This window comes from Zeugodacus cucurbitae, chromosome 6, assembly GCF_028554725.1.
Source record: "Zeugodacus cucurbitae isolate PBARC_wt_2022May chromosome 6, idZeuCucr1.2, whole genome shotgun sequence".
NCBI classification, from domain to species: Eukaryota; Metazoa; Arthropoda; class Insecta; order Diptera; family Tephritidae; genus Zeugodacus; species Zeugodacus cucurbitae.
Genome location: NC_071671.1, coordinates 55,181,643 through 55,470,000, shown reverse-complemented (window position 1 = coordinate 55,470,000; position 288,358 = coordinate 55,181,643). Strand labels below are relative to the sequence as shown.

At 34.7% G+C, this 288,358-nt stretch overlaps 1 protein-coding gene across 2 annotated transcripts; it reads left to right on the top strand.

Annotated features, from left to right (window-relative positions):
- Positions 1-52,196: 52,196 nt before the first annotated feature.
- On the top strand, positions 52,197-272,202 carry Sema-2a_1 (semaphorin-2A). Of its 2 annotated transcripts, none has more exons than XM_054234520.1 (16): positions 52,197-52,876; positions 118,183-119,354; positions 227,767-227,854; positions 233,229-233,280; positions 243,929-243,997; positions 244,724-244,828; positions 248,094-248,231; positions 249,120-249,252; positions 250,240-250,596; positions 258,787-259,015; positions 260,906-261,242; positions 261,572-261,735; positions 266,823-266,975; positions 268,096-268,204; positions 269,918-269,996; positions 271,873-272,202. In XM_054234520.1, the coding sequence occupies exons 2-15, from the start codon at positions 119,168-119,170 to the stop codon at positions 269,987-269,989; spliced, it is 2,193 nt and encodes a 730-aa protein (XP_054090495.1). In that variant the 5' UTR covers positions 52,197-52,876; positions 118,183-119,167; the 3' UTR covers positions 269,990-269,996; positions 271,873-272,202. The 2 variants fall into 2 exon arrangements, with proteins under 2 accessions (XP_054090495.1, XP_054090494.1); XM_054234519.1 differs by having other exon boundaries at positions 244,721-244,828.
- Positions 272,203-288,358: the final 16,156 nt, after the last annotated feature.

Here is a 288,358-nt window from a genome sequence, read left to right as displayed (position 1 = left end):
ATTGTGGAGCCAATAACCAGTAATAAATGAATAAAAACATTACTTTAGACAATTGAAATTCAAATTAATCCAAAAACCCAATTAATATTTTTTTATTTCTCAAATTTAAATTTCTCATTCTCTCTAAAATTATTTTTTAAATTTACAACAATTACAATGCAATTATTTTCCAATTGTTTCAGACGGCAGGCAAAAGGCATACAAAGTACATAATAAATTCCAAGAAAATCGTAAATAGCAGAAAATCTAAAAATTACATCCGAGACCAAGGGATTTCAACACTGTGTCAGATTGTCTTCTACGACGGCACACACACAGGCAACACCGCTACTTCCTTCACACTGCAGCTAACACTACTTTTTGTACGTTTTTAATATGATTTCCCATCTTTCCACTTCCATTGTCAGCTCAGTTCAGCTCATCTCATCTCAGCTACTAGGCAGCTCTAATGCCCAGCGCAATAACTTGAAAACCGATTGCAGCAGCCGACAATGTTAGGTGTGAAGGAAACGTGGATGGGAGAACAAACAATGAGTGCGAAGCAACAAGCTGATGAGATAACAAAGCGCTACACAGATTCTTGGATTTGGATTTTCTTATACTAGTACACATACATACACATGTATCTACATTTACAGGTAGGTTTGATACTTTTTTGTTTTGTTTTTATTTATTTTTTAATACTTATTGAGGACATACTTGGTAAATCGAGGGCAGCAGGAATGTTATATAGCTCTTTGCATGTTAATGACTCCAGGTCGCAATGCCGCAGGCATAAAATCACATAAAAATTACAATAAAATATTAAAATTCATCAAAAGTAAAAAAATCCAATTAGCTTTTTTATAGAAAAAAAATATCAGCAAAACTTTAATATCTACAATCTCAAAGCAAGGAACTAAAATCGTTAGCTTTCTGGACTTATTCCTCTTATTATCCATTTAAAAAAACGCAATGACGTGTTATATCGGTTGAGTGAACTTATACTTCTTACAACAAGCTAAACTCGTCTCCTCATACTCAAGTTCAAAACGTGTACTTTTAATTCAAGGGAAGTGGTCTAATATTGGAAGAGTTTTAGGAAGATTTTTACTTAGTTATAGGGGTTCTAAATGACCATTATCTTATCGAGATTCACGTCGCAAGATCTTGAAACGAATTTATTAAGTTGGCAAATATTTTCCTTCTGCTTTTTTGCTCTTTATTCAATGCTTTATAAACAGTGTTATAGCGATCGGATTTAGTTCAAATATGCGCCGTTTCGTTCGGTAATCTGTTTCCATCTAGACGACAAGTTCAGAATACGTCCCTCGTATTTGCGAAGAACTCCGACAGCCACTTTAAACAAGCCTGTTTTGAGTTCAACTTTACACCACCAAGGACGTTCGCCATGGACAGGAACAGGTGGTAATTACTTGGCGCTGTGGTCGGGCTATATGGTGGATGCGACAAAACCTGCCATCCGAGCTTACGTAGCTTCTGACGAGTCATCAACGAAGTGTGTGGTCTGTCGTTGTCCTGGTGGAACACTACACCCTTCCTGTTGGCCAATTCTGGACGCTTCTAGTCGATCGTCTGCTTCAAGCGGTCTAGATGTAGTAGTAGATGGTAGAATTAAGCTCAGAGTGCATTCCCTTCAAATCCCACCAAACACACAGCAAAACCTTCTTGGCCGTCAATCCCGGCTCGGCCACTGTTTGTGACGATTCACCGGCCTTCGACCACGACCGTTTTCGCTTGATATTGTCGTATGTGATCCATTTTTCGTCACCAGTCACCATCCTTTTCAAAAATGGGTCGAGTTCGTTCCGTTTCAGCAATATATCACAGGCGTTGATTCGGTTCAGAAGGTTTTTTTGTGTCAAATCATGCGGCACCCAAACATCAAGCTTTTTTGTGTATCCAGCCTTTTGCACATGGTTTAAAATGGTTTGGTGACTAACTCCCATCTCCTGGGCGATGTCACGTGGTGCCACATGTCGGTCTAACTCGATGATTTCCATGATTTGATCGATATTCGTCGTCACAGGTCTTCCGACAAGATGGAACATTTCTCTAGCGGATTTGCCTTTAAAAAAGGAAAATTCGGTTATGTCAAGACCTTTCAAAGATATGTAGTATTTCCTGATACGAGCTCTATAGCACTTTATACATAACTGCGAAATTCAAAAGACCAAAAGGCGGAAGGGAGATATTTGTCAACCAATATTTAAACAACTCACGAACTAGCAGATATAGAAATAAAAAATTCCTGCAGATATGCAGTCGGTTCAGGGTGCTTTGTCGTGTCTCAAAATACGTTTTGGACAGACTAAAGGGTGGTTTCAAAAAGGGCTGTCTCTTATGATCTAAGTGTATTCCAACTCTCGCGAGGTATCCGCCATAGAACTCAACCTAATTCTACATCGACTAGATAGATGGCGCTGGTGTGCAGATATCTGTAAAGCTCGTATTGGTTTCTCGATTTGTATTCAAACTGAGATTCATATGAAACTATTTGTTGGTAACCAACTGAAAAGTTAATGTTTTGGCCAAAATATAATATGACTTTGCTTTGAAACAACACGCAATATTGATTGAAAATGGACTTAGATATATGGAAAAAGTATGATGTATGGTATTGGAATAAAAATCCTTTTCTCATAAAAATTCCTAAACATCTGATGTCAAAATGAAATATAGTATTAAAAAGATACCACCTCACATGCCTACCTAAATCTATAGCGATGATATCTTAGATGCTGAAAAAAGTAAATGAAAAAGAAGACTCATCCTGCTACCAAAAGCAGGCACTTAATAAACCACAAATCTCATCAACAACAATTTATGCAACATTTTATTATTTTTAATTAACGTTTTCTAATTTAGATTATTGGCCAAAAAGCTGCCGCAAAATATTAACCAAAATCTCATCAGTAATCCGCAAACAAATCAGCAAAACAAAATTTGTCTATTTCAACTTAATAATTTGCAGCAAAACATGAGATCACACGAAAGATACATTGAATAAACAACCAACCAACAAGCTTTCTAGCGGCAGACAGCAGCAACTCAGCAACATCTCAGCAATCAGGATTTCCGACGAACTACCGCAAAACTTATTTAACCACTAAATGTTTTTTAAGCCGAAAATAAAAACAGCCACACTGGCTTAAATGCTAAGCGCAAGCGATGGAAGAGGCAGCCCGAACAGCAAGAACATCAGCAGAAGCAGTCTTTTAGGGGCAAAGGCGGTGAAGGAGGCGGACAATTGCTGCAAGTGAAGCCACAAACGTTTGCATTGCAAGCGGCAAACACGTTGCAACATGCATAGACAGTTGCAGTACATACATATATACGAGTATGTGTGTGTGAGTATGAAAAGGGTGTGCAGCAGTGTACGCTGCCGCCTGCTCAGCAGAATATCGAAGAAGAAAATTGCCTTCCTGTATGAATTTCATAATTTCCTTGGCGTTGATGGCTGATACAGCAGCCACGCAGGCAAGGCGAGCATCAGCAGAAGGCGTCTGTAGTGGTAACCAATTTCCTTTTCGGCTAAAATCTGAGCCAAAGTACTTATTTGTTAGTAATAGTTGATAGCACATGTACATGTATCTGTGTGTATTCGCAAATCTGAATTATAACTTTGGCAAGTGATTAAATGTGTGTGTGTGCGTACAGTTTCTTATGCACTTGCAACACTCTCCCACACACTCTCATGCGTACTTAGTTTGGTGCAAATGCATTTAGCGCTGTTGTTACTGTTGTTGTATGTTGCAGCGGATTTGCCAATACTTTGGCTCATTTCAACAACTTACAAATTATGAATTTCCATTTTAAGCTGCTAAGTTTTCATTAAAATTTTGCCACAGACTGTCAGCAGTCAGCAGCAGCCAGCGGCTGGCGTGTTTGCAACGGTGTTGCAGGCGTTGCATCGATGGTTGGATGTAAGTGGAGGGAATCAAAAGTTGTTAGCTTGCAAGAACAAGCTTTGTCTTTAAATTGAGAAAGGCTGAAAAGGGTTTATGCCAGAATTCAAGATTAATATAGAAAGCATAGTTTAGCGTTCTTGAATTATCGCTGATGAAACTGATACTGATGAGTCCAATAAAATATTATAATGAAATTATAATGACAATAGTCAAAAAGTATATTCTTTATTTTAAAATAATCAAAAGATTCGAAAAGAAACGACGTTTCTGTTAAGACAATTTTAGCAAAGATTCCAGAAAATAAATAACATTTATACAGGGTGGTTCATATGATAGTTATCTGGTACATTTATTAAGAGGCTATATCAGTGTAAAGCATTAAAAATTAAGCGATTTTCGTGATTTTTTTTAAGAAAGTAGCAGAAACAAAAAAATCAAAAAGGTTATTGAAGTTGAAGGCATTTCCTATACAATGACCTACAATTTTTTAAAAATATCAAAAATTAACAAAATGCCGTAGTTTTGAAAAAATATCGTTTTTTTTAATAAAAAAATTGTCGTTTCTATAATGCCAAATTGACAATTTTCAACAAATCAAAAAGATCGTCATTGTATAGGAAATATATTCAAGAATACTCAGTTTCGATGATGTCAGTCCTTTATGAATTTTATACTTGATTTTGCATTGACGGGGAATTCCATAACGAAGGGTTGAGCGTCCTAGACATCTAACGAGTTTGCTTTTGTAAGAAGGATCTTGTGACTGACCAGCGCTTGCCCAGCCCAACTGGCTAGTAGATCACAAGGACGTAGGTGCTCCTACTTGTTCGCAATCCACAGTAGCTAAGGCTGTCGTGCCTAGCCTTAAAAGCTCATTAGCCTTACGTTATTACCTCAGATTCCTCTGTAGCCATGCACCTAAATTAGTCTAATAATGAAGATCTAGCTGGTATCGACTGAAAATGAGGGTGGACGTTAATTTACCAGTCTCGATAATTTTGGGTACGGTGTTTACAAAAGCAGTTAAATGTACCCAAAATGTATGAATTAATTAATTGTTATTCCAAAAGCAGGAAATTTTTGGATATTGTTAACATTAATAAAAAAGTAAATGTAAAAAATTAAAAAAAAAAAAAAAAATGTGGAGTACAAATTCTCATAAATTCGTTTTTTTGGCTGCGATCGCAAGAGCAATATAAAATCACAGTGATTTAAAAATAGCAGTATCGCTCATTACTTCCCTCCACCACACAAGGATCCCATGGCGTATTAATTTAGCTATTGTTTCATATAGCCAAAGAACTACTTAATATACATAGACCTTAATTCCCATGAAATTTACAATAAGGCTGAATATGTTCAAATATCAGAAGAATACAGTATCCTAAAATCGACATTCAATATATTTATAAATAAAAGTATATCGCATTCATTCTTAATTTACAAGTTTTTATCGCAAATGCTTTTGCATTAAAATCAAAAGAAACAGTTTCAGACCATATGTAGTATGTATGAAAAGTTTTGGCGAAAGCTTGGTTGTTTTAGGAAAAAAGGTAACGTAGTAATGAACACTCTGAGATATTGGAATTGAAATCTAAAGTTAGGTAGATTTTTTAAAAAAAGTAGTAAAATGTTCCTAAATTTTAAATATAAATTCAATTGGAACTATATTAGGGTTTAATATTTTTAAGAAAATACTATTCAGAGAATTTTCCAACACGGTTAGGATTTTGTAATAGTACATTTCTAACTCAAATCGTTGTGTATGTACATGAGGAATATAATAGGTCTACAACTTTGCTTCCGTCGTTTTTTTTGCAAATTTAAGTTTTTTTCTATAAAAACGGTTTCAAATGTCGATGAGCCTCAGCCGCACTTATCTTGGAATTAAAAAAGAAAAGCAAAATTTCCAGCAAATGTCGAGAATTCGGCTCAAAAAGTGACACTTCCAGTTGAGAATAAGTTTGGGATGCAAACAGATCTCTACAAATATTTTGTTGGGTTAATATTGACACAAATGTCCAAGGTCGATATAAAAGAAATCGAATTAATCGACCAGTGCTTGACCCTTGAGACATCTATTGGAAAACGGAAAAATTAATTGAAATTTATTGTCTGGGAATTAAAAACTGGAATACAGTAAATTTGAAATTCCTCGGACTGTAGCTGAGTGAGAAAAATATCAGAAAAAAATTAAATTTGTTAGTCCTATTTTTTATACTCTCCCAACAAAGTTGCTAAGAGAGTATAATAGTTTTGTCCATATAACGGTTGTTTGTAACACCCAAAACTAAACAAGTTAGATATAGAGTTATATATACCAAAGTGATCAGGATGAAAAGTGGAATTCAAATCCGGATGTCTGTCTGTCTGTCCGTCTGTCTGTGCAAGCTGCAACTTGAGCAAAAATTGGGATATCTTTTTGTTTTTTTTTTTTTTTTAATTGAAACATAATTAGATATATTTTTACATTTCATATGATTGCAACTAGTGAAACAAAACAAAATTTTACTAACACGCAAGGGATATTTTGATGATGATGAAACACTAGAAACCATAAATTTTATTATGAAGAAGGTACAGAAGGGGTGCACTCAAATTTTAAATGGGCGTGGATCCGTCCACTTAGGGGTCAAAAACTATATCTCCGAAACTGCTCGACCAATTTCAATGAAATTCGATTTATAATATTTTCCTTGCATCCCAATGATATGTTGTGAAAATTGAAAGAACCTACCGAAAATGTTATGAACAGAATTACGAATTTTGTGAAATATTAAAGTTCTCATTAAAGGGAAAGGGCAAAAAACTTATATGCATATTATTTTGTCTCCGTGTTAAATTTGATAATTCTAAATTTGTTCCATAAAAGGCAATTTCAAAATTTTAATATATTCGAATCGAAACTTGTACTGAATATGGCATATGTGCATAAAACCTGTCAGAAGACAGAGCCAAGCACTTTTTTCAAAACGTTTAATTCAAACCATGTTCCTTTCTATAGAGATCTCGTTTCGTAGTTGAAATGTAATTTAGTTACAGGATCGTATAACTTTGTTTGAATAAAATTGGTTTTTAGGAATGACTGATTCCACTCAAATACCACACCAACCTCCATTTGCAGATTTAAGTTTCATCAGTTTTTATTCAAGTTATTGCCTACACGGACACTCAGATTTTAACAATATTATAAGAATTTAGTTAACAAAATCAGTGACTCTATGTGGGAACCTTATATCATAAGTCAGGTAAGGATGTTTAATCTAAATACATAAAAAATTGAAATTTTAATTTCATAAATATTCAATATAAAGGAAGAGGGTAAAGAATAATTGCAAGTTTGCATTCTGTTTGTAAGTTTATTTTTATGACACCAGTCAGCAATTATTTGAAATCATTTCATATCAGATACATTTTGAAGGCTTAACTCTGTCAGTGGCAAATGAATGCAATTAGAATATATTATATTTAAAGATTTGAAAATATACTGTTACAGGGTTTCTAATATACGACTCACCTCACTGTAATCACATATGTACATAGGCATATATGTTCTTTAAATCAATATTTCTGGTAAAAATGTTATTTTTGTATTTTTACATACATATGTATGTATGTCGACAACTTCAACGAATTCCACTTCAATTCTTCAAGAGCTACCAAAATATTTGATAATAAAATTCTTTGGTAAAAATTTACTTAGAAAAACCAAAATCAGAAAATTTGAGAAATGGTAAATGAAAATTCCTCGAATACAAAATAAACCTTTTGAAAACAAATCTAGTTTTCGCAAATGCAAATAAATGTAAACACTCCCTTCAACTGCTGAGCAAAGAGAAGTGATGACACTTACACGTATGTATGTATGTATGTGTGTGTAAGTTGTTTTGAATTGCAAGCATGATTTTTAGTTTATTTGTCTCATTGTTTGTTGTAGTCTTACGGATATTTGCTGATGTCATCGCCAAATCCAATTTTTCCATGCAGAAGATGACCTAATCCTTAGACACGAGTAGGACATATCCGGTGTGTGTGTTTTTCTATATGTTTGTGTGTCTCAAACATGCTGCTGCCCACTCTCATGTGAGCAACCCTTTAACTTGTACATAAGTGTTTAGTGTATTTCAAGTACACATGTCCCTTTAGCCCCTTGAAGGCTGCTACAATATTTCGCATGAGCAGTTGCACTCGATACTTATCACAGCAGAACTCTTACTTTCATTCAGAAATATGTAGTTACATATATGAAATACAATGCCAACAAGCAGGACATGTGAAAGTGCTTGAGTTTATTTATGTCCTTTTCGTATACATGAGTGTATGTGTGAGAGTGTTTGTACTCATGGGTGAGTCTGTGCACATAAAACATTTAAATTTCCCAACACAAATACAAAATAACTCGTTTTTCGAAATGTTCTCTCTATTTTATGTAGACATACATACACAGACATATGACTAAGCAAATTGTTGTTGTTGTTGTTGCAGCAATAAAAATTGTTTATGCAACATACTGCTTTGTGCAAAAAACAACCGGTGTTTGTTGTTGTATTTTATTTTTATGACATTTTATTTTTGTCTCTTACTTGATTCTGTTGTTGTTGTTGCTTGTTGTCACTGGAAATCCTTAACGGAAGCACCTTTTGTAATTTTTGATGTGACAAGCAGGAATATAAAGACACACATCCATATATATTTATGATCTCAAACATCTATGTGTGTACAAGCTGTCCAGTCCAGACAGATCGACAGCTTAGCAAGCGACAGACGTGCACACTCCTACATATACGACATCGTACACCTTTCTCAACATACACCTACATACAAACACACGAAATTCATAAAAATGCTTAAATTCATGCACCAAACAATAAACCAGTGTGCCCCAGTTCTGCATTTGCAATATTTATTTAGGCCTCAAACTGAAGCACACTCAAACACATTTGCTTAGAAGAGCGATTTGATTGCATTTAAACATTTATTGCCATGTTTTTATTCGGAATATCTTTATGCCGAAATTTTTGTTGGATTTACTGCTAGTCTATGTGGTTCAACTGATTCTTAATCTGTGCTGCCTATTATACATGGATATCAAGGGAAAATTATTTAATCAGTGTGATTCAGATTGGTCCTGTAGACGCTAAGATATGAGACATCATCTAAAATTGTATATCTAAAAGCGGGTGGCTGCAAGTCCATTGTCCAATATTTATGTATTTCCATTTTTAAGTATTCTTCCAAAGTCTTCAGTACTAATGCTACCGAGAAATTTAATGTTTCTGCTGTTTTTCATCGCTCGCTTAGTAGTTTTGAACATAATTAAGTCGTGTACTACAAATCCGAAATTTCGGAATACTGAAAAAATTTCTGTTCACTTCATAAACATGAAAATGTGCTCTACTATAGCGTTTTTAATAAATAATAATTGATTTTTAAATAAAAAATTTATATATTTCATTAATTTTCAATGTCATTCTGCCATTCCGAAATTTCGGGATAATTTCTTTCCAACTAAAATGTTGTTATCTTCGCATAAACATCAAAATGATCTCCAAAAACTTTTTTAATATTTAAAATTCGTTTATGAAGAATCCAAAAACCCGAAATTTCGGCATCTCGAAAAATCTTATCTTCTCATCGATAGCAAAATTATTTTTTAAAAGTAAAGAAGGGCTTCGGATGTAACCGAACAATTAATACTCTCGCAAATTATTTATTTAATTTTATTAATATAACAAAGAATTTGACCTACATATTCGTCATATATATGGTGCAAAGTCCATTGAAAGTTTGAAAACGGTAATATTAAATATATGGGAGATAGGGGAAGTTATGGCCCATTTCACACATTGCACGGAGACTTATTAATAGAACCAAAATATTTCCTCTGAATTTCACATATTCCTTGGCGTCCTGAGGAGGTTGCTTATGAAACTGGGCAAAATCGGTCCACTGCCACGCCCACAAAATGGCGAAAAACGAAAACCTAATCAGTGTCATAACTAAGCCATAAATAAAGTTATGAAAAAATGTGGAATATAGGTTCGCATTAGGGAGGGGCACATTTGGATGTAATTGTTTTTGAAAAGTAGGCGTGACCACGACCCCAAATAGGTTTTTTGTATATAACTCGCAAACCAATAAAGCTATATAAACCAAACTTTCTGCAGTCATTTCTTTTAGCGTTTCCTTTCATTCCAAAAATGAAAGAAATCGGATAGTAACCACGCCCACCTCCCATACAAAGGTAAGGTGGAAAATGACTAAAAGTGGGTTAACTCACTAACGAGAAACGTCAGAAACACCAAATTGTACATAAGAAATGGCAGGGGTAAGCTGCACTGAGATTTTTTTTACAAAATTTCTTTTAGCGTTTCCTTTCATTCCAAAAATGAAAGAAATCGGATAGTAACCACGCCCACCTCCCATACAAAGGTAAGGTGGAAAATGACTAAAAGTGGGTTAACTCACTAACGAGAAACGTCAGAAACACCAAATTGTACATAAGAAATGGCAGGGGTAAGCTGCACTGAGATTTTTTTTACAAAATGGAATATGGGCGTGGCGTCGCCCACTTATGGGTCAAAAACCATATCTCAAGAACTACTCAAGAGATTTCAATGAAATTCGGTATATAATATATTCTTGACACCCTGATGACACTGATGGAATATGGACGAAATCGGTTGACAACTACGCCTACTTTGCATATAACTCAATTTTGAATTCCATCTTATTCCCTCACTTTATAATATATACATAAGGAACCAATGAATTTAACGGAATAAAACTTTACACAAATGCTTTATTTGAGCTGTGACCTCACTTGTGGAAAAATTGTCATTATCGGACCATGACTTTTCAAGACCCCTGATATCGAACATGAAGAACTCAGTGCCTAAGGGTAATTTTCCAACGAAAATATAGGTAAATCTCTCAGATATTTTAATGTAATTCATTCCCTCTGAATTCTTTTCTTATAACAGTTTGTCTCTGTACCAATAATGATTAAAATCGGGTCATAAGTTCCCCCAGATCCCATATACCTAATTATAAGTAGTATTAAATTAAGTGAGCGTATAGTCTTCGATATATTGTATCTTGGTGGTGAAAACGATTGAAATCGGTTTAGGAATTACCTCAGTCCCCATATACAATTTATGATGATTTTCGTTATTCTATAAAACTTTATGCCGAATATATGGGTCGAATTGTGTTATCTTTATAAAATTACATCAATAAATTGCGAGAGTATAAAATGTTCGGTTGCACCCGAACTTAGCCTTTCCTTAATTGTTGGTAAAATATTTATTCGAAGCTCTGGAGTCCTTTTGTTCGATAAATGGGACCATGAATACTTATGGTCCGATTTCTGAAAGGGCGATGCCACACTATAAATGCAGTATTTGTGTAAAGTTCTATTCCGATATCTTTACTTGTGCTGATTTTATAAATTGAAAAGTAAACGATTTAGAGCGACTTCAAAGTTCTGGTATATTGGAAATAGGCGTGGTTATAAACCGATTTGGGGTATTTTCATAACACATAATTGGGAAGCCAAGAAGATATTATGAACCAAATTTCATTAAAATTAAAAATAAAATAGTCCATAAATAGTCCTAAATCTAGTAACTCTCGCCGCAAATTGGTCAAAATCGGGCTATAACGTTTCCGACTTTTCATGGCCTCAAATACCGAATATGTGTACCTTAGTTTATATGACCGATTTTATACTGAAAATATCAGTAAATGTGTGTGAAGAGTTCTAGTGAAATTCGGAGTGCATGGATGCTGGTGCTAAAATTGGATAAAATCGGTTGAGTACTTCTCCTAGCTCCCATATACCTTTTATCATCATTTTAGAACTTTCGGTTATTTATATACCAGTTTAAGTGAATAGAAATCCAAATTAACGTAAAATCATTTAGTAAAATGTACATAAGACTACACGAAAAGGTGAAAGCGATTTAGAAGATTATATAATATATTTTACGCTCTTCGAAATTTGAGTTGGAAGCTAAGTTTAAACCATAACATTATGTTTGACTTAAAATTACTAGGCCTAGAAATATCAATAAAGAACTTTGATACTTCTTATTCCTTAATATTTCCAAAGAACATTAGTAAACAAAGCACACTAACGTATACACGCTTTCCGAAATACATTGTATAGGCTTGAAACCTCAATGCTTGCTATATTACAAACACGAATTCGCAGCAATCCGGAAATGTCCACTATGTGCGGCTATAAAACTTCACAAAAAAATAAACAATAAAAAGTGAAAGACAGAACAACAAACAATAAAAGGACGAACAGGATATGCAAACGTATGAAGTCTATATGAGCGGACGTGTGTTTGAGTGTGCAGAAAGTAAGTGAAAAGGATTGCCACTAAAAGGATATGTTTATGTCGAAAGTTGGCATAAAAGTTCAAAACAACGGACCAACTGACATATTTCATTTATATTTATGCAAAATTGAAAACAGCAACAACACCAACAAAAACGAGAAGAACAAACACTTGAACTTGAGCTGCTTAAATGGGAGATTGAATTACACGAGGACATAGAAAGCATTAAATAAAAAGTGGTGGACATATACCATAAAAGGTCACCAAGGCGTGAAGTGGCCAGAGCAGTAGCTACTAATAATAGAAAAAAAAAATAAAATAGCTAAAGCTGTGTGTGTTCAAAAAGGCGCCAAGAATGCGCTTAAATTTTCGTTGTTGTTGCTGTTGGGCCTGCTAAGCAAGATATATGACAAACATTAACGATATGGGCAAATGTTAACACATCTTCATGGCCCGGAAAGGGCTGTTGACACATTCAACTTATATGGAAACACACACACACGAAGGCAGAGGCAGCACTAACAGCCAGTGCCGCGTGATGCGGCCATTTTCTGCCATTTTTAGAAAGCTTTAAATTCAAATGGGATTGTAGAAATTATTGTTTTGACATAAACAGATGAGGAGCTGAGCGCACATTAAGGGATACGCCGGCGCGCCTAGAAGTATGCTTTGGCACATACCACTTATGGCCAGGCAACACACGCGCTCTCATATGCATGAATGTGTGTATGAGTATGGCTATGTTAACCGAGTTTTTGTCATGACTACACATGCGAGTATTTGCTTCGGCTGCTTTTGATGTGTGCCGTTGCGAAATTTCCATTTTTTTCTAAGCGCCACGCGGTCTCCCATCCACTAAAGTGGCAGCTAGCGAGTTTTCAACGCAATTCATATTTAAATTTATTATTATGTCGTTAGAGTATGCTGCTTTTTTGGACTTTTGATTTTTTAGGAAATAACACAATGCCGCACATGCTTGTGGCATACGCATATAATCCATTTGAAAAGGGGTGCAACAGTCTGTAGAGTCTGTTGAAAGTTTGTACAACAACAAGCGTAGCACATGTTGTTGCTTTTTTTTATAAATAGATTAGAATTTCGCTGGCATATACGCATTTATATAAATATAAGCAATGGTGAGTGAAGCCTTCTGTGCAAAACTGACTTAGTATCAAACATTTTTTCAAACCATATAACTAAGTTGTAATACACCTCTGTACATGGTTATTCCATCAGCGGATGAAATTTTATTATTAATCTTTTATATTATAGTTTTCATGCTGAGGAGGATATTAAAAAGCGATAAGCGACGGATGCATTGAGAAGCATAACGAAATATGTAAGAACTAAATTCAGTTTTTAGATATGTATTATTGATGAAGATTTGTTAGTCTTAATTCCTGTTTAATATAATATAATAGGAAACGACACCAAGGATAAGCCAGTCGGCGGAAGACCTGTGATGACGAATACCGATCAAAGCATGGAAAACATCGAGTGAGACCGGCATGTAGCATCTCATGACATCGCCCAGGAGATGGAAGTTAGTCACTAAACCATTTTAAACCATTGGAGAAGGCTGCATACACAAAATAGCTTGATGTTTGGATGCCGCATGATTTGACGCAAGAAAACCTTCTGGACCGAATCAACGCCTGCGATATGCTGCTGAAACGGAACGAACTCGACCCATTTGTGAAGTGGATGGTGACTGGCGATGAGCAATGCATCACATACGACAATATCAAGCGAAAACGGTCGTAGTCGAAGGCCGGTGAATTGTCCCAAACAGTGGCCAAGCCGGGATTGACGGCCATGAAGGTTTTGCTGTGTGTTTGGTGGGATTGGAAGGGAATCATCCACTATGAGCTGCCCCATATGGTCAGACGCTTAATTCTACCATCTACAGCGAACAATTGGACCGCTTGAAGCAGGCGATTGACTAGAAGCGTCCAGAATTGGCTAACAGGAAGGGTGTAGTGTTCCACCAGTACAACGCCAGACCACACACTTCGTTGATGACTCGTCAGAAGATACGGGAGCTTGGATGGTAGGTTTTATCGCATCCACCATATAGCCCGGACATAGCGCCAAGTGATTAACACCTATTCCTATGGTGAGCGCCCTTGGTGTGTAAAGTTTAACTCAAAAGAAGCTTGTTTAAAGTGGTCCGAGGAGGGGGGCTCCTTCCAGGGGGGTATTATGAAGTTGTCGTCTAGATGGAAACAGATTATCAAACGAAACGGCGCATATTTGAACTAAATCTGATCACTGTAACTCTTTTTATAAAGCATTGAATAAAGGTCAAAAAAGATGGACGGAATGGAGATATATGCCAACCTAATATAATATCTATAAGAATCATCAAATGGATATATCAAAATCCTTATTTAGAGAGAGGTAGGCAGAGTTATAGATAAAGGTCCTCGCCTAACATTATGCAATAAATGAACTGCATGAACTTGATGTTTTTAAAGCATTTCATAATTAGAAATAATTTCATTCGCTAAGTTTTTCCACTATGTACCAGGCAAAGATCGTATATTGTTTCAATGAAAGGTCAACAAAAGATTTCAAACCATATGTTTTGAAGTTGAGACTAGCAAACAATCTAACTGACAATTATCTCGACATAGTCTAAGTAAAACTAGGTTTCGTTAAAAGGTCGTGCATTACAAACCATATTTTTTAGCGAAAAAAGTGCTGCTGTGTCAAGCCGAACAATCCTTCGTTAGTGATTTGCTAAATTCCATAGAGATTATAAGAACGTCCTCTAAGTACAAAAGAAAATGTTGGTTGGCTAGAAAGGAGGAAGTTAAATGAATCCCTAAGGATAGCAAAATATAATTTTAATAGACTATCATAAAAAACGTTTGAAGATTGATATCACGGAAAATCGTATTCACATGAAGCAGTAGGCGCTGCTGTTTCACCAATGCCAAACAAATCTTTGTATCAATGAAAATGATAATATAGTTTGCTACCGAATCCACTGTATTTTTAGGATGTGTATCCGCGATTTGTACCTCAATTTTTGTCTGTTCACAGCCCTCAAGAAAATGATCGCTGGAAAGAAACTAAATCTTAGGTCGATTTAACTAACTAACATAAAGTTTTTCTTGAGTCGATTCCTCCACTTTTTCCAAGTTCTTTAATTAATTATTTTTATGCGAAAACCTACACATTGAAGTCTAATTTTGCAATACGAGAATTAGCACCATAGAAAATCATTATTTCAAATTCTTGAATACACTAATTTCATCGATTGGTCACACTTTCGACCAATTCTCTGTAGAGCTCGCCAACTAAATCGATTACCACTTGATATAATCTCTTATTGAAACAATTGGTTATAAGCTATCACACTAATTGCTTTCGACTTAATTTGCGAGGGGTTTGTAAAACTCAACAGTTTTTCATGGCCATCATTTTGAGGTGAAGGTGTTAAGTTCAATTGACAGGCAGACCGCAACAATTGCTGTGACACGCATTTTAACGCATTACTAGTACTTGGGCAAATGAACGCTTCAAGTAGCTGCACAGTGAACCAAATGGAAGATGTTTGATACAGATGTAATGTAGGTCTGAGGTAGAGCGTTCACTGGAAACTGTACATTAAGAATACTTTTTGACGGACGACAATTTTCAAAGTAGACTGAAGGAAGATCACGTTGAAACAATTCGACACTTTTCCTCGAATGCCCAGACTTCTTTAAACAGAGATTGTAACATCTTTGATCTCATAGCTCACAGCGTTCTGTCGAAGGTTTTTTGATCTATCCCTAGACAGTTTTGGTATCGCAAAGGATTGGAAAGGAAATGGGATCCTAGCGAACTTCGTCACGAAAACCAATCCGAAAACCTTAAGGTTCAGTGTTTCAACTGTCTATTTTGAAACTCGTGATCTTCGTGGCTAGGAATAATATCAAGAATGGAGGTGATATAATTGGAAATATTGCAAGTTCTTTTCATGTAATTCACAATAGACCGACATTTCAACTGTACAAGTGAGATACCCGTGATCTTATTCGGGATCTTCTACTATTTGGTATGGAAAGACTGCAAAGTCGTTTTCTTCTTTCTGCAGGAAGATGATTTTCTGACAAACTTTATACTTTTTATTTCGTCAGTCTTCTGGGTGAATGGCTATATGGGTTGTTGGGACCGGAGTATTTTTTGAAGTCTTCTCATAGGGAATCCTTTAAAACCCGTCATTCTTGTTCACTGGGTTCCAGCACACTTGTGTGCCTCAAGTGCTTGCATACGACAATATGTGCTTACGCAATGGAAAAAGGTGGTGAAAAACATGAAAAAATGGGAACTTCAAGCAACTTCATGCAACCACTAAACGAAAGCGTTGCACTTGCAACTCGGGGTATAAAATGCATTTTAATGCCAAATAAAAACGGAATGACACTGAAAAGCGTTTCGAATGCGTGGGGAAATAAACCGTTGCCGCCAACGCAGGGGTGCCTTTGGGTAAATGCACACGCGCTAGCTGTGAGAATGAGCCTGCGGTATTATGGGGTATTTGGTTGCGGTGCTTAAGGTAACAAAAGACGCGTAATGCAGAACTAAACTTAAAGCAGGCTTCAAAATGTCTACCAACCAAGTGGAACATAACAAATATACAAAACAACAATAACAAGAAGAGAAAAAAGGTAAATAAAACGGTAAAGTGAAGTGCTGCAACACGACCACACAATAATGCAACAGACAGTCAACAGTCACAGCGGCCGTAGAGACACGGAGAGACGGAGAGACAAGTAGAGTTGGTGGAGACGGCGGAGACACGACGTCTTGCAACCACACATTTGAATGGCAAGAAAACGCAAGTGAGTGCGCTATAACTGTGCATGAAGTGCAGTGCAAGTTTCACATTACCCGCAAAGGACATGATGCCAAGTGGAATGCCGCTGTCTGTTAGATAACTGCAACGAATTGCAAGCCGCTAAAATTGTCTGTACACTTGGTACGCGGTTAATGCCATTACTACTCGTATTGCTGTTGTTGTTGTAGCAGTTGGTAATCCAGCCGGCAGACAGGTTAAATACGCCACAAGGACATGCCGCATGTGTCGCCGCTGGGATGATAACTGCCACAATAAGAACTTTATGCAACCGGCAATGCCGAAGCCGCCACAAATAAACAGACTGGAAAAGCCGTTAGTGCTGAAGAGAGTGAAGGCAAGAGCGTCAGGTAGAAAAAAATGCAAAACACGAAAGAAAGGCAACACAAACAAAAACAGAAACACCAAAACTACAAGCTGCGTGTGGCAATACTTTGCGACAACAACTAATAGCAAAGTTTTTGGGACCGTAGCGTTGAAGAAGACACTAGCTCGGGTCGGAGACTACACACGATACACAACACGATAATGGCAATAAACAAATTGCCAATTCGGTGTTTTCTCTCGCAGCTACTTGTCTGCGGTCACATGTTTGTTCGTCTATGCCGTTGAGAGTTTGCATATGCTCGTATGTGTGTTCGTGTGTCCTTTGTTTGCGCATTTGTGTGGCGCCTCACATAGGTGTAGTTGCATCTTGAAATGCGAAAGTTTGTGGTTTATCAACATGTTATGCGTCGCTTGACTTCGAGCTTAGTTTTACCGTTAACTAGCCTCATTTAATATAAACGAAAACATTGGCACCTACAAGGTAATTAAACGTTGGGAAAAGGTGTCGACAACGGAAAACAAGGATGTCGAAGCTTTATAAGAACAGAAACTGTAAATAAGAAAGACGGAGGAAGAAAGAAAGTACAAATGCGGATATCTACGGCTAATTTTAAGATATTCGAACTCTTTTCATACATTTTTCAGCAACTCTTACGAATGAAGTCCCGAAAACATTGGTTCGGAACGCCTCTTACTAGAATTAATTAGAATTTAATTACTAGATCCCGACATGTCTTTGACTAGAGCAACTTTTCAGTAATACTATCTAGACTGATATTAAAATACACAGTGACGATATCCGAGAATATACACGCCACGCAGTGGACGGTAACTTGGTTCTCAAAGATTCACCTCATTCTGGAAGGGCACTTGTCGAATTTCGATAAAGTAATTGAATTCGTCGAGTTCGACCATCATGGAAACACTATTTCGATTATTAAGGAGGAGCATTGCACAAAAATCATTTTGTAGCATTTAAATGAGGCAGAATATAGAAAGAAACTCAAAGGTTGGATGATGCGCGAGTCAACGAGTCAAAGTAAAAAAAATCTCATCGACGAATTTTCTTCTGAGAATCGCTGATAAGTCGCAAGATAATCGTTCCATATTGAAGCGGATGGTTACTGGTGAAAGAGAGTATTTCACTAATCACAATATGGATCGAAATTGGTCATGATCGAAACGCGTTGATCCGACAAAAACGTTGGCCAAGCCAGAATTGATGGTGGTGAAGTGTTCGCCAAACTCTCCTACAGCCAAACTCTTAACCCGGATCGATACAGTCAAAAACTGGACCGTAAGAAGTAAAACAATCGACCAGAAGCTGGACAAGAGGAAACGAATTGAATTCCATCAGGACAATGCCAGTTTATACATATCAATAGTGTTGCGCCAGAAGATTGGAGAACTTTTTTACGAGGTCCTTAAACAGCCACCTTATAGGGCGGATCTGGCACCAAGGGATCTTTTCATTAACTGTTCTTGTGTATGGCGAATGATTTTGACAAAAAATATATTGTAATTCCCCCAAAAACTCATCCTCGGCTACCAATTTCCGATATTAGAGCTAATTTGACACCAAAGTAAAGGTATTTATATGTCACCCGCTATACTCCATTCCATGACTGTTTCTTCTATACACTATCTAAATGCCTCCCCTCGTATTTTTCACTCACTTTACCGAGTTGAATGTGTCATGCAATTTGGTCGCATTGACACCTTCCGATTCCAGGAAATAAGTAAAAGCCGAAAATACAATACACAAAGGGATCATTAACACGTGACTGTGGCACAAGCGAGCACGGTAAGAAAAAAAATCTACTACGAAAAAGGAAAACCGTGTAACAACAGCACGACAATTGGCGGGTTCAACAGCCACCGGTACCACTCCCCACGAGCAGCGCATTAATTTCACAAGGAAACAAATAAATAAATAAATGAAAGCAAAGCAAACACGAGCAACAAAAATTAAATTAAAATAACAACAACAACAACAAATAAATTGAATGAAAGTGTCAAATTTTTACAGTTGCACTTATGGTTGCAAGTCACAAGTCGAAAAATGTGGCATGCCACCAAGGAATGATGCCACACTCACCCTGAAAACAAACAGGTAAAGTTCTGGGTATGTGTCTGTGTGTGTGAGTGTTTGTATTTGAATTGTACGGAACATGTACAAAGTGTGAATGAAGTAGGCAAAAAATTAAAACCGAACTTCACACCTTTGTATGGCTTCACGGCAGCACTTCTCGCTTGCCTTCTCCTCCTTTGGGTGCCAAAATATTATGACAAACTGTGAGCTAAACAAAACAGGCGACTTTTGTGTTCATATATACCATATATATGTATGTATATATGGCTATGTTTTTGCAACTCTCACTCCATATTTAGTCAATTTTTATTTACGTTTATTTTGTTTACTGTGTTCATATTGCCATTGTATTAGTGGTGTGCCTTTGTGCTCAAGAAGTTGCGAATTTTGTGACATTTTATATACTTTGAGGTGGTAAAATTTTAATTACGTCGTAATATTTGGCAATTTTTGTTGTCACACATTGCGAAATATAATATGAAGAGCTTTGTATGAAGCTTTGTGCTGAGACAGGTCAAAGTTGCTCTTTAAAAATTGCTAAAGCATATTTTATAAGGTAAAAGTAAGCGTGAAGGAATGTATTTTTGTATACTAAATGGTTAATTTAAGCAGATAAATAGAAGATTTTGAAATTAATTTAAACCATTTTTCAACTTTTTTGCCTATGTAGTCTGTTCGAAATCAGTCTTCAGTCTGTACTGAATACAAATTTACACAACATTTTTACTTTGACAGCTGTTTTGACGGCTATGCTCCTCAGAAATATTATACCAATAAGAAGAACCATATTAAAATATATGAAAACACATTGGGTTGTGACCTCGCCAGGTAAATTGGCGAGCAATTAACCACAGATGCCCTTCCGTACCTTGATCAAGTATTCAATATTATATAGCTTAATTTGAAACTTTGCTCTATCCTTTTTTGTTTAACTGCATTTTTTTAGTCGTTGCAGTAGTTCGATTTCGATCATCTACAATACCAACATTCTAATAGTGTTTAACCCTTAGTGTGTCAAATTATATTAAGATATTTAGATCAAGTTATTGCTTGACCGTATTGGCCGACCAGACAGACGGATGGACATTGCGACTAAAATTTGAAATTAAATAATCCTATCTTTTCAGTTGGACCAAACTGCAGCAGTAGGTAAAATTTCAAGAAAATCGATTCGGTAGTTTAGGCGCCAATTCCGGACCACGCATTGCAGTGGATAAGGTATATATGTTAAATTATATTCTGGTTAACTATTTGAAAAATTATTTAAAAATATAGACAAAAATTTTCAAGTTTGTTTAAATTTCTGCCAACAACTCTCTCTTGTGTTTTTTCTCGCCAATTTATCAAACAATTAACTATATATGCCTTCTGTACCCAGATCATGTGTTTCAATTTGTATAGCTTAAATTGTGCCTATGTTATATCCCTTTTTGTTTAACTACTATTTTTTAGTCGTTGCAGAAGTCCGATTTTGGGCATCAAGAATACCAACCTTCTCATAGTATCAAGTTGAGTGTGAGCTAAGTTTTATCAGGATATCCGAATGGCCGAATGGACAGACGGATGGACATTGCAACTGAAATTTGAAATATAAACTATCCTAAAAGATAGGACCAAAACTCCAGACGTTTGAAAATTTCATTAAAATCGACCCAGTAGTTTTGGCGCCAATCCCGGACAAACAACATGACAAGCAATTTTTGTATATATAGATAATTTATTTTTTAGCAAAATTTCAATTTCACTCCTGGAAAAAGCAGTAATCGCGGAGGTACAGCAAAATTGAAGCATTTCTTCTCAAACTTCTATCAAACCGAATCTTGCAAAAATTAACATGGTACTATTAAATAATGGTAGAACTCCAAAGGTAAAAGATCCGAATAATACCACTGTGATAGCTTTTTCAAAAAAAAAAAAAAAAAAAAAAACAGACAACGTTGTCTTTGCTTAAGTTTCTTACTATTACAAGATGTCACTTAATGTATAAGTATCAAAGGGTAAATTAAAATATTGACGAAACGTGAGGGAAAAAACATTAAAAAAATTAAAAGTTTCAAAAAAAAATTAAATTTCAGTTTTTTCGACATATTGGCTATAAGGACACAAAAAACATTGAGTTTGGGGTTTACAGTCATCTAAGAACTTAAAGACGGACTTATTCTGAGAAGCTTTGCCAAAGAGTTTACCAAACAAGTCAACATTTAAAAAGTTTGAGACCAAAGAAAAATGTGCCTTTCTCTTACAATGGGCCACTTTGATGAAAAACTTCAACAAAAATGTTTGTATGAAACCATGATTGTAACTCAAAAAAGTAATGATGCAGTTCGATTCATAGTAACCGAAATTGGGGGAAACCGTCGAATTTGGTCTTGTGTTTTTTTTTTTTTGACTATCACAGTGTAATTCAAATGAAAGTGAAATTATATGAGGTTTACGACCGAAATTCGGAGCCAGTGATCTACGTAGCGATGAGTGTCATTTCGGGCTGAATGGCTTCGTCAATAAGCAAATTATGCGTTATTGGTCAGGTAGCAATGCACATGTAAACCATGAGACACTATTGAATCCTGAAAAAAAAAAACGGTTTAGCGCGGTTTATGGGTCGGCGGCGAATTGGATGATACGGACTTGGTTGTACCAAAAGGACGGTGTATGTCACAAACGATTTATTGAATCGTGCGATTTGATGCCGTTACACTATTTCCTGTGGGGCTATTGTATATGCCAACAATCCAGCTATGATTAATGAACTTCGTACGTGAAACTGCAGCAGTATCGGCCGATTTATGCTTGAAAACCGTCAAAGTTGTGCTCAGCTTTTTGGACTTCTGCAAGCGTACTTCGAATGTACACAGAAATAAAGAATTTCATTAATATTCCAAACCGCTTTCATTGAAAAACCTTTTAGAAGTAAGAAAACAAAGTGTGTTGCGATAAAAGTGGATCTGTCTTGGATCCTTGATATCTATACCTTGGATATCTACCCATATTGTGCAAAAGGCAAAAACCACAACTTGTTTCCTAAAAACAAAGTAGATTTGAATAAATAAATAAGATTTTAGATGAAAGGCTCAAAAATTGAATTTGGGAACGATTTGTCAACTGGTGAAGATGGGAGACATCTGAGCATAAATTTTTGAATATTTCACAAATAGTCCGAGAATTCAGAGTCTTCAATTGTACTGCTTGTCCCCAAACAGACTGACAGGAACACCTCAATTCAGTAATTTTTAGAAGATCAGTAGCATTATGGTAATGAGCTTGAGCTGATAATATCAAAACTATCTTTTGCGGTGTTCTAAGATGGAATTCTCTAAAATCTGATAATACTATTTAAACACACAAAATCAGAGTCTCAAAAATAGAGCGCATCCCTCTTTAAGAAAATACCAAAATATGTATATATTTAGACAGTGAAACAATTCGATCCGAGAAGGCCTTGGACCTTGTAGCAACAAAACATATTTTCAATTCGATATTTAACTTCCTTAATCCCTGAAGAGTACTTAACTACAATATTTTTAATCAAATCACCGGCAAACGTTAATTTAATTTGCTACAAAAACACTTGAACAAATTCAACAAAATATTCACAACAGCATTTAATTAATTTTCTGGTAATTAAATATACATTTTCGGAGATTTTATTAAATCAGCTAACCGCACTTCATAAAACTGACAGACTGCATAACTGCTCAATGAGCTCAATGAAAACCAACAAACATTTGCAAGACATACATACAAACAAACCAACAAAGAAAGAGAGATGCGGCGCTGCAGTGGCCACAGAAGTTTATTAAAACTCAGCAACCTTATGCGAAGTAAATTAAACTAATGCTTACAAGCATAAAGACGGAGTTTGAAGCATACGAATGCGGATGAACGCCACAGAAACACACACACACATACATATGAGTATATGCGCTAAAGGATGTATGCAAATACGCAGTAGAAGAAGATGAAGAAGATTAATTTCACGAACGAGCGCTGTGAGCTTTTTATATGCTTAGCGCGGAGCTGCTGTTAGTTTACAAGCGTAGAAAAAGAGCAAGTGATGGAACAACAACAATAAATTTTACAACAATAACAAAAAATTTGCAACAACAAATGTTAACAAAAACCAAGTAAGGAAAGGCTAAATTCGGGTACAACCGAACATTTTATACTCTCGCAATTTATTGATATATTTCTATTAAGATCACACACAATTTGACCCATCTATTCGGCATAAAGTCCAATAGAAAAACGAAAATCATCATATATAGTATGCCTCAGCCTATAGGTAATTCCTGAACCGATTTCACTCATTTGCATCACCAAAAAAAAAAATTAACCTTAGGCGCTGAGTATATTATAAAGTGAAGGAATAAGACGGAGTTCAAAATTTAGTTACATGGGAAGTTGTCGTGGTTGTGTCAGGGTGTCAAAAAAATATTATATACCGAATTTCATTGAAATCTGTCGAGTAGTTCCTGAGGTATGGTTTTTGACTCATAAGAGGGCGATGCCACGCCCATTTTCCACTTTGTAAAAAAAATCTCAGTGCAGCTTCCTTCTGCTATCATTTATGTGAAATTTTGTGTTTCTGAGGTTTTTGTTAGCGAGTTAACCCACTTTTAGTAATTTTCAACCTAACCTTTGTATGGGAGGTGGGCGTGGTCATTATCCGATTTCTTTCATTTTTGGACTGTATTAAGAAGTGGCTAAAAGAAACGACTGCAGAAAGTTTGGTTTATATACCTTTATTGGTTTGCGAGATATATACAAAAACCCTTTTTAAGGGCTAAAAAAAACTACATCCGAATGTGCCGCTCTTTAATGCGATCCTATGATCCAAATTTTATTTTCATAACTTTATTTATGGCTTACATATGACACTGTATAGGTTTTCGGTTTTCGCCATTTTGTGGGCGTGGCAGTGGACCGATTTTGCCCAACCGAAAGCAACCTCCTCAGGATGCCAAGGAAGATGTATTCCAAGTTTTATTAAGATATCTTAATTTTTACTCAAGTTATCGCTTGCACGGACAGACGGGCAGACGGACGGACAGAAATCCGGATTTCAAATCCACTCGTCATCTTGATCATTTATATATGTATATAACCCCATATCTAATTCTTTTATTTCCTGGTGACACAAACAACCGTTATGTGAACAAAACTATAATACTCTGTGCAACATGTTGCGAGAGTATAAATATTTGCAACAACAACAAAAATAATTTCTAACAACAACAAAATTTTCAACAAAAACGATGCTAACTTAATAACATTTCCACTGCAAGCTTCTTTCCGCGCGTATGTGTGTGTTTGTGTTTGGACTCAAGTCATAGTGGTGACCACTGAAGGCAACACTCAGCCAGCAGCTGCGCGTGGCTAAGCATAGGAGCCACAAGAAAGTTGCAGCAAAGCGGAGTCATAAGCTAGCGCTCGCTGACTGAGTGCAACTGCAAAGTGAAAAAGAGGAGAGCGGGGTCAATGAGGGTGGAAAGTGAAAAATTTAATGCGTTAATCTTGATTCTAATAAATCTTGAAGTTGTTGCCACTTTTTCACTTTACCCAACTCTCCAGCATTTTTTTGATATGCAACAGTCTGTATATGTGTGAGTGTGTGTCTGTGTCTCCGTGGCTGTATTTGTGTATGTGAGTGTGCTTGCACTGATAACTTTATTGGCGACGGCAGAGTCATTATGAACCAACGCTTACCGATCTACTCTCCTCGCCGCAAGCTGAAAAAGGGTTAGCGGCTATACGGCTGCGGCACATATAAACACACAGACACATACACATATATATATTCAAAGTTTACATGCTTAACGGTATTAGTTTAAGCCAATTTAACTACTTGCTCGCCTTCAGAAAGTGCATTTGTTGGTTGTTTGGAAATACGGCGCGCCAGCATGAGCCGGCCTCACCGCCGCCCGGGGGTTAAGTGCAACGCATTAGAATTTCCCTAAAGTAATGAAAAATACCCGTAAGTTGGTTGCTTATGCTCAAAACTTTGCCGTAAGCGGTCCCAAAGCAGCGCATTCTATAAGCTTGTCTGTATATATATGTCTGTATATATATATATATATATATGTATATGCACTGGCAGAAGCGTGCCGGCGTAGAACGTAACGCTGATGCGCGATAGGATAGCGACAAGCGGGTTTGCTTGAAAAATATTTTGTGTTTATTTTGTGGGACAGACGGTAATTACACTTGACGCTTTGAGTAAATGTGCTGCACTCTTAATTCACTCACACTCCCTTTCCCTATAATTCTTTCACTTTTTGGTTTTCTTTGGGGTGGCAAGGTAAAATTAGCTGATAAGTTCGGTAAAAGTATTGTGAAACAAAGTAAATATAAATTGACTTATAGGAGTGCATATTGACCACTTTCATTAACCCTTTGCAGGCTTATTTTTGGAAATTAAAGTGGATCTATGCGGCAGAAATTGAACTTTAGGGCCCAGAAATATTAATTGAATTACATAGAGAGGATGACGAGGTAGTGGGAAAGTAAGATTGCAAGATGTTGATGGTTTGAAAAGACCTCCCTTTTATAGAGCACAGCGATTTTGAAGAACTTAAGAAAGGTTGGTTTAAGAACTCCGAAGTCCGGAAGCTGGTGAATTAGCTTCATCCTGTCACTTGTTAGAGAACTAAGAAACCGCAACACATTTCCGATTTATTTTTGATCTACAAAAGAGTTATATTTCACAAGATACTGAATATATAACCACTAAGAATGTATAAAGATTTTGAAGCGGTAATACGAGTAACAGGGTATTCACTCGACAGTACATTCTGAGAATATTTGCAATCTGTTCAAAAAATGCTGTTCAAATATTATTAGAATCGAAAAAAGATAGTACAGAAATACAATTTGTGGTTGAAAATGTGCAAAAATAAGGATCACTCATTATGTATGGATAGTACTCAGGCAATACTTAGAAAAGTGTCCTATTTGCACAAGAATGACTAGGCTAAATGAGTACAAATTCTGGGGAAGATTACAATTTAACATATGATAATCTCTCTAAATTACCTAAAATTACTAAGTTATTAAAACTTTGGATGGCTTTCAAGGATTAGGCTAAAGAGTACCCAAAACACTCCAAAGTTATTACAATTCTTATATCTGAAAAAAAAAAACATATCCCTTATGGAGGGTGCTTTGCGATGATCTACTATGTAATTCTGAAGGAAGATTACACCCCCCAAAATGAAAAAAAAACAGCAATAATGTAATCACCGAGAGCACTTTGGAGAACCAGACAAGATAGTTGTAAAGAACTAAAATATGATATTCATAAGATCGGTAAAGAATTTTTGGTGGTTATCTCCACAACTGGGCAATTGTGGTTTGTAAAACACATTCTCTTAGTTCTGTACAGTTTGAATACAGGTTAATTCTCGATCTGGACGACAGAAAACTCTCACTATTATTGTTTATTTACGAAAGTATCTCACATGTAAACGTAAATCATATATTTCCGTCTTCTTCATATACTCAGGAAAAGAAAGATGAAGCAAAAAGGTGGTGTCGGAGTTGGTGTTGGATGATGTCAACGATATGGGATTCTCTTTGATCTCTTTGTTTAAACAGCTCAACACTAATATTTATAGTTATTGATATTTTAGTTATAAAAACCCCTCCAACACAGACTCGTACTAAACATATTTGCTTTTTAAACGAGTCTTGCCTTAATATTCTTTCGCTTAAGGTCTATCCAGAGTAGCAAGAAATCTGTAAGTATCATAAAACCATAAATAGTACTTATCTCCTTATCAATAGCTTTTTTATATTATTCATACAATGAGCTCATCAATATTAATATAAGGTCGCTACAGAGCTCGTATCTGGCAATACTATACATCTATGAAAGGTCAAGACCTAAACAAACGACGTTGCGCATGATTAGTATGATTATTGCATTCAACAGTTATAGACGTGTCAACATGGAGTTCAATAACCGAAATTTGCGCAAATTTAAAGTTTTCCTTCGTTAAAGGGAAATCCGCTAGCGAAACGTTCCGTGAGATTAATGGTGTTTTGGGGATGGTATCACTTCACTGTATCACTTCGAACTGCGGAGGAATGGTTGCGACGATTCAGAGCGGGTGAAAACGACACCATGGATAAGCCAGCCGACGGAAGACCTGTGATGACGAATACCGATCAAATCGTGGAAAACATCGAGTTAGACCGGCATGTGGCATCTTGTGACATCGCCCAGGTGATAGTCACCAAACCATTTTAAACCATCTGCAGAAGGCTGGATACACAAAAAAGTTTGATGTTTGGGTGCCGCATGATTTGACGCCAAAAAATATTCTGGACCGAATCAACGCCTGCGATATGCTGCAAAAACCGAACAATGGATCACATTCGACAATATCAAGCGAAAACGGCCGTGGTCGAAGGTCGGTGAATCGTCCCAAACAGTGGCTAAGGCGGGATTGACGGCCGGGTGGGATTGGCAGGGAATAATCCACTATGAGCTGCTCCCATATGGCCAGACGGTTAATATTACCATCTACTGCGCACAACTGGACCGCTTGAAGCAGGCGATCGACCAGAAGCGTCCAGAATTGGCCAACAGAAAACGTGTAGTGTTCCGCCAGAACAACCGCAGGCCTTACACTTCGTTGATGACTCGTCAGAAGCTGCGGGAGCTCGGATGGGAGGTTTTATCGCATCCACCATATAGCCCGGACATAGCGCCAAGTGATTACCACCTGTTCCTATCTATGGCGAACGCCCTTGGTGGTGTAAAGTTGAACTCAAAAGAGACTTGTGAAATGTGGCTGTCCGAGTTCTTCCCAAATAAGGAGGGGGCTTCTACGAGGGGGGTATTATGAAGTTTTCGTCTAGATGGAAACATATTATCAAACGAAATTGCGCATGTTTGAACAAAATGCGATCACTGTTACACTTTTTATAAAGCATTGAATTAGGAGGAAAAAACCGAACCAACTAATATATCAAGTGAATTTCAATGCGAAATACAGCATCGTTACGCCAATTATAAATAATTAGCTTTAACCAATTATTTATAATAAGCTACATTTAACATATACTACTTCAACTAAAAAAATCTCCAATGCATAACAAAATAATTATTAATGCAAGCGCGCATGTTAATACATATTAGAAGTACAAACAAATACATATTCAAAAGGCTAATTAAATTCCTTGTCCAACTCTCTCACTCACACACTCAGGCACTTAGCGGTGGAGATTTTGTAATGCGCCCTCTGTAACAATTCATTATACTTAAGTGGCAATTTCCACATGCATTTACGAGTCTGTATGTATGCAAATGTATATTTAAGCGATTGCAATGTGTAAAACGCCAACTCACTCTCACATATTCCAACACCCAGCGCTTTCTATTGGAAATTTACACCCGCCAAGTGGACGCCGCCAAGGACTTTTGTGGCAAACAAAATGTCAGCGTGACAGTTGTCATGGTCAAAGTTCGTTGCATACTTAACGATGGCAACGCATTAGCCAAAAGTGTCATTAGGCAGCAGGCGAGCGAACGGCGCGCAGTGCAAATAAGTTTTTTGTTTTGTTGTTATTGTTTTTGTCGTCGCAGTTAGGCGTTGTGGCAAGACGCTGGCTGTTGGCTGACATAAGGAAATGGGAGAAATAAAATTTAATTTTCGTAATTTGCATGAGAAATGACGTTGGCAGCGTAACCCTTTCACTTATTCATGGCCAGTTGCACGCTGTCCGCATGTGGTGGAGGCGTCGGCGGGTGGGGGGTGCGTGCGGAAGCGTGGTGCGCTTTTGTGGGCGCCCACAAGCGTATGTATGCGGTAAACAGTGGACGCGCCTCAAATTATGCATTGCATAATTTCTTATGTAACGGGTGATTTTTTTGAGGTTAGGATTTTCATGCATTAGTATTTGACAGATCACGTGGGATTTCAGACATGGTGTCAAAGAGAAAGATGCTCAGTATGCTTTGACATTTCATCATGAATAGACTTACTAACGAGCAACGCTTGCAAATCATTGAATTTTATTACCAAAATCAGTGTTCGGTTCGACAAATCGAAAAATCGACAAATCGACAAATTTTGTTCAGCGATGAGGCTCATTTCTGGTTGAATGGCTACGTAAATAAGCAAAATTGCCGCATTTGGGGTGAAGAGCAACCAGAAGCCGTTCAAGAACTGCCCATGCATCCCGAAAAATGCACTGTTTGGTGTGGTTTGTACGCTGGTGGAATCATTGGACCGTATTTTTTCAAAGATGCTGTTGGACGCAACGTTACGGTGAATGGCGATCGCTATCGTTCGATGCTAACAAACTTTTTGTTGCCAAAAATGGAAGAACTGAACTTGGTTGACATGTGGTTTCAACAAGATGGCGCTACATGCCACACAGCTCGCGATTCTATGGCCATTTTGAGGGAAAACTTCGGAGAACAATTCATCTCAAGAAATGGACCCGTAAGTTGGCCACCAAGATCATGCGATTTAACGCCTTTAGACTACTTTTTGTGGGGCTACGTCAAGTCTAAAGTCTACAGAAATAAGCCAGCAACTATTCCAGCTTTGGAAGACAACATTTCCGAAGAAATTCGGGCTATTCCGGCCGAAATGCTCGAAAAAGTTGCCCAAAATTGGACTTTCCGAATGGACCACCTAAGACGCAGCCGCGGTCAACATTTAAATGAAATTATCTTCAAAAAGTAAATGTCATGAACCAATCTAACGTTTCAAATAAAGAACCGATGAGATTTTGCAAATTTTATGCGTTTTTTTTTTTTAAAAAGTTATCAAGCTCTTAAAAAATCACCCTTTACAAATTGAAATGCAAGCTGTTTGTGTCGGCAGCTTTTTTTGTTGTTATTAATTCATTCTCCGGCGTTCTATTTTTTAACGGTTGTCAAAACAAATTTAACAAATTTTTTATTGGTCTCAAAGTATGTGGTGGCGTAGTTGGTGTGGGTGCGACGGACTTCCACGTAAATACCTTAAGTAGGTTGTTATTATTATTTTTGTTCTTTGTTTTGTAGATAGGCGATTTTGATATTGTAGATTTGCCTTATGGAACTGTTTACTTAACCATCAAGCATTCTAGGATAGTTCATTAGACTACAATTTCTCTGGACCAGGAATCGATTTCTAAAATACCCTTGGAATCAGCTTTTCCATCAAAAGAGGATATTATACTTAGTTTAAGCCCTCTTAATGCTATTTTGGACCTTGTAGTAAATAACTGAAGCAATAAATAATAATTTACGTCCCTCAAGTTAACTTTATAAAGTTTAACATGGTTCCGATTCCATTTCGTTCCGTTTCGTTTCCATTTTGTTCCACTTAATTTCACTTGTTCCCTAAAATATACATATAAATGCTTAGAGCCTACATAATTCTCCTTTCCGCTTCGTCTCGTTTCATTTCCATTTTGTTTCGTTTCTTTTCCATTCCATTTCATTCTGCTTCAATTTCATTCCATTTATATTCCACTTCCACTATATCTTGTTTCGTTTCCATTTCCACTTTGTTTCGTTCCAATGTCATTCAATTTATTTTTGTTTCATTTCGATAACGTTTCGTTGCATTTCCACTACGTATCGCTACGTTTCCCATTTCATTTCCACTACGTCTTGTTTCCAATTCGTTTCGATACATTTTCACCACGTCTTGTGTCATTTCCAGTTCGTTACGCTTCAATTTCGTTAAATTTATTTTATCTTATATACCGTTTCGTTTCATTTCGACTATGTCTCTATGTTTTGTTTCCATTTAATTCCATTTTCGTTTCATTTCCCCTACCTTTCGTTTCGTTTCCATTTTGTTCCGCTTAATTTCACTTGTTCTCCTAATATATACATATAAATACTTACAGCTTACATCATTTTCCATTATGTTTCCTTTCCCCTTCGTCTTGTTTCTTTTCCATTTTATTTCGTTTATTTTCCATTGCATTTCATTCTTCTTCAATTTCATTCCATTTATTTTCCACTTCCACTACGTCTCGTTTTATTTCCATTTCCACTTCGTTTCATTTCAATGTCATTCCATTTACTTCTATGTCGCTTCGTTCCATTTCCACTACGAATCGCTTCCTTTCCCATTTCATTTCCACTACGTCTTGTTTCCGATTCGTTTCGATCCACCACCACGTCTTATGTCATTTCCAATTCGTTTCGCTTCAATTGCATTCCATATATTTTTCGTTCCACTTATATTTCATTTTGTTTCATTTCGACAATGTCTCTATGTTTTGTTTCCATTTAATTACATTTCCTTTTATTTCCATTTTCGTTTCATTTCCACTACGTTTCGTTTCGTTTCCATTTCATTTCATTTAATTGGCACTCCATTTCGTTCCGATGCAATTTCATTCAATTTATTTTTCGTTTAGTTTCCATTTCGTTTTGTTTTTATTCCGTTTCATTTCCACTACATTTTTTGTTTTTATTTAATTATGTTTAATTGGCTTTCTATTTCGTTTCGCTACATTTTCATTCCATTTCGTTCCGTTGGATTCCATTTATTTTTCGTTCAGTTTCCGTATGGTATCGTTTTTATTTTGTTTTGTTTCATTTCTACTACTTCTCGTTTCGTTTCCATTTCGTTCCTTAAATGTATATCTTACTTAATTTTACATGCCATTTCATTTCCATTTTGTTTCATTTTCATTTTGTTTCATTTTTCATTTCATTCCATTTCCTTTCAAACCACTTTTCCCCTCATTATACATCTTACATAATTTTATTTTATTCATCTTACTCATTTTGCCACTCACAATTATAATTTTGATTAACCAGAATTTATAGCATACCATTAGGCGTTTTAGATTAATCAAATTTTAATGCGAGTGCGTATACATAATTTTTTTTTGTTTCACATAATATTTTATTACGCGCACAATTTAGCAGAATTTGTTAAATGTCAACCCAACCACCTAACCAAAAGCGTATGTTCAATTATTTCCGCTGCTTCACCACATCCCTACTTTGAGCGCAGCATCCACTTCGAGGCCATCAAGTTGACAAAGGAATGCACATAAATTTGTTTAGCAAAATGTAAATTCGCATTTAAAAATGTGCGAGTTTTACCTGCGAGCAATAATTTGTTGTTGTAACGCCCCGCCATTCATTTGCCAGCGCCACACTCTTTGTAGCTCTTGCCATTTCTTAGCGGCCAACGGAAGTTAATGTCTGCCCGTTTTTCGTTACACCAAAATGAATTTTACACATTTCGCCCGCACATTCGCTTTCAACGCTTTCAAGGATATTTCTCGCTTAGGGTCGCTGCGTTTCACTTGCGCTGTCGCGTCACTTTCTAAATGAGTGTTATATTTCTTCATGTAAATTGGCAAAATTTACTTTCATTTACTGCACTGTTGTTGCCGCCTCTAACCTCTCACCTCGATTCCTTTGTTGGCGTATAACTGTTACAAGGACATTAGGCAGAAATTTGTCATTTAGAAATGTGAAACGCAGATTTCTCACTTTTTTCACGCTGCGAAAATTTATTTGTTTGCTTGATTTGTGGCCCACATACACACACTCGCGTGGAGTTCATAAAAATTCTTTTTGCCCATAAACGGAAATGTTGTGTAATTTTTATGCTTTTCCGCTCGCACTTTCGGTACAAATTTCCAACATAATGACAATCTTTCTAAAGCGCCGGCGGTGGGTTGGGTGATTATTTGAAATTTTGCGAAGGCCATTAAAAGCTGTTGAGCATTTAGGCAGCTTAAAAGGGTTATACAGAGCGATGTAAGTGAGCGAAAAGGGACGGGTTTGGAGCGATGTTTGCAATTAAGAATAAGGCTAGCGGAGTGAGAGCATGGCAGATGACAGTTTGACCTAATTTAAGACATTTTCTAATGAAATGTGGTCAATATTTTCGAAGTCGCTTATAACATTCTCAAGGATCTTGTTCTACGGAGTATAATAAAACGGTCCGACTGACTACAGAACGTATGAAGTACCAAAAAGAAGGATCACAGCGGAATATTTCTGTAATTTAGAAAGAGATAGATGGATCGATTTTATTTAAGGATCACATAGCGACCTACGGTATATTGTGCCCTCTCCTGTTTATCACAGAATACCGACCAGTCCTGTAGCTCTAAGAAAACTTAGGAGCGCTGCAGGGCTGGTAGATGCGATACTTTCCCTTTGGGAATATAGAGACCCCATTTCCTGACTCCTTAACCCCGCAATCGCGTGATAGTCCAGGGGTAGATGCTCAGGTGTTTCCGCTTCCAGATCACAGAATCTGCACAGGTCCGTTGAGCAGATTCCGAGTTTTTTCAGATGACGCCTTAGTCGTTAGTGGCCGGTGTAAAGTGCCACTAGTTGTCTCACTTTGTTTATTTGGAGCGCAATAAGTTGTTTGAATCTCTTCCGGTTATACCCCCACGAAACAGTTTGGAGAGGCGAGTCCTAGTAAGTGCAGCCAGTAGCTACTTACCAATTCGTCTTCTAGTAGTATAATTTAGAAATAAAAGTAGTAATTTAGAAATAAAAATAATCCTAAACTCTATTAACACGAATTTTTAGCATACAATTAGGCGAATAATCAATTTGAAATATGTCAGAACATTCAATTATTGCAACTTTTACGAATGATGCACTTAACATTTCCAAGCACCTGGATCCGCCCCTAATTATATCATCAAGAACTCGGGTCGGACTCAGGTATATATATGAATATAAATCGAAGAGGTCTCAAACTGGCAGCATTCCAAAATAAGAACTTCCTCTTTGTTACAGAGAAGTTCTACGTTAATATGACAGTATCCAAAAAGCAAGCATGATTAAGGCCTCATAGATGATAAAACAATTTGAGCCTATATTAAAAATGCGTACAAAAATAGAACTCTAGTTGGAGATACTCATTGTGGTTTAACTGAATCATAATTCTTTAAAGTATTTATCATGGTTGAAGGAAAATATCATTCGTCTCGAAAATGACCAACCCATCAAATACCCATGTATCTAAACAAAATCAAAAGAGGTTTAATTCCTTATATCAGGTTTACAAAAATCGGTTTATATCAAACTATATCTTTCTTATATTAAATTCTAATCTAAGTCTTATAATTCATTTTTCAAAACATTTTCTGGACATTTTATCTTTTTAAAAAGTCGGTCTATTTGAATAATCCTGCCTCATATATATCTATATAAATATATATTTCGCGTAGGAACCGCTTAAGCGATTATAGCCGAATCCACCAGAGCGCGCCACTCATTCCTCCTTTTTGCTTTTTGGCGCCAGCTGGAAACACCAAGTGAAGCCAGGTTACTTTGCAATTGGTCTTTCCACTGGAGTGGAAATCGTTCCATCGTCTGCGGTATTCGCCGTTGCCAATGTTCAGAGGACCATAAATCTTACGCAAAACCTTTCTCTCGAAAACCCCAAGAGTCGTCTCATCGGATGTTGTCATCGTCCACGCTTCGGCGCCATACATCAGGACGCGAATAATGAGCGACTTGTAAAGCTTGATTTTCGTTCGTCGGGAGAGGACTTTACTTTGCAATTGCCTACTCAGTCCAAAGTAACACTTGTTGGCAAGAGTGATTATGTGTTGGATTTCAAGGCTGATTTTGTTGGTGTTGTTAACGCTGTTTCCCAAGTAGACGAAACTATCTACTACTTCAAAGGTATGACTGTCAACAGTGACATGGTGAATATCTGGTCCATTGTTGATTTTCCAAGTCTAAAGCCACTCTGATATGGTCCAATCAGTTCGTTGACGGTAGGCTTTAGTCTTTCACACAATACGCTCGACAATCCTGCTCATATAAGTACTAATTATAGTCCTTCTAAAGGTTTAAAGGTCGTCTCTGAAGGGTTCGTTACTTTCGTATAAAAGAAATTTGAGCAACATACTTGGATAACATAATTCAAGCTGAGAATAGTGAGGCATCATCGCCTAAATATTATCTTTCGCAAAAAGTATAATTCAAGACATTCTCCCTTACATAAGGAATAATTGAAAGAACTAATACCTTCAGAGGGTTTTACAGACAATGAAGTGAGTGTCTGGTACCTTGACACAGTCAAATTTTCCACCTTAATGATTATTTTGTTCCGTCTTAACATGTTTTGGATGCTACCATATTGAAGTCAGGTATACACCTTATCCTTAAGGTTCGACAATATTTGTTCTTCGTTCTCCAATTACATCCGTTTTTGACAATTTCAATTGCAGTCGCTAGTGGAAGATCTGGAATAATTGTTTCAAAGGTGAGTCGCAAAATATTTTCGAAGAGGCGGTACCAACTTAATAAGTGACTAGGTCTTGCTAGAAACACTATTGAGGATTCGACTTAATCCCAAGAAGTATATGTTTGATGAATATTGAAACACTGGGCATTAAAAAAGAGACTATCATATCATAATTAAAATAATAATATACACTATTTTTGGATCTCAACATTTATCCCGATTCAATACAATTAAACTTGAGCTTAAGCACCCACTGAGTACAGCACGTATTTCATTAGCAATCTCCAATTACAATTACTTATTAGCTCAAAATGATTGCGTCTACAAAAATGTGGCGTTGAAGTGAATATTTCTGCGGTTGATTTATCTTTTACGCTGCTACAAATCAATTTCCTGCCCAATATTAGCAGCACAATAATCCACAATTACACGTGTGCCGCCACAAACCCGATAACAGTACGCATAACAATGAGGCAGCAGCAGCAAAAACCAATGTGGCAGGAAGCACACACATTCCACATGTGTGCACGCGCGGCACACGCTTCGCGGCATACCTGTCGTGGCGTGGCGCACAAATTACGCTCCATTGCGTACAAATCGTGCGCGCCGACTTAAAATAATAAATTTCATCTATTTCAACAAATCGCTAGAAAATCATTTAAGATGCCAAATGCTGTGCCAAAAAAAAACAACAAAAAGTAAGGAGAAGTGTACGCGAACACGCACGCGAGAAAAAATAACAGTTATCGACAGGAATGCCAACAATGTCGACAGCCATATCCGCCAGGCATTCGAGCGTTTTGCGGCAAAACTCCACACAAAATCGTGTAAAAGTCGCCAAATTCGACAGAAATAAAAGAAAACCGGAGCGCGGCGCAACAATTGAAAAACGCGGCTGCGAGATGTTGGCGCACGAAAACAAACGGTAAAGCAATGAAACGGTAATGATTCGGCAATGTGAAACGACGCCAAGGCAACAAACAACGCGAAACGATTAATATTCATTCGGTGTCGCGCGTATATCACTTTTTATTTCCTAGCCGAGTAATAAACGTGCTGCCGTGGTTGGGGCGCGGTAAGCGTAAGTTTCGTGTAAGAAATGGATGGCGCTGAAATGTAGACTAACATTTTTGATATTTGGTCAACGGTGGATGGCTTTTAGGGATTTTTATTACTTTTGTTTAAGTATTACGAAAGAGCGGGGAAATGGGTAAATATATATATGTACTATATGCCGGCTAATAGAGGGTCTTAAAAGGTTTGGACTGCATCTTAACGTCTAATAAGCTTTCAGAGAATCATTTTTCGTGACCGTTTAGAAATATCGATTGCCTAATGTTGAGTTCTTAATATGCATATATTTCTATTATTGGGTCTTTAATTGCCCATATTGCTCATTGCCCATTTTAGTATTTTCAGACCTCGAAAGAATTTCTGGTGGAAAAAAATTTGGCGAGAAGTAATCCTCGAAACCGAATCCTATTAAATATATATTATAGATACATATTTAAAGAATAATTTTGAGAAATTTTCAAAAAAAAAAAAATGAAAACTCCTACATTGTGCCGTCATTTTCGGTGACCCCTCGGAAAAAAGGCGCCCGCGTTGTCAGCATAACTCCTGACAGGATCAAATGAAAAAAACAAAAATAAGTGTTTTAGGTAAGGAAGGAGAAGGAAAGAGAAAAAAAATAAAATTTGGAATTTTGGCAGTCATTTTTCCAAAAAAATAAGAATTTCGGTTAAATTTGCTTGACATTTTGTTTTTTTTTTTTTAAATAGTTGTAATTGAAAAAAATAAAATCCTTCGTACAAGCAGGAGTAAATTGTATCTCGAACACCTGTTCAAAATTTCATCAAGATCGGTTGATTAAATTTACGAGAACTTTTGACAACCGATTTTGAAAACACGGTTCCGAGAAAAATGCGTTGAAAGTTTTGAGCAACAATAGTACTTGACTTGGAGCACACACCTTCCATAGGCTGTATCTCAGAAACTATTATTCGACTTGGATATAGGATAATATTCTTGAGATGTTGTAGAAATTAATAAGCCTAAAAACTAAACATCGATTTTTTAAACTCAAGATACATATGGGTTTACCGTTAAGGTATTTTGTATAAAAATGTCTCTAAAAAGTGATTGTTAGATGTTTAAGAAATTTCAGTGATCAGTAATGGGAACATGGGTTTATTAATTTTATTGTTTCGACACGACTTTCAAATATCCATCAGGCACTAATTTAAAAATTTAATACCAGAATTCTAAAGAGATCAGACTCTTCTTTAACACTAAAGGTCAGTTGCCTTTAAACTTTTCTTATCTGCGGATATCTCAAGAGCTCTATAACAGTTTTGGAATATTAGTGAAGACACGCTGCTTTCGAAGTCATTTCATTAAATGTATGCTTCACTAAAATTATCAATATTTAAGGTTACTCATTTATATTACTAATAATATGTGTTTTCTGCATTACTTTTCTTCGTAAATACATTCTTTCTAAGAAAAAAGAAAATAAGACGGTCTTCAGTACATGCAAAAATGTTGCTCTTAAATCACCGATCTTTACTAGTTGAACACACGTCCATCAATTAGTCTCACCCAAAAGCTCTTTTAAGCTTTAATACGTATAACTTTAAAATTATATGATTCCACGCACAAAAGTATGCTTCAGCAAAACTAAAAAAATAAAAATATTTTTTACAGAAACCCTTCATTCTATGCCAATTACTCGCGTCTTCGTTAATTCTTCATTTCGCAAATTTGTACCTTTAGCGTTGTGCCACGCCCAGTCGTTCCAACGATCACCATTACTGCTTGGTAATTGCATAGCTCAGCTGCTCTAAGAGCACACATATCACATTACGCAGACATACTCGAGAAGCCAAACACATACATACGTATAAGTTCACACACACACACACTGCTCCTTTATACTTTTCCAACGCGCGCCACGCATACAAAAGCGCCAAAAAAAGCTGTTTTTGTTGTTGTTGTGAAATTGGATTCCAACATCTAACATCGCATTGTTATGAGAAATGAAAATTGAGAATTATTGGCAGCACGGCGATGCATTGAAGCGCGTCTCTCTAACTGTACAGTCAACCGGAGTCAAGTCAGGCATTGAGCCAAACGACCAGTTGCCATACGAAACCGCCTGCATCATCACTATTTCGCCTTTGCTATTGTTGTTGTTGTACACTTTTAACGTATACATGGTACGTACACTGGCTTCGAGGCGCATACGTCCCTTCATGCATTAAACTCTCCATTACATTTCGGATTTTAACAACGTTTTCCACGGTGATGACGCGGCACAAACAAACAATCGCGTTGTTGTTGTTATTGTTATGTTGCTGCCAAAGCGCGTGTCCAGCACAGGTGTTGCCTTTCATTGTAGTCGTATGTGCTGCTGCTCTGCTGGCTGTACGCGATGTCTACAACCGTTATTGCTATTTTCATTATTGTTTAAAATGCTTTGCAGCTTCGTTGCTTTCACCTTCTCTTCACTTCACTAGCCCTTCTCGTTATTGCTTTTTCTTGTTGTTATTGCTATTGTCGTTGTTGTAATGGTGCTATCGACATCTCGTTACTTCTGATGTTTTTTTTGTTGTCCTTGTTGTTGTTGCATGTTGTGATGACTTAAGAAATTATCCGAATTTCAGCTGTTGAATGACGAATCGCTGGTGATGGGCACGAGTGGCAAAGTCGTTTGCTTATGCTACAGTGGTTAAGTATCGGATAAACATAGAACCAATTTTTTAGTAATATCCGATAGTACAACTCGAAACCCTTCCCTTCTTCCAAGTATACAGATTCATATTCTAAATCTTTAAGACGATGGTTCTACATTTATAGACATATGACAGAATCCATACGAAAGAAGGATTGAAAGATGTTTTTAAGACTTTTGGTGAAGAGATCCTGGTTTTACATTGTCAATTTGTTCGAAGATTTTTGCGAATGTTGGGTTTCCGAAAAAAGCGGACATATTTGATTTAGGAAGGAAAAATTCCAAATATATCTTTGAGAGGAAAAAAATCTGAAGGTTAGGCTCTATCTCAACGATAATATATTATGGCGGCGTAAAACCTATAAATCTAAAGATCAGTCAGGAGGACAGACAAGAGTCTGTCTATTACAATTATTTAAATTTTCCAAAGATTCCGCATCTACTTTGACTTTCAACTGAAGACCATATACTATATATCTCCAGTGGCTGAAAGTAGACACTGACTCGAATAAAATGAGACATCCAATGACTTTTCGACTTAATAAAGTCTCTGGTATGTGCGATAAACTTGGTTCCTACTATTTCGGAATCTCAGAAAGTGTTGATAGTTTTCATTAAACTTTCAACCAGCCAAATCTCGCTGTTATGCTCGAGAGCTATGCACTTTGCATGCATTTTCCTTCCCAAAATTAAGATAGACTGGTATAGATTTAGTCCCATGAGGATTTAGTCCCCATATCAGAATATAGTTAGGGAATTTGGAGTCTTGTTTGGCGTCTTACTCGGTCCACAAACCCTAAAACATGCTATTAGATGACACTTTGAACTCTAAATCGGTTGACAGCGTTAACTATAAATTCGAACTTCAGTTCGTATCCCAAGTTCCTCACACTATGGGAAGATATAAAGAATAGACAATATATGTAACCAACAAAGTATATAATGATTCCATAATTTTCCCCGTTAAATTTCTTTAAAACCCACTGCACCAAGTACCCACTGTGCCCCAATAAAATACCTCCGAGTATTTCATTTGGCAGCCATTGCCGCATTTGGTCTAAACGAATAAACGATAGCAGCTAAATGACTTTGGTTTCGTATAACCCACCCAAACTGGCCCCAAGGAGCCAATACGAAACACAAACACAAAAAAAAACAAAAACAAAGGGAGAAAGGAGTTGAAAAAGAATTGCCGTCAGTTCTAACAACGTAGCAATAACGCCTCCTCTCGTTACAACAACAATATGCTGCAGTCGAATCAACGAAATACACGCCATACGCAACAACAACAATGAGCAACGATATAAATGCTGCCGCACGAGAACGTGTAAAACAAGATGGACCGGACCGTCCCTCAAATTACTGCAGGGATCAAAACAAATGACTCGAAACAAAACCTAACACAAACGAGCAAAAGGCGATATACAAGTACAAATACAACAATAACTACAACAACTGCTAGTGCAAATATAAATACAAAAACAACTATAGCAAGACAGGAGGCAACAAAGACAATAAGCCAGCAGATAACAAAGGAGTCAGCACAAAAACAAGTAGAACAATATGGGAGATGGAGAGGAATATTTTAAGTCAAAGGAAGACAAGCTGCAGTTTCATGCTGCTGGAAGACGGAACGTAGGAGTCTCTAAGCCCGACTCCGAGTCAGTAGTCGCTGAACGAATTATAAACGATTCCTCAAACGTTTATCCTTGGGCGATAGGGTGTATAAGGGGGCGGACGGCAATAACAATGTGAGATGAGGCAAAACTGCAACAAAAACAAAAGGCAACGAGCTTTTATTTGAAGGTGTCGAGTTGAGCAGCCACTAACAGCGAAGGGGGAGTGAGTTTAAGAGACCGGTGCTTGGTCTTGGTCGTGTGCGTGTCGGCCAGATAAATGCCGCATCATTGGAAATTTATTTGTGCGCTGTGATGCCGCTGCCGCTGCCGATGTAATGGCTCATTTTACTCGCCGCCTGCTAAGCCCGGCAGTCTGGTTAGCCGACTAGTCAGTCTTGCGAGGTGTAGGAGTGCTAACCATTGGTGGCGGGGAGTCGGAAAGATGGATGTGCTAGGCGTTTGTGTCGCTAGACAAGTACAATATGAAATAGTTGGCCGGCCAACTGTGGGAGTCGAAGTCAAAAAGACAACGTTGACAACCACAAGCACTTCGTTGGAGGTAGTCGACAGCCAACAGCTGCAAATATCATAGCTGTAATATTTATTCGCTTCGATTTGCTAGTCAAGTTGTTGCTTGTCGGTTTGCCAAAAGTACTCACTTGCTGTTATTGTTGTTATTGCTATTGAATTGTAGTCGCTTGTTGCTCACATATTGGACGTTTAACGCTAGACTTTATGGCTGTTTAGCACTTTGCCTTGTTTAGTCTTTCTTATTGTTTATCGACATAATCAGCTTTTGTTATTGCAGCGATTGACTTCAGACAGATTTTATCACTTTTGGCATTGGAAATAGAACATTTCTTTATAAACATATAGATATTCTGCTAAAATTCTTGTTCCACGATTTCCGATATAACTCCGAATTTCCGGCGAGAAAAGAGAACCTAAGTCCACACTCATGATCATGGAACATCATAGGAATATAGGTAAGATCATTTTCAAGCATTAAAATATAAATAGATGTAAACCATTGAGGGGTACAACCCAGAAAACCACTTAGTGAAGGAACGGTAATATCTCCCAAAGACCCTTTTCAAATTTCTTAGAGCATTGTAGGAGATCTCAAATGGGAACTGTTCGCAGAATTAGAATAAAATCAAGGGAACTCAATCTTTCCCAAGTCATAGCAGTTCTAACTGGCCATTGTTGCATTGGGATTCACGTGTCGGGATTCCAGGCAATTTTACCGGATGCTAGCTGCGGGAGCTGCTTGGACGAGATGAGGTAGAATCATTTTTGGAATGGCCTGCCTTTGCGAGTTCCTTGGATCTCTTTTTTTGGGCATCCTTTGTCGATTCTTAAATTTAAGTGAGGGGGTAAATTTTTTTGACATCAGAAAGGACTGTCCTCAAAAGTCGAAGTGTGTTTCCTTTGGGAACAGCCATCGAACCTCACCTAACTTAGGTCGTTTAAGAGGACAATTGCCGTAAACATTACTCCCGAGATGTTATAAGTAGAAAACAGTGTTGCTTGAATAAGCTGCATATTCATCGAATCTCAACACTATTAAAGGCTAGAAGGTTATAATTGCCGTAAGTTACTGTTAAATCCGAAAAGAGAAGACTTCGGAGAGACTATTCTACAAACGGATGGTTTTTGGTCCCAGCGAAATTAGAAATATGATTTCGGGAGGTAATTATTTAGTCTTGTCTAGTCTGGTCTTTTCAAGAGAAGTTATTATTTGAGCCACTGAAACCATCTTCAAATTTACGATAATCCTAATATATAGCAGTGATATTTTTAGAGAGATGTTCGGACTGGGAAACGGCCTTTTCATCTAAATCCAGAATATTAAATCCAGAAAATTAAATTAAATCTAAATCCATATATTATTGATCGATTCGATATATTTTAACTGCTGTTCCTTTGGATTGATTCTAAAGGAAGGTTGTTCGAAGACGACTAAAAGATATTATACTAAAATATAATATGTATCTACAAGAGTGTACAGCTGCTGGCGTATGCCGATGATATTGATATCATCGGAAGCAACAACCGCGCGGTTTGTTCTGCGTTTTCCAGATAAAGAAGCGAAGCGTATGGGTCTGGTGGTGAATGAGGACAAGACGAAATATCCCCAGTCATCAAACAAACAGTCATCGCACTCGCGTCTTGGCTCCCACGTCACTGTTGACAGTCATATCTTTAAAGTAGTAGATAGTTTCGTCTACTTGAGAACCAGCATTAATAACACCAACAATGTCAGCCTCGAAATCCAACTCAGAATCACTCTTGCCAACAGGTGCTACTTTGGACTGAGTAGGCAATTGAAAAGTAAGGTCCTCTCTCGACGAACCAAAATCAAACTCTACAAGTCGCTCATTATTCCCGTTCTGAGCTTCCGTTCCCGAGCTGTACAAGTTATAAGACGACATTGACATAATCCAGCGAAGAAAAAGACAACGGCTAGGTCATGTTGTACGAATGGATGAAAACACTCTGCTCTGAAAGTGTTCGATGCAGTACCCGCTGGAGGAATCCGCGGAAGAGGACGACCTCCACTCCGGTGGAAAGACCAAGTGCAAAGTGACCTGGCTTGACTTGGTATTTCCAGTTGGCGCCAAAAAGCAAAAAGGAGGAACGAGTGGCGCGCTCTAGTGGATTCGGCTATAATCGCTTAAGCGGTTTCTACGCCAAATATATATATATCGACAGTCAATGTCATGTTGGATCTCGTCAATCAAACAAAAGTTTCAAGTTTTGTACTGAATGATTAAAAGCAAGACCAATCCGTCATCGGAAATCAAACACTATTAGAAGACCCACAAGTCGATCGATTTCTAAGTAAATTTTTGAACAAAGCAACTATTTAGGTTAACAAATTTAGCTTTAATTGAAGGCCGAATGTAACCCGGCCCTATCGAAAAACAAGCTATACCATTACATTGAAGCTATTTACTTTAACTTTCTTGGAGAATGGCAGCCAAACAATATTAAATTGCTTTAATCTCCCCAAAGGCGAAGTGGCATAAGCTTTACCCAGCAGGTGGCCACACTATCAAGAGAGCACATCGTTCACTCAGTGGTCGTAGTTAGAATGTAAGCATTACAAACCAGCCAAATCGAAAGCTAATTAAATGTAATCTCTGCGACGTGTAACTATTTCTATTTGCAACGCCAGAAATTCCAGCAAACTTATTGCTACGCTCCGCTATGCCAGCGCCGCGCATAAATATTCAGGATTTTATTCCGTGGATTTAGTAATTGGTGAGACAAATTCCGTGTCTGTCATAAAGTTGCCGGGACGCGTCATGTTCCGAGTTCAAGTTAATCAATAATTAATATGCTTCGAATGTCAGTGATTGGCGTGCCACTGACGCTGCGTAAGGTACTACGTCGTGCGGATGTGTCTGCGCTGGCAGTGACGCATTCGGTGTGATTGTCAGTGGCAAGCCGTTGTAGCTGTCACGTAGCTTAAGTAGTGTAGTTAAGTAAATTGTAGTGCCATAAATGCATGTAGACAAGCGAATATGTTCGGAGTAGTTGGAGAAACTAGTAGTTAGTGGGGTGAGTTGGGGTGTAGCTTAGATCATTGTAATGATAAAATAATTGTAAAAATACAGGTATCGGAGCTTCAATGATTAATGGTGTGTTATTGTAAGGTATAATATCTAGGTTTGGGAATAGTATAGTAGCTAACGTGGAATCTATGGTTAGTAATACTAAAGTAGAAATGACTACTTGTAGAAATTATTAAAATAATTTTGGATATTATGAGCTTCAAAACACGTACATACATACATATATTTCATTATACGATGAGGTCATATACTAATAATGATATAAGAAGCGCTTTAAAGATAAATATGGCTGTTTGTTTAAAGATACCAATTTTTTCTCTGAGATTTCCTTCTTCAATATTTTCAAATTTTATTTTTCAGAATCTTTTTCTAAATGTTTAGTTTTTACCATTCAAAACACATTGAAAAATAAATTCTCACTTACTTTGGTTTTTTTCTTCAAATTCCTTCCGTAAAGTCACCTTTTATATATTGTAATGAAATGAAATAAGCACTTACCTAAAACAAAAGAAAAAGTTATCGATTAAATATAAATTTTATTAATTAATTTTTTGAAGAAAATAACACAAAAATGCTCTTATATTATACTCGTATCAGGCTTTCTTCTTCACCACTGTACAATAATAGCCTAGCTAATTTTTTAATTTTTAATCTAATTTTTTTCGAGAGATTAAGTCATGATTAAAAACGTCATTTCTCTGTTTTTTTAAGTTAGTCCACAGGATGGAAATATTTTTCTTTGAATTCTATGCTGCTAAGAGAGTATAATAAATTTGTTTACGTAACTGTTGTATGTAACACCCCAAAGTAAACGAGTTAGATATAGAGTTATGTATACCAAAGTGATCAGGATATCGAGTGGAGTTCATATCCGGATGCCTGTCTGTCCTTCTGTCCGTCTGTGCAAGCTGTAACTTTAGTCAAAGTGGGGATATCTCTATGAAACTTGGTACACATGTTTCTTGGCACTGTAGGTTGCTTTAGAAATGGGCGAAATCGTCTCCCTCCCACGCCCACAAAATGCCGAAAACCGAAAACACATAAAGTGCCACAACTAAGCCATAAATAAAGTAAAATTTGGATGTCATTTTTTTGGAATAGTATACACAATTTCTAATGGGTGTGGTTTCGCCTACTTATGGGTCAAAAATCATATCTCAGAAACTTCTCGACCAATTTCAATGAAATTCGGTTCATAATATTTTCCTGCCTTTCCAATGAAATGTTTTGAAAATGGACCAAATCGGTTCTCAACCACGCCTACTTCCCATATACCATAACTTTTAAGTCGATCGGAATCGTTTACAATATATAAAGTCAGTACTAGTGTAGATATCAGAACATAACTTTCCATAAACACTGCATTTAAAGAGTGGTTTCGCCCTTATAAATAAAATCGTCGAAATCGGTCCATAAGTTTTCAAGACCCTATATATCGAATATTAGGATCTCAGTGCTTATAATAAATTGTTTACCGAAAACGTAGCTAAGTCTCTCAGATATTTTCAAGAAATTCAAACGGTATCTTTTTCCTATAATAATATGTCTCCGTGCCAAAAATTTGTTAAATCGGGTCCTAACTTTCCCTAATTTTCATATATCTAATATGGACTTTATATCATGTATATATATAGCCCTTCATTACTTGTTTTACTAATATTTAGGTTGAGATTAGGCCAATACTGGGGAGCACAATAGGCCTAATGATGGCCTTAGTGCGGTCGCTTGCAGTCAGGCTAACTTTGCCTCTGTTTTTCAACCACGCAACCAAGATCGGGTCAATAACTTTGGAATAGCTTTCATGTGTAAATATACCATCAAAGCGGTTGATTATATCATAGATATATTGGACAACGATGATATATCTGCCTTTGGGAGGTGCATTGTGGAACCCGGGCGCTTACTTTTTTCTTTTTTAGTCTGGAATGAGCCTGTCCTCAAGAAACTCTTATGTCTCTCAACCACTATCTATAACACTTTATGACTATCTCTGCTTTTGAATTAATTCGTATTTCCACCATTGAAATTTCGGACAAATTCGCTGTAGCGTAATAAACTAAATATTTGTTTGATAATGGTTTCAACCAGCTCTGCTCTTAACCAATGTTTTGGAACAACTTAACTCACATGCCAAAGCCTTTTGATCATCCTGCAGTTAAAGTATATCATCTATCATCATACTATTCCCGTTTATAGAATAATCATATTTTAATTGTATTCTGTAAGAGATTTAGAAGAAAATCTATGCTATTTTTGATTTTTAACATCAATTCAGTAAGTTTGAGAACCCTCTATTTATCGGAAGCAAAGCGAAGGAAGAACTGTATACTTTTAAATCTAAAAACCAAACAAAATATCCATCCCCACAATTCTAATATGCATCCATAGACTTAAATAAAACCAAATATTAGCGAACACGACTACTTCACCTCACAAAAAATATAATATGATTCTATCCCCCCTGACTTTTCCAAAATTTTCCGTATTCCCTGCGGATCAACATCATCTAAGTAAATTGTATCGTTTATCGTATATCGACCGAAAACGCCAATAACGCCAACAACATCAAATGGGAAAATCGCAATCGCAACAACGTGGAATGTAAAAGTTCCCACAGTAATTCGCATTGAAGCGTCACATTTTGAATGAATGAAAAGCGCGCGCTCGTGTGCACTTCGGTGCAAATAAAAATGTCTGTCTAACATTTCATTTGTCAGATGGCGGCCGGTCTGGCCGGGTTTGAATGCAGTTGTTGCATGCCACTGAAGGCGATTGTCGACGATTGTAGACAGTGAAAACGTACCCCAAAGGCTTTGGAAAGACTCTAACTGTGGATATATACATGCATATGAACTGGTATGGTAAGCTTCGGCGTGCTTCGTCTTCTTCTTTACAAGTGACTGAGTGCAGTCAAAGACAGTGTGGCACGGTATTGCCAAACTTCAAAATGTGTCGGCAACAATTCATTCAAGTTGCGGACTTCAACTTGGCACAACAACAACAACAGCAACCACAATAATGCAGCGCACTGCGACAGTGCTGAGTGTGCGGGAGACACGTCTAACGGCACTTTGCTAGCTAAGCAGAAGGTATCTGTTGCAACATTTATTTTGTGTGAGTACACAAAAGTCGGCCGCGACGCTTTAGCTGTCTGACGAAGGTCTCACGATGGAGATAAGCACCTTATACACCTCCCTCGAATCGTGCAAGTTGCATTCGTACTGGAACTGAATGTGCTGACTTTGTTGGTTGGCTGTCTGCTTGTCCGCCTGTCTCTCTATCTTTGTGTCTATCCGTCTGTCTGCCTATCTTGTCTTGGCTGCTCTCGCTATAAAAGCGCGACTTTGTAAATGTAGCTTGTATTTCGTTCGTTTCTTTATTTCTCATATCCATTTGTAAACAAAATTTATGTTGATACCATCAAATACAACTTTGTCTACACACCAACACACGCATCTGTACTTGTAGGCAGCATGAGTGGGCTCGAAAGCGGCATGAATACGTAACTAGTTGAGAAATGCGAAAAAGTTGGCAAAAGAAAATTGCATTGCAGGCATTGACATTGAGTTGTCGCTCTTGTACAATTGCAATAAACTGCTCCAAGTCAAAAGGTGTGTTGTCTTTCACTTACACTAAGTATGGGTTGGGGTTTAAAAAGGCTAACTATGCGCTTTAAATATGTGACCCGTTTGTGTTGTTAGTAGGCGTTTACTAGACATTTTTATTATTGATAAAATGTAAAACATAAAGATACATAGATATTTTTGTAACGGTAAAATAACTAGCGACCGAAGACTTACTCCTTGGAGCCTTTGTTTGAACACTCTTTTTTTTTCAAGAAATGGCTTAAGTGCTTTCTTCACATGCTTCCAACATCGCCCAGAATTATTATCTTCGGATATTTACAGGCAATATGAAAGAAAAATTCGGACACTGGCTGGAAGGAATGTCGGCGACGACATTTTACAATATTAACAAAGAAATACAATGAACTGATAAGAATTTTGAAATGCCACAATTAAGTCACCATAACGACATAAGAAGTCCCCCGGAGATTCGTTGCCTGATAAAATTTTTATTATAGTTCTATTTCTAAAAACTCGATAAATACAAGTTCAGATATTGGCGAGGCTTGGAAAAGAGACGTCACATTTACTTTTCTTCATTTTCAATACGTTTCCTTTATATAAAAATTTTCAACTATGGACTCAATAGACTGCGTACATGAACTGAATATTGATCGGCTGAAAGTTCAAAACTTAATTCAAGCCTAGCATAGAACTGCTGACACAATTGTTGTTGTTGAAATGATTATCTAGACTTTGCGACGAGAAAATCCAAAATTAATTAAGACAAGGTCATCTAACGTCCGACCCAGGAAACGAACAGTTCGGACCATAGGAGTTCATAGGAGCCGAGTTCATTGAACATACAAATAGTGGGTCAGTATGCAGGACATGTATTTGGTATGTCGGAGTCTAGTTTGGTTAAGTAGGATGTTAACCTGCTACATATCCTTATTCGCAGGCCAACTCAAGCTTCGTCTTATACAGTAAACAGGTTCGTTGATATTCAAATGATTTTATTCAGAGCTTCCTTTTTACTGTCACCTAGCTAATTGAGGTATTCATATAAGTTACATCTTATTTCATAGAATTCGATGAAAACACTGGTTCTTCAAGCTTTTTATAACATCGAAATCTGGATGAGCGTCTGTCGACTTTATCTGACCATATATGTAAGTGCTTATTATTCAATAATTCGATAATCTGTTTCCATCTAGACGGCAACTTCATAATACCCCCCTCGTAGAAGCGTATGGCCATATGGCATGATTCCCTACCAATTCCACCAAATATACAGCAAAACCTTCCTCGCCGTCAATCTCGGTTTGGCCACTGTTTGGCCACTGTTTGGGATGATTCACCTTCGACCACGACCGTTTTCGCTTGATATTGTTGTATGTGATCCATTTTTCTTCGCGAGTTCCGTTTCAGCAGCATATCGCAGGCGTTGATTCGGTGCAGAAGGTTTTTTTGCGTCAAATCATGCGGCGCCCAAACATCAAGCTAAGCTAACGCCCATCTCCTGGGCGATGGGTGATGCCACATGCCGGCCTAACCCGATGTTTTCCATGATTTGATCGGGTGTTCCGCCGGCTGGCTTATCCATGGTGTCGTTTCCACCAAAATAGTGAGATTTTCGGCGTTAGTGAACTCCATATTGACAAGTTTATAACTGTTGAACCCAATATCCAAATTTTATAATGCATAGCGTCGACCTCTTAAAAATGTATAGTACTGCCATATACGAGCTCTGTAGCGCTTTATACATAGCCGCGAAATTCAAAAGACAAAAAGGCGGAAGGAGATAATTGCCTAATATTTGGAATATTTTAACTTGTTCCAGTCCAGTGATTCCCAAATATCTACTGATATTTCAAAAATATTTGTGATATATTCGCTCCCTAGCCTTTATAGCAAAATATGAGTATATCCGTTCTTTTGAATTTATACAGTTTAAGAATTATTAAAATTAACCTTACCGTCGGGGGCATATTTTTTTAATAAATTTCATTTATCATTTCTTCAATATCTTATATACCCAAAATAAGGATGTGCATTTCCTTGCATTGATATCATATAGAAATCGACTGATATCATTAGATTTGCGATATATTCTAATGAATCTAAGCGAGCATGTTTTCCTGAGTAAAAAATCGGTATAGACCTTTCTTAAACCCAAATATACCCTGTTTTATTTATTTATTTTTTAGCTTTTAGTTTGGTCAATACACCTTAACCCTGTGTCGTCCAACGGTACTCTTAAGAGGTTAGGGGTAGTCAGAGACACGAAAAAATTACACTTTTCAGTAATCTTTTTGCTGTTAAATCATGTTATTTTACAAAAGTAATAATATGGCATTATTATACAATGTTGTGACTTAAAGTCACGAAAATTAAAAAAAAAAAATTATAATATCCAAAGTTATAGCTGTCTGTGTTGACCCAGTTTCAAAAAAATCAAAATCAATCACCGCAAGGAGACAATCATAAGTCCTTGGAGATTCATCTTAAATCAATCGGATAAAAAAAAATTGTTTTATAAATAGATAGTCCTGGGCCTCATCCGGACGAAGCTTTTTTAAAAAATTAACAAAATGATGGCCTCAGGAAATTTTTTTTACTCTTAACGAAAATGAAAAAAAAAATGACTTTTTGAAAATCCTGTCTACCCCTAATCCATTAAGTACCAGTACTTTTTGCTCTTTTAACTACTATTTTTCAAATATTTTATATTTTTGCATTAGAGGGTCATTGAAATGTGATTTTTTCTATTGTGAAGATAGATAAGAAAATATCTATATAAAAAATTATTTCAAGATTGAAAATTAAGCACTAATTTATATATGGATTTTGAGATTACCTTTACTTCCGCCGTTTAGAACCCACAACATAACATCAAAACTTCACAAAAGATATTTAGAAATAATGTTAGTTTTAAAACATAACTGTAAAAAATAAAACAGCATGTAAATGTGCTGTTAACTTAACAGCAATGTTTACCTTCAAAGAGTGTAACTTAAGAGAAAAGCCTGAAATACAAAAACTCGCGCAGGCGTAAAACAATCAAAACAGAGCCAAAATATAAGTGTAAACACAACGACGACGCACGAAGGGTAGACACCAAAAAGCCGGTAGCATAAAGAACTATTCCCAGTATTTGAGTACATACCGATATGCAACGAAATGAGCGATTACTTGTTGTAATTAAACGTTGCATTCGCAACAACAAGAGCGCTCTTGCAGCGAGCAGGTGATTTTGACGGCGAAATAAGTTAAGATATTCGCCTCGTACGACGCTTACCTACAACTCGGAATGCCTGCAGAAGTGAGTAGTTGCAAGCAAAAAAAGCAGCTAAATACTTTTCAAGCCGGTTGGTTACCCACTGAAGTGGCGAACCTCTGTATGTATGTAGATGGAAGGCGACGGCGAAAGGTAGCTGAGGTACTGGGTATTGGGTGTCATTAAATTTGGCGAATGCCAACGAACCAACGAAGGTGCACTTGGTCGACCGAGCGCCGACAACGACAACAACGACGACGACGAGTGTCGAAGTGCCAAACGGCGACGGCTGTGTCTGCATAGATTTAGTGGCGAGCGCAAATGTGGCGACCGCATTGAGCGAATTTCGTTGCACTTTTGGGAGGACAAACCAGTAAAACCGCTCGCATGCCATTCGATTTCCTGCTGATGTGGTACAAGGCGCATATAAATCGCTGGCGCTGCATTGTAGGGTTGCCGTTGGCGTCGCTGCTGCAACAGTGGCTGCTGTGAACTTGCCAAACTGGCTGCTGTCGGCGACTATTGCTGCTGCTGCCGCACTAGGCTCCCGCCGCTGCGGCCCCGCTGATCGCCACCTACCAGGTTTTGGTTAGCCTGACTTGACTTGGTGGACTGGTGGGTTCGTCGCTGGCTTGGCTGCTTGGTTGGTTGGTTGGTTGGCCACGTTCGTGCGTTCGCCTGCTGCCAGAACACAAACAGTTTGTGCGGCAATTGCGAAATGAACGGTTCGTTGTTGCGGATAAACGTGTAATGGCGCGACTTGCATTCGGCGAGTTTATTGTGAAGTGCGTTTGAGGAATATAGTATTTTTGAAGAAATATTTAAATTTAGATTTTGGAGGAATTTATGCGTTCAACAGGCGTATTACAAATATTCGAAGTTAAAAGTGTTACTTGAATAACAGTTTCGGGTTACCGTGGTTGTAAGTGTAGGAACTGCTGGTAGAAGACAAAGCTTACGAGCTGGCTTGCAAAGCCGAGTAAACTCAAAGCTGTTTGACAAGTTTTGTGCTGCAGAATTGCATACAAAATTTATGAAATACGTTACGTAAAGTAAAGTTGCAAGTAGAAGGACTATAAAAAACTGAAAAAAAAAATATTTCAAAAATTTAATTCAAAATATTTTCGAAAAAATAATAAAAAAAAAGTTTACAAAAAATTCAATTGAAATAAATTTTCGAAAAAATTAAAATAAAATCAAAATAAATTTTTGTGAAAATTTTAATATTTTTTGAGTGAAAAAATCTAACTAAAAAAATATTTTACGAAAAAAATCAAAATCGAAATTTATTCAAGTACACATCAAAGGAAAACACTTAACCACCGGTCTACTGCATCAATCATCCCCAACAGCTGTTACATTCAAAAGGTTAATTTTACAACAAATTACAACAAAATTTATAATATACGTGTATTAAGCGCTAACAAGCAGTGTTACCTTTTTATTTTCTTAAATCTAAACCCTTTCACTTAACAAGCAAAATTATGAACGTCTAGGCGATTTTACGCCAAGTTATCCCTGAAAACCAAAAAAAAATAAAATAAATAAAAACAAAAAATCATATGAACCTCTCAAGCAATCCATCTACTCTACAGCTAAGATTTTTTCTTACATCCTCTATTATGTACATATGTATGTCTAGAGTTACTGATTTGTCAGCACTTTTTAAGGTTTAGTTAACATTTTCCGGCTATTCAATGATTACTTTTATTAACGCTTACCTTTGCTGTTTGCCTTCTACCAACATACCTTCGTCGCTTCGACATGGTTTTACAGGCCTTGAATTCGCTTACATTTATTAAGATACACACACTTGCATTTGTATATACAAATGTTGGAATATACTTTCCAAGCCAGTAAGTGTGCTACCCACTCAAGCCTTAACTCGTTGCTAACTTTTTGCACGCTTCCATAGTCTCATACATATAGAACCATTGGTTGTCTAGCAAGGTAACTTCTTGCCGGTCTGGTTGTTCGTATGGTTACTGGCTGGTTGACCGAACGGCTGCATGTTGTTGTTACCGTGGTTACGACAGAGTAGAAACGATTTAATAAATGTTGTTAACCCTTGTGTACTAGATTTTGCTATACTTATTCAAATAATTTCTAACAAATGCGAATAAATTAGAGGTTAAGGTAAACTTTTAAATATTTTTATGACTTTGAAACCCGTAGAATATGCTCTTCAGTAGCTCTTGGAAAATAACCAAAGTCAATAAAAATTATTCAAAATATTCTTTCAGCAGGCATTCCAACTATTTATCAGAAATTTTGATGGATAAAATATTAAATATTGGAAAAATCTAAATGTTTATTAGTTATTTTATAGGTTAAACAATTTTTCAACTGAAAAATGTTTATGAAGAGAAAAAAATTGTAGATAAATCATTCGACTCCAAATAGAAATTATATTTAATAATCAGCAATCAATAAGGGAGATCTTTAGCCAGATACAGTCCATAATAAAAATCAGTGAAGGATTCTGTTAGTAATATGATTGAAAAATGCATATCAGTAGTGAAGTAGTTTTCAAAAATTAATAAATATTTTACCATATAAACGACTTTAATTTATTAATCTAAAAAAATTACTTACAAAATTATAGTCCATATAAAACCATTAAGGGTAGGGTTTTCCTACGGCAAAGTTTTTCACAGTCAAAGTTAAAATTCGTATATTAAATTTGACAAAATTTCTGAGCCAAATTGTAAATATTTCTGTTTGGAAATCATATTTCTGTACAATAATAATAGTCAGTCTGAATTCGATAATTTTCCTTGGTATTGTAGAACCAACTCTTACTATCCAACTCGTACTTTCGTCATTAAATTTGACATAGTGGCAACATTGCATTAGATTAAAGTAAAACTCACAATGTCTTCAGCTAGTTTTGAAAAAAACTGGACAGGTCAGAAACGAACTTATGTACTTCGTGTACCAGTTTTTAAAAATTTCAACTTCAGAATACAGTGCTATACAATGAAATGAAAGAATACCAGTTAATTAAATGTACCATCTAATTTACTTCTTTAAAAAGTTCAAAACGATTTCTAACTCTCTTACCTCTGTATTATTTATCTTAAGCGTAGTTTAATGGTTTAAAGGGTAGTTTTCATTCATAAAATAAACATTTTAGATTTTACAAGTCTTTACAAGAACCTCGTCTTTAACCTCTTATATAAAAAATGTCGACTCAATTTAAAAAAGCTTCTAAATTTAAGTTCAAAATACAAGAAGTGGAGGCGATATATTAACAAAATTTGTTTGGAAAAGTAGGCATGGTCTCGCCCCCGTAAACTACTAAAGCTATATCAACCAAACTCTCTGGAGTCGTTTCCTTTAGGCACTCGATTATACAGCTTTGAAAATGGATGAAATTAAATTATAACCACGCATACCTCCCATACAAAGGTTATCATGAAAACTACTAAAAGTGATTTAATTAAGTAAGGAAAAACTCCTGAAAGCTTAAATTTCATGGTGAAGATAGTACAGGAGGGCTGCACTCAAACTTCTAAACAAAATTTTAAAATGGGCGTGTCATTGCTCACCTATTGGTTTCAAAACCATATCTTAGAAACCATTCAACCAATGTGGGTCCGTAACATGTTCTCGGCATCCCAATAGCATGGTTTGAAAATGGGAGAAATCCGTTCACAACCCCGCCTACTTTCCTTATACCACAACTTTGAAGCCCATCCGATTCGTTCACTTAACTATCTGTAAATTGAGCAGCAGATATTGGAACAAACGTTTCTAGTGTGACATTTCAAGGCCCCAGAGAGCGAACATGAGGACCACAGTGCTTGTGACCTATTTTTTTACCGAAACCGAGAAAGCAAGACAACAGCTTAAATAATCAGTTTCAAATTTAAATAAGTTGCTAGTGAAAGCAGTCATCTAAAAACTTTTTCAAAAACAAAACTAAGTCTTCAGAGTATTCTTATCGCAGGACTTAAAAAAATATTTTAGAATATTCGTAGATAGAGTGCAAAGTATAAATACTTGAGATCGGCCCTTTATTTAATATTTTTATGTCCTCTTACACATTGTAAGTTAGGGCAACCTGTCAAAAACTTTCCTTTTCCAGTATAATGATTCGAGTTTCGAGTATATCCAATCTAGTTCAACAAATTTCAAGAACCAAATCATAAACCATAACCTATATTTAAAACGATTGACTCCCACTATCCTTAGTTCATTCAGAAACCATTATCCAAGATTGTAGATTGCAGAAAACAGCATGTTTGGTCACGTGTTGACTCGTTGACGCAGTGTCGATACAAGTGCACTTAAACCAATTCGCAAGCCTGATTAATGATACTCGAACACCCGCCAGCCAACGCAGTGGGATGATTTATGAGTTGTGTTGTGATCTCATAAGCTACGCGATACGCCAAGAAAATTGAAATAAGCCGTGACACGCCGGATGGGTTATCAGCGATTGCAAGAAGAGGAAGTTGTAGATACACATATTTGTTGTGTTCAAAGGGTTGTAAAATCGATGCGTACAAACCGTGAAGGTGGTGAACCGATTGGAAATCATTAATCAAATATGAGAGTAGTTAGTCATTATTATTGGTTGAAGGCGGTGTTTTGGTTGTATTTCAAGAGTTTCATTAATGAAAGTGTTGGTTGTTTTGGTAAAACTGTTATTTTTGGAATTTACTGTTGCATAAGAAATAAGGAGACGAAATAGAGTAGACGAGCCAAATAAGAATTTTGTTCTCGAAAAGTTTGGAACAGAAAATTCTAAGGGTTCTGTCTGAAAAATAGTAATAGTTTGCGAACTCTTTAATGGGACCGCTTGGACTTCAGCCTGGATTTATTTGTTGATCATTAGGACTCGCTAGCTTGGACCATAAATACCTGTTCCCGTTATCTTTATTATTTTAGATCTGTCCACATGATGGTGAAAGTCTTTTTAATTAAAGGACGGAGTTTCACTGTCAAGGGCTTCGACGAAAATTGACAAACTCAGTCATTCAAGATATAACTTTTACTTCTGCTTTTTACAAAAATCATCTTCATAATTCTTATCAAAGAAGTAATATCGAGCTGGTTCCACATTCTGTAATATTTTCGATTACAATTCGAACTTATTCGAATAAAATTTGTAGTTTGTTAAATCCTAGTCTTCAATTTCGTTGTTGAGATTGCGGAGGCGACAGTTCGTGGCAGGCGTAGCTGCAGAATAAACCCAAGGTAAGGTACCTATGTCTGTCTTAAGAGGCGAGTAAAATCCAAACATGCACAAAGTAGATGGTTGACTTTGTAAAAGCTGGTATAAAGTCGCTCGTTTATGCGTGCTAGATAATATATTTCATGGCTTGAACTGATTTATATTACCTTTATGATATGACATTTCTACGAACTGGAAGAGCAATTGTGTTCAAGCCACAAGGCTCAACTAGTAGTAGCTTCGTCTACAAAATCATACCAGAGGTTTCAAGCTGGTACCACGGGGAGCTGGAGTCCAGGGAGCTTTGCTTCTAACCTGCTCAATGGGTTGACCCTTCGAGGAGTTTTGTGGTGGCTGTGGTTTCAAACCTAAATGCAGGCAGAGGGCCTTTGGTTACTCGGTGTGGAGTTATATGGTAACCGGGTGCCGGACCCAAAACACGGCAGAGGTTTTAGATGGGACTCGACCCTACCAAGGTGGGTGTGTGTGTCCATACCATACGCCAATTGGTACTGAAGGTGCATGAGGCCGCCGTCGGCAGGTACTCACGTAGATCAAACTCACTAGTTCGTGGCGGGATTCGTCCGTATTCTTCCCGGTCACGCAGATCCGTATGTCATGGGAACGGCTTATTGTCTTAGAGTCCCTTAACTACTAAAGTTCGCCTAATTAGGAATTATCTGAAAGTTTCGAAAAGAAAATTTCTCATAACCCGCAATTTACATAAAATGCATTTTTATTACAAAAATAACTTGAAAGACGCTTCGCCTGCATTGAATTACATTATTATTCTCTATTCTTCCTCATACCGAAATAATTATCCAGTGTTGTCTTCGCTGAAATGCAGCTGCCGCATATTTTTTCTTCACTCCAACTCTCTCTCTCCTTTCTCTATACACTTGCTTGGCATAATCCGTTTACAAAATATTAAAAAATAAACTACAACAAACATATTTACAAGTCGCAAGCAAACGCAAGGGACCACAGAAAGTAAGAAAAAATTCTCCAACGCTTTTGTGGCACGTTTTTTGCTGGCGATTTTCGGTTGTCGTCAACATTTTGCATATTTCTCATTTCGAGTCGCCCAGTCGAAGTTGCCCCAACTGACCAAGCCGTCGACAAGCTGCAGCGCAGAAGGCAGCCCAAGCGAGACATGGCAGCAAAAACGAAACACGCTGGTAGCGACTGCTGCTTGTTATGCGGCATGTTGCAACATACGCGTTGTATGTGTCGAGTGTGAGTCGTGGCGACTATGAAATGCGCTGAAAGCCGGTTGCGACCAAAAAGGACCACATTAAGAATTTGCACTAAGGTAAATGGCAGCAAGCTGGCGCACTCGCACTCTGTGTAGCAGTAGATGAAGCCACATTATGAGGTGCGGCGCAGAGTTTATAATAATTTTTTATGTACTGTATGTAGATATGTGAGAGAAGAACCAGCAAAGAACAAGTTCAAAAGCAAGCGGCTCCAAATTTGGCGTAACAGGCAAAAAGAGTGCTTAAAAAGCAGCAGCTGCGACAACGCTCGAGAGTCAAGAGACTCAACAAAGCAGGAATGAACAACGTTTTGCGGTTACAATGCCGTGGCAGGCATACATATATGTATATATTTATGTTCTCACATACATATGTACATAGAAAGAAATATTTCAGTGAGGCCATTTTGTAGGAGACGAGTTGCTGTAAAAGCGGCGAGCAATGAGGCAACAGTGAATAACCATAAAGTCGCCAAAGGACTTGCCACCATACTTACTTATGCACTCACGAATAAGCACGAACACAAACATACAAATGCACCCAAACACACATTCCTATACCCATAAAAGCCTTGTAAGCTCGGCTGAGTGTACCCCCGAACCACTACATGTGTACTTTTGACGGCTCTTGCTTCGTTTGATGGTTCTAAATTTTTTTTGAGGAGTTGGCGGCATCTTTTTTGCCACATTCCAACGAGTTTTTCGTTTACTTCGTCAGCGTCTACTTTGCATAAGTCTTCATGCTTTTGCTGTAGTTGTTGCTAATTTTTTGGTTATTTGTTGATATTTTCGGCGTTTCTTTTTGCATTTCTCATTATGTGACTGCTCATTTGTTTCTGTTGTTGTTGCTGTTATATTGAATACTGAGCGTTGAAACTAACATGGAATTTTTAGCGCATTTAAACGCTGTTATTGGAGTGGAAATATCGCAGAAAGCAACATATGAAAGTTAATGAAAAATGAGACAAGCTTATGAAGCTTACACAGCTTTAGATTATTAGAACGATTTGCCGAAAATATAATTATAAGAGTTTATTGAGTTTACGAAGTGTTTAAAACAGATCATTTTGTTGGAGTGCAGACTCCAAATGACCCGTCTTACTTCATCTTCTTCTTTCCGAATTCTTCTGATTTCACCTTTTTGAAATATTTTGTTCTAATGCTAAACTTTCCGAGCTGATAGCGATCAGAAAACGGTATCTATTAAACTTAAATGATGTGTTCTTTAAATAAATCATCATTTGAGGAGTTCTACTTTGCTTTTGCTCAATAAATAATTATTTTATACTATCCTATCCTTTTACACCATATAAGAATCCTCTTATATTATATACAATATTTATCTATATACTACATACATAGATCCAGTTATCGGACCAAATAAATACTTTTTTTGTGAGAGAATCTCAAGAGTATTCTTGGTCAATTCTTAATAGCTCTGTCGCCACAGAATGTGTTTTATAAATGAAATATATCTGGATTTCTAAATTATGGCAGGCCGATAGAACACAGTTAAGGATTCAACGGGAGCTTAAGTTTCTGAGAGCTTACTTCATTATGCAAACAATACAAAGAACTAGAGTATATTTCTTATAATAGACATGTTCTCACAAAAGTCATCTCTCCCTCGGACGATATCTTTTTAAAAACACAAAAATAGATATAAAATAAAGTAGACACAAACGATTCGAAGCAGGGAATATTTTCTTCGTGTTATAGCATCGGATCTCTTCGGATTCCGTATCTGGTATTCTCTTAGGATCAGTTCTTCACGAAAGTATAATAACAGTTTTGGAAATATGTAGTATAATACCTTCATTTTAATCATATTATATATAAATTCATATCTACCACATATCTGTTATTCATAAATCGATTTATGTCTACAAACAACTGGTGTATCAAAATAAATTCACATTGTATGGATAACAATCTTGCAGTGAACATAAAAACCAAAAAATATACACAAAACACTACCCCTCTCCTACCTCAAGTAATGAACTCGTCTATTTCATGTATTTTACAATATTTAATGATGCAATTTTCACCTATATTCCTGCTAAGCACCGCCTACAAATACAAATTTCAAGTAAACAACCAAACACAGTTATGTAATATAGGCATAACCTAGCATTGTGGCGATTCAATAAAAAATGCATTAGTATAATAGAGCAATATGAGGGCGAAAGAAAAATAATGCATAGTTAATAGCCGAAAATGTCGAAATCAACCAAGAACACAACATTGAAAATAGCGTAACCAAAAATTTAAGTATCCCCAACACTGACGCGTTGACCGTATTCGGTTCAAACAGTTATTACACGAAATTAAGTAATTTGAGTCATTATTTTGAAATTAGTATTCACTCACACCACACTACAAGTCGCTATAAATATCGATACATGTCGTGCATAACGGTACATGGAAATGTTGGAAGAAACGCCTAGGTGTAACATAAATACCCATATAGACTTAGGTATATTAATTGTATAGTCAATTATTTGAGTAAAAATTCATGAGGGCGGACAAAGCGTCAATTTTCACCTTAAATTTTTATGATTCTTTCCTATTGGCTGCGTTTTTTGGGTAGAAAAAATAATATCTAGCTATCGAACAGCCGGAAATAGGTCACAAAATTCTCATGGAAAGGATAATTATGTGGAAAGGCATATATATACATAATATATAATTGTAGATATATAAATATTTATTTATCACTTTCCGTGTAATAAATTGAAAAATTGTAAATTATATATTCTTTACATTAAATTATTTACAGTCTTATTTATCATCCATTTATTGTAAGAATTAAGTTTTAGTTAGTCCAAAAGATATATTTCTCTCATTCCAAATTAAAGATTTTGGTTAAATTCGTTTTCAAATTATGACAGTTAGTGGATATAGATAGTGTATATCTATTTTAATATAACCATTTCTACGGATCTTTGTAAAATATGTATATAAAATTTCCGAAAAGCTTTTCGGAATAGTACATTTTTTCAGTAATTACATTTTCAATTTATCTAAAGCTCTTTTATATTAGAAATATACGAATATTAAAAAATCATAGAAAATCCCTAATAAATTGATTTTATTCAGAAATGAGCTTGCAAATTTATTCCCTTTTTTGTTCAATATAAAATTTGAAATCATATAACAATATCTCATTATTAACTATATCATTAATTGAGTATTAAACATTAAAATTTTTACTTTTCTAACATTTATATCTTTACAACCTTTTGTGACACTCTTTCACTAAAATATTATGTATGTATCACAAATTCAAATCATTTGACTCACCCTTTAACGCTGCGACGTCAAGTCAAAGTCAACTGCGCACTCACTTCGCTCTCAGCATGTCATTTCACAGTGGCGCAAGCAGCGCAGCACGCAGGCTTCATATTTTTCACGTTTGTTCTAACTTTGAATTTCACACTTTAAACAAGAGTCTACACATAATTATACTTCTAAACACTAATTTAATGTTTATATCACGTATCTAGACTTCATTTAGTCCATAAATTAGAAATTAATCCCACATATTTCACAATTTCACGCAAACGAACTGAATGAGATGAACTGACAGCGATGCTCGCTAAAAAGTAACTGAAGTAGAGGAACTTGCGAAAAAGTAAATGGAAAGCTTCAAATTGATTAGTTGAAATGCTGGAAGTAAGTTGAATGGAGCTTTCTTTGAAATTATCTGATTCGACAACTAAAATTATGCAATAAAATTGTAAGTTAATGTAAATGGGTAATTTTATGGAGATAAAAATATATAACACCATAAGGTAACATGAAAAAAAGTAGAGTTTGCAACAACCCAGTATTTGAATTTCTCGCTTGAGTCGAAGAAAAAAATATATAATTTGGTTACTTAAATAATATTCATATTTTTATTCAAAAATACTGAAATGTTTAAAAATAACTAAAATTCGTCTTAAGACATTGATATTGGAGAAAAAAATTAGGAATTAATTAGGAAACAATTTAATATATTATGTAGTGAAGATCTATGTTTGGATTTTAATAACTACCTTTACTGATTATTCTTTACTATTCCTTATTATAAAGATATGCATATGATGACCTCATATATAACTCCAACCATAATTATTTGCTTTTACTATATGTTCAACTTCTCAAAGACCTCCGTATATTTGACTCAGGCGGGCAAATTAACCTCACTTTGTTTTATAAGTCCATAAAAGTTCGGATGAGGAGGGATATATTTTTCTTCTCAAAAGTATACATCGGCTGTTATTATTATGCGTATTATTCTATACAATAATTTGTGTAAAAATTGGTTCTAAAATACTACCGCCTATACACTTTTGGCAAAAAATATTGAAAAATGTTAAATTTTCCCTTTCCCTTTTCCATAAAACTTACTTCCGAATTGCCAAAAATCGACAGAATTTTTCTTACTTAATCTAGAGCAGATAAAGACTAATATAACCCACAGAGAGTTTTGGCCCGTCGAATAACTGGTGAACATAATTACTCTTCCATGTATAATATCTTTTTGGGTTCTCGAATATCTGCTAGACTATTGGTCTACAAAAAAATTTATTTATTATCCTTTTCCTTCTAACTACACTTATAGATATAGAGTGTGTATGATACCATGAAAGGCAAGAGCTTGTAAGTGCATTATTTCATATTCTTAAAGTAAAAGTTCTATTCGAGTGAGTACTAATGCCTTTTTTCAACACGAAAATGTGGTGAACATCTTTTAATCCAGATTCTTAGCTATGAAAACCGTGAGCTTACTATCTATTTCGTACCCAGTCTATAAATACTGAAATCATAACCTCTTGATTACTGCACTGTCTTTAGAATAAGCTATGGTTACTTTTACAGAAATATAGGGACTGCGATTATTTATATTTGCTTAAAGCCTGATACCTAGATAAAAGTATTTAAGGACCTCATAAAAAATCTTGTTCTATAAATCAAATAGACTAATTTCAGAATCTACAGAATAAACATGCAGCCCTCTAAATATTCGTGTGATACTAAAATTTTTCTTTCTAGATATTTGGTTTGCAAGGACTACTCATTAGTGTTCCTCGAAGAGTCACTGTACCATAATAAGTCCTACAATTTAGTTCATAAGAATATAAGAACCATTCTTTACCCTAAAATATCCATATTTTATATGGAATTTATGAATCATATATACGTACTTCAGAATAACAACAACTACTGATTGTACAGCAAATACCTTTTTCTTCATATTTGAGGAAATTTAACTAAAAAAATGAACTTAAAATTCTATTCTCTATACTAAAAATTCCCCGTTAACGCTGACATTGAGTCACTACCTCCAAATGGCCACACCAAACGAGACTCGACTTTCGTACTCGGTAACAATTACTTCACTCATAAAAATTGCATACGAAGCAAAGCACAGGACTGTGTGTGAAACAATGAAAAGCAGTTAATAAATCTGTTATTAACTTGAAAATTGTCTAGACATTGAATGTATGCAAAGTACAAGGGCAAATAGAAATTAAAAACGCAGACACTTTACACCACATACCACAATTGCAATGCACACGCTCTGAGATTAAAATAGAAAGGGAAATTAACGAAGGACCGCGAGAAAAGCGAGAAAAAAACAATAATAATAGGAAATTTCAAAACAAAAACCATAACCAACGTAGTGCACGGGTATTTCTGCGGAAAACGTTGAAATTAGTGTTGAAAGGCGGCAACTTTAAATGTAGGGACGCACTGCTGAAGAACAATGAGAGAAGAGAATGAAGGCTAAAAAAATGTTGAGGGAACGTGAGAAAAATGCTTGAAAAAGCAGAACAAAATTGAAAGTTATTTAAAAAATGTTGTATGTTAGGGTGATACTTAAATAAGGTTGGAAACTTTTTGAATGAAAGCTCTGAAGTCAATAATCAAATAAATTTATTCATAATAATCTATAATTAATTGATTGGTTCTTTAAATATTTGTAATATTTTTGGTGTGACTCTTAAAAGTGGTTGGAGGAGCTTTAGACGAAAGCTCTGAGGCCGACCAATGAATATATTCATCGAATATAACACATAAATATTGTGTGGTTTTTTAATAATTACATTATTTTTAGTATTGCTTTTAAACGTGGTTATAGAAGCTTTAGATGAAAGCTCCTAAGTTTTTTATCAAATATATTAATTGATAATGTCTGATAAAATATTTTTTGGTACTTCAAAAATAGGTATTATTTCTATGCTGACTTTTAAACGAGATAAGAAAACTTTTAGATGAAAGCTCCGAGGGCGATAATTGAATATATTAATCGATAATAACCTATAAATAATTTTTGGTACTTTGAAAATGTGTATTATTTGTAGGGTGATCTTAAACGCGGTTAGAAAAGTTTCCGAAGTCGATAATATAATATATTAATCGATAGTAACATATAAATAATTGTTTGAACCCGAATGAAGATGATTAGGAGCAGTCATAGAGAAAATCTAGTTGTAACTTCAGAGCTTTCATAAAAATAACATATGAGCTTTCAAAGTTTGTTCTTCAACTTTCTTTAATTGCTTAAAAATTAATTTGTGCCGATGAGTTTGACCCGGAAATTGTTTATTTAATTTTTAAGGACACCGTTAGTTTCGTTTTCATATATATTCACAAAAAGCTTCGTAAGCTTCAACAAAAAGCGACAAGCGATCATAAAAAAACCGTTTAATATGCTATTTGAGCTGAAAAGCAAGACCTAGGAAGTAAAGAAATAGACCAACAATGCAATGAGGAATAGGAAAAAGCAACGGGCCAACAAACAGAACACGTTTCAGCTGTTCAACTGTACGAATGCGTGCGTGTGTTTGTGTGGTCTGCTATACAGCGGAAGTTAAGTGTACGCATACTTGATTGTAGGCGATGAAGGCATGGCTGAATTGGTGTAGTATGAGTGTGTGTTTGTCTGTGAGTGTAAAAACGCAACAAAGAGCAATCATCATTATCGTTAAAAGAGGCGCTTACAAAACTAGACAAATTGCCACTTTAGAGAGCTAACGCCGACAAGCGACTGAGGCCAAGCCACAGAGATCTCGGATAATAATAGCAAAGGCAAGTGCGGAGAAAAAACTATAATGATAGTTGCCGAGCGGATGTAGCAGCAGTAGAAACAACACCAGCGGCAGCAGGAGCACATCGAATAGCAAACACATTGTCGGCAGTTTAGGGACACTAGACGTGAACAAAGTGACTGGTACACGTAATAGTTATAGCTAGCTGGCGAGCGAGCGCTGCTATACATAATACCAGTGGGAAAATGGACGCGAATAGATAAAAGTGTGAGTGTGTGTGTGCTCCACAAATGTACAAAAGTCAAGTGGGGCACCGAAAATGTCGAGAATTGCAAACAGCCACAGCTTGAGCTTGAAGCCGAGCAAAAGCACAATTGGTCAACAGGGGAACTTAAGTCGTGGCAGCAACAGTAGAACAATATAGAAAATAAAACGTGCGAGGTCAGTGCTGAGAGCTGGTGCAGGATATTTTGTTGAACATTAGAGCACGCAACAAACCCGAAAAGTATGCAAAAAAAAATATGGCGGAGCCAACAAATGGAGGAGAGACGACAGAGAAAGGGCCGCCGCTGTAATTGTATGTTGCGGCAAAGGGAATTGCGAGCGTGCGCCAACAATTGAGGCATTTTTTTCTTCTGAGCGCTTACTATGCGTTGGCGTTGACTTAAATTGCAGGAGAGGTTATGAGGAGACTCTAGAAAATGGGTAAACATGGCAAAAACAGAAAGGCAAACAAAAGCTTGTACGAAAATGGTTAGAAGAAGCAACAAGCGAAAAGGACAACGCAAAATATACGCTAACAACAACACACACACATATATATATATATAAAGAGAAGTGTATGTGTCCATAAGCGCCTAGCAAATGCACAAAGCCCAATAAAGCACGCTCAGCGACTTCCTGCAGTTTGAGGTTAGGGACGTGCCATGGAAGTTCATTATGATGGTGAAAGCTGCTGTTGTTGATGATTAGGCTACCGAAAAAAGGAGAGAAAAAAAGACGGTCAAAGAGTCGAGCAAGCAGTAAAGCAAACAGACTAAACCGCGAAAGAGGCGGTTAATGGGTGGCTAATATGCAGTGTGACCGTTATAAGCTTGTATGCGAGCGAGTAGTAAAAGTCACCGCCATTTGTTGTACTCAACAGTTGTTTTTCTTATTGTTGTTGAGCTCTGGCTTTGCCCCATTATGTGGGTAAAAATACAGCAATAATCATAATAATGGTGGTCAGCACACACACAGCGTAAGGCTAGCAAAAGCAAAAACGAAAAACAAATTATACACAAAAGTTGTAACTTAAATATGCACGGAAAGTTCAAGGTTTTGTTGCGCACAAAAACAATGAGCGAGCGAGTGGCATGCTGGTGTAATTGCAAATGACTGCATAAAATGTATGCAAATAAAGATAATGAGAAGAGCAGAAAGCGGTAATTTTTTGTGTTTTTGCAATAGTTGTAAAGTCGAGGACAGAGATAAAACAATTGTTGAGCGGATTGTGTGTAACAAAAGCACAAATTGAAGCTGTTAAAATTATGTAATTATGTCTCGAGTTGGCAAAGGTAAATATTTTTTTTCGTGAATTTAAGCTTAAATAATGGAGAAATAAATATTTAAATGCGTTTAATTAGCCTTCTGGTACCTTACTTCAACAAATAGTTTTAACTTAAGAAGGAAAAAATTCTACTCAGATTAATATTAGGTTTGCAAATATCTCCCTTCCGCCTTTTATAAATTCCGTGCCTATTTATAAAGCGCTACAAAGCTCTTTTATGGAAACCCTATACATCTTTGAAAGGTCTTGACATAATCTACAAAACCGGCGGAAGACCTGTGACGACGAATACCGATCAAATCATGGAAAACATCGAGTTAGGCCGGCATATGGCATCTCGTGACTTCGCCCAAGAGATGGGAGTTAGTCGCCAAACCATTTTAAACCATCTGCAGAAGGCTGGATACACAAAAAAGCTTGATGTTTGGGTGCCGCATGATTTGACGCAAAAAAAATTCTGGACCGAATCAACGCCTGCGATATGCTGCTGAAACGGAACGAACTAAACCCTTTTTTTAAGCGAAAGGTGACGAAAAATGGATAACATACGACAATATCAAGCGAAAACGGTCGTGGTCGAAGGTCGAATCGTCCCAAACATGCGCCAAGTCGGCATTGACGGCCAGGACGTGCCTAGCCTAGCAACTACGTCAGTAATTTCCTGCGATTCCGCTGTGGCCAATTTCCCAAAAGAGTCTGATTGCGAATTGATCCGATGGATGTGATAGTGAGCACTGGCAATCCTTTACCAGCCTGGAGCGCACCTTTATGGCAGCCAATTCCCCTTGAAAAACACTATAGTAGTCCGGAAGCCTGAAACTGAGGTTGATGAGAAGTTCCCGATAATAAACTCCTCTCCCAAGCTACCATTTCTTTACTGAAGAAAACATATGCACTAAACTATTTCTTTACAGCATATCTTGAATGAAAGGGAGATAAAGACAGTTATTCATTTTGTCAGCAATCCGTTATTCTATAAAGTTCAACTTAATTTTCAAAGATAAAGTAGTAAAATTATAGAACTTGAAGGACTCGCAAATTCACAGGAATATTAGAGAACACCTCATCTTTCTAACAAGACAGTTTATGAACTATAGAAGTACACGAATGAATAATGTGAAACTTCTTAAGATTAGTTTCATAGAACTTCAAATAGATGAGAAGCAGTGAAGGATGTATTAAGGTCTAAAGTAAATATCACTAAGATCACTTTCTGGCTTAGGACCGTTCGTTCCCATATATAAAATAATCCATATTTTAAATATATTATTGCTACCATTATTTCAAACTACTGATAACGTTCACGATTATGGGGTAAGGTCACAAAATTTTCTTAATTTTGTTTCAATATCATCTCCCAATGGCAACCCTACACTGAAAACTCTATAATTATTAAACATAGAATTAAGTAGTTTACAGGTGTCCAGCGGAAAACTTAAATTCACCATGAAGACTGAGCAAATTATCCACAACTAAAGCGTAGGAAAGAGCAATTAGCGCCGCTAAGGTATAATCGTTGTAATCGAAAGGCAAATATTGTTAATTTGCGATTGTTTCAGCGTGTCGGCGGCGGAAGTAATTGAGGACTACAAAATGTTACTTTCTTCTAGAGGTAACCGAGCAGCTGTTGCACATTCCAGACAACTTTTCAAGTAATCAGTCTGTATGTATGTTGCATATTTAAATACATTTCCGGTTGTTGTTGTTGTTAATTCTACAAAGAACTTCGACAAGCTTAAAACGCTTTAAAATGCGTAGCAGCTTAAAAGCGAAGCAGTAGCAAATAGCAAAAAAGTGTTAAGCTTTTGCGTAAGCAGCAAACGCTGTTGCTCAAAGTAAATATATATTGACACATATATATTTATATAACTGTTATCATTACTGTAATGTCTACGTCAGTACAGACGCTGGTTGTTTAGGTGCAACAGCAACAGTGAACAGCGCCAGCTCCAACGACAGCAATTAATGGCACAATTAAAAAGGCATTAACAACAATTAAGCGCTGCGGCGAACTGGAATTAAGTGCAGTCGACGTCGCCGTCGCTGCCGCTGTCAGCGTGGTATAAACGCCTCAAAGTAGACAACAATCGTTTTATATTTGTATTTACTTTGGTATTTTCTTTAGTTGTTGTACTGGTTTTAAGGGATTTCCAGCTTTTTTGGGAAATAACAGACTTTTTACACAACAGTAGCAAGTAGCAGCAACAAAAACAACAACAAATGATAGTCGAAAAAGCTTCATGTCTTACATAATTATAGCTGTGTTTTGCGGTTAACCGCTCATAATTCGCCTTTATGGAGAGCTAAACCACAGAGCCGCATGAATTAATTTCTCTGTTGAAAGCAGAGGTATTCGTCGACTTTTGTAAATTAAGTGTGTGAAATGTTAAATATTTAAGTTTAAGTTTGTGTTAAAATTAAGTATATTTTAATAAAGACTTATGTACATATGGTAATGCTTTAGAACTAATCTACTGCTGTCAATCTGCTTTGAAAATGCACAGTATTCCTGATATATGTCAATTTCAATAAATAAAAATTTTGGTGAAATTCTGATAATAAAGAAATCTTAACTGAGAGCAACTTAAACTGACTCTCAACTATCTTACAGATCATGATTCTAAGTTATTCTATACAATCACTTAAAATACGTCCAATAATAGCTCTTTAAAACTGGCATCTAATAAATGCCTTTTTTGCCTTGAAATTTGAAAGCATGGCAATCTTAGTGCACCTCCATGCAGTACCTTTCTCTATCTCTATCTCTATCTATATCTATATCTATATCTATATCTATATCTATATCTATATCTATATCTATATCTATATCTATATCTATATCTATATCTATATCTATATCTATATCTATATCTATATCTATATCTATATCTATATCTATATCTATATCTATATCTATATCTATATCTATATCTATATCTATATCTATATCTATATCTATATCTATATCTATATCTATATCTATATCTATATCTATATCTATATCTATATCTATATCTATATCTATATCTATATCTATATCTATATCTATATCTATATCTATATCTATATCTATATCTATATCTATATCTATATCTATATCTATATCTATATCTATATCTATATCTATATCTATATCTATATCTATATCTATATCTATATCTATATCTATATCTATATCTATATCTATATCTATATCTATATCTATATCTATATCTATATCTATATCTATATCTATATCTATATCTATATCTATATCTATATCTATATCTATATCTATATCTATATCTATATCTATATCTATATCTATATCTATATCTATATCTATATCTATATCTATATCTATATCTATATCTATATCTATATCTATATCTATCTCTATATCTATATCTATATCTATATCTATATCTATATCTATATCTATATATATATCTATATCTATATCTATATCTATATCTATATCTATATCTATATCTATATCTATATCTATATCTATCTCTATATCTATCTCTATATCTATATCTATATCTATATCTATATCTATATCTATATCTATATCTATATCTATATCTATATCTATATCTATATCTATATCTATATCTATATCTATATCTATATCTATATCTATATCTATATCTCTATCTCTATCTCTATCTCTATCTCTATCTCTATCTCTACCTCTATCTGTATCTGTATCTGTATCTGTATCTTTATCTCTATCTCTATCTCCATCACCATATCAAACTCTATCCCGTTTTCACCCTAAGGTAAAGGTTCATATGAATTCGAAATATGCAGACAAAGTCGGAAATAGACTGGGAGTTTATAGAAGTGTATTATTGTAAGAAAATTTAATTGAAGGGTCCTTCGATATTTTCATCCATTAGAAATCGATCCAAATTTAGATGGCTTATAAACCATGTACGGTTTGTATATTGGGTTTAAGTGAGAAAATCGTATATGTACTATATATATACACGACAACTTTGTCCACAACTCATCATATTTTCATTTTGTTAATAACAATCTTCGAAACAGAGCTCATTAGTATATTTATGCTCTCTGTATAATTTAAACTCAAGGCTTATGATGGTGATGGTGGCTTGCGAAGGTTTTTCTTTGGAGAAAATTATTCGAAATATCTTAACCGTTGTTTTTCAAAATGTCTGCAGATTCAGGTTACACTAAACCACATATAAGGTGTTGGTTTGGTAATCATTGTAGATACTGAAAAGTTAGAGTAGTATAGAACAGATAGTCCAGATAACTTTTTGACAGCCTTGGTTTAACATAAATTTTGTGCCGTCCGAGTTATAAGACATCTACATAAGGCATCTATAAAAAAAATATTCTCGCAGAATAAGGAGTCAGAGACTTTTCGCTTTGCTAAAGAATCAAGATTAGGTTCTGAGGTTTTTTTTAACCATTCTGTATTTTGACTCTAAATTATTTCTAGTTAGGCTATTTTAAAATAATTATGAATCTTATAAACTCAATCAAAAAGTGGTCTAACGCTTTTGAACCTCTTTTAAACCTTTAGCCTTAATTTAAGAAACTTTAAAATATCTTTTATCAGTATATTGCTGGCTAAACGGAACTCCTAAAATATTTCAATTAATTTAACGAGGATATTAACTTCCCACCATTTCGCTTTATTTCATTCAAATCATGTATTTGGATACGTTTATATATTGTAGGTATATGTACTGTATATATTATTTTCAATATAAGAACGAGTACCGTTATTTAGCACTCCATCACTTAGCATGCAACTTGGCATCCGCTTGCGATGATTGTGGTAATGATAAGCGCGGAAATCAATCAGTTGCGGTTGCGTTTTTTTTCTCCAATGCAATAAACTTAAAGCGCAAATGTGGAATTGAGGCAAGCGTGTAAAAGCAACAGGACGAGGAGAAGTGATAGAAATTACACACATACTAAGATGGGTAGTTAAACTGCTATCACTTTTTGTTGGAACATGAGCTGCAAATGTAGATATGAATACAAATATGCTCTTATACATAGATACATATATTTGAACTCGACATATATATAAGGCTGAGTGGCACGTCCTTTTAGCTTGGCAAGCATTTCACAATCCACACTCTGTCGCTGGCACTATGCACAATCGATAGAAGCAGTCAGAAGAGAAGTGACTCGCACATTCATATTCATCTTACATATCGAGCTGCTCTTGCGACTAAATGCACACACAGTGAGAGTGGATAAAGCAATGAGTGGATATGATTATGTCATATTCAATATGTGTACAGATCTACAAGCTTCATACACATATTTATATAACCTCACTTCAATGAATAAGTGCATACACAAACTGCTGCAAAAATATCTCTGCTGGCTTATGACTGATGCATTGCTTTTGAATCGATATCGTCGGATGAAGGCAACGAGCGCACAAAAGCGCATTTTTGCAGATTTCGTTGTGTGCCGCCTTACCTTCCAATGCACACATTTATATAAATGTATGTATGTTTGTGTGTGTGTGGCTTTTGAGTTACTGACCCACCGCAAAAATATTGCATGACCGAGGCGTTTATGGTTTTAAGCGCTGAGCGGCACAAGTGGCAAGGACTTACAAGCAATGCTGTCATATCCTTGTGTGGGAGTCAACCGAGCGCTGTGTAGCAGCTGTTCGCTTAAAATGCACATTTTTATAGCTATAGATGTATGTCTGTTGGCATATGGTGGAAGAAGCTTAACAAGCTCCAACTATAAGCAATGACTTAATAAAAGTAATAAAATTTAAAAATGATATTAGCAATATCCGCTGATTGGGAAGTGAGGGGCATGGATCTGGACGATGATATGTATGATTAAATCTTAAGTGAGGTTAGGATGTAAAGCTATCTCGACTTATGTTTGCTCTGGAAAATATGTTCTCTGTTAGGTCGGTTACGTATACGCAATAGCCGCCATATTTTACTACATGCTGTAGTTTTTCCCCCTATATGTCCCAAAAGTTTTCACCAGCCTCTAAGTTATTGATGGATTTTGTGAGATCAAAATTTTTTCTGATAAAAATATATTCAGATGTTTGTCATTGCCTGTTAAAGTGCGATTTGTAATATAAAAAGTTCTCTCGGTTTGAGATCTTCTGAGGCTTGAATCGAACCTAAGTCCTGAAGACGGCAAACCGCCACGTTCCCTCGATTTTCTGGTGTTGAAATAGATTATCCACCTTCTTCGAAATTTTTATTAAAAGTAATAATTTTGTATTTTCGAAAATATCAGTGCCTTGGGTCAAAGTTCAAAAATTTTCAGTGTCACATATTATAACAAGGATTCAGTGACTATCAAAATGTTATCCATTAAATATTGATTAATATCAGGTATGTCTTTTTTAAAACGACCTGGTTTATACCAACCTTATTCCATATTATTTTACCGTTTAACACATACAACTCAGCGTCGTCCATTAGTATGCTATTTGTTATGACTAACAGTAATCCAGTCTCACTAATATGTTCTTTATGCAAGCAGATGCTTTATTATTTACGACTATATGGTTATATAAATATCATTCACATATATACATATACCGCAACCCAGCGGTGAAACTTTGAAATAGTTAGCAAATTAAAAGTAGAAATTTCGAACTAGTAGTCCATATAACTAGTCCAAAAGGAAATAGGAAGAAAATAGAATTGAGGTGAAAATGAATTCTGAAATAAAGCGTTTTTCAATAAGAGCGCTAGAAAAGTACATTCGATGCCATTATGTATGGAACTCGATTTCTTTTGCATGGTCACCAAGGACACGCTTGCAGAAGTCCAGACGCTGAACCCAATTTTCAACGGTTTTCAAGCATAAATCGGCCGATACTGCTGCAATTTCACGCTCGATATTCGTACGATTTTCGTCGCTTGCTTGTTGGCATAGACCAAAGACTTGACGTAGACAAACAGGAAATATTCTAACGGCGTCAAATCGCACGACGGAGGCGACCAATTGGGCAATTTCGTGAGATAACTCGTTCACTAAACTTGGCTTTCAATAAATCAATTGTGACATTCGCTGTGTGGCTTGTGGCGCCGTACTGTTCGAATCACATATTGTCCAAGTCCATATCATCTAATTCGGGCCAAAAAATATTATATTATCATTGAGCGGTAGCGATTGCCATTCACCGAAACGTGCCGGACTTCATCATTACGGAGTTGGATTTTTATACTCTTCTCAAAGCTCATGGGCTTCTATATTAATATAATATTTATGAAGATAAAATTATCGCCTGAATAATTCGACTTAAGATTAGTACTAGTTACAAAGCAGTCCGTAACTAGTCCATTTCACTGCGTTTCATATATATCTACTTATGACTATATATCACTTCGACATAAGTCATATCGTAGTCAGAGTACCCATATTACCATATATCCACAAATGGAATATTTTTTCCATTTTTTTGTTTTTCTACTTATTTTATTATCTCATTACTACTGCTTTTATTTTTACAATATTTGCTTTATTTTCACACACACACATCAATATTTTTTTCTTCTCGCTCTGGATTTTATTTTATTTGAAAAATGTGCATTAGTGGCTTAGTGGCTCATTGCTGGCACGTCAATAAGTGGTAGTGGCGGTGCACGGTGGCGCCAGTAATGGCATCAATACGAATATCTGCCAGAGACACGTCCTTACAATCGCTTGAATCGTTGTGATTGCGATTTCATTAATTTTATATGTACGAGTACTATGTGGGTACCTACTACTACCGTTGGATAAATGCTCCTTCAAGTACATATGCTTGTAGGGATGTGTGTGTATGTGTTTGCATTTGCACTTGTGTCCTTGCCATTCACGCGTTCGTTCTCTCTCGCACTCACTTGTATTTGTGTGTGTATGCATTCACAGCTCAAGGATATCACAATTCTAATATAAATTAAATTGTTTTATGTGGATCTGCCACTTAATCACTTTATTGTAAAATACTTTATTGCTAGCGAATGAGCAGAATGCGATTAAAATTACAGTGTGACGGAAATAAGAAGCTAAAGTTTAAGTAAACAGCTGTTTTCGTATGAGCGATAATTAAATGGGTTGATGGTAGTCAAAGCTTAATATTTTTAGGATTTAAAATTGAATATTAATAATGCAGTATACATTTTTCCAAAGAAAACATTTTAAAATTTCGATAACTCATTTATTCAAAGACACTCCGCCATTCATTCCATATTTCCCATTATCCTAGAAAATTATGGAAAATATGACTTATTGAATACCTATAAGAAATCCGGTCGAAAGGACCCGTAACTGTGGAAAATCAGCAGTTGCTGTCATGCATACAGAATGTGTAGAATATTGAGCCAGCTAATCGTAAGACACAGTTAGAAGAGTCATAACAAGTTCTTGGAACAACAATGCTCACTGAAGTACTGTTCCAAAAGTAAAAATATATATGTATGTATAGTTTAAAGTTTCAAAACTCGGATCTCCATCAGCGGTGTTCTAAGTAGTTACATCTGAATCAAAAACTATGATTCCGGTTTGCATATCAACCTTTCATGGTATGAACTTATCAGAAGACTTTCGAATTCGAGTCGACCAAATAACATTTTCTTAATGGAACAATCTCATATTCACATTTCCTTACTTATCCCTTAATCTGGACATCCAAATAAGTATAATTAACTACACCTGCCAGTACTTTACCGTCTGTCGACTAAAACCTCCTGTATGACAGCTGAAGTTTTGAATAAAAATAAAAATCTTAATTTATTAATTTGACAGAATGAGTTTAAATTCAAGGTAATAGCAGAAGCTCCTTCAAGCAATTTTTAAAAAACTTCACAGAGAAAGTTCATTGTTGTAAAGAGTGACTGAAATTAATAGCGTTTTCACACGGCCAAATTAATTAATCAATCAAAATTTTTATTGAGAAACCTCTTTTTTTGCCTCTGACAATGCCGGCTACTCAATAACCGATCAGGTGTTATGCATTTTTGTTTTTGCTTTTCATAAGAAGTTGAAGATTTAATATTTTTAGCAGCGACATCTACACTAGTTTTTTTATTAAAAAATACAGCCAATCGCAGACAAAGCACGTATATCGTACGTCTTTGGCGCAGAGTTGCATTTGATTCAAGTCGATTAAAATCAAATTAAAAGTAAACCGAAATTTTATTTTGTAATGTAAATCGATCTTAATAAGCGTTTTAATCGAGCAGAGGTCGGTTAATTGATCAATTTGCTGCTGTCTAAAAACGCTATAACAGTGTGAAGCAATTAGGCTCTGTTATTAATTGAGTTGAAATGAGATAATTTTTTCCAAATCGAGCTTAAGGTATTAAACTAGAAAAAAACTTTTGCTCGTCAGATCATTGAGCATCTAAACGGATTTTATATTCAATCATTTCTAATAACTTGATAAAGTTAATAGTGTATTTAAATTGAATCATTGCGTTGGTGTTCAAACTAACTAAATTAGTTTTAACAATTGATATTTGACAGTAGTCTAAAACGTTTTTTGTGTTTTTTTTTTGAGAATTGTTTTATGAAATTATTAATTCCTAAGAAAAATGTTGAATTTTTCTTGGCAATATTATAATTTAAAATAAATAAAATAATATTTTTTCCCCCCAATATAGCGACTATTATCCCTTGCATTCTTTAAGTATAACCTCGTTTTATATCACTTCATTTCAATTTAATTTATGTTAACATATTTCACAAGGTCACATGGTAAAGTAATAACATCAATTTATTGGCAATTAAACAGTGATTGCACAATTAGTAAATTGAGTAATTTGATAATTTATTGAGAAGAATTAATAAATTGGGAATAATTAATTGGGGCATAAATTGCTGAAATTCTTTAAAAAAAAGGAGTGTTTGTTGAAAAAGGAGTGTGTTTCGACAGAATATTATATACATGTCATGTAATTAGTACTAAATTAAGAATGTAATTTGTCAACAGGGTTCAATAACTATTAATGGATATGGGTAAAAGAATGTGGTTTAAAATCGAAGTTTCCATTTTTTACCTAATTGGCACAATTATTTGCACAACCCTATTAATAATATGCTAATTAAGTCTCAATTAAGTAGTTGTTGAATACGTAAATTGAATTTGCAGTGCAGTTGGGTAAAAAATATTAATAATTAAATAAAATGTGGATGATGGTGGTAGGTTGGTATGACATTGGCAGTGAAATTACTGGAACTGACAGAAAACTCCATACCTGCATATATTAGTACGTATATCTGAATAAACGCAAATAGGGTTAAACAAAGCATAGGCAAATAAATGCAATTACCAACGAGGTAAGCAAGGCAAAGTGATGCTTCGACAGTGGGTAGAATTTATTATGAAAAGAGCTGATTTTTCCGGCAATTATGCCGTATTTGTAGCAAATGAAAAAAGTGAGAAAAATACAAACAGTTATTGAAGTGTGTCTACTACATTATTACATAGCAAACACAGCACTGCCGTCATCACCGTTTGGCGGCGGAATGCTCTACTCATTACCATTGGCTCCTTTACCCACGCACTGGAGCGTTGTTAATATGCCACAAAAGTACCTAATACCAAGCGAGAGTGCGAAAATTGCTTATACACGCATATATGAGCACACGTGTGCATATGTATTTATGTATATATGTATGTATGTAAATATGTATAATTATATGTGTGCTGATATCCTTTGTGTCTGCTAGCGGCTGCTTATTGTCATTCACTACGAATATTTCTGGTTTTTGTTGAACTTCAGCAGGCTTTTGTTTGAGCGTGGCTGAGAAAAATGCTGAAATGAGTATGCCAACCAGACAGACAGTCACACAGCAGAGTAGTGAAGCACACATGCCGGTAGTCAGTCAGCCAGCGAGGCAGCCACTCAGTCAGCGCTTCATACTTTGCATGCCACACAGCGAAAAGCTTTTGTCTGCGTGCGTTTGGTTTGTCTATATCGTGTAGTGGTGCGTGAGTGTAACGGGTGCGCGCACTTTCTCGCCGCAGGAGCTCCGCCGAACTCTCCAGCTCAGCACATGTCAAGGCTTAGTGCCATGCCCTGCCACCCACTTAATCCTCGGCGGCACACACACTCAAACAGGCTTGCGGTTACTTTGCTGCTTGTTGTTGTTATTTTGCTAAATGAAAGTGAAATTTTTCATTCACTAATGCAAATTTAAAATAATATGAAGCGAAATGAATTGAAATGGAATAAAGTGTGTGATGATATGCAATGAAATGTAAGGAAAGGAAAGGCACAGCAGCAGCAACAGCGGCGTGTGTAGGAAAAAAAATATTTTCAAGCATTATTTTTCCATATGTCGCAATGTGTAGCGTTGTTGTTGTTGTTGCAAAGCTTTTGCCGACTGGCGTGTTAGTCCGAAATAAATGGATTTCTATCCTTTATATTTAATCACCACAGCGCGTACAGCATGCAATGTCTGTCAGTGGGCGTGTAAGCACCCCTTTCAGCAGATCCGTGGCGTCCAGCAGCGTTTGACACCCCTCTCTCACACTACATTCTAAGTACTGCAGCATTCTTCCTAACATATGCTCCGCTTTGTGCTTACTCATTTGCCTGTGTAATGTGTGCACACACACGAAGCTTAGCGTTGTTGTTATTGTTTTTGTTTGTCTTATTTGAGTTTAGCTTTACATATGTAGGAATGTGTGTAGAAATGATGCCATGCCGCAAAACACTCGTCACCAGCTTAGCAGCATCCCAGTCGTAGCACCTTGCTATATTTAGACTGTAGCCCGTAGCCTGTAGCCTCCCCCCACCACAGCACACAGGGAATCTCATTTGTTTAGTCTAAAGTATTTAATACTTGTTTGTTTGTCTGCCTTTATTTTCCTTCACAGTTTTGTACTTATTTTGTGTTGTGTGAGTGCCTCAGCCTGTGCTCTTGTTAGTGTGTATGTGTGACTTCATACATATATATAAGTGTATATGTGAGTCCATGTGTTGGTGTATTTCTAAGCTTGCATTTGGCATTTGTGCTGCTCATCAAGCGATCATCTCAATAATCGCATTTGCTTCGTATTGTGTGTTTCCTATCTCGTAAGAAGTGAAAAATAAACGAAAGTGAGCACATTCATTGGCAATGCTCGCTTTTGACATGAATTTAAATGTGTGTGGCGAAGATTTAATTGTTGTGGTTTAATTGGATTGGCATTAAATAAACATTTCGAAATGCTGTTCTGTTTTTAATTGTGTGATTGTATTGGTTTGGATTATGTAAATAAAACATATGTCGACATTCGTCATTTGAGTGAAAACTCTACGAAAATAAAAGACATTTCAAGACCAGAGTTCAATAGAGGATAGGGGTTAAAAAAAGTATTTACATCTGTAATTGCGCAAGGCATACTGATAAGAATGGTATGGCTGCCAATCGACCACCGGGCTCTCCTCGTAAAAATATCCAGATTTAATTATTGATCTTAAAACATCAGCACATAGTTTGTGATTAATATCAGAATTCATGAAAAATTACGTCAATATTTCTTTGAATATGTCCGATAAAACTACAAATGATCCAAAATGTTTAGCCTCCAAAATTGAAGCTCTCCTTTATGCCGTCCCTATATACAATATTTCTTCAAACTCTAGACATATTCGAATCTTCGCTTCCCAAAACCACCTTATTTTAATTGTAGTCTAGACATATATTCCCACTTAGGCTGCGACTAGCATCGATTATCTTCATTAAATGTTCCAGAAAACATTGTATATCACCATATTCTAGATGAAAGTCTTGGTCTTTCCCCAAAATTGTTTTAGGATGTTATGGATGGTAGATATAACAAAGACTTCTACATTTAAATAAAAGAGAACCTAGAATTACGATAGAAAACACCATTGAGACATTTAGCTCTGAGATCTCAACTTAGAATTTGTAGAATGTTGTGCCGCTGTTGAGGATTTTGAATCGTTTGAGTGTTAACTTCGAGAACGATCAGCTATATAAGCTATGAAAGCTAATTCTATAACAACTCTTAGGTTAGGTTAGGTTAAACTGGTAGGCCAATACGCCACACATAGCCCTATTTAGGTCCTTTGCGATACTAGATGGAGTCCCGTCACGTTGTCCACGAGGAGTAGTCATCTCTTAGGATGCCTGCGCTTGACGCGAATTTTAAAAGCATTTGTGGCTTCACTTTCGATACCTCTTCCAGATTCTCATATTGTGAGGCCCCCAAGTAACGAAGTCTCTGCCTTGACAATGCAGGGCAGGTACACAGAAGATGCTTCATTGTTTCTATTGCACCTTGTTCTTGACATTTCCTGCAGTTATCTCGATCTGTAAGTCCCCTCTTAGTCTAAGTAGATATTTTCTAAGGATATATTTGTCTTTAAGATCTCGACTTCAGCTAAGAGGTTACTAGTAGCTTCGGTAGAATAAGTAGACTTTTGGGGATGTACAGAGGATGTTGCAAGGTTAGTGCCTTAACCTTAATAATGTCCAGCATTCTAAAAATTATGCGAAATATCTCCAAAGAATCGCCTAATATTAGGTTGACAAATATCTCCCTTCCCCTTTTTTGCTATTTATTCAATGTTCGAATGTTCTTTATACAGTGATCGGATTTAGTTCAAATATCGTTCGATTATCTGTTTCCATCTAGACGGCAACTTTATAATACGCTCTCGTAGAAGATCCCCTCCTTATTTGCGAAGAACTCGGACTACCACTTTTCACAAGCCTCTTTTGAGTTCAACTTTACACCAACAAGTGCGTTCGCCATGGCCAGGAACAGGTGGTAATCACTTAGCGCTATGTCCGGGCTATATGGTGGATGCGATAAAAGCTCCCATCCGAGCTCCCGAAGCTTCTGACGAGTCATCAACGAAGTGTGTGGTCTGGCGTTGTCCTAGTGGAACACTACTCCCTTCCTTTTGGCCAATTCTGGACGCTTCTGGTCGATCGCCTGCTTCAAGGGGTCCAGTCGTTTGCAGTAGATGGTAGAATTAAGCGTCTGGCCATATGGGAGCAGCTGATAATTGATGGTTCCCTTCCAATCCACCAAACACACAACAAAACCTTCCTGACCGTCAATCCCGGCTTGGCCACTGTTTGGGACGATTCACCGGCCTTCTACCACGACCGTTTTCGCTTGATATTGTCGTATGTGATCCATTTTTCGTCGCCAGTCACGTCAATGGGACGAGTTCATTCCGTTTCAACACCTACGATGTGGCGTTGATTCGGTCCAGAAGGTTTTTTGCGTCCAATCATGCGGCAGCCAAACATTAAGTTTTTTTGTGTATCCAATCTTCTGTAGATGGTTTAAAATGATTTGGTAACTAACTCCAGCCGGTCCAACTCGATGTTTTCCATGGTTTGACCGGTATTCGTCGTCACAGGTGTTCCGCCGGCTGGCTTATCCCTGGTGTCCTTTTCACCCGCTCTGAATGATTTACATTTCATCAAATAAAAGACTACATTTTCTCTTTAAAATTTAAAATTGTCTTCAGTTCATAAGATAACAGTTATTAAATATTAAAGGTATTTAAAATCCACTCAAATGGCATTTATTTACAATAATAAACTAAAGAGCAGCTATTTAAGAGGCATTTAATTTCATACTCTTATCTTATTAGTTTAATTTTGCACAAAAACACGCTTTAAAGACGCCAGTGTACTTTAATACTTTATTATCCCAAGAGCACAGCATGAAGCTTAACATAAGCTGTTCGAAAAACAAGAACATACGTTTCTTACATGGCAAATTTGTAGTATTTAGTAGTTATATATTTACATATATATGATGGTGGAGTGGAAAAAAATCAATAAGCTCTATTGATTTCGAAATTTTCGCTACCAAAAAGGGATCTTCATGTTTCAAATACTAACAAACCTACGCATACAGGGGGTATATAGGCTCGTTATATGTTTATAAGGGTGGTTCTTCAATGTAGGAAGTAAATATTGATGTATGGTTTTATGATGATAAAACAGTTATTTTAAAAATTCTTGATAGTGTATGGAACTTTTTATTACAATTGCAATTGCGGATGAGTAGGGTGTATCGTCGAGGTTAAATGTATTATATTCAATATACATATAGTCATAATACAAACTTTGGAGTAGCGAATCATACTTGTCACTTTTGAGTCAAAGATATATCAGATATATAATCTGGAAGTATTCGCCTAATTTCAAACAAATTTTGTACACTTTACAATAGTTAGGCACAAAATCAGGAAAATTCTTACAAATCAATTATTGAATGTGTGGTGTCGCTCATCTAAAAATTATCGAAATCGAACTATAACTATTCACTCCCCAGATATCGGGCATGAAGACCTCATTTGCCATGGATATTTTTTTATCGAATATATGGGTAAAGCTTTAGATATTCTATGAAAATTTAGAGGGAAAATTGGCTTATAATTGTGTGCCTCTGTGCCAAATTTGGGCAAAATTTGGACAATACTTCCTCTAGCCAACCTATACCTTCCTCTTATTGACTGGCGTAGAAACCGCTTACGCGGTTATAGCCGAGTCCATAACAGCGCGCCAGGCATCTCTCCTTTTGGCAGTTTGGCGCCAATTGGTAACGAAGTGAAGACAGGTCCTTCTCCACCTGGTCCTTCCATCGGAGTGGAGGTCTCCCTCTTCCTCGGCTTCCACCAGCGGGTACTGCCTCGAAAACTTTCAGAGCTGGGACACTTTCATCCATTCGAACAACATGACCCAGTCAGCGTTACCGCTGTCTTTTTATTTGCTGGAATATGTCTTTGTCGTCGAACAACACATACAGCTCATCATTCCAACTTCTGCGGTATTCGCCGTTGCCAATGTTTAAGGGACCATAAATCTTCCGCAAAACCTTTCTCTCGAAAACGATAACGGAAACACGATAGCGAGTCACCTTGTCTGAAACCTCGTTTGGTATCGAACGGCTCGGAGAGGTTCTTCCCGATCCTGACGGAGCTTTTGGTGTTGCTCAACGTCAACTTACACAGCCGTATTAGTTTTGCGGGGATACCAAATTCAGACATCGCGGCATAAAGGCAGCTCCTTTTCGTGCTCGTGTCGAAAGCAGCTTTAAAGTCGGCAAAAAGATGGTGTGTGTCGATCCTCTTTTCACGGGTCTTCTCCAAGATTTGGCGCATGGTGAATATCTGGTCAGTTGTGGATTTTCCAGGTCTAAAGCCGCACTGATAAGTTCCAATCAGTGTGTTGACGGTGGGCTTTAGTCTTTCACACAGTACGCTCGATAGAACCTTATAAGCTATGTTAAGGAGGCTTATCCCACGATAGTTGGCGCAGATTGTGGGGTCTCCCTTTTTGTGGATTAAACTTCCGGTGGGTTTTCTACTGTATATATCCATTTCGTTGTGAGATATCTTAGTAGGGCAATCAGCATACTATATCAATAAAATTAAGTAAATAAATTGGGAGATTGTAAAATGTACGGTTACGTCGGAATGAAGCGCTCACATTTTGTTTCTGATTAGGGTTGATTATGCTATGTAATATGAAGGTTGCCGTTTCGCTTATAACAGCAAGTCCAATTATTATAAAAAATAGTTATTCTCAAAATTTCAGAAGCTTTAGTCAATGGACGACAATACTTAGACAGAGGCCTCTTTGAACATATTTCTATATACAAATCTATATAGGACACCTTTGGAAGCGAAACTGAAGGATTGTGATTGGAAGAAAAATATCTTCGGTATTTTAAGCACCTCCCTAATGTATATAATAGTAACAACCCTACATATTGGGCTGTATATACGAAAATGCACACACACACATACATTTTTATTAGCAGCTAGTATGCTTGTTTGTTGAAATTTCAATGTAAGCACTTCTGCCAACAAATTTATTTAAAAAAGGATTAACTGCAGCTAAGCGACGTGCTCAAATACATGGAAAGGAATGGAAAATTGAACATTACAGCACTACAGCTACGCAACAGCAACAACAGCAGCGACTTCCTTTAGCCCGAAGCAAATAAATGTGTGTATGTACATCGATCTATATGTATGTGTGTATGTAAGTGCTTCGAATCCAAATACCTGTGTTAAAAATATATCGAGAGAGTTTGTATGCAAGTGTGTGTGTGTGAGTGTTTATTTATTTATATCTATATATAGAACATGTATGTATATTAGAAGCTTATAGAATTTATTTGCAAGCCAAACTTGTTTATGACATTCAAGCAAGGACCTTTTGATCCACAGCAGCAGAGCAAGCAGCAGCAGTAGCAGCTAGTATAAATGTATGTGAATGGCTAGTGAATGTATGTGTTTGTATATATTTTGTATATATGTATGCGTGCATGACGCTATACTCTTCGTCGTCGTCGTCATGCCAATGACATTTAATGAAATTGTCAAAACTCACTCATGTTTTGCTTTCGCTCCTTTTTTTATTATATTTATTCTGCTATTGCTTCACGCCCAGCCACGCTGCTGCTCAACAAAGAGACGTTGAGAAATCAGAAAGCGTGAGAAATTCAATTTACTTTGACGTCCATCATTTTATGTCACGCTTTAAGTTTTTATTCTATTTAACGTTTTTAAGTAGCAGCAGCAACAACAACAACAACATTTTTGATAATTTCATTTGACAGTTTTGAAAACATAGCAAATAAGCTTAAAGCGTGTGCTGGCGATTAGGAAAAATATATTTCACTTTTTTGTTGTTTTTTTTTACCGCTTTGAGCTGAACAAATCCCATTAAAGGCAAGTGGCAGTACCTTTTACTGAAATTCCATGCGCAAATTTATAGTCAAGTCGCTTTAATGTCACTTGTGATTACAGAAAAATTGTCTTCCTTCAAAATTGTTTGCGAACCCTTTTCGGCAACATTCAACACTTACTACGACCACTTCAAATGAATTATGCTCAAGTATGTAATTACTGCTTTATTAGGGTTGGCATGACTGCTACATATTTTAGATAGAGTATATGTGTTTACATTTTAATTGCTTTCACATGTCATTGTTATTTATTTCGATGTTAATTTTTTGTGTGCTTTCTTCACAGCCGCTTTGGTTTTGCACACCGTTTGTGTAAGGAAAGCGTGTTAGACGACACAACCACTTTGCACTCAGTCCACCGCACTTGCACACCCCAGCAGTGGTGCGAAACATTTGTTTATATTCACACAACAATTTTATGGCACAAAAAATTTAAAATTTTACATTTTCAAAATTTCTACTTTTGTTAAACGAAATCTAAGAAAACATGAACATAAAGGCACAATTTGGAAATTTGTACAGTGTCGTGCTAAATAAAAGCAGTTTTCTGCTTAAAAAGATTTAAAATTTTACAATTTAAAAATTTGTAATTTTCTTATATAATCTGAATATAAAAGCAATAATTACAGTATCGTGCAAAAAAAATGCATTTTTTTTATTTAAATTTTCTAGTTTTTTATAAAGAATCAAAAAATTGCAAAATATTCATTCTAAATTTGTACAGTATGGTATAAATTATATTGAACTGGAAAAAGATCACCTACGTTTAAATGCAATAAACTAATTATTTACAAAATTTAAAATATTTTTAATAAAACATTATTATTGAGTATAAAAATAGAAAAAAATAATTTTAGTTAATATAGTTTTTCCAGCAATAATGCAAGATATGATCTCTAAACAATTTTTACTTTCGGTTCAAACAATTTGGTTCCAAAAGCTTAAAAAACCAGTTTTCCACTTCGTTAGGAACTACTTTCTAAAACAAGAAAAACAAGTAAAGAAAGGCTAAGTTCGGGTGCAACCGAACATTTTATACTCTCGCAATTTATTGATGTAATTTTATAAAGACAACACAATTCGACCCATATATTCGGCATAAAGTTCAATAGAATAACGAAAATCATCATAAATAGTATATGGGGACTGAGGTAATTCCTAAACCGATTTCACTCGTTTTCACCACCAAGATACAATGTATCGAAGACTATACGATCACTTAATTTAATATTACTTATAATTAGGTATATAGGATCTGGGGGAAATTATGACCCGATTTTTACCATTTCAGGTACAGAGAGAAACTGTTATAAGAAAAAAATTCAGAGGGAATGAATTACATTAAAATATCTGAGGGATTTACCTATATTTTCGGTGAAAAATTAACCTTAGGCACTGAGTTCTTCATGCTTGATATCAGGGGCCTTGAAAAGTCATGGTCCGATTTTGACAATTTTTCCACAAGTGATGTCACAGGTCAAATACAGTATTTGTGTAAAGTTTTATTCCGCTAGCTTCATTGGTTCCTTATGAATACATTATAAAGTGAACGAATCAGATGGAATTCAAAATTGGGTTATATGGGAAGTAGACGTAGTTGTGAACCGATTTCGCCCATATTCCACCCGTGTCATCAGGGTGTCAAGAAAGTGTTATATACCGAATTTCATTGAAATAGGTCGAATAGTTCTTGAGATATGGTTTTTGACCCATAAGTGGGCGACGTCACGCCCTTTTCCATTTTGTAAAAAAATCTCAGTGCAGCTTTCTTCTGCCATTTCTTATGTAAAATTTGGTGTTTCTGACGTTTTTCGTTAGGGAGTTAACCCACTTTTAGTAATTTTCAACCTAACCTTTGTATGGGAGGTGGGCGTGGTTATTATCCGATTTCTTTCATTTTTGGACTGTATAAGGAAATGGCTAAAAAAAACGACTGCAGAAAGTTTAGCTTATATAGCTTTATTGGTTTGCGAGTTATATACAAAAAACTTATTTGAGGGCGGGGTCACGCCCACTTTTCCAAAAAAATTACATCCAAATGTGCCCCTCCCTAATGGGATCCTATGTTCCAAATTTCATTTTCACAACTTTATTTATGACTTAGTTATGACACTGTATAGGTTTTCGGTTTCCTCCATTTTGTGGGCGTGGCAGTGGACCGATTTTGCCCATTTTCGAAAGCAACCTCCTCAGGATGCCAAGGAACATGTGTTCCAACTTTCATTAAGATATCTTAATTTTTACTTAAGTTATCGCTTGCACGGACAGACGGACAGACGGACAGACGGACGGACAGACATCCGGATTTCAAATCTACTCGTCATCCTGATCATTTATGTATATATAACCCCATATCTAACTCTTATATTTCTTGGTGACACAAACAACCGTTATGTGAACAAAACTATGATACTCTGTGCAACAGGTTGCGAGAGTATAAAAAGTTCAAAAATACATCGATGTTTCGATGTATCGATGTTTTAATGGCCGATGTTTTTGATTTCGATGGGTTTTGAAGAAACATCGATACATCGAACCATCGATGTTTCATTTTACGATGTTTGCATCCCTAGTTTTGAGTGGCATTTCCTATTATTGGTGGAGAAATTGTTCGTTAGGTGTTAAATAATCTTTCAGAGACCTCTTATTTTCAAATCCCTATATCAAGTCCTCTATATAATGAAACCCTATATAAATACTTCTTGTCGAACTTTCGAGAGAAATTTGACTTTCCAACAGTTCATTGTAGTAAAACTTGCCTAAAATTCTAAAAAAAAAAAGAAATTGGAAGCCTTCACTCTACCTCTAATTTGGATTTCTTATAAAAGAGAAGTATGCAAAGCTAACGTATTGATAAATCACTAAGTTGTCAAAACTCTATTGATTCTTCGAGGATAGTTTGGACATTTTTTAGTGGTCTATGTGTTCTCAAATTGAATTTTGGCTATTACTTTGAGGTTATGTGAACGTTCGTGGATGCATATTTTCAATTAAGCCGACTATTTACTCCTCAGTTCTTTTATTAGTTTTCCGCACGCGAAGGTAATGTTCCAATTTAGAAATTTCTTGGATTTTTGAAGCAAACCATGGTACAATTATGATCTTTATTATGAGAACTTTCTGCTTTATTTTATTCATACTTCTAAATGTCCTCTGAGTATTTAAAAATCATTAGAAATATTAAAATGAAAACATTTTAAACTATGCCGCATATATTTTGCACAATACTGTATCAACTTTTATCAATAAATACACTGGAAGTGCCATCTACGTGGAAGTGGCCACAACCACTCACTTGAACACAAATATTTTGTGGCATGAAAGTGCCTACCCCACTACCACGCACCAACAGCCACACACACACCAATCTTCTAAAGGTTTCTTTGTCCAAAAATGCTTTAAAATTCAGTTCTTCATATATACATATACATATAACAAATATGTAAGTATATTTCGTGGTACGCACACTCGCAAGCGCTACTTAATGTTAAACCCCACTTTGAGTCTCTGAGTGACTTCAATTTCCTGTCATTCCCATTACTTACTAAATATGTTGTGTCTTTTGACGCTTCGTTGGTTTGCCGCATTTCACATACGAAGGCACACCAATACACACACACACACAAATGTATGCCCAAACACTCATTGGTGCATGCACCTTGCCAACACAGGGTTGAAATTTACACACGTGTGTGTGTGTGTAGGTGTGCGAGTGTCTGTTACTGTAGTTGGAAAATTATTTAGTAGTTTATCATTATTAATTCATGATTGAAAGGTTCGGTACAGCAAAAATCAATTTAATGAGAAACTCAGATTCAAATTCGAATTTATGGTATAGTGTCCTGAACAAGGCGCTCTTTTGTGGCAACATGTCGTCAGGAAAGCCTCAAACCATATGTGTATTTCATGCGACTTTGTTAAGTTTATATTAGTTTTCAGCCGCATAAGCTGATTTGGCATAACTAATGGCTGCATGAATGAGGGTTTAAAATTAAATATTAAATTTGGTGTAGACTTAAGGGAATATTTCCTGTACTTTAAAATAGATTTTCAAACTAAATATAATAATAATAAATATTTTGTGTTTTCATTATACTTTGGGGGATATGATAGTGGCTGGTAAATGCAGAGTCCATTAAATTTAAGGATATTGCACTCCGAAAGGTTACTGTTAGTTGTAAGGGAAGGAAACAAAATTAAATTCTATTTGAAATTTGAAATTTCGAAATTCAATGATTTTTAGTTTAGAACTTTCGAACTGGCGTTTCTATTATATCGTTCAGCTTTTCTACAGTTTATGGAACTCAGGAATCAAATCTATATCGATATAGAATGTCTCGCTCAGCGCAAATCTTAGGTAGAATACCCAACAATTGAAGAACTGTTCGATGATACGATCATTTGTTGCACCAAACATGTATCATTAAAATTCGATAGATGTGGTAGTATTGAGACCAAGGCGACTCTTCTTATTTATTTATACAATAAATATGTTTAAAAAACCTTTCTCCATTAAGTCTTATCCAAAACTCGAACACATTGCTTATTTTATATTTCTGATGACTATATATGTATGTAGATCAAGCTAAACTCTATAAAGCGAACATAGTGGACGATCATCAGGGAACGAGCACTACGTTTGACGTATGTATAGGTGTAGAACGTCTAGCTTTAATCACTATTCATAAAGTATATAACAGTAGCAAATACCTCTCGACAATCCCTTATTCATTTCTTTGTATACTTCTGCCTAGAAAGTGCTTTTCATATCAAACACTAACTGATTGAAGACAATACAAAACTTTAAGGTAACTAAGGCGTACCATAATTGCTCTCTTATTGAGTTTTAAAGATGAAGAGATACATATTATAATAAATGTTTACGAAAACGTAGTATCTCATAAACCTAAAATGGCTTAGAAATCCCTGTGATTGGTCTTTAACTGATGTTGGAACTGATTTGTGGAAAATATGTTGGAAAAGTTAAAGTAGCGGAATATATTTCCCATTACCGATGGTATTTTATACCACGATTAATATTTCGCCATACTCATGGACAGCCAAATTGAAATTTAATTAGGAATGTTTATTATCATTCGAAAGAATATTCTTTGGTATTTATTTTTCAAAGATTATCTCTTCTATATTTTGGTCGCGCTAGATGGTACATCCGTTGAGTCTAAAACTTCGATGACTCATTCAAGCATTTCGACTAGTAACTCGCGTATGACATCCGTGATGTTTTGCTCCAAGCCCTAAATCGAAGCGGGATTATCCGCATATATCCCTTACATATCCCTACAGAAAAAAAGTCTAACGGTGTGATATCATACGATCTTGATGGCCAATCGACCGGCCAAAAACGTGAAATATCTGCTCATCGAAGCGTCCTCTCAATAAATCCATTGATAGATGCGATGTGATGAGATAGGGTATCGTTTTTTTGAAACCAAATGTCGTTGAGGTCACTAGCATTAATTTCAGGGCTCAAATAGTCGATTATCATGGGCGATAACGATCGCCATTAATGATTACGTTCTCACCGGTATCATTTTTGAAGAAATATGGACCGATGATTCCATCGGAACACAAACCACACCAAACCATTCTTTTTTCTGAACGAAATGGCAGCTCTTGAATCTCTTCAGGTTGCTCTTTGTCCCAAATTTGGTAACTTTGCTTGTTTACAAACCCATTTAACCAGAAATAGGCCTCCTTGCTGAATGGGCTTTTTCTCGAAAACGTCGAGTCTTCGTCGAACTTTTCAAGAGCCCATAAGCGAGGCGATGTCGCTTGGCAAGGTCGAGCGCCTTCAGTTCTTCAGAGTTTTCGCAATAAATTTGAACAATTCAGACGTAAGTCCTTCCATGATAAAATGCCAAACAATACTGAACAAAAATAACATGCCAGCTTTATACGACTAGCGCGTGATATGTCTAAAAAGAGACCCAAGCCCTAAAAGTGAGTCCTTTATCGTTTTCAGAAACCTTAAGATTGGATGATTTTATTAAAATTCTATCATGAAGGCTTTTCGTGGATTTATTTTTACTTCTCTCCTCCTGACTCAACAGCAAATGAAATAAACAAGTTTCTCGAACATTTCCAATTGGTTTATATTTGCGTTTTGATTTCGGATAAGGCCACTAGAAAACATCAAAGGTAGCATAAAGTTTCTTATCACTCTTCTAAAGCAAACATTCGCATGTCACAATAACACCGAATGCCACAAAGTAGCAAGTGGCACAACAACAACATAGGAGAACAACAGCTACAATAAATACACTACAAATCGATATCGTATCGAACATGTTTCTGTATAAATATAAGAGTATTATCTGGATTTCTAGATTTACACATACACATACATATATAACCGAGAGAAACATATGTCTCATTGGCGAATGGCAAAGCAACGTTTGAACAGGATTCGAATATGCTTCATACAACAAACAATCATACAACAAACATGGCATATCATTAATTCAATAGACGACAGTATGGCGATTGTGATAAGGCGAGCATTTACACGTAAAGCCGTGCACGAGCAGATTGGAAAGCATCTGCAATGCGAGCGTGTGCATAAGTATGTATTTGTGAGCGATGGTACGACTGGTTTGCCTGTGCGTGAGCGTGTGCGTGAGTGTACGTACTTTCGGGCTGAAGCCAACACAAAATGGATTTGATAATGAATGTTAAAATTTATTGCCGATGTCGAGCGATTGATAAGCGACAAAAAGTCAGAAAACCAATGCGAACACAACCAACAACCAAGCGAAGGTAAATAACAACACCAGCGCCTAACCAAATAACATTGAACTCTAAAAACGCACAGCAGACCCAATGTAAACAACAAAAGGCACGACAGCCAGTCACACACGCAGCTACAGAAATTAGCACGCAATGCGACTGGGGATATACGCAGCGCTCTAGAGCCGTAGCTGGCTGTGTATACAGTCCACATGGACGTTGGCGTGCAGCAAACGCTGGGCTTCGTGGCACGCGTGTGGTGTGGGAAGTCCGAGCATCGCGTGCATTTAGATGAATTCTCATTTATTTGATTGCCAACGTTGGTCAACCGCCCATTTTTGTTGACCGTGGATGCTGCTCCAACGTGCAGTACCCTTAACGCCCACTCTGCTCAATATTTGATGGTTGATTTTAAAGTACTGTGTGTTGAAATATGATCGGAATGTTTATTTAATAAAAAATATGAAAATTATTTATAAAATCCCTACTAATATTATAAATGCGAATGTAAGTTTGTTTGTTACGCTTTCACGCAAAAACTACTGAACCGATCATCATGAAACATTGTACATATACTCATGAAGGTACTAGAAGCAACATAGGGTACTTTATATTAAAAAAAAAAAATTAGATGATTTTGGAATGTCGAGCCTTCGACGAGACAATATGGATGATTTTGATAATGGAATTGCACGAGAGCTAGATTATGATTTCATAGCACTGCAACATCAAGTGACAGAATTAGTTCCTCAATTACTTCCAGAGCAAAATCATGTTTTCCATCAAGTCTTACGTAAAATAGACTCCGGTAGTGGTGGACTCTTCTTTCTCGATGCACCAGGAGGAACTGGAAAAACGTTTTTACTTAACTTATTATTAATGTCTGTCAGAAAAGACCAAAAAATAGCAGTTGCCGTAGCTTCGTCAGGTATTGCCGCGACGCTATTAAACGGCGGTCGTACGGCACATTCCGTTTTAAAATTACCATTGAATTTGGCACAGGAAGATTCGCCCATCTGTAATTTTAGAAAAAAAAAAGTTCACGAGGTAGAATGCTGCGAGAATGTAATCTTTTAGTGTGGGATGAAAGTACAATGTCTCACAAGAAGGCTATAGAAGCTTTAAACCGGACCCTCCAGGACTTGCGAGATAGTACAGATATAATGGGAGGCATGGTAGTTTTATTGGCTGGTGATTTCCGTCAAACCCTCCCAGTGATTCAGAGGGGGACACCAGCAGATGAAATTCAAGCGTGCATTAAATCGTCAAGCTTATGGTCGACAGTTGAAAAACTCCGCCTGAAAATGAATATAAGGGTGCATCTTCATAATGATGTGGATTCAGGACTTTACGCAGAAATGTTGTTGAAAATTGATGATGGTTGTTTAGACGTTGACGCTGAAGGCTACATATCACTGTCAAGAGAATTTTGTAATTTAGTAGAAAGTGATGTGGATCTCATTGCTAATGTTTTTCCGGAATTACAACAAAATTTGTGTAGTGATCAGTGGTTGTGTGCAAGAGCAATATTAGCACCAAACGAGGTTCAGGGAGAAATGAAGGAATATTTGTCAATGGATACAATTATGGATACGGAGCTAAGTACTTCATATCCTGTGGAGTTTTCAAATTCACTTGAACTATCGGTACACCCCGTCACATAAACTTCAATTGAAACTAAATGTACCAGTAATGCTTATGCGAAATCTAGATGCTCCTCGGCTATGTAATGGAACAAAGCTTCGGATAACTAAATTGGGACAAAACATACTTGGTGCTACTATTTTAACAGGTGTCGGTAAGGGAAATAGTGTTATAATACCTCGGATACCAATTATTCCCACTGACCTTCCATTCCAATTTAAAAGGATTCAGTTTCCCGTCAAGCTTAGCTTTGCTGTGCACGCGACAGGAAAACTTATAACATTGTCTACAAAAATATCTTAAATTAATACTTTGTATTTTATTTTTTTAAATTGTTAGAATTCAGAACTATTTATTTGTGTTACGGTGAAATATATTTTAACATTTGTTGTTGCATTTCAATAAGCATATATTAAAGTGTTGAAACTTCTGTGTGTAGTAATTTTTAAAAATTGTTGATCTCAGCCAAACAATCAAATTTAGTTATCATATTGACTCATTTCTATTATTATACCCTTACCCTTTATCTCTATCTCTCATACTTATTTAATGACTCCACTGCGGGCGAAGCCGCGGGTAAAAAGCTAGTATCATATAAAATAATAAAAAAATAATAATTCCAAAATTAAATTTAAAAAAACCCAGTCGCGTTAGATTTGAAAAAATCGCTAGATGACGCTCTCGTTGAAAGAAACTATATTTTCCGAGTATTTCGGATAGAATTTGTCTATATGTATATGACTAGCCTACTGACTTAAAGTGAAATGCAAGAGCTATGGTACGATCCCTGCCCTCAGTGAGTTGCACCTTTCTTTAGTTGTATGGGTTCCAACCGAACATTGCCCTAAAATATTTGTTCTATCTAATCGAATGTCAGTTCTAGAAGTTTCTTGGAAGAAGATGAGGTAGAAATAACTTAACATTTTCTTTTTGATTGTGCCGTCTTGGCGAGGTCATGTTACTTTGTCTATAGAGTAGTTATTTTGCGGTTAGATAGCATCCAAATGCGATCAAAATGTTTGAAAATAAACTATAGAGCTCAAAGAAATCTACCCATTTTTTTGCTATTGAGAATCTCTTAAAATCCTTCAACTAATTTCGGATAAATGTCACCTAATTCATTCCGTAGATTTTTCGGAGATTTTAAATCAGAGTCTTTTTCTTTCAACCATCTTTCCTTCTGTATCGTTTGAACTGTTTTCGGCTAAGATTTTTAGTGTTTTTACATAAATCGTCCAGCTTTATGGTGCTGGATAGATGTCAACATTCGATGATACGACACTAGGAGTTTTCGAGAGGAAACTTTTGCGTAAGAATTATAAACCTCAGAACAGTGGTAACGGCGAATACCGTAGACGATGGAACGATGAGCTGTACGAGTTATACGACGACATTGACATAGTTCAGCGAATTAAAAGACTTCGCGGCTTCGCTGGCTAGGTCATGTTGTCCGAATGGACGAAAACACTCCAGCTCTGAAAGTGTTCGATGCAGTACCCGCCGGAGGAAGCCGAGGAAGAGGAAGGCCTCCACTCTGTTTGAGGGACCTGGTGGAGAGCGACATTACATTACACTACATTGGCTACATTAGGGATCTCCAACTGTGAGGGAAGGAGAGGAGTGGCGCGCTATCATCGATTCGGCTATATCCACCTAAAAGGTTTCTACGCCAATCACATATATACACAAAAACCGTTCTGAATATTTTTCGTCGAAGCACAATATGAATCTAATAAGCCTGAACATACATTATCTAGATTTCCACGATTTACTAATTTTCAAGTTCCCTATATATCTTTGAAACCACAACCGATTATCTTATTTGCTTGATCATTGTAGACACCCTTAAAGCCTTACTGAATTGAGTTAAAGTGTGTTTAAACCAAAGAGTATATCATCTGCGTATACCCATCTCTCTAAAGACCTGTTCTCATAAATGCTCTTAATTTGCATCTGACCTAAAAAGTTTTCCCAGTAAAGTTATTAAAGAAAAAAATTGGACATGGTTTAAAACAACTTTTTCTTTAGTGCTGGATTGTCTTTAAGCGATAATTAAGTAATTATACTGAAGCTAGATCATTGAAAATCACTTTAATTAGACTATACAAACTCAGGATCCTCTCGATAAAATACACTTAAATTTATTTTTTATGGAATTAGTAAACAGATGAAGCAAAAAAAAATAATTTGAAGCTTACAATCTTTCGATGAGACTATATAATTTCTCATTCAGTACTCAAAACCTGTCAACTGCTTTCATACACTGTACCTGGAGCACTTGGTATACATATGCCCACTAATTTACATATAAACTCGCATTTGAGTCAAATGAATTGACTGCAACATTACGGCTTTTAGCTACAGCCTCGGTTTTCAGTCAAAATTCATTGTCCTTGTTACAGCAAATTATAAGCAAACATACATACTGATTCACAAACGCTACTGATTGCGATAAGGTTGGCAAATACAGGAATCATTGCTATTGCTATTGTTGTTGAGTTGTTGCAGTCAGAACTGACGTCGTCACTGTCACTGCCGGCCGACATTCGGGATTATTTCTAGTTTATTTGTTAATGGTTTATTTATTAATTCCTGCGGATTATCACATCAGACACATCAACAACAACAACACAAACGACCGAGCAAGTGGCGTTGATCACATGGTCAACGATAAAGCCAGCGCTGACATATTTGCATGTGTGTGTGTAATCAAAGGAAATCCTAAAAGGCCACCCAAGCCACCGAGCGGCCAAAAAGGATTTCATTATCAGGGATGTGTCGCCTTGACGTTCCGTTTCATACTCGGAAGCGGATGCGTACACGCGCAATCGACGCGCAACCGAAAAGGCACCAACAACAACACCACACTTAACGGCAAATGAACTAGCGGTCGGCGGTTGGGCTGTTTCGGCGGTGGACGGCCGTCGGTGTGTGACCAGCGGCACACGATGACAATAACGGAAATGCAAAACTCATATATTATTGCCAAAGTGATTGGTGTGAATTGCAACCCTGTGAGAGTGGCACAGCTGTTGTTGTTGCTATTATTGTTGTTATTATGGTGGTATTTTGCCCATCAGATAAACGTACTTTCGAATTGTATTAAAATTATTTGATTTCAATTTGATGCAGTCGTACATGTTTTTGTTGTTTTCGGAGGAAAGTGAGGAGCGTGGCAGCAAGGGTCGTCATAGTGCTTTTAAAGTCATTTAGAAGTTTAGTCGAACAGCCGATAGATATATAATGCATTTCGTTTGTCGCGCCCACACGTCATATTATTCCATGACCTTATCCATTTGAATGTTTGTACATATGTATGTATGTTGGTGTAAATAATCGTCGTTGTAACTGCATTGTCGAATCCCTTGTATGTTATCGGTGTTAGCAGACACATCCGTTTAATTGCGTCAAATTAGTTTTAATGCCTCAAATGCCTATCGGTGCATCTATGGTCGTTTAGAGTTTATGCCGCACAGTTGCACGAAAAGCCTACATGTGTTTGATACGAGATACAAATGCATTTTTATATTTTAAATAATGCTCAATTTGATAATATTTTTATGTTGCTGTTGAGCTTTTAAATCGAGGCCTGCATTTGAATGATATTTGTCATGTGACAAATGTTGTAGTGGGACTATAATAGATAATCTGAGAGCATATATGTAATGCTAGAGACCTTTTTGTAAGCGCAGAATTATAAAATTAATTCCTAATTTAAAAATTCAGACAATAAAATATAAATTAATTTTTATTTTTATTTTTTCAACATTTCAATATTAACCCTGATATGTAAGATGGCATTTAAACTGACCGACATCATATAATAATTATAACCATATTTTCCAAATTCGAATTCGAATACTTCAGATTTTGAGGCTATCTTCGAAAAATAACTTTTTTACTTCTGACTCAAGCTTTCGAAAAATTTTGTTTGGTTCAAAACCCAGAAACAATTTTAAGATTAAAATGAATATTTGGTAAAAAAATGTCCTAAAGATTTTTAAAATAGATCGGGTTTAGTGTTCTTCTTCTGCCCATACAAGCTTTATATGATTATAATAACTAAAGAGTTCGAATATGACTGACATAGCGGGTTGTGTGTAACATCCTTTCAATTGCAAGTAGGTATGTCCTAACCAAGAATTTTCTCTATATCTATAAGAGTTCTAAAAGTCTGTTACTACTCATATACCGATTCTTTATGTTTAATCAACTTAGATCTTATTTATTATTACAAAAATCATTATTTTGATTCGTCAGGACCTACAATATTCATAGAATAATCACACATTTTAGAAGTCCTAATATAATTTCTTCTATGATAAAACACTTTTTGCAGAAAAATATAATGAAATATTTCTATTTTTCTCGTGAAGGATAGAAGAGTAAAAAAATTGCTTTTTAGTGATTCCAATTTCAGAATAAATCTTCTGTTCACAAGACGGTTGAAAATATCGGCGTCGTCCTTGCCATTGATGGGCGGAACTTGTCTCCTTCCAGCGGATAGGATCAAGTACCTAGGGATAAAAAGCTCTCTTGGATAAAAAGCTCTCATGGAAACCCAATATAGAGGAGAGAGCTAAGAAAGTCTCGGTTGCCTTGTATTGCTGCAGAGGAACCATCGGAAAAAGACCACCTGAAGTGGTTCTCTGGCTATATGAAACTATAGTCAAGCCTATTATGTTCTATGGGATACTCGTGTGGTGGAATTCTCTTGAAAAGCCTCACTAGCCAAAAGGCTAGTAAATGTTCAACGAGCGGTTCTCGTAAGTATGAGCGGAGCGCTCCGAACGACACCAACCTTGACACTTAACGCCTTACTGTATTTAAAATAAGTATGACAGGTGAAGCATTCACGTGGCCTCAAATTTAAGGGAGCTACGTCCAATTTATGATCCTGTCAGATCAACAATTGAGCGTCTAGTGGAAAAAATTTAATCTGCAGACACAGTACAAAATGTTCCCGTGCCAGTGAGACAAAGAAGTGCCCGTAGTATATAATATTACTGCCGCTGACGCATCAAATGAGGAAGACCCAAATCAGTACCTGACACGTCGTTCTAAAGCGTTAGGCATCTCTTTGACGTCGTTGTGAACTGAAGTCACTTGACCTCCAGAATCGTGATCGAGAATTCGTGAATTAGGCTGAGCAAGAACTTGAAAATGATGACGCCTTTAGACTATTTCCTGTGGACCTACATCAAGTTTATGGTCTATGCCAACAAGCCAGCGACGATTGATGAACTTCGTACGAATATCTAACGTGAAATTGCAGCCGTATCGGCCGAAAACCGTATGGAAAACCGTCGAAAATTGGGTTCAAAGTCTGGACTTCTGCAAGCGTGCCCGTGGTGGCCATGCAAGAGAAATTAAGTTCCATACATAATGGCATCGAATGTACTTTCACAGGAATAAATAAGTTTCAATTCATTTTGTAGTGCTCTTATTAAAAAACTCTTTACTTCTAACTGGGACTGAATATCAATATTCTGTTATTAAATCGTTCAAAATGCGACTGAAGTACACCGTATGACCTTTCAAGCGCGAAGTGGTGCTCATATGTCTAAGGTTCTGTCCGAAATAATGTGATTAAATTTACAAAAATACAAAGTTAAAGGCCATTATTTTATTAGAAAAAATGTTATTTCTTGTTTTCTGAAGATTTGCACGCTTTGTTTAAACACTTCCCAAAAAATTTGCTTGAGTTGACATTAAGTCCTTGTAATAAATGATCTGAGAAATACAGACATAAATAAATTATAAAGAAAAATATGATGTCTTTGAGTATACAATGCCATAACACATGTATAATTATATGTAAAGCCATCTTCATATGCGCACCCATCTGGTGAAACTATGATTTATTGATATTTAATTTCAAGCGCTTTCACTAAGCTCAAACAACACGAAACCTCTAGCTGGAGTAACGCTAAAAAACTGCAATAAAACAAAATCGCACTTCGACAGCAGGAAACCTTGAAATTTATGCAACTTCATGTCAGCGCCGGCGACCGGGCGGTGGGGTAGTGGGCGTCTCTGCGCGCTGACAATGACACTGACATTTCGCTTCCGTCTTTGTGCTAAGCTCAACAACAATCATCAACTTGATGACGATAATAACAATAATAATAAAAGCAAACACAGGCCACTGCGAAAGGTGGCGGTACAGGGCGGACAGTAGAATTGTTGTCATATGCGGCGAAATTAGAAAGGAGTCGAGAGCAAAAAAATGTGCGACATGCAAGTAAAACGAGCGTACAAATGTTGAATGTCAGTTATTCTTTTATGCAAATGGTGGACACACACACATACATACATCAAGCATATGTATCACCCTGTATGTAAGAATGTGTGTAATCGCTTGTTTTTTTGGAGTAAAGGAAGTATCTAACATGCATGTCTAAAAAGGCGACGGCGCGTTGAACAAAAAATGCAAAAACAACAAAGTCAAAGCAAAACAGCTGCGCTATGCATTTGCCTCGGTGTTACATATGTGTGCGGGTGTGTTGTTGTTGTTGCTTATTTGCATTTGTTTGTTTTAGTATGTATTTAGTGGCATGTTTGTTTGCCAATGCATTTATGGGGGGCGTAACGCGCATAAACAAATGCAGATATGTAAATTTTGCAAACCAATTCAGGCTTGTAAGCCATACCACAGTCACATATATGTAGGTTGAGGTGAGTGTGTGGGTGTGTGGCAAACGCTTGCACCGTTATGCATGAATGCATATTATAGGCGGCATGCTTACATGCAAGTGAGGTTCAATGGTTGAGTGCTCATAAAATAATAAAGTTGGAAAAGGTAGCTACTGGAATAGTAACGGTAACCAGGAGAGAGTAGTCATCGATATTTGGCATTGAAATAATTTATAATTCATTGAAGGGATTGATTTATTGGAAATATATGATACAACTATAGAATATGTGGAATAAATATGCGCACAATACCACTAAAGAGGTCGACAGACGTTAACATCCATGTCGGGTCTAATCACAGACGTGTCAAAACACTGTTCATAAGATCATTTCATACGAAAAATTAGGTTCTACTGGAGTAAAATGAATGTAATATAGGCTTATGTGTTATCTTTGGTGGTCAGCCTTTCTTTTCGATAGCATTTCAACCAATGCGCAATCAAAAATCCAATATTAAAAAAATCATTACTGTTCATAAACTTAGTCACTGTAAACCTATTTGAAAATCTATTTAATATCAAGGTAGCTGTAGACATACTACTACGAAGTACGGCCTCCCACAAGGAGGTGTGTATTCATTCCGGCAGCAGAGCGGCAATACTGGCCTTGGATTCGATGACAATTTGCACTAAGCTAGTTAGGGAGTGTCTAACATACTCCTCAATAGCGTTTAACTATGTACTTTGCAATCCGATTTGTGTGGATACCCGGTCAACGTGGAACAGATGGAAACCACAGAGCGGACCAGCTTGCAAGAGATGGCACCTTAGCATCATTGAGGTAGGAGTGGTAGCGGGTGGGTAGTCCACGTTACACTTGCGCTAGAGCTCTGGACACACTGTCTACAAGTGAGCTCGCCAAACGCTGGACAACAACTGCAAAACTGAGTTGCAAGATCTCTCTAGCCCGCGGTGGTCCGGAAACGATACTTCTAGCTGCTATCGCTCAGGAAGGCTCACCTCCCTGCAATAATTAGGGTGCTTGCTGGCCATTGTCCAATATATACACATTAGGAATCAAGTCAGACGCTAGTTGCCAAAGCACCTTGGAGGAATGCGATGAGGAATCATCCAAGCACTTCCTCCTTCAAAGTCCAGCATTCGTCAGCCTAAAGCTAAAACACCTTGGTAGGCATACCTTCGGCGAACCCAGCGAAATGACTGAAAGCGACATTAGCCGACTTAAGAACTTTGTAATAGAGTCCACACGCTTTGTCGAATCATGAGGTCTAGGCGATGCGTTAGCAGTATTTGGGTGCTACAAAGTACAGTTGAAGCTGTCTAAGTGAGTCTCTCAGCAGTTGCGGAGGTCTACCCTTTAACCAAACCTATGATCAATTTAATCAGTTTTGTTTAACCAAAAAGTAAAAATAAGTCACAGTTCATAAACAAGCTCTCTTAGAACTCTTATAAGATGTTGTTCACCTTTAACTCAGTCAAAATATAGGTACTAACATTATAAAAATTATATAATCAAGATAGCTTTTTTCGACTCGATAGGGGGAGCTGCTGTCGAAATTTGTCTAAAATTTATTTCTATTCTCTGGTTAGACTCCTATTTGAATGATATTAGGTTGTCAAATATCTCCCTTCCGCCTTTTTGTCTTTTGAATTTCACGGCTATGTATACATAAAGCACTACAGAGATCGTATCTGACAATACTATACATCTTTGAAAGGTCTTGACATAACCTACAAAGGTTAGGATTGGAAGGGAAGCATCTACAATGAGCTCCTCCCATATGGCCAGACGCTTAATTCTACCATCTACTGCGAACAACTAGATCGCTTTATTAAGGTGATCGACCAGAAGCGTCCAGAATTGGCCAACAGGAAGGTTGTAGTGTTCCACCAGGACAAGGCCAGACCACACACTTCGTTGATGACTCGTCAGAAGCTATGGGAGAACGGATGGAAGGTTTTATCGCATCCACCATATAGCCCGGACATAGCGCGAAGTGATTACCACCTATATAGATTCCTATCTATGGCGAACGCCCTTGGTGGTGTAAAGTTGAACTCAAAAGAGGCTTGTGAAAAGTGGCTGTCCGAGTTCTTCGCAAATAAGGAGGGGGTCTTCTACGAGGAAGTTGCTGTTTAGATGGAAAAAGATTATTGAATGAAATGGCGCATATTTGAAATAAATCCGATCACTGTAATACTATTTATAAAGAATTGAATAAAGAGCATAAAGCGGAAGGCAATTTGACAACCTAATATTTTATGGATATTTGTGAAAAAAGTATTCAGAAAAAGAGTATTCCAGTTAGTATTTTAGTGGCTAAAAACAGTTATTTAAATTATTTCTTAAAGTCATCTTGGTCAAGTCAATTGGTTTTGAAAATCAAGCATAGAGGACGGTATGCTTTTTAAGGTTTGAACCCTCTCTTGTTGATTTCACAGCAACATTTCATATCCCCTTTAATTTTAAAGCATTACACTGCATAAAAACTTCAATTTCAACTTGGTGTTGAATTTCACCTGTCCCTCAACTCATCTCTCTCTGTTTACATAACGAAAGCATCTATTTTTGATATGCTTCTCTACTCCACCGCGTCATTATCACTGAAACTCATCAGTCAACATTAGGGCTGGCTGTCGGACACCACGCTGTCTACTGGGCGCTCAACTAACCCGCGCGGCAATTGGTTGGTCTTGATGGTTGGTTGGTGATTCGGTGGGTCGTTTGCCTCTTAGTGGCGATTGCAATCGAGAGTTTTTTGATTTTTTTTGCTGTTTTTTGCTTCTTTTGTTGTTTTTTATTTTCTTATTAACAAAAGTAGAAATGTAAATAGACCTAGTTGGACGAAAATAGGCAGCCAAGCGTGTCAGCAGCGCTCAATGGATAGCGAAAGTGCAAAATGAGACTCGAAAAAGTGTTCTATATAAATTTGTTTGTATGTATTTGGAAATTTTAGAAACAAAAAGTTATAAAAAAATCAGAGTGGCACAAAATGTTAGAAAAAGTAAATGAGAGAAAAATAGTCCGAAAAAAATTATTTGCTCTGTCATTTAACCTTTTTTAATTTTTTTTTATAAATACCTACATACATACAAATCTATGTAGTCCCACTCACCTCTCTCCGGGCATTTGTAAGTGGTCTTCGCACATATTCCGCTTGTTATTTGATAGGCCAAATAGGCTGTGCATCATGCAACAATGACAGCGGCACACCAACAAACACACACATACTCGTACAAATATATGAAATATCCACCACCTTCCTCTTAGTATGCACCCTAACCCCAGCCCCTGTTTGCTGCTGTAGCTTGTAGCATGCACTTCGCACCGCATATGGTTCGGTTTGCTTGCATATGCTTGCTGGTTGAGGTCGCGCGACCACTTTCACTTAATTTCTATTACCCGCGTTGTTATCATTTTTGTAGCTGCGCTTCTTTCCTGCTTCACTGTACTGCTATTATTGTGTTTGTTGTACTTGTTGTTGTTGCTATTGTTTGTTAATTTAGTATGCCTGCTGTTGCCACCGGCAATGGTTGCGGTCCGCTCGCTACTTTGCTTATGGCAACATAGTTGACGGGCGCTGGTTGTGTTGTTATTGTAATATTATTCTTGTTGTTGTTGTCACTAGCGCTCGGGGTGCATGCCGCGCTGTTGATGAGCAGGGGTGTTCGTGTCATTGCTGCAGGGGTGGCAGGCATGCAGTCACATAGTTGTTTATTTTTCTCATGGCACTCATGAAAAATGGTTCACCAAAAATTAAGCGCACAGGTTAATGGCTTCGGTGGAGGGGGGCGAAGGCGTTCGCTTTTTTCCGCAATTATTCATTCATTTATTTATGTTTGTATGTTTCTATGTTTGTTTGTCTGCCGCGTCACACTACATTTGCGACAAGTACACAGTTTTTCTTTTAGTTGCGAGTGAAAAAGTTTATTAGATTGGTTTCCCCGAGGCAGCTAATCGAATATACATAAATGCAAAATGCACACAAAAACACAAACATACATACATACATATATATATTTATATACAATATATATTCAAATGCACCCATATTTGTATGCCAGCGTGCAGGCGGTCAAATAGTTATTTTGCCCTCAAGTATATTGACTATTCACTGCGTCTAATTAAGTGCAACATTATTGGTTGGAAGTGTATTTATTGGCAATTTTTTACATTTCATATCCATAAGTATATGTGTTTGTTTGTAGAAAGGCTATTTCTGGTAAATTTTATTGTATAATATTATTTTTATGATTAATTTTTGCGAACTTATGCGTATATGAGTAAATATGCGCCACTAGTGGATGTTTAACGCAGCTTCCTCGCCTGTTTGTGGTGACTAGTCAGACTAACAGAGAATCCAACTACTCTCAAGTTTTCATTGAATCGATTATGTATTATTAGTGAGAATAATCTACATACGGATATCTTTCACTGAGGAACAAAGGTTACAAGAAATCTCAATAATTCAGTTCTAAACCTAAATCCTTGTGTTGATACACAATATCAACTGGTTGTTATGTTTTCAACACATACTCCTAAATCTCTCATGCACTCTTAACCTCTATATGGAAAGTATATATGCCAGATTATTGAATTTGAGTCTTCAGTCCTTCTTTTATGGCGAATAAATCATTGAAATTATTGAATCCCGAACTAAAATAATCCAAGTTTGATAAATTTATATGTATATTATTCACTTCAGCCATAGCTAAAGATCTCTAGTTCTTTTCACGATTTGAGATTACTGAAGATGATATCTTTGTAAGAATAATAATCGATTGTCAGTTCCGCCCTAATCCCTAAATAAACAACTTAAAGTGTATGGAAATTAATCTTGTCCGGTAAAGCTTAGTAAGCCGGTGTTCAAATGCAATCTATCTAACGCACAAACTAAAAGTAGTCTCCCTTTCCCGTTACTTTATGTTTAAATAGCTAGTTTACTCTCACGAAAATTTATCGTCATCTTGTCTGCCTCAAAATCGGAAGACCAACAGAATTGCCTCAGAGCTTTGAAGAGCTTTTAGTGCAGAGCTTTTGAGAGCATTCTGATTTCTCGTCATGACTTTGGGCAACATCCTATCTTATCAGTTTCCTAGTGAATTATTAATACTAGCATTGTTATACTCTCGCAACAATGTTGGTAGAATTATAGTTTTGTTCACATAACGATTGTTTGTAACACCCAAAACTAAACGAGTTAGATACAGGGTTATATATACCAAAGTGATCAGGGTGAAGAGTGGAGTTCAAATCCGAATGTCTGTTTGTCCGTCCGTCCGTCTGTGCAAGCTGTAACTTGAGTAAAAATTAAGATATCATGATGAAACTTGGCACACTTATTTCTTGGCACAATACGAAGGTTCCCTTTGCACCATAGGACCACTGCCACACCCAAAAATGGCGAAAACCGAAAACACATAAAATGACATAACTAAGCCATAAATAAAGCTATGGAAATAAAATTTGGTATGAAAGATCGCACTATGAAGGGGTATATTTGGATGTAATTTTTTTGGGGAGGTAGGCGTGGCCCCGCCCCCAAATAGGTTTTTTGTATATATCTCGGAAACCAATAGAACTATATAAACCCAACTTTCTTCAGTCGTTTTTTTAGTCACTTCTTAATACAGTCCAAAAATAAAAGAAATCGGATAATAACCACGCCCACCTCCCATACAAAGGTTAGGTTGAAAATTACTAAAAGTGAGTTAACTCACTAACGAAAAACGTCAGAAACACTAAATTTCACATAAGAAATGGCAGATGGGAGCTGCACTCAGATTTTTTTACAAAATGGAAAATGGGCGTGGCATCGCCCACTTATGGGTCAAAAACCATATCTCAGGAACTACTCGACCGATTTCAATGAAACTTGGTTTGTAATAGTTTCCTTACATCTCAATGATATGTTGTGAAAATAGGCCACGCCTACTTCCTATATACCAGAACTTTGAAGACAATCTGAATCGTTTACTTTACAAGATATAAAGTAAGCACTAGTGAAGATATCGGTGCTGAACTTTGCACAAATACTATGTTTATAGTGTGGCAGCCCCATTCTAAAAATCACCGAAATCGGACCATAGGTTGTCAAGGCCCCATATATCGAACATGAGGACCTCGGTGTTTTTAACCTAATATTATGGTTTCCAACTTTCAATTGTCTTTATACAATATATATGACGAATATGTGCATCAAATTGTGTATTATATAATATAAATAAAGTTAAATAAATAAATTGTGAGAGTATAAAATGTTCGTTTACACCCGAACTTAGCCCTTCCTTACTTGTTTTAATATATTAATTAGATTGCCAAAGATTATTCATTTGATATTTCATTTTCTTGTATATTCGATAGTTTTGAGAGGCTGATGTTTTTCAAAGACAATCAGAAGCGTTGTAGATGTTGAATGTAGCCAAGCGCTTCTGAAGCAACCATTTCTACAATTTCGTAAAGTAACATCCCAGACTTTTGAAGTACTACTTCTTAGGAAAGTACAACACTTATGATTATTTGAGATGGGGGCTCGTATAGTCAAGTAGTACTACCTTGGCTCTCTATTAATATATAACATGATGCAAGAGTTCCCTGTTTTGATATAACCGAGATCCCTACTACAATATTCTTCATAGGTGTAAATTAAATCAATGATCACTTTTCATTATCGCTGAATTAATAGGGCGATATTATTAATGATTCCATGGTTTTTAATTATTATTTAACGTTTTTCCAGATATCATTTGAACTAATAGTTATCAAAATACTTCGTAACGCTGTCGAAGCATTAAATTTTGGATAATCTCAATTTTTATTGCAACGTTTATCCCGCTAAAGTTATTGAGAGGCTTCGCATCTTTGAAATATCTATTAAATATTTCTTTGTATTTCTGTAGTCTGTATTTAGATAATCGATCTTTAGCATCTGAGCTTACAAGTTGAGATGGAAGATTTGATAAATACTAGACTTCTAATGTTGATCGTCATTAAAATAACGAATTTAAGACTTTATGTTATTTAACTGCCATCCGTATATTATGAACTCCATAAGCTTGCCAGATCTAAGACAATAAAATCTTTTAAGACGACCAACAATAAAATCTTCCACAAAATAAGCCTTTGCCATACAATTGAAAAATTTGTGCTGCAACTTCCTTACTGTTTTTAATGATATCTTGAAGCGGCCAAACACGTCTCTCCATTTTTATAGCGCCCATTAAACGAAATGTATATCAAATTACTACTGTTTGCAAAGCAAAATAATTTATTTACTAAAGAAAACTGAAGACGGCAAACAACCAAGCGACACAGCCGGAGAAACAAGCAATAAATGAAGCCAAACGAAGTGCCAAGAAGTGCGGACTGTGCTTGATACGCGCACTCATAAGGAACATTATAGACGGAACAGACGACGATGGACCGAACAGACGGCCACTGAAGAATGTAAGCAGGCAACGCGATGAGTCAAAACTTTTGATGAATAGCCTTTTAATGGGTTTACAAAAAACTTTTTAGTGCCGTCGCACGTTGCAATGCATCAAATGTTATTGTGGGCTTGTGGACTTCTGCACCCACAAATCCCGAGAAGGGATTGCAAGAAAATGTACACGAATAATAATAGTAGTAATAAAGGCAATTGCAAGTCGGTGAGGTGGGGCTGTTTGCTAGTTGCAGCAGGTCAGTTTGTGCGGGTTGAAGTGGCTGGTTGCCATAATAAAAAAGTTGAAGCGAAGAGATGATGAAGGAGCTCTGATAGAACAAAGATTGCCGTTGTAAAATTCTTAAACAAGTTGCCGCTGCCACTGCTGCTGCCAAGTAACAAAGTTGCCACAAAGCAATAAAAATTGCATACAAATGAACAGCATTGACGACGTTTGAGAAAATGAGAGAGACACTCACGAAGAAAGTGCAGCGAAATAAAAGAATTCTACAATAGGCTAAAGTAAAAATAAGAAACAAACAACAAAACACAACTACACAGAAGAAAAGTTGCAGTACGTGAGACAAACAATAATCAGCAGCAAGGCGGAGAAACAGCAGCCAACAAGCCAGCTAATAGCGGCAGCTAAAGTGCGGAGAGCCAAGAGTGCCTGCGGGGTGCTTACGTGCGCCTGCAAATAAAACGTTAGTCGGCTTGGGAGCTGAGCTGAAATGAGATTGGCAGGCAAACTGAAAGTGAGCTTGCTCGGGCGGCATTAGGGACTACGCAATGCTTAACTGATTGCGCTGCAGACAAACGGACCTGGTCGCGGCCTGCAAGGTCTTGGCCAGTGCGGCAATCAAGCGATACAAAGAAACAATCAAAGCTATGAGTGAGGAGAGTGAAAGAGTGTGGATGTTGTTGCAACATTGTACAAGTTAAATATGTATACAATTTATATTTGCAGTTTAAAATGTATAGCGTGCGCCTAAATGTATGCTATACATATACTGAAGTATACATTTAGGAGGCAGTGAGTCTGTTTGTAAGACTGTGGAGCTGCTGCTGCTACAGTTAATAGAAAATGTAATTCGATGCATTCACTTAATGTTGGCAATCAGCGCGAAACGAACGTCAGTCAGCAACAGCACTCCGCCACTTTTCCCCCCACTCAGCCAAAGTACTGCCGAAAAATTTAGTGCTGCTGGCGGCCGTCTTTATCAACATCCACAGCAGGCAGCAACAAGGCGGATTTAGCAGCAACTAAACAATGAACCTAGCGAGCTGCTGTTGCTGCATAATAAAAAAAAAACTAAGTAAAGTAAAAACAACAACAACACAGTAGAATGCTGGTCGCAAACAGCCGACCGACAAGAGCATCGCGTAAAAAGCGTGCGCTTGCAGCGAAGTGAGTGTGTGTCGGCAGTTAAACGTGTGCACGCTGCGATAACAGGTTCTTTTTTTTGTGTGAGCGACGCGCTGCTGCAGCGCACGCCTCCTTTTGCCACACACATACTCCTTGAAGCGCCGCATGTCCTTGCGCTGTGCCACCAGTCGACTGGTCGCCTGGTCTGGCTGTTGGCTAACTTATTGCATACAAATGCAGGGAGTTTAATGTAGATGTGAGTGTGGAGTGTGTGCTCTGCTTTGTAACTGTATGGGTGTTCATGTTTTTTGTTGTTAATCCTTGCAAACAAGTAAATGCGTTGTAAAGCAAACACGAAAAATATGTGCAGCAGGAGGATTTAAGCAAAGTGTTGCAAGCACATTGTTGTTGTTGCATTGTTGTTGTAAAGCATGTTTTTGTAGTTGTTGTTGCAACACATTGTTGTTGTTTTTATGATGTCGGGTGCTGGGCACGGTAGCTAACGCCAGCACGCGACTTTCCGCACGCTTGGCTAACTCACCAATGCAGGGTTGCTTGGCTGCATGGTTGCCTTTGAATGCGAAAATGGATGCGGATGGCGAGCAGTTGATTGCTGAACGTTTACATTTGCGCGAATGGCGCTAAGATGGACTTAACAACAAACATTAGTAATGAGTTGGCAGTGCCGCCGCCGCCGCCGACTGCCCGCCTGTCTGTCTGTTGCGCTGTCGCTCAGCATTATTTGATGTCGACGATATTGTTGCATTGTTGGGGTGGTGCTGCTCAGCTACAGCCGCTCACTGTGCTGGTGGTGGATTATCCAGGGAAACATATTAAATGCACATAATAATAAAGACGAATAAGGAGAAAGTCAAATTGTCGGCAAAGTGTTCGCGGCACGTAACTAATCAGCAACGGCGGTGGCGGCATAAAAAACGGACGAACGGACGTATGGTACTTTTGTCGTGCGGCTCAAACACTCAAATGGTGGCATAACAATATTTGCAACATATGGAATTGTTGTAGTGTGGCGGAATAATGTAGCGCTGTGCAGGTGGTTGATAGGCGATAAGCTAAAATGTGTAACAATGTATTTTCATTTTTGTTGTTTGACGTTTTATTTATTTAGTTGTATTTTGGGACTTTTTTGTGTTAGCGAATGTATTCTCTACAGAATTTTTCAAGGCTGTGAGAATTGTATGGCGTGGCTGCAAGGAAGCTTGAAAGCAATAGTAGTTTTTTCGTCTCAGAATTAAATAAAAAAACACTAAATATTAAATTTGGTATTGTTGAAGCATTGAAGCCTTGAGAAGTGTTTAAAAAAAATTAACTGAGTTATTGTATTTACAAATGACTATTTACAAAAATTAAAAAAAAAAAACAAGTAAGGAAGGGCTAAGTTCGGATGTAACCGAACATTTTATACTCTCGCAATTTATTTATTTAAATTTATTAATATAACAAATAATTTGACCCACATATTCGTCATATATATTCCATTGAAAGTTGGAAACCATAATATTAGGTTAGAAGCACCGAGGTCCTCGTGTTCGATATATGGGGCCTTGAAAACCTATTGTCCGATTTCGGCGATTTTTAGAATGGGACTGCCACACTATAAACGTAGTATTTGTGCAAAGTTCTGCACCGATATCTTCCCTAGTACTTACTTTATATATTGTAATGTAAACGATTCAGATCGTCTTCAAAGTTCTGGTATATATGAAGTAGGCGTAGTTGTAAAGCGATTTGGCCTATTTTCACAACATATCATTGGGATGTAAGGAAACTATTACAATCCAAGTTTCATTGAAATCGGTCGAGTAGTTCCTGAGATATGGTTTTTGACCAACAAGTGGGCGACGTCACGCCCATTTTCCATTTTGTAAAAAAATCTGAGTGCAGCTCCCATCTGCCATTTCTTATGTGAAATTTACTGTTTCTAACGTTTTTCTTTAGTGAGTTAACCCACTTTTAGTAATTTTCAACCTAACCTTTGTATGGGAGGTAGCCGAGTTTATTACCTGATTTCTTTCATTTTTAGACTGTATTAAGAAGTGGCTAAAAAAACGACTGCAGAAAGTTTGGTTTATATAGCTTTAATGGTTTGCGTGATATGTACAAAAAACCTATTTGGCCCTTCATAGTGCGATCCTTCATACCAAATTTTATTTCCATAGCTTTATTTATGGCTTAATTATGGCACTTTATGTGTTTTCGGTTTTCGCCATTTTGTGGGCGTGGCAGTGGTCCGATTTTGCTCATTTTCGAAAGCATGGTCCTATGGTGCCAAGAAATAAGTGTGCCAAGTTTCATCAAGATACTCAAGTTACAGCTTGAACAGACGGACGGACGGACGGACAGACAGACATTCGGATTTGAACTCCACTCTTCACCCTCATCACTTTGGTATATGTATATAACCCTATATCTAACTCGTTTAGTTTTGGGTGTTACAAACAACCGTTATGTGAACAAAACTATAATACTCTCTTTAGCAACTTTTGTTGCGAAAGTACAAAAGTACATATATATTTAATTTTTGAGCATATTTCTCAATAGAAAATTTGTATTAAACATAAATTACTAGGAAGGATTCAATGAGCGTTTCTTTAGTCATTCAAACCGAACTAAAAAACAGCGAAAATATCGAAAACTTAGTGTTATTCACTTCTATAACTATATATATATTATAAAAAGTTTAATTAATATTAATTCTCAAATTTGAAATAAGACTACAAAAAATTTTTGAAAACTTTAAAAAAATATATTTAGTTCAAAAATTTTCGACTCGGCAACTCTATTTAAAAATATACAAAAATCTGAAATTTCAAAAATTATAATTAATTGCTTTATATTTATGTGGCTTTGTTTAAAGTAACCATTTTTTTTTCCTAGGGCCACTTGTAGACACATTAAAATCCTAAGGAAAAGTAATACCATACGAGTATATGTATATTATTTTATGAGATACTATTGTGAACATATAGAGAGAATTATAAGAAAGAGTTGAATCCCATACATGAGAGAAGTATTCATTTCAGTATTTGTATATGTACATATATATAGCTTAAGTTCTCTGTAAAATATTTTACAAACCAACTGCCTTTTCTCCATCTGTTGTGTAACTTGATCTCACACGACACGTTAAGTGGACTTTTGAGTTTCAACCTAACACTGAATGGATAGTTGTAAAAATATTATCGAATTTCAGTAATTACACCCCCAATTAGAAACTATAGTTGAACTTCCCTAACTCGAATCACCATAATCCACAAAAAAAAAACATCGAGTTAGAGAGACCTCCGAGTTACAGAAGGTAATTTATATGAAATTTGACTTCTATTGCCGGTTCACGAGAAGTTATGAAAAACTGCGAGTTCTGGAAGTTCTACTGAATTTTTGATATTGGTCAAAAAAGGGTTCGTTCCTGTATTTATCACATTTAACACAAATCGCTTAGTAACAAGTTTCCTATAAAAAAGTTTTAGCTCTCCCACTGCAGGTATTTTTGATCCTTTCTCTGTAAATAGGAATAAAGTTGGGTTTAGAGGATTGTAGTTGTTGAGTTGTTAGAGAGAAATGTTTGTTAAATGTTTTTGCGCGAACTTTTGGATTATGTTTTCCAATATAGTGTGTTCTTCAACTCATTATGTTATGACTTGAAGAAATAAAATGATCATGGTGGTTGGAGGAAATCAACCTATTTGCGAAAATGTATTTTCTAGTAAAAAAATCTGTTGAGAAATATTTATTATTTTGTTGTATTCAGTATATTCAGTATTTGATGTATAATGGTCAAATTCAGGGAGATTTATGTGTTGAATTTCAAAATTTTTTGGATTTGCTTGACATGCCGCCGCATCATTTACATCTCAAAGTTGGATTCGTCATTATTATGTAATTATGTCGAAACTATGTAATTGAACCCTGATTGTGAGGCAGCTATCGAATAATGTGATAGTTGCAAGGCAGAATGCTTGATTCCACCAATTCTTCTGAGTTCCAACGATTTGCTATTTCAGTTCAAACGTATTAGTTTCCACTGAAACTTGCATTTGCGATGTCAATCAACAGGTCACACAGACAGTCGCTGGAAATGTGTGACATAAATCTGGAAATGCCATGTTTTTCATACGGTCAGCTATATGTGGAGTGTTCACGAGTTGAAAAACCATCTTCTCTGTACATTTACGCTCCGGAACAGAAAACAAAAAAATGTTGTTTATCAAGCTGCGTTACATTGAAAAAAAAATGTAGCAAAGTCGAAAATAAATGCTTTTCAATACAATCTAAATTCAACTTTCTTTCCTTTTCAAAACAAATAATTTCACGCAAGGCAACGCCTGTGGGGTCAGCTAGTAAATTAATAAAATTCTCGATTGCAATATTATTGCTTTATTGAGTGATCACCCGTCAGTCCAAAATAACTAAAACCCACATTTATAGTTCTCTTTTAAACAAATTATAACAAAAGCCTAGTATTTTAAACGTTTAAACTCTAACAATTTCACACTGATTATCGTCATACTTTTCCTTTTCGCATTCTCTGCGCAGCATTCACTTAGCCACAAGCATTTGCTCTGCCAATCGCACTGAACCATGAAATAGCATTGTGCCATTTTCTTCCTTAACTCCTTTAACGTTCAACTCCACGTCAAATAGATTCTTTAGCCAATTAAGTGATGAGGTTAGTTGAGAATTCTCTTTTGGCTTCAAATATATGTACGAGTATATGTACACACGGTACTTTTGTTTGTCTTTGGTTGCACTTTGTTAGAATTTTAAAACCCGCATTGAAGCAGTCAATCGACTAATTCCACATTGAAACATTTCTCTTTGCGTGTCTCTCTATGTGGATATGTGTGTTGTTGTTGCAGAGCCATGTACATTGAGTTGTAATGAAGAAAATGTTGCGGTAAATTCTTGTAATATGCAGAGCATGAAGGCAACTAGTGCAGATTACTCGAAGTTTTTACCTTACATATTAGTTTATATTGAATTGCTTAAAGTATTGATGGAATTTTGCAATAATTAGTGTGCAATGTGCAGAGTGTGGAAGAATTTAATTTGTTGGCTCTTTAGATAACCTCAATATATAAATATATTTTATTAGATTTTATTTTATTCAGAATTTCGAGAAATCAAATGGTTTAATATATAATCACTTGTAAGCAATCATCCAGAATTATTGATTATTATTCTCTTCAATATATACATTTGTATATCTCATAGAAAAGTTTAATGATATGATGATACCATGAGGACTTTTAATTAATATTTTCTTGGTATTTTATCCAGAACAGTAACAGGGAATGCCTGCCTCTTTAAGAATCCACTACAGGTCGGTTGCCTTCATTTTAAAATCGTTTCAACATAAGTTATGGTATTTGAACAGTTTATGCATTGACTTCGGAAAGAAAAAGTATTTTATATTACTATGGGCTCTCAAACAACTAACAGACTCTGAAAATATGTAACAACAAATCACGTTTTGGAACTCTCCATACAAAGTTTTTCGAATCTTTCGATATCTGTCTATAGTTAAACAAAGTTCTGTAAGCCCAAATGAAGGAAATGCCTAATATGGAGTTCCAGGATGAGGTACAGGTACATCTTTAGAACAGAAATATACCATGTAAATGGTAGATAAATCAACTAGTAGTACTATCCCAAGTATAGTAAAAGTCATGCGAAATTTTATATTATTATAATTTATAGATAAAGGGAACAAGAAGCACCTTTCGTAAAACTCAGTATAAAAATCTAAGTTTATTAACAATAAATTAGATTTTTTATGTGCACAAAAATAAGTAATCGAATACAAATATGGTGTTGTAAGAAAACGATATATGAATTCCTATTATCCAGTTCTTATAAATATTCATACATACAGGATACCTATATTTGACAATGGTTGGAATATTATGGTTTAATATTAGTAGCCCACGATAACAAGCCGTATTTCGGATTAAGTATAAAATATATTCTGCGGTAGAGAGAAATGAAGAGAGGTTAGGCCGATCGACTTACTAATCGCCATTTTTTTAGTAAACAGAATTTTTACAAGATAGTTCCGTAAGATCTATAAAACCTCACCGAAATACTGGAAAACTATGTAACTCCTATTCATGCAGTCATAAGAGACAGAAATAAGAAACTTGACATAAAATAATTATATATTAATATATCTGGCAAATGAGATTTGGAATACTTTTGGTTCAATCATTGGTGATAAAACATTATTTTAAAATTTTAAAATATTTTCAAAAAACTATCTTCAGTTAATATTTGGAATTTTTACCATAAAAATGTTAAAGAATTTGAATATTTGAATATCCGCATTTTCCCTTTATTAAATGCTTTATAAAAAGTGTTACAGTGATCGGATTTAGTTTAAACCAGCAAAACCTTCCTGGCCATCAATCCCGGCTTGGCCACTGTTTGAGACGATTCACCGGCATTTGATCACGACCACTTTAGCTTGATATTGTCGTGTGTGATCCATTTTTCGTCGCCAGCCAGCATCCCTTTCAAAAATGGATCGAATTCGTTCCGTTTCAATAGCTTATCGCAGGCGTTGATTCGGTCCAGAAGGTTTTTTGCGTCAAATCATGCGGCACCCAAACATTAAGCTTTTTTGTGTATCCAGCCCTCTGCAGATGGTTTAAAATGGTTTGGAGACTAACTTCCATCTCTTGGGCGGTGTCACGAGATACCACATGCCGGTCTAACTCGATGTTTTACATGATTTGATCGGTATTCGTCGTCACAGGTCTTCCGTCGGCTGGCTTATGCATGGTGTCATTTTCACCCGCTCTGAATCATCGAAACCATTCCTCCGCAGTTCGAAGTGATAGAGTACCATGCCTCAAAACACCATAAATCTCACTGAATGTTTCTCCAGCGGATTTGCCTTTAACGAAGTAACACGTCTATAACTGTTGAACACAATATCCCAACTAATCATGCATAGCGTCGTTTTGTAGGTTATGTCAAGACCTTTCAAAGATTTATGTATGGTATTGCCAGATACGAGCTCTGTAGCGCTTTATACATAGCCGCAAAATGCGAAAGACAAAAAGGCGGAAGGGAGATATTTGCCAACGTAATATCTATATCTAAGCTTAGTCAAGAGTTGTGCAGTTACCTCTGAGTTGTTGTAATAATGAAATTAATAGTAAACTTCTTTATTTATTCTTCCAAATCAATTTCATCCCCTTTAAAGTAATCCCCTCCCGATGCAATGCACTTATGCCAACGGATTTTCCAATCTTCGAAACACTGGTTGTAGTAACTTTCCGGGATGGCCTTCAGTTCCGTCTTCGCTGCGGCTTGAATCTGCTCTATCGTATTAAACGGTGTCCCCGGAGTGATCTTTTGAGCTTGGTGAACAGCCAGAAGTCGCACGGCGTCAGATCCGGTGAATACGGTGGTTGCAGAACGATATGGGTTGAGTTTTTGGCGAAATGATCACGAATTACGAATGAATTTTCGGTACCAGTCGAGATTTGACGCGCTTGAGGCCCAATACATCCTTCAAAATGGTATTGGCTGAGGTATCGGTTTTTCAACACCTAATCTTTGATTTGTTAAACGTGAGCTTCGTCGGTTGAGGTTGATGGTCGCCCTGGACGATCTTTGCCTTCGACACGTTCACGGCCGGCTTGGAACTCACCATACCACTTGAAAAAATTTTTTTAGACATACCCTCATCACCAAAGGTTTCCTGCACCATCCTCAACGTATCGGCAGCAGAAAATTGATTCCGTAAACAAAATTTAATGCAAATTCTTTGACATCGACATCGCAAAAAACGAAAAAGTCACTTTTAGCAGCTCACAAAACGACACGTATTTCAAACTCTATTGAATATTTTGACATAAATGTGACTGATTGTACTACCGACCTAAAAAAAATAATTCTCCAAATCCTTCGACGCGCGCAGTTTAAGTTTAAATGTCACCTTATTTTTTGGGCACAGTATATAATTTCGAAAAGTATATCGCCTAGTATTTTAAAATTTATGGAGACATATACTAAATATATATTATAGTCAAGGTAAACTACTTCTACTTTGTCGAAAGTCACGCGTTTGTAATTAAACTACAGATAATTCACTGAAAAAATAAGTTTCTAACAAAACTTTTTCATAATTCCTTCAAAACTACTTTTCAACCGATCTTCTTAAATGTCTTGTAAATATTTCCAGCAAAAGTCCGCCAACCATATGGCTTTTGTAAACAAAAAAATATGAAAAGAAACGTGAAATTGCACAAAGCAACCGCAGAAAAACTAGTTTAAATTTGCAACATATTAATCTTGCTTACCACAAGCATGAAGCCTTGACATTGTGCCACTAAATTGAAATTAATTCGGGGTTAAAATAACAAACACACACACCCAACAGTACCATGCGCGCATACAAACGTGGTAAGCAAGGCAAAAAGAGAAGCGCATTAGTATAGATTAAGCGCTAGTTAAATACATATAGCAACACATATATATGAACATACACATACATATAAAAATACATAGAAACACACATCAGACAACTTCATCCTTGCTGCCATCCTTCCCTCTACAGCAACCAACTGCAAACATCTTCTTCTGTGAACGCCATGACGACAACGGCTGCATGTGTGTAGTAGTTTGCCTTGCGCCCGAAAGTGTGCTAAACGTACGGCTGCTTTACTGCTTAGCAACACCTTGACGTCACCGTACACCTTTCGCGTGCCACAATGGAGATGAGACGAGACTTTTGTTGGCAATCGAGACGCGCTGCGCTGTGCTGTCTGTCTGTCCGTTCGCCCTCATGTCTTTATATCTGTCCCTCTGCCTGTCTGTTTCTCTGTTTTGCAGGTCGGTTTGTCTGCCTGCTAGTCTAGCAGCGCGCATAAGACCACTCGTCTGGCAGTTTCAATGTCTAACCGGCTGCCTGCCTGCCTGTGCTTATGTTCGTTGCTTTGCAAGTCATATGAATTGTCTACTCGTTGACGACGCGCGGCGGTGGCACACGGCACTGCGGCGGATGAGTGACTTATGTCTGGCGTATAGAAAACTCAACGTTCTTCACGGCGGCACAGCACAGCACGAAGCACATTGTGTGCGGCGAATGAATGAATGAGTGTATGAATGGACCGCGAAAAATGGAAGAAAGAAAGTCGCAAAAAAGCAAAAAACAACAAAAAATGTGATTACCAAAACTAAGAGTGAATGCTGGCGCAAAATATCAAGCGAATAATAAAATGATGTGGAAAATTTGCAACATTGTAGCAGGCAGCAGGCGTGGAATATAGTTGAAGCCGCCTTGAAAGCACGCTACAGAAGGCGCTGAAGACTTGCTCACAAAATAAAATTAAAAAAATATTTCGCACAAAGTCCCTAAAGGGTTAAGCTGGCCGGTTGACTACCACTTTAAAGCCGCATGCTGCCTCCGCAGCCAGGATTAAAACAACTTAAATGCCTATATCACAACAACAATACATACAAAGATTTACATATTTACACACACCTTCGCGCCGAAGCGCCTAAAACCCCACTTCTTCTTACAGCATACACCTGCCAACAAAACGTCTGCGTCGACATTGACTTCGCTGCCGCTGTCGACGCTGCTTCACTCAGGCTGCAGTTGCCGCAGCTGCTTAGCCTTGAAAAATTCAGCCTCTGCCGCTCGTACTCTGCACAACAACACTACTTGTTGTTGTTGTTGTTGTTAGGCTCCTTATAACGCAGCTGTTGAAGGAAATCATGTTGCAGCGCATTGTAGTCGTGCGCCCGGCGAGCAAAGCAATGAAGTGTCTCGCAATCAAAGCGACAAGTTCAATATACTACGCTTGCTTTGCGCAAATAAATGCGAAACAGAAAACACAAAAAGAGTAGAAAAGCAGTAAACTGCTCAGACAAATATGCAGCGAATTGAAAAAATATAGACAATTTGCTTGAAAATCCTTCGCAGGGATATTTTCACTTGACTCACGAAGCATAAAAATATCCCTCGTTTATGCGCAGGCGTTTATTCTCTCGCTTGTGCTCTTTCTACAAATTATGCTCTCTATAAATTACGCTCTCAAATTACGCTCATTAAATGCCTTCATTCAAAAAAAATTTTTACTCTCTTTGCAGTTTGCTACACTCTCACACGCTGAGAGCAACGTTTGAAACACCTGAGCAAACGAGCGAATTATACAGACAGCTCGTGCGACCAACGGTATGTGCCGAGTCAATGAAACTCCACTGAGCCTGCAGACAGCGTAAAAACTCGCCGCTTTGTTCGTCACTTTTGCTGTTGCGAAATTGTCTTCACCGTTATCGTTGCCGGTGTGCAAGTGCTCGTGAGCAAAACAAGCTCGTTGATTTTTCGCCGCAATTCAGTTATTACCGTTCCAATGAGACACTCGTTAACTTGCTTCGTTTTTTCGCCGTACTCGAGTCGCGTTCGTGTGCCGTTACTGTTGCGTCTGTGTTAGTGCCTCGTTGGCGGCGCTGATTAGTCGCTTGTTGTGTGTTTATTTAATACAAATCCTGTCGCTCAGCGAACTCAGTTCGTGTTTGAATTTCGTGATGTGCGGTTATGAATTTGCGGCTGGTATGCGTCAGCAGCAGAAAATCGTCTAAACGAAATATTGTACGTCGGAAAGTGGACTTCAATGAAAGCCGAAAATACGTGCAAGATTAAGATATGCGGTGATGAACGAAAATTTTGTGTGGCAAAATATTTTAGAATTGAAATTCAGATAACTCAAGTTGAGTTTAGTAAATGAAAATTGAGTTGGAAGGCAAAAGAGAAGCTTTCTGATAACTTGTAAAATAAAAAAAAAAAAAAACAGAAAGAAAATAAACATATAAGAACAACTTAATAACAACCAAGCGAGTATATAAATATTACTAATTAAAATAATATTAATCATAACAAACGCTCAAAGTATGAAATGAAGTGCTCAAAATATCTCAAAACCTATTGAAAGTGCATGAAAATTTATATAAATTAAATATTGAAGCTATTATAGTGGATAAATTCAAAAGTGAAAATTGTTTATCGTAAAAAGTTTAAGAGTGAAAATAAAAGTAAATATTTAATACTACAAGAAAATTTAAAATATTGTCAAAAATGTGCTCAAAACACAGCTGGCACTACGGTTCGGCATGTACGGCCGTAACACGTTTGCTCACCTCAATAATACTGTTAGCTCTTGTGGATTACGCCTATTCGGATTATGAAAATACATGGAATTTATATTATGAACAACCTTGTTGTTTGCGTACACCGAATGTACATCATATACGACATCATAAAGGTGAGTAAAGTGAAGTTTTGAAGAAGTTCTAAGTTGTATGGCAAAGGTGATATGTAGATGTAAACAGAAGTTGTACGAAAATGAAGTTAAGGACATGAAGAAACAGAAACAGAACAGAAAAATAACACAATTTAGAAAGCTCAGAAAACAGGTTTAGTGATTATACTATAGTCTACTTCTAGGCGCTCACACTTATGCGCCTATATAGCTAAAAGAAATTTTTTGAGTGATGTATGCTTGATGGAATATGGAAAACACGAGCTTAGAAAGAGGAAAATTTAACATTTTCATGCATGAGATTAAACAATAATTATGTAGAACTCTGCATTTTTGTATCCCAATTGTTGATGCGACCCAAAGTGATAGAATTGTAATGGAAATTTAATAATGTTAGGCTACTAAAACTAAAATTTATTCATAAAATACACCTTAGTACTTAGTGAAATATTGATAGAATGTATATATAATGTACAGATTTAAATCATACAAGATTATAGAGCTGACTTTTGACGATGAAGTTGGATTGACAGCTATTTCTCAGTCCATCTCAAAGTATCCCATGATATATAAAGAAAGATAGATTTAACTCAAAAAATTTTATGGATGCCGTATGTTTTTTTTTTAAACTACCTATTCTCATTTTAATTAGACAAAAATAAGTTTCATTCGATTGTCCTATTAGACTTTTTGGCTTCACAAAAAAACCTGACAGCTGAAAATTCTTAAATTGGCTTAATTTCATATGCTTGTGTTGTAGCAGAAAAATAATCGCAATATTTTGGCATGTGCCATCATTGACAGTAGACATTAAAAACGTTATTCTGAGTTCCCAACCACACCTTATATATGGCATATCAATGAAATCTCCATTCATAAACAACGAAATACTTAAATAGAATACTGTTATAGCTTGTTACATTTGTAGCAGTTCGAAATTCTTCGAGGTTGTTTTATGTGGATATTTATTGGGAAATATTTCAATTGTTACAAAATTGTGAAATAATATTGGTCTACCGAAAAATAAATACTTTAAAAATATAGAAAAGTTAACAGACGTTTCAAGCATTCTAAAGTCTATAAATGAAACATATGTCATTCGAGCTGTCCAGTGAAGTGAATTTGTGACAAAAAAATTTTCAATAAAATTATTGAAAAAAGGCAGTCTAAAAAATGTTTCCATACAATTTCTTAGTTGATAGAAGGAAAATCTTCGCTTTCATACTATAACTTTTATATAAAGGTGCCCTAGATATAACAAGTAAATATTGTTGACTTGTCTGTTAAATTGAAAGAAATCAAAAAGTGAATTTTCATTTTACCTACAAAAATATTGCTTGAGTGAATTGCTATAAACACGTTTTCGCTGATACTGAAAGTCATTCGTCATTAGATTGCTATGCTATAAAGCATATATTGTGAAAGTGATAAGAGAAATTAATTTTTTGAAATTAAAAATTAAATTTATCAAAATTAGTGCCAAAAATTTTAGAAAAAAAAATGTAGAATATTCGGCCTAAAATCGTTATACGACAACAACAACAAAATGATGACAACATCAGTATAATTCTCAATTAAATTCTAGAAAAATTCTAATTATTCTATATACGAATATATTTTTGTAATTTTTACACCAAATCTCAGCAGGTGATTATGTTGTATATTGGTGACTGTTTTGAAAATCCTAAACCATTAAACATGCGGTTTTAGGTGAAGAAATATATAAAGTGGAATTTCTATAACTTGAAGATCTCCATAACTCGAACTCTTGAATTGGCGATAGATGTCAAATTTCATTTAAATTTCATTCCATAAATCGAACTTTTCGACCAGGGCATGATACAAAATTTAAAATTTTATTATCGAGGAACAATTTTAAAATCGTAAGAGAATAAAAAATATGGTATTAATCTTATGGATTGCATAAATCATGTAACAAAGGCAAGGGATACAGAGCTCAAGAGGCAAACAATAGCAAAGTGCAAAAAACAAAATTAAAAAAAAAAACATAGTTAAAACAGTGATAAGTCTTTATTTTAAAGCTTTTGAAAAATTTTATTTTTTAATGAAAAATTCTATAACTCGAAGTCTCTCTAATTCGAAGTTTTTTTGTGGATTATGGTGATTCGAGTTGGAGAAATTCCACTGTATATAGATATCAAATAAATTTATACCATTATTTTTCGGTATATCATCAAAAGTGTCCATGGCAGCAGCACTCAAACTGTTTGACATTACTTTCAAATAATAGAAATCTAGTTAGAGATGGAAAAATTTTTACAAGTAATTCTAGTATCGATACTTGCAGTTCCTTTCAAGTTTTATTTTGCCATTTAGTCACCAGAAAGAGATAATTTCAAGACAGGAAACTGTGTTAAAAAAGCTAACCATAGAATAAAGTGAATTGAAATCCCTCAAAAGAAAAAGCTTAATTTTTGTAAATTAAATTTATAGTTCATTGAATTGAATTGACTTGAAAAAGTGAAGTGTCCAGCTCGATTCTAAAAGGGATCCCACGAAGCATTAGTCTATATAGAGAAGACCAAATGACTTGAAATGTAAATGTGGTACTTATTTAATAATGATTTACATCAGATTTTAGTCTATATGTCATTATAATTTTGAAAAAAAAAAATCTAAAAAAATTAGAAAAAGTTAAAAAAATTGATATGTGCGTATTTCGTGAAATTTTCAATGGTATTTTTACTTGTGAAACTAAAGAGCAAACTATTCTCTCATCATTATTTTCCAAGAATCTTTACAATCCTGTAATATACAAGAAAATATTCTGCAGCAGATTTGATATAAAGCACATGTAATAATATGAAATATGTAAGAGAGAGCTATGAGAACAACACTCATATTTATAAGATATTTAAAAATGGAAAAAAATAATAAAAGTCCTGTGACAACTCGCATTGAGCATCTATATAGTATAAAACGTTTTATCATAATTTTTATCCACGCCTTGCTCTTCAAAGCACACATTCTCTTCTAGTTGCTACTCAGCAACTTTTCTTTAGATTATACTGCTTGCCTGTGCACTGAGTTTCCTTAATAAACCAAAGGATTTCCATTTTTTCCCACATTTACTCTACAATTTCATTTCAATTTGCTCAAATCTTTTGTTTAGCATTTGCTTAAGCAGTTTGTTAGTTCTATATTTTAAAAGTATATTTCTATGTTAATCGTTTTTTCTTCTTATCCGTTTCGCCACAAAATTTATCTTTGTTGTGCACTCGCACTGCTTATTGACATTGTGCATTGTGCTCAGTGGAGTTGCGGTGTGTGTGTGTGTGTGCGAGCGTGCAGCTCAGTGTAAATCGCTTAACAAAATTATTTTACTTTAAGCCGCTTTTGCTATTATTTCTTATTTCTATGGCATTGTTTTCCACGCCCACATTTCGGCAAAAACGCGTCGCCCGGACAACTCTGTGTCTTTGCTGCTTTCAACGTTGTGCGGCAGGCGGTTTAGTGTTTCATTTGTCTTGCGAAATTGTTTCTCAACGTCTAAGCTTTGTTGTTTTTGTTAGTGTATCTTACTGTTTAGCCGCAATGATTTTCTTCATCGGCTTTTAGAAGTTTTCTTCGCTCGCTCGTCACCACCTGCCACCTTTGCTTTCGCATCCTTTCTGCTTACGCTCTACAAACAACTGTTACTTTAGCCGATTTTGGGCGCTTCGCATACACTAACAACAACTACAACAGTTAGCGGCACTTGTAATTTGTTGTTGTTGCAGGTTTATTGAGTTCTTACACAGTTTTACTATCAACTTTTTGACCAGTTTCTTGGCGTTCTCCTCACTCTTCATCCGCTGCGTGTGCACCTCGTGTGCGTCGTCTTCGTTCGTTCTTCGTTAGTTCGCTGACTGGCTACAAAATTAAAAAGTTTCTGTTTGTTCTGATTTTTTGAAATTTTTTCCTTGCTTCATCCATATATTTATATTCTGGCTTGCTTGCTCTCCTTTTCTCCTTTGGTTATATACATAATTGGACTTTGAAGTTTTCGCTATTAGGGTCTAATTAGTTTTCAAGTGTTGTTTTTATGGACTCAGAATTTTATTTTTTTTCTTGCACTTCATGCCACAAGACGCGCCTTTGATTTCTTTCCTGCAGCAGCAGCCTTTGCGTTGCACAAAGTTGGTAAGATTTCCGGCTGTTGATAAGTTGAAAGTTGAGATTTCCTATTTTTTGGGGTTAATTTCACAATTTATTTGCTGGCATTTTCGCTTTTGGCTCGCGTCGATCAGTTTGTGAGCGACTCGAGTGTGTGCGCGGTGGAGCTGGGTGCTGTGCCACCATCATTGACTTCACTAATTATGTTTCAGTTAATATTGAAAATATACTTTTTTTCCTTAGATATAAGTATGTATGTATGTCTATAGTGCCACTCAACTCTTTTGGCATGCCATTTGAAGCGCAGATTTGTCAAGGAATTTGTTTTTCCCGCATTTTGGCGTAAAGTGGATAATAACAGTGTCAAGCGATGAGCGTATAGCTTTAGTAGTGTTTGTGGGTTATTCGTAGAATAATTAAGAAAATTGTTGAAATGGAAACTTTTTCTTCTTTCAGTCAGTTGCTATTACAAAATCGTATGAAAGCTGGAATTTTTAATTAGGCATTCACCAGAAAACCTAGCTATTTTTTATTGAGAAGACACAATGCTTCAGAAATAATATTTAATGCAAATAAAATTTAATGTTGAGATTTGAATGAATTACTAAATAATGACACAAATAAATATTGGAAATTCAACCACATTGTCATATTTGTGACACTCACTCTTTGAAAAAAATTTTACTAGGAAAATGTAGTTCAAAATTAAAAAAAAGTAGCGGTACAAATGGGGAACTTATATTCAGTGTTAACTTCTTCTGAGCCCTTCAAACTCAGTGTTTAACCTATCCCATATTTCATCACCTCAAATGGCTTAAAAAAATTTCGTTTCTTGTATTTTTGAGTTGCCTACATTTAGGTGCAAAGAAAAGCAAACAATTTATTCTTCTTAATACTTTTTTAAATAATTTGTTGAAATGTTCTGCAGAAATTAATCTCAATTTATCTTCATTTAGCCTCCTGAATATAGAAATTAAATACCTTGTCGATTTATGTATAATAGTTCCAATAAAATCTTAGCATTTTTGTCGAAAATATGAGAAAAAGAGACCGAACAGAAATAAAGAGAGCTGAAGAACGATAATAGTGAGCCCTTATTACCAATATTAATGGTAAAGTTCGATAATAGACAAAGATTATCAAATAGTACAAAATCATTCAAATTTTCTCAAAAATAGTACAAGCCGTCATCGATTCGATATTTCTCTGCTCGTTACCTTAGAGTGCTGATTTTTTATAAAAAAAAAATTAAAAGCGAATCCAAGAACAGTTTAATGCATGCAATATAGCGAGTTTAATTCGATAGAAGACAGTAGAAGAATCTCATTGAGTGCTATAAATGTTACTAAGATTTACGACAAGTTTTCCTATTATAAATAGTTTAAACGTCAAATATATGTTAAGGGGTTAGGTGCGTTTCAAAATTTAAAAAATTGAAGAAAAAAAATCTTTTGTCTTACAAAATAGTGCAATATGTTTAAAATATTATACAAAAATATCAAATAAATGCAATATTCTATGAGATTTCAATTCAAATGCAAAATTTTTAACGCGTCGGTGGACACGCTAACTCCAAAAATTATGAACCGATTTTATTCAAATTCAAATTTGCACACATCTTTGGAATAACATCATCTAGTTAATGAACGAGGGGTTTTTTATATATTATGTTATTATAACTATGTTTGAGAATATATATGACGGAAATTTTACCAAAAATTTAGTTTTTTGGCTAAAACTCTGTCAAAAATTCAAATTTCAATATTTTTTTCCTTAGTTCATTAACTAGATTTATACATATACTATCGAAATATTTTTTGTTTTTAGTTGAATGATTTTGGATGAACCAATAATAAGTTATGTTGTCCACCGCAGGATCTTTTCTTTGTGGGCACGTCATGGGGGATGAGGTGCCAATGGCTGAGTTTTCACAAATGCTGTTTAAATATGTATCTTCGATACGCTGAATTGTTTAAATGAAGTATACGATTGTATATATTTAAAAAATACCCACGTTTTTAGCCTCTGAAACCCACCTAATCCCTTAAGAATGAAAATACAAATATTGTTTTATTGATTTAAAAAAATTCAAACTTAAAATAAATGATAATTGTTTAAGATTTTGAAGCTGTTCGAAGTCAAGTTGTTACTAAAATGTTATTTGCGGCGATAAGTTAAATTTATTCTCTAAAACAGAAGTGATACTCAATTGTGCTAATTTGCTTGAACAGCTGATATAGCTTCTTCGATTCGCTACGAACGAAGATAGCTATAGTTTTGAATTTTTTTTTAGTAATTTTGGCTCTGTTTTGTTAAGGGGCACACCTAGTGTAATGGCCTAATAAAAAAGTGATTTTTGGGAATTTTTATTTAAAAAAATACTTTATCAATTATTTCAAAAGTTTAAGAATATATACATGTTTCAAGAATATACAGTGAAATTTTTGAAAAAAAAAAAATTTTATATTTTTTAAGTTATTGTCGATCTCTAACGGCGCGAAAAAAGGTACTTCACTGCTGCAGTGATTCCGGCCTACTGCGTGCATGAAATGTAAAAAAAAAAATTCTCCTTCAACTAGATAATACTGTCTGTACAATGACCTACGACAAAAAAAAAATCAAAAATTGACAATATGGCGACTTTTAAAAAAAAATAGTCGAATTTTACCCAAAATTTTGGTCGTTTTTGGCCTGCTAAAATTCGATTTTTTATCAGATCAAAAATCGATAGGTCATTGTACGGAGAACTATATAAAGAACATGTAAAAAAAACTCGATAGTGATCGGATCATTTGTTTTTGAGTAATCACTGCAGCAAATTCGGAAAATGATGTTTCGTGAAATACGCGTTTAAAGTAAATGATCGTATTCACTGTTACCGAGCGGCTGCTCTTTAAATTGCTATAACTCAAAAACTTTTTGAGATATCGATTTGAAATTTTAATATGTTATTTTTAAAGGTGTAATCTACCGAAATATGAACAAAAAAAATTGATTTTTTTTTTGAAATTTCACACTAGGTGCGCCCCTTAAGCAAAACAGAAGCTAATATAACTAAGTTTATTTTAGTTCATTCCGTCTTATTATTTATTTAAAGTATTTTAGTTTCTGTTTTCCATTTTTCTCTCATTGGTTCCCTTTGACCTATATTCACACTTGTGCGAAAAACGGAAATATTATGAATTATTGAAAACATTTATTATTCTATATATAGATATTTATATTAACTGTGCACGGTTGCATCATCAAAATCTTTCTAACCTCTAATTAACAAATACTTTCAATAGAACGATTTTAAAATTATAAGTTAACATTTCTCGTCTGTTTTTATAAGAGAAGCTAAATCAATGAAAATAAAGAAATCCAAAAACAAAAGAAATATCTATATGAGTCCTGACATTCCACCAATTACACTTAAAACATATTTTCTATGATTCTAACCTATTTTCTGCACTCACGTACTATAGAAATTATATAAAACCAAGAAAAACTTAGCGCCAAGCAGAAAATGATTTAAAATGTAAACAAAATTTAATTAGAATAACTTAAACACATGAAAAAACTACAAAAAGTACATTATTTTAATAGAGAATATATATTTTTTGCTTAACGCCGCAAAGTATGCTACAAAAATTATAACACAACAAAATATATTAATAACATTTTTATTACGATAATTAATTGCCCTACATCAGCAACTATCCGAATAGCATAACTAGTTGCTACTTAACCGCCTCTACAATACACACATACATACACGACAGCCTGAAAGCATACTACTGCGTTTGTGCATGTGCTTGTGTTTGCTGCAGCGCCATTACGGCGCACTTGTGCCACAAATTGGCGGTATGCAGGTGTGCTGAACTGGAGCGCGAAGTAAAACTTTCGCATAGCACAGATGTTAATCACCTTAATATAAATGTGTAAACTAACACGTGAGCTATGAGAGTTGTAGTGCAGTAGTGAGCAATAAAAGCAACATAACGGTATATAATGTATGTATGTATATGAAAAACTGACAAATAGCAAATAAATGAGTGCGCTAAGTACAAGGTAGTAGTACACAACTGCATGCATAAAAGCTGACTAATGACTGACTACATGTCGATTGGGCAGACGCCCCAGAGAATTGGAAAATTAACTAGCAGAAAATTGTAAAAAAAAAAATTAAAAAAAAAATTGAAGAAAAATAAATAAAAAATAGTAAAAAAAGAAATTAAAAATAAAAACAAAAATAATAAAAAAAAAAATAAAATAAAAAAAACTGTTAAAAAACGGTAAATTAAAATTGCAGTAAAAAATAAATGATCTCAATAGCACTCGACACTCGCAACGCGAAAAAAGTTGGGCGCAGGTGCTTTGGCTGTCGGCTGCCTGTTAGCTGCTGTTGGCCGTTAGCGTAATAAGCGCTTACGTTAACTACATAGTAGTAGCACCATCGTCGTATTGCTGTAGCCGTCCGTGAGTGGTAGCTGGCACGCTATGCTTATGCTGGCGCATCAAACTTGGACAAACTTTAGGTTTTTATGCGACTTTTCAGTGCAATTACAGCTTAAATTGTTGGTTAATTACGCGTTCACGTTTGTTCGCAATGTATATGTGTGTGTGTGAATATATATAAATATACGTGTGTGTGAGTCTCGCTCACCGCTACACTTTAGCGCGCGTTTTTTATTTACTTTTGTATTTCATTTTCATGTTCTTTTGCTGTTTTTTTTGGCGCGCTCCACTTGGGAGCACAGCACAACACACACGCACAGCCATTAAACTACTTTGTAAGCAATTGTGTGTGTCTGTGTGTGTGTGTACATTGCGGTTCGTTCTTGAAGTTTGCTGCCGGTGGTCGCGCCATCACCACTCGCTCCAGATGCCGCTGACAACGCCATGTTTCGTTGGCGTTTTAATTGCTGCTACTGCTGCTGTAGCGCCACAAAAACGCAAAAGCAACAACAAAAAACGCAAAAATAAAAAATAAAAACGCCAAAAGCAACAACAAAAATAACAATAAAAAAACGTAAAACCAAATGTAAACATATTTACGTGTTGGCACGCAGCTTGTTGGACGAAAGTTTCTTCTCGGCGCAACCGTAGAGACCGACTGACCACCATCTCACGCTTTAGTATATATTGCCACTTACATGGCATGTAGCATGGCAGCGGCAAGCCAGTAGTTCTGCCAGCCATCACCTGGTCGTTGTCCGCGGCAGGTAAAAGTTTTTTATTGAAAAGTTTAGCATTTCATTTTCTTTCATTTTTTTGTTTTTCTTTTAGGAGCGTCATTCGCCGCTGGTAGTTAACTCTTTTTCGTGCTTTTTTATTATTATTTTTCGTGTAATTTTTGGGTAACTCACGCAGCGGCTGTGGCTGTGGCGGTGCCTGCGACGTGACTTACTACAAGAAATGAACACAACTATTTAGTAATGAAATTGCCGTGTCCAAGGTGCAAGTGAAATTGTTCTACGGTGGACAGTAGGGTGGAATCGATGAAATTATGGACAAAAATTTGTTTTATTTGATATTTTAAAATCGATAGATGATCTTCACTCATATTTTCACGCACTTCTCTAATAATAACTTTTATTTTTAATACGAAAAGCATGCGGAAAGTCACAATAACAGTATTTAAGCCATTTATCGACAATAGCGCCATCTATGTTTTCATACAAGCAATATATGTTTTTTTTTAGAATGGAATATAGAGAATTGGGGATTTATATTAGATTATTTTTGATTTAAGTTAGGAATAATTAGAGAATGAATGCATGTACTGATTTATTCATAGAGGGTTCCAAAAGTTTAACTTCAGTTAATTCCGATTAGCTGAATCCTTTAACATGTTCTTCTGACTTGACTTCATTGCTTTATTTAAACTCCAAAAATTAATACCAAAAACACTTTTTCAAGGTTTTCTAATTGGATTATCTATATTTGTAAAATCGGCCCCCTTTGTACTCCCTTTCTATATAGTAATTTACGAATATTTACTATTAATCGTTTCGAAAATACATCATTATTGCTAAATCAATTGATAATACCACTTAGATTTGCTATTAAATGGGTCTTAAACCCAATAGTAAAACTGCCAATTTATGCTCAGTACATTCGGAACTATCATTAAAAACCATATTTTACAAAATATTGTGTATTTAAATTTTTTTTCAATTTTCAACGTGATAATGAAATTTAAGTTTGCCAAAGCTTTTTTTAAGCTTCTGGAAATCTTTTTTGTTAGTAATTGAACCTATCTTAACTTTTTTGATATTCTAATCTAGAAAGGTATTTCAAGTAGCTTATAAAGAAAGTATTTCGATTAATTATTACTCGTCTCCATGAACTAAAGTCATACCTAGGAATCACTTCTTCGAAAAAAATCACAAAATCTTCCTAGGTGTTGAATCTTCCCCTACTGCTTCGTTGGAACAAGTAATTTTCATCAAAACGAGTTTTAAAAATGTTCCGCCTTGTTTTAGCTGTAATCTACATATTTCTGACCTATATCCATCGTCAAAGTTTGAGATCTCATACTGGAGATCTTCACATTTAAGTTTGGAACATCTTCCATAAGCTTAGACTTTGCATAGCTTTTAATAGCCTTTCCAAATTCGAAACACTGTACAACTATGCTGAGAACACCTTTTCACTTCAATACCAATCCATTTGTATCCACGCATTTTAGTCTACTTCTCTACAATTTGCCGCACCGCACCTTTCTCTTCCATCCGCTGTACTACATACTAAGTTGTAAGGCAAACATTTGTCTTAAGTTTATCGTTCTAGCACCCGTTGTTCTATGGCAATTTGGAAATAACGGTATCACATTGTTGCTGTTGTACGCCGCTCGTTTCTTATTACACTTGTTAGACAGGCACTTGTTTGGTGTTGTTGTTGCTGTAGGGATACATTTTGTGTACATTGTATATACGACAAAGTGCGTGCGTGATGCCAATAACAACAACAATATGCCACAATACTCGTATATATGTAATACATAGATTTTCGAAAAAGTTTTTATGCTTCTTTACAGTAGCGCTTAGTTTTATGTCGCTACGCAGCAGCAGCAGCAGCCGCTTTGCCACCTTTTTCAAGGTTTACTTGTTGTTTGTGTTTGTTTGGTTGTGTTGGTTGGCGGGTCGTCCGTTCGCTCGTTTTGAAGTTTTCATCTACATTTTCGCGGCCTTTTTTTGTGCCGAGTTTTTTCGGCTACTTTTTATTATTGTTCGTAGCTCGTACTTATATATTTTTTTCATTTTATGAGTCGCTTGTTGTTGCGTCGGTGGCTACCTACCGGCTGTGGTCCGTTCATAAGATTGGCTATTAAAGTTTTGCTTGTGTTTCTTTAATTAACAGCGTAAACATTTTAATATTTTTTCCCCACGCGTCGTCCGGCCCCCGCGTCGCCTCCATCCACAGCGGGCGCGCTCATCGCCTTTGGACATTGCACATTCCTTTTAAGGCCTTGAGACGCTCGTTCGCTTCAATGGTTTGGGTCGCCTTTTAACACATTTGTTTTTGGCTTATACTTCTGGAAATACACTGTTGTTGTAAATGTTGTTGTTTTATTTAAAGTAATCTTCATACTCAATTTCAATGCTCACACTCTTTGCATTTCTTCAATTTAAATTTTGTGAAAAATAATTTCTGCAGACTTCAATATTAACCGATTTTCTCTTTTCTATTATTATTGTTGTTGTTTTATTTTTCTTGTACAGCTGGTTGTTTGGGCTTTATCTTGCGGTTTGCATTGTAACCACTATTTCCTTTAATAACCTTAACACTCACCCACAATTTTTTCTTCAACCCGCTGAGCTCCCACAGTCTGGGGTCAACCGCGCCTAGGGAGCTATTTCCGTTTTCGGTTAGTGCGTCTTCCTTTTTTCTTCGCATTTTTCATTTTATTTAACCAATATTAACCAGCATCGCTTGTAGTTGTCCGGTTTTTGGCGTTGTTTGATAACATTTTCTATTAGTTGTTGTTGTTTTAGTCTACTAGCTGTATTTTCGGGTTTCTTTATTTACTGTCTGTGCCACGAATGGGCGTATGTAATTAACACAAATACCAACATGGCAATTAAGTGTTAAGGATATTATGTATAAGTTTCTCTCGCTTGTTGTTGTTGTTGCCACTGATTTTGTTGTTGTTGTTTATTTTAAGTCTGTGTGTTTTAATGTTTTAAGTTTCAGACTTTCAGTAATTTGCTACCACGTTTGGGGATTTAATTTGATTTTAGTGTAATGACTTCTGTTCGTAAGAAGTTTAAGAAATGAGACAATTTTATGCGGATAGAAATTAATGAGATTTGAGAGCGGAGAAGAGAGTATTGAGCTTTCATATTACCACTAAGATACTTTAAGTGATTATAGAGATAAGTAATATATTCGAAATCAAATTATGATTGCTTAGTACCAAGGTTACAACTATGGTTTGATTTTTTAAGATTAAAAATATGTTTTTGAGTTAAGATGTTGCCACCTGCACGCGAATATTTAAATTTCAATACATTATTAATACTTAAAATTATGATTCTTAGAATAAAAGATAAACATTTGGAGGTAAATCGAGTCAAATTTCATTTAAAAAGTTGCCACCTGTTTTAAAATCAGATCTTGCCACCTGCAAGCGTATTAAAATTTTTTGTAATGTTTTTTAAACCTTAAATGATGACTCTTACAATAAAATACGAACCTTTGGAAGTAATTCGAACAAAATTTTGTTCAAGGGTTGCCACCTGTTTTATACTCATTTACAACGTTATTTATATTAATGTAATATTAAAATATTTTAAATTAAAATTCATAACATTTGCATTAAAAAATATTGACTAAAAAAAATATTTTATAAAAAAAGTGTAAATGGAGTTGCCATGTGAATGAAAAAATGTTACAATATAATGAAAATTATTTAAAAACATTTTTAAAATTAATTTTATCAGAATAGAATGCAAAAAATTAACATAAAACGGCTTTAGTGAAAAAATTATTAAATTATTTAAAAAATTTGAGACTTTTCGGCAGAGTTGCCACCTAAACATATTAATTTATTGCTTTTAAATATTTTTTAATTCAATAAAAGTTTGCAAAAATGTTAATGAAAAACACTATTACTGTTTAAAATAATAAAGTTACTAATCGAGGTTGCCACTATTTTTTTTAAGGTTGCCACCAAAAAAAAATTCAATTCTGCAAAGTATATGTTTTTATTAATATGCATGGAAATGTGTTTGTTCATATAAAATTTTGTATAAAAATATTATGATAGAGTTGCCATATCTAACACAAATAAATGCCGAATTGATGAAGCGATAAATGTTTAAAGATTTGTTTGAATACATATTTGAATAATATTGCATAAAAAAGAAAAAAAATTAATAATATATACATTTTCTAGAAAAGGGTTGCCAACTTAATTATCAAAAAACAAAAAAATATTAAAATGTTTCTAATACAATATACACAAGCAGAGTTTCATTCTAGTTGAGTTAAAAATAAATTTATTATTGAACATTGTTGCCATATGTCACAAAAAATATTAAATTAAATAAAAATTCAAAACATATGGCAAATCTAAAATCTTGCACCATCAATGTACATGACCCCAAAATAAAAAATAAAAAATTACACTCAAATAAAAACAATAAATATTTGCAGGCTGAGGTATTTTTCCTACTTTATTGCTGGATTTCAATCAACTCGCTCGGACATATTTGTTTTCATTAATTAAATATCGTCAACGCCCCCCAACCGCCCTGCCGGAGATGTATCACTTTACAAAACACGCCTCAAGCGGCGTACAGCAGCGTTTAGCTTAAGCGATAACGTGCGAATGGCTAGTGGATTATTTTCGCTTATCTTAAATGCCATTTGTGTTGCTAAGAACAGCAACAACAACAAAAGCGACGAAGAAATACGGCAGTACGCTAAATGTGTTGGTAGGCACTACCAGCGGCGCTTAACGGCTTTTTCATAAACAACAACAGCAACGCAATGCATCAATACGGACGCATTTAGGTGGCGCGTTGGCCATATGTTAGCATACACAAAGGCGCATGGCCTTTGAAATTGATAGCAACGAGTGTAGAGACATTAACCGCAATTTATTTGCACTGATTGTATTTGGCACAAATCGAAATGTGGGTTTGCGCATACATGTATGTCAGTATGTGTGTGTGTGTGGGTGTATAATTCTTGGCATATGGGCAAATTATTACTCATACGACCTAGCATGCCGCATATGTTGCCAGCTGTAAGATGCTGATTATACACAAACACACACACACACAGAGCTCGGCCACTGCAATCGGTGTGCCTGTTTTGCTGTTTATTTTATATAATGAAGAAATATTATTGCCATAATGTGCAAATGTGCTGATAAATATATGAAGCTGAAACCGGAATGCATAACGGCCTACAGAGGCGGGTTTGTTTACAAAATACTTATACTGTATATATGCCCCTGGTCCACTATTTATGTGCCAAAGGCTTTTGTGGTACCCTGCCGTTTGTAGGTGTGCGTGTCGCAAATGGCTGAATTATGTTGCCCTGGTAGGACATTAGCGCGCCTGGCGGTAGGCTACAGCAATACTGAGTTATATAACTAATGGGATGAGTGTGAGTCTATGACCATTGGTGTGCTCATACAGCTCGCTCTGTTTGCAAATATAAACCCGTAGCTATGCACATTAGCTTAATAATTTAATGCGCCTATCGATTTGTGCTTTATCTTTATCGGTTTGCGGAAATTAGGTCATCAGCGTAAGCAATAGGAAATGCCAGTTTTCCGATTGCAGCGACTTAATTTATATTGCCACGCGATTATGCAAAGTGAAAAAGTTAAGTGTGGAGTTAATTATGGGCACAAAAGATGCCAGTGTACGAAGTCAGAGGAATTGAAATAGTTTGTATGAGATTTCATTAAATATCAGATTTGAATTTTATAATTAAAAATCAGGCTTATAATATTTGAGATTAAAAAAATAATAAAATGTTTAATTTAAATCGTTAAAAAAATTATAAGCCAACATTTGAAGACCATTTAGGAAAATTAAAAAAAAAATATTTGGCAACCCTATAACTAAATACCGAGACTTTTTGGTGTTTAAGTATTATATACATTTCTTATTAAATATTGAATCTAATTTATTCCATTTATATGTTGTACTTTAAATGTCTTTCCAAAAATCTATTTTAAAAATTTTTGTGGCAACCCTTATACAAAATATTTTTTTACTGAAAGTGCAAATCAAAGTTAGTTAAATAGTCTTAAATGTGCCTAATCCGCTTTTTCCTAAGAAATATATTTAGCCCACAAATAAAAAAATAGGTGGCAACACTGTATGATTTAATAAGTTTAATTTTGAAAAAGCTATTTTTTGTAAAAATGCTTCTTAAGTATAACTTTTGTAAACGGAAACCCAATTTACGGAAACCCAATTTAATAATTTAAAGTTGGTAACCCTATGTAGTAAGATGCGTTTTTCAAACATTTTATGGAACAAAAGTACTTTTCAAATATTACTATTTTAATTGATAAACCAATTTTTTTCCTAAAAGTATAAAATAATTTTAGGTGGCAACCCTGTCGTATAAAATAATTTTATGTTTCAAGGAAATGCATTTTTGGGTATTATATTCAAACTAAGTGTTACACAATATTGTTTTATAATTTAATTTTTTTAAATGGCAACCCTGCTTCGAATTATTACAAATTTTCATTCAAAATTTTCTTTAAAAAAAAAAAATTAATACAAAAATATCTACTTGCATTACAAAAATAGCAACAATATCACCAACATTTTGCGGTTTTAAATTTCATACAAGTGGCAACCTTCGTGTATTAAATTCTTAAACAGCATTTTATATCAAATGCGCACCAACGTGGCAATGAAAATATGTCCTTGAAAGTCGGAGCATTATTGCATGCATTTCTTTTCTACAAAGCTGTTAACCACCCGCCAAGCATAGCAATAACGGAAGCAACGAGAAAATAAAAACATTAATAAAGATATTTAAACAAGCGAGGTGACACAAAGCCCTAGCTCAAGGCGTCTACGCAGCCAAGAGGCACTCAGCAGTACAATCACCTGTCAGTTGAAGGTAAACGAGGGAGTAAACATATATATACATGTATACATACAGTATACATATGTATGCTCATATGTGTGAGTGAGCTTTAGCGCCGCATGCAGTCAATATTCAACAGCAGACAACGCAGCGCGACACAGACTGAAGTGAAGGGGGTGTAGGGATGTTATTTGCAACATCAAAGGAGATAAAAAATGGTTGTCTTTATTTATACATACATATGTATATACTTATGCTCTCTATATGAGCATTGATATATGTAATTTTCTATAACAAGCTTTATATGCCTCATATGTATATAAAGATTTGCTTTTATCGGAATATTACCTCAACAAAATGCCAGAAAAATTTGGCAATTTTCAAGAATATCGACCTTCCTGTTTCAACATCAGCAATAAAATAACAGTAGCCACCTTTTAGGCGCTCCCCTACGCCAGGTCTGTCAGGTGAATCCGTCAGACAGTTTGTTTGTTCTAACTTTATGCGTCGCCGCAGGCAATCAAAAGCTTTAAGTACCTTTGCCAGACTATATTTCGCAGGTGGGTGTGCCAATAAACGCACAAACGAATACAACTAAACATTTATTTATATACTAATATATGCGAAAAGAATGAGTCGAGCCTGCACGTGCTCGCTTAGCAAAATATGCAGCGCGCCTAAAATAAAAACCACGTTGTAAAAGCAATAACAATTGAGGTGACAAAAATAGCAAGGTACACAAAAAGAGGGAGCGATTGGTTTTTATTTTTACGTTCGATGTTTGTTCACGAGTGGAAAATAAATAAATATATACCCAAAAAAATTCAGAAAGGAAAAAATCAAGGTAGTTTTGTTGATAAAAATAAATTAATAAAAAAAAGATATGAGACCACAAGCGAGGAGCTTAATAATTTTCTGTCACTGTAGAGGCTGTACACCAAAAATTAAAATATGAAAAAAACTGAAAGAAAATTTTGTTTAACTGATGCTCAAAACATGTTATAACACTAATTTAGTTATAATGCTCAGAATTCACGAATCTCTTGAAACAGAGTTGCTAACTATCTATAAAAAATGTCATAAAAAAATAAAGCAGTTAAAATAAAGAATCAGAACCTGTGCGAATTCGAAAAAAAATTTGTTTTTTATACAAGAATTTTTAATAGACTTGCCACCTATTTAAACAAAATAATTCGGATTCTTAGTTGAGATTTGTGTTCATAAATTGCGTGAAAATCATCATAAATAGCGTGTTTAGACAGGAGCTAATCGATCAATTAACCGGCGTCTGCTGGATTAAAATGCTGATTAAGATCCATTTACCATACAAAATAAAAGTCTACTTTAATTTTAAATTGAATTTTAATCGACTTGAAAATCAAATGCAACTCTGCGACAAAGACGATATACGTTCTTTGTCTGCGATTGGCTGAATTCTGATAAAAAAGCTACGGTAGATGGCGCTGCTAAAAATAATAATCAGCTACTGAAACTACCAACTTCTTATGAAAAGCAACAATAAAAATGTATAACAGCTGAGCGGTTATCGAATAGCCGGCAGTATAAAAGGCAAAAAATGGTTTCTCAATAAACATTTTAATTCATCAATTTGACAACTTTTTTTTCATTATTTTTTTTATTTTTTTTTCTGAACCATCAGCATCTCAAGAATATTGTGTTAAAACTTTAGGTCATTCGGAGGAAAACTAACGAAGTTACAGCGGTTTAATAACGGTACCTCCAGCTACCTGCGATGATTGTACAAAATTTTGAATCGTTTTTCCCAAATATGTCATTTTTAAAGTCGGTGACCAGCCTACAGAAAAAACTACTGCATCGATCGTTTTGAAATTTGAACAAATATTTTACATATATATAGCTCTCGAATGACGTCGAGTTTTTCCAAAAATTTTAATTACTCACAATTTTACAATAACAAATAGGTCGATTTTTTCGTCTAAAATCGTAATTTTGGCTTGAAAATGGTACCAAAAATTGAAAAATTTAAAGATTAAAAAAAAAACTCGACGTCAATTGAAAGATAAACTAATAAACTAAAGAAAGCATTTTGATTTTTTGGTTTCGGATGATCCAGTGATGCTGTAGGCTGGTCACCGCACAACAACTTTTTTCGAGGTGCCTGCAGAGATCGACGATAAATCCGTTATTCCTCGCTATTTTTCGATAAAACTTTTTTTTAAGTATCCTTCAAATGTTGCACTTTCATATAATAATAAGTAAAATAAACCTACAGCAATAATTTTTTTTTTTTAAAATCAAGAAAAAAGGTCTTTTTTGACGAAACAAACCTTACACAACGACGCCACAACAATTAAAAGGGTTGCCACTTATCAAAGTTACACAAACGAGAGATTTGAATCTGATAGTATATTCGTTTACCAAAAGTTGACTTGTAAATTATTCATCTAAGTATTATATGATATATTTATGAAATTATTCTCTACAGGGTTGTCATATATGTATGTATAATATTATAAATTCAAATAATTGAATTTAGAAATTCGTAGAAGCTTTTGTTGAATAGAATTGTCAACAATCGAACCAAAAAATGTTATTTCCTCATATTGAGACTTCATAAGATAAACTCTCCTGCATGTGTTGGAGATTTTACTAAATATATCATCTCAAAAAAAGATGGCAACCCTAATAACTTTAAATGGCGGAAAATAGTCTTAGAAGCAGCTCTATTTTAAAATAAGCAAGATTTTATTAAATAAAAAGCTTAATAGTATTGGTACTTCAGCTTATAAGAAATATTGGCAGAGTCTCTCGAAACCCTAAAAGATCTATACAGATAGCTACAGAAATCGTTATATAGGGTAGTTGGGTCAAAATTTCAACATTTAAGAGCGCGATAAGAAGATAACATGGGTTTAGAAATTGGCTAAATTTATGATGTTTCATATTGAGAAGACTTTCTACGTCTCTATTGCTTTCAAACAGACAGCAATTCAGAAGTAGTGAACTAAAACTTAAGAAAGAGATCAATTTATTTAAGCACTCAATTTGCGCTTAGGAGCCCGATGACTCTCCACAGTTTATCCGTGAATTAAAGATGAGTAAGAAGACTCTGCAAAGGATGTCTATTATGTAGTTTGATCACTCTGTGTGCACGAATTAAAAAATCATAAGTTCATTGTAAAACTTTTTTCTTTGTACATCAGCGAAGTTAACTGCAAATACTGTATTATTAATAACTGTATTGCGTGCAGGCATTGCTAACGGTTCAAATAACACATGTACTTACACACACACACACACACCGCTATATAACTGTAAATGCAACTATAACAATAACGATTACAACTTTTGACCGCACAACAGCTGTTGACTGCATGCAGCGGCCGAGAGGACATGAGCAGTATAATGTCTTCATCGCTCAGCGAGCGGTGAATGGCGGAGATCGCGTGCGAATATTTACACAGCGGAGAATTGATTAAAAATACACAGATAGATGCGTTGAGCAACACTGCATTAACTTATATATGGTATATATGATAAGTATATGCGTAAATATTTATCAAATATGAAATGCACGAAGGGCATACAGCGGTGGGATTATAAATGTGTACAAGCGTAAATATTTTACTTGCAATGTGAGATATGGATTTAAAATCACAACAACAGCTTATTGTGTGACGAAAAGCGCAGTGGCAAGCATGTAGGTTATGTTATGATTATGTATATGTGCATGTGTATGTATTGTTCAAAGGTGATTGCCAAAGCTTATCTGTGTCATTAACATCACAGCGCATTAAAGTGCTGCGGTCAGCAATAAACAAGTCATTAATGCATGTGTATGTAAGACTGAAACCAACAACAAGTACAGGCGTGTGAGTGTGGTGAGTGGACGGAAACGCCTGCAAGTATGCTATGCCATATTACAATACATAGTTAATTCAATTAACAGTTAATATTTCATGATTACATTTACACAAACAACAAATACAACAGTAAAATAACAACAACAACACAAACAACAAACACAATAAAAAGCAACAAACACAGCAGACAAGTAAACAAACAAGCTGAAAGCCGGCGCAAACAATGCAAATAAACACAGTAAATGAGCAACAACAACAACAAAAACACACGTATACAGGTACTTTAACAGTAATAATGTTAATATTAAATGAAACTATTTAAGCTGCCAACAACAGCCGCCGCGTTACGTTAATATGGGGCGGAAGTGAATCGAAATGCGACGCTGTGTGGCAAGCCTATGGAAGAATGCCATTTATTATAAATGCATTTCGATAATTTCACCCAGCTGACCGGGTGGGTGGCGGCACAAATAGCTATTAAAATGTGTAGCAAGTTAGTAATATACGAAAATTGAAAAGAAAAAAAACTCAAAGAAAATCGTAGAAAAATTTTAACCCCACGCGCTGCAATCGCAAAAGTGGCCCACCGAAAAAGGCGAGTCAATGCCAGTCAAAACATTAGCGACCCCAAGGGAAGTCAGCACTAACGCACACTGCTTTTGCCTTAGCACCAGCGTTGTATTACAAGCATAAGCCGACATTCCGCTAATGTTTTGCCGGGCAAATCGAAAGCAGCTCTCAATGAGGGGGAATCAAGTAGCGAGCGCATTTTTTGGGGGCGAACTTGTGTCGAACGCACCAAACTACTTGAGCAAATTAAAGAAAAATAGCTTGGCCAGATAGAGTGTTGCTGTTAGCTAGCTTCTTTGTTGTTGTGTGTAAGTGCAGATCAAAGGCGTCGCACAGGACACGCTTACTAACCCCTTGTACTTGAGTAACTTTCTATGTGTATATGCTGCTACTATTCGAGCGCGTGCTTTGTAACGTTAATGCTGGGTGTGAGTGGACAAGAAAATATGTTCGATGTTCGTTCGATGTTTTCGGCTGTTCGTACAATTCCATTGCATTACTATGTGGTTGCGGTTCAGTGCTTCAAAAATTAAATGAACATATTTCTCTGCCCAAATTTATAGGGCGGCTACAGTGGAGTACCCAGTGAGGTGAAGATAAATTGAGTAACAGACTATAACTATTTTCTTTAATCCCTTTTAATTTAAAGAAAACTTTCTCAAAAGCTTTTGGATGAAATTATTTAAAAATCATTTTATTATTCAAAAAACAGATGGCAACCATCTGCTCAATTTATTACCAATTAAATATGTGAAATATGTGTTTAATTATGTTTAATATTGTGTCCTTATTTTAATATTTGTTATTATTTTTATATTATAATTGAATACAATAATTTGAACGGGTGGCAACACTATTTGAAAAAAAAATTAATGAAATTTCGTAGTTTATATATATAAATATACAATTGTAGCGTTTCTTCAGCTCAAAATTTTTTAAAATATTGTTTTATAATTTATCTTTACTCAAAAACAGGTGGCAACACACTTCACAAATTATTTCTCATAAAAAACGTTTTTAACTCTGTTTATTTTGACCCCATATTGCAAATTTGAGTAATTTTGTCAATTTATTTGAGTAAAAAAATTTAAAAAAGTGGCAACTCTGCTTAAAAATATTTATAATAAAAATTTGTTGTTTATATAAATATGTATATGATTTAGTTTGTACATATATATATACGTTTGAAGCATTTCTTCAGCTCAAACATTTTTAAAATATTTTTTTTTTTTTATAATTTATCTTTACTTAAAAACAGGTGGCAACACACTTCAAATATTATTTTTCATGAAAATCGTTTTTAACTCTGTTTATTTTGACTTCATATTGCAATATCTGAGTTATTTGTTCATCACAATTAAATAAAAAAATTGTAAAAAAGTGGCAACCCTGCCTAAAAATATTTATAATAAAAGTTTGTTGTTTATATAAATATTCGATTTAGTTTTAAGCTCATACCTGAGCTATTTTCACAATTTAATTCTGTCAAAAATTGTAAACAGGTGGCAACCCTGACAAAATATTTTTAATATAAGTTTATAATTTATATAAAAATTATTTTGTAATATTATTCCATTTTATAGATATTTCTAATTAATTTTTTTTAAACAAGTGGCAACCTTCATTCTTGATTATGTCTTAAACAAACTCAATATTACAACGAAAATTAAAAAAAAAAATATTAAAATAGATTTCACTTTGACTTTAGAGTGAGATTTAATAAAGCGTGTAAAAAATTTTAAGCCTTTGGCTCACTGGGTTATGCCTGTGCGCTGTCCAGCATTGACCACTCGCGTGTCAGCCTTATATTTTCTTTAGTTTCACCAACCTAGAAAGTTTGCACAAAGGAAAGTGGATAAACTGGAGTTTTCCAATATCGATAATACACACACACACACACATATATGTACCTAGATACCTACAAACATATACGCCAACCCTTCGACGGAGGAAAATAAAATTGGTTTTCTCCATAACTGCCCATTGACTATTTTCATTATTTCCTTATTTAGAACATGCCAATGGTAATACATAAATTAGTTTACATACATGAAGGCATTTGCTTTTCTATATGTGTATGTTAGGCTATGGATGTATGTACGTAAGTGCGTGTCCAGCAACACACCCTCGACCCACGCATTCGTCCGTTACTTATTCACTTATTTCATTTATGTTGGCGCATTTTACGAATTGTTTTCCAAATACTTTCGACACACACACACGCACACAGCGGCTGGACAATGAATGGATGAATGGGCAGACGAACGCACTGACTATTCAACTTATAAATACTCACTTAAGTGCATAAGTAGGTGTGCGTGTAGGGCAAAAACTAAATAATATATTTGCTGAAATATGCGACTGGTATGTGGAGCGCGCTGTGTGGCATGCAACGCCACGCATTCATGCTTTAAAGACTCGCTTACAACTGAGCAACGCATTTCCGCTACGAGGAGGGTTGCTGTCCCTGCCGCTACAGACGCATCTCCTGCTTCTTATGCATATCTAACTATTTATTTTTAACCATCGAATATTTCGTTTACTATTCGATTTCGATTTCGTTTTTGTTGTTTTTATTGTTGTTGCTGTTTACGTGCAGTGTTTGTGTAATTTGCAGCAGATTGCAAAAGTTAAATTGGTCTGTTGAATTTTATGCGTTTTTCGTCACTAGCAGCCGTCGGTCCAACACCGGTCATCCCTCAAACTATCTCAAATACACATATCTCCTATGTAAGCAGTCACCCCCTTACAGGCGAATTATCATGCCGCACTAAAACAATCTTGGCATTTTTCTGGTATTTTTCACATATCTCCCAACCTCTGGGTCGTCGTGCAGTTATTTAGTGGGTTGTTCGTGCAGTGGGAGTGGGGAAGTTGGCACAAAACGTATTGCAATAAATGCAATTTGTGGGCGCTCGCTTGGGTTGCGTACCATACCTTTTCCCTGTATTTTTATTTATTCCTGTGTTTTTTTTTTTATTGCTGTGCTGTGTGGTGTGTCCTGCTTTGATATGTCTTGTTGTACCTGAGTTGTGGTGTTGCATAGAAATTACCTGTTAAATATCAAATTAACAGCTGGACAATGCATACGCAAAGAGTGTCAGATGTGGTGGAGGATTTTATAATTTTTGCTTGGTCACAAAAGGGTGTTGGAGGTGGAAGGTGTCTTAAGCTCATTGGTCAAGCAAAATTTAAAAGTTTTATCCTAAATAAGTGATGAAAAATCACTGAACAAATAAATTTTTAAACAGAATGTGTTTTATCAACTCTAATACTTTTCAGAGAATGTGTTTATATGATCCTTTGAAAAATTTCAGGGATTTTTGGAGATCAAATAAAACTTTCAATTCAAATATGATTTTTAAAACTCAAGAGAGAAATTTTAGTCGTTTTATGGTAGTTGTTTTCACCATATTTAAGACCAAATCAAGGTCAAGTTGAGTCTCAGAATTCATTTTGTCATGAATACAGTGTAGCCAAATTTATTTACGCATACAAAAATTTTGGTTTTGTAAGAAAATGAAATAAATCCTTTTGGAATTTTATTATGAATACTAAAAAATATTTGTCACCAATTTTGCTTTTTAACCATATAAAAAATGTTATTTCACTAAAGCTTAAAAAGCGCGTGAATTATTTGCTCAATAATCAGTAGTTGCAATCAATACTGGTAGTGAAGCTAAATAATATATAACACTTCCCAATTTAAATATATCACAATTGTTTCGTGGAAAAATTGCACAAACCAAAATTTTGATAGTATGTAAATAAAGAAATATAAATATATATAATATAAATATATAAGTCTTTATATATATAAATAAATATATTCCCCAAACAAATCCATTCAAATAAATCACATGCATTTTTGCGCACAAAATGAAACTGACGCTTTTTCAAATAAATTAATTACGGCATTTTTAACAAGAAAGCTGTTATTTAAATTCACCTGTCTATGTTTAAAATGCGCCATAAATAAAATGCACTCACAATAAATTATGTTAAATACCTGTTATCTGGCTGATGAAATACTGCCGTTATATATCACGTGCTGCTGCTGCCGCCTGCCTGTATTTCATTAATTTGAGACAAGCTGAAATAAATTAGCGTGAAAGTAATCAATAGTCGAGTTGACATATAAATTAAACTTAAATTGCAATTTTAGATTTGTTGTTGCGGATTTTTTGGTTTAAATTTAAATATATATAAGATAGGAATATTTGAATGTAAGATAGGAATATTTGAATTAAACATAATGTTCGATTAGTTTTGTTGTCTTAAACTTATAATAAACTGTAATGTACTGGTAATGCAATGTAAATTAATGCAAAGTGGTATGATAGTACCTTACGTACAGCTGCAACCGAAACCATTGGCTTTCGGAAAAGCCAAAAAAACAGCTGGTATGATGAGGATTGTCGTCTCGCAGTGGAGAGAAAACAGACTGCCTACCTCGCAATGTTGCGATCGACCGCAACACGAGCGGGATGGGAAAGATAACGAGAGCTAAAGAGGGAAGCGAGACGCATTTGCAGAAAAAGAAAGAAAGAGGCAGAAATGCGTGAGTATGAAGAGCTTGACAAGCTGGCCGACAGGGGTAATGCTCGAAAATTTTACGAAAAGATCCGGCGACTAACTGAAGGTTTCAAGACCGGAGCACACTCCTGTAGGACCCTCAGCGGTGATCTAGTGGTTGATGACCAGAGTATACTGTGTTTGTGGAGTGGAGGGAACACTTCTCCAGCCTGCTGAATGGCAGTGAAAGTAAAACACCAGGAGATGGCGAACCCGATTCCCCAATCGACGACGATGGAACAGATGTTCCATTGCCCGACCGTGAAGAAATTAGAATAGCAATTACCCGCTTGAAGAACAACAAGGCGGCGGGGGCCGATGGATTGCCGGCCAAGCTATTCAAATGCTGATAAGGTGCATGCATCAGCTTCTTTGCGAAATATGGTCGGAAGAAAGCATGCCCGACGATTGGAATCTCAGTGTACTCTGCCCAATCCACAAAAAGGGAGACCCCACAATCTGCGCCAACTATCGTGGGATAAGCCTCCTTAACATCGCTTATAAAGTTCTATCGAGCGTACTGTGTGAAAGACTAAAGCCCACCGTCAACAAACTGATTGGACCTTATCAGTGTGGCTTTAGACCTTGAAAATCAACAACTGACCAGATATTCACCATGCGCCAAATCTTGGAGAAGACCCGTGAAAAAAGGATCGACACACACCATCTATTTGTCGACTTTAAAGCTGCTTTCGACAGCACGAAAAGGAGCTGCCTTTATGCCGCGATGTCTGAATTTGGTATCCCCGCAAAACTAATACGGCTGTGTAAGTTGACGTTGAGCAACACCAAAAGCTCCGTCAGGATCGGGAGGGACCTCTCCGAGCCGTTCGATACCAGACGAGGTTTCAGACAAGGTGACTCACTATCGTGCGACTTCTTTAACTTGATGCTGGAGAAAATTATAAGAGCTGCAGAGCTAAATAGAGAAGGTACAATCTTCTACAAGAGTGTACAGCTACTGGCGTACGCCGATGATATCGATATCATTGGAAACAACACCCGCGCCGTTAGTTCTGCTTTTTCCCGCCTGGATAAGGAAGCGAAGCGAATGGGTCTGGTGGTGAACGAGGACAAGACGAAATATCTCCTGTCTCCTGCTCCCACGTCACTGTTGACAGTCATAACTTTGAAGTTGTATATAATTTCGTATACCTAGGAACCAATATTAACACCGATAATAATGTCAGCCTTGAAATCCAACGCAGAATCACTCTTGCCAACAGGTGCTACTATGGACTGAGTAGGCAATTGAAAAGTAAAGTCCTCTCTCGACGAACAAAAACTAAACTCTACAAGTCCCTCATCATTCCCGTCCTACTTTATGGTGCAGAAGCATGGACGGTGTTAACATCCGATGAGACGGCACTAGGAGTTTTCGAGAGAAAGGTTTTGCGCAAGATTTATGGTCCTCTAAACATTGGCAACGGCGAATACCGCAGACGATGGAACGATGAGCTGTACGATTTATACGACGACATTGACATAGTTCAGCGAATAAAAAGACAGCGGCTACGCTGGCTAGGTCATGTTGTCCGAATGGACGATAACACTCCAGCCCTGAAAGTGTTCGATGCAGTACCCGCTGGTGGAAGCCGAGGAAGAGGGAGACCTCCACTCCGGTGGAAGGACCAGGTGGAGAAGGACCTGTCTTCATTTGGTATTACCAATTGGCGCCAAACCGCCAAAAGGAGAGATGCGTGGCGCACTGTTGTGGACTCGGCTATAACCGCGTAAGCGGTTTCTACGCCAGTTAAGAAGAAGAAGTATGATAGTAATATTCTACTATTCAAAATTTCTCTCTCCTCTCTCTGTTATTGCTTCGGTATTTTGTAAAAAATTAGATCTGTAAAATTAACCAGTTATAGCCTTTTTACATACCAAAATTAATTGATCAATTAAAATTTTGATTGAGAAACCAGTTTTTGCTCTTCACACTGCCGTTTACTCAATAATCGATCAGCTGTTATACATTTTTGTTTTTGCTTTTCATAAGAAGTTGGTAAATTGCATCACCTGATTGATATTTTTAACAGCGACATCTATTTAGCTTTTCTTTATCAAAAAAATGCAGCCAATCGCAGGCAATGCACGTATATATAATTACAAATACGGTCTTTGTCGCAGTGTTGCATTTCATTTTCAAGTCGTTTAAAATTCAATTAAAAATTAATATAGATTTTTAGTTTGTACGGTAAATCGATCTTAATCAGCGTTTTAATCGAGCAGAAGACGGTTAATTGATCAACTAGTTCCTGTGTGAAAAAGCTATTAAATTCAAAGCAAGAGAGCAAGAAGATAAGTTAATAAAACATGTAATTTCGCTCAATTGGACTTATATATCGTTTGACTGCTCATTTCATATATACCAGTTGCTTGTTCGATTCACTTCCTCGTTTGCTGTTTGGTCTAACACTTTCTTATATTTTTAATAAAAGCGGCAAGAAAGTCATCTAGTTAAACCATAAACAATATACTCTTTAAAGTGTTTATACCAATTTGCTGCTTAATTTATACCAGTTGTTTATTCAGTTCACCACTGCTTTTTCTATTATTTGGTCTTTGGTCTATAATCTTTTTTGGAAAATCGAAAAGTAAATTATCTAGTTAAATCGTCTATGCATATCTGATCACATTGATTATCTAACATCGCTGTATTATTAGTATGCCAGTTACTTGTTCGTTTCACCACTATTAAAATTGCATGCGATAAATAAGAAAATTAATGTCAAACCATTTTTGGAATATAGAAGCCTGAAATATTGAGAGAATCTAATATCGTGAGAAGGGAATGCTGTTCGACACATTTTTAATATGAGTCTGTTCTTTCATCAAATTGTACTATCTAACATTGGTGACTACGCTATTTTGGCATGCTCTGTTACTAGTCCATATATACATATGTATCTAATTGATTCATTATGATTTGATATTTGATATGAAAGCTTAACTTTTTAAACCTTATCTGCAATAAAAAGGTTTCTATAGGAATTATTTTTTTTTTTAATTTAAAACACAAACAATATTATTAGAAAAATTAAAAAAAAAAATCTTACAACCTCAAAAACCGCCAATAATGAGAAATAATATGAGTTCAAACTTGAAAAATTATTTACACCACAAACAAGCAACTTTTTCACTGCACACTCGTCTAAAGCAAAGCGAAGCAATACACAAATAAATTGAAAACCGCTTGAGAGCCAAACTTTTTACAACAAATACATTCATGTATATGTGCCACAGAGTGTGAGTGTGTATTTGCAAAAAGCCAATGGCCGCTTATAACACCAGTGCCCTAGCTAACTGCCAACGCTTGGTAAACGCTTGCAAACCAACGTGGCGCAAAAAGCCGACAAACAATAGTCAGGTGCCGACATACATCCAAACAAGCATACATTCAGGGGCATACATGTCACTTTTATGTATACCAGTACATATGAATATATATGTAAGGCAGCTCCTGGCCGCTTACAAATATTTTTCACTTTATTGTTTTTTACAACAACAACAAAAGAGATTACAAAAAAGCGCACACGAATGAATCAATAAGCATTGTTCTAAGTGGCAACAACAATAAAAACCAACAGCAGCAGCATGGTATCTAATAACAAAACGCCTAAGTCAATGTTAGAGCGCCAAAAAGGATGCAAAGGGATTGTGTGGCGAATATTGAAAAGTGTTTATGTGGCAAACACACAGAAGCATACACTGGCAAGTGAGTGTATGTGTGTGGGGCAGCAGTGTAATCAAAGAGAAAGAGATTGGTGTGGGTGTATATACATATAACTAGAATAAATATGTCTGAAGCTTGTGGGTGTATGAGGCTTGCAGAATACACGTTATACACACAGCTACAAACATATTACTCTGTCTGCTGCTGTTTGAATACGTAATTGCCAATATGAAATATGTATGCCATTATTTATATATGTGCCTGTGTATGTGCTAAGGCTGCTGCTTCAATTTGTTTGCTCAAAATATATAGAAATTAATGCTAACATCTTCATATGCCTTTTGTATGGCAAAACGGTTAACATATTAACAAATAAGCTTACTCATACATATATACATATTCGTATACACATACACATACATTTGTGCGCCGAGGCTTCTATAGAAACTAATTTAGCTATTTCTCTGTTTAACTTTTTGCCTACTGTGCCGCCTCTGTGCGGAGTCTTCTACTCCGAAGAATTCTTTTGCAATTATTTATTACATGTTTATATAGTCCATACATACATATATATGGCCTTTGTTTTGCCGTTTATTATTTATTATAAATGAATTTCCGGTTTTAGCCATTTATGTCGGAAGGAAAGAACAAGCATAGATACTCACATTATCTCGATATATTTTCCTAGTTTGATACATATATACTCCACAGCTTCCGCACTCTATATGAGTTAGTTGTCTACTCAAAATATTTTTTCTCGCATGCTACAAAATCCCATACCAGCTCACCACAACTAGCACTGTCGACGCACATAACAACTTATTCATTTGCTATTTAATAAAATTAATGCTGGCACTGGTTGGCTTTTCATTTTCCATATCCGCATAAGCTTAAGGCTAAACAAAAACAACAAAAATATAATAAAATCGAAGCAACGACTGCCGACAGTAAGCCCAAAAGGGCAACGGTGCAAATCAACTGAACGTGTAAAACAATCAGAATCCAGAAATCCACAATACAACCAATGAAGTTAGGGGAAGCAAACTGAACTGGACTTAAAGTTGTTGTTGTTGTTGTATACAAAAATCGGGTCAATCGATTTTACTCACACTTCGAACCATTCAAAGGCAAAGGCGCTCATACTTCGACACATTTCTGACCGATTCAAAGGCGTTGCGGTGTATTCAAAGTATGTGCGCGTCAGTGGAGAAGTGTGAGGTTATGTTCGAACGTTTTTATTTTTTTCTACTTCATATTCGAACATCTATGTTTGTGTCTAAGCTTATACACACATACAATAACTCCATGTCCACGCGCCACAAATGTGTGGAATTTAATGAATGAATGGCAGCAAATGAGGTGAATAAGTTAACACAATCGGGCACACACACACGCGCGAGTATATTCCGGTGTATTTATAGAAAAAATCATTAGCAGTAGCGCTTAGGTGTACATACATATGTGTCTACATAATTATAACCCGTCGCTTTCGTTAGCTTCCAGTGGGTGTGTTCATTGACTGGCCACAAACGATTTTCATTATTATTAAAGTTTCTAGCAAATTGCTGACTTCCTTCGGCTTTTATTCTTTTGGATTTTTGTTTTTCTCTTTGTTTTGACTTTATGTCCTACACTCCACACGCTAAATGATGTGTTAATGGCGGAAAACTTTCACTGGTTTTATTTCCGTGTCATATATTATATATGGATTTATGAATTTATGGGTGTGGGTGTGGATTTTCGACCTTCGCAGTGTCATAATTTGGTTATTATGTTAGTTAGGAATATTTTCACAGTTTTTTTTATTATCATATGTATTTTTATATATAAAATATATCTATATATAAATTATATAGTTGATATATAACTAGGTTTGATTGAATTCTGGAGACCCTCCACAGACAAGCTAGGTTTTTTTAGTTTTTTTTTTTTTAATATGAATATTTTACGAAAACACGTTTAAGCTGAATATTATTCATAAATTCATGCCTACATACAGATAGGTATATACAACTATATCCCAAGACTCTATAGCTTGATATGTCTGAATCAATCAATACTCCGCACTCCCACTTTTATTCATTATATGTGGTATTTCTGATTAATCAGTTGTATTTACAAAAATTTTGGTGGTTTTTCCTTTCTTAAAACTAATTTGTAGTTGGATCCTACCAACTAGCATTCATATTTCTCCTCAAGAAAATGTTCTCAACCTTGAGCAATTCACTTGGTATTCACTTGGACAGAAGGCTCACATGGAGAAAACACGTTTCGAGTAAAATAACCTGCATGAAGATAAGAGCAGCAAATCACATGCGTAATGATCTTGGTATTCTCATGGTAAAGAAAAAAGTAGAGAACAGCAGAAGTAAATATATATCCAAACTACGAGATCACCCAAACCCATTGGCTAATGCTATAATACATTATTGTAATCAATCACGTCACGTAATCTCATATTACAGAGGGTTACTCCAGCATCCCAGAAGACATACTAAGAGTTTGGAATAGATTTGCTGGACTCAATACCATACATTGTCCTAAGAAATATATAATGACTACTCAAGAAAGATTTTGTAAATCAAAAACGCCATCGACTTATGTGACCTGGTCTACGAAAAGGGAGCTAACGTGCGAAAACTAGTTTTCTGGGAAACAGCTGTTAAAAATAAACAACTCTCATCTTCCATCCGAATCAACTAAAAAGTTAAAATTGATTTTTTGACACCTAAGCTCCCTTTCCGTAGACCAGGTCACATATTATGAAACAATGAAACCAGACCTGCTCCTTATTGGACTTATTTCCATTCGTGAATAGATAATAACAGCTCCCATATTATTTTAAAGTATGTAGATGTTCTGAAATCTAAATCCAATGATTCGTTTGAAGAATTTTGATAGTAAAGAGAAAGGCTAGTTAAAGTTATGACGTTAGTTTGACCGTAAAATTCTAAAACGTATACCATTTTAAAGGTTAAAACTAGTTATATTTCGATCTTGTTAGTTCTAAAACATTATACCACATTTGCTGCAGTCAAGAGATCGCCATAACTGAGAGAACGACCTCTTCTCAGAATTAATCTTCATTAGAATAGCAAAATTATAAGAATATCATAGTCAAGTTTTCAGTAGATAGCTAAAGTCTTCTTTTAAGGTTATTCATGTTTTAAGGCAAGAAGAGGTTATACTGACAAAAACTGAAATATCTTTGTACGTAAGAGGCTATCTGGTAAAAATATAGATTTTGAGTGGAAAAGCATATTTTGAAAATAGATGGCTTGAATAACCAGTAATTTCTTGACCCCTCACTGTACTACGAATGACTTGGGAAAATCGTCGACGGACTTGTATATATTAATATCACACTTAAAACCTTCTTATATGATCTTATTTTCGTCACAAATTTTAATGTAAGTGGTCTCTCATATCTCTGATAAAAAATATTTATGAAAAGGTACAGTCTTACTAAATGAAAGTTAATGGTCTACACCACATTAGATTTCCCACATAACCACGACTGCTGCATAAATAACTGTGAATTGCCATGGATATGTGTAACTTATTGAAAATAAGGCTGGAAGGTATATCAAAAAAGAAAAAAAAAAAGTCTCAAAGTAAATATGTTAGCGAGCAAATAAAACTATCGGAAAGCCATTTATTTGTTTTTCCATAAGGAGGACAACTGAGTACAAGCACACGAACGTTAGCTTCTTTTAGTGGTAAATATATATAGACTTGTATATAACATAACTGTAACTATTTGGTTAGATTGTATAATGCGCTAATAAAATATGAATCATGCCAAACGCGCTGATACACATGCATAATTTACTAAGCGAATTCCGTGAGAGAGCACACAATGCTTCACACACACACACACAAACATACCTACAAGCATATGTGTGTTGGTATGTGTGCGTTAGACAACACTTCGGCGTAAATACTTGTAAGGATTCATATGTATTTAACATGAAATTTTTATGAAACCAATTGTATAGAATAGTCAAAGTATTTACAGCAATAAAAGCAACAATAAGTAAGCGTTAGTCCGCTAAGTTGGGGTTAAATGCCGTTGATTTTCGATTTATGCGCATTTCTAATGCATAGCAAATAGCTGATTGCTTTGAAACAATTGATACAAAACTGAATTATTTAGCAATAAAATATTTATTATTATTATTATTTTTCTCTATTTACAGGTAAGCAGACGATTTGTAGCTATTCTTAACGGCTTTGTGTTGTTGTTGTTGGTGTGAGAATTGTATTTATTGTGAGTATATCTATATAATGCACATATTTAAGCACTATCTGTGCTGTTATTGAACGATATTATTATAAGAAATGAGAATTAACAAAAAATTAGAAATTACAATAAACGCCTAAAGGTATACTACATGTATAAAAGTCTGGTTATTTTAGCATTAAAATTATTTTATGACTAAACTAAAATGAAATATTTAATTTTTATGATGTAAAACAGTTCCTGCATCGCCTAAGGCTTTAAAAATCTGATTTCCGAAGTTTCTTTTTTCATTAAGAACAGCTTTTACTTGACTCAAATGTATTTCCTCAGCTTAATGCAATACAAAATCTCTTACTTATACCACACAAATCTCTGCATTAACCACAAGCAACTGACGAAATCATCATAATTCACTTGCATTGTAACGACTTCATTTCTACTCGCTGCCTGGGCAATAAACTCGGCAGGACCTGAAGTTATTTAGGAAATGGTCATAAAATTATGTACACCGCTGTGCGCCTGCTGATTGCCGACGCAACAAAAGCTAAAAGGTCAAAAATAAAATGTCAGTAAAATGTGTAGAAAATTGCAATACAATTTGTAACGCCTAAAAGCAGGCAAGGCAACATTTTGAGTATACAAACGCACACACACAAACTTACACTTAATACGCTACTCTTCAGAGTTTAAGAGATATTTGAAGTATTTCTGCAACCAACTGAAGCTTATACTGCGCTTATGTTACGCCCCTAAAAGCACACACTGTGACGCAGTTGGCAAACAGTGACGCATAAAATTGCATATAAAGCCGCATGTTTTTGTGCGCATTAAACTGTAATATAACGTCTAAAATTATGCAATAAAATTCGTTGCAGTAGCTTAAGCGTGAAAGAGTCCTCGCCAAGATACTGTAGCATACATGCAGGCGCAAATAATAGCATGCTATTCATGTGGGTGTGTCTGTGTATAGCCGAGTATGCGAGATTGCACATAAAACCGCTAATTTAAAAATGAAAAATTCCTGCATGAAACTAAAATGCTGTTACTCGACGGTGATGGTGGAGGGTGGCTGTCTGGAAAAAGTGGGTGCATAAATTTAGCATTGCATAAGAAATATGGCACATATGACGCGCCTTAATACCATAGTTGCTTATTTGAAGCAACTTAAAGTGAGACGAAAATCAAATTGTGTACTGTACACACATTAAATTGCAAATAACAGTTTTGTATAGCATAATTTTCAGCGCGCAGCAGAAATTTTTATACCAGAAGGTACACCGCTAGGCTGAGGTAGCATAAATTGCGGACGACACGGTTAGAGTGGAAGGCAACAGCTTGTAGAGAGAATGGATACCTTTAATTTTCAGTAGAATATTAGAAAGCATAGTTTTAGGCGCAACTGAATTTTTATATATTTTTTAAGGGTTGCTGACACCAAAATGTTACCTGCAAAAAAATTTATGACCCCCCACATTAATATTGCCATCAACTACACATGTTGCAGGCGCAACGAAATCTTCGGACACCCAAAAAATTAAAAATATCACATTTCCTTTACGCTTGAATGACGCGCTTAAATTCTTAAAGAAAAGGACACTAGCTAGCCAGTGACAGTCAGCTAGTTGACGGCAATCAATAATGCGCCGCAGTTGTGTCGATTTTCTTAAAGCTCTGCGCTCGCACATGCCGTTGCGCCTTAATTTATGCACCCTTTTTGCTTTATTTATCGGCCATGCGGCACACAAAGCCAAGATGCCACACTGGGTGTTGAACTTTTATAGGCCGTGTTATAACAAATACATGCATAAATATATATATAAATTCATAAATATTTCTGAGTGACGCGTCACCGGTAGTTTGAGCGCCTGCGAGAGAAGAGAGTGTGGAGAAGTCTGAAAGAATTTCTATGAAAATTTTAACGAATTTCCGCTCGACTGCATATTTGCGTTACTTTAAAGTCTACTTACACACACCGCACAAATGAATTGGGCTGTGTACGCCCAGGCAAATCTGAGTGGTCGCTTTGTTTGTCGACACCGCGGCTATTTAGTTGAAACGGAAATATGTTACCGGATGTATGGGCGGTGAAAATATGACACGATAAATAATAGAGGTGATTTAAAAAATTAGGTGATATTTCGTAGGAATTTTTCTTGTTTTTGTGTTTGCCGTTTGTGCAGATGGATTGCTTCATTTTGTATGAGGAGACATTTTATTTTCAGCATATTTTCTAGTTGACGACGAAAGGAAGTGAAAGTGAAGATTAAAATTAGTACATATTTGTTCACTGAGTGTTCTAAGGTTTAAACTTTACTTTTGAATCAATTGGGAAATGCTAAGAAGCTTCTTCGTTAAAATTTGTTTCGATTTATAGTATGATAGCATAAAATGTTTACCAATCAGCTAGTTTTTGATTATGAAAATATTTAAATAATTCATTTCAACTGTTGCCTACATTTAGGGTTCTTTTAGCAAGGTCACGCTCCTTTTAAAACGGTTTTTTTACTTAATCATCATTATAGTTCAGCTTTCATTTAAAATCGTATTTCATGCTTTTAGACTTTATAAATTATTAATTTTATTAAACTGTTGCCTACATTTAGGCTAAGTTTGCAATTCTTATAAGAAAGTGTTCAGCATTTATTATTTATTTAATCATATTTATAGTTCAATTTTTTATCAAAAATCGATTTGATCACCACTAGATCATTTGTTTATTAACGTTTCTAAATTATAGTCTACATTTAGGGTTTGTTGACAAGGTCACTCACCTTTTATATGAAATTTGGAGTCCTTACTTTTTATTTGAACTTATTTACAGTTCAGTTTTCATCAAAAAATATATTTGACCGTCACTGATTCACTAATTTATTGACTTCACTATACTGTTGCCTACATTTAGGACTATTTTTCAATGTAGCTTAGCTTTTCTATCAAAATATATTATTTAATCATGTCTATAGCATAGATTTTGTTAGAAATATGTATGTTGGATTAACACTAGGCTATCTATTTATTTACTTTGGTAATCTGAGATAGAGATATTTACGGATATTTTAGCAAAGATACATACCTAGTAAAAAAAAAATCGTAGAATTATTTAATTTTATTTTCCTAAAATGTGTTTGTAAGCAAAAATGTAGCTTCGTTCAATAAATTTAAAGACATTAAAAGTATGGAAGTGATAGCTTAAACTCTATCAAACTCGCTTTTCGCAAAAAATAAAAGTTTTTTTTTTACCAAAACCGACTCTAATTCCGAAGGGTCTCGATAGCATGTACGTTTTATGTGCTTTAACAAGCATTCTTTTCTCATTTCATTACAAATCAATAACCAATACGCTATTTAAAGAAGCGCATAGCTTGCCTCCAGCTTCAACACACTACACCTTTTTGCCACAACAAAACCACACCAATTGCCTTTTTGTACATTTCTAATCCGCTTTTCCTATTTTCCGTACCCGCAAATCTTATGCCCATCTATTTTTGTTCGCACAAAAGAAAGCGAATTCTAATAAAATTATACGCACATTTTTCGTTTAGCAAAAGCGGCAAATGTCTTTAAGATTGTATAGCTGAAACTCAAACACACTTTTGTACGCACGCACGCACCTAGTCCACGCACATACAACGAGTTGTCATTGCAACAAAAGAAAGCTGAATTAAACGTGGCAGTAACAAAAAGTAGAAAACGAAGTAGAAAGAAAAAGGAATTAAAAGCAAACAAACAAGTTTGTGTTTTCTTTTCTGTGTTGAGGAAAATTGTTGTCGACACTTGAATTGCGTTTGGCTTTCCGTGAGTGCGTGTCTATGGCTCCTAAAAGCACACACCACATTTCCGTCAGCAGCAACCCGTTCCAACGACAAGCTGCCACACTTGAACAAACGTCATCGTCTTACGCTCAAATGCTTCGCTCAAATGCCAACGACGGACTCACCTGAGCGGCATATCTGCAAGCTTCGATAAAGCGCTGGCAACTAAGTATACACAATAACTGTGTATATATCTAACGCATAGAAACTATATTATACCAGTGTTGTTGTTGTTGCTATTTGTGCTTTATGGCATGCCACTTCAAGAATTGCTGCTATTGTGGCAGTGAGAGGTGAGCAGCGAGCAGCTGTAGTTTGTCGTGTGTTGAAGGATTTTGTTCGCACCGCTGCAGATATGACACGCACGCACCAGCTAACTTTTAAGCTTGTACGCCTAAATGTATGCCACGGAAATGCTTCCGCTTTGTAGGCAAGCAAAAGTATGCTTATCTTGCAGCCGTGTACATACAAGTAGATAAAATATGTGCCAGTCTTCAGGCTCCTGGATATACATGTTAGCGTTCTTATGTAGAGACACATTCTCAAGTGTATATGTGAGAGAGTTGTTAAAGAGAACACATTTTTTAATAGTTAGCCTGCTTAAATTTAAAGATTTTGTGAAAAATAAAGTATGAAAAATGCTTGAAAAGACCCAAAATTGCAATACGTTTTTTATTTGAAAAGAAGTTCTTAGAAAAAAGTACGAAATTCAGAAGTTTCCTAGTTAGCTATAGTGCTGCGAGAGTAATAAATTTTCAATTTTGCTCAAAAAAAAAATTTAAACTCTTCTTGCACTTAAAAATCCTAAAGAAATCGGTTTAAGAAACTAAAAAAAATATTCTTTGGAAAAATTTTTTTGGAAAAAATATTAAAAAAAAAATGTTGGAAAAATATTTTTTTAGAAAAAAAATTATTGGAAAAAAACTATTTTTTTTTAGGAAATAAAAAACTATTTTTTTTTTTTAAGAAAAAAACTATTAAATTTTAGGAAAATAGTTTTTTTAGAAATTTTGTTTAAAAAAAATTTATAAGATTTTTTTTGGATTATATTCTAATTATATTTTTCCAGTGTATTTTCGCCTATCCACACAACTCACCTTCTTCTTCTCCATACAAAATTTCCCTACACTGCCTTCATATATATGCCTTTAAACGCCACACAAAATGTGCGTGCTGCAAAATGTTAGCATACTTTTAGGTGTAAATACATTCTTAGCTCATACTAAGCAGCAAAGTATTTAAGCAAAGCGAAAGTTGAGGCATAAGTCGATGGAGAATTGCTGCAGGCATACAATGTACTTGAAAGAAAAAGTTGAGATAACTACACAAGAAGATAGTACACAAGCATATATACATACATATATACAGACACACATACATATATCTGTCCATAATCCCACGCCTGTATGTAGAGGCTGATGTGTGCGTTTGCTCATATTAATGCAAATGTAAATTTGTTTGTAACCATGCGTGAATGGAGCACAGTAAATGCCAAGTTGGTGGTACACATTCCACATATTCTATGCATGTAGGAGTGTACATGTATATGTGTGCGAATAAGAAACTTAAAGTTGCCTTTTGTCACGGAATTCTGACACAAAACTTTAAGCGCCAAGTTGTTGAAAGCAAAATATAAGTTGGTTGTCGATTGGCTGGTAATGAAGGGTTTGATGAGGGCGCATAGGAAATGTGTTATACTTCGAGGGATTGTGAATATATGTGCCAGTTGAAGGTGTATAAAACGATGCAATAAATCTTGGTGGCAATTTGTTGAAATAAAGATATTATTGGTAAAAAATTTGAGTGAAAAATTTGTTTTTCTATATGAAGTAATGTTCTATATATTTTTCTCTTAAAAGTCGGAAAATATTTTAAATATTTAATAACACTAAAATAATTTAGTCTGATGATACAAAAATAAAAAATTTTGGAGTATTGAGTAACCCAGAAGAGCATATAAATTTCTGGTCTACACGATCCTACCTGACCATTAGCGGGTTCCAGTTAAGAGTTCCATGTTTTTATATATAAATCATTAAATGATTGCCTTAAAAAGCAGTAGTAAATTTCTAATTTGCGATGATTCATCAGAAGAAGAGTGTAGGCTCATTATGAACGTAGTAGCCCTGAAGTATGCAATTATTATTTTATAAGTGATAAATCGGAAAGTATTTATATTTCCTTGAATATAATCCTATGGGACTAATACTCAACAGCATAAGTATTAAATTTTCCATATAGAAACGTACACTTTCATCAAGATAATAATATATATTGTAGGAAGATATCATATCCATAAGGCTTGAATACAATTAAAGCCAAAATGTAGGCCTCATTTTCGGGAATTAAAAAATTTATTATATAGTAGGAAATGATTTGAAAGAAAATAAATTGTGGGCGATAGACTGAGATCAAAAATAGCTTCTGATAGAGATATCTTCACAAAATAATTAAATATAAAAAAAAAGAAAAAGTTGATTAGGAATTAATAACCCAAATAGAAGGAGGATGTAATTCTGCTATTTTTCGACAATATTTTTTTTTTTAATTTGTGACCATAGTTGGTTGTATAGCCAGTAGTATGATATATCCTGAAAGGTGACACTTAAGCATGATTAGAGAGGTATTTCATGAGAGACATATTGGAAACAATTTAGTTGCAACAACCAAAAATTAAGGCAACTGGTGCCTTAAAATTCATAATTTATCCAATAAAATCAAAGAAAGAGTAATAATATACAACAAAAGTCAATATCTTATATTTTTCGGAATAATTGAAATTATTGATATTAACTGAAGTAGACCTGATATAAGCCTTGTAGGTTATCATATCAGTGAAAATTTTACAAAACTATTTATCTCATTTTAAATTTTGTAAAGGCTCTTAGCTGTAATAAGAAAATGTTTTCTATAAAAAGTTTCGAAAAATACCAATATCTAGCCTCAATAGAACCATTCTTTAAAAATTTCATTCTATGAAAGATAAAGTTAGGTGTACTCAAAGGAAAATTTACTAAAGTCTGTTCCCAACACTTTTCCACAAGGTCATGCACATCTCCTCTGTTTTTAAATTTCTTTCAAATTGACTAAAACATCATTTGAAAGGTCTAAGAAAATTGAGAGACGTGCAGAAAATATTAGAGTAACAGACGACCGTGGATTTCAAACTTTTCAAAGATGACACATAGAACATATATACAAATTCAGACATATATGTGAACTTGCACAAAGTAGTCAGCGCGTGTATTAGTAAAAACACGTGAGCGCGCATGTTACGTGCTCAGAAATTCTCCAATGTAAACTGAAATTGTAAGTTTTTCATGTGAATAGAAGAGAATTAGAGCGAGGCAATTTGCGATTTCCGACGGAAGAAAAAAAAAGTAAAATAAAAATAGAAATTTTAGAACTACATATTTGCTAATTGGCTATGCTGAAGGACGAAAAAAATTTAACAAACAATTTTAAATTTATAAAAGAAAAAATAAAAAAAAAAATATATTTTTTATATAATAAATTATTTAATATGCTGCCACTTAATTACTTTCACTTGCATATTATCTCAACTCCTTAATTCGCACGAAATTACAACATTCTTTGAATACGAAAAGCTTTTTAAATTGCGAAAAAAATCACACACATGTTTTTTCTGCTATTGTCTGGCTAATAAACCTGAAATTTATGACACACGCAACTAAGGCATCGCACTGCCGCGCAGCTACTGCCCCGCCACTTAGCGCGGTCATAAAAAATCACTTATGTAGTAACACACCCTATACAAGCAGCGACAGCGAGGCACTTTTTAAGTTCGCCAAGCAGACGACACGACATGACACATGCAATAAATACCTTTAGATATACATATGTATATATCTACAACTATCTATAAAGCATAAGGAAATAAGTAAAAAAATCTTTGTCATAAATCAGTCCTCGCATGCAAGCCATGCACCAACCAACCGGTTAAGTGTAAAGGAAGAAAAGTGGTAGTTTTGTGTTGATAGCATGACAACTGACAGCTGACGCCTGAACGCCTGAAATTAGGCAACATAAAATTGTGTCTATGCGCATAAAAAGTGAAATTAAGCGCTAGTAATTGCTTTTTATGATGCAACAGCACGCTCAAATTATATGCAACTGTCTTTGAGTTTGTCTGTTCTCGAGTCATAAAAGAATTAAAGAAATCAAAAAATTGCATGCGAGAAAGCATATAAGTGATGACGAAGTAGTCTCACGCGACAATGAAAGGCAACGACGTTGTAAATATGCACGAAGATTAGATAGTGCGACCAATGGTCGGGCGTTTCGAGTAAAAAAAATGTTGCTTAGATAGTAATTTATACACGTTTATGAGGTTTTTAGTAATTTGCATGCAATTATGTGGAAGAGCTGTGTTGGATAATATATAGAAGAAGGACTAACAAGTATATCAGACCAGCGCAGAGAGGGTAGAGCTGAGGGATTGAACATGCAAGGGAACTAAGAATAATGTTCTAACAGGAAAGGAAGGACTTAAACAATATATTTAGGACACTGAGAAGGCTAGAATGTGTTAAACACATGGATAATGAGATTTAATAGCATTGTTGTTGTTGTTCTTATTTTCAACATGTTTGAAAGTCTTACTGGATTAAGAGCTCAAGTCATCTTTCTGAACAAAGTAATAAATTTTTCAAACAAAATTAAATTAATATTCTCTTATCAGCAAACAATTCACTGATTCTTCTCATATAAGGTCCAAATTTTAACATTTTCAAATAAAATTTTTGTATCAAATTTTCGAATAGATGGCAACACCATTAAAATATATACGAATTTTCGGAATATAATCATGTAACACACTTTAAATTAAAAAAAAAATAGTTTCAAAATTTAAAAAAGGTGGCAACACTGTTACAATTTAGTCAAATTTTAATTAAAAAATTACATTTAAATTTTTACCAAATTATATTCTAAACTTAAATTAAAAAAAATTGTCATTAAATTTCATATGGCAACCCTATAAATTGATTTTTTTGTTTATATTTTTATATATTGTTTAAATACCTTTTCCAAGATATAGAATCAAAATTTTCAAATATTTTTGTTAATAATTTTTTTTACTCCAAACATCTGGCAACCCTTTCTTGCAATCATTAACTATAAAAATCTTCACATTTATACATACTTTCCTATAACATACTGCGCCACCAATTAAATCGTACCAATATTTGCATTTAAAAGAAGTCACCTACACGCCGCCTTAAGCCAAACACCGCTAAATACACACACACGCACCAGTGCCAACACCGGCGGCAACATTTAGACAGCTGCACATTGTAATGCCATCAATTTCATGTTGAACTATTCCACTTTACCGACACAATGGCGAAATGATAACTGTAAATAAATAAAGTTAGCTTGCGGGTATGGGTCGAGGTTGCTTGGCTGCCACGGCGTATGAGCAACGTGCCAGTGTGTGTATATGACGCTAGTTTGGTGTGCATAATAAGCCCCTTAGCAAGTGGGTAATTAAAATACAACTTATTTGCGTAGAAAATTACAACTTAAGCAGTAACTATTTTAATTACCACACACATACGACGACACACTATTTGCACAGGTTGGAAGGTAAACAGCGAGTGAGTGACAGTACTAGCTGAGTAGGCGAGTTGTTGAAGGGAAGGTGTGCTGTTAGTGGGGAGAAGATATTTACTTCTCTATAAGCAAAAATAAAGTTTTAGTTATTTTCTGGAAATATATTACATCACATATATAAATACAGCTACGTACATATTTATAGTACCATCTAGTTAATTACCACACATTTATTATGCGCTGTCTCTTGCTGTCATTCCTACGTATTTTACATTTAATTTCTGCAAATTTTTTAAACAGTCTCGCAACCCTTTGCAATTAAACTGCCAAGCGACGCATTCTAAATAATAAACAAATACTTTTCTGCAGCTTATAGGGTAACCAAGGTACTTGTAGTTGTTTGGATAACTATTTAAACTAACTCCATACATTATTTTAGACCACTTCCAGCCCCTCTCAGTTAGTCATGTCAAGCCACTCAACTGACAGCTGCTTGGTAAACATGCATATATAAATATTACCGTTATGTAGCTATTAACTTTGACAGTTTGTTGTCTGATTTCATTACAGTTGTGCGTAGTTGGCTTGTCTGTCTTTTGTTGCTTATTGCCGGCTATCAAGCCAGCTGTGGTGCGTAAGGCATGTGACCCAATTTTTACCCCTTTTGCAGATAACTGCTGCGTGTACTCTGCGGCACTTCTGTCAGTTGACATGCAATTGGTGCGGTTGCTATCTCCTGGCGATCAGGACATTTCCGCTTTTTCACATTTCGTTTGCCTGCAGCAAAAGTGCGCTTACTTCTCTCATTATAGTCTTTACTAATTCCTTTATATTGATAATTTTTCATTTTCAATTTCTTTTATAAATGTGAAATTCTTCAAATGCTTGTGGGTAAATACTAATAAATAAGTGGAGTGCCCAAAACAGTGGCTTTCTTGTCAAGAATGTGGAAAAAATATGAAGATTAGTAAAGATAATTCGTAGAATAAGTGCTCTTTTAACTAAATAATGGAGTAAATGTATACTCAAGTGAGGTTAGGGTGAACCATTCTCAGAAGAAAAGAAAAAAAAAAAATTTAAAATAGGTGTACCTTCATCTGAATGAAAGTCGAAGAGGGTCTCATTCAAAAGTATTTATTGAATGATAGTGAGATCCACATTGCCATTTACAGTTAAATTTTAAGTGAAAAATAGTTTTAACATGGGGTTGTAATCTATTTTTATTCTATTTTTTCCTGAAAAGATGATTTTTTTAATTAAAAATTTCAAACTGGGCGAGTCTTTTGAGTCCTTCTTTAAGTGCGCTCTTACCTAAATCCTCTCTCAGCGGTTTTAGTATGCTTTTATGGTTATTTTTATGTTCATTATCTCTTAAATTTGACTTGCAAAGCAAAAAAAAGGAAATTCTTGGTACCTTCAGATTATGAAAATATTTTTTTTCTAAAACTTAGTAGTAGATTTACTTATATACACTGGCTCTACATGTACTACAAGAGTCGCAAAAAGTACAAAAAAAAATATATTCGCATACTTTTTTATTTTCCACCACTGTACATATACATATATATAAAAAAAAATAAAAACAAAAGAAAGTAAAAAAATCCACAAGCATTTCAATTAAATGGCCGCTAGCCATTGATTTAACCAACCACGAATTGTTTACTTTCTTTTCTTAACGCCTGCCTGCGTATGCGTATACGTAATAACTCAGCGCCTGGCGGTATGCTACAGAATGGCGGCAATACGCTGCTTGTACACATCGACAACTGAACATGGATGAAAAAAATCACTACATAGCCACATATACAGACAGACAAACGCATATTAAGCGCAAAAAGTGCAGACTTAGCGCACATGCAGGCCGTTAAGCAGCTTGACAGCTGCATATAACGGTACTTTTTTTACATTTTTTACTTTATGCTTTTTTTTTTTTTTTTTTTACTTTGCAGCGCCTCAATCTACTTGGCCATATATTCAGCGAGCTATTCAATTTGCATTGCAAATGCAAACGCTTTCATTTTGTTTTCATGCCAGGCCAATTCATTTAAGTTGATGCCCCAGTAGGAAATTAAAGATGTGCATTTAAGAGTCACCACGAAAGGTAGTAGAGTGGGTTTTGTGAGTGATTTATAGGCTAATTTAAGCTATAATACGGTTAAATTAAATCACACAAAAAAAAGGAAACGTTTTTTCGAAAAAAATACTCACTTTTAATAAAAAATATAGAAAAGTAACTTAAAAGCGTCATAACCTTAAAATATGTTTTCTCTTTAGTCTTGACTTGAGATTGACCGGATATCTAAGCATGGATTTAAATTAGTTCTCTCGCATTTCTGCTGTTTTATCTGTAGCTGAGAACTAAAAAAAAATTATTTATCTCTTAATAACCTGAGTTGTACTTTCTCAAATCGATTACAAAATTTTCAAAAAACCCCTTCTGATTGATTTCACCATTTTTTTTCTGCTAAACTCAAAATATCTCCAAAATCACCTTTTAATCACTAAAATTTCGAATGCAAAAAAATGAATAATTTTCCTTCACAAAATTCTCACTGGGATACTTATACACACAAACTGACATGAAAAACTAGCGGAAAACTCATGTATATGTAATTAAATTTACATATGAAATACACTTAATGAATTTACAAAGGATATTGTTTCACTTAAATTTCAGCTCTTTACATTTTTTTGACGCTTCTTTCGCGCTCTTTTTGTGCTCATTCTTCTTTTTTTCTGCTCGCATATTTCCAAAGGCGCTGTTTTACACTTTTTTACTTTAATTTTTCTCATTTAATTTTCACATAAAATTACGCCATTCGAACAATCACTTTTAACCGACTCAACGCTACTGTTGTTGTTGTATTTCATTTTCATTATTTTCATTATCAGCAACTTTTCTTTTTTACATTTTTTTTACTTTTATTTATCATACTTTCATTAAACACTGTGAATGTATGTGGAATACTGAGCTTATGTGTGTGTATGTTGTGTCTGTGTTTGTGTCTGTATGTGCATGCAGTTGAATGGCTTTGTCTTTAAATCGCATTGTTGGGTAATTTAAAAAGCAACAATTGCTTCATTAAAGTCAAGTTGTAATTTATATGGCATAGTAAAGCCAATTTATAGGTTAGTTGCATGCATTTCATGAGTGAAAGTTTTTAAATTGCTTGGCAATTAAGAAAAGAAGAAAATAATTTTATCAAACTCAGTTACTGTATTCTATAAATTAGTATTTTCACAAAGCTTTCGTATGTTCCGGTATACTGAACAATTTCATTTAAAACCTTCAGCTCGTCTCAGTCGAAAAGCAGATCACCGGATTGAGAGAGTACGGAATTTTTAGAAGACTTTTTTATCTCAGAGCTTTCAGAAATTAATTTAAGCTCTTTTCTATTTGTGTAACAATTCTAAATATTTTGTTTCTCAAGGGCTTTAAACTAAATTTTTTTCATAGAAAGCAGTTTTTTTAATTTAGAGCTTTCAGAAATTAATTTAAGCTTTTTTTAAAATTTCTAACAATTTCATCTAATATGTTTAATTCAATGAAAAGCTTTTCATATCAGCCCTTTAAGCTTTTAGTTTGAGCTTTTGTCTGAATATTTTTTCTCTCATGGCCATAAATTGAGATCTGATTTGAGAATTTTTTTATTACATGCATAAAAGCTTTTTTATCTCAGAGCTTTCAGAATTAAATTTAAGCTTTTTCGTAAATGTCTAAGAGTTCCAATTACTTTGTCTCTCTAGACCTTTGAATGGGATATAAATTATATTTGATTTGATAAAAAACATTTTTTAACTTAGAGCTTTCGGGATTGAATTTAAGCTTTTTTCTAAATTTCTAAATTTTTTTAAATATTTCATCTATCGAGGTAGTTCAATAAGCGTCAGTCATTCTGTTAAATACAAAATATTTTTATTTGATAAAAAAAACTTTTCACGGCAGAGCTTTTAGGACCTTTTATGAACTCTTCTTCTAAATTTCCAAAATTTTCTAATATTTCGTCTCCCATTGCCATTACACATATCATTGCACAGAATTGTTGTCGAACTTTCATTTAATCCTTTGTACAGCTTTTAGCCCCAAAAAGCTTTCATAATATATACCAAGCTCATATGTAGATTTAAAACACGTTCTTTTGGAAAATATTTTTTTTGTATTATATAGTGTATTCTAACATCCACATCAAATTTATGAAAAAAGTGAGGTTGCCTAAGATGACGAATTAAAAAAGGGTTGCCACTTAATAAAAAAAAATATACATAAAAATTAAAAAAGATTTTACATTCAATTAGTATTCAATAAAAAGTTGTAATAATAACTAAATTATTCACAGAGTTGCCACCCAATATAATTAATTTTTTCATTTTTAAAATATGAAATAAAATTTTAATGCCAAAATTGTATTGTTTAATGGAACTATTTCTGGTTTTAATATTTTAAATTAAAACAAGGTTGCCATATTTGTTAAAATTTACAAATAAAGAAAATGAATAATTCACGAACGAATGGCAACTCAGGAAAATAATTTGTATTTTTCAACACTTTTAAATTTTTAGGATCACCTTAAAGCCCTTAATGTTGCTTCACTGTACTTTAATGGAAATTATATTAAATCATTATTGTTGTTGTTGTCTGGCATTTAATCCCGACGACTTGTTAAAGCAAATAACTGCGGATATTATGGCGCTTTAATATCAATTTCACTTTTACTTTCGCCACACACATTTTTCTCTCTCGTACTATTTGCGCCATTACTTTTGTCTACACCAGTGTGGCATTGCGTTTCTGGGCGCAATTAATCCTGCGGATGTAGTCGCAATCTGCAAATCATAATAACTAACTAACTAAAATAAACACACACAATGCTTAATGTGCGATAAAACCGCGGTAAAGGGAGCGAGCGGGAGAGAGTAAATAAAGTCAAACACGCAAAGCTAACGGCGCAAAAACCGTTGTCAAAATCAGGCGAACAACAACAACAATACAATGTTAACAACCAACAACAACAATTGAAATGCGCCAAAAGTCAAAAAGGGAGGCAATGAATTTGTAATTCCGGTCATCATTAATTAAATAGCAAAATAACAAGGCAGAAGAGCGGGAGAGCACAGGCAACTAAAAAGTGCTTTGGCATAAATCAAAAAAACCGAATTTAACATGGTAAGCAGGGCGTGGGGGAGTTGTTGTGGTGCTCAGGATAAAAATAGTAATGGAAAGTAATGTACTTGTAGGTGTAATAACAACAACAATTGCAACAATGTGACAGTTAGTCAAAGCAATAAATGAGATAGTTTGCTGAAGGCAAGTAAACAACTGGAAGTCAACATATTGAGACGACAGATGACAGAAACTAGAGTTATAAGAAGCAGAGAGAGCGAGAGAGTTAGAGAAAATAAAGAGAGAAAGTGAGATAAAAAACGGTTTTATGGCTTGTATACTGCAATAGATGAGTGGGTGTGGCGGATGAACTGTTAATATTGTACTTGACTGCTTTGGAATACCTCATGACGTGTATAACGGTACTCAACATAAACACAGACGACGGCCAATGACACACAGATGACAGTGAAAGTTGGCTGTAAGCAATCAACTTGTGAATAAAGGAGACAAAGTCACTCACTGAGTAACTAGAAAGTGTAGAGGGGCGCCAGGGAGGTGAGCTGATGCGATAAATAGCCAGGCAGTGCTAGAAATAAATGACGTTAGATTAAGGCAGTTTGTTAGCAGGCGGACAGTAAATTTGCGCAATTTTCAACACTCAAAGGAGGAGAGGTGCAGCGATTAAGCAAAAATAGCAACCAGCAAGTGAGAGGAATGCCCCAAAGACGAGCAAAGCAAACCTGGTCAAACTCATTTAAATGCTAATAATGATGTTGACTATTTTTCTACTGTCAACGCGTGTATATTTTCTTAACTTCTCGCACATAAGATTTATTTCATGCGCTTTATTTTATTTATTTTTATTTATTTTCATTTTCTGCTTTACTCGTTCGCATGAATTCCTCCCCAGAGTGCAGTATATGCCTGCCTGCTTGCAAGGCCCGGGTAAATATGTCTATGTTTGCATAATAATATATGTAAATTTGTACGATATATATAAATATATATAATATATATCCTAGGGTATTTATTTATTTTTACCCACCCGCTGAGGTCATTGCACGTCTATGCGAGCGACGACCACTCGACTAGGCAGACAACCGGAACAAAATAGACACTCAGGCAGACAGTGTGGCAAAAATATTGTTGTTAGTGTTGTTGTTGTTTTTGCTGGTAGACAGCAGCAAGGTGGGTAGCATGATGTTAGGCGCATGACGTTGGCGCGTCACCGCAGCGATATTGTCTCAAAAGCCAAGTTGACTTTTTTCTATATATTTTTACTTTTTCCACATTTGTTGCTTATTTATTTTATTTTACGGTATTTTTTTGCTTATTTTTCTCTGCACTTTCATCACTTTACTCGTGTTGCGGCGTCCCCCCCTGTAGGCACTTAGAAAATATGTTAATCCAATAAATGGCTGCAGCGCCGTTGCGTGTGTTCACAGCACACACCACAGGCACTAAAAGCGTATTAAATCAGCTGCTTGTTGTTGGCTTGTGTGGGTGCTTGCGCTGTTTGGTGTTGTTGTTTGCAGTATGTATAAATCACTTAACAAGCTTGGGGGGGCTAACGTATGCGCACCTAATTAGTTAGTGAGTCGTGTAAAGGTTAGGGCGCAGACGGCTGCATGTAATCTAAGTTTGTTTACTTGGGATTTCGAAAGTGAAGGCAGTTTGGTTTCTTTTCTATTATTTTTTAATTTATTTTAAGAGTTGGTTATTGCTTGTATTGGAGCAGTGAAAATTAAATAATTTAAATCCCTTAAATTATTAAGTTTTTTTATATTTGATAAATAATCGTAATGTTTTTTAGCTGGAATGTTTTGTTTTGTCTCGAAGGCGTTTTAGGGGCTGCATCCGCTTAAAAGTATTTTTTTTTTGTTAATGTTATGTACCCTGTTATTGAAATAGTTTAAACACTAAACCAGCTATACTATATATAGACAAATTTTCGATCATTATTATTATATATATACATGGTCACTGTCTGGCATATCAAATGATAAAACTCTGCCGGAACTACCTTTCATATATATTTTTTAACTTCAAACGATGGTGATTCTCAGGTTGTCTTGCCTCGTTGGCATATTCGAATTCATGCCAAGCTTTTACGGAAAACAAAACAATGTTTACAAAACCAGTTTTTGGCGGCCAGACGCCTTTAAGAATGTCAAATATAGATAAATATTGCCTTAAAGTATACAAAGAAAAGGCATTATCCTTAAACTGCTTCAATAATAACCTGGCCTGCGGGTCTTATTATATGTACCTTATGGTTTTTGGGTCTGAGTCCAATTTAGTCCCATCAGAACAGGGTTTTGACATAACACAAAAAACCCAATATGACGGACAGCATTTGTAAAAATTTATCAGATTCGCTTGAAACTCGCTATTTGGGGGTTTTCGAGAACGCTGATTACGAATACGGAGTCGATTTTTTTCAAAATTCTAAATCACGTATCCAATATGGCGGACGCTTTTTCAAAAAGCTCAACGAATTCACTTGAAACTCGTTACTTGAAAGTGTTCCGAGTCGCTGATTACGAATCCGCAGTCGTTTTTTTTTTTTTTTTTTTTTTAATTCAAAATGCCGTATCCAATATGGCGGTTTATTTAAAGTGTATCCATCATGTTTGTTCGTCATTTTGAATTTTTGAAAAATTTCGCCATTTTCGTAATTAGCGACCCCGAAAGACCTTAATTATGAGTTTTTCCTGACCTGATGGGTTTAAATGGATCTCGGATGCGGATTCAGCGAACCCAAAAACAAAGTGTAAACATATTAAGATCCCAAGGTCATAACAAAAAATTTTTTTATTAGGTCTATTTTCAGTGGCAATTTTTTTCTATTAACATATATTTTTCAAAAATTACTCAAATCAGTCCATATTTACTTATTTATAATTATATAATAATAATGGATTACCTTTATCTGGACTTCTTTGTTAGAGAAAACTTCAAAATACTATTTTAAGTCCATTGATGAATGCTTCATAAAAAATATCTAAAAATTTATATAAAATGTTGCTTGCAAAATCCGATATTCGACAGAATTTAACAATTCATTATTATTAACCCAAACGATTACCCTCCTCCCGCCCAACCGACGCGTGGGGCGCAGTCCGCATACGAGCGGAATTTGCCGAGTCTAGAAAGGCAAGAGATTTTTAAGCGTCCGGTTCTCAAACTGCTCAGCTACAGAAAAAAACATTTCAACAGCTGAGATTTAAAAATTTATAAAAACAAAAAGTTAAAAATTTCTGAATATTATTTATTAAGAGAAGACAAAATAGTTTTTTTGGTGCTAAATATTGAGTCAGATGGATCAAATGTGCTGGAATGCGAATTAAAATCATGACATATTCGGCAGAATGGTTCATTTAACTCAAAATTTGTTCTAGAAGATTTTAGAAATAATGGTCTAAACTGCCTGGATGAACGCAATGGGACATTAAACTTAATATCAGACAAAAGGAATGAACTACAAACTAAACCATTCAGAAGTTTTACTAGAAAAATTATACCTAGCATTTCTCTGCGACTAGTGAGTGTGGGAAGATTTATAAGTTTTAAACGACTAGTATACGGGGGAAGATTCAATCTTGAATCCCAATGTAAGTGGCCTAAAGCAAAAAGTAAAAATTGTTTTTGAACGGACTCAAGCTTATCAGAATGGGATTGATAGCTAGGATTCCATACCACAGAACCATACTCCAATATAGGCCTTACCAATGTTGTAAAAAGAATTTTAGTAATATACGGATCACTAAATTCTTTAGACCAACGTTTAACAAAGCTAAGAGCACCTTTAGCTTTTAAGACAATTGAATTTACATGAGAATTAAAATTTAGTTTAGGGTCCATATTAACTCCTAAATCAACAAAGCTAAAAACTTGCTCTAAACTGAAGTTATTTATTACATAGGGGGAAAGATCAACAGTTCTACGGGAAAAGCACATCGTTTTACATTTTTTAAGATTCAGTGGCATATCATTTTTGTGACACCAAGTAACTAAATTATTTAAATCCGATTGCAACTCAGTCCTTTCGTTATGAGAAGTATATGATTTAAAAAGTTTTACATCATCCGCATATAATAAAATTTCTGAAAACTTAATTACTGAAGGTATATCATTGATGAACAACAAGAACAGAATCGGGCCGAGATGACTACCCTGTGGAACCCCTGAAGTGACACTAATTGAATCGGATAAAGTATTATTAAATAAAACTTGTTGTTTTCTGTTAGTAAGATATGAGGATACCCATTCAAGAAGTCTTGGTTGAAAACCAAGAAGATTCAGTTTTTGCAAAAGAATTGAGTGGTTTACTCTATCGAATGCTTTACTAAAGTCTGTATATATAACATCAGTATTCTTATTATCCCTAAAACCCATTGACACATGGTTTACAAATTCAAGCAAGTTAGTTACTGTAGATTTCCCTTTACAAAATCCATGCTGAGAGAATGAAATTAAAGGAGAGATTAAGAAAGTTATTTGGTCAGTGACAATAGCTTCAAAAAGTTTGGGTATAGCTGACATTTTAGCTATCCCCCTATAGTTCTCAACAGATGATCTAACTCCACTTTTATGCAAAGGTAATATAAAAGAGTTTTTCCACATTGACGGAAAAATACCTTGTTTAAGAGATAGGTTAAAAAGCTTAGTTAAGGGCAGATAGATATATTTTGCGCAATTTTTAAGAAAGCTTGAGGGAATCATATCAGGGCCATATTTAAACGAATCTTTTAACGTAACTAAATAATTTAAGACATCTGTTTCAGAAATAATTGGTGTATTAATTACAGTACTCGGGCATAACACTTGATGATATGGCACATTCATAGGGTAGTTTGAACAATAATTGGATTTGAAGAATTCTGCAAACATATTAGAAATAATATAATTGTCACATGACATTGTTGATTTATATTTCATCGCGGACGGAAAATTTGAAATCCTGCGTTTGGAGTTAACGAAACCATAAAACAATTTCGGATTACGAATAATATTATTTTTTACTTTGATTATGTAGTTTTTATAACATTTTTTGTTAAGTTCCTCAAACTGACGACGCAATTTAGAATATTTTAAATAGTCAACAAGAGCTCCAGTTCTTTTATAAAGTTTAAAAGCACGAGCTTTTTTATTTTTTAATTTACATAGCTCATTCGAATACCACAAATTTGAACTTTTTCTTTTGATAATAAAACATTTCGGAACAAATCTTTCAAAAATATTAAAAATTGTTTCATTAAAATGTGATACATTTAATTCAATATTACCACTATAATCAGGCCAAGTCAATTTAGAAAGTTCACAATTAATCTTTTTGAAGTTAGCTTTCGCAAAGTTGAACCGAGAACAAAGGTCCTGTTTGTTGCATACAAGTAATTCGTCTATGATTTCGATATTAATTTCCAAGGCAGGGTGATAAGAGTCCTCTGGCAAAACTAAAGGATCAGATCGGACCACAGAAACTGTTGAAGTATTATCAACATAGACCAAATCTAAGAATTTACCAAACTTGTTCGGTATTAAGTTAATTTGGTTAAGACCCATCCCAGACATTTCTTCCAAAAACTCATTAAAGCTTAAACGAGTGCAAAAAGGGGTAATGCAATCGTCAACAGATTTCCAAGATACACACGGTAAATTGAAATCGCCTAGAACAATTATGTAATCAGTATTCTTAGCAATTGAAAAAACATTATTTATTAAAGAAACATGCTGCGTATATACAGATAAGTCCGATTGAGGCGGAATATAAGATAAAGTTAGATAAATAGAACATTTATTAATACAAATTCGTATGCACTTAAATTCAATAAAGTCCGCATGAGGAACTTCTACTTCTTCAGATGGAATTGAAGAATGCACAGCAAATAATACACCCCCCCCGACTCTGTTCAGTCGATCGCATCTAAAGATTTGAAATTCACTATTTAATATTTCGTTATCAAAGATATGAGGTTTAAGCCAAGTTTCAGTAAAAGCGATGACTTTAAAATTACAATTAGTGCTGTTCAAATACAATTCTTTTAATTTTGTATTTAAACCCCTTACATTTTGATAGTGAATTTGTAATGAATTTTTTATAATTAGTTTTTTGAATCCGCGGCATTTTTTGGAATATGAGCAATTACAGTTTGTTTTTGTTGCTTTTGCTCGAATTCGCGCACGAAAGCACCAGGTGGCCAAAATGATTCATCAAGTAGCAATTGAAAATTAACAGCTGAAACGCCAATCTTGAAAGAAGATATGTTTCTTTCGTATTTAAAGTTAAATTTTCTCACATCAATATCAATATCGTTAATTTTTAATTTCGACGAGATGTAAAACTTTATATCTTCGATTGTGGTATCCGAAGCGAATCTCGAAACGAAAATAGATTTTCGTTGAGGTATTACTACCAAATTTTTTGCCACAAACTCAGAGTTAATAGGAGGCGGATCCTGAATAGTTTTCCGCTTAAGGTTATCGTTAATTGTTTTCGGAGGATTAAGCACTTTTGAAGAGGAAGGCTTCTCTCCTTGAGGGCAAGGAGATGAGAGATTAATAAGGTCTAATTTCACCGGTGACATACTTTTCACGGACAAAGTGGCAGGTTCCTCATTAGACGGACGTTTACGTTTTGATGAAGGCTTAGCATTATCATCTTGATCATTTAGGCATTTAAATGATTGAAACAACACTTCATAATGCTTAAATTTTTCTGTAAGGTTTTGAAGTTCTCGACCGATTTCTTTAAAATTATTGCGCGCCTGTTTAAAAACTTTAAATAATTCAATATCTGTCGGTCTACACATTAAGCACGACCAGCGCAGACCCTTTCCATCGAGAATAGAATCTAAGATTCTACCTGTCAATCCAGCACATTTAAGATGGGCAAGCCCGTCACAAAGCCAACAAGAAACAAAACGATCAGAATCGCCTTTAATAGTACAATTCGGAAAATTGCAAGTCATTATGAAAAAAAAAAATTTAAATTGAAGGAAAAAACAGAATAGTAAATAATAATAAAAATTAAAATATGATATAATAGTAAATAGAAAAACAATAATAGTTATACTGAATTAGCCGAGATCACAACCAATATAATAGTGAGCAGTTTGAGAAGCACTGAGCCACTTAAAAATAACACGCAAACAGCTGTGAGCAAAAATGAAAGAAAAAAAGACGAATCAAAAGAAAAAGAGCAAATTAAAACAAAAACAATATGCAAACGCACAAACAATTGCAAAGTAGGAAATAAAATTGATAATTGATAACAACAACAAATGATTTAAAAGACTCGGCACCAGAATTTAAGAAAATAGTTAAAATACAATTAAAATTTAAATATAACACAAAAGCAAATTAGCACAAATACTTAGCTTTAGATTACACTTATTAAAAGTAAACTTTCTTTAATTATATTAATAAATTTAAGCACAAATTCAAGAACCGAGACAAAATTAAACTTCACAGTTTGACGTGTTGCCTTTATCATAGTCTTAGAAAATAAAGAATTCTAAAAATCTGCACTAATTCCGAATAGAAAATTTCCAACGACAAATATGTAAATCCCTAAAGCATTTACGCTACCACCTCCGGCCTAACACCATCACACTATTAATGCATGCTCTCAATAGCATATGCACAAAAGCATTTACATCAGCAAAATCATTCAAGTAATGCGATACAAAAGCTTGCAATTGTCGCCGTCAACGAAGATGTACACGTAAAATATTGTAAATTCCCACAAACACACACACCATCATATGAATACACTCGCGAGCGCTTGAATGTTGCAATAACACGTTGCTGCACGACGGCGCATAATTGAATATTCCATTGAGCGCCTAAAATCACACTATAATTTCGCACACACTAGAGACTCACAGCCGAGGCATGCATGTAAATAGCGCAACGCAAATACTAGTGTGTACTGGAGTGCTTGTGGAGCGACGCTGGTGGAGCTTTGCTTCACTGTCTGTGCCGCCGCTGTCGCTTGCAAATGCCGACGTACGAACGAGCGTATGAACTGTGCATGCATGCATGCCATTTAAATGCCAATGCTGCTCATTTCAAATTCCTGTGACACATTTTTCCCTCGTGCTGCCAAAAACAACAACAACAACCAAATGGTGTTTGCAGAAAAATTCAAAAAATCTACAACAGCGAAATATTACCGCTAGTTGAGGTAGATATATACATATATATGTGTTCGGTTATGTGACGGTGAAAGGAAATGCCAACAATAACAAAATATTTATGCGCCGTAAATCTAAGTGTGTGCGTGTGTGTGTGTGTTTCTATGTGTGGTGTAATGTGCCAAGAAAAGTAGGCGCAAAACGCTGCACATGACAAAATGTGTTGAACGGCAAGCAAGTGCCTTGAAGAAATCAAGACACTGAGCTGCGGAAATGACAGCATCAATGTTGAAATGTGTGAGTAAAGGTATATGTGTATGTATAAGTGTGTAAATGCAGCTCTGCTCTCCAGTAACGGTGCTGATAATCGCGAAATCGCAGCAGCCTTCAACGACAGCTGTCTAACTTCAAAACGCGCACGTGCTTGCGTTAGTCTACGATGCTATGGAGAGCTTTATACTTATATGCTTTAGCTTTATATATAAACAAGCATTAAATAAAGGGTGTTTTTTGAGACATTTGGTTTTCAAGAAAAAACCAAACATATATAATTTAATATGGCGACCAAGATTTTGGATTTATTATAAAACTTCATATGTGACGCGGATAAATTTCAGTTGAGAGACCCAATTTTCGGCCACTGTCTATAGCAAAAAGGCCTGTTAATTATGTAATGGTAAACCTCAAACGGAATACAAATCAAGTAACAGCTGTCAAAACGATCAACTTCGAAAGAAATAAGGCCTCATTGAAAATCACACGCCTCAAAAAACACCCTTTATATATACAACACATATATGTATATATCCAACCGAGTCCACATTTAGCGCCAACGGAAGCGCCGGCGACGTGTCAACTGCAGCCGTCGCAGCTCAAATGTTTGGCAGTAATGGCGTTAAAGCATAGCAAAAACAACAAAAAAATCCACTCTACATGGCTTGACTGTTGCTTTTAACATATACTCGTACATATATATATATATATATTTGAATATTTCTACCTTTGCGCAATTTGCCAGCTTTTGTCAATGTCACGTGCATGACACGTTGCCAATTTCTTCTGCCACGGCAACAGTCGCTATTGCTGATGTGTTGCGGAAAAAATTGAGTCTTCGCGCTTGCAATCTCCCGTCATATTTACCTGCCAATAGTTGTATATTAAGTGTAGATAAAATAACTTTTATATAGGCATTAGGGTTTATTGGCATATGAGAGTGTGCGTTCGTGTGCGATAATAGTTGCTTGGCAATTTTCGCGCAAATATGCTGATAAGAGAATTTAGTTGTGTGTTTAAACATAGGGGGAAAGAATTACAGAACGGAATGTGTGTGTTTTAATGTCAATCTGAGTTCAGGTATTATTTTAAATTTGAGGATTTAAAGAATAGTTTGAGAAACATGTGAACAATTTTCCTGAGAAAGTTATATTATTAGGTCTACAACTGTGCTACTGCCGTTTTTTTTTGTAAATTTATTTTTTTTTTTTTTTTGAAAAGTAAAATTTCCCACAAATGTCGAGAATTCGGCTCAAAAAGTGACATTTTCAGTTGAGAATAAGTTTGGAATGCAAACAGATCTCTACAAATATTTTGTTGGGTTAATTTTGACAAGATCAATATAAAAAAATCGATTTAATCGACCAGTGCTTGACCCTTGAGACATCTATTGGAAAACGGCGGAAGCAAAGTTGTACAGCTAATAAAACGGTATAAGTACGGATATACTAACAGAATATCTGATACAAGAATTTACACGTATCAAGTAAAAATTATGAATGGATATAATAATATTCGGTATCTTATTAACATTTTTAAGAGATCATGCATTTTGTTCGATTTTTTACAATATAAAGCCAGTCAAATTGAAAATTTATGTTAAGTATTTGAGGGTTAGGACCATTATGGAACTAAATTTATTTATTTTTGACTCTAGATCGCCATCTTAACTTTATTAAAATCTTTCAGAAATTAACCAATATAAGCATAGGGGCCCTAATATTTGGTAGGTGGGACCTTGAATGTTATGTTTCGATTTTTACCATTTATAAACGAGTAATTAGACAACACTCCTTAAAGGAGTATAAGAACAATATGAATTCTATAATTTTCATTCATAATTATCTTTGGAGCTTATTTTTTATACTAGTAGCCCGCTCCCGGCTTCACACGGGTATTGAACAAACATTTTAAAAGTTATAAGTCTTTACACAATGAGGAAAATTCGAACATGAATTTATATTTTATTTGCAATGGTCTAAAACTTGATTACGACCTCTAGTATTTGATTTCTCTCCAAGTATGAAGGCGTTGTTCGAGTTCGACGCCCTAGTGCAAGCTTGTATTTATGTTCTGCAATCTGCTGCACACGCTCCGTACTCGACTCTCAAGTGCGTATTTGGGCTCATTACTCGACGCCTTGCCACGCGATTGAGATGTGAAGAGTATGTACTTGCAAGGCGATTTTCAGTTTCAGATTAAGATTCTCCATCACGGAGTTTTTTGATATCCTCACCTGGGAACTATTTCCAGAAAGTTGATTTTCTAGCAATAATTAGTAATAGCCTATGTTACTCGGGGTGAACGTACCTTTCCAATGTTGAAAGAATTTTCGAAATCGGCACAGTACTTTTTGAGTTTATTCATTACAAACATACATACAAAGCTTTCCTCTTTATAATAGTGGTATAGATTTTAAATCGAAAAAAAAACCATCAAGGTTCTTTAATATTACAAGTAGACATGATTGTAGTCCGACTACGCAAATATAATCTTAAAATATCAGGATAATGGGTAACACTACATTTTATTGAAATTAGGCGAGTAGCTCCTGAGACATGGAATTTCAAGTGAGCAGTACCACGCCCATAGTCTAACTTGTATACTAAGGCACAAGCAACACTTTTGTACCACTCTCCATTGTACGCATTACATTTTTCGGCAGTGACTTTTAGAAGTTTTCTTTATAATATCTTAAGAGCAGTGGGCGTGGTTGTTATTTACACAATTTTCATATTCTTTCTGGCACATCTGATTAAAGTATAATAGTTTAGCAATTTATGAGATATGTACACAAACCTTATTGGATTACCTTTCCTATTAGCTTAACGCCATTTTGTGTCGATTATATACCATATCAACCCCCTGATGGTGCGAAGGAACTCATGCACCAAGTTCCATCAGGACATCCCATCCCATCCCAAGTTCAAGTTATTTTAAATATGTATATTATCAATAATGTGAGGGAGTTTCAAAATTTGTATATACAAATTTGGACAAAGATTTGAAAAAGTAGATTCATATGAGATCGACCTATTTTTGAAATACCTGAAAGATGATGTCTTCAAATACTCATTTTGTTCAAAACACATTTTTAATTTTTCTTGACCTTTTAAATACTCTTTTCAATACTTAAATCTCAAAATTATCACTCTTGTTATTATTCAAAATACTTTCCTTCAAGTGAAACTCATTTCAAGCTACCTAAAAACAATCAACTAGTAAGTTCACAGCTTTTCCGTCCGTCGATTTGCTTTCCAACAGCAAATAACTGAAAACACAAATGAAATTAGCCAGATAAATCAGATGAAATCTTTTTGTGTGAGTTAAAGCAAAAAAAGAAAGCGAAAAACTGCACGCAGCGCACTTTCACAGAAAGTAAACTCACTTTATCTGCGCAAAAATATTCATAGACCATGTGGGCGATTACAAATCGCTGTGACAAATGCAAAATGCAGACAGACAAACACACTCAGTTGGAGACTCAACAAAGCACACATGCAAATCGCCAGTTAGTTGCTATCTCTGTTGCTGTGAGTATATATGCATGTGTGTTTGGCATAAATCTAGGTAAACTACAGTGGCTATGAAAAAAGCTGCAACGCTTGACTAACACCAACCAACCTGCATAAGCTTGGCTGGGTGACTGGCTGGCTGGCTGACTTGATTTGCTGCTTAGTTGGCATACTGAATATGCAACTTCATTTCAATTTTTGCAGCTTTTGTCCAACATTTTTTTTCTGTTGTTGTTACAGTTATGCTGTCAACCGAACACGGAGGTACAGTAGTGTGTGTGTGTGTGTGTGTGTGTGTGTGTGTGTCGCCTTTATCCACTGCTATCGCTCAGTGATTTTTATGCTGTAGTTGGCATTTAGTTAGTGTGCTGGTGAATTTCGACATTGTTGTTGTTGTTATACTTGTATGTGTTGTTGTTGTCAATGCTGCGCTACGCTACAATGTGAGTTAATAAATTTCACTTGCATATGCATGTGTGGAACGTAATTGGGAAAAATACGAAAATTTTCTGTGTTATCACATGTGAGAGAGAGACCGAGTTGTTGTTGTTGCTGTTGGTGAAGCGAATGTAGCTTGCAGTGAAGTGAACACCGTGCAACGTGCAAAACGTCCACAGATAGCCAAGGTAGGTAGCGGTGAGGGTGGTGGGGGAGTACAACGATAACAACAACAACAACAACAATTACAAATACAGAGAAAACAACAGCAACAACAATAAGAAAAGTCACAACAACATCAAAAGCAACAACAAGGAAGCAGGTGATCTAAAGTGTGCTTTCGTCTGCATTGTACCGTTAGTTTGGTGTTCGTCTCTACAGTTAGTTCTTCGTTCTGCTTGCGCTAAATGAACTTAGTGCTCATTCCATGTTGCATTTTGCTGTATTACACGCTTGCTTTTCTCTGCCAGCATTTGCTTTAACACACACACATACATATACTCACACTTGTGATTTTTTCCGTTTTCGCTATCATTTTGCATGTCTTACTTTGGCACTGCAAAAAGTAATATGCATAAATTTGTTGTATTAAAAATTCATGAATGCTAAGCTAGTGAGCGTTCTTTTGCTTGTTTTTTTTTAATAATTTACCGTAGCGTTCTGCGGTGTAAAGCGCTGAGGAAGAGTATCGCTTGCGCTTGATATTGGATTTTCATTAAGATTATGCAAAGCTTTGAATTTTTATTTTCAACTATTCATTTTCATGCCAAAATTACACAGCTGAGAGATTTTTTTTGTATCATGGAAATATGAATTGCTCTCGAGCTTAAAAGCTTAAAGCTGCCATAGAGATGGCGCTGCAAACAGAAAAATCTCTATTTTTGTCTTAGAGTATCACCCTAAACTGGATTTAATATATCAAATTTCATGAAATCTTAGCCAATAATTTTCAAGTTATTGGTCTCAAAGTAAACTACCGTTAATTTGAAAGAATTATTCTATGAACCACAGCCACCGTTTTCGACAGATTTCGCCATAAGCGACTATTTGCTTTATTTTACACTTAAAAAGTAATTCATTCAAACGAGAAGGTCAATATGAAGCTTTTTTAAGCTTTCACAGTTTTTTGAAGCTTTCGAAACTTTTATAAGCTTTTACAGTTTTTTGTAGCTTTCGCAGTTTTTTGAAACTTTCGGAGTTTTTTGAAACTTTCGGAGTTTTTTGAAGCTTTTGTAGTTTTTTGAAGCTTTTGCAGTTTTTTGAAGCTTTCAAAGCTTCATCAGGCTTTTGTGTAAAAATTTACTAGCTTAATTTTCTCTGCTTCAATTCTTCATAACCTTCAAAACTACCTAAAATCTATCTAACTTTGCACCCACGTCAGCCCTACAAATATTTAACCCACCTTGAACCCATTTTATTTCCGCATTTTGGTTATTAATCTGAAATCTGACATATGATATGCACCGCAGCCGTTGAGGTGGAAGCGAATTTGATGCGCAATATGCCAAACTTTTGACATGTCTATTCAAACGGCAGCTGATTAAATTTGAAATTTTTTCATGCTGTCATCGCATATATGACATTATGATATCTGCTGGGTATGAATTTTTCAGCTTGTTGCATAAATATGAAAGTAGGTCAGGGTAGCGGAAACCAAACAAAAATGAAACTTATATGGCCTTAAGATAAATTTAATAAGAAATTATGAATTTGTGAAAATGCTTAACTGTTGCAGTGATTTTAATATATAAATATTTATGAATACCTGGAATTGAATTGAAACAGTGATGCATTTAAGCATGCTATCATCAATATTTTGCTTTTGAAAATCCGGTTAAAGACAGTAGCTAAGCATGTCTCCACTCCCGTGCAGTTAAGAAACACATACAATTCATTTGAAAAGGGAAGGAAAGTATTCCAGAATTTACTCGGTAGATGGCGCTTGTATCAAGATATCACAATAATTCGTATTTGTCAATCGTTTTGGCTTCACTTTAGGCTTAAATTGGCTAAATATGATCCCAAGAAAATGTTTGCTATCGAAAATGGCTCAATTGATAACTCCGTTATGTGCATCAACTTAAAGTAGATACCTTTGAACGCATTTCACACTAACCATTACTACTAAGTAAAAATATCGTATGTCGTCAGCCGAAAATTGGTAAAAGTTTTATGAACCGAAGCTCGAGTTAATACTATAAAAAGACCATACTTTATCAAACAAAACGCAAGAGTTGATGAAAACTTATATCGATGGATCTTGACTCATTACGTCTGTCCGAAAATGTGGGAGAATGGTCTTAAACGGAGCTGCTTTCAACTATACGGCTTAACATGATGATAACATTGGGAATCAAAGTATTCAGTTTCTAGAACAAATATTACCTGGACTTCTGCTGTGAAAAAGAGGTGATATTGGTTGGTCATTAATATATTGAGATTTGATTCACAAATCCTTTCCAATTCATTGCATGGAGATGTGTGAAAAGGAAAGCATATACCAAAAACCTTTTCGACTATTCACAATCTCTGCACAAATACTCCAGAGATACTCGAAAACGTAAAGAAAAATACAAAAGACTTGAGAGTATAAAAAAGTTTAATAAAAAAATCCAATATTACTAAAGGATATACAACGGGTCTTAATAAATCTCCCACAAATTCGAGATAATTGGTACAAAGATTTCTAAAAATACATATAAAATTTATTTAGCGGCAAATATATAAACGTACGAAGCTCCAAGCCTCAACTACTCTAAACAATATAAAGCAATTTCATCTCCGTAAGTTTCACTTAACACAAAAGCGAATCACTAACATCTCCATTAACTTTGATATTTCGCCGATTTTTCATCAAATAAACGGCAATTTGGCAAAGTATTATAGAAGTATAATAAATATAGAGATCACAGCACTATAAACGATTACGCCTCACACGAAGAAAAAGTGAAGAAGAGAGCACACGCCGTCACACACAAGTCAAAGGTAACAGATTTATAAAGAGAGAGTGCCGAGCTACCAGCATTTGTGCAATCAATAAATCAAATTTGACACAGTTTTGGCAGCATAAAAGCAACACTGCACAGCTCAGATCGTACGCTTTTTTTGTTGTTTTTACCAACACTACAGCACATGTGAGCTGTCCGTCACTCAACCATTGGCATAAGATTTTATTTAAGCATAAAATGCATGATTTACTCCAATTTGTGGGGTGTCAGAGCAGTATGTATATAAACAGCAGGTGAGCACAGCCGACACTACTACTTTGCTGTAGTTGTTGTTGCAATGATTGATTTTTCTCCATTTTACGCTTTTGCTGTTGTTGTTGGCATTTCATTGAACTTGCCCAATTTGTTGCTATTTCATGTATGCTAAACTTTCAATTTATCACTCACTGAGATATTTGACTTTTAAATATGTTATAAGCATACACATGTGCGTTCATGTAAGTGAGTGTGTGTATATTCTATTTATGCGCTTTCAAGCGTGTGTATGGCCACTGCAAGTGAGTGAGTGAAATTTTCTTGAAGCCTTCCAAATTGTGTGTCACACAACATATTTGCCATGTGTTGTGTGTGTGTGTAGAGTGGCAGCAGTAGAGTGTCGTGTGCATGAAATATTTCAATATATAGTAAATATTTAAATGGCTTTGCTCGGTTGGTGAAACTGTCAACTTAAACTGACATTCAATTTCGTACCTGCCGTTACAGGATGGGAAAACTAATACAAAGCGAATGATATACACTTGAGCATATATATATATATATACATATCCAAAAGTAGATGATTTTCTAGCAAAAATTTGGGAAAATATATCATATATGTACATCCTTCCGCATACAAACACACTTATACAAAAGCTGGAACGCATTATATAAATCTATATATAGCAGGAAAATTTATAAACCCTGTTAGATGTATGCATTTCTCTATCTATCTATAGTATCTCTATCTAAATATATACCTTTTGGAATGCAGTTTTATTTATAAAATTCTCGCATTATTTCAGTAGCATGCCAGTAGGAAATCGAACAGACGATGCTATAATAGTTGAAAATCTTCATCAGAAATCTTATGTGTAAAAAATTAAGCATATTTGCGATGCTTAATACAACAACAACAATAATTCTTTTGATGAACCCATAATTTTCCTTTAAATTGAAGAAAAATTAAATTTAAAAAACTTTCAAAAATGGTAAATCATTTGAAAAGTAAAAAAGTATTTTTGAAATCTAGTTTTCTACACACCCTATACTTTTTTTTATTTTCAAAAACAAAAAAATCATACCAAAAACTCAAAAGTACTTTCGAAATGATGTTAGCCTAATTCAATATTATAGCGCTTTTACACAGCCAAATTAATTGATCAATCAAAATTTTTATTGAAAATCCCTTTTTTGCCTCTTACACTGCCAGCTACTCGATAACCGATCAGCTGTTATAGATTTTTGTTTTTGCTTTTCATAAGTAGTTGGTAAGTTTCATCAGAAGATTGATATTTTTAGCAGCGACATCTACCATAGTTTTTTAATTTGTTTGGTAAATCGATCTAAATAAGCAGAGCATAAATCGAGCAGAGGCCGGTTAATTGATCAATTAGCTTCGGTGTAAAAAGGCTATTATGGTAATAGGATAACATTTCTTGTAAGTTAATTTTTTATACTCTCGCAACATTCGAATGAAATTCGGTAGATAATATTTTCTTGACACTCTGATGACACGTAACTCAATTTTGAATTCTTTTGATTCGTTCACTTTATAATATATACTTTAGGATCCAATGAAGATAGCGAAATAAAACTTTACTCAAATACTGTATATGATCTGTGTCAGACTATAACTTTTCAAAGCCCCGAATATCGAAGAATTCAGTGCCCCATGGTAATTTTTCATCGAAAATTTCGGTAAATCTCTTATCTTAGGTATCTTAATTTAATTCAGAGGAAATAGGACCAGAAATAGTTAAAATCGGGTCATAACTTCCAAATACGATGGGGTTAATAGCTAATAAATCGGTTAATATGTGAAATATCTTAGCGAAATTAAATGAGCATATAATCTGAGATATAATGTATGTTGGTGATGAAAATTAGTGAAAACGGTTCAGGAATTACCTCAGCCTATATACTATATATGATAATTTTCATTTTTCTATTGGACTTTATGCCGAATATATGGGTCAAATTGTGTGTTATCTTAATTAAATATAGCAATAAATTGCGAGAGTATAAAATGTTCGGTTGCACCCATACTTAGCCTTTCCTTACTTGTTTTCTTTTTTTTTTAAAGACAATCATCAAAACAAAATATATAGATCTTTTTTGGTATAGTTTTAATCAATCAATAAATCAATAAATTTTCATACCAGCAAAAAGCTGGTAAGCTTTAAAGAAATTCTTAAGAACTTTGACACTAACTTCTCCAAAAAAAAAAAAAAATCGTTATCGTTGTTCACTGCCTCACAAGCGAGAAAAAAACGAAGGAAGATCATTTTAGACAATACTGGAATAAACTAAAAGCTCTGCATAGAAAATAGATGGTACAATTCTTGTTGTTTCCTCTGATTTGTTTCCTGAATATGCTTATCTTAAGTCATCATAGCGTGTAAAGTATATCAGATAACATGTTCATGTCTTAAATATAGATTATGAAATATCTACAAAAGTAATGGAAAACTTCATTTCACATTTCAAAATAAAATATCAAATTCGCTTCAAATTTTTCTCGCAGGGTATTTTGTATCACACACTGTAATGCACGCAACTGCAAGTGCCAGCACACTTTGCCACTATCACTCACTCTACATAATATTTACCGCCATTGAATGGCAATTTTTGAATATTTTTGACTTCACTTCTTATAAATGTGAATGTGTGTCACACACACTATATGTATGTACCACTTCTTTCATGACCCTTTTCCCAGCCACTCGTTGCCACATTCAACTGCCACATGTGCCAACTTAAAAGCCAAACATAAATCCTTCAAAACAACACTTCACACAGCACGCACACGTATCTACTATACATGTATGTATGTCAGCATGTCTGCCCCGTAAGGTACTTGTCGTATTTGTTGTTTGGCAGCAAAGTTTGCCTGCCGTTGAAGGATGTGGCGTCAACTTTGCATTTTACTTACTTCTGGCAAGCGCACTGACAAGTCTGAGTTTGGCAAGTCTGTCATTGCCTGCTTGCCTGTCACACTTCAGTTGCTCATACGCACAAACCCACAGGCACACACATGTATTCGTGAGGGAGTTTGCATGAATTGATATAGATGTGTGTGAATACATGCGGAAGAAAGTTAAATTTTTCAAAGCCAAAAGCACTTTGTTGGACCAGCATAATTTTTTATTTGTATTTTTGATGTTTTTGTTGTTGTTGCTGTTATTGTTGTGTGTCGACTGCAGCGCTGAAGTGGCGGAAGTGACATCATTGCATACTTGTAAAACGGAAATTTTCAGCATATTAAGCAGTTCAAAGGTTAGACACGCTTAAAGCGACAAGCAAGCAATCAGTGGCAGTGAAAAGCTGTTGAGAGACGTATTTGGCAGACAGAAGCTGGGTTGCAGTTAGTAAAATAAAATAAAATCCAAAAAAAAAATATAACAAAATTAAAATATTTTTTTTCGCCTTCATAAGCAATTTCTTACTGGTTGAAATAAAAATTAGAAAATATTAAAAAAAAATATATTTTAAAAAAAATTTAAAAAAAAATTCAAATTTCTTCAAAAGCTTGTAAAACCATTGAAGCGCAGAGTTTTGGCTATGGCCAAAATGCATTATTTTCGCATAGCGTCGTTTTGGCTGCGCTTCTCCGTCCACTTCATCTTTTGTGTCTTTGACTATTTTTTCTTGCCTTACTCGCATTTGGCATGACGTAGGTGTCTAGACACTCTAATGTTTCCTGCCAACTTGTCAGCTGCGCCAACCAAACGCAGCTGCTGGTCGTTTGTCGTCAGCATAGTTGGACGGATACGCATAGTCTGCACTGCGTCGAGCTTACACTCTAAGTATTCTTAGAATTTGCGTTTTGTTATTTTTTCTCGGGTTTTGCTGCCGACAAATGGAAATGTGCTACAACGTCTTTTACAATGCGAAATCACAAAATGGAACTAAATCTCTTCCACACTTCCGCTGTAAGTTTTCTCGCAATCTTCTTTTTTCTCTATTTTTTTTTCGCTTATCTTCGGCTGCATCCATTTGCACTTGACGGAAAGCGAAAATGTTGTAGTCGGCGTCTTTGGTAGACGGAGTGCAGCTTGACCTTAAATTTATGATCTTTGCATTTTTTTTTAGTTTTTGAAAAAATAAATGTATTAAAGAGCTTTCATTGAAGCCTTAAAGCTTTATGGTTGATTTTAAGATATTTGCAAATTCGTTTCTGAACTTTTTTGAGCTCTCATTGAAGCTCTTTAAACTTCCAGTAAATTTTAGATTTTTTTTGTAAAGCTTTTAAGCTTTATAGTATATTTTAGAAGATTTTTAAATTCAGTTCAATGCTTTCATTGCTCATTACCCTTTATGGTAAATGTTAGATTTCTTTTAAATTCGGTTCAAAGCTTTTTTAGAGCTTTCATTGAAGCTTTTTAAGCTTTATTGTAATATTTTTTATTAAAATTTAGTTTAAGCCTTACAATATAAGGAGATCACTGTTCTTTTTCTTAGACCATAAGGTTATTTTATATACTTCATTTTAGATACATTAATTAGCTGTAGAACTAGTTAGCGTCATTGGGTATAACTGAAAGTACTCCATAAAGCAATAAAAAGGATTAAGTACGGGAGAGACTTAGATATTTCCATAATTAAGTTAATTAGCAATCATACGTTTATTGTTGTATTTTGATTTAATTAAGAGACTGCGTAAAGCACTTCAAAAAATGAAGGCCTCTTAAGAGAACTCATTTAACACTAATACCGAAGCTCAACCGGGCTTTATTAGGCTTGCTGACAAAGTATTTGAGACTCTACAACTTGATACTAAACCCGTCTATGAGTAACACTCAGCTTTGTGTAACCCCATACTCAACTATTATTTCTCTAGAATAGCTGAAGGAGCCAATATATGTATATTTCGATATTATTCCCAGAACACAAATATTCCTAAAATATAAGACTTGGAAGTCAAAAACGGAAATTAAATTTTTGTATTATTATATCTCAAAAAATCTTAATTGAGTCGATGAAATTTTTAATCGAGTACCTGGGCTCGATGATCACATTTTTAAGGTTACACATTGATCAAATAATAACTTATCAATCGTATTGGCTTACATGCATATCTATAAGAAGGTGGTTTGAATTAAGAAAATTACTTAATTAAGCTTTCATTGATTATTAATTGAGCAATTAAGAACTAGAATCCTTATAGCCATTTTACAAAGGAACTAATTGATCAATTAACCGGCCTCTGCCCGATTAAAACGCTTACTACGATCGATTTGCCGTACAAAATAAAAATCTACACTAATTTTCAATTGAATTTTATTCAACTTGAAAATGAAATGCAACTCTGCGACAAATACCGTTTTTGCAGTTATATACACCTTCTTTATAGCGATTAGCTGTATTTTTTGATAAAAAGCTACGGCAGCTGATGAAATATACCAACTTCTTATGAAAATTAAAAACAAAAATGTATAAAGCTGATCGGTTATCGAGTTATCGGCAGTGTAAAAGGCAAAAAAGGGATTCTCAATCTAAAAGTGTTAAATATTACATGGAATTGAGTTCAATTGAGTAATTAAAAAATCTAAAGATAATAATAATTCTCATTGAGTAATTTAAGTATTAAATACAGCCTCTGAGTTTGGTGTTCACATTCCAAGGGTTACTAAATGAGAAATGAAAAGACTAGTAGGGTTACATTTAAACCATTTAATATTAATTGCGCAATAAAGAAACTTGAATTTTATATGACTAGTTGCGCTAAATTAAGAACTTAATTGAAAACTTAGCGTTAATTGCTCAATTAGTGATATGGTAGAATGTAGGGCTTCATTCATGATGTACTTAATACTCACTCTCAAGTATTTCCTATCGTGATACTTTAAATCCAAACTACTTAAAATTCTATAAAGAAAAAATTTATATAATCGTAGCACGTTTCAGATTACATCTAGAACCTCCTAAAATACTTGGGAACCCCTTACTCTAGACACCCTTAAAAAAGGCTTTCTTGATTTACATAAATCTTAGAATTTGCTTCATCTATTATTCTTTTTCATCCATTAATAATATAAGTCCTAACTAAAGCGATGTGCTTTGAAACGCTTTATTGACTTCAATTATCGTCAATCTTTGCACCTTTGAAAAAATATCACCCAAGTCCAGCTGTCTTAATCAGCTTTTTAGCAGCTTAGAATATACATGTGGACATAAGCTACTTTCAGCTTACGCATAGTACTAGAAAAAATGGCAATCTCTAACAAAACAAAAAAATCCAGAAAATCTTTTTCTCCACCATAAACTGCACTTGAGCGATAACTTAGACACATACTGCAGCTGTGGCAGTAAAATCAGCAGCTAAAGCTCGTTTGCAGCTCAGCAAAGTTATCTTAGTTGACCATATAAATTTCTTAGTACACCTAATGATGCACACATGTACGCGCTTCCTACTGTCTTTCGCACTTGATTCTTTTATTTTTTTCTAATTTTTCCTTGCTTTGCGCATACTATTTTGTAGCGAAATCCTATTTGACTTTCATGTGAGTGTAATTTTTCTAGGCTTTGTTTTTTGCTCCGACACACACACCAACAATGCACAGCGCAATAGTTTACACCCATATCTATGTGTATCTCTGTGTGTGTATGTGTGCGCCTGTACTTTGAGCTGCCTTAAGCTGGGTTTATCCCGAAATGAATGTCCAATATTTAACATTTGAAAACAGCTGCAGCAAATGTGTAAGCAGCAGTAGCAAGTCACTGCCAGCAGCAGATATTTTCAGTTACGAACGAATGGCTAGCTGCTGTTGTTGTTGCTTTGCATTTCCATATTTCCTGCTGCAGCTGTTGGCCTAATGCTCTTTTCACTTACTACATTTTGCGCTTTTTCTGTCGCTTCCTGCTTTCTCTGTGCTATTTCTGTTTGTTTGCTTTGTTTTTTTTTTCGATTTTTTCTTTTGTTTTTGCTTTCTTTCGTGCGCTTTGCAAGTGAATTGCTTCCGAGTACAGACTGTAATGGAGCATTACTCCAATTTAAATTACATGGAAAACTTTAAGTTCTTCAAACAGCAACGAAGCGCTTTACATATATACATACACATCTACCTGTGTGTGAGTGTCTAAAGAAGTCTTTAGCTCTGTTAGTATGGTGCAAGAAATTGCAGCACTAACCTACTCTACTACATAAGAAGCATACATACAGGCATTTAAAGGCAAACAGACACGATTTTGAAGCATTAAGTTAACCCATTGGACTATTAAGGTGAGGTTGAGGCAAGCGAATTTTCTAGGAATGAGAATGTGGATCCTAAAATCAATATTCTCTTAAAATAAATAAATACCTTTTTGATAGTTTCTTTGCCTTTAAGCGCTTTAAGCACATTTTTCGAAGAATTCACCTACTTTTTCTAACACAATGAGTTATCAAGGTTTTTCGAAACCGAAGTCTGGAATAATATTCTATAAGAGGAGATTTCATCTTTGTTTACAAACCAAAAATACTATGCCCAGAACACCAGAAAATGTGAAAAACAATTAAATGATATAAACTGTAGTATACCTTTAGGATGGTCTAATATGTTGAGTAGTGTTCCACAAGTTCAATTAGCGAATATCTTCTTATAAATGGTCCACAAAATTGACTTCCAATCCTTACACTAACTTAAACTCTCTTCTTTTATATTACTTCATAAAAGAATCGATGTTTTTGAGAATCTTAACTGCAATAAACAGGTGGAACCTACAGTTAGAAATTATTTTAGGTAGTTTAATGGTACTCTGGCTCATTGAGAAAACTTATATCGAGCTAACAAGACTAATGAAACGATGCTTAGAGAGTGACGAATCAAACGAGCAACTCCCTTAAAGCAAATTAATTGAAAATCGGAAAAAGAGATCTCACAACGGACTTTGGTTATTTAAGTAAGAGGATCTGATGAGAGGAAATTTACACTTGTAATATTTTCAGCAATAGAGAAAAGTTCATAGAAGAATCGCATACAGCTATTAAGAATTAAAGGATCTCAAATTACCATACAGATATTATTAAAATAATTCTCATTAGCAAAACAAAACAGAATTAAATTCTTCAATCAGAAAAAATAAAAAAAAATATCTTTTTTTAGGTAAAGTTTAATGGAGCTTGGGTTTAGACATAGAGCTACATATCTTGCTGTATATGTCTAAATATATTATATCTAGATACCACATCCTAGGTCGGGCATTGGTCACCAAACTAGTCTGCACTGTCTTCAACATATACATAGGCAAAACAACGAATTCCTGTATATCCCTAAGTACCCAAAAACCTACATACATCTAGGGACATATGGTTATGTCAGCCATAAAAGCAAGTGCTTCACAAGTCGCCTTAGGCAAACCGAATGTTATGTAGCACGAAAACCAAGCAGTACAGTGGAAATAATTTAGGTGAACCAACAACACAGAAATGTGTAACGAAAACAACAATAACAAAAAAAGACACAGAGCACACAACTGCAATACGCAACCTGAGGGACTCAATGGAACACAACCATCTCTCCGTCGTTTGTGTGCACACACATTAAGCGCTTAGAATTTGTGTTGAGCACGTTTACAACTTAGGTGTGGATTTACTGTAGCTACTGAAGCTACATAAATATTGGTCAGGAGGCGGCTGGTAGCTGGAAGCGCACAGCGCATGCCAGGAGTGCCAGTAGTTGAGCCGAAAGCTACTACAAGAAACAATTTCACTTTATAATAGAGCACATTTTTATTTTGTCTCGTGCAAGGAAGAATTGTGTTTAAAAATAACAGAAATAGCAGCTGTTCGGAGAAAAACAAAACAAGCAGAAGATTGCAAAAATATGAAAAATGAAAAAAGGAAAAAAGGAAAAAAAATCAAAAAGAGTCACCAAGCAAACAAGAATGAAAATAACTATTTACTTCAGCTTCCAGCTGCCAGAAATGAAGTTATAAACAACAACAGCCAGCCATGGCAGGACAGCAGCGCACAGGTGTCGCCAGCAGCAGGACATTATAAAATTGTTGCAACAAAAGCAATAAGAACTTGACGAATGCAGCAAATAAAAGTTACTGCAAAAATACAGTTACAAATGAGACTAATGCAACAATTCGAAGCGAAAGAAAGAGAGTTTGAAAGAGAGTGTGAGTGACAACGAAGCAATTTCATGGCAATAAGCGACTGTGCAAGCAGGTGTAGCGCAAAGAATGCACTACAAATTGTCAATTGTCGGCAACAAACAATGCTAACGTAGAAAGTATGCCATAGAAATAGACATAAAACAGTTATAAAGTGCACACTTCTCTACTTGTTTATTTGTTTACTTGTGAGTAGTGGAATTTAGTGGCAATTTTTGAAGTTGTGGAGCAAAAATATTAGATTATGTATGAGAACAGTTGAGGGAATAAATAGAAGACTTTTAATTTTACCATTAACTTACTTTAACTTAACTTAAAGTAACTCAACTTAACATAACTGAATATAAATTAGTATGAAATTCAATTTTGATTATAACGGTTATGTTTAACTTGAAAAAATAAAAGATAAACTTAACATAACTTAACTTAATTGCTTTAAATTAAAATTTGAATTTAATTGTTAAGTTTAACCTTCGAAATTTACTAAAACTAACTTAACGTAACATAACTTAACGCAACTTAACTTAACATAACTTAACTGAATTGAATTTACATTTTAATTGCCAATTTTAACATTAAAATAAATTAACTTAACGTAATAGAACTTAACATAACTTTACTTAATTTAACTTAACATAACTTTATTTAATTTAACTTAACATAACTTAACTAAAATAGGCTTTAAATTTAATTTACATTTTAATTGTCAATTTTAACATTAAAATAAATTAACTTAACGTAATATAACTTAACGCAACTTAACTTAACATAACTTAAGTAAAATAGGCTTTAAATTGAATTTACATTTTAATTGTCAATTTTAGCATTAAAATAAATTAACTTAACTTAATATAACTTAACATAACTTAACTTAACGTAATATAATTTAACATAACATAACTTAACTTATCTTTAATTTTGATTTAAACTTAAATTAGCATAAAATTAAATCTTGATTTTAACTGTTAAGTTTAACATAAAAATATAAAAAACAAAATTAATATAAGTAAACTTAACGTAACTTAACGTAACTTAACTTAACATAACTTAACTTAATTTTGCTTTAAATTAAATTTGGTTTTAATTGTAAAAGTTTAACTTAAGAAATGTACTATAGTTAACCTACCTTAACTTAACGTAACTTACCTTAACGCAACTTAACTTAACAAAACTTAACTTATATAAGCTTTAAATTTAATTTACATTTTAATTGCCAATTTTAACATTAAAATAAATTGACTTAACTTAACGTAACTTAACTTAACACAACTTTACTTATCTGTAATTTTAATATAAACTTTATTTCATTTGTATTATTATTATTTTTTATCTCTTAACTAAGTTTAAATTGCGTTCCTCAACTATTTACTCACAACTTTCTCCACTCATGTATATAGCACATCGTAGTGGTCACTCTGAGCATTCACCACTTAATCGTAGCAAAGTTGCGCGGTCTTAAAACAATGCAAATATAACAATACTTGTGGAAAATAAAAATAAAATTCAATGCGAAAATAAAAATACTCGACCAGCACATGCTCCATTGTTATTATTATTTCCATTTTTCACTGTGCTCATTTCAGTGCACATTGCTCCACTGACTTTAACTAGCCACTCGCCGCAGTGGACACAGTGGATTCGCCACTGCATTGCACCCTCTCAGCGCTTTTATCTGCACTACTGTGTTTGCCACCCGTTGCCATATTATGCTGACCTATTCACTAACGATTCATGTCTATTTATCTAATACCCGCTTATAAGCTTGTATGTGTCTGTCTGTGTGTGTGTTTGTGTGAATGCAACTGTCGACTGACCAACAGAAAGAGCACCCAACCGCCATTCATGCCATAGCAATTGGGTAGCTAGCTATCTTAAATATTTGATTAAATCCCAGGTAAGCAAATAATAACAGAGCATTACAACAAAAACAACAAAAATAAAATAAAAAACAGCAGCAACAAGCACCGCTGCAATGTGAGTATCCGGCAACAATAGCGTGGCAAACGGTAAAACAAAATATAAATAAGTAAATAGCAAAATAGCAAAAGCTAGTAGAAATCGCAATAGCATGAGCTAGCGACGAGTATAAAAATAGAGAGAAAATATATAGAAATAAATATGGTAGAGAGAATAAAATAAAATACGTCTATGTGATGGACTAAAGAAGCTCATTGCTCTGTTGTTGGCGCATAAAAGCCACCAGCAGAGCAGAGTTAGCCTGACGCTGCGGGTGTGTGCTTTTAGGCGCACAAACATACATTTGTAGTATACTTTATGTCGCTATATATGTATATATTTTTGTTTGTGCAGTAAGGTAATGCTGTGGTAGAGGTGATGGCCGCCGCATTGATGCTGATCAAATTGTTGAATGGATAAACAGGCATTTACCAACGACCTAAACAGCAGCAATAGAGCTGGCCAACAAAAGCGCTTCGAGTAGAAATAGCATACTTATGGGATGAAAGCCATTGCATGTGTTGAAGTGTATGCGTGTATGTGTGTGTGTGTTTGTAGATTGAAAGTGTAGGTAATTGTATAGATTGGTTTACGAGCTTGTTATCTTCTTTTTATACTATTTTGCTTTTTTTGTAGACTGACTATAATGGAGTTTTGCAAGTGTATTGGTACACTGTGAATATATTTGCATAGCAGAAACTGGCAATTATTTATAGTGTGGATATGAATATATAAAATATAAATTTTATTTATTAAATTTTTTTTTATTTTTTTTTTTATTTAACTAATAATAAAAAATAATTAATTTTTTTAAAATTAATTTTTAATAATAAAATAATATTTTTTTATTTTCTCTTTCTAGGTAAGTCTAAAAAAATCTGACCAATTCAACAATAATTGTAAGTAAAAACAAAAAAAAAATAGATAAAAAATCGTTTTATGTAACATTTGGTAAATATATTGAAGAATAGTACAATACACGCTTGATAAAAGCAATACTTCGGTTACAAGAATATCCAAATATTTACAATTGGTCACGGTTAAAATCCTCATCTGGTACGTCTACATTTGAAAATACAAAAGAAACAAGTCAAACATTATGAAAAATCGCTAAACTTTAAAACCTTGCGAGTATCGAAAAAGCTCTACGAGGTGGTTTTCGAATTAAAAAATGCTATGACAGCTGAATTTAAAAATTTTGCGAAGAAAAGCTCTCAAAAAGCCAAAAACATAAAAAACCTTCAAAAGTTTATGTTAAAGGTGAAAGCTCAGTATGAAAGCTCTGGACAGAATTCAAAAAAAGTAGAGTGATTCAAATTACGACATTTTCGATTAAATCGAATCAGAAAATATATATAAATATGTCTATATACCTATTAATGATTTTCCAAAAACATTAATTCAAAAGTTATTTTTACTAAGCGCTTACAGTACATATGGGGCATTCTCTGGGAAAAAAGCCACTTGAAAAAAAAACTTCTTTATTTTCTTTGGCAATGATATATCTTATAGTACATGTAAAACCTAAAATAAAACATATGGTTTTAGGTCTGTGTAACGCGGGGTTGCCATATTATAAGGGGCCAAAGTTTTTTGTAAAAAAATTTTCGAACCGCCATAACTTTAAAACGAATGAACAGATTTTAAAACACCATGTGACTTTTTTGTACAGCATTTCTCAAACTTTAAAACTGTGTATCGTAAAAATTTTTAAAATTAATTAGTACTGCAGGGAGAATTTGATTTAGTTTTCAAAGTCCACAATGTGGTTTGCATTTAGAATTTTTCAAGCATTTCACTGTTTTTTAATATCTTCAATATTTCGAAAAAATTGAATGAAGTCAAACTTTTCAGGAATTGAATTAGCTGTCTTTCATAAATTACTCTTAAGGCTTAAGAAGTCTACATATAGCTTTCAACAAGTAAAGTGTTGCTGAAATCGTCACGTGCGAGTCGTAAATCTTGGCACATAGTTTGTACATTTCAGATCCGTATAGGGAATTGACATGTGACAAGAAGAAAGTGATGAATTAAGTCAGTGAATCATAGGCAAAGAAATAAAAAATAAAAAAAATAGAAAACAGAAAATAAAAACAGAATTCAGATGAGAAATACAATTTTTTTGAAAAATTGTTAAAAAATGGAATAAATTGAGACTGAAAAAAAAATATATTTTTTTTTTAATATATATATATATTTTATTTTTTTTTATGAATCTCCTCATAAGAGAAAAAAATTTGAAGCACCTAACAAGGAAATCTAGAAAATAGTCATAAGAAGAAAATATAAGAATATTTAGCAATTTCAGAATACTTCCATTCGAAACAAGCCTATTGAAAAAATTTTCAACAATTTTCTAAAAATTCAGAATCCTTATATGCACTCACCAACATTAACCACCCTATATACAAAATTTACACACATGAGAAATGATTGTGCAGCCTACACGTGCATATTCAACTCCCAATACAATAACAACAATAACGAAGCAAACGGTTTTAGCGCGAATAGCAACGAAATTTTTATTAAAAGCACGAGTCGGCCAAAAAAAAAAAGAAAAACAACAACAACAAAAGAAAAAACCGAGATGAATGGCAGTTGGTCTTTAGGGAAATTAGCACACCTGACATACAGAGGATAGCATTGATGAGCCCACAAGCGGCATATATGTATAAGGGTACATATGAGTATGTATTTTCGTGGGTGTGGGTGAGGGTGTGTGGGATTTGTTTAGATTCCTATGTGCTGCTAATACTTGTTTGCCTCCTGAGTATTGCCACAGTTTGACAGGCATTCCAATAGATTTTACTATTTTGGTGTTTGGAGAAAAACTCAGAGTAAGGAGAGGAAAAATGTAAGTAGTGGAAAAGTGGCAACCACATTTGAGTTGGAAAATAAATGCTTTTGTTATAGCTTGATTTAATTTTGCAATTTCATTGGGAATTGCATGTGCCGCTTGTTTATTTATTTATTTTGGTAAGTTTTGGGAAACTATTTGTTTATATTTTTGTGTGGCTTTTGGGAGTTGAATATTTCCTCAAACCAAATATTTATTAAACTTGTACGAAAACTTGATTGAAAATATATAAATAAATAATAAAAAATATCAATAGAATTAGTTAAAAGTACCCAACATGAACCTTGACTCTTTCAAAATAGCTTTCTTAAGCTGGTCTCGAATTATTTTTAAGCAAATATAAGCATTCTGGAAGTGAAATATACACAAATACAACACATACATACATTTTAATGCCATATTTTAATTTTATACCAAAAATTAACCCTTGTATGATGTATACAAATCTCGGGTCAAAGAGACCGACTAGTGAATAGTTTTCGAAAACATTAGGGAACACTTTTAATAACATTAAAAACAATTTTTCATCATTAAACAAAACTAGTAACCCTATATATCTACTATAATTTGAAAATATTATTTCCAAATATTACCAGAATGGTTAACAATGAGAAGATATAACAAACTGAAGAATATTTTCAATATAATTTCATCAATAAGACATAAGTCCTTGAATTTTGAGCTTAAACCGATCTCAAAATATCTTAAAAGCCAAAATTCGAAGCATACTTTTAGGCGGCAAAGACTGATACTAAAAAAATAGTAGCATTTTGCATGTAAACAAGTTCCAGCAGTGTATGTATAACTATTTATGGATATTTAAGACTATATGTGTTTGGTATATGTCCACTCTTTATATATATCATATATATCATATATACATATATGTACACATATCTAACCACACAAATATCTGCATATTGTATGTATTTTCCCTGCAGCCGCAGCCTCTAATTTAAGTCAATCACATACACCATTTTCCAGTTTGCCATTTGTCGAAGAGTCAAAGTCCGATTGTTGAGCTGTCAAATTCCGCAAGCGTTGCAATTGGCGTCAATTCTGTCTCTGTCTCTTCTTCCCTCACTCTTTGCCTTTACCACTGGGTACGCTGAGTACCAATTAAATTTACGCCAACACATGACGTGCGACATTTTGCATTTGCTTATTGTTGTTGTTATTTATTGTTACATATATATATAACAATGCATATATATGGCTACATATTTATATAGTAACCATTTGACATGCATTTCGTATGCCCGTCTAGGTTTCCGTTAAACCGCTTTGCCTTCGCCTTGCTTTTTAGCTATGCTTTAGAGATTCCAACAAAGCTTAACACCGAAAATGCCAGCCAGAAATTTAGTTGTTGTATGCGCTGCATTTGCAATATTGTCTCCGCTATCTGTGCGATTCGCTGACAACTTAATTTACTTGGCTGTCGAGATGGCGGCTGGCGCTGCTGCTAAATAGCCAACGTTGAAACAACAAACACACAGCAACAACAATAGCATGCAGCTACAATGCATTTGTTAGTATGTGTGTTTGTGTCTAGAATAGCGCCTTGTCTAATGCAATTTAAATTAAATTCTATTTAATTGTCGCAAATTCGTTAAATTGTCGCATTGCCAGTCGCGGGTGACAAGGCAAAGGAATGACTGAGTAGCCACAGCACAAACTGCAAGGCACTAGTGGTAAAAGAATGTCGGCGAATCCGTAAAGTCATTAAAATAATACATTTGCACTTTCGGTTTAATTGAATCAGACAATGTCAGGTCAGAAGTGCAAGAAAATCTGTCGCAAAGTAGGCGGCAACAAATAAAAATGTCGGAAAAATGTTGCTAAATTGGATTTGAAGAATGCATATTTGCGACAAAAACCCTGAGAAAAATGGTAAAAATAGCAAAAAAATATATTTTTTTTTCGTTGTTTATAAATTGTACAGATTAGTGCTAATAAAGTATCGAAATAGATATTATGGGTGTTAAAATTAGAACTTTGTGGAAGATTTAAGAATTCCGATAGTTTTAGACCATATATGAGTATTATATATGTTCTATATATTATTATTTTGATTTTACTGGGGTAAAAACCCTGAAAAGAAGCAATCAAAAAGTAATTAAATATTAACTATCCTTAATTAGACAGTTATAATGCTAAGTGAGAGAGATAACAGCATGAATCCATTATAAGAAGAAGAGTAATATTCAGTTGGTAAACACCATCGAGATCGAAAATAACTTTATTGACGAAGAATAATCACATTATAAATATAGTTCTAAATAAAATAAAATATGAAAAACGATAATAGCAAATGGAGTAGTCGAATTTATCGATTTAATTGTCGGAACACTAATAATAGATTAATCGAAAATATGCATCTTTTGCTTTTTTTAATTTTTGGCCATTCAGTCAGTGAAGTCATTCAGTATTAATTTAGACAACCAACTTATCCTATACTAACATCTATACTATTCACTCTTCTTATTTGGCATTCAAAAGATAACATTTCACACATAAATTTTATTCGGCCTTGTACTGTCAATAATTGGATCTGGTAAAGGGAGTATTCGTCCAAAAAGGGTCAGTTTGTGTAAATAGAAGGCAATTTGTGTTCGATCAAGCCTTTGGGTCTTAGCCGTCTATGATGACCATATGGTGAGCTGGTACAAAGAGTTTACTACCTATTCCAGTCTATGGTGAATTATTGTAATGATGTAAAATTCGCCTCTGACGTTTCTCTGAGAGTAACATTATTGAACTACCTTCGGTATAGCACCAAGTTAACGAACCAAACAGTGCATATTTGTCCTAAATGTATCCTAATAGGATATATATTCAAACATCAGAACGGCATCTTAAAACTTAATTTTTCTGCTCTCGCAACAAAGTTGCTAAAGAGAGTATTATAGTTTTGTTCACATAACAGTTGCTTCTAAGTCCTAAAACCAAACGAGTTAGACATAGGGTTATATATCAAAATGACCTGGGTGACGAATAAAGTTCAAATCGGGATGTCTGCCTGTCGGTCCGTTCGTGCAAGCTTTAACTTGAGTAAATGGCCATAACCGAAAACATAAATTAAGCTATTTAAATAAAATTTGGTATGAAGGATCGGACTATGAAGGGTCATATGTGGATGTAATTTTTTTGTGGAAGTGGGGGTGACCCCGCCCCTACTAAGTTTTATGTACATATCTCGTAAACTACTAAAGCTATATCAAGGAAAATTTCTAGAGTCGTTTTTTTAGGAACTACCTACATACTCGACTAATTTCATTGAAATTCCGTTCATAATATCTGTTTGGCTTCCCAATGATATGTTGTGAAAATAGGCCAAATCTCTTCACAACCACGCTTACTCCTATATACCAGAACTTTGAAGACGATCTGAATCGTTTACTTTACAACGTATAAAGTAAGCAATAGTGAAGATATCGAAACAGAACTTTGCAAAAGGACTGCATATAAAGAGTGGCATCGTCCTTCTAAAAATCGCCGAAATCGACCAATAAGTTTTCAAGACCCTATATATCGAACATGAGGACCTCGGTGCTTCTAACAAATTTGTTACCGAAAATATGGGTAAGTCCCTCAGATATTTTGATGAAATTCAAAGGTCATAGCTTCCCCTAGCTCCCATATACCCAATATTAAGATTTTCAAACTTTCAATGGATTTTATACAAAATTTCTTAATACAATTAAATAAATAAATTGCGAGAGTATAAAATGTTCGGTGACGCCCGAACTTAGGCCTTCCTAACTAGTTTTTATACTCTCGCAACAAAGTTGCTAAGAGAGTATTATAGTTTTGTTCACATAACGGTTGTTTGTAACACCCAAAACTAAACGAGTTAGATATAGGGTTATATATACCAAAGTGATCAGGGTGAAGAGTGGAGTTCAAATCCGAATGTCTGTCTGTCCGTCCGTCCGTCTGTGCAAGCTGTAACTTGAGTAAAAATTAAGATATCTTGATGAAACTTGGTACACTTATTTCTTGGCACCATAGGAAGGTTGCTTTCGAAAATGAGCAAAATCGGACCACTGCCACGCCCACAAAATGGCGAAAATCGAAAACACATAAAGTGCCATAACTAAGCCATAAATAAAGCTATGGAAATAAAATTTGGTATGAGGGATCACATTATGAAGGGGCATATTTGGATGTAATTTTTTTGGGGAAGTGGGCGTGGCCCCGCCCACTACTAAGTTTGTACATGTCTCGAAAACCAATAAAGCTATATAAACCAAACTTTCTGCAGTCATTTTTTTTAGCCACTTCCAAAAATGAAAGAAATCGGATAATAACCACGCCCACCTCCCATACAAAGGTTAGGTTGAAAATTACTAAAAGTGAGTTAACTCACTAACGAAAAACGTCAGAAACACTAAATTTCACATAAGAAATGGCAGATCAAAGCTGCACTCAGATTTTTTTACAAAATGGAAAATGGGCGTGGCGTCGCCCACTTATGGGTCAAAAACCATATTTTAGGAACTACTCGACCGATTTCAATGAAACTTGGTTTGTAATAGTTTCCTTACATCCCAATGATATGTTGTGAAAATAGGCCAAATCGCTTCACAACCACGCCTACTTCCTATATACTAGAACTTTGAAGACAATCTGAATCGTTTACATTACAATATATAAAGTAAGTACTAGTGAAGATATCGGTGCAGAACTTTGCACAAATACTATGTTACTAGTGTGGCAGCCCCATTCTAAAAATCGCCGCAATCGGACCATAGGTTTTTAAGGCCCCATATATCGAACACGAGGACCTCGGTGCTTCTAACCTAATAGTAGGGTTTCCAAATTTCAATGGACTTTATACAATATATATGACGAATATGTGGGTCAAATTGTGTGTTATATAATATAAATAAAGTTAAATAAATAAATTGCGAGAGTATAAAATGTTCGGTTACACCCGAACTTAGCCCTTCCTTACTTGTTATAATTCTTAATGTGCAAATCATTCAATTCAATAATGCGAAGCCTACATGTAATTATTTTTTAAAGAACTGTAGGAATTTCATTCCTAAAACATTCTAACTAATCACTTAAAATCATTTGAAAATAAAATTTACCCAAAAATAAACTAAAATTCCCCGCAGCCTATTAATACAAATATTTGCGCTTAGAAAATCCTGAAACAAAATCCACATTTAATATGCATTCACATTCGTGCAACACAGCGGAGCTTAGTCTGTACATTACGGCTTATTTGCGCATTTGTCTACGAATGAGAAGACAAATTTCAAAATAAAGCATTTATTAATCTACTACACACAAATCGATGTTGTTGTATTGTACTTGATGCCACATTCTTACCTCCTCGTGGCTGCTGAATTAGTTATTGCAGTTGTTTTGGTATTCCGCTATGTTGCCACAGTGAGCCGCCGCCTGGTGCTATTTACACGCAAATTAAATGAGATTTCGGCGCACATTTTTCATTTCAGCGGCACTCAGCTGCGACTCTATGCCTTAGTCCCCCATTTTATGCGCTTATAAATTATGTTTTAAGAAGAACTCGCCGCTTGGTAAACAAAATTTGTATGTCGACAAAAATTAAAGCAGGTCGCTTCGGCTGCATAAGCGAGCGGGAATATTTCATATTTTATTTATTTTGTTTGTTTTATGTTTTCTCTCCTGCAGCTCTTGTCGTTGTTAGCTTTTTATGCTTTAATGAAAGTGACATTAAAGACGACAGACGAAGCTTTTCACCTTGAAACACCGCCGAGCGACTGTTTGTCGCATACTTGTGGCAGTGACTGTGCCAATTCTTGTGTCACTGCTTCCTTGCTAACTCTCACCAGCTTCTCTCCTCCTCTCATCCACTTCTCTCCCTCCTACCTATCATCTGTGTTATGCTTGCATTTCCCAAGCAGCTTCACCTCTGTGCTCCATTAATATTTACCTTTCGTTTATTACTTTCATATTATTTTCGAAACTTTCACAGGTTTCTTCCAGTTTTGAGATTTCTTCACTTTGTTGTTGTAGTTGTTGAATTTTCATAAGCAGTTGATGGACTAAGTAAAAAGTTGCTTCATCCAATCTGTCGGGGTTTTTGGCGCGCGCTGAAGAGGAGGTGGTGCCGGGGTCAGTGGAATTTCACTCACTAAATCTCTGTAGATTTTAGCACCGATTCTTTAGCTGCTGTCAAATGCACGCCCGGAAACTCCCGAGCAAGTGACAGTCACTGGTGTGCGACAGTTGACTGTTGTGCCGCTTCCTGCGCGTTGCTGGTTGCCAACTTGAGGACTTGAAGTTGGTTGCTGCTGCTTCTTCTTCTACTGATTCTTCTTCTGTGTCAGAAAGTTTCCCAGGAAAGCATGCAGCTTCTAAGAGTCATCTCTTATGCGCTGTGTGCCATTTGTCTCAATAAGTTGTGTTCCGCCTGCTAATGCTCGTGCGAGCGTTCTTCTCGAATAGATGTTGTTGGCTCTTCTTCAATAGCGCTATTGTTGTTGTTGTCTTCTACTTCTACCGCTTGGCAAGCTTTTTAAGTCCGCATTAAAGTTGTCAACTGCTACTCTTCGTACAAACTAACTTTGCGCGCCACTTTCGTTTTCCCCGCTGCACCTCTCTCTCACTCTCTCAGTGAGTCTTTGCTTTATTTATGAGCGCACCTGATTTTATTTTTCGTATTTTTCTGCATCTTCTATCTTCTTGTGATCTGGCTTTTATTTTCATTTTCTTCAACGCGCAAGTGCTCTGGCAAGTGTTCCCACTTGGTTTATGGCCAAAGCCAAATAAGGAGTAGAATAAGTAGTAGAAGAAGCGGAGAGTAAGTGAGAGAGAGGAAGAGAAATTGCTGCAAAGCTGTTATAAACACCTGAAGTTATTATTTCATTGTCACCTGCTCGGGCACTGATTGCATTCGTAGCAAATGCTTGGCGCTAAATCAAGATGTTTGCATATGTCTACAAACATATATATACTGACATGCATACATTCTCATATGAGTATTTGTCTGCGTATGTGTTAACTTGGCTTATCCATCGCTGTGTCCTTGCAAGCACATCCTGCTAGAGCGCAGCGCTAAGCCATTGGCTATGTTGGCTTTTCACAAACACAATTTTCTACAATCACACATAGAATATATTCATAGATAAATATATAACTGTATATAAGCACTTATAATTCAGCAAATACTTGTGTCCCAATGCTACTGCTGCTGATTTTTAAGAATTTCTTGCTGTGTGTCTTAAGTTATTATTTTAAATTTATTTAAAGACCTTAAGCTGTTGTTTGAATCTATTTCTCCGTTGCACTTACTCTCTTATGTTATAAAGCTTTGTTGTAGCTTGTAGAGGTGTTATCTTGAAGTTTGCATCACGTAAGAAGATTAGCTTTAAATTAGTATTAGAGTTTATTGCTTACGAAACTAGCTCACTAAGAAGCTCAAATAGCTGGTTGAGTGATAAATTTAATATTGTCATATGTAGTAGTAAGTGTCATATGACCTCTTATAAGACCTTTTTAATAGTACTCAATAATCATCTTTGAAACCATAACCAAAATGTAAAAAGAACAGTACTATTATAGAATGCTCTCTAACATATATCACACCAAGAATCTATGAATACCCTGCCGTTCAGTCTACTACTATATAATTTTTCGATCTTCTTTAGGAGAATTTAAGTTTTTGAAAGAGAATTTAGAATTTCAAATCCGATTTCCGTAATTCGAATTTTATATTGTCAATTTATGCCATACTTTTGAATATCCCACAATAGGATTAAAATTAAAGCAAGGCTTAATAAATATTATAGACGTCAGTTTTAATGTAAAAAAAATCATAACCTATAAAGAAGGTTCAAATATACCAAAATTTAAACAGAAGAGAACCTAGAAATTGATTCTCAAGCTAGATCTGCGGTTAATATATACAGCTCAAGAAACAGTCATCAACTGTAGAGATAGCGAGATCGCACTACTCTTCTGACAATAATATCATATATGAAACTGAAAATAAATTCATCTCACGTATTTTGTCAATGCATGATGTCTTATTAAACTGGTAAAACTTTTTATACCAGTATCTAATATTTATATAATTTTTTTTATCGATTCACAACTCTGAAAAGTTTAAATTCAGCTCATGATACATATATCATTGATACTATTATATATTCAACTGGTATAACATATTTATACCACACTGGTATAAATATTATAGACTGGTATAAAATATGTATACCAGTGTTATCAGTAATGATTTACCACTCCCCAAAATTTGAAATCATTCTATCAAATGAGTTTTTATTAATTTAGAATGAATTTTTTGTCACAGTTTGCCAGTTCAGTGAACTGAGAATCCCTCCTATCATACGTACTCTGATCGATTTTTTTTTGCATCGCAGAAAGAATAACATATTGACAAGAAAATACAGTTAAATGAGGAGTAAATCAATGCATTTTAATCATATATTTTATAACAAAAACGGATTGGGGGGAAACTATTAATCGAAAAAGATGATATGATATACTGTTTACTCATAAAACTACCATTGAATTATCATTAAGACAGTTCCTGTCCGACTGGAAGTTTAAAAAGTGTGAATTAATATATTTTCCCCTCAAAAAACTATTTTTCAAATAAAGGATCAGAGAGTGATTTATAATAAAATAATAATTATTTATATATTTTTTATCAAGAAACATATTTCTTAAACAAATCTCAACTACTCACAACACATTAAAGTATTTTCTACCTAATTAAATGCGGCAATTTCCCTTCATACACCCGCTGAACTTACTCGAATACTTAAAGTTATCACATCTACATAATATAAGTGCCATCACATTGCTTCATAACTTCACCGAAAATAAGCCGATAATTAATTATTGCTTGCATAAGCATATGAATACAATTTGTTTCACTGATTTAAGCTGAAAAAGTTAAGAGCCGCAGGAAGGTAGCCGAACCACAAGCACAACACTCAACCAACAAGTGCGAGTTTTCGAAACAGAAAAGTGAAAAGTAAAACAAAAGAAATAAAATAAAATGAAAACAACAGCAAACTTAAAAAACTACAACAAACACAGAAACAGCAGCAGAAATGAAAGAGCAGCGCAGCTATTTTATATAGCACAAGCATGAGAGGGAATATATATATGTGAGTGTGAGTAGCCTTCTCTGTGTGTGCGTGAGTCCTTCTTTATCTGTGTTGTATTGAAATTTTGAAAATACATGAATGCTGAAGAAAGATAAGAAAATATAACACATATATATGTATATAAGTATAACCGTATAGGCAAAGGTAAAACCGCAAGCAACAACAGTTAAACAAGTAAATAAATGAATAAATACAGAGCCAACAATACACGCATATAAACAAATTGAAAATGAAACCCAGCAAGTGTGGCAATGATGATGAAGAAGCGCCAGAAGATGGATAGCAGTAGATGAGAGCACGTAGATAGTGTATTTGCTGTTATTGTTGTTGTTGTTCGTATGATATGATGATATAAACAAATGGCATATGGACGCGTATTGCCTTAAATGCCAGCAATTGAATGCAAGGCAAGGCAATAAAACAGCTGATGCTGCTACATAAAGAACAACAACAACAAAAACAACAGCTAAAATATACATTTGTGTGTATGTATGTATGAGTGTATTTGTCTCTCCACACGCGCATTGAAATTGCCTACTTCAGCAACGGACGCCATTGTCTTGGCGTTATGGTTGGCTGGCTGTTGTTGTCGCTTGCCTTCAACCAAATACCACAACAACCAACCAACACCATCACCATGCATGCTTCATAAGTTCCAATGAGTGCTTTAAGTGGCGCGGCTCGTAGCATCCCATTTCCACGCCAATGCATCGGGGCGTTGTTAAGCGAAGCTACCTGCGTTGGCGTTGGTGGTGTGTAGCAACACCGCCATAAAACAAATGATGCAAATTCATTTTCTTACCTGTGCCCAGTCGGTCGCGCGAAGCACCAACCAAGCAACCACCACCGCCCGCTTTTGAGATATGGCGCCAAAGCAGCGAGGCACTTCAGTGCGCGGCAATGTCTATGTAAGCAGAAAATTTTTACTTAGCTGGCAAAGTTATTTCATGTTTTATTTTTTTGTTTTACGCTGTTTGGGTAACACACACACCCCTACACTTTTATATAACTACACACACATCCATCCATATCTCTCTCTAAACGCTTGCCGCAGCATGATTCTGCAGTTTCTTTCAGCTACTTGTTGTTGTTGTTGGTGTTATTGTGTGCGCGCTGCTGCTTTTGTACATATTTGAAAGTTAAGAATACGTGAAAGCACAAATTTAATGCTTGAAAAATTCGCATAAATGGATTTACGAGATTTAATTTTTTGTAAAAGCCACTACCACCGCTGGCGTTTGGACCCCCTAAACTACGCAGCTGTGTGCGCGCAGAATTTGTGGCGTTGGTTTTGGTTGATGATTTTCAAATGTTCATTCATTTATTTACATAAGCAATCAAACTAAGAGTACAGAAATGGAGAAGTGGAGCGTAAATGACTGCATACTTTTAGGCGGACAAAGTGCTGAAAACGTTTGTGTAAAACTTTTAAGTTTAAAATATAGATTTCCGTACTTTAAAATGTACATTCTTATATCTTAAATAATACAATTATTTATTTTTAGATTTTAATATTTAGAAAAATTAAAGAAATGCATACTTTTAGGCTGGTAAGTTTAATTAAACTATTTTATAGTATTCTTTCTAGATTTAAGTTTTCTTTAATGTTTAAAGTATCGATTCTAAGGTGTGGAACTAAACATTTATTTAAAATTTATCATTAACAAAATTTCAGTAGAAATTGCCTACTTTTAGGCGGATATGTTTTTTTAATTTAGTTAATTTTTTATGTTTTTCAGTTTAAATTTATTGTATTTCAATTAATTTCTGGTATTTTCATATATAAAAAAATTATTTTTTTAAACAAAATATTGCATACTTTTAGGCTGATATTTCAATTTTTTTTCAAATTTGGTGATATTTTTAGTTTGATTTCCGTGTTTAATATTTCAATAAATATGCTAGAAATAATTCTAAATTATTTTCAAAAACAAACATTAAATATTTAATGTATGCTTTTAGGCTAATCGTATTTGTAATGTATAATGGGGCTTAGATTTACTTTTTGATAAATATTTCCAGTCATATATCAATAAATACTTTTAATTTGCGCCATCAATTAAGAAAATAAATTGAATTTTGAAGAATCGTATTAAAAAAATTTAAAGCAAACTTTTAGGCTAATTAAAATTTGTTTAACCTTTTCGTTTATATAAAACCGATTTAAATGCAAAATTCTTATTTCTTTTTATACCCATAATTCCAATTTCAATATTTATTTCTCAAACTACCAAAAATTTTCCCCAAAAATCAAAACTTCCAGCTTCACATGCCTTCCTATCTTACTTATAATTTCCATTTTCTCCGTATCCCTTGATCGAATACACTTTCTTTCCGTCCATCGGCCACGCGTAACCACTTCACCTGCCAGTCAACCGCTCACCGAAACCATTATACGCTCGGATAATCGGTTTAATGGTGACCTCTAACGTCGGCCACTTAGCTTTTTTCTCCGCGGCACTTGCTGACAGCTGAGAAGTGGTCGGTCAGCATTTCGGCTTGCTGCGTGTATAAAGTTCTTTTGTTTTGCCTTTTTTTTTGGCGTATGCAAATTTAAAAGCGAAATGTAAATCTGAAGTGGCGGAATGCGAAAGCACAGATAAATATTTTGAAATGTTAGCCGACAGCTGTGAGTGTGCCTATTATGATGTTGTAATGGACAATTCCTGATTGCGCTCTTAGTTTTATTAAGATAAATGAGCAGGCGATTTTTTTGCATTTGCTTAAGTGTCTACAGAGTGGGGGTTGCGGAAGGAAATTATAAAATGAGCTTCAAAGTCAAAAAAGCTTATCAGAAAAGTTTACAGGTGGGATTTTTGCACTCGATGAAGGGTATATAAATATACTTGGCTGTTTAATTTAAGATTTGCTTAAAATTGGAACTTCATATAGAGATATTGAGAATTTGAGTTGTTCGCACATATTCAGCTGATGGGAATAGTGGCGGAATAACCGTAATCTTCCTAAAGTTGACACTTCTTGTCAAGATTTTCATGTATTTTGACATTCAGCACTTATTCAGCTGAGAAAAATTGTGGCTGAATAAGTTGTGGCTCTTAAATACATTTTTTCCAACGCTATTGGAAATATTCTATTGTCAGCACTTATTCAGCTGAAGAGAATGCTAGCTGAATAGAGTGCTGAATACCCGGAAAGTATGATGTGGAGTTCTAGCTCCCGTTTACAACTTTTTTTTTTACTTTTAAAAGGACTATAAATGCATATTTCTCTGTTTAGTTAAAGTTCTCATTAAATTTGGACTCCATACAATGATTCTAGAGCATTTTAGTTGTCAGCACTTATTACGCTGAAGAGAAATAGTTGCTGAAAAATGTTTTTCCTACCTTATTCGAACTATACTGTTGTTAGAACTTATTCAGCAGAAGAAAGTGGTAGCTGAATAAAGCGCTGAATACCTGAAAAGTGTGCTATGGAGTTCTGGCTCTCATTTTAATTTGTTTCAGCCTTCCTATAAACTTTTTTATATCATTCTATCATTCGTAATAATGTTGCCACAATTAGTGGCATATAAACTGTAACAACCCATAATTGATGAACTATTTTAACAAACCAATATTGTAAATGCAATTTGTGCATAAAATGTGCACTTAATAAGCTTATTAAACATATGTAAAATCACATAACAGCTTTTAAGCACAAAAAGATTGCCTACAACTAGCATTTGACATAAAGCAATCATTACGGAACAAGCTAAAATACATTAGTGTTTTTGCTAAGCAACCGTACGCATTAGTTTGACATAGAAATGCATAATTTCAACATAATTTCGACATAATTTTCTACAAATTTGTATTTCCAACTCACACATGCTTAAAAATGCATTTGAAAGAGCATATTCAACAGTAGCAAGAAACTCGGTGTAATCATTGAAACCATCAAAGTCGGTCAAGTAGATGCGAAGCATAAGATAGACGAAACATGATTTTGTAATCATTACATTTTATGCTTGCATCGCATACTTAGAACTGTAGAAATGTGTGTGTTGCATGTAGATTTCATCTAAGAAGTGCCTTTGTATATGTGCCTCAGTTCACTTTCTGAATTAGATAATTTAGGCCAACGGCAAGTAAGTAAGTAGGCCTAACGGCATATGTTATGCATTGTAAATGTTGCACAATATGTTTACGCTATGGCACTTCAAAGCTTGCAACATTGCAACAGGCATATCATGGAAATAAGCCACCAATGAGGCACTGCTGGACGAAAGAGGAGAGAGATACAGCAGAGTTCTCGCATTAGTAAGAAGCATGCTCTCATATGCTTGTTGCATTGTAACTGTTGCAAGCAGCAACTTACGTCAAGCATGCATGCAACACTGCTAATCACACTTGCAACTCAACTCAATACTCAACAGCTAGTTCTAGCAATTTGATGTTATTGTTGTTGTAGCAAGTCTTTGTCGCTTGTCATAAATAAATGCAACTGTAACAAACTAACTGTATATGAGTATATATGTACACATATATTCTAATTACAATGGCATTTCCTACTCCATAAGCAGATTTTGGTACGCCTGGGCGTATACGCAACATATTATTATGTACGGAGTAAGGCACATTTTACATATATTTCTGTGTCCTACTGTCGCTACTGTCGCTGCGTTTCGGACATTTGTCCAGGAGACATTTCTATATACATTTGTAAGCAGTTTTAGACTTGACATGATAATAATTACAATTATATAAAGTGTGTGGCACGTGCATATGTTGCAAGCATAAAAGTGGCACAATTGCAGTTGGGAGTGTGAGTTGTTTTACATTTGCGCATATTATTTGTATACATAGGCATTATAGGAAGCAATACAAACACTTTAGTTGGTCAGTAGTTTGAGCGCCTTTCGTGCTTGCCATCAAGAAACCGGATTTCTATAACGGAAATTCTTACATTTCACGAAGCATACAAATGGTATGGAAATTTACGGTTAGTTGCTACTACAAAAACAAAAATGAATAAGTATATGCTGCTTATAAGTAGCAAGTTGTGTGTTTTTGTGGCACGTGTCGTATTATTAGCATAATTAGTGGTATTTCATAAAACGGTATTTTCTATGTTATTTGTTGAAATGAGCACAATACTGATTGATTCATTTAGAATGATAAATTATTATTGGCTTTGATAAATTGTAGTTTTGATTTGAAGAAAGGTAAATATTATGTATTACAATATGAATGTTGGTGATAGCATAAATATAGGGTGTTGTTTTAGAGTAATAAGATATAGTTGAAGTATAGTTGTCAAACCAGTTGTCAAATTAAATGTATTTTGAGTCTGAACTATCCTAAAGAGACTCTTTGGACTCATATAGCATATAGAGAAAACTATTTTTCGGTGGGATTTATCTTCGCAATTCTGTAATTTTTAAAAAACTTAGTCTGAAGTCAACCTTATCACCAATAGAGATTAAATATTGGCGTATTTTTGTTACCACTTAAATTTGTCTATATATTATTTCAAATCTCAGTGCCAAAACTCAAACAAAACACTCTTTAAGACCCAAGTTTAAAGCGTTTAACTCCCAAGTTCTAAACCTCATACAAAACAACCTTTAAAACTCAAGTTCTAATAATCAAAACACCCTTTATTATTCAAGATCTAATCCTATAACAAAACACCCTTCAGCACTCAAGTTCAAATCCTCTAAAATACACCCCTAATCATGCAAGTTCTAATCATCTAATAAAGCATTAATTTTTAAATCTTCTAACACACCCTAAAGCACCCTTTATATTGAGAAAAAATTGACAGCTCCCCAAGTACATATACGTTTCGAATTATGTAAAAAATTAAACAATTTTTTTTCGAAAAAATATTGGCTTGATAATAAAAATATACTGGAGACCGAGGAAGTAACAAGATAAAAAAAGACAAAAATTTTATAAATTAGTTTTCAGATATCCAACAACAATAATAAGTAAAATAATCACTCATTATATTGCCACCGAATATATAAATAGAATTATAGTAGGATCCTCAACAATAAACAAACTTAACTTGATGGAGGCTCTCAGCTCTTTAGGACCATTCTAAAATTCTGTATGAGAACCTTTAATCCAGATTATGTTATCAACAAGCCAAAATGCAAAAAAAAAGACAAAGAGGAAAGTTTAAAGGAAGTCCAAACCTATCAAACTGACTTGAACTCTCACTCTGTACCAAAATCGATTGAATTAAATTTTTAAAACTAACCCCATTAAATCCCAGCATTACGATTTTAAATTCACGAAAATCGCTTACATTTCAACTCACAAAAATTCATTGCTTCATCTTAGCCCCGTTGACTACCAAAATTTATTGGCAAGTGCACACACGTGCAGTTAAGTGACCCCTGTGTATGTGTCTGCAAAAATTATTTTAATATTCATGCTACTCCGCTGTCAGTCAGCGTGTCTTCGACCATTGATCATCTTCTTTTACTTACTCTTTATCCACACTTTTCTTCACACACTTGACATTTTTCTGCCATTTCTAATATCGAGCAGCACTCGTGTCTCTCACAGCAATCACCAACTCTGTAACACACACATATTTTATTCATTTTACTTGCTGGCTCGTGCACTTTATACGCTTGACCTTTTCCACCCGCAGACGTGGTCGGTGGTGGCGGCTGTGGCACAGCAGCTGTCACTAGCTACACGCGGCGTGTGACACTAAAGCAATACCAATTTTGAAGTAGTCAGCACACTTTAGCATCAATCAAATTTCATGTACTCTGCATATAAATAACTCATTTTTGATTGTGCTCCTTCTGCTTTACTTGGTCTGCTTGCTTCTTTTAGAAAAGTATATAATATACAACTACTTTGCTTGACCTTAGCCTTAGTGGTTTGCTTGGTCGACGCTTACAACTAGCTGTGATTGCTTGTGCCCCGTAAAGTGTGCTTCAGATTTTCCATTACATTACTACTTGTTTGGCTCGGCAATCAGTGTGCGAAAATCATTTGTCATTTCCATTATGGACCTTTCTTTTTTAAGAAAGCGGAAAATTAAAGTGTATAGGGTAAATAAGGAACTCTCAACAAATTCCGTTATAATAGGCTTCCGTAAGTCAAGCCTAAAGAGTTTAAAGCCTGAAGACTATTGACTAACGACTAAAGATTGAAGATTAGAATATTCAATATTGAAGATTAAAGATTAAATATTAAATATTAAAGATTAAAGATTAAAGATTAAAGATTAAAGATTAAAGATTAAAGATTAAAGATTAAATATTAAATATTAAATATTAAAGATTAAAGATTAAATATTAAATATTAAAGATTAAAGATTAAAGATTAAAGATTAAAGATTAAAGATTAAAGATTAAATATTAAAAATTAAAGATTAAAGATTAAAGATTAAAGATTTAAGATTAAAGATTAAGCATTAAAGATTAAAGGCTAAATACTAAACGTTGAAAACTGAAAACTAAAGACTGAATAATAAAGAATAAAGATTTCATTACATGAAACAAGAATCCATGAATTACTAATGCAAGAAAATCAAGTCAAAGGATTATATTTAGATCTAAACCCACAATTCTTGGATCTGGAAGATTTTCGGGTCGAGTTAATGATCTTCCGTCAAATCTACTTCAATTTATACAATACCATGACTAATAATTTATCTACTCTACTAAAAACAACAACAACAATCCTGATTATTTCAAGACCTTACTTTGATTTTTCTTGAAAATACACCACACCAACTTAGACCATTTACGTCTCAAATTTGCTATTCAAATTTTACACGCTACTTTTATTATGAACTCTCCACTCAGACGCCTTCGACTTCCGAGCAACTTACTCGTTGTGAAGATATTATCTCTGTGGTGTGATACATAAAAATCAACATTTGGTTTTATCTGGAAATTTTCACAAATGCGCGACGCCATTTACACCATGCGACGATACAGGACACAAACACGCACAGAGAGCTAGACTCCATTGCGGCTTAGAGCGTTTTGCAGCTTATAGAATTTAATTGCCCATAAAAATTGAGTAGCGCAACATCCGCCGGGCGTGTTTTCGAAGGTGGCGTTAGAGTTCAACGATTTTGTCGATGAAGTAGCGATGAAGCAGCCACAACCAAGAAGAAGTGTGGCAAGTGGCATGTGGCAAGCTAAAATCGCAAGCAAAAGTGGCTAGAAGTGTGTCCGGGTTGTGGTCGTAAATTTTTGTGCGACACATTTTACGCTGCGTAATGTTGACACAAACCGCAGTTAGTGGGTTTGAGTGTGTTGGAAGATATGTGAGAGAGTAAGCAGAGTGTTTTCTTTTTTGTTATATGGTAAGTGGTGAAGTTGGGGTGGCAACGTGTTAGGGAAGTGTTAGTTATTTTTTTCTAGAACTTCGAGGAGTTAATGAAATTACTTGGACCTGGGAGTAAAAACTATTTTGAGCTGTTAAATGAGTTGAGATTCTTTGTCTTCTTGGTTTCAGGGACTCAGCTCTGAGGCTTTTCTTCATTTGAGTGCCTTTTTTTTGGTGAAACAATGGCTTTGTCTTACCAAAAAGGTGCTCAAATCTAAATCCATTTATACTTAAACTAAATTTAACCTTTCTCTCAACAAATTACCACCGAATTGTGCATATTTCAGTCCTTTGTAAATGTGCGAAAATTCATAAAATACAGTGCTAAATATATAAAATGCGCTCAGCATTATAAATAACTTAAAAAAAAAATTGCGGAAAAGGGGTAAATTCATTGACAGAACCTTACGTTTCGCAAATATACGAACTCCCACACACAAACCCATATGAAAGCTCTGCTGAAAAGCACACATGAAAGCGCACATTTCAATTTAGTCAAACATATTTGCTCGATTTATTTTGCATAAATTTTAGATGAAATTTTTTCGCAATCACTACAACAAAAGCAAAAAAAGTGTCAGCATTTGAAGAGGGACACAGCACCGACAGTAGTCAAATAACATTTGAGTCGGGTTGCGCGCTGCTGCCTGTCAAATAACGCATATGGCAGGCGAGGCAAGTCAAGCTGCGTGCACAGTTATTCAGCCAGAGCAGTCAGTCAGCATATGTTAACGCATCGTTGACAGACAATAATGACGTTAAAACGCACAACATTTTCATTTGCCATTCAGCTAGCTAGCTAGCTAGCTAACTGCCTCACATTATGCTCTTTTATATGTATGTGTATATGAATGTATATATGGATGGGTTTGTTGAACATATGAGTGTGTGAAACATATGTGTTTGATGTGCTTATGTACGCGCTTTACCCTAAGTTTATTTGAATTTTTGAATATAGGCTTCGTTTGGCGCTTGAAATTTGCATTTCTGGGTCGTTCTTTACATCAAGGCTGGCAGTAATATCTTCATTTTTGGCAATTTTGGTATTTTTCTGTATTTTCGTTGGACTTTTTGTAATTTAATATTTACTATTGTTTGTGGGTCTGTAGTGAATATACAATACCAACCTTTGTTGCATATAAACTATTTGCATGGTAGTCAGAAACTCATAATATTGAAACGAAAATGTGTAGCGCAACGAAATATCGTCACGCTTCCAGTCTAAGAGCGTAAGCACAATGTAGGCTGAAACCATTTTAAATAATTGTTTTATTCGATTATTCAATGTTGTGCTTGGAGAGTTTAAACAAAAATCTTTAAAGGGTTACCATCTTCATAAAATAAAAACTCAAATCAAAATTGAGATAAAAGAAGGAAACTTTACTATATATGTACATATATATAAGATTTGGTGTATTAAAAATGTTTGAAAAACTAATTTTTTGGGTTGCCACATGCCGAAAAAAATGGATTCAATAAAATTTCAATAAACGATAAATTAGCCTATATGAAAGAAAACTCAATGTATTCAAAAAGGGTTACAGTAGAAAAAAAGACATTTTCTGAAGGTTTTCCACCAGTTTCTGATTGATATAATTATTGGTAATATACAAAAATAAAAAAGTAATAAGATTTTGTTGCGAAATAGTTTTGAAAAGGTGGCAACCTTTTAATATCAAAATATTTTAACTCACTAAATAATTCATAAAACGTTATAAAATTTGCAAAAATAAACGATTTATGAAAGTTTGAATGTAAAACTAAATTTATAGTAGACAAAAATTTTATTTTTAGTAGGGTTACCAACTATTTATTTTTCGAAAAAATTTAAATAGTCAAAATATTAGAAATATGAGATCTGAATCTGACATATTTAAGTAAGATTTCTGAAATGGAGATATTTTTATGAAGGGTTGCCTCCTATTTATATATTTTATATATATAAATACAATATAACAATATCAGTATCAAAAAGTAGGTATTTGAGATAAATTAATAATATAATGCAAGCTTTAAGATTCTCGTACACTGAAAGTAAAAAACTAGCAACATAGACCCTGGAAAACTATTAAAATCAGCAATGATTGGTCCTAACCAACGTTGAAAGAACAAAGTGATAAATCATACGAAGGAAGGCAATATACAAGGACCCACCAAATAACTCAAAAGGTTATAAAGTATTTAGAAAATAAATACTTTTATGTGGCATATGATCTGAAATGATTTGAATATATATTTTACCACACCAAATATTGATTATAAAAAATAATAATTAAAATTTTAATGATTTTGAGTCTAGGTAGCTTAACTTTACTTCGTCTTATTCCTAAAGAAAAAATAAAAATTAAAAATAAAACAACAGTAAATCGATAATAAACCACAATAAATACTTCTTTTCTTTATTTAATATTGAGATCCACTTCAAAATATGTCTCCTTGAGCACACACTTAGCATATGAAGTTATCAAATATTCGCCTTCGAAACCTACTTGTAGTATGTTTGAATTGTTAATATACATATCCAATCGTGCACATAAAGAAATATGCAAAAAATGTTGAAAGAAAACAAAGCCAACACAACTTGGACGCTTCATAAGTGTCGCACACATACATTTGAAGACCTTTACGCTTCTTACGCAAGTGGCATATTTTTCTAGCTATTGGTTCGTTCTGGGCCAACACACACGATTTGCTGCTGCTGCTGCTAGCGCTGCGCTGACAGGCGAAACAGCCTTTTTGCCCTCACACGCTTTAGCTTCATATTATGTATTGTATAAATTAAGTGTTCTGTGTGTGTATGTATGTGTATGTGTATGTGTGTGGGTGTGAGAAAAAGAATTTTAGCTTTTTTCGCTTGACTGGAACAATAGCAATGAAATACAAATAGAAAAAGAATAAAAGAAAGTGAAAAATAAAGAAAACCAACAAATATATTTTTTTGTGTAGCAGCTCTCATCACAAAAAGAAAAGGCTAACACATCGTTTGTTATGCATTACATACATTTATATATATGTATCTAGTATGCATTCACATACGGCTAATGCTAATGCGATTTAAGTGAATTTGTTGAAGTGGGATTTAGTAGGGCAGGATAATTGAATGTTAAGCTTGACAGCTAAAGTGTGAACTTTCGCTTTGACAGACGTGTAGAGAAATTTAATGTATTTAGAGGTAGCGATAATCTTATTTTCACTCTTCTTCGAACACATGCATACATCTGTACTTGAGTTATTTATTTAGGTACTCAAAATTGTAAATAAAAAACGAATATGTGCGGGTTTAGCTATATGTTACGTATACGCCATGGCTACCTTTTTAAATTTCCAATTTTATGCATATATGATCTCAATATTGTGAAGTTTGAGTTTGAAGTGTATAAATATATAATAGTGACAAAAATTATTTGTAAGTAATGTAAAAATGGTGTCTAGGTTAATAGAACTGAAGCTCGCTGGTTCTAGGCAAAGGAGCTTAGAAATAATGTAGAAATATGTTAAACATACAAAAACATCTAATCGGCAAATGAATTACAATTTGTATAACCCAAAGTGTATTCAACAAAATGAACCAGGTATATGACATTTCATTTTTTTTACCCGAATTCGACATGTTTGTTGCCATTGATTTAACCCATACATTTATTCAAAAATTCAAATTTTGAAATTCAAAAGTAAACAAATTTCAAACCAAAAAAAAATTTTTTTAAATGAATAAAAGAAAATGCCGAATACTTTCTGCTTAGGCAAAACAACTCATGGAAGCAATTTACTAAGGTTTTGTGCTCCAACTGACAAATTGCAAACAATTTTATCAATATATATTATATTATTAAAGTTAAAAAAGACGGGTTAATGTAAACAAATACATGAATTGTTTACTATTTTATTGTCAAAAGCGGGTGTGTCAAATACTTAGTTCACTTTGTTGAATACACTTTGGTATAACCTAAATAAATAAAATTGAAAATTTCTATTTTGACAGCGCGTTCCGAAGTAAAGTTGGCTGAACGAACAATAAAATTTCACAACAACAATTCGAGTAAACATTTTTATATATGTAACATTTTTATAATGTAACGTAAAATTGCCGCTGTTTTTTAGGGATGGCGCATCGACGTTAAGGGGTTACGGGTAGTTAGGATTTTCAAAATAATCAATTTTTTTTTGCATTTTCGTTAAGTGTAATATCTTACAAATATTCTCTCCAAATTTAAAGTTGATCCCATAATTACTCTTCGAGTTATTCGACAAATAACAAAGAGAACTCGGGCACTCCAACACGCTAGTGTGAAACTTTAAATGCGTTTATCTCAAAACTATGTTTTTCGAGCTGGTGACAACTGTAACTCGAAAACCGCTCGGTAGATTTTAATGAAACTGGGTCAACACAGAAAGCTATAACTTAACTTAAAATAACAAAATTTAATAGCAAAAAAATACTGAAAATTGTCATTTTTTCGTGTCTCTGACTACCCCTAACCCCTTAACGCTGAGCGGTAAAAAGCGTTCCGTCAACGCTTTTATTTAGGGAAGGCAGTTGCAGAGAAATTCGCTGCAAGAGAGTTTGTGAAAATCGACTGTTCATTGTTTTCTGTTAATAGGACCGAGGGTTTCTATGAGAGTGGCATTAAGCGATTACCTTGATAATTGTTTAATAGTTATTTAACAAAATGCTTTTATTTGAATTAAATCGCATTATTTCGACTAAACTAAATAAAAAAATGCAAAAATTATAGATTTTTTTTCACCAGACCTACATACATACATATATCCCTTGAAAATGGTACAGACTAGAATTATTTTTTTTTCTGCTGTAAGAAATTATATAATAAATATATGATAAGTTTGAAATTTCCACAAAAGCGCATTAAAGCAAGAAGTATACAAAAAACACATATTCACACACACACTCTTAATTAAATAGTTGAATTTCATCAACTTTTTCCAGCAATGCTGTGTATTCAATATCAATATTTTACACATTATTTCAATTACATATTTACTAGAAACTTAAATGAAACTTAAATTTTTAATTCACTTAACTTTTTATAAATATTTTCTATTTTTTTTTTTAACTACCATAAATTTTTAATGAAATTTTAATGTTGACTGCGGCTTTACGCTTTACATATTTCGGTCAATAATATGCAAGAAGTAAAACTTCTGCACAGTTTTTTATGCCAAATAATTAATTTTTTCACTGCTATCACACTAAAATTTTCAATTCTACGGCTATTATGTATACAAATAGAGGAGTAAACATACATAATAGGCGGCGTCGACCTGCCGCCAGCTTGTACAAATTGCGGTCACTCAAAGGGAATATATTATACCAGAGAGTGTATGCAAAAAGAAGAGAGGGCGAAAGGTGGAGCGACAACAACGCGTATAATTCAGCTTTTATATAGCTCACATACATATATATATATATATATATACAACAGCATTTTTCCATTAAGCATTAAAATTTTGTTTTATTAACTTCCTTCTCGTTGCTTCCTTTCATGCTACAGTCAACAATTCCACCAACATTTTTGTACGCTTGTTAGTAATTTTGACTTTGTTTGCTTTTTATTAGCTAACGCTGCATCCCGCTGTGTGTGCGTGTGTCTGTGTGTCCTGTGCCAAATGACATTTTGGCCAGTTGGCAACTAATTTGCATAAGGGTCAATATTTAAATAGGCAAATTGGCTGACTTTAGCGTTACAGCTAGTCTATGTGCCGCATTACAGTTGGCATTGTCAACTCGATTTCAAATGTTTATATATATATTCTTATAGCTATAATGTATATATATCAAGCTGGAATTTTTTGCGCGCTACGCAGTTGGCACAGCAATGAGCTGACAAATTGATTTGCAAATATTGAAGCTGGGTTTAAATCAAAATATTTTGCATGTATTTTCTATGTGATATGCGCTGGTTTGGTAGGGTGTTCATATTTAATTAAATGCCAGACGAGTTTTTACTAGTAATGCGTTGAGGCAGGAGGCGAAAATATAATATTATATTTTTTTTTGTGTTGAGGAATATTCTAGTAAAAATAAATCTATTATTTCTGCATTAAATTTAAAGGTTTTAGTTAGTCTAGTTGAAAATTTTCGTTCTAGTTTCTAGGAACACCATTTTATTCGACAATTAGAAGTTTAATAATCTCATAATAAAGTGGTTTGCCTCAAAAAACGGCAATAGTATATTTTCACCATATTCTTTTGAATTAAAATTTCACCAACAAAATCATTCATCGTAGACTATAAGTTAGATCTGTGGACACAAGTTAAATGTATAGAAACCTCAAAATAAGCTCCCGTGGCTTCTGTCGAGTCACTATCGATGTGTATGGTCTGGTGTTGTCCATAATCACAAAACTGCTTGAGCAGGTTTTAGTACCAAACCTTTTCTTTCTTATTCAACGGTTTATACAGATTACTCATATATTGGAATATAATGAATTATATTTTTTCTATGCCTTGTATAAGTAGAAGCATAAATAGAAAATAAACAAGTAAGGAAGGGCTAAGTTCGGGTGTAACCGAACATTTTATACTGTCGCAATTTATTTATTTAACTTTATTTATATTATATAATACACAATTTGACCCACATATTCGTCATATATTGTATAAAGTCCATTGAAAGTTGGAAACCATAATATTATGTTAGAAGCACCGAGGTCCTCGTGTTCGATATATGGGGCCTTAAAAACCAATGGTCCGATTTCGGCGATTTTTAGAATGGGGCTGCCACACTATTAACATAATATTTGTGCAAAGTTCTGCATCGATATCTTCACTAGTGCTTACTTTATATATTGTAAAGTAAACGATTCAGATCGTCTTCAAAGTTCTGGTATATAGGAAGCAGGCGTGGTTGTGAAGCGATTTGGCCTATTTTCACAACATATCATTGGGATGTAAGGACACTATTACAAACCAAGTTTCTTAGAAATCGGTCGAGTAGTTCCTGAGATATGGTTTTTGACCCATAAGTAGGCGACTCCACGCCCATTTTCCATTTTGTAAATCAAAAATATCTGAGTGCAGCTTCCATCTGCCTTTCTTATGTGAAATTTAGTGTTACTGTATTTCGTATTTCGTTAGTGAGTTAAACCACTTTTAGTAAATTTCAACGTAACCTTTGTATGAGAGGTGGGCGTGGTTATTACCCGATTTCTTTCATTTTTGGACTGTATTAGGATGTGGCTAAAAAAACGACTGCAGAAAGTTTGGTTTATATAGCTCCATTGGTTTGCGAGATATGTACAAAAAACTTAGTAGGGGCGGGGCCACGCCCAGTTCTCCAAAAAAAATTACATCCAAATATGCCCCTTCATAGTGCGATCCTTCATACCAAATTTTATTGCAATAGCTTTATTTATGGCTTAGTTATGGCACTTTATGAGTTTTCGGTTTTCGTCATTTTGTGGGCGTGGCAGTGGTCTGATTTTGCTTATTTTCGGAAGCAACCTTCTTATGGTGCCAAGAAATAAGTGTGCCAAGTTTCATCAAGATATCTTAATTTTTACTCAAGTTACAGCTTGCACAGACGGACGGACGGACGGACAGATAGACATTCGGATTTGAACTCCACTCTTCACCCTGATCACTTTGGTATATATAATCCTATACCTAACTCGTTTACTTTTGGGTGTTACAAACAACCGTTATGTGAACAAAACTATAATACTCTTTTTAGCAACATTTGTTGCGAGAGTATAAAAATTTAATTGCAATTATTAATTTTTTTTGTAATTAAAAACCCACTAAATTTAATTAGAAAATTAAGTTTGACATAGCTGCTCAGTATTTTTACAAAAAAAAGTTTTTTCATGTTCTTTGGTACAAATTTAATCACTTAAGGCCATTTGATGTCTCAAAAATTGATTTACACTATTATTATTTTTTAACTGAATAACATTTTGAGACACAAAGTGGTTTACCACCAATTTATTTAATTTTTTTTTTTTAAATTAATTTTTACCTAAAGGCTCTAAAAGATTTATTAAAACTGCAAATTTTTGACTTTTAAAACTAAATTTTATTTTTTCTATAAAGAAAGCTTCTTTCCTCATCTATCAACTAAAATTCGATTTATACAACCAGACATATAAATATGCCCACCACTGTACAACCACCCACACATTACACTGCACGCTGTATTTATCATTCATTGCTATGCAAATCACTTCTAAGACTAATACTATTATTATAATGTTGCTATTATTATTGCTATGTACTTGTATGTGTGTCAATGTCTCAACTAAGCTTTGTTGTTGCAGCTGACGCTTCTGCCATTGTCATTGTGTACAGTAGCGATTTTTTTATTGCTGTTCAAGTTCTTAAAGCTATTTGTTAGAGTTGTTTTCTTTCTATCGTTTTTTTTTGTGATTTCAGTTGACTTGCTATGTATTTACATACATAGTTTTGTTGTTGTTGTTTTCCTAGCTGATTTTGTCATTGTGGCTTTATTTGCTGTTTTACTCTTTTATTGCTACATTTTCATTTTCGCTATGCTTCCTGTTGATATTTCTTCAGCAATTGCTTTGCTTTGTGTATTTATATGTGGGTGGCTTTCGTGTTTAGCAGTGTCTTGTCTTCATCGTGGAAAAATGGTCGTGTCGCAATACAGACAGCATAATGCTTTACCTCAATCACTTGCTGTAGCATACTTACAGGCGTGCTGTGACACAATTTGCTGCTACTTTGCATTTTAAGCTGTTTTGCTTGCGCTGTGGATTTTACAGTTAGTTGTCGATGTGGGTGGGTGTGTGCGATTTTAAGTGATTTTCTGTGCTTGCTTCTTCTTCTTTTTACATTTTTATTAACCTTTCAGTGATTTCGGTAGAAAATTATTTTTTTCGTTGCCTACTTTTTGGCGCGCAACACATTTTTCGTGCATACTAAAATGCGCGCTGACCCGGGGAGATTATTTTATTACTTTTATTTTTGTATTTTTTTATTTTTTTTTTTATTTTGCATTTTCATTTTCATGTAGGGTCCTAATGCTTTATTATCTGCCTTCCCGCTTTCACCGCATTTTTTCTTCCAGGCGCCTATTTTAGCTTTAATTTTTCTTATTTTCTCCTATCCCTAACACTTTTTGTCGCTCCTTTTGTTTGCTTAGCTCTGTACTCGCGTCCATTAACATGCTTCGAAGTGCTTTTGTTGCGCTGACACTAAAATTTATTCCGCCCAATGTGGCGTGAGCAGCTACTTGAGCGAGTTGTCAACACGCTGGCGCTTAGTTGTTTTCATAATTGTGTGATTTTCTTTGATTTTTACACACAATTTTCACTCTAATATTTTTTTGTATATTTTTTTTTTTATTTGAGATCGCAGCTCATTATCATATTTTTTCCAGATTTTTTTTCTTATTTCTCCTCTACAACTCTTCTCATTTGCTCCAACTAATTACTATGTCTTAACCAACTGATTTCACTTCCGTTATATTAGCTCTTCACACTCTTTACTCTTGTTCAGTACCCACGTATTAGCGCAAATTTATAGCAATAACTTCAGCTAATTGCCGCTATCATGGAGTCCTATAATTTCATTTCCTTTTTTTGTATTCTCATTGTTTTTATTTACTGTACGCGTGTTGCTTTACGCTTCAGCAAGTGACGAGTTAATATGCCTCAAAATGTCACGTGCAACTAACTGTCGGCGCAGCGGCACACCAGCCACACCAGCATCAGCCATAAATATGCATGCACATACCCAACAGCAGCCAGAAGAGAGACTTAGGTACTTATGCTGGACCATAAATTGGGTGTGTCCAGGCGCGTAGGCTTACTAGCGGCAGCGAACTCACGCATACTAGCACTTGTATGTATATATGTCTGTATATACAAGTTGGACGTGCCACATCGTACGTGGTGTGATTAAAATTTACAACACACACTTGACTTATTTGCGAAAGCACAAACAAATACATAAATATACAGGCCTACAATCCTCTACACTTACTGAAATTGCCTTGTCAACGTAAAACTGTCTACTCTTCACATTTTGTTTATTGTAATCTATACATATACATATGTACGACCATGGCAACGATGCCGCGGTCATGCATAATAGTCACCTAGTCTCTCTTACAGCATGTGAGCCTCTATAATAAATACAAAAACAATGCACGCATAGTGTATGAAAGTGTTTGTAAATGGCATTTATGTCGAAAGTGACACTGATGTCAATTTGTGTGTGTGACTGTGTGTACTCGTGTGCTGTATGTGTCCAGTAGCTGGCATGGCCACTGGCTATGTCACACTGTGAATTATGCCACGAAATTAGCCGGCAGTCAGCACAATTAGTGAAAAAATTCATCGCACTTAATGAGAGGGGCGACAAATAAAGTGAATTTATATGAGAGAGATGGATAAGAGAGCTAATATATCTATGAAGTACAGAGTAGGTACAGCTTTGGAAAATTATTAAGACAATTTTGAGCTAAATTAAAATAAAATTTGAAAGAAAAAAAAAGAAAACTATTGAACATTCATTAAAAAAATACTAGATATTGTCCATTATGGACAACAACAACAGGAAATACAAATAAAATAAATACAAGTAGATAACATGACATTTGAATGATATGATGTTATTTATGTCAGGATACAAAACCGTTTCGATTTTCCGTGATCCGATTTGTATAAGAGTATATTTTTTTATAATTTAAAAAAATACATCACAGAACAGTGATTTCGGTAGTAAATACTAATTGCATAGAGTTACTCGAAAGAGTTATAGTTTTGTTCACATAACGATTGTTTGTGTCACCAAGAAATAAAAGAGTTAGATATGGGGTTATATATATATAAATGATCAGGATGACGAGTGGAGTTGAAATCCGGATGTCTGTCCGTGCAAGCTGTAACTTGAGTAAAAATTGAGATATCTTAATGAAACTTGGAACACATGTTCCTTGGGATCATGAGAGGGTTGCTTTCGAAAATGAGCAAAATCGGTCCACTGCCACGCCCACAAAATGGCGAAAACCAAAAACACCTAAAGTGTTATAACTAAGCCATAAATAAAGTTATAACAGTAAAATTTGGAATAAAGTATCGTATTTGTATATATCTCGCAAACCAATGAAGCTATATCAACCAATCTTTCTGAAGTCGATTCTTTTACGTACTCCACCACACACCATGAAAATAGTTGAAATCGGATAATAACCACGCCCACCTCCCATACAAAGGTTAAGTTGAAAATTACTAAAAGTGGGTTAACTCACTAACGAAAAACGTCAGAAATACTAAATTTCACATAAGAAATTGTAGATTGGAACTGCACTCAGATTTTTTTACAAAATGTAATATGGGCGTGGCGTCGCCCACTTATGGTTCAAAAACCATATCTTAGGAACTACTCGACCGATTTCAATGAAACTTGGTTTGTAATAGTTTCCTTACCTCCCAATAATATGTTGTGAAAATTGGCCAAATCGCTTCACAGCCACGCCTACTTCCTATATACCAGAACTTTGAAGACTGAATCTGAATTGTTTACTTTACAATATATAAAGTAAGCACTAGTGAAGATATCGGTGCAGAACTTTGTACAAATACTACGTTTATAGTGTGGCAGCCCCATTCTAAAAATCGCCAAAATCGGACCATATGTTTTCAAGGCCCCATATATCGAACATGAGGACCTCTGTACTTCTAACCTAATATTAGGGTTTCCAACTTTCAATGGACTTTATACAATATGTGGGTCAAATTGTGTATTATATAATATTACTTAAGTTAAATAAATAAATTGCGAGAGTATAAAATGTTCGGTTACACCCGAACTTAGCCCTTCCTTACTTGTTTTTAATAAAAAAATATCCAAATAACAATCTCTTTGTATAGTTTTGACTCGGAATTTCGTAATAAAAAATAAATTTAAAGAATTCAAGCCTCTCAGAGACCTCAAAAAAGACAAGCCCTTTTAAGGACTATTTTCGTGATTTTTTTTTTAAAGAAAGTACTCGATTGAATGTTTCATATTGAAAAAATAGCGGAGTTATGTGCTGTCTTGGGAGGTAGCCCCAAAAAAAAAGGTCTCCAACTGCTTATATGATTCCGGCCGAATGAGTAACTGACGCAAGAAAATTCAAAAAGGGTTTTTAAGTTGAAGATATTACCTATACAATGATTTTAGAAAAATGATTTAAGAAATATATCAAAAAATAACAAAATGGCGTAGTCCTGAACAAAATATGAAATTAACAATTTTCAACAAATCAAAAAGTCATTGTCTAGTAAATCTATTCAAGAATACTCAGTATAAATTTGAAGTCGATTGGTTAATTTCTCGATGAGTTATGATGTCAGCAGTTTTGAGACATGTCGTTTCGAGATAAACGCGGTTAAGGTTTAGACTATGGCGCCTTATGCCTGCGAGCGGTCGCTCTTTAGAACGCTTCCGTTCAAAAACTATTAAAGATACGACCTTACCGCTTTCAGTGGATATTTTTGCATAGAAAAATATAAAAAAGAAACAAATCCCTACTAATATTATAAATGCGAATGTAAGTTTGTTTGTTACGCTTTCACGCAAAAACTACTAAACCGATCATCATGAAACTTTGTACATATACTCTTGAAGGTACTAGAAGCAACATAGGGTACTTTATATTAAAAAAAAAATTTACGAAAGGTAAAACAATTGTTTCTCAAAAAATCGTCAAATGTAGCTACTTCAGTAATGAAATTTTACCGTCATGAAGTTTCAACCCTGAATACTGTAATACCGTCCCATTGTATGGCGGTAACGAAAATATCTAATTTAATTGAATATAGTTTCAACTGTTTATAATATTTCTATATTTATTGTGACTTTCTTCTGTCGTTACATGCAGTATAAAACTATTCCAATTTTTGAGGTTATCCGTAATTTTTGTGGTTAGCTGTTACTTTATTATTTTAGATCTTACTCGCTGATGTTAGTTTTTACTCTGTTTTTTTTTTAAATGCCTCGAAAGCGGAAATCTGGTCTATCCAAAAATTCATTCAAATCAAGAAACTTCGGCTCACGCAGAGCTGAGAAGACAACAACAAGCAGAGCGACAAAGAGTTTTGAGAGCAGCTGAAACGCCTCTTCAGGCACGAGTTCGTTTAGAAAGACAAGCTGCACTGCAGACAACTAGAAGAGCGATAGAAACACCAGAACAATCGGTAGTGGTGGACTCTTCTTTCTCGATGCACCAGGAGTAACTGGAAAAACGTTTTTACTTAACTTATTATTAATGTCCGTCAGAAAAGACCAAAAAGTAGCAGTTGCCGTAGCTTCGTCAGGTATTGCCGTGATGCTATTAAACGGCGGTCGTTCGGCACATTCCGTTTTAAAATTACCATTGAATTTGGCATAGGAAGATTCGCCCATTTGTAATTTTAGTAAAAATAGTTCACGAGGTAGAGTGCTGCGAGAATGCAAGCTTTTAGCAACAACATTTGTATAGTGATCAGTGGTTGTGTGCAAGAGCAATATTAGCACCAAGAAATGAAATCGTTAATAGGATCAACACTGACATTTTAAAGGAGGTTCAGGGAGAAATGAAGGAATATTTGTCAATGGATACAATTATGGATACGGAACTAAGTAGTTCATATCCTGTGGAGTTTTTAAATTCACTTGAACTATCGGGTGTACCGTCACATAAACTTAAATTGAAACTAAGCATATATTAAAGTGTTGAAACTTCTGTCTGTAGTAATTTTTAAAAATTGTTGATCTCAGCCAAACAATCAAATTTAGTTATCATATTGACTCATTTCTATTATTATACCCTTACCCTTTATCTCTCATACTTATTTAATACCTCCACTGCGGGCGAAGCCGCGGGTATAAAGCTAGTATATTATAATTATAAATAAAATATTTAATATATAACTTGGTATATACTTTTCTGACTTTTTCCTCCATTTTTACTTTCAGATCCTGTCAAAGATTTCAGTTGTGGCGCGCTCTACTACAAAACATTCTACTTTGATGAGAACAATAATGCGCTCTATGTGGGAGCCATGTAAGTATTGCTAAAAATATTTATATAATGCTACAAAATATATTTGAATGCCTTATGAAGAATGAAATTGAGGATTTATCGAACAATTACGATATAATGAAGAAACTACCAACACATTTAGAACCCCATTGGTTTTCTAAAAGAAATATCATAATCATTATTATATATTTAAAAAAAATACATTTTGTGGTATTTACATTTTTTTTTGGAAATAGAATCGAAAGATAATAAAGCTGTAGAAAACCATTGATTACTAGAAAAAAAAACAAAATTTTATTAAATGTAGACTTTAAAGAAGAACAAGTAGTCTAAACACTTAAATACAACCAATACCAATAAACACAATCATTTACTTGTTGCAATATTTCTTACTTCGATACCAAAGCGAAATTATTTAAAAGGACAAGTCGTGAATCGAGTCTCAATGAAGGACTTCACAAATAATTTGAAATTTCAGTACACTGTGTATTTATAACTTTTCCTTGTAAATAATTTTTCCAGAATTACCTCTGCTTTAAGAAGGCTTATTTATTTTCTATTTATAAGAAACCATCTTTCTCTTTTCGCCTTCTCTTTACTTTTTCTAACTGCTCTAACTGTTTAAAATCACTGTGCAGACACCACAGCTTAAAACAGTTAAAGCCTCCCTACATAAAAACGTATGAGGCACCCCCACCTCCACCCACATAATTAAGTACACCAAAAGTGTTACCACACAGAGTGCTACAGCCTCAACTGGCACTCCAAAATGGTGCTCACACACTTAAAAAAAAATTTCAAATTTGTCCATCAGCTGCGCTCCAACTTCACATTAATTTTTCAACGGCGCCATTCTCCCCTACCATACCCCTTCCATGCACTCATAATCACTCGGCTCTATTGAAATATGAAATATGCGTTCGCTTTGTGTGGGTAAATTGTGCGCAACCTCATTTTTGAACAGTTTCAGTTTCAAATTTCACAACAACAACTATAGAGCACGGCTGGACCATTTTTGGGGGTGTAGAAGTATTTGAAGGAAGTAATTAATTGCAGCCTAACAAGCACCAAAATGCTCGAGGCAACGATGCCGTAAAGCAGTAACTTGCCACAAGCAGCCAAACGAAGTGCCCCATCAACTACTACAGTTATATGGCTATAAAAACAGCATTAACAACAACAAAAGCAACTATAAGTACTTCGAGCTCTAAACGGATTGATAATGAGTGGAAAAATGATGGCGATTTCGCTAAGCAAAGAGTTGTTGTTGCATTGAACTTTGCGCGGTCTCACGGGAAACAGTTTAGTCGCGCCTGTGGGCGCTTTCATTGTTCGTGGACTGTTGTGTTTGAGTATTCGCCTATATTTATCAGCGCCTGTGCTTGGTAGTACAGAATCGATTGCCAATGCGACACTTCGTTAGTTGTTGGTGTACGCTGAATAGGCAGTTTTGATTTCCGCTACTCAATTATGAATTATTAAACATAATGGATCGGATTACTTTGGACAGTACTTTCATGGCTACGCAGCTGTGTGCTTTAGTTGCGAATGATTTCGATTTAATTTTATGCGTAGGGTGGCGTTTTAAAGTTTTATAAAAAGATCTGCAGAAGAATATAGAATTTGTATATTCAAATAATGTTTAAAGAGGCTGAAACTGAATTGGCTGTACTAAGGCATTAAATTATGTTCCGAAATTTGTCTAATAAACGCTTTAAAATATTATTTTTGTAGAAAAAAAAACACATCCCTTCCGAATCGACTGTTTTGGGAAGCTGCTATACTGAACCAACCAATTTGATGTCTCTAAATTACCGTTCTTGAGAGAACCCTTTCTAATAATGACGCACTAGGCTCCTACAATTCCCCAAACTCCCCACAATTCAAACTTCTAGGACCTCTTGTATGACGCCTTCTTAAAATTTCGTCAAATTTTGAAGTTTGCGGTTGAGATCTAGGGTTGTTTCAATATCTAGTGGTTGGATAGATATTTTTTTAAGTTATTAGACCTGATTCTCCATTCGAATGCGACGTTAGTCCTTGTTCGTATATAAAACCGGATTCGTATCAACTGGGTATACCCGACTGACTTGGGTAAATTAAAGTTCCGACCAAGAAAATCACCTCCGTCTTTTTCTCAGTCTGTACTGAAATCGTCTGGGAAAGCTTTTCCAGGACCCAACATAAGTTTTTACCACTGTAAGCTATAAGACGCCAACTTTCCATTACTACCTCTCACAATTCAACAATTAATCTCTGATCTCTTTGCAACTGTTCAAACAATGACTGCTAGCAAAGAGAAGAGGAAATTTACAATCGACGAGAGAGTAACTTGCTACTTAATCGACTACTCACCACCATATTCACCACGAAAATCACTCACCTCGCTTTTATACCCAACTTAGAGAAACAAGAGGTATCGAATCGAGTTAAGAAAGGGAGTATATATATAGGGAGGATGAGAAAAATATCTATTTGAAGAGCTTATAAGACCCAATTATATATTTTTGAAGGAACACTAGGCATAATGTGATGAAAACCTTCTTTTCCATTAACAAAGTATCTTGGTGTAAGGTGAAATTATGATAGGTAGACTATGGTATAGGATTTTCTTAAAACCAAAGATGAAAGTAAGAGTATATTTTTATAAAATTAAAGCAAATCTGTATTTAAACCAAAATTCTTCGCTGTTAGGCTAAAAATATCTAAGAATCGATTTCATAGAATAAATTTTTAATATCTTGTAACCGAGTTAATACATTACTTAGCAGATCTACACGATTCTTTGGGCGTAACATTAAGATTTAGTGCAGCGCCAATACCGTTGCCGCTGACTGCCCTGCGCAACTTTAACTAACTTGCAGCCATTTGTTCATGCGCTGCCACTAACATATGTACCTTCCCATTCTCAGTCTGATATATAATATACAAGTAATATTGTATCACGCGCACACATATAGTGCCACCATTGTATCCTCGTACCGATTTTATAGCATAGCGCTTTTCAATGCCAGCGACTACTTAAAGGAGAGAGCATCAGCGAAATGAAGATTAATGGTTGCAGTTGGGGAACAATTTAACCGCATTATGCCCTCAAGTATAAAATACGAAAAGCATAAAACAAAAAAAAAATAAGAAGAAGAAGAGGAGCATGTAAGAAGCGGGTATGTTGTAGGAGGAAACACGAAACAAGTGAGGAATGTAAAGAAGAGGTTCCCACGCGAGCGACAAAACAGCAAATGTGCCACAGCGGCAGTGTTGCTTTAATGTAGAGAAAAACTTCGAAAACTTGAGCTTTTAAAGAGCGTGGAAAATTTTCCAAGCTTTTAAATATTTTTTTTTTTTTGGAAATTTCAGCACTTTTATTGTTATGTTAACTTTAAATATTCGCTCCAGCTATAATTCTTAATTTTACCGTTATACATATTTACCATGCAATTTAAATTAATAACGCATGAAAATTAATTTACAATAGACCTACTTTTTATAAAATGCTGCGAAAAAAATGCTTAATTTATCGTGCAAAACACTTGCACAACACCCTCGAAAGCTTAAAGCTCCATTGTCTACTCGTATTTATTATGTGCCGCTAACCTTCCAGCGCTATTTGTTAAGTGAAAAGTTGTGAATTAAAAAGTTTTCAACTTGACCGTTACTGAACCGCTTGCTCGTAAATCAGCACGGTCGGCTGGCAGCTCGGCTGGCAGCTTGGCTGGCCTAGCTCGCATAGCTCGTATTGTGTGAAGATTTTCTATGTGTTATTGTTGTTGTTGTATGAGTGTATGTGCGCACATAAGTGTTAATTGTTCTCTGTTTCTATATACTTTATTATATATATAGCAGCATTGAATGCTTTATGCATGCGTGAGTTATGGCATTCTAGCGCTTTTCTTCTCAATTTCCAAGCCTCTTGACCGCCAGCAATAATTCTCGAAACAATACCCCGAACTATATAATGTCACTGGCGGCCTTTGCAACTCGTACCCCGCTTGCCAACTTTCGTTTGTCCTTAAACTTCCGTTCTGCTTTAGTTGTTTTAGTTGTTGTCATCGGTTGTTTGTTGTGCTTGAAATATTGCCAGGCATTTCCTTGCTCTCAGTGCCCCAAACAGGATATGTGTTGCGTTAGTTCAATGTTTAAGTTTGCTAATTGCTTGCGTACATAGCAGAGACCTTGAGAGATTCTTGCAAATGAGATTTACTGCTAAAAGCTTGTATTTATTAGAAGGAAAAATGCTTGATTTCTTTGTTTGAATAGTGGTCATTAACGTTCAGCTGCTGAGACTTTGATAATAATATATTTTGTGACATGTTGGCAGTTCAAGTGCTTCGAATAATAGAATGCTCGAATAATAATAGGATATAAGCAATATGTATGATTATTATGTAGAAAAATTCTGAATTTAACTGCAGACAAGACCATGTACTGCACTTAGTTACTTAGTCACTCTAAGAAAACTCTAATAAATTCATAACAACTTCCCCGAACATAATTTTTTTCTCTGAAGAATATAGATCTTAAATTAATTTTAGTCCAGACTTGACTCCACTCCCTTAGAACCGAATTAAAATTTAAAAAATTTAATACTTAAACATCTCACTAATAATCTGCGCCTTAGCTCGAAGCAACTTCTAAGGAGCACTTATTAGAAAATATACTGTACTATCACATAGATTAAGTGACGAGGAAACAATAGCAATTGTTATAGATTTCGAATAAAACGCTCGGTAAGATCTGGTTCGTTTTCGTCATATTCTCACTTCACATCAAAGATTGTTTCATGATATGATAGAAGGGAGAATGACGTCACTTACTTATCGGAAGACCAAAATGTGAAAATGAGATATACCACTAGACGAAGAGTGAGAGAGAGGGAAAATATTCAATACTAACATTCATAAGTCGACTACGTATGAAACAAGCATCGCACTATCTATCCCATAGAATAATTATAGATTGGATAAACTGATTAGATCAGTCGCCACATTTGCAGAAATACTAAGATCTAGTGGTTTAAGGAACCAGAAAACATCTACTTTACAATCTACGTCGGTGGGATGTAATAAAGACTATCCTATCGGTCAAATTCAGCAACACTTTCCCAGAATCTCTCGCCAACAGCGCCCTTAACTCTGGCACTAACAACTGATTTATCAGTATCGACAGACCTATGCAACCTTAACCAAAAGCAATCTCACGAAGTTAGTTCTCAATATCTAGGACCGTTCAATGAAGTTACAAGGCAACAGTCAGAACTATCTTAGAACATTTAATGATAGAACATTAATTCAAAACAAAAATAAATAAGACTTGAAGCTCAATGACAACCACTTAGTTTTTATAAATTATTACAATATCAATATCAATTAATATTATACTTTCTTTCCTTTTACAGGGATCGAATATTTCGCTTGAATCTGCAGAATATAAGTCAATCAATTTGTGAGGTAAGTACATACAAGCCACTTCTATACGAAAACATACGAAAGAATTTCGCGGAATATACCAATGTAAATACAAAAATAAATAATATAAAATAAGAATGCATGCTCGAAGTAAAGTAAAATATCAAAGTAAAATACCAAAGCAACATTTCTGCGAAAGTGCTCCCAAAGCGAGGTACACAATGTGGCAGAGTTCTTGCAGCTAAGCGAAATCCAAAACAGGAAGTGAATCAAGCAGCATCAAGCAGCGCGACTAAAGAGACATTTCACTTCAAACACAAAAATGAAAATAAACGAATTTGGGCAAAAAGAAAATTGAAAGGAACGCGGATAGGTAGGATGGTCCTCACACACACAAAGGCGATTTAAACGCAGAAGTATTAAGCGAGAAGTTAAGGAAATCGCAAAAGTGGTATGATGTAGTCGTAGATTTCAAGTATAAATGCAATCTTTATACGAAGAACAGCGCAAAAGCCAAAGAGTTCAATGGTTATTTGCAGCATATGCTTCGCTTGATTTTCGAGTTGTTTCGCCGCAAAAGGCAACTCAAGTTTGAAATGCGAACAGCTAGCAACAAAAGCAACAACAACAAAGAAAACTGCAGAAAAGCAGTGCAAAGTGAAAATGTCAATAGCCCAAAGCGCCGTTAGTCGCCTATATGACGCAGCGCTGTGCATTTTCCTTGAAACGCTCAAAATAGAAATGTCTGTGTGCGTGTAGCGCACTGTAAGCTAGAAAAGACAGGTGGATTTCTGTCGGCGCCAGCTGCATGTGTGTGGTTTGTCTTTTGCGTGCTTGCACTGGTACTGCTTTATCGCGCTGGCAGGCAGCATATGTATGCTGCTGGTGTTGTCAACAGGGCGTATACGTAACTTGTAAGTTGAACGTAGAGATAGCCGCGTACAAACAAATGACAATTTGACTCCGATACATACTTCTATGTATGTAGTTTTGTATTTCTGCTTGTTTAAGAGCACAGTTTTTGTTGCCTTCGTTGCATGTTGCTAGTTGTGTACTACAACGCTTAATCATTAAATGCTTCAACATTTGTAGTTGTTGCAGATTGTTGTTTCAATGCGACAGCTGTCAATGTTTTTTGGTTGTCAGCTTTGACAACGGTTATCTTTCGGTTTTAAGTTGCATGTGAGAGATAGAAAATGCAAGATACACGAAAAATCAATGTATTTGAGAAAGTAACTGATTGAAAATTTTTAACGAAAATTTTGTAAAATTATTTAAACAATTTTAAGCGCTACCAACTCTTGATTGCTGCACAAAAACCATTATTGAGTAAAACTTATTTTGAGAAAAAAAATTGAAATTATAAGATTAAAAAAAAAAATCTATTTTTATACTCTCGCAACAAAAGTTGCTAAGTGAGTATTACAGTTTTGTTCACATAACGGTTGTTTGTAAGTCATAAAACTAAAAGAGGTAGATATAGGGTTATATATACCGAAATGATCAGGGTGACGAGTCGAGTTGAAATCCGAATGTCTGTCTGTCCGTCCGTCTGTCTGTCCGTGCAACGGATAACTTGAGATTAAGATATCTTGAACTTGGTACACATGTTCCTTGGGATCGAAGGATGGTTGCTTTCGAAAATGATCAAAATCGGACCACTGCCACGTCCACAAAATGGCGAAAACCGCAAACCTATAAAGTGCCATAACTAATCCAAAAATAAATCTATAAAAGCTAAAAAAAATTATATAAAGGATCGCACGAAGAAGGGCCATATCTGGATGAAATTAAAAAAAAATTGGGCGTGGTCCCGCCCCTAAATAAGTTTTTTCTGAATATCTCGCAAACCAATAAAGTGATATAAACCAAACTTTTCTCATCATTTCCCTTACGTACCCCTTTACATACCATAAAAATTTATATAATGGGATAATAACCATGCCCATCTTCCATAAAAAGGTTAGGATTAAAATTACTAAAAGTGCGTTAACTCACTAACGAAAAACGTCAGTATCACTTAATATAACAGTAAAAATGACAGAAGGAAGCTGCACTCAGATCCTTTTACAAAATGGAAAATGGGCGTGGCATCGCCCACTTATGGGTCAAAAACCATACCACAAGAGCTTCTTGATCGATTTCAATCAAATTCGGTATATAATACTCCATTGACATCCTGATTACACGAATGGATAATGGGTGAGATCGATTCACAACCACGAATACTTTCTACATAACTCAATTTTGAATTCCATCTGATTCTTCACTTTATGAGATATACATTAGGAACCAATGAAGATCGCGAAATAAAACTTGGCATCACTTGTAGAAAAATTGTCGAAATCGAACTATAACTTTTCAAGACCCCGGATATCGAACATGAAGAACTCAGTGCTTAAGAGTACATTTTAACAGAAAATATCATTAAAACTCTCAGATATTTTAATGGAATTCAGAGGAAATCCTTTACTTCTAATATTGTGTGTCTGTACCAAAAATTATTAAAATCGGGTCATAACTTTCCATAGCACCTTTATAACTAATTATAGAGCTTTCTAAAATACGAAGGGCTTTATGCCACATAAATCGGTTAATATGTGAGATATATTAGCCAAACTAATTGAGCATATAGTCTGGGTGTACGTTGGTCATGAAAATCGCTTCAGGAATTACCTCAGTCCTCATATACTATATATAGTAATTTTCGTTATTCTATTGGACGTTATGCCGAATATATGGCTCGAATTGTTTTATCTTAATAAAATTACATATTTATTGATGTATAAAATATTCGGTTACACCCGAACTTAGCCTTTCCTTACATGTTTACTATTAAAGATCTTTCATGAACTGACTTCGCTTCTATTCATATTCCAAATAAACTATATTTCTCAAAACAAGAATTCTTATTGGGTTAAACAAGCATAATCTCGAGCAATGTCTCATACACCGCACTACTCTTAAAATCATATATAAGCATACTGTTTAAATATATATTTATGTTTGTATGTGTTAAAAAAAATTCAAATATTCAATAAATACTTTCCTTTATTCAAATCGTGATACAATTTCGACCAAAAACAAACACACACACACACAAACGAGAATTAACTGCCAAAACATAGTGGCACGTTTCGGCAATGCGCACCAGCAAGAGCAACAATTGAAAAATGCTAAACAACAATTTATGAAAAAAATATAAAAACAACAGCAACAAAAACGCTCTGGCATGTGGATAAAAAATAAAATGGTTGCATAAAGCGATTGGCAAAAAGCTACAAACGAACGAACGCTATTGAATGCGCCGCCATTTAAAATGTCATTTGATATTTTGCTCACGTTACACGCTTGTTTATTTAATTCGATTTTTCGATGGCGCTACCCGCAACCCTGACCCCCAAAAGAAATTGCCAAAAGGCAGCAGTGGAGCAACAAACGAAAATCATGGCGTTGTTTCTTTAGAAAGCATGGAGGAGTTAGATATGTTGGGAGTTGGAGGCGGAGTCACACGGTGCCAGACACCAACAGCGGCGCTTTGAATACGAAATACAAAATTGCAAATCGAAAATTTTCTTTTGAGGCTAGATACTATGTATTTTTAAATATATTTATTTTTTTATATTTATGTATGTATATGTATATTAGGGTGGCCCTTATTTTCCAAAGTATTTCGATATCGCACCCCCTAGAAATATGCGAATAGCCCAAAAACTAGTATATACAAAGTTTTGGGTCAATCAAAAAAGGTTTAGAGGTTGCGCAAGGAGCTTGAAATCCTGAAAAATTAAGAATTTTTGCCATTTTTATGTCTCCATATTTCAAAGCCACACTATCTGGTTTCCATACCGTAATAAGATCTGCATTTTATTCTTCTTCTTCTTAACTGGCGTAGAAACCGCTTACGCGGTTATAGCCGAGTCCACAACAGTGCGCCACGCATCTCTCTTTTTGGCGGTTTGGCGCCAATTGGTAATACCAAGTGAAGACAGGTCCTTCTCCACCTGGTCCTTCCACCGGAGAGGAGGTCTCCATCTTCCTCGGCTTCCACCAGCGGGTACTGCATCGAAAACTTTCAGAGCTGGGGCACTTTCATCCATTCGAACAACATGACCCAGCCAGCGTAGCCGCTGTCTTTTTATTCGCTGGACTATGTCTATGTCGTCGAACAACACATACAGCTCATCATTCCATCTTCTGGAGGAGCTTGAAATCCTGAAAAATTAAGAATTTTTGCCATTTTTATGTCTCCATATTTCAAAGCCACACTATCTGGTTTCCATACCGTAATAAGATCTGCATTTTATTACCTTTCCAAAATTACCACAATCTTAAAAATCGGTCGATTGATGATAGAGTTACAGAAATACAAATATGAAAGTAAATTTAATGTGGTGCATTCTCAAGCGTCTCATGTTCGTGATATACCGTTATAACGGTTCTAATGTTATTCTTATTATCTTATTACGGTATGGAAGACCAGTAAGGGATAGTGTGACTTTGAAATATGGAAGTCTGAGATATAAAAATGGCAAAAATTCTTATTTTTTCAGGATTTCAAGCTTGATTGACCCAACACTTTGTATATACTAGTTTTTGGGCTATTCGCATATTTCTAGGGGATGCGATCGAGAAACTTTTTTTATCCTCCATACAACTAAGGGCCACCCTAATGTATATATATATACTTTCTGCAATGAATATGCATTTTTGCTCGACTTTGTGGCACTCTTTGTTCGTTTTTATTTATTTTATGCTTTTTTCCTTGCCTTAATTGTGTATGTATGTGTGTGTGCCAGTGAAAAGTCACTTTGAAAATGCCATTTATTGCTTGTGCTACGTGCACAAATATTCGCCTTGCTTTGTTGTTGTAATTTCTTCGATTGGCACGTTTTGAAAAATTTTATTATGCAAGCAAGAAAATTGATTTTGTTTCGGTGACTAAACAGAAAAATAAAAGTCAAATAATTATTCATTGGTGGCAATGCTTGCCGGTTAAGTTCAAATGCGAGTTGCGGAAAACATTAGCAGGTGTCAAGGAAGAGAGTTTGAGTTTCAGAATTAAAAATATACCAATGTTTTGTTATCTTATTTAAAGTATATGAAGAACTTAACATTTTTATTTGAATTTTTATTTTTATATTTTGTGTATAATCTAACAACTGAAAAGTGATTTGTTGCAGAAGTCGCTTCGACTCTTTTTGTAGAATATATAGACAAAGCATATACAAAATGGAATATTCTTAACAAATAAGGCAGAATTGTAATATAATAATTACGAAGAAAATTAATAAATATTTAAAATAATAATATTGAAATAAATGGAAAACTATAACTCACTTACCGAATATCAGATGGCAATTAATGGCAGTAGAATCCAGTTAAATGCTGCAAACAAAGAATTTATAAAGATCATATTAAATAAATAGATATTTTTATATTTATATTGGTATTATGTATATTGTTCTCTTTCATTATGACTCTAAAATAAGGAAGAATTGAAATAATTTTTTTAAATTTTTTTATTAACTTTCATTAAATATGATACAAGTTTTAGGAAGCCCTACAATATTGTAGTTCACTTTGATGGAGTCACTTTGATAGTTTCCCTTTCGATTATACGATATCGGCATAGTTCCGTGGTGGTTTCGAAATATTAACACCATTTTCAAAAAAAATGCTTAACGAAGTTATAACAACAACAACAACCAAAGCTAAAATAATAGAAATTTTAAATACAACAATTTATAAAGGGCTAACTTCGTGTGTAAACGAACATTTTATGCTCTTGGCATATGTATAGTATAAAGTCCATTGAAAGTTTGAAACCCCTAATATTAGGTATATGGGAGCTCGGGGAGGTTATGACCCGATTTTAACTATTCCTGCTACAGAGACACTATTAGAAGAAAACGATTACCTCAGAATTAAATTAAGATATCTGAGAGATTTACCGACATTTTCGATTAAAAATTACCATAAAGCACTGAGTTCTTCATATCCGATATTCGGGGCTTTGAAAAGTTATAGTCGACAATCGATTTTTTCACAAGTGATGCCACAGATCATATACCGTATTTGTGTAATGTTTTATTTCGCTATCTTCACTGGTTCCTTATGTATATATTATAAAGTGAAGGAATAAGATGGAATTCAAAATTGAGTTATATAGGAAGTAGGCGTTGTTGAGAACCGATTTCATCCATTTTCCACACACAATTTCCACAATTTCATTGAAACCTGTAGAGTAGTACCTGAGATATGGTTTTTGACCCCTAAGTGGGCGATGCCACGCCCATTTTCCATTTTGAAAAAAAAAATTCAAGTGCAGCTTCTTTCTGCTATTTCTTCTGTGAAATTTAGTGTTTCTGACGTTTTTCGTTAGTGAGTTAACGCCCTTTCAGTAATGTTCAACCTAACCTTTGTATGGGAGGTGGGCGTGGTTATTATCCGATTTCAACTATTTTCATGGTGTGTAGTGGGGTACATAAGGGAACCGACTGTAGCAAGTTTGGTTTATATAGCTTTATTGGTTTGTGAGATATATACAAATAACCGATTTGGGCCAGACAACCAGAATGTTAATTCGAAGCTTTCCTACTTTACTTTTCTAATCTTTTAACATTCAACACTTTCTGGTATACCTTCTTATCTTCGCACAACAATTCTTATCCAAAATCTGCAATATTCTTACAACAGCATAGACAAACAAAATTTCTCTTATCCATCAACAATTTGTAATCAAATTTACATTTGCCCCTGAGAACCCAAAAGCGCTTAAAAAGATAAAAGAAACACCAATACACCCATAATTTATACCACAAAATGCGCTTAAAAGTACAAAATGCATTTCAAAATGCACAAATTGCCCGGAAGCGCACAAAAGCTACGACCTTACAACGGTTACACCCATCGGCATTTGCTTATGCAGCGCTTACAATTTGCATTTAGCCAGCCACAGGCTGCCGCTGCACTCGCTGATGGTTCGGCAATGATGGTTCTGAAGCACCCATCGATAGTATAAATCCCTACAGAAAATCAGTGGAAAAAACTCCGGTGTTTAAGTAACTGACCGAAATTAAACGCTCATCGCTGAAGAGCGGCACAGGAATAACCGCTTTATGCGCGTAAATAACTGCACAGCCAGCTGTCGCTTCGAACGCTCGCTAATATTGTACTGGAACACATTTGTGCTCTTTATATACTAATTTTTTGCAATTTGTTTTTGTTTTTGCATTACAATCGTTTCATTACTTGGATTCAATGTCTACTGATTTCTGATTTCTCCGTTTGCTTTCTTCTTGCTCCGTATGCACGCTTATTACTTGGCGCTTGACTGCCTATGCATTCTCGATTGCTTGCCGACCAATTGAGTCGCCAGCCATTTCATTTGCTCATTTCCACACTTCTTTTTTTCTTGTTGCTGAGCTGCCTTACTGGCTGCTGGCGCCAAACGGTTGGCAATATTTTTCCCACCATTACAGACCATTATCGCATTTGGATGAAGAAGCTCCTTCAGAAGCTTGAAAGAAAAAGTAGAAGATGATGATGGTGATGAAGAAAAGAGGATGAAGGGTGTGGGTGAAGAAGAAGAAGTAGATGAGAAGATGTGAGGAAGAAGGGTGGAAGACGAAGTAGAAAGTAAAAGAAGAAAGTGTTGGTAAGAGGATATTGGCAGAAGCTACTTCAGAGTGAGAAAAAGTATAGGATTATGATGAAGAAAGGGGTAAGAAGAAGTTTGAAAGAAGCAGCAGTGAAAACAAAACAGTAAAAAATACAGTTAGAGGATATTGGCTGCTAGGAAAGTGTGTGAGAAAAACTTAATATGAGTGTGGGTGTGTATGTTCGATTGCACTCACTACAGTCTAATGACTTCGTCTTCAACTCTCAATATCCTCTTCCGTTTTTAGTTCAAGTTCAGCTTTTATTACTTTTTCATTTGCCACATTTCAGTTTGAGTTTTTTTCTTCCTTTCGTTTAACTCGCAGACAATTTGTGCTTGCAGTTTTTGCGTCCGAGCGTTAGCTTTAACTGCAAAGAGAGTCTCTACAACACACACACACACGAACAACAACCGCATACCGCTTATATGGCGTGCCTTTCATCTTGTGCTCCTCGATAGCACTCAACTTTTTCATTTTCTGCAAGTTTCTTTTTTTCCACAATCGTTCGAGTTTTGCTTCTTCTTCTTCTTTCTTCGCTCCAACAGTTTGTATTAAGCCGCGTGAGCGTTAAGTGCGAGCTAGTAGTGATACTAGATACTAAGATTCAAGTGTTGGATTGAAGTGGGCGTACAAGCGTTTCAGAAGATATCCTCCATTGCACTTGAGTATTCTGCTCTACTAAGTATATATCCTTTATTCAAACAGACACATATATGGAGGGACCTCCAGTCAAGTTGCGGCAGACTTCAAATACTGACTGGCAGACAGGAAAGCGCATGCAAGAGTAGTGCTAAATAAACACACAATAAGTAACGGCTGTCCATATTCACATAAGTACACAAGCAACAACAAACACCCACATATGCGTATATATCTGAGGCCATGTCTTCATAAGACATTCTGCTTATAATATTTGTAAGCCATTTTTTGCTTTCTGCTTAGTTTTTATTGAGTCATGAGCCAACATATGGGCTAACGCTATTGCGCTACCACAACAAATGAAAGTGTGTCGAGTGTCTATCCATCTGTCCGTCTGTCCTTTCCGTTGCTTATGCAACTTTAAGTGCGCGTGAAATATGAATTTTTATATAATATGTATTTCTTTCTAGTTATTGGAAATTATTTTTGTTGTTGTTGTGCATAAGGGACTGACAATGTGCTACTAAAATAAGAGTTGGTACTGCAAAATGGTGCTTTAATAGAAATGTGGGTAACAGCTGTGATATGATAGCCGTCCAAGGACATTCATTTTGAGAGTGGATTGAATGTAGGCTGAGATTTGTTTCGTGATTTAATAATAATATTGCAAAAAAAATTGAGGCAAATATACTAAGGAAGGTCAGTGAAGGAAGGTATATTGAAGATATACACCTTACATATAACAATTAGAATAGTTTACTAAAAAACTTGTGAAAATTGCTTAAGGTTTTCTTGAAAGACTAGTTTTTGTTAACCATAAAGAATACCTTTTAGTATCTCAAAATATTTAAACTGTCTCCAAACTACTGAAGATTTGACGAGCAGCCTTTAGATATCCAATTCTTAAGTTTTCGTATTGTCTTCAGTATGCTGACTTATCTTGGTCGGAGGCTAAACTGGACTATTTTTCTAAAAAATCTTACAATATCATATATATTTTATGATTTTCGTTCAATAAAAAATATCTTTACGGCAAGAAATTATTGATTATAAGGGATTGAAAAAGTTTCATAAGAATTGAATTCTTTAGGCTGCTATATAATTTAAATTAGGGAACTTAACCACACAAAAATCGATTTTTAAGAAATACGATATTTAAAAATTAATATTTCTCTCAATAAAAAGAATTCAAATTACTCTTTGTACTTGGCATCTTATAACTTGAGGCAACATGAGCCATAAGAAGAACATCAAAGGCGGCTTTGGAAGTTTTGCCGAGTGAATGCCTCTAAATATCCACAATATTTAAGTTTCAAAATCACGTATTTCAATACTACTGGTCTAGAATAGGTTAGAATATATTCAATCACAGATCCCCCAAAAGATGGGGATTATTTGAGACAGTCCTTTGGGAAGAAACACTATAGTTAGATATTAAGTCTCGACAAACCACACTCAAACTATCACAAATCTGTTATCACTGAACATTTCTAGAATTTAGGGACTATTAAAAAGAAATCCATTAATCAGAAGCTCGGTGCTACCGAGGTTAGGGAAAAACATTTCTGAAGAGGATTACTGGTGATCAAAAGTGGATCGTAAACGCTCGTGATCGTACCGCGGTGTGTTGGCGCAAATGATGGACAAGACAGGATTGAAGGCTAGGAATATATTGTTAAGTTTTTGATGCGATTAACTGCTCCCCTACGGCTTGAATTGGAACCTGTACTGCCAACAATGAGATCGTTTGAAGAAAAATATCGTCCAGAAGCGGCTGGCTTTCGTCAGCTAATACAATGCCAACCCACACTCATCAATATTGACTAATCGAAAGCTCGGCAAGCTCAATTGGGAGGTTCATATGCATCCTCCTTATAGACCGAACCCAGCACTAAGTGATTACTATATATACGCACGTGTCTTTTTCGAATGATTTTGGTGGTGAAAAATTCGACTCAAGAGAAAATTGTGAAAATTAACTGTCAATCCTGTTTCTATGAGAGTAGCACTGTGATTTCCAAAATGGCAATAAATTATTGAACCAATCAGTGCATATTCACCCAAATGGGATAATTTTAACTATGCTAATTAAAATCTTCAACTTTATACAAAAATAATAGAATTTTTACTAGATCTTATATATACCATATACAAAATAAAATTACTTTAAGCTACTTATTAAACCAAGAAGATTTTTATAAAAAAATATATATATTTTTTTTTATTTAAAAGAGAGAATTATAATGATTACCCCACTTATATATATATATATATATATATCTATATATTAAAATAAATAATTTTATATTAAAAAAATATATTTCAAAATTCTAATCTTATATAGAAATGTTACTAACAGTTTCCTTTAATTTGTTTTCTATTTACAGCGTGATGTGCTCATATTGGAACCATCCGGTTCAGATATACTCAGTTGTGTTTCCAAAGGCAAACGAGAGGTATGTAAAGGAGTACAAAGCAATATTTAAACATTATATTCATAAAACCAACACTAAAATATTAAAAAAAAAAAAAAAAAATTAAATATTAAAATTCAAAATAAAGACCTAATCACCTAATAACCTAAATACGTAAACACTTCATTATTGAAACGCATGTAAGCAATTAACCAATTATGAAACAACAACATTTACATATATTTATTTACCCAACCAACCACATACATATTTATAATAGCACACATAACAACTTAGCAAACAAAAGAACACAAGTGTATTAAAACAAAAAAAAAAAAATATATATAAAAAAATAAACTTTCAAAATTGCAACAAAAACAACAAATTTATATTATTCCAAATTAAATACAAAAACAACAAATTTATAAAATTTTCACACATTTTGGCAATTAAAATTTTACGAGACAATTTTTAACAAATATGCAATTGTGTTTTTTCTCTCTCTCCCCCCAACCACACACATATGTATAACCGTTATATTTTCCCATATTTTGTTTTTGTTTTTATATATTTTTTGCTATTGTTGTTTTCACGATTTCTTTGCTTTGTGTGTGTGTTTTTTTGAACTTTCATTTTTGGTACAACGGAAAATAAAAATAAAAAAACTATAAAAAACAAATACAAAATATACAACTTATATGACAACCAAACAACTGTAAATGCTGGCGACTACACACACCCCATGAACCGATAACTTACTTCAAGAAGGTGGAATGCCGCAATCACATACGCGTTATACAACCGATGGAGTCCGGCTCACGTTTGTATGTTTGCGGTACAAATGCGCACAATCCGAAGGACTACGTGATAAATGTGAGTATAGATAAGTGTAACTGTATATATATATATTTCGTTATAACTGTCCGTAAATATATATATAAAACTAAACATTTTAAGTATCCACTTGTTCCACGTTCTTGGTTGTTATTGTTGTTGTATGCAGACATCTCTTCGAATGTAGGGAATCACATACAATTAAGTATAGGCGTTTTGTTGTTGTTATTTTTGTTGACTTTGTGAGGCCACAACTGCCCAATATATTTGCTGTGAGACATATAATACATACACATGCAACTAAGCGCCACTAACGGTACATTTGTACATTGATTTCATTTGTTTAGCACATTGTTGTTGCCACACAAACACACACACCGTGTGCGTGTGGCATGTGCGGCCGAAAATGCCAAACGTACATACCTCAAGCTTTATCACGAATGTACCACCGTTAGACAATGTTTGAGTGTGCATGTACAAATCCACTATTTACCGTATTTCAGTGTGGTATGTGTAATAAATGAGCACAAATAAACCGGGATTAGTTTGTTGCGCCACAGAGCAAGGTCACACAGGCGCAGATACATACAAACATATATATATATACAGTTCAATTCATGCTCTTCTGTCATATGAGTGTCCACATATATGTATGTATGAATGTGCCTGTGTGCACAATGTCCCGAAGATTAGTTGGGCGGTCAGGACCATGACAATATTTAGCATTAAATTAAAGTCACTATGTGGCAAATGTCTTCGATTTAATTGCGTTTGAGGAAATTTATTTAATGCTCCTTAGGTTAGGTTAGAAACATACAGACATTTGTACATATGTATGTACATCTGTATAAACATACATGTGATAATAATGAAAATCTGTGAATTTGTTACAGTTTTAGTTGTTTAATTTATGGCCAAGGCGATTAGGTATGGGCTCAGCTATTTAGAGCTTTTTGAGCATTTCATTACAACATTTCTAAAATTCTTCGAAAAAAATATGTAGAATATTTTGCACACTACTGTGGGTGGACAAAAAAGATTGCAAACAATTTTATTTCATGGATTTAAGCAAATAAAAATTCATAAAATGGGACCCTTTCATTAGAAAAATATATAATATTGCTCTTGAAAAGTACCGTTGTATTTAGTAAAGTAGTCTACTCTTTCAAACTCATTATTTTAACTTCTGTCATTACAATATTTCAACATTTTTTTTTTTCAAAAAAATATGTTTAAAATTTTGCACACTACTGTGGCTGAATAAAAAATATTGCCTTCATAAAATGGGATCTCGTTGGTAACGTAGCCTTCTCTTTGAAACTTAGTCACCATTTTCATACAAAAAATCCTTTTCGAGGTGTCACATGAGTCACTTGTCGACGAGACACGTCTTCGAGTTTGAAAAGATATGTTCAGTATTCCAAGGAAGGTCCATTTACAGCAGAATAATTCTAATCTAATGTAATTTATTTGGAAACCACCAACAACTGATGGCTTGAATTGGATGTTGAACTCAAACAGCTGAAGCTTCGTTAGCATACTTTCAAGTATTTTAATGTAATATACTGAGTGCTCTTTGGTAATTAGTTTCTAAAATGGGATCCGTTAGTTGAATTTACGAATATTTTTGGAGCAGTTAAATCAATTTAGGGCCCTTAATAGTCCCATGATTATTTTTTTGAAAGTAGGAAATAAAGGCTCTTCGTTACTTTCTCTCAAACTTGACCTTGAATTCAAGGTGGCAGCTGCTCAGCCAATCTTCGAGATCACGTTATCTAGAAGAGCGGTAGTGAACTTAAAAAACCTGCGGTTTGCTAACAGAGTCCGTATATTTTTACTTTAGAACAATATTAAGGTTAAAGTTAAAGTTTTGACCGAAGAAGTAGAAGTAGTTTGTTAGATAAATCTTACGAGCCTATTACTGATATTCATTAATTACGATGAGTTAAGAATTCTGTCTTGAAAATACTATATTTTGAGATTGCTGTACAAGGTTAAGCCAGGTGCTATGGTTGATCCACAAAGAAAGGGGATTACACTTAGAATATATAGACAGTCCTATATGAAACCAGAACAACCCCTATATTTGAATAATAATTCACGACAAAACGCCATTAATCTATCACAACTCTATATTCCATGAACATTTCTATGATGTATATGGCCAATTAATTCGGACCTGTACTTTCATCATTTGGATCATTAAAAAAAAACCTTGTTAATTGAAATAAGAGACTTGCAATAGTAAATGATTGAAGTACTTTTCTAAATAGTGTTATACTGGAGCTTCATATAGCCAAATTCCAAGTGGATATTTATGACAGACTCTGAGTAGCATCTGCTGCCGATTTGAAACAGTTTGACCCGAAACCAAAGAAAATTGAACAATTTACAAATTTTTGTTCACTATTCCATGAACTCAATAATGTGTTTAGGTCCCCACTTTGTACTTGAAATAAAAAAATCGAGTTTTTAAAATCTTAGACTGGTCACATCCCATAAGCTTTCAACGTCAGTGGGTCCTAACTTCACTGCTTTCAATCCTTAATTCTTCTAATAGGACTAGGAATAAGGAATTTAAAAATATCTCTAAAAATTTAACTGGTCTTCAAAAAAATTTTCGGAATGTTGCATTTGTCCAAACAATAGTTTGACATCAAAGAAATGATCTTTAGCGAAAACTTAAACGGTTTAAATAGAACATATGTTTATAAATTGATTGCTTATGCTTGACCAACTTACATTGAGTCACATAATTATAACAAGATTTGCTACTAACTAAGATCAAGCCTTAACAAACAAAATTTTAAATAATTTAATTAGAAATTTTAATCTAAAAGTTGAGCCGATTGGGGTATTTTTAAAGAATTTCTACAAAAACTAGTAATCTTGCATAAAAACCATCCCTCATCAGTGCGTAATTGCCACTGTCAGCTGTGCTGACCTTTAACTTAATTTCTGCAAGACAAGTCAAAGACTTTAGAATAAGAAGAATCAACCAAAAAAAAAACAAGAACAACCGAACTACTAGCAAAACAAGTATTTTCCTTTTCAACACCTTTACTTACATACAAACATTTACATATATATATATGTATGTACATATATAATATTTGTATTCCCACCAAAACACCAACTTATACATTTACTTTGTTTTTCTTTGCTGGTATGTTGTTGTTGCCGCGCTGCTGGTTGAATGCCTTCATCAAAACTCAACGACAACAATGCTGAAATTGCTGACGACGACATGGAATGATGCCGTGGAACACACATCCTTACCGAATAATATTATTTTGCCTTGCAGGCGAACTTAACTCATTTACCCAGATCGGAATACGTGCCTGGCATTGGTTTAGGCATTGGCAAGTGTCCCTACGATCCGGCCGATAACTCCACAGCAGTTTATGTGGAGAAAGGCAATGCCTTCGGATTACCAGCGCTGGTAAGTTGAGGGCTAAAAGAAATAAAATAACGGTGGAAAAAAGGTAGAAAGAAAGCAAGCAGAAGCAATGTGAAAAAATTTTTTGTTGTTGTTTTTGTAAGTACAACAAACACATTGCTCGCATGTAATATAGATATAGCGCGCTTATTGCCAGCCAAACTGCAATTGCAACAACAATAAAATTTACGAAAACGCCATTAAAGTGAAAGAATGAGTAAAGAAAGAGAACACAAAAAAAAAGTCAATTGTGTAATAAAATTTGCTAAAGAAGGCCACCAACAACAACAACACTAAGAAATGCGGCTTTGGCCATGTCCTTTACACGCCGTGGCAATGGCGGCCATTTCCGGCGCACGGACCCGCACACCGTCGCACACAATTTTAAAATGTGTCAAGCAATGTACGAGCGAATTAAATTATACACCCACAAAGAACGGAAGCGCAAAAGGTGGAAAGCCAACCAGCCGACCGACTTGTTTTTTCGGAACATAACCTCCATTACTGTGGCCATGACTACTACTACTACCACAACAACTACTGCGGTACATTGTCGTTGAACAAATGCGCTGTAATCAGCGCAAAGAAAGCATTGAAAAGCGCCAAATTCCGAGAAAAGAAAATCAGCGCGCGAGCGGGTGTACAATAATACTATTGACATGGCCGCAATGGCGGATACGAATTCGAATTTTGCCGAAAAATGGCGCGCTAATTTTACACTTTACTGCCTTGCGCTGACACCGGGTCGTCGTCGGGACAGCATTCTCTGAATTTTCTTTGTACCTTTTTTCAGCGAATTTTATTAGATTTTTCTTTTTCTTTCTTAAACTATTATTGTATTAGTACTAATATCCTCTTTCCCTCTCCCTCTCTTACTCTCCACATTTACAGTACTCCGGCACAAATGCTGAATTTACCAAGGCTGATTCGGTTATATTCCGTTCGGATTTGTATAATTTAACATCCGGTCGGAAGGAGCACAATTTCAAACGCACCGTGAAATATGATTCCAAATGGCTTGATAGTGAGTATAAATACAGCATTCCTTGTATATATATATTGGAAATTTGTATTTACTTGCATTTCTTCTCTATTTTCATCTAGCTTCTTAGTTTACTGTTTAATGGGTTAGAAGTTATAGTTGAATAGGTGGCATTAGGTGTTGTCGTAATTTACTACTAGACACTTATCAGTGGCTGTAAGAAGGCGTAGCCCAAGGTGTGAAGCTTAAGGCAATAGTTAAGCTATAAAAAAGCTTTAAGGAATAGTTAAGCTTTAATGAATGCTTACAATTGTGATATGAAGTATAAAAATAGAAAAAAATTGGTGAAACTTTCGGAAATAGTGAAGCTCTAAAAAAGCTTTAAGGAATAGTTAAAAACTTTGGAATTTTTTTCCCAGAATCTTCTGTTTTTCTATTATGTTCTATTTTCTGTTTTTAAGTTGATATTAAAGAACCATGTCAAATTTCCTTCCAGCAGAAATATGCTAAGCCCCTGTTATTTTTTTAAGATACCCTCCTCGAGTTTTGTTCAGCTTGCCCTTCATATTTTGGTCTGCTTTCCTTTTCTGATATATATTTTAAGGTTCTGGAAGTTTATCACTTATTTCTCGTATTAAAAGAACCACAAAGAGCTTAGTAAAATTGACTTTCGGATTAATCTACGTAACCATATAAAGCAAGGAGGTCCTTGGGAACACACCTAATTCTAGAACTTTTGACTGATTCCAAAACTGAACTCGTTCAGCGCTTCGTCGACTCTTGAGGGTCTTTGGAATACATAGTTAGGAGTCTGCGGCATCACAAGTCGGACTTTTAACCTAACCTAACTTTAGAAAGAGTAGAGATTAGATACTTAGATTAAAAAATCTTTGATATTAAGGTCATTAAATTGAAAAAAAATTAACACAATTTCTGTACTTAAAAACTTAACATTAAAGCTTAAAGTCGTTCCTTTACTGTCTACAACCTTCTCACCTAACATTTACCTCTCTTCTCTCTACCACACAGAACCAAATTTCGTTGGATCCTTCGATGTGGGCGAATATGTGTACTTCTTTTTCCGCGAACACGCCGTCGAGTACATCAACTGTGGCAAGGCAATCTACTCGCGCATTGCACGCGTCTGCAAGAACGATCGTGGCGGCAAATATATGATCAGCCAAAATTGGGCGACCTATCTGAAGGCGCGCATCAATTGCAGCATCTCCAGCGAATTTCCATTTTATTTCAATGAAATACAATCGGTTTATAAAATGCCAAATGATGACACGAAATTTTATGCCACCTTTACGACGAACACACATGGGATTGTCGGTTCGGCGGTGTGCAGCTACGACATACGCGACATCAATGCGGCCTTCGAAGGTAAGTAGCGTCGCAGTTTAAGTTAAGGGGAGTGGGTGATAAGGGCGCAAAAAAAGCTTTATAGCGCTTATGTGAGGGAGGGGAAATGGCTGTCGCAAATGCGGTGTATGTTGCCGGCAGCAATCTTTCGTTTTTCACACACTCGCATCCGTGTGGCGTTCGTTTTTTATTTGCAATATCGTACTTTTTTTTTCTTTTTCAATATTTTTTCCTGTGTACGCTTAGATTTATTGCACCGGCAATTATTCTTGCCTTTCCAGTGCGCTTGAATTGATAGCGTCGGCGAGCTGTGCGCTCAGGCGTGTGCTTGGTTGTGTATGGGAGTGTGTATGAATATTTGTGTGGCTGCTAGATTTGGAGGTAAGAAAACATACATTTTTAGTTATATGCGCGAGTGAAAAGTGTTCAGTCTGCCAATATTAAAGCCAGCGTTTACATACATATGTACACACTCATACAAAGGAATTTAATATCATCTATATTTATACATACATATATCAGCCTGAAATTGCATTAGGAGAATTGATAGGATTCCTAAGCGAATTAAAATGGTATTTGAGATAAATTTAAGACATGTGCGAAGGCATTTTTTTATTGAAATTAAAAATACTTCATCAACTTAGAAAAATTTAGCTCTAGTTTTTCAAAAGCGGAATGTCATTGAAAATTGAAGTGATGGATTCAGGTCACATGTTAGTTAGTTAGTTTAAGGTTTGTTATTGTAAATCAAAATGTTTGAGTAAAAAATTCTATGTAATAAGAAATTATTCAATTTTCCAGACCGTATCATAGTAAACTGGGTCTCGAATCCCATTCTCATATAAATCGTAAATCTTTCGGAGGACTTTCTTTCTCATTGATGGCAAAGCTATAACATACAATAGAAAGAGCTCCTGGTTGATGACTAGCTCTATAGTTAGATGTGACATTAGGAATGAAGCTGTAGTTTGTTAAGGTTATTTTATTTATTTTTTATAAGGAAAACATTATTATTCAATCTATAAGTGCACCACTCGTTGGTCTTATTCAGTTTAATCGTCAAAAAAAGGAAAAAGGAAGTATATAATTTAATTAAAGCATAATAATAATTACATTTCTGAAGCTTTTTAGACTTTGCAAAATCTAGGTGCTCAGATTTCATTTTCACAGCATGTTAAATGGTAAAAAATATTACTGGAATTTCATAATTAAAAATCTATTTAAATTTTTTGTTAAGTTTGTTTTTATAGTTACTTTTTTTGTATTTTTTTTATTTTAATTTTTTTTATTATTATTTTTATTTTGCTTTACTTTTACTTTTTATTATGTAAACTTCTTAATTTAAAAATTGTATCTATCGAACAAATATAGGCACCCTTTATGTGTAAAAAGTTTTAGATAACAATTCCAAGTCATTTGACTCACCCTTTACTCTATCCACTCACATACGTACATTCCAGAGAGCGCAATGAAACTCAGCAGCGCAGTCGCACCGCTGCTAATTTGCAGTTCTGCTTTGCGCAAGGCAGCGCAGCTTTGCCGGCTTCGCTACGTTAACACTAACACTTTACTTCATACTTTTCACAACACTCTACACATAGTTATATACAAAAAGCACTTGTTTACACAATAAAACACAACTTCATACAAAATTACACTAATTAGCACTTTATTTAACACACTTGTCTTTATTTAACTAATAATCACACGCGCTGCGCAAAATAAACAATTGAAATGAACCGACCGCGACGTTCGCGAATAAACAACCGAAATAGCGGAACTTCCAATGATATGCAAATGCAAGGAAGTATTGGAAATGGATTATGGAATGTGTTGGATTGTGGGATGAGTATGAAGAAAGCTCAAGATTATATCGTTTCTTTGCAACAAAAAGTATGCAGCAAAAGGTGTTAGTGATATTCTGATCTGATTGTGAGATTAAATAAACGTGGATGTGAACAGAGAACGTTTTTATCAAGAACGTAACATTAAAGGGAACGTAGGTTTATAGCGTTTTCATACAGCCAAATTAATTGATCAATCAATCTACCGTAGTTTTTTATTATCAAAAAAATCAGCCAATCGCAGACAAAACGTAGAGTTGCATTTGATTTTCAACTCGATTAAAATTCAATTAAAAATTAATGTAGATTTTTATTTTATATGGTAAATCGATCTTAATCAGCACTTTAAACGAGCAGAGGCCAGTTAATTGATCAATTAGCTCCTGTCTAAAAATTTAGTTGATATGATGAAAATTTCGAATTGGAGACAAATAACTTTTTACTTTAGAAAAAAATATTTATTAATTTTTAATTGATCTTGATATTTAAGTAATTAACTTCATTTGACAGAGCGAAAAATCCTTTTTGTAAGTTTTTATATAGTTTTTTAAAGTCAGAGTGATAGGACTTCCTCATTCATGTGGGATATGATCTTAGCTATCCAGCTGTTAAGAAAAGTAGTTAAATAATGAATGAAAAAAGGCTTGAAAAGCATTATTTCATACTTTCTCAGAAATCTCTGTATTTACTCTTGACGTCTGTATCTCATGCCTTTGTTACACGATTTAGGAAATCTATAAGTATAAAATCATATTCTTTGTTTGTCCCCATATGATATAGAAAGACCCTAATAGTAAAATTTTAAATTTTGTATAATGTCCTGGTCGAAAATTTGACTCTTGAAGTGGCAGTTCGAGTTATGGAGAACTTCGACTTATAGAAGGTTCGAGTCATGGAAGTTCCACTGTATTTTATATATTTGAAAGTTTTTATACATTTTTTTGAAGCGAGAGGGATAGGACGTCCTCATTCATGTGGAATATGTTCATAGCTAACCAGCTACCCAGAAGAAAGAGTTAAATTATGAATGAAAAAAGGGTGAAGCGCATTAATTCATACTTTCTTAGAAAACTTTATATTTACGGTGGATAAAAGGCATGATTATAGGCTACTCTTCTTTCGGTCAGTTGTTAATCAGATTACAAAATACGTGTATGTGGTTTCAAGTTAGGGATTTATATATTTGTATTCTTAAATGTAGCCGATTTTATTTTTCACAAAACTTTATACGTTTATTCTCAGAAAGTTTCCATTATAATTGGAATAGTATTTAATATATTGTACAGTATTGTTCTGACAGGTTATAGTACCGCAGAAAATCTTATTATTATCAATATCTAAAGAACCAAATCCAACTGGGAAAAGCAGAAAATCGAAAGCTATCATATTAATAGAAGACAGAAGCGCGATTATTGCAACAATAATCGGTTTCAAATAATTTTCTTGAGACTCAAACGGAAGATGCGATCTGCTCTGCTCTGCTTTGCACATTGGTATGAAAAGACAAAAATGCATCCACTTATTTGATTGTGATGTGGTCTAGTTCGACAGCACTTGTCTCTCTAGAAAAATGATTTGTAAAGATTTTTGTTAAAAAAAAAGCTTTCATTAATTTCAAAGAAATTTCATAATTTAACATAAAAGTTGTATTTGAACAAAAATCAAACCGAAAACAGTGCTCAATTTTCTGAAAAATATCTCTTCTTGGTATATGAACACTCGCAAAACAGGCAACTTGTTCGGAAATGTTTAATTACGTAAATAGTATTTTGTATAAAAATAGCTTGTCTGCTGTTTGCATTAACAAATTACGGTAAATAATTCATGAAGACTGGTATGGTCCTCATTTGGTAAGCAAAATCTGTGTGTGTGCTCGCCTGCGACAAAATCGGCATTATTTGCAATCGAAATGTAAATAGCTGAGCAGAGAAAAATTGCAGCAAATAGCCAATTGCACGCATACTAGAGTCGTTCGCATATTTGCCACGTCGTTGCAGCAAGCAAAATGTGCATTCACAAAAATTATTATCTCATAACTGCAACATAACAGTAAAGTAGGACACTTTTTACGTGCCACATGCAACATACAGACACATACAGATACACATACTTTCAATATACATGTATGTATGTATATACAGTTAGCTGGTTACCAGCAACAATGCCACACGGCGTCGACCATTCGCACCCAACACATGCAAGCAGCAAAAGGTGTCCGGAAAAAGTGCTGCATTGCGGTTTGTGGCTGGTTTTATTGCCAATTTAAATATTTTAAATGCAAAACGAGAGATTTTCCAAATGCTTTACTTGGCCAAAGCGTTGCATTTTTCCGTATTATTTATTTTGTTGTTGTTGTTGTTGTTGTTGTTGTTATAGTTTGAACCAAATTTATATGCTGTGGAAAGGTTGATTTGCCTTTATTTTTACTAGTGCAACGCGCATTTACCGTTATATATATTATTTTTATGCATACCTTGTTTGCATATTTTTGATGTTCACTATCTGCCGGTGGTTTTTTGCTAGTCTATGTAGTGGTGGTGTGGTATCTTTTTATGACGTGTGCCAAATATTTTGTTGTATGCATGCGCTAACGGTAAATAACAGCGTGCAAAAAGCGCTGACATTGTCATCAGTGAAGTGCCAAGCGTGAAACTCGTTACGCGCGGAGTTGAGGTTGTTGTTATTATTGTTAGTTTTTATTATTATTATTTTGTTGCACATACGATTTTTGTTGTTGCTGTTGTTGTTATTTTGTTGCACAAAAATTTTGATGTTGGAATTTTATTTCACAATTTTTTTGGTGTTGTTGTACATTTTTTTTTCAAATTTGTTGTTATTGTTGCTTTTTCTTGCATACAATTCCTTGTTTTGTTGTTTTTGTCTAAAAAAATGTCTTGTTGTTATTTTTTTTGTTTTTGTTGTTGTAATTTTGTTGTACACACATTTTGTTGTTGTTGTTATTGTTGTTTTTGTTTTGTTGGCGATTTTTTATTATTGTTGTTGTAATTTTGTTGCGCACACATTTTTCTTGTTGTTGCTATTGTTGGCAAGGGGCATACAACACGCGGTGGCAGCTTGGCATACGTGCTTCAAACTGCATTTTTTTTTCGAGTATTTTGATGGAAGTAAAAAGCAAAAAAAAAAGAATACACAACAAAATAAATAATGCAACAACAGGACAACAACAACAAAAGCAAAATTAGAATCACACACGTGCAGCAACAACAACAACCACTGCATTTTTCTACGCGCATTTCCTTCCGTTCTTCCTGCTTTACACGCATTCGTCGTGTGGCAAAGCGCGAAATCAAAACACCTGCAAATGCGTTTACGCTCAGGTGGTATGGGAGAAATACCAGCAACGCTTATGCCGTCCCGCGTGTAAATGGCTGGCTGCTGATTTTTCAAATCTTACAACTTCCGTTATATTTCCTTGCGTATTTCTCATTTCTTGTCGTCGGTGTCAACACTTTTGCCTTTTATAGCATTTTTGTGGCAGCGGCAGGAGAGCACGTCGCACTTGCCACATTTGCGTGGCTTCGCGGCACTACACATCGACAGCGCAGAACACATTAATTTTTTGCACACACTTTGCAGCAATCATTTCCGTTTCCCGTTACCGTTACTTTTACATGTGCATGCACTTTGCTGGTGTTTCGATTTGTTTTGTTCTCTCTAATTCGTAACGAGATTGCACTTTCTAAATTGTGTTGACGATGGAGTTGGGACTATGGAGTATTCATATGGTGCTTGATTTGATTTGTTGCCAGAGAAAAGTACAAAAAGTTAAGTTTTTTCCTTCATAACAACAAATATATTGCTACCCAAATTAAGATTCCAGAATATAGGAAAATATTTATATAATATTAAAAGCGTAAAAAGCAAAGCTATTGCAATTTTGAAAAAATGAGCTTTTGGCAAATGCTTGTCTCACTCACTGGTTCTTGTATAAACTCAGTTACACCTCAGGTCTTGGAACACCGGAATTACTTGTGGGACTTTCCTCTAAGATCTCACCGAACAACTTCGTATAATATAATCGGCAGAATGTATGACATGCGGTGAGGACGATGAGGCGCTGCAACATTATTTTAACGATTGCCCTGCCATCAGTCAGTTGAGAAAGTATAGCTTCCAAAACTCCCAGAATATATATTCCAACTTAAGGAACTACCCAATTTTGCTTAAGTTGGAAGTTAGGATCGAAAAAATTTAGAAATTACATCAAACCGAACGAGTTATTGGTTTGCGCTTAACAGAGAATCTAATGGACGCCGTCAGGCCCCTCCCTTCCAAACAACCATAGTCTCAGATGTACCATTGAAAGGTAACGTAAAGTACTTTTGAGCGTATTTAGCGCAAATGATGGGCAATCCTTACACCACCAATATCCACCATAAAAATGGTCATGGATTTTATACCGAATAAACAATACAGATTTATACTAATGACCTAGTCAAGTTCTTTTATTTGATTAATTCGTGATGATGTCTAAATAGACCGCTTCCACCATAAACCTTCCAAAAAATATTTTTTTTCAGCACTCTAATAGCGTTTTTACACAGCCAAATTAATTGATCAATTACACTTTTTACCGAGAAACCCTTTTTGGGCTTTTACACTGCCGGCTACTCGATAACCGAGCAGCTGTAATACATTTTTTGTTTTTGCTTTTCATAAGGAGTTGGTAAGTTTCATCAGTTGATTAATATTTTTCAGCAGCAACATCTGCCGTAGCTATTTTATCAAAAATTGCAACGATCGCAGATTGCAACGTCTTTGTCGCAGAGCTGCATTTGATTTTCAAGTCGATTAAAATTCAATGAAAAATAAATGGAGATTTTATTTTGTGTGGTAAATCGATCTCGATCGAGCGTTGTAATCGAGCAGAGGTCGGTTAATTGATCAATTAGCTGCTGTCTAAAAACGCTAGAACAGTAATTATAATATATATCGTCTTATGCATGAATTATTTCATTACTTAGGAGGTTAGGCCAGATCAAAGCACTCAAAAAAGTATTAACTTTGATAAATTATTCGGAGAATAAGAAATATGTAACTGCATTTTTCTATATTTTTTGAGAAACTCCAGGCTGGTCTAAACACTTTAATACTAGTTTATTTTGTTAAGAAAAAGAAATATCTTATGAAATAGTAAACAATTCTACATCTGATTAAATACCTCGTCTTGAAAAAATCAAAATATAACGCTTCAGATATACTCTCAGTATCACTCTGATCTCTCATAAGAGAGGAATCGTAATATTTTTTGAGATACACTAAAGCCTATATGTTCAATGATTTCTCTACAGTTCCTTAAAACCACAAATAACTTCAGAAAAAAACAATAAAGATAGGATCATTGGGCACTAGATCAACACTTTAAAACTCGATAAGTTTTCTAAAAAAGAATTGAAGAGTAAATTGTGTTCTATAGAAAGGAGTTACAGTTAAACTGCAAGACATTTGTATAATAACTTTCTAGTGTAGAAGTATCTGAAATCTTTAATACAGCACCTAGCTTCGCATTAGCTAAGATTATGAACATGATTTCGAAATGTAGCATAATCTTTTAAAGCCTCTCGACAATATATTAAAGAGTCCTCTTTTCGTTGCTAAATTGTACTTTGAAACAAGGAAACAGTGGCAATTTCTTTTCCTATCTTCTAGTGTGGCTGTTTATAATTTCAGCATTCATCATTTGTCATGAAGTAAGCTATCTTTTTAAATAAAATGGAGAAATGATTTCTCTATGGTGTTCTCTATGGGTTCATTAAACCCATTAACACGCAGTATGTACAAAAACTGATTGATTTATTATTGCTAACACAGAAGCATTTAAAAATTAATTGAAAATGCGCACAAAAAAGTCAGAAGAGAACACAGACAAGTTCTGGTCGCTTTTGCTAGCTATTTTTAGTATTTCTAGACAACTTGGCAACATTGCCAAAAACTTTTGTGCGACTGTAAGCCGAACGCGGCAAAAAAGTAGTACATAATCACAGTAATTAATGGAAAACTCATTATTTCCGAGAGAGGACAACAGCTGACTGAGTAATAAATAGAAGAAGAAAAGTAAAAAAATTAAAAAAAAAAAATTAAAAATGGTCAAATATTATTTTTCAACTGGAGCATTATGACTAAGTTATAGTATTTTTCTAAATTATTATTTTCATATCACAGATAATATGTTCTAAAATTTATTTTAAATATTTTTATTTGAATCATAATATTAACTTTGAAACTAAAGCGCCAACTCACTCCAAAATAAGTATCGCAAATAAAAAAATTTAGAAATAATCCTCACCATCTCCAAAACAAACAACTTTTAATCAATTTAAATTTTTTTCTCCCTTCTACTCCACAGGCAAATTCAAGGAGCAAGCGACCTCCAACTCCGCCTGGCTGCCGGTGCTGAACTCCAAAGTGCCGGAACCACGACCGGGCACTTGCATCAACGATACGGCAGCGCTGCCAGATTCGGTGTTGAATTTCATACGCAAACATCCGCTAATGGACAAGGCGGTCGATCATGAATTTGGCAATCCGGTCTTCTACAAACGGGACATCATACTCACCAAACTGGTGGTGGATAAGTAAGTGCAAATATTGAGCAAAAAACACGTGAAATTTAAAACAAATAGAGGAAGGGAGCATATAAAAATATATATGTGAAGCTCTGCTTATGTGCTGGTAAGCTGAAGTGAGCAAAAAACTGCTTAAAGCAGCTTTGTAGATTCCTGAAATGCAAGCGCATAATCTCACTGCAGTCGCTCTGGCATTTTTTGTTTCGACCGCCGCTCGCCAAGGCGTATGAGCAATGTTATGGTGTGGAATGAGTTGGTGCAGTGGCACTGCGGCTGCCAAAAATTGTTTAAAAAGCTGTTAATGTGCTCGCTAATGCTTGTAGTTGGTTTTTTCAACGCCATTTTTATTCACTTTGTGTTGTTTTTTTATTTTTTGTGTACTCTAACTTGCTTCGTTGCTCGCTGTCAACTCTTTTTCTGTGCGGTTATCCACAGTCAAGTAAGCTGGCAGTAATGCCTTGCGGTACATTTAGTGTGTTTTTTTAGACATTGCAAAGTCGCGAAGGAGTTTAACATTTAAAGTAGTACATTGTAGACATGTTAGTTAAATATTTGGGACTTATTTTTCAAAGTCATGGGTTCTTTGTATGAAATCCAGTTTTTTTGCTTAAATAAGTATATATGTCTTCATGGAGTTACTCTTAATCATCTACAGGTTTCTTTCTTTCTCTCTGGATTTGTGGGTTCGCCAAAATAAGTAATGAACTGAGGTTTAGGAGTACATTTCGGCTGTTCCCAAGACAGTGAGATATACGTATCTGCAACAGTTCTGGATTTTTCCTGGACCAAAGACTGTCAATTCGGGAGCTTTTCATAGAATTATCTGTGGTATTTCATCTATAACAACAATAATAATAACAAGAGGAACATATTGGAATATTTTCAGGACAAGAAGATTTCAGACCTGCTAATTTACAGAGATCAAGGTTTAGAGAATACGTAAAGCTTTCGAGCTAATGATGCTTATAGAACTGTAGTATTGTCTGATCTTATGTTACCCAGAGCTTCTTTTTGTAGATCACCGACTCTTATATATATATTTATCAGATATCGGAAACATATTTTAGGAAGTTCTTAAAGAGGCACTGTTTCAAGTAATTCCACAGTCTAGATCTCTATAAAAGTTTTCACAGCAACTAATGATCTATCTATCTACCTGTTCTTTCAGTTCATAAAGAGAGAGTTTTGGACTCTTTATAGCGAAAAAATTAGAAATTTCAGGCTGCAGTAACGTCATCTCTAATAGGTTATTCTTATAACAATCTTTCTTGAGTTTTTCCTCCAGAAAGTACACCGAAGACAGCTTCTTTCAGAGACTTGGGCTTTACTAAGACCTCCGTGAACTAATGAGACCAAATTTTGGTCCACTTTTTCAAGTAAAAACTATTGTATATCCCCAAATATGCACCCTTTATTATTCCAACATTCAAAATATAATTAGTTCCCTCCATTAGTGGCGCTTCCTAGTGAGTACTTAGAGTTTTTAAATAAGTAATACGTGCTAAAACCGCTGTCAACCATTTTTTAATGAAGTTAAAGCGCTGCACCAAAATATAATTTGGCTACAACTTTTCCGCTATGTAACTGGGTCAAAGCCGAAAATTTATCATCACTGCAGAGTAACAATTTCCGTGAAATATTTTAATTATGCGACAGGTAGGAGAGTGTTGTAAAAAATAGCAACAAATATATCACACAGCAACAAACAACAAAAAGCAAGAACAGCAAAAACCAACAACAATATTAATACCAACAAACAGTAGAAAAAATAAAAAAAACACCAAAAAATGTCATTACAACCATCAACAGTACATTTTATCTCCACAGTTCAATAAATTTCTCACATCTCACTTATTCTCTCTCTCTCTCTCTCTCTTCCCCTCCCTTTGCGGCACACAGAATTCGCATCGATAAACTAAATCAGGAGTATCTCGTATATTTCGTCGGGACCAGCACCGGACTCATTTACAAACTCGTACAATTCATACGCTACGGTCAACGCTTCTCGAATCTGTTGGATGTGCTGCAGGTCGCGGACAACGAGCCGATACGCGAAATGGGTTTGAGTCAGAAGACGGGCTCATTGTACTTGGCGCTGGAGCATAGCGTCAAGCAAATCGATTTGGCGATGTGCGCTCGCCGCTACGACTCGTGTTTCCGCTGTGTGGCCGATCCGTACTGTGGCTGGGACAAGGACGCCAGCACCTGCAAGCCATATCAGCTCGGTTTGCTGCAGGTGAGTGAAATGAAGTGGAAAGCAAAACAAAAAAAAAAAAAAAACACAAATAAAACAGAAAGGAAAACCTGTCGGTGTCAAGGCAAATATGCCATTCAATGCCTAAATCAACATTTCACTTGACACTTTTACACTTTTGCATTCGTTCAATTCAATCAACATTTCGGTTTTACATTTTCATTATCTGCCGCTGCGCATCTCTATTTTTTTCACCTTCAGCACACAATTTTTTCAGCATTCACCATACAATAACATTAATTTTATCTTGTCTTTTTGTTGTTTTTTTCTTTTCATTCAACTTGTGTCATGTTTGCATTTGCCTGCCGCAGGATGTTGCCAATGAGACTTCCGGTATTTGTGACACGAGCGTTTTGAAAAAACGCATCACCGCATCCTACGGCCAGACACTGCATCTGTCGTGTTTCGTTAAAATCCCCGAGGTATTGAGGCAGAAGTCGGTTCGTTGGTATCACCACTCAACGGAGCGAGGACGGTAAGTACTGGACGTATTTTTAAAGTGTAGTAAACAAGTAGTATAAACTGTTAGATGTAAATTTAAGATAATATTTAAACAAAGAAATATAACTGGTTTCAAGACTAGATTCAATCTAATCTGATGAAAAGTTTGATAGAACATATTCCTGATCGTTCACTTATCAACTTTTTCTATGATGTTCGATTGAACTAGGATATAACCTAAAAATTCCAAGAAACTTAGATTAGAAAACGATCAAATCAGTTTGCAGAATTATATACAGTAACAACGAATCAGGTCTGAGAAGTTTCAATAAACTCTCTCTATATCTTATCTTTAAAGTTAAAACTTATGCGAAGAAACTAAGATTTATGTTAGACTTCAAGAATAAAAACAATTCAGAACAAAAAAGACCGTTAAAAGTTTTGTGAAATAAGTTCTAGATTGACTACTATCAACTTTTTCTATAAAATTCGACAAAATCTATATCTTAACCTTAAATTTTGCAAAACTTAGATCACTAAGGTTTTAAGAAAAAAAAATAACTAAGGTTTCAAGAAATGTAAACACAGATATTTATATTAAGAATATATATTAAGAATCTTCAGTAAGTCGATAGTATTTAGTATAGATTCGAGCGACAATCAGAACAGCATCTATTTCGACTTATTGGACAATGGACCTAATGATGGTCAGAACTTCTTGCAATCTCCCTTTCAACCAATTATACAATGGATATGATTGTGTCTCATATAAGTTTATAAGTAGGACCCAACAGTCTTTAGCCCTAATTTCTGAAGAATACTATTGTAGATCTCATATATATGGTATAGTTTTTGAGAAAGATTACCGTTTTGTGATGGGTTTTCCCATTTTCCTCTACCTACTCTTCTTTATAAAAAAAAATGCGGAACACATTTCCTTGGTCCAGAAGGATCCATCTAATTTAACTAGTTTCATCGGGGTCTTGGAAGCATAAGTTGATATTCATATTATTATGATCTGGAAACAACTTTTGAAGCATGAGCAGGAGGCCTTCGATGTTACGAGTTCATTTTGTCAGACAAAATAAACGCATTTCGAAGAAAAATAAAGATTTTGTAGTGAGAAGAACGAGCCAGACAGGCAGACTAATCGATCTCATGACATGCTACATGATGCTCTGGCAATATAATCTGACAGATGTGACCCTAGTCGGAATATCATCATTATATCGTCGGAGACGCTGGATGACTTGTAGAAAATGCAGATAATAGAACTCAAGGCCCCTTCAATGTTGCTGTATTTTTGAAAATTGTTGCTTTTATTATTGTTCTAGCGATAGTAGATAGTTCCCAAAAAAAGTTTGAGTACCCGATTTGGGTAACAGACTTCGTCGGGTTAAAAATCTTTGTCCATTCGGATTATATGGATCCAATTGTCGTGGGAACAATAATTAACTATATAAATGAACCAAATAAGTTCCAATAAAAAATATCTGACATATAAAGAGTTGTGGTTACTTTCCTGAACTTATTTAATCACTTAAAGATGTGTCATCAACTGTACTTCTTCTGGATGGAAAAACCTCTTAAAATAAGTAGATTAATTTTCAATTTGTGAAATTTATCCAAGTTAAATTCTTGATTCCAATTTTCTTATGCCCTTTCAATATTTAAAATTTGTTCAAAATTTACTGTATTCTTTATACACCACTCACCACTCTCTAACATCGAAAACTCGCTTGAGTCTCTCAAGCTGTTAAATAATAATAATTTTCTACTCGAACAGCCGTTGATGCTATTAAAAATGCATAAAGAGCGTAGTTTGTAATTGACACCCAGCAAGTCAGCGATATGTCTTGTATAAAAGTGCTACAAATTGTCACCCTAAAAGTATGCAATAAGCAGGCGCGCGCTTTCACGAAAATTTCTGCGCATTCATAACTTTTTAATAAAGGCAACAACTGTTAAGAAATTTTTTTAATATTCCTATGATATGCTGCTAAATTGCACACGCACACACTGACAAATAGAAAACTTTAAACTTTACAAATGGTTACAGTTGCTTCGCACTCCCCCCTCTCAACAAATAATACACTGTTGCAACCCTCGCACTTACGCTCGACACTTTCAAATTGAGTTTATCAATAAAAAAAAATAAAGTTAGCTGTCATTAAGGGTAAGAGCTGTATGGCATGGGGGACACCTGTTTATTTGTTGGCACGCCATAAAGTATGCAACATGGATATACATTATAGAATTTATTTCTAAGTCAAACGAAGAAAAAAAAACGAAATATTTCAAATGACTTTGGTGTTATGGCTCCTCAGAGACGACAGCTGCAGCAAAGACAACGCGCTGTTGTAGTCGACAAGACAGTAAGAAGTGATAAATGTAAATATGTAGTCGCGTTACAGGCGCTACATGAAAATTTGTTTGCATCAAAGCGAGAAAAGTTCATTTTTCTGTACGCAACGCGGAAATGTGCGATATTTTAACTGCTTGATGGGCGCTACATAGCAGTGGTATAGATTTCAAATGCGTAAGAGCAGCGATCAAGCGCCAGAAATCGTATTAGAAGCGAGGCAGTCAATAGCCTCAAATTGTTGTTGCGCAAATGGTGTGGGTTAACAAAGCAAAGCAGAATGTAGTAATAAGTAGCAAAAAATTACCCTCTCAACAACTGTCTACGCAGCGGTAAATTGACACTTCAAGTTTGCAGAAGTCTGCTTTTTGGCGTATTTACTATACAGACGCGCTAAAGTCGCTGGCTAGACGCATTTTCCGATTTTCGATTTCCAAAACGTTGCACAAAGCGAAAAAGCATTTTTATGCGGTTTACGCGCCGCCCATACCACACACTCCTCACTCTCCCAAGCCCCCTTCCATCGCTAAATGTTGCTTTGCTGAATTTGTATTAGCTTTTGTGGCGCGTAGCGACGCAATTTCGTAGACGTTCCCGTCTATATATTTTAAGGTTATGGTTTCATTTGATGGAAAAACTTTTTATCTAAGTTGCCATCACATTGGCATTTGTAAAAGCATTCTAGCCAGTCAGCCAACCAGTCAGCCACTAAGCGCGTATGGGGTTTCAGAGAAGAAGCAGCGAAAAGTTTTCAATTTATCCATTGACTTTTCGTTTTTTTATTTTTTTCTTTGCTGCGCTTACAACTTTCATTTCATTTGTTATTTTACTCTGTTCGACTGCGTAAATTTATTATACTCTTCTATGTTTGTGTGTTGCACGGAAGTGTAGTTGAACGCATTCCAATGCGCATAGCGTGTAGACGCTTGAGCAGTCGCTGGCAGTTTGTTGACACAACTTAGCCGAAATTGCAGACAAACTCAGATTTGATGCACACAGTTTTCTGGCAAAAGTATGAAATTGATTTCAATGATGGAAATTAGAAAGCTTTTACTGATGGATGTGTGTGTGTGAGTATGTTGGCGACAGCGGCAGGCAAATATTGTGAACAAAGAAGCTTGTCACCAAAAGCGGTTTGTTCACGCACGCACACCTTCCTTATTTGGTTATTTAAAATTTTTTTTTGAAAAGAGTCGAAGCGTGTAAGGCTGCTGTATTGAGTGGAGTAAAGAATATTTTTTAAGAGATATTTAAGAATAAGCTGTTCTTTGATTTTCAATTCCCAAGTATCTCTGATATATGAATAAAATATATTTCAATTAAATATTCACAGAAATTTAGTAGTATTTTGTATTCAGCCGCATGGTATACTTCAATATAAAATGTTGCATACTTTTAGGAATAAATTTGTTTTCTATTAGAATTTTGGAACTGGAGCCCCTTTATGTGAGAAAAGTAACACTTATTTTTGAGATTTCAAAAACTGAATGATAATTAACTCTTCTGAGAGTACTTTTCACTATTCTCGAAAAACATCGAGGAAAAAGATACCAAATTTTATAAAATATTTTCAGAAATTAAGAAAGTGTCAATAAAATTGAGGTTAAATAATGTCTTTAAGTAGATATTGCTCTGGCTGAGTTGAAAATAAAATACAAGAAAGATAAAAAAGAGGTTCACATACTAAAAACTTTAATATTTTAAAGATTTTCAACTCTGCAGTTTTTAAAAATATTTTCTTCGAATCGTCACGACTTATGTTTAATACATATAATTGGATCTTCACAACAGATGGTGGTATAATTTAAGCGGAAATAGGTTTTTGGTGTATCAAAATTATGAAGTAATTTGGTTTTCAATTGAAATATCCGATATTCGGTTTTTTTAATAGACGACAATGCGTTTGACAATATCTCAATATATATCACAAGCTTCCCAAATATACTTCATTTATAATAATGAAATATCATATTTTTCAAGGCTTTCTTAAGACCTTTTCTCTTTACTACTACACATTTTATAAAACAATAAAAATAAAATTTTAAAACAGATGGCAACCCTTCTCAAATAAATGTCTAAAAAATTTATTTCGCTAATTTAAAAAAATTTATTTTATAAAATTATAAAAATTAATATGTAAAACATGTGGCAACCCTTAACAGGGAATATTTCTGATATAAACTATCACAAGCCTTTCCAATATGATACTCATATTGTGGTGCATTTTTCCTCCGCGAAACTAAGGCACTTGTCAGCTGTCAATAATTTGCCACCTTTGAATAGCCAATCTGGACATAACGTCTTTTGCTTACACTATCGATTCAAATAAAATTCATTCCAACTGCATCGAAATCGTTTTTCATTGGAAAAGTAAAGTAAATCTCAGAAAATTCTTAAAAGGCTCTGCATAATATTCATCCTAAATGTAGGCAATGTTATTGTGTTTGATTTGAAAATTATTAAACAAATAAAAAACATTGCCTACCTTTAGGATGTAGTGTCATTTGTTAGAATTTCTCACTTACTCAAAGTTACTACAAATTTTTTTGTCAATTCCCAACTATAAATATTTTATTGCAAGAGAAACAGTTGAAGGGAATATTTGGCAATAATAAATACACAACTTTTGTAAACTACTATTTGCTTGTTGACAGCACTTTTCGCAAAAATATCGTAACTAATAAAAGTTCAGCTTATAACATAAATGTCAATATTTGGCAAAAATTGTAATGAAAACTTTCTACACTATTTATTTGCAGCTATGAAATCAACTACAGTCCCGCCAAGTACATTGAAACCTCCGAGGGTGGCTTGGTGATTATATCGGTGAATGAGGGTGATGGCGGACGATATGACAGTTACCTGGATGGAACGCTGCTGTGCAGTTACAGTGTCAATGTGGATGCGCATAGGTAAGTGGCAAAAAGGAAAATAGAAAAACAAAAAAATTAACAAAAAAAATGAAGAAAACAAAAAGGGAAAGAAGAAAATGGAACAGCAATGAAGAAGGAAGTGTACTGGGAGATCATAGAATAGCAAATACGAGTAACTAGTAGCGAAGAAATTTTCTTGAAAATCACATAAATAAATTAATTTATGATTTGAATTTGACGCAACAACCGTTGTGAAGTGCGAAATGCAACTTACAGTTTATTTCGAAAAGTATTACCGTGGAAATTGGCAGCAGTTCAGGCGTCTTTCAGCAAGGTGTGTTGTTAGCTGTAGCATACCTTAAGGCGCTGCGGGTGATTTTCTTCATCTTTCAAAGCAACAAGCAAGAAATTGTGGTGCTTATGCAGGAGCATGGAGTGTTGTGTTTCTGCCAATATATATACAGATATACACTCACAGTCACCTTGCTGTTAGTTCCCCCTTCTGCGCTTTTATGCTTTAATTAAAATTCAATTTTACGTTTGTGACAAGCTGTTATTTATTGTTGTTGTTGTTGTTGTTGTTGTTGCTGCTGCTTTCATTTTCATTACAATTTCCAGTTTTCGTTTTACATTTTATGCTTTCATTTACGATTTCGAACACACACACACATACAGAGAAAGTGTGTGTTCCACGTGCAATTATGAACGCCCATCCTTCCGAGCGCTTAATTTCCGTTTCCTTTTCAATCTGCTCAGCGAATGAGCATTGAATGCGAGTGCCAGTATTCACAGCATTTCATTTCATTCGACATTCACCATAGCTTCGCACCTTTAAACTTTTGCGCGTATTCTATTTTGTTCACGATTTGTAACGCGCTTGCACCGTGCCACCCGTCGCGCGCACCCACTTGCTACAACTACCTTACATTTATATACATACAGGCGTATTACGTCTTTGCCGCTTGTGTTGTTAACGTCTGTTAATTTATTTTCCAGAGCAATTATTTGTTAATACTCTTCACACCGTCGCCGGCTTCTTCAGTGCTGGCGTGCGACAAGTGCGAGCACATCCATTTGATCTTCTCACCTTTACACTTGTTTCCTTTCGAACTTTCTTAATTTTATTTTAATGCTACTTTTCTCTTTCACTTACTTACAGATGTACGCCGCCTAATAAGAAGAACGATTATCAGAAAATCTATTCGCATTGGTGTAATGAATTCGAGAAATACAAATCGGCCATGAAGCAGTGGCAGGCCAAACAAGATGTAAGTTAATCACTCGTTAAACAATATGCAGTACTTCGGAAAATAATTTCGAAAACACACTTCGACCAGATAAGCGGGTTTGGAAAGGGTGTGAAACTGAGATTTGTTAAGATAGAACGATTTTATTATAAGGAAGAAATATATAATGTTCAAAATTTGAAAGATTTAGTTGCTATTGAGTTCGAACAGCGCTCATCGTCGAAAATACAACCCTGATCAATATTTCGAAAATTCAAAAATGTTCGAAAATCATGTGTATATACTTTTCAACCGCATTGACCGTCGAACATGAAACTCTGATCAATATTTCGAATATGTATCATATTCCGAACATATATATCGAAAATGTTTATGTAATAAGCCAAATTAAAAAAAAAAACATTAAAATCATTTACGCAAGTCGATGAAATGCAAGTCTGAATAATATTTAGAAACTTCGAAAATATTCGAAAATCGCTTTTCGACCTTTTATACGAAAAATTATTTATGCTATAGACCATTGTGCCATGTACTTACGAAAAATATTAAAATATTTCACCTATGGTTTGAAAAAACATCCCCAACCAATACTTCGAAAATTCGAAATTATTCGAAAATCGTGTTATGACCAAATAAACAAAAAATCGTTTCTTTTTATAGGTCATTATATTCTAAAAATAGTAAAATATTTAATATAAGTTATGAAAATACAAAAGTGATCCGAACTTCGAAATTTCGAAATTATTCGAAAATCATCTTCTGACTAAATAAAGAAAAGAAATTAAATTTTTATAGGACTTTATGCTATGTTTAAGAAAAATGCAACCCCAACCAAAACTTCGAAAATTCGAAGTTATTCGAAAATCTATTTTCGACCAAATAAACCGAAAATATTCCATTGTTATAGCTCGTTATGATATTTTCTTATTATAATAAAAACATTACATAAAATTCTTCAATTAAGTTTTGAAAGCTACTCATTTTGACCCACTGTGGCATATAGTCTCAGTATCAACTGTGAACCTGCAAGAATTTGCAACCAAAAAATATTCATAACCGAACACTTGCCATTGACATAAACACCATCCCTCCCGCCACAACGCCAACCAATCGCCAGCCGTTATACGAGAATATTTGTAGAACACAAAATTTACGCGCATGAAATTTAATTGCGTGAAACTTAACGTTGCTAATTGTTTTAATTAATTTTTTATGTTGCGCAGTATCGAACGCACATCCCCTAGTACTCGCTGTCAGCTTCCGCGCACATTTCAGAGAGGGGAAGCGAAGCGTTTTCGGCCGCACATAATCGTAATTATACGCGTTATGACCTCGCAAACGCCTTAATGTATGCAATGTTTTGAGCGTATTATATTGCAGAGAGGGGTGTGTGTGTGTTTGTTTGTTTTCTTGGGCGTGAACATTGACAGGTGTTGCCAACGCGTTCCACTAATTCCCAAAATAGAATTAAATTTCCTGGTATTCGCTCCAGCATTCATAAAAAACATGATTAACGATTCCGCGTGTCGGCGCGTATAAAATTCATAGCGTTTTAGAATTTATGTGTTTTCATTATTAATTTCTGCCTGTTTATGTGTGTGTTTGTTAGAGAACTGTAATATTTTGGTGGTTGTTGCTCAGTTAACAAGCGGAAAATTTAATTGTAACTTTTTGATTTATTTGCATATTTTTGATTTTGAAATTTATCTATTTTTTGCTTTCTCTCACTTTTAGCAATGCAATATGAAGGAGAAGGCGAGCGCTAAGCATACGAATGATGTCTATAGTAATGAACCTGTGGTCTGACCGCCAGGTAAGAATAGTTTATTTACTATTTATAATTTTAGTGAATATATATATAAATATATTCTATGCAATTATATAGTAAATAATAACATTTAACAGTGCACAAAATACTTAGTCAATTTACTGAAATAAAAATTAAAAAAAAATATATCTCATGATATAAATTTTTTTTTTTAAGAAATATATTTGCTTTGTTAAATTCAATAAAAAATAAAAATTAATAATATCATACTAAAAAATTCTTCGTCAAATGGCAAAAGTGTAATGATTAACAAAATTTGTCTCATGACATAAAAATTGAGTTTGAAATAAATAAATTTATTTTGTGAAATTCAATAGAAAAAATAGCGTTCAACAATATAAAAGTAAAATAAATAATTCATCAAATGTCAGAAGTGTAATGTGCAACAAAATGTATCCCATGATAGAAAATATTTCGTTTATGTGGGACAAATAAATACCAATTTATCGCTGTTAGTCCAAAGTTAGGAAAAAAATGTTTAAAATTACGTTTTTACTGATAAATTTAAAGTACTTGGAAATGCGATATTTTCAAATATTTGGAAAAGGTTGCCATCTATTAAAAATTTAATTTTTTTTCTATTTTTAACTGAACAGTTCAATTGTCTATAGTGCAATGATAGTACTTAATGTAAACGACAAATTTTGTTTTGTAATTTTTTGTAATATTAAATAGGGTTACCATCTGAGTAGATATTATCTTTAAGCAATTCCCAATTTGGGTTCAAATAAACTATATTTAAATACTTTGAAATAAACAAGAAATTAATTTTATTTTTTACAAAAAATTTTAGTTAGGGTTGCCACCTAATAAAAATTTATTTTTTTTCTATTTTTAACTGAACAGTTCAATTTTCTATAGCGCAATGATAGTACTTAATGTAAACGATAAATTTTGTTTTTAATTTTTTGTAATAATAAATAGGGTTGCCATCTGAGTAGATATTATCTTTAAGTAATTCCCAATTTGGGTTCAAATAAACTATATTTAAATACTTTGAAATAAACAAGAAATTAATTTTATTTTTTACAAAAAATTTTAGTTAGGGTTGCCACCAATTCGCAAATATTCCTATATTTTAATTTATTTACTATAAAAATTTTGAAAAACTTGGGCTAAAATTCCATTAAATTTTGTTAGATGCAAAAATCAATGAAAAAATATGAATAGGGTTGCCTACTTAGTTGAAAATGCTGAACTATTTCAAATGTTTCAAAAAAAGATAAACATTTTTGAAGTAAGCTTTCTCTCTTTCAAATGAAACAAATTATTTAAGAAATAGCAAAATAGGGTTGCCAACACACGTCCAAATACAAAACAATAATAATTTAACTTCAAAAAAAAAATCTGAAGCCTTTTAGTTCAAAGTTAAGTTATTATATTAAAAATATACACAAATTTAAAGTAAGAAATTAAGAGGGTTGCCAACTAATTTTCAAATAAAATAAGAATATACTTATACTTAAACTATTTTATATATTTATTATGAAATGTTGAAAATATTCATAAAATATATATATGTTTAAAATTTTTAAAGTTAATAGGATTGCCAACTAATAGTCAAATATTACTTTTTATTTTTAATTTTTTTATTACTAACGTAAACAAAAATTTTTTTATTGAGAAGTTAAAAAATAAAAAAAAAATATTGGAAATTTTACTTTGAGAGTTGCCAACTTATTATTAAAAATTTTAATTAATTATTCTATATTTACATTGAAAGAAATTTTGAATGTTCAAAGTGTTACCAGTATTTTCGCTTGCTACTCATAATTAATTTCTCAGTGCTTAATTGATTTTTAATTTTTTTTTTTAATTTAACAAAATATTTAATATTTCTTATTTTCCTTTATATTTACAGGTAGCGCGACAAACCACTAAAGACTGAGATTTTTAAGCTTTTGAAAGACAATATTTTCGTATTTTAACAATTTTAATTTGCTAAAAATTCTTGTAACTAAAATGTTCTACAGTTAAAAAAATAGAAAAAAATCACAAAAATTCAATAGAAAATCACACGAAAATTGTACAGCAACAAAAACACGAAGTGAATATGTAGAAACGAACAGTGAAAGCAAGCGCAGCGTCAAGAACCCACAGCAATGTTAAACATAAGCAGCAACAAAACACAGCAAATGCAACACAGTGGGTCAAGAAGATGGACATAAGCAGCAGCAACAACACACACAGACAGACACACTCACATACCGCAATACACGAGCGAGAGTTTGAGTGGAAGTTAGACGACAGAACAGTAAAGTTACTAACAAAGAGATCCTGCCAGTAATAAATATATACGAGAAATATAAGCAACAAAAACAAAAGTAAATAAAAGTGAAAGAAAAACAAAAACAAAAATAAAAGCAACAACTGAAGGTTTTAAACGAAATAAATACAACAACAATATAAATATGTAGACATAACAATCAGATAGCTTAAAGTGGGGAAAACGAAACTAGACACATATACAACAACAACAACAGCATTTATATACATAAGTTATACACAAACAATGATAAACATATACATATTTGTACATGACTGCCTGCCTAAAAGTATGCTAAGTGACAGTGTAACGAAAGCATTAAAACCACCTACAAAAAAAAAACAAGAAAGCGAACACGAACAGAACACCATTAAAAATAAAAATAAAAATTACAACAAAAAATTAAAAAAAAAATAAAAAAACCTACAACAACAAAACAATATTTAAGAACGAAAACTTGCAAGAATTTTTAAAAATTTATTAAATTTAATTACTAGTAAATACAACACTTTGAAAAAAGGCAAACTCACATTTAAATCTAACAACTAAGATTTGTAAATTAGTTATAGGTGGTTTAGCAATTGTAATTGTTTAAAAAAAAAATTAAATTAAAAATAAAAAATAAAATAAATTAAGCCACACTAAGTACTTGGCAATGGCTGCCAATGAAAAGGAAAATGAAAAAAAAAATTACACAAAAAAAATTAAAAACTTGGCAACTTGCTAATTAGACTTAAGCAAAAACTTATTGAATAGCACTACTGCTCGAGCTGTTAGTATTAAATATAATGAAGTAGAGTGAAGAGCTTCTGTTGCGTTTTTTAGCGAGTTTAGCTTGTAAGTCACTTTAATTTTTGCATTTTTTTATAAAGTGTAAATAATTATATTGAATTTTAATTTACAATTTTTTAAGTTTAAGTTTCAATCGAATACATATGTCAGAAAGCCTGCCTATACATACATAGTTGTAGCAATTTGCCAGTAATAATGTGTATGTGTCCGTTTTTAATGCTTCAAATAGCGCGTTGTGTACGTGTATTTGTAAGTAACAGTAAATATTATTAGCGTTGTTTAATACATTGAAACACTGTAAATATTTGTAATATACATATATATATGAATATGAATAAAGTATTAAAAGTAATATTAAAGAAATAAATATATAAAGTAGTATTTAATAATTGTTTATATTCGCTTGTGTTATACGCATTTTACGCAAAACAAACGCGCTTGAAAGTGTTGAGACTTTTATTGAGAAATTCACAAGGTGAGTGCTGATGGGAATAGCTATTTGCTTTATTTATGAAATTTCAACTCATTTTTTTTATTTTTCAGATTTTTTATATTTATTTTGATTATTATAAATCTCTATTATTTTTTTCAATTTTTTTTTTATTTTTTTCTAATTTTTTTTAAATTTTTTTTATTTAAAATTTTTTTTTTTTTTTATTAATTTTTTCCGATTTTTGTTTTTCGGAATTTTTAATTTTTTTTTCATTATTATGTTTTTTTTTTTTAATTTTCGAACAAAAATTTCTTTCTTTTATTATTTCTTTTTTTTTTAATTTTTGAACAAAAATAAAATTCTTAAATACAGATTTATTGATGTACACTTAAGCTACATTTTAAAACAATACATTTTACAACAGAAATTTATGAGAGACATATATTCATTTCATAAATATTATGGCTATAAACACATATTTGAATACTTAAACGACTTTATAAATAATGTAAATTATTAATATTCAGCTCACTCGTGATTTCATATTCGCTTAAGCATAAAAATTCATATATCATCTTTTAAGGAACAAAAACAACTCAAAATCACTTAAGCTATGCACATATCGAATCGAGAAGATCTGATAAATTTCTTAAAAATGATTTCATGATTCGACTTGCTTGTATTTACACTATTAGATTTTCTGGTTTTTTTAAACGCAACGTCCCTTGCTCTAGGGTCTAAGCTTCAGATATTCATAAATATAACAGCTCTTTCTCAGAAATCGTAAAATATTTGCTCGGTTCTTTCGGGTTTCAATATAGAAACTCATCAGACTATTAAAACTGATGCTAAACAATACTCAAAAACGGTTAGGCTCTATACAAAGTGAAACCAGGGAGTCTGAACTTATTCAAACGAGCCATATTACAAGAAAAATATTTAGTAAGAATAGTTTTCGATTTTATGAGTGTACTCCATAAATTTTTTGATATTTGGCCCACTGTGTACATAGCCTAAGTCTTGTTTCTCTCTATTTCTATCACTTACAACATGAACTTCAAAATTTGATAGAGTCATCAGCAAAAAAAGACAATTGTTATTACAACCCTTCGAATTAATTTTCGAAAATTAAAAAAAAAATTGAAAATTTCAAAAATATTTCGAAAACTTCAAAGAAATTTCATAAACTTGAAAAACGTTTCGATACCTTTCAAATTATTTTGAAAACTCCAAGAATCTATTGAAAAATTCAAAACATTTTCTAAAACTTCACACACATTTCGAAAACTTCAAAAATATTCTGAAAACTCCAAAATATTTCAAACATTTCAAAAATATTTCAAGACCTTCAAGAACATTTCGAAAACTTCAAAAATATTTCAAGACCTGCAAGAACATTTCGGAAACATCAAAAATCTATCGAAAACTTCAACAACATTTCGAAAACTTCCAAAGATATTTCGAAAACTCCCAAATATTTCAAAAACTCCAAATTTTTCAAAAATTTCGAAAACTTCCGATACTTTTAAAGTATGTCGAAAACTATATTTTTATACATATTGAAACTTTTTTTTGGATGAAAAAGCGTAATATTGAGCCACCCTGACATACATTTTGTAACTTGGTAAATTAATTGACACTCCATTCCTAGAAGAATACCCATACACACAATACAAATCAGAGTATCAGTATTATAAACAAATTTCAATACTCAACATATAAAAAAGGATTTATTTATTTATGTTTTTTTTTTTTTGTAATCCACAGCCTCACCCTGCGTTTTCATAATGAAAGCCTCAAAACTTTTATACAAATATATGTAATATAGTCTTAATAATGGCGCTTTGTTTTCCTAATGTTCATGAAAAGCAATAATATTGATCGGATAATATATATCTAAATATAACTATAGTTACAAATTACAGCAACAAGAACAACAATGAGAAATCAATGTGAATTTTACCTGCTAATAGTGAGATATATATATATATATAGTAGTTATATACATACATACTTAAAATATTAAATATATAAATTATGAATAAAATATTGAAATAAAATTTTAAGCGAAATTTTTCATAATAATATAACTGTAGAGAATGCAAAAAAAAAAGTAATTTAAAATAATATTTTATTGTAAAAAGTGTAAGTGAGTCACTGAATGAAAATTTGAGAAATTTTGTTTTGTTTTTTTTGAAAACATCGCCTTTTTGGAAAAAAATGATTTTGAACTGATTTTCTCGTTTTTTATAGAAATTCACAATATTTTTGAAAGTGCTAGAATTGAAATTTTTGTATCACTTTGCACCACGGATACCCCTGCATTTTATTTCTAAAAATTGTTTTCCGACACTCCTTGTTGTCCACAGCTGATTGTTTTCTCTACTCTCTCATAAACTATTGCTAAAGTGACGTCATTTTAGCACAATTGTTTTCATATTTATATAGGTTCTGAACCATTCTCAGTTTTAGAGTAATTCTGATCATATCTAAAGATAATATTTAAATTAAAATAAGTTTATATGTTTTACTTTAACCTTCAATTTCAAACATTTCGAAGCGATTTGGCAGTTTCAAAAATTATTCTTCATACTATGACTTTTATATAGATTTCTCAACAATTCATTTGCAAACTTTCAAGACTGTTTAACCTATTCTGTATTCTATACAAAAAATAAAGTATTATTTATTTATTTTTCATTCAAAAAAGCCGTTAATACTACGAAAAAAGAATAGAAAAAATTAAAAAAAAAAAATAGCAAACTCCTTCCTCTCTTCGCTTTAATCAAAATAATTCCATATGTAAATGCTTACTTCAACTGTCCAATATTACTAACTATAACGAAATAGTTTATAAATAAATATCTATTGCCTATTAAATAATATAATTAATAATACAGTATGAGAGTGTTTGTTAAAATGTCTGCGATTTATTGTAAGAGCAAAAAAATATTAATATTAATAACTCTGTGTGTCTGTAGTAAAAATAATAATTAAGTATAGAAAAAAAGTAAATATGTAGTTTGAAAACTAATAAAGCGCTAATTTTAAGTAAAATTGCTACAAATTGTTCTCTAAAAAAATATATTTGTAAAATATTAAAATTATGTGAAATGTTTTGTATGACAATCACATGATGATGCAGATAATGATTAGATAATGGATAAACGAAATGGAAAAGGATTAGCGTTAAAATAAAAAAGAAAAATTATAATAATTAAAAAAAAAACTATGTTAAAAATAAATTTGTTATTAACAAAATATGTAATTTGAAAATAATTTTTTTTTGTTAATTTTACGATTTTATAGAAATTTTGATTTTCAAACACAATAAAAACTACTAAAAATTATATAAAGAGCAAATGTATACAACAACAGCATAAAAATTAAAAGCTCATAAAATCTCTAAAAAATATAAAAAAATAATAAAAAATATATAAAAAAATAAAGAAAATAAAATTTAAAAAATAAAAAAACAAACATCTGTAGTTGAAGTTAAAAATAATCACACTCACACACATTTACAGGTAAATTTTTCATTTGACATTTAGTAATAATACTAAACTAAAACATGTAATGCTAAATATTTAATATATTTAAACTTAAAGCTAAATACTATAAAGTTATAATATAAGTTCATAAATTAGTATAAGTGAAATTATAATTAATTAATTATAATATGAAATTAAATAAAAGAACAGATATCTAATAAAAAAATCTTGTAATTAAAATGAAAAGTAAATAAATGTGATAAGATTCTTAAAAAATATTGTGTTTTCTTATTTCTTGATACAAATGCATATAAGCAGTTTCAAAAGAAAGGCGGTAACATTACAGTTTGTAGAGTAAGTAACATGAAAATAGCTATATTTTGTATTCACAGCAAAAAGATTGCCTACATTTCAGCGCGGAGCTCTAGTCGTTGATTATGAACACATAGTAATTCACATTCAATACTTATAGCCTTTTCACACAGATGCTAATTGTTCAATTAACCGGTCTCTACTCAATTAAAACGCTTAGTAACACTTTGAGCCCCGCGTGCCCCACCGGTGGACATTTATGTTTTGACGATTTGGGACAATGTGACCACCCGTGGGCATTGATGGATTTTCATTATGGGACATCGTGACCATCCGTGGTCATACGTCGTGTTTCATTTACCGACATTGTGATCACTGGTGGAAACGTTCTGCATACATTTTCCATTGCAATAAAATTTGTTCGGCCCCTGGATGTAAGCCTTTTTGACTTGGACTTTGTAATTTGGTCTACCAAAGCCCAAAATATAGTGAATCAAATTTAGATAAGAAAAATTCATTTCAGGGAAAAAACAACAAAAATGCATTTAGTTTATCAAAAATAAATAACACAAAGTCACCTCAATCGCAAAAAATCAATAAAACTAAGTAAACAAATTTTGGTCCCAGCTTGTCAACTAAAGCACAACCCTTCGTCAGCATGCGGTCCACCGGTGCAGAAAAAAAATGACCACGGGTGGGCGCGTGGGGCTCAAAGTGTTAAGACCGATTTACCATACAAAATAAAAATCTTCAATAATTTTTAATTGAATTTTAATCGACTTGAAAATGAAATGCAACTCTGCGACAAAGGCCGTATTTGTAATTAAAATTTGATGAAACTTGCCGACTTCTTATGTAAAGCAAAAACAAAAATGTTTAACAGCTGATCGATTTTTGAGTAACCAATCGATAGTGTGAAGGGCAAAAACTGGTTTCACAATCAAAATTTTAATTGATCAATTAATTTTGGTATGTGAAAAGACTATTAAGAAGCACTGAAGCTCTTATCACATAGGTGGATGTCGTACATTAAAAATAATAATATTGTAATCAATAGTGCTACCAAATTTGCTTGGCTTTCAAATTTAGTGACCCTTATTCCCAATTTATGTTTTATAATATTATTTAGACAAATTCTTCACTATTTAGCGGTCATTTGGTACACAACGGATAACATTTTCTTAATAAGGTCGATACAAATTTTAATTGCTAAACATTTTGGATCATTTTTGGATGAAACTTATCTTATGAACTGTTTCTTATGAATGAGAAGGGGTGATCAACCCTTGAAAATAATTATTGAAGACCTTTGGAAATGGTTCGAAGAATATTTTTAAATAATTAGCCAGTATCTCAGTATCTAGAGTTACACTTAAGACTCGAAAAAAGTCTCGATAAAGTCAGGAAAATATAATGAAAATCGTCATAACTTCCACAGAGTTAATCAAACTATTGTTTTTTCTTCATATTTCAGGTTCTTACTCTACATTGTTGTTGAGACACACAGAACAATTCTGAAATGTTTTTTAATAAATAATTACTAACCACGAGGTATCTATGCTACGAGAACCGAAGAAGAGAAAAAAAAACGGGAAGGTTTTGCAGAAATTGAAAAAGTTATCTAAACTTTTTATCAAAAAATTCTAAAGTTTCTAAAAAATAATGAAATAAAACTTGAATGCAACTGGTGCCAACCACCGAATATTGCATATGAGGATCTTCTTAGTTCCAGCTGATTTTCGCTAAACCAATTAATATCGAATATATTGATATTGCACCTTTGATTGTTTGTATTATAACTTATCCGTCACTTTACAACAAATTTGAGTTAAGATTAGTGAAAATGCTTTGCCTATCTATCTTTAACTATACCTAGGCTACATATCCAGCCTCTTGACTTCCATCTACCTAATAGTATTTTAAAAGACATATTTCAGATACTAATAGGCAATCTTAAGGGGTTAAGGCTAGTAGGGCTGTCAAAAAATCCAATTTTTTTAGAGTATTATCTTAAAAATATTCTCTGAAAATTTGAAGTTGATCCGATAATTACTTTTCTAGTTATTCGACAAATAACAAAGAGCGCTCGGGATCTCCAAAACGCTCGGTTGCAAGCAACTTCAAATCATTTTTTTTTCTCAAATTACGTTTTTTGGCTGGCTATAACTGTAACTCGAAAACCGCTCAGTAGATATTAATAAAATTTATTCAGTTGTTAGAATACATAATAATCCTGGGCCTGATCGAAGCCGTTTTTTCAAAAATTTAGATTTTTTAAGGCCATTTAACTGTTGATTTTTTCCCGAAAATGTAGAATAAAATTTCCATAGGCCGCCATTTTGTTAATTAAAAAAAAAGCTTCGATCAGGCTCAGAATTGTATATTTATAAAACTAAGAACCCCTAACATCAAGAGACAAAGTCTATATCAATATATAATTCAAGTTCGCGAAGTGTTTCGACGATTGGAAAAAACGCTGGCATAAGTATACAATATAGAATGGGGGCAATTTTGAAGGGGACGATATTAATATTGACGAATGAATAAATAATTTTTATCAAAAAACGAAAACTCCCGTTTTTTTTTTGAATTTAGTACTATAGAACTTAAATAAGCTAATTAAATTCAAAAGGGGCCACGATCAGTTTACCTCAAAGTTAGTCTCTAAAAGAGACTGCATGGGCAACTCATGCAGGCTTGGGGTTGAATGCGGAGAAAACTGACTTGCTTGTTTTTACGAGGAGACACCCCTTGCTAAATGGGGTAGAACTCCCTCTCAAGGACCGCACCAAGTACCTGGGGGTAGTCTTGGACAGCAAACTGCTGTGGAAGTACAATGTAGAGGAGAGAGTAAGAAAGGCCAGCAATGCTTTATATGTGTGCAGGCAGATGCTTGGTACTACCTGGGCGCTTTCTCCCTCTCTTATGCACTGGAGCTACACAGCGGTGGTAAGACCGATTCTGCTCTACGGTGTTCTAGTGTGGTGGACAGGCGCACGGAAATCAACGCATCGAAAGCCAATGGAAAGGGTTCAGCGGCTTGCGGCTATTTGCATAACGGCAGCACTTAGAACCACCCCAACGGCGACTCTTGAAATAATACTAAACCTGCCGCCTATAGATTTCTTCGCTGAAAACAGCACCGCAAAATCGGCGAGGTTCCTTATGGCAGCAGGAGAATTTATGTATAGAACCTTTGGGCATAGCTCAGTGGGTAATGGAAGTTTGGCGGACACCGACTACTTGACCCCATCTTTCAAATGGGAAAGAAGGTTCAAAGTAAACCTAGAAAAAGATGGAGGACGGAGTAGGTGTGGGGATATACTGCCCGGAGTTAGGTATAAGGCAACCATTCAAACTACCGGACCACTGCAGTATATTTCAAGCAGAGGTGTTTGCAATTGGAAAAGCCGCTGAGCTATTCTTAAGCCCAGCAAAAGGATACTCTAAAATAAATATATACGTAGACAGTCAGGTGGCAATCAAGGCAATATCCTCCTTCAGCATATCGGCCAAGAGTGTCTTAAGTGGTAGGACAGCAGTGGATGATGTCGCCAGAAATAGGCGACTTCAATTCTACTGGGTGCCAGGCCAGAGATTGCCAAACGAGACGTAAAACTGTCATCCGAAAATATGATGAACGTAGATAGTCCTATACACTGTCTATATGATGATCTAGACAGAAACTTGGAAAAAAAGTTCAAAGCGCGCTGTGGTGGCGCACGCCCACAAGATGGGGCTGATAGATCGTGATGACTGCAGGAAATGTTAAGAGCAAGGCACCACAGAAACAATGGAGCACCTCTTCTGTGAATGTCCTGCATTATCAAGACAACGGCTTCAGCATTTGGGGCCTACACATTACGTTTATTTGGAAGAGATTTCGTTGGTTAAGCCACAAAACCTTTTGAAATTCGCAACAAGCGCTGGCATCCTAAAGGATAACTACTCCTCATTAACTAAGTGACGGCACTGCATCTGGTATCACAAAGGACCAAAACTGGTCTATGTGTGGCGTTGCAGCCTGCCAGAGTAACCTAACCAAACCTAGTCTCTAATATTTGGTTAGAATTGATTTAAGTGTCTTTTCACGTATCATTATATTTTCCAATATCGGCTAGTCTAATAAAAGGTATATAATATTAACATTTGTTCCACAAAATGTTTCTTTTACATATGTAAATAGAATTTACGAACTCTTCTCACTAAGGTTCCACTCACTTTTCTGACATAAATTATTCATAAAGTTCAGGAAATTACCACAACCAATATTCCTCAAACTAAATTGTTACAAAATTAATAACCAGCAAATTGAAAATTTTGCTATTCCATCAAAACGACGATGGTGCCACAACACTTACAGTTTACAGCACTCAACTAACAATAGCAACAACAATTATACAATCAATACTTGCTGCGTGTACTAATGAGAAACATGCTAGCTATTACATTTGTAAAATCTTTAATTAACAACAGCAACAATAAATACAACAAAAGCACTTAAATGTAGAGAAAATCAGCTGAAAAGCGCACACACATACATGTATAGACACACTCATACACATGCAAAGGCATTGCGAATTCCCACAGAAATTTCAGTATCAATTACAAGACCACATATACCCACACAAATGCACGCCACCAGCGATGACGATGAAATGCCGGGTGAAGTGTAGTAAAATTGTTAATGGATATGTGTATGTCGGTTTGTGTGTGTAGGTGTGTGTGAGTGTTTGTGGTAGAGGACGAGCTGATATGAAGGCGCCGCTGGCGTTTTTTCTTCAGCAATTAATGCTGTGCTTTTGTGTGCATGCCTCTAGCCTCATTGCCGCAGTCACCGCCAATGCCACCATAACCGCCGACCACCCGACCGACCGACAATGTTGTCGACAAACAACAACACCGCCAATGGCAAGTACATAGAGACAAGTGAGTGAATGTTGATGAATACTGGAAGCTGGCAGCTGAATGCAGGCAACTACTACAACAATAGAAACAAAAACATCTATATAAATACCCCCTCCGCACCTCTCTTTATGCATTCACTTAATATCGACACTTCAAATGAAATTTTGTTGTTGTTGTTATTCTGTTTAATACCGTTGTTTTGGCACTAACATTTTACTTTAGTTGCATCTACTGTTGCCGTTGTTGTTGTTGCTGCTACTTTTATTGTTGTTATTCTTGATTGTGTGTCGATTTCGAAATGTTGCAAATTAACGGTATTATTTCTCGTAATTAAGCATTAAACTTTTGCGCACAGAACACTTCCAACAGCTCGCTGGTGCGTTGATGTGGGGGCGCCTACCATCCAACAATTGTTCAACCACTTCTTCTCGGCCTTGCTTTTCTTTGCTGAGCGAAAGTGAAATGTACGTGATGTATGTTTGTATGTATGTGTGTGTGTGTTTAAGTACTTCGTAAGACGTTTCTATTTATTTGATTTATTTTATAAGAGTTGTAGAGAAATAAATTGTCGGCCGCAGGCAGCAATTCTATTCAACTTGCCACTCAAAGTGAAAGCTCATTAAAATTGCATGTATGCCATTTTTGTTGTTAAATGTATACAGTTATTAAATCTAACATGAGAAGATAATTGTGGAATATTTAAAAAAAAAATTAAATTCTTATACAAGTGTATGAAACAAATTATGGATATCCTGGACCGATTTCAGCAATTTTTGACTCTCAAGCTACATTATATCCTATGTTTTACATTCACTTAAGTTTGCTAAGATATCTCACATATTAACCGATATATGCGGAATAAAGCCCACCGTTAGTTAGAAATTCCGTACACGAAGTTTTGAGTCGGATTTGCCCCATTTTGGCATAGAGACACACTAGTGGAAGGAGTACATCTCCTTTGAATTTTTTTACAATATCTGAGAGATTTATCGATATTTTCAATAAAAAAAAAAGCCAAAAGCTTTGAGGTCCTCAGGTTCGATTTCTGGAGCCTTGCAAAGTTATACTCCGATTTCAGGGATTTTTATACCGACTATGCTACACTAGAAATACAATATTTCGGCAAAGTTTTGTTTCGATATCCTCACTGGTGATAAATTTATAGATTGCAAAGTGAACGTATCAGATGGGCTTCAAAATTGTGGAACGTTGGTGTGGTTGTAATCCGATTTCATTTCAAACTATGCTATCGGAAAGCCTAGAAAATTATTCGAAACAAATTTCGTTTAAATTGTCGGGTAGTTTCTGAGATATGGATTTTGGCTAATAACTAGGCGGAGCCACGCCCATTTCAATTATTGTATATAAATTTGAGTGCAGCCCTGCTGTACCATCTTTACCATGTGTTTTTCCTTACTGAATTAAAGCATTTTTAGTAGTTTTCAACATAATTGTATAGCAGATGGGCGTGGTTATAATCTGATTTCCTCTAATTTTATACAGTTTAAGGAAATGTTCAAAGGAAACGACTCTAGAGAGTTTATATAGCTTTATTGGTTTGCGAGATATTTACAAAAAACCTATTTGAGGGCGGGGCGCCCACTTAGCCACAACAAAATACATCCAAATATGGCTCCTTCTAGTGCGATCCTTTGTGCCAAATTTTATATGTTTACTCTTCACTTTCACTTTATATGTTTTTGAGTTTCGCCATTTTGTGGGCGTGGCAATGGTCTGATTTCGCCTATTTGAACACGTAGACCAAGTTTCATCCAGATATCTAAATTTTTACTCAAGTTATCGTTAGCATGGACAGACAGACATCCGGATTTCAACTCCACTCGTCATCCCGATCATTTATACATACATATATAACCCCATTTCTAAGTCTTTCAAGCGTTATGTGAACAAAACTATTATGCTCTCTTAGCAACTTTGTTGCGAGACTATAAAAATTGAGTTATCTTCTTAAAACATGAATTCTCTTGAATTTTTAATATCATTAAATAATTGCTAATTACCTAAATAAAACTGTCTTCGTTTCACCACTTGCTCGTCGTGAATTGTGAAATCTTGAAGATTAGATAATCGAAGAAAAATTGGAATAAATTATGCAGATTACTACAAAAGAGCAGAACAACTGGTATAAAATCTAGAGACTACCATAGTACTAATTGATTAGCACACAATCAGATCTCGGATTGTAGCGTATCGAAAAAGTAAATAAATGTTGTAAAATGGTATAATATCTCTCAAAAGAATTCGTCTTCGATTCGATACTATTTAAATCCTATATTTAAAATTTGTCTCTTAAAAAATTGTGTAAAATCAAACAACAAGTTAAGACCCACACAATATATCATAGTTACCTCTTTATTGTGGTATAAATACTAGCTAGTAGCGTTTTTAAATAGGATCTAATTGATCAATTAACTGGCCTCTGTTGGATTAAAATGCTGATTAAGATCGCTTTGCCATACAAAACAAAAATCTATATTAATTTTTAATTGAATCTGCGACAAAGACGTACGATTTACATACTTCCTTTGTCTGCGATTGGCTGAATTTTTTTTATAAATAAGCTACGGTAGATGTCGCTGCTAAAATACCAATCAGCTGATGAAACTTACCAAATTTTTTGCGAAAAGCAAAAACAAAAATGTATAACAACTGATCGGTTAGCGAGTAGCCGGCAGTGTAAAAGGTAACAAAGGGTTTCTCAATGAAAATTTTAATTGATCAATGAATTTGGCTGTCTAAAAACGCTATAAGTTAACTATTTTTAATTATGTCGCTTTATATATCCTCAATTAATTGATTTCATTAATTGAAAATGGCTAATGATATCCATATAAGGAGATAAATGTAGAATATATATGGATATTTAGTAGCTTCACTGCAGCTTTTCTCTGTAATTTGTTCGACAAGGGAGCAGAGCTTAAGTATGGACGAGCAAGTGGTGAAAAGAAGACAAAACAAATAAAACTTTTTTAAATTCAAATAGCAATGCACAGAGTGAATAATTAAATTTATTTCAGAAATCGAATCGAATGGTATATTAATTCCGTCTGAATTCCTGGAAAATATAGAAAAATTGCAAATTGCTTAAGAAGCAACCAATAAAGCATATGCCTCCAATCAGGCGTACAATTTTGCGGAAAATCGAGGCGCCTACGCCCGGCCGAAGAAAGAATGAAGAAAAAAATATAATTTGTTATTATTTTTTTACAACAACAAATGCTGTGTGATTTCAGTTGTAATTGTAAATTCATTATCCCTACAATAAGGCACTCGGCGGCAAAGTCGGCGCCATGATTAGCAAAGAAAAGCGAGAAGATATGGCTGAAGCTGTGAGATTTGTTGGTATAAGAATTGAAGGTTGAAGAGTACTAAAAGCTGTTCAACGGTAAATATGCATATACATAGTATATATACTAGAATGCGTGTAAATAAACAGAAAAAACTTCGGTTTCTGTTGTGAAATCACTTAAATGGATTTGCTCGAGTTGAAAAGCTGCTACTGCAACCAACGCCTGCTGCTGCTGTTGTTGCGCAAATTGTTATTTTTGACGCGGAAACGGAAATGAAATCATGGAGCGAAAACGCCAACGCAAACGTCAATGAGAATTTACATTTCGAAATTTGTTTATTTCGCACGGCTCAGTGAGCTGCTGCTGCTGCTGCTATATGCTTATAAGCTTTTCTTATTTTTTCTGCTACTGCTTCTTAACGCTCTTGTTGTTTGTTGTTGTTGCTCTAGCTGTTAAGCAAATAAATAAAACGGCGCATTATTTCGTATGATAAACACGCAAACTCACACTGTCTGGCTGTGAGTTTTACGCCAGCATTTCTACATATTTTCACGCTTTCACATTTATCTGCTTGTCATTGCTGCTGTTCCGCCTCGCTTCGTCTCTCCCCTACTCACTTCTCACCGTCTTGCCTACACTTTCGTCAATTTTTATTTACATTCAATTAGTTGAGAAAATTTGCGCTTAACCTTTGATGTTCAGCATATCGTAAGATATATGTGCGACAACAACAACAACACAGCACAGTGACTATCTAAACTTTATGTTGTTACAGCAGAATTTAGCAGCAAAGCTGTGCACACACGCATACAAACACAATAAATATTGACAATTGTAAATGTTATTTTTCATCCTCGAGCAACGCAGCTTCAGGATGACAGTGGCTAAACGTGATTTTAAATTTGCTGAATAAGCGAAAAAGCGTTGAATTCAAATAAGTGGCAATGTACTCGAGTGTATGTGTGTATGCATGAGATTTTGAGAGACATTTTGCTTAAGGATTTCTTCAACTGGTTAGAATTTAAAGTTTCAGAGATTTTTTGGGACAATTAAAATTTAAGAATTTGCGAAATTCGAATATAAAATGACCAAAATGCTGAAAAATATCCCACCAAAAAGGTTATGTATTTTTAGGGTTATGTATATTTAAAAGAAAAATCAAAGGTTAAAAAGAAGAAATTCTCATTTCCAGAATTTTTAAATATGCTCAATAAAGGGGAACAAAGTGTATCAAAATAATTGTAAAATTTTCTATCGCTCAAAATTTTGACTCAAAGTAAAAATATGAATTCATGGAGCTGGACCACTGACAAATACTAACGAGACACTGTGCTATTTTGTTCTACTGGAATAAATATACTATAACGACATGTCTGGTAAAACATAATAGCACTTTTGTATAATATAATAACTAAATTTCTTTATTTGATTTACTTACTTAAACCCCTAATGAATGACTAAATAGAGTAAACGATACTCTTTCCTACTGAGCAAAAAGGGAATATATTTTGCAAGGGATCTTTGTTTTCACAATCTTGAAAAGACTCTCCAGGCGTTTTTTATAAAATCTTCTTATCTGATGTGGTTGGCATGCTGAACGCATCATAAGGCTATATATTTTTTAAAGGGCTATTTATTAGGTAGGTTCGTTTTTTTGTTCGTTGTTCAATGCACAACAACGAAGTGTGTGGTCTGGCGTTGTCCTGGTGGAACATTACACCCTTCCTGTTGGCAAATTCTGGACGCTTCTGGTCGATCGCCTGCTTCAAGCGGTTCAGTTATTCGCACAAGAAGGTAGAATCAAGCGTCTGGTTATACGGGAGCACCTTATAGTGTATGATTCCCTTTTAATCCCATCAAACACACAGCAAAACCTTCCTGACCGTCAATCCTGACTTGGTCACTGTTTGGGACGATTCATTGGCCTTCGACCACGACCGTTTTCGCTTGACATTGTAGTTTGTGATCCATTTTTCGTCGCCAGTCACCAATTCAAAAATGTGTCGAGTTCGTTCCGTTTCAGAAGCATATCGCTGGTGTTGATTCAGTCCTGAGGCTTCTTTGTGTCAAATCATGCCCAAACATCAAGCTTTTTTGTGTATCCAGAAGATTAAAATGGTTTGGTGACTAACTCGCATCTGCTGATGTCACAGATGCCACATACCGGTCTAACTCGATGTTTTCCACGATTTGATCGGTATTCGTCGTCGCCGTCGGCTGGCTATCCATGGTGTCGTTTTCACCTGCTCTGAATCGTCGAAACCATTCCTCCGGTTCGAAGTGATAGAATACCATCCCGCAATACACCATTAATTTCCCGGAACGTTTCTCTAGCGGATTTGTCTTTAACGAGTCGTTTTGTATGGTATGTCAAGACCCTTCAAAGATGTATAGTATTGCCAGATATCATATTTGCCAACCTAATATTATATTTGAAGCCGGCCAAAGAATCGATTTTTTTTATTCTTTTATATTATTGAAACTTGAAATCAGGTTTTTTCCGAAAACGTCGTTGCAGTGACTTGAATTCCTAAAAGAGTTTTCAAACAATTTCAATTTGTTTTGTTTTTTTAATTGTTCGAAATTTATTTGCCGGGTATTTATGACTATGACTAAAGCAACATTTGACACTACCTAGGCACTGAACTTTAGTCTTATACTCAAAATTCTGTTCAAATATTAAATTCCTTAAAGCTTAATGCATATGTGGTATATAATTTATGGCTTGGCTTGGCTTTAATAAAAAAGATGAAAATATTGCGATCTTGGAGGCTTTTTCTACTTAAATTAATATACACATGTTATTACAAAATATATATTTATAATATTAAAAA

Bases quoted from the DNA above. Each gene is read 5' to 3' on its own strand.
- Sema-2a_1 (XM_054234519.1), top strand. From the start codon at position 119,168: ATGTGCTCAAAACACAGCTGGCACTACGGTTCGGCATGTACGGCCGTA. The intron at 233,281-243,928 runs GTAAGTACATAC...TTCTATTTACAG, and splicing joins TAAGTCAATCAATTTGTGAG to CGTGATGTGCTCATATTGGA. The intron at 259,016-260,905 runs GTAAGTGCAAAT...TGCGGCACACAG, and splicing joins ACCAAACTGGTGGTGGATAA to AATTCGCATCGATAAACTAA.